This window comes from Callithrix jacchus, chromosome 15 (assembly GCF_049354715.1).
Source record: "Callithrix jacchus isolate 240 chromosome 15, calJac240_pri, whole genome shotgun sequence".
NCBI lineage: Eukaryota > Metazoa > Chordata > Mammalia > Primates > Cebidae > Callithrix > Callithrix jacchus.
In genome coordinates this window covers 77,094,479-77,382,836 of record NC_133516.1, presented here as the reverse complement: position 1 = coordinate 77,382,836, position 288,358 = coordinate 77,094,479, and the positions used below count along the sequence as shown (strand labels likewise).

Sequence of the window (288,358 nt, the reverse complement as noted above, 5' to 3'; positions counted from 1 at the left end):
TCGAGGCAAAAAATCAACAAGGACATCCAGGACTTGAATGCAGATCTGGACCAAGGGGACCTAATAGACGTCTACAGAACTCTCCACCCAAGATCCACAGAATATACATTCTTCTCAGCACCACATCACATATATTCTAAAATTGACCAAAAAATGGGAAGTAAATAACTCCTCATGAAATACAAAAGAACAGAAATCATAATGAACAGTCTATCAGACCACAGTGCAATCAAATTAGAACTCAAGATTAAGAAACTCACTCAAAACCACACAACTACATGGAAACTGAACAACTTGCTCCTGAATGTTGACTGGATAAACAATGAAATGAAGGCAGAAATAAAGAAGTTCTTCAAAACCAATAAGAACAAAGACACAACATACCAGAATCTCTGGGATACATGTAAGCTGTGTCTAGAGGGAAATTTATAGCAATAAATGCCCACATGAGAAGGGAGGAAAGATCTAAAATCGATACCCTATCATCAAAATTGAAAGAGCTAGAGGAGCAACATCAAAAACACTCAGAAGCCAGCAGAAGACAAGAAATAACTAAGATCAGAGCAGAACTGAAGGAGATAGAAATACAAAAAATCCTTCAAAAAAAATCAATAAAATCAAGAGCTGGTTTTTTAAAAAAAATCAACAAAAATAGGCAGTCTGCTAGCCAGACTAATAAAAAAGAAAAAAGAGAAGAATCAAATAGATGCAATAAAAAAATGATAAAGGGGATATCACCACTGAAGCCACAGAAATACAAACCACCATCAAAGATTACTACAAACAACTCTATGCACATAAACCAGCAAATCCGGAAGAAACGGATAAATTCCTGGACACCTACACCCTCCCAAGACTAAACCAAGAAGAAGTTGAATCCCTGGATAGACCAATAAAAAAATCTGAAGTTGAGGCAGCAATTAATAGCCTACCAACCAAAAGAAGTATAGGTCCAGACAGGTTTACAGCTGAATTCCACCAGGTGTACAAAGAAGAGCTAGTACCATTCCTTCTGAAACTATTCCAAACAATACAGAAAGAGGGAATCCTTCCTAATGCGTTTTATAAGACAAACATGATCCTGATACCAAAACCTGGCAGAGACTTAACTAAAAAAGAAAACTTCAGGCCAATATCCATGATGAACGTTGATGCAAAAATCTTCAATAAAATATTGGCAAACCGAATGCAACAGCACATCAAAAAGCTTATCCATCATGATCAAGTAGGCATCATCCCAGTGATGCAAGGCTGGTTCAACATAGCAAATCTATAAACGTAATACACCACATAAACAGAACCAAAGACAAAAGCCACATGATCATCTCAATAGATGCAGAGAAGGCCTTCGACAAAATTCAACAGCTCTTTATGCTAAAAACTCTCAGTAAACTAGGTATTGATGGAACGTATCTCAAAATAATAAAAGCTATCTACAACAAACCCACAGCCAATATCATACTGAATGGGCAAAAACTGGAAGCATTCCCTTTGAAATCTGGCAGTAGACAAGAATACCCTCTCTCACCATTCCTATTCAATATGGTATTGGAAGTTCTAGCCAGAGTGATCAGGGTAGAAAAAGAAATAAAGAGTATTCAAATAGGAAAGGAGGAAGTCAAATTTTCTCTATTTGCAGACAACATGATTGTATATTTAGGAGACCCCATTGTCTCAGCCCAAAATCTCCTGAAACTGATAAACAACTTCAGCAAGGTCACTGGATACAAAATCAATGTGCAGAAATTGCAGGCATTCCTATACACCAATGACAGACAGAGAGCCAAATCATGAGGGAACTCCCATTCACAACTGCTACAAAAAGAATAAAATATCTAGGAATACAACTAACAAAGGATGTAAAGGACCTCTTCAAGGAGAACTACAAACCACTGCTAAAGGAAATAAGAGAGGACACAAACAGATGGAGAAACTTTCCATGCTCATGGTTAGGAAGAATCAATATTGTGAAAATGGCCACACTGCCCACTTTCAGTTCTTTAAGGAATCCCCACACTCTCTTCCATTGTGGCTATAGTAGTGGTTTACAGTCTCACCAGCAGTGTAGAAGTGTTCCATGATCACTGCATCCATGCCAACATCTACTGTTTTTTGATTTTTTGATAATAGCCATTCTCGCAGGGGTAAGGTGGTATCACATAGTGGTTTTGATTTGCATTTCCCTGATCATTAGTGTTGTGGAGCGTTTTTTCATAATTTTGTTGGCCATTTGTGTATATTCATATCATTAGTCCACTTTTTGATGGGATTATTTTTTTCTTACTGATTTATTAAAGTTTGTGGTAGATTCTGGATATTAGTCCTTTGTCAGATGTATAGATTGTGAAGATTTTTTTCCTACCCTGTGGGTTGTCTGTTTACCCTGCTAACTGTTCCTTTTGCCATGCAAAAGCTCTCTAATTAAGTCCCAACTATTTATTTTTGTTTTTATTGCATTTGCTTTTAGGTGCTTGATCCTGAAATCCTTGCCTATGCCAATGTCTAGAAGAGTTTCCCAATGTTATCTCCTAGAATTTTTTTAATTTTAGGTTTTAGATTTAAGTCCTTGATCCATCTTGAGTTGATTTTTGTATAAGGTGAGAGAAGAGAATCCAGTTTCATTCTCCTACATGACTTGCCAATTATCCCAGCACCATTTGTTGAAAAGGGTGTCCTTTCCCCACTTTATGTTTTTGTTTGTTTTGTCAAAGATCAGTTGGCTGTTAAGTATTTGGGTTTATTTCTGGGTTCCCTATTCTCTTCCATTGGTCTATGTGCCTATTTTTATACCAGGACCATGCTGTTTTGGTGACTATGGCCTTATAATATAGTTTAAAATCAGGTAGTGTGATGCCTCCAGATTTGTTCTTTTTGCTTAGTCTTGCTTTGGCTATGCGGGGTCTTTTTTGGTTCCATATGAATTTTAGAATTGTTTTTTTCTAATTCTGTGAAGAATGATGTTAGTATTCTAATAGAGATTGCATTGCATATGTAGATTGCCTTCGGCAGTGTAGTCATTCTCACAATATTGATTCTACCCATCCATGAGCATAGGATATGTTTCCATTTGTTTGTATTGTCTATAATTTCTTTCAGTAGTTTTTTTGTAGTTTTCCTTGTAGAAGTCTTCACTTCCTTGGTTAGGTATATTCCTAAGTATTTTATTTTTTTTTTTGCAGCTAGTGTAAAAGGGTTTGAGTTCTTGATTTGATTCTCTGCTTGGTCACTGTTGGTATGTAGAAGAGCTACTGATTTGTGTACATTAATCTTGTATTTGGAAACTTTGCTGAATTATTTCATCAGTTCTAGGAGATTTCTGGAGGAGTCTTTAGGGTTTTCAAGGTAAATGTTCATATCGTCAGCAGTGACAGTTTTACTTCCTCTTTACTGATTTGGATGCTCTTTATTTCTTTCTCTTGTGTGATTGCTCTGGTTAGGAATTCCAATACTATGTTGAAGAGGAGTGGTGAGAATGGGCATCCTTGTCTTATTCCAGTTCTCAGAGAGAATGCTTTCAGCTTTTCCCCATTCAGTACTATGTTGGCTGTGGGTTTGTCATAGATGGCTTTTATTACATTGAGATATGTCCCTTGTATGTCGATTTTGCTGAGAGTTTTGACTATAAAGGGATGCTGGATTTTGCGGAATGCTTTTTCTGCATCTATTGAGATGCTTATGTGATTTTTGTTTTTAATTCTGTTTGTGTGGTGTATCATATTTATTGACTTGCATATGTTAAACCATCCCTGCATCCCTGGTATGAAACATACTTGATCATGGTGGATTTTTTTTTTGATATGTTGTTGGATTCAGTTAGCTAATATTTTTTAAGGATTGTAGCATCTGTGTTCCTCAAGGATATTGGTTTGAGGTTTTCTTTTTTGGTTATGTCCCTCCCTGGTTTTGGTATTAGGGTGATACTGGCTTCATAGAATGAATGAGGGAGGGTTCCTTCTTTCTCTGTCTTGTGAAATAGTGTCAAAAGATTGGTACCAATCTTTGAATGTCTGGTAGAATTCTGCTATGAATTCATCTGGTCTTGGACTTTCTTTTGTTGATAATTTAAAAATTATCATTTCAATCTCACTGCTTGTTATTGGTCTGTTCAGGGTATCTAATTCTTCATGATTTAAACTAGGAGGGTTGTATTTTTCCAGGAATGTATCCATCTCTTCCAGGTTTTCTAGTTTATGTGTAAAGGTGTTCATAGGAGCCTGAATAATCTTTTGTATTTCAGTGGTGTGAGTTGCAATACCACTGGTTCATTTCTTAATGAGGTTATTTGGATTTCCTCTCTTCTTTTTTTTTGGTTAATCGTACTAGTGGTCTATCATTTTGTTTATCTTTCCTAATAACCAGCTTTTTGTTTCATTTATCTTTTGTATTTTTTTTGTTTCTTTCAGTTTCATCAGTTCTGCTCTGAACTTGGTTATTTCCTTTCTTCTGCTGGGTTTGCGTTTGGTTTGTTCTTGTTTCTCTAGTTCCTTGAGGTGTGACCTGGGACTGTAAGTTTGTGTTCTTTCAGTCTTTTTGATGTAGGCATTAAGGGCTATGAACTTTCCTCCTAATACCACCTTTGCCGTATCCCAGAAGTTTCGATAGGTTGTGTGATTATTGTCGTTCAGTTCGAAGAATTTTTAAATTTCCATCTTGATTTCGTTTTTGAGATAACTTCTTGAATCTTCTTTTAGCTCTTAAAAAAGTTATCGGTCATCTCCTACTAGCCAGCTGCCATGCTAAGTGCCTTTATGTACATTATCTCATTTTATTACCTTATCATACACATAAAGAAAGCTTAGACTCCGGAAGGTTAAGTGATTTGACAAGGTCACATAGGTCCCAAGCAGTTAAATCTCATTCATTTAATAAACATTTATTGTTGGACACAATGGCTCTGGCCTATAGTCCCAGATATCCAGGAGGCCAAGGTGGGAAGATTGCTTGAGGCCAGAAGTTTGGAATTAGCCTGGGCAAGATAGTGAGACTCTGTCTCTTAAAAAATTTTTTAAAATGGCCATATGCTGTGGCTCGCACCTGTAATTCTAGCACTTTGGGAGGCAGAAGCAGGGAAATCACGAGGTCAGGAGTTCAAGACCAGCCTGGACAACATAGTGAAACCCTGTCTCTACTAGAAATACAAAAATTAGCTTGGCATGGTTGCTCATGCCTGTAATTTCAGCTGCTTGGGAGGCTAAGGCAGGAGAATTGCTTGAAACCAGGAGGTGGAGGTTGCACTGAGCTGACATCCTGCCACTGCACTCCCACCTGGGTAACAGAGCAAGAGTCTGTCTCAAAAAAAAAAAAAATTAAAAAGTTATCCAGGTGTAGTGGCACCTTTACTCCCAGCTACTTGGAAGGCTGAGGCAGGAGGATCACTTGAGCTCAGGAGCTGGAAGCTACAGTGAGCTATGATTGTGCTACTGCACTTCAGCCTGGGAGATACAACAAGACCTCATTGCTGAAAATAAATAAATAAATATTTATTGAGCCTCTAGTATGTGCCAGGTACTGGAATAGGCTCTAGAAATAATGAAATGTCTCAGAAGTAGCCCTGTACTCAAAGGCTAACTGTCCAAAGACAAAATGGACCACTACGCAGATTTCATAATTTGATGTGGTAAATGAGAGATAATTGTAAGGAAAAACATCGTGGGAGCATAGATAGTGGAACCTGACCAACCCAGGAGTGAGGGGGCTCCCAGAGGACATCTTAAATGAATCTTGGATGATGAATAAGCATTAAGCTGCTCAAAACTGTTTGGACAGGGGTAGGAGTATGTATTCTGGGCAGGGGGAGGAAACAGCACAATCAGAGGCTTAGAGATGAGAAGCAGTGTTATGAAGGTGGGGCGTGGATGCTCACACCTGTAATCCCAGCATTCTGAGAAGGAGAGGCAGGAGGACTGCTTGAGTCCAGGAGCTCAAGACCAGCATGGGTAACATGGTGAAACCCCATCTCTGATAAAAAGACAAACATTAGCTGGGCATGGTGGTGCACACCTGTAGTCCTAGCTACACAGGAGGCCAAAGTGGGAGGATCATGGGAGCCAGGGAGGTTGCAGTGAGCCAAGATTGTGCCACTACGCTCCAGTTGAGTGACAGAGTGAGATCCTGTCTCAAAAAGAATAAATAAATAAATAAAGCAGTATTGAAAGTGTAGGTCCGTGAACAGTCTGGAATCATTGGAACACAAAATCAGCATAGGCGTGGAGTCAAGGCAGGCATGGCAAGTCAGGAGCTAGATCGTGAGAGTCCTTGTGGTCATGCTTTTCCAAAGACCCACACTGTTCCCCTTAAAGCCTGTGCTCTATGAAGAAAAGAATCACTGATGACAATCTAAAGATTACAGGAGACAGTTATCCTTAGGTGAAAGTTAAAAACAGCTAATCTTCTGGGGGTTGGGGAGAGGAAGACATGTTGCAATTCGGAGAATCATTTTTCCTCTGGTAGGCCCCTGGGCTGTCTCCTAGTAGACCAAGTATCTACCTAGATAAGGAGTCAAAAAGCTGGAACAATATCGACAGTGTGTAATCACTGGTGATTCCTCTGAAGCCCAAACCCTCCATGGAATGGCTGCAGTAACCTCTAGAATAGTGCTTCCTAAGTGACAACAGTGCCATTGAGTCAGCTGCACTGAACTAACAACCTTAGTTATGAGCCACCTTTGCAGAGATTATGAGCATGGAAGAAGCCTGGCATGGCTGACTCCATCTTGCTTGTAGCCTCACAAGCTGGCTGTCCTCGCTCATTCCTGGGCATAGGCCAACCCAACCTTTGGAGGAATTTAGTTAACAGTTTAACTTGGAAGCAAGGATAATAACAGTCCCTCCTTGAAACAGATCTCCTCCTTGTTCAGGGACTGAAACCACCTTTGTGAGACCAAAGAAAGGCCACAAGATTAGAATTATGGGAGGGGCCTGAATTCTGCTAAAGTGTAGGCACAGTAAACCTATAATCAGCTACTGTTCCCTAGCTTACCTTTCTATAATCATTCACTGCTTAAGAATGTGGCCAGAGGTCACAAGATGTGTTACTTCCTCAATTGCTCCTGTAGATGACATCATGATTGTAGAACCTAGATCAGTCTTTTGAGATGATTTCTGTTTTCTGGCAACTGACTGACTCCACCCAGCCTTGTGACTCATGACCCTGCTCAGAGGCTGACTCAGCACAGAAGGACTGCTTTCCACATCCTATGATTTGATCCATAGCCAATCAGCAGCACCCCTGCCCCGAATTATCCATGAAAGTCGTGGCCTCTGAGTTTCTGGGGAGACTGATCTTTAGAATAAACTCCCATCTACAACATGAGTAGCCTTGTGTTAAACTCTTAAAAAAAATTTTTTTTTTCTTTCTTCTTTTTTACTTTGTAGTTTCTTCTTGTTGTTGTTTTTGGGATACGGTCTCATTCCATTGCCCGGGCTGGAGTGGTTCAGTCATAGCTCACTGCAACTACAAACTACCAGACTCAAGTGATCCTCCCACCTCAGCCTCCTTAGTAGCTGGGACTACAGGTGCATGCCACCACATTCAGCTACCTTTTTTTTTTGTGATGGGGTCTTGCTCTGTCACCCAGGCTGGAGTGCAGTGGCACAAAGTCGGCTCACTGCAACCTCCGTCTCCCAGGTTCAAGTGATTCTCCTGCCTCAGCCTCCTGAGTAGCTGGGATTACAGGCACACTCCACCACACCCAGTTAATTTTTGTATTTTTAGTAGAGACAGGATTTCACCTTATTGGCCAGGCTGGTTTTGAACTCCTGCCCTCATGATCCACTCACCTCGGCCTCCTAAAATGCTGGGACTACAGGTGTGAGCCATTGCACCCGGTCATTCAGGTAATTTTTAATATATCTTTTAGTGGTAGGATCTTACTGTTTCTAGGGCTGATCTCAAACTCCTGGGGCCTCAAGGGATTCTCCTGCCTCAGCTTTCCAAAGTGCCAGGATTACAGGAGTAAGCTGCTGTCCACAGTCAATTAAGCTTTCTTTGCTGCAAACCACCATCTCAGTAAATTGGTTTTATCTGCGTAGTGGGGCAGCTGAACTCATCACGTAACTACAGTTAGCCTTACAGAGTCTAGACTCCTCAGCATGGTGCAGAAGACTCTTCACACTCAGATCTCTGCCTGTTAACCCTGGAACTTTCTCCCATTCTCTTTAGTGAGACTTAATTACTTATGCTGTCCCTAAATGCCATGTTGTTCCCCTCCTGCCTTTGTACATGCTGTTCCTCTTCCTCACACCATTCAGCCAGCTGGTACATTCCTAGTTAGCCTTTAATACCTGATGGAAGAGGCCCCTCCAGGAAGTTGTTCTAGCTACCGTCCTGCCTGTTTCTCTAACTTTCTCTCTCTGTAGTTTCTCTACATTGCTTTGTAGGTATCCCTGTCATTGCATCTAGCACAAGTGCATCACTCTTGCATGTCTGATTTCCCTGCTGGAGGCTGATGAGCCCTCTACCCAAGGTCTGCTGAGATGAGTCTGCAAGTCAGAGAAGAACTGAGCACAGCCCTTGTTCTACCCCAACACACATACGTCTGCATTTTGAGATATAGAGTTGTTTCATTGGTGCGGTATCAATTACCTTTTTAAAAATTATATTTAGTTATTTTGTTTTATCTATTTTTTTTAAATTTCTGTTTTTAACCAATTCATACCATCAATTACTTTTTAGGATGACAAAGTGTGTTTTGCCGTTGATTGAGTACCCCGTGTCTTTCATGTCAGTGTGGCATCATGTGAATTGTAGGAAGTGTGTGTAGTAATTCATTTGTGCAGCACTTAATAATAGCATGGAGTAGGGCAGCATTTCCTAAGCTGTTATGACATCTTTTAATCCTCTTCTGGAGACTGTAAATAGACACATTTAAAAAGAGATCTAGTTAAAGATCTTTGGGAAAGTCTGAAAACTAAATGCTCCTCTTAGATAGGCATGTGTATGTTACCGTATTGAAGGCCCAGAAGTCTGGTCAGAAAACAGGTTAACTTTATTTCACCAAGTACTTTCAGAGCAGGATTGAACACAGTTTAGGGCATGCTAGTGTGAGGGAGCTAACAGTGAATTAGAAGCCAGATCTGAATTCTCATTTCCCCTCTGCCACTAAGGCAAATATAAGATCTTGAACCAGACACTTCCCTTTTTGGGGCCTCAGAGCCCTCATTTGTAAATTGAAAGAATTAAAATAAAAATCTAAAATGCCTGGTTGGCTTTGATGATTTATAATGGCCATTCTAATCCCTGCTTTTTATCCTACTGCAACAGATGAACAGCTCTTGCTTTGATGCGTTTGCTGGGGCTAAAAGGCTCCCACAGTGGGTGCTTAACATGGTCTCAACTCTGCCCTGCCAACTGGGAACAGCTGGGCAAGAGTCTGGATGTTTTCTCTCTCTCTCTCTTTTGAGATGGAGTCTCACTCTGTCACCCAGGCTGGAGTGCAGTGGCACCATCTTGGCACTGCAACCTCCATGCCCTCGGTTCAAGTGATTCTCCTGCCTCAGCCTCCAGAGTAGCTGTGATTATAGGTGCCCACCACCATGCTCGGCTAACTTTTGTAATTTTAATAGATATGGGGTTTTGCCATATTGACCAGCCTGGTCTCTAACTCCTGACCTCCGGTAATCCACCCACCTTGGCCTCCCAAAGTGTTAGGGTTACAGGCGTGAGCCTCTGCGCCCAGCCTCGAATGTTCTCTTGATGCAGCTCAGAGTTAAGTCAGATGGCCACTCATCTAGCAATTCTGAGCTGACTGTGCCAACTCCAGGACAGCCTTTAACATCATAAGAATAAGCCATTCAGTTTCCCCGCCTTCTGTGCAAGGAATGCACTATTGCAAGAATCATTGCCCCAATGTCCAAAGAAACAATAGATTCAATGGCAAAACAAAACTCTGGGTTACGGAAGACTGATGGGTAGGAGAAATTTGACAGTGATCATCAACCAGGACCATGAAAACCCCAAGGGCCCAATGAGAGACCAGATATTCAAGAATATCACGAGGAAACTGAGGCCCAAAATTCCCCTGGTCTTGAGAGAAAGTACAGCCAGGCCCATTCTCTTTAAAGTGCATCTGTAGGAAAGAGAGTGCACGTGGCTCAGCACAGATTTTGGAATCAAGGAGTTTATGTGCATGGAGGTCAGCCAATTGGTGTTTCCCAAGGATAGAGGCCCTTATTAGCATGACTCCAAGTTCAGAACACAGGCCCACTCTTTCTTCTCCGAAGGGTAGCATGGCCACTGTTCAAGCCCCACATTACACATCAGCAAAATGGTGGTTCCTCTGAATATTGTCTCAGCAAAGTCATAAATATCATTATTTAGAACAATGTGTAGCCAGGATTTTTCTTTTTTAAAAAAAATTTATTTATTATACTTTAGGTTCTGGGGTACATGTGCAGATTGTGCAGGTTTGTTACATAGGTACACATGTGCCATGGTGGTGGTTTGCTGCATCCATCACCCCATCATCTACATTAGGTATTTCTCCTAATGCTATCCGTTCCCAATCCCCTCCACACCCTGCTATTCCTCCCCTAGCTCCCCATCCCCCAGGCCCTGGTGTGTGATGTTCCCCTCCCTGTGTCTGCGTGTTCTTATTGTTCAACATCCACTTATGAATGAGAGCATGTGGTGTATGGTTTTCTGTTCTTGTGTCAGTTTGCTGAGAATGATGGTTTCCAGTTTCATCCATGTCCCTGCAAAGGACATGAACTCATCTTTCCTTATGGCTGCATAGTATTCCATGGTGTATGTATACCACATTTTCTTTATCCAGTCTATCATTGATGGGCATTTGGGTTGGTTCCAAGTCTTTGCTATTGTGAACAGTGCCGCAGTAAACATATGTGTGCATGTGTCTTTATAGTAGAATGATTTATAATCCTTTGAATATATACCCAGTAATGGGACTGCTGGGTCAAATGGAATTTCTATGTTTAGGTCCTTGAGGAATCGCCACACTGTCTTCCACAATGCTTGAACTAATTTACACTCCCACCAACAGTGTAAAAGTGTTCCTATTTCTCCACATCCTCTCCAGCATCTGTTGTCTCCAGATTTTTTAGTAATCTCCATTTTAACTGGTGTGAGGTGGTATCTCAATGTGGTTTTAATTTGCATTTTTCTAATGACGAATGATGATGAGCTTTTTTTCATATGTTTGTTGGCTGCATAAATGTCTTCTTTTGAAAAGTGTCAGCCAGGTGTGGTGGCTCAAGCCTGTAATCCCAGCACTTTGGGAGGCCGAGGCAGGTGGATCATGAGGTCAAGAGATTGAGACCATCCTGGTCAACATGGTGAAACCCCGTCTCTACTAAAAATACAAAAAATTAGCTGTGCATGTGGCGCGTGCCTGTAATCCCAGCTACTCAGGAGGCTGAGGCAGGAGAATTGCCTGAACCCAGGAGGCAGAGGTTGCGGTGAGCTGAGATCCCGCCATTGCACTCCAGCCTGGGTAACAAGAGCGAAACTTTGTCCCCACCCCAAAAAAGAGAGAAAAGTGTCCCTTCATATCCTTTGCTCATTTTTGATGGGGTTGGTTTTTGTTCTTGTAAATTTGTTTAAGTTCTCTGTAGATTCTGGGTATTAGCCCTTTGTCAGATGGGTAGATTGCAAAATATTTTTCCCATTCTGTTGGTTGCTGGTTCACTCTATTGATAGTTTCTTTTGCTGTACAGAAGCTCTTCAGTTTAATTAGATCCTATTTGTCTATTTGGCTTTTGTTGCCATTGCTTTTGGTGTTTTAATCATGAAGTCCTTGCTTATGCCTGCGTCCTAAATGGTTTTGCCTAGGTTTTCTTCTAGGGTTTTTATGGTGTTAGGCCTCATATTTAAATCTTTAATCCATCTAGAGTTAATTTTTGTGCAAGGTGTAAGGAAGATATCCAGTTTCAGCTTTCTGCACATGGCTAGCCAGTTTTATTGACACCATTTGTTAAATAGGGAATCCTTTCCCCATTGCTTGTTTTTGTGAGGTTTGTCAAAGATCAGATGGTTGTAGTTGTGTGGTGTTCCTTCTGAGGCCTCTATTCTGTTCCCTTGGTCTGTATCTCTGTTTTGGTACCAGTATCATGCTGTTTTGATTACAGTTGCCTTGTAATACAGTTTGAAGTCAGGTGGTGTGATAACCAGAATTTTTCTTCCTCCCTCTCCAGGATCCTTCCTTCTTTCTGTTCCTCTGTCCTGAAATATTACGAAGCGCCCTTATATTTCGGGGCTTACATTAAGCCCCATGGTGCATCGTGGATCCAAGGTGGTTGTAGACACTGGATAGGGGTTGGGCTAATGAATATTTCAGGCAACAATCAAGTATTGTCAGAATTACCCATGGCCCTGTCCATCTAACTGCCTCTCCTCACTGGCCACTTCAGAAGGTGCTTATGAATGAGTGCAGAACTTGGAATCCAAAGAAAGAGATCCACAGAAAGCCGGTCAGATGAATGTTCAGATTACTGCCCCAGCACAGACTTGTCTGGCCTTTATAGCCTAGTGGGAAAATTCCACAGCATTCTTCCTGGGATGAGGGTCCTTCTCAATTGAATGTTGTACCTGGTATAGTTTTTTAATTTTAAGTTAATTTTATTTTTATTTTTTCTGAGACGGAGTTTCACTTGTTGCTCAGGCTGGAGTGCAATGGCACAATCTCAGTTCACTGTACCCTCCACCTCCTGGGTTCAAGTGATTCTCCTGGCTCTGTTACTCTGGATTCCAAGTCCTGCACTCATTCATAAGCACCTTCTGAAGTGGCCAGTGAGAAGAGGAGAGGCGGTTAGATGGACAGGACCTTGGGTAACTCTGACAATACTACAGTGTGTGACTGAGAACTCAAGACCAATCTAGACTGGACATCTATGTTGCACAAGGAAGGCAAGAATGACCAAGTACAAGCAAATGTAACCAAAGAGACCTGAATCACGATGGAGAATAAGGAACAAAACCCCTGGTTTATGGGTGGGTTCAGACAGAGAAAAAGCAGAGCTTGGTGGGGATGAGGAAGATGGGGCAGAGAGGATTCCTGAGTGTGGAGCTGATGGTTGAGGAGCTTGTTAGTGACACTGCTGGGTCAGGAGAAAGGAGAGAGGGAGCATAGCTGGGGCCACCGCCTTGCTCCCTAGAATAGAACTTCTCATTCCTCCTCTGTGGCATTCTGTGATGCCTTTCCCTCCCCGAGTCCTGATTCTAAACGAGGTTCCTGTCTCCTGTCTGCCATCCACTTCCTAATTAAAGAAAAGCATTTAATTAATTAACATATGTATGTATGTATGTATGTATGTATGTATGTATGTATGTATGCATGTATGTATTTATTTGAGGCAGAGTCTTGCTCTGTCACCCAGGCTGGAGTGCAATCGCACAATCTTGGCTCACTACAGCCTCTGCCCCCAGGGTCAAGATATCCTCCCACTTCAGCCTCAGCCTCCCAATAGCTGGGATCATCACAGGCATGCACAAACAGGCCTGGCTATTTTTTTTTTTTTTTTTGTATTTTTAGTAGAGATGGGCCTCACCATGTTTCCCAGACTAAGAAAAGCATTTCAAAACAAGTAAATAAATAGTGATGACACAGATTATAGTAAACATAGCTTCTCCTTACCAAGAGCCTACTATTTCCCAGCTATTTGACATAGTTTATCTCCAATTCTCACAGTTTTGTGAGGCAAACATTGCTGTTCCCATTTGCTACGCATGCACAAGGCTGGGCATGATGCTGTCTTGCCCCAGGCCACACAGCTTCTGTGGACCCAGCACACAGTCACGCCCTGGTCTGCTGAGGGCTGCCCCCAACACTGCAGCCCTTATAAAGAGGATGAGGAACTGCATTAGTTTCCTATTGCTGTTGTAACAAAACACCTCAGCTTAGTGCTTAGAACCATGCAAAGGTATTAACTTAGAGCTCTGGCTGAGTGTGGTGGCTCACTCCTGTAATCCCAGCACTTTCGGAGGCTGAGGTGGGCAGATCACTTGAGATCAGGAGTTCTAGACCAGCCTGGCCAACATGGCAAGACCCCAACTCTACTAAAAATGCAAAAATTAGCCAGACGTAGTGATGTGCACCTTTAATCCCAGCTACTCAGGAGGCTGAGGTGGGACAATTGCTTAAACCCAGGAGGTGGAGGTTGTAGTGAGCCGAGATCGCACCACTTCACTCCAGCCCCGGTGACAGCAAGACTCTGTCTCAAAAAAAAGAAACATTTGCCAAAATGATGAGTGAGGAATAGTAAACTAAATCAACTAAAAATCTTATCCTCTGCTTTCATTGTTTTCATTTTCATTTTAGTTTTTGATTGCTCTGTCCTAAAATATGATGAACTGAGAAAGACCAACTCCATGGTTGAGCAATCTGCTCCTCCATTTGGTTCTGAATTTATTATTATTATTATTATTTTTAGACAAGGTCTTGCTCTGTAACCCAGGCTGGAGTGCAGTGGTGCATCACATTACCTGGCTTCAAACTACACTACAAGTTTACAGTAGCCAAAAGGGCATGATACTAGTACAAAAATAGACACAGACCAATGGAACAGAATAGATTCTCCTGGAATAAAGTTGCATACCTAAAACCAGCTGATCTACAAAGCCAACACAAATAAACACTGGGAAGGGATACCTGATTCAATAAATGTGCTGCGAAAACTAGCTAACCATGTGCAGAATGAAACTGGACCCCACCTTCTCACTATGTACAACAATGATCTCAAGATGGATTAAAAACGTAAATGTAAGACTTAAGAGTATAAAAATTCTAGAAGAAAACCTAGGAAATACTCTTCTAGACTTTGGCCTAAGCAAAGAATTTATGACTAAGTCCTCAAAAGCAAATGCAACAAAACCAAAAATTGACAGTTGGGACCTAATTAAACTAAAGAGCTTCTGCACAGCAAAAGAAACAATCAACAGAGTTAGCAGACAACCTACAGAATGGAAGAAACTATTTGCAAACTATGCATCCAGCAAAAGACTAGTATCCAGAATTTAGAAGGAACTTAAATCAACAAGAAAAAAACAACCCCATTAAAAAGTAGGCAAAGGACATGAACAGACACTTCTCAAAAGACAACGTACAAGTGGCTAGTAAAGTGTTCCAGCTTGGCCAACATGGTGAAACCTCGTCTCTACTAAAATTCAAAAAAATAGCCAGGTGTGGTTGCATACTCCTGTGATCCCAGCTACTTGGGAGGCTGAGGTGGGAGGATCACTTGAACCTGGGAGGTGGAGGTTACAGTGAGCTGAGACTGTGCCACTGCACTCCAGCCTGGGTGACAGAGCGAGACTCTGTCTCCAAAAAAAAAAGAGTATGCAAACATAAAAAATGCTCAGATCACTAATCATCAGTGAGATGGAAACCAAAGCTACAATGAGGTGCCATTTCATAGCAGTCAGAAGGACTAGAATTTGGTGGGAGTGTAAATTAGTTCATCCCTTATGGAAAGCAGTCTGGAGATCTCTCAAATATTTCTAAAAAAAGATTTACCATTTGACTCAGCAGTCCCATTACTGTGTATATACTCAAAGGAAAATAAATTATTCTACCAAAAACATTGCACCCTTATGCTTATTGAAGCACTATTTGTAATACAAAAGACATGGAGTCAGGCCAGGCACAGTGGCTCACATCAGTAATCCTAATACCTTGTGAGGCTGAGGTGGGTGTACTGCTTGAGCTTAGGAGTTTGAGACCAGCCTGGGCAACACAGTGAAACCCCGTCTCTACAAAATATACAAAAATTATCCAGGTGTGGTGGTGCATACCTGTAATCCCAGCTACTAGGGAGGCTGAGACAGGAGAATTGCTTGAACCAGGAGGTGGAGGTTGCAGTAAGCCAAGATCAAGCCACCACACTCCAGCCTGGGTTATGGAGCAAGACTCTGTCTCAAAACAAACAAACAAACAAAACAACAAAAAACAAGTGCAAAGAAACATAAAAAATGTCAGATCACCAATCAGCAGTGAGATGCAAATCAAAGCTACAATGAGATGCCATCTCATACCAGTCAGAATGGCTATTACTAAACAGTGAAAAAATAACAGATGATGATGAGGTTTTGGAGAAAAATAACATTTTTACGCTGTTGGTGGGAATGCAAATTAGTTCAGCCCTTATGGAAAGCAGCCTGGAGATTTCTCAAATAACTAAAAACAGATTTACCATTTGACCCAGCAGTCCCATTACTGTGTGCATACTCAAAGGAAAATCAATCATTCTGCCAAAAAACACCTGCATTCGCGTCTATTGTAGCACTACTCATAATAGTAAAGACTTGAGTCAGGCCGGGCACAGAGACTCACATCTGTAATCCTAACACTTTGGAGGCCAAGGAGTGCAGATCACCTGAGCTTAGGAGTTTGAGACCAGCTTGGGCAATACGGCAAGACCCTATCTCTACAAAACAAAAATACAAAAATTAGCCAGGCCTGGTGGTGCACACCTGTATTTGCACCTACTTAGGATCACTTGAACCCGGGAGGTCAAGGCTGCAGTGAGTTGAGATTGTGCCACTGCACTCCAGCCTGGGTGACAAAGTGAGACCCTGTTTCAAAAACAAACAAACAAAAAAAACAAAACAAAAAAACGAGGTGGTTCACACCTGTAATCTCAGCACTTTGGAAGGCTGAAACAGGCGGATCGCCTGAGGGCAAGGGTTTGAGACCAGCCTGGCCAACATGGTGAAACCCCATCTCTATTAAAACTACAAAAAATTAACTGGGGGTGGTGGCGGGGGGCCTGTAATTCCAGCTACTCGGGAGGCTGAGACAGGAGAATTGCTTGAACCCAGGAGGCAGAGGTTGCAGTCAGCCGAGATTGCATCACTGCGCTCTAGCCTGGGTGACAAGAGTGAGACTCTGTCTAAAACAAAAAACGGACATGGACTCAACCCAGGTGTTGGATAAAGAAAATGTGGCTAATATGCAGCATAGAATGCTACACAGACATAAAAAAGAAGGAAATTATTTCTTTTGCAGCAACATGGATGCAGCTGGAGGCCATTATCCTGAGTGAATTAAAGCAGAAACAGAAAACAAATACCACATGTTCTCACTTATAAGTGGAAGCCAAATATTGGGTACACATGTACACAAATGTGGGAACAACAGATACTGGGGATTCCAAAGGTGGGGGGGGCAAGGGTTGCTAAAATACATGCTGGGTCCTATGTCCACTACTTGGGCAATGGGAACATTAGATACTAAATGGAATCATTAGGCCCAAGCCTCAGTGTCACACAGTATACCTACGTCACAAACCTGCACACATACCACCTGAATCTAAAATAAAATAATTACAAATAATAATAATTACAAAAACAAAGGACAAAAATTTAGGACCAAAAAAAAGTTAAACATAGAGTTACCATATGACCCAGCAATTCCACTCCTAGGTGTATACCTAAAAGAACTGAAATCAGAGACTCAAACAGGAATTTATACACCAGTGTCCACAGCAGCATTATTCACAATAGCCAAAAGGTGGATACTTATGTACCTACAATGGAATATTATACAGTCATATAACAGTTTTGCCATGTGCTACATCAGACGAATCTTGAAAATATGATGCTAAGTGAGACAAGTCAGATATAAAACAACAACTGTTGCATAATTCCACTTGTGAAATATCTGGAGTATGCAAATTTACAGAAACGCAAGGTAGAATGGTGGTTACCAGGGGATGCAGAGAAGAGAGAGTGGAGAATTATTGCTTAATGTGCACACAATTTCTGCCTAGGGTGATGAAAACGTTTGGAAAGATATAGCAGTGATTGTTGCACTACATGCTAAAGGCAGTTAGTGCCACTGACCTGTACACTTCCAAATGATTGACTGGGCCTGGTGGCTCATACATGTAATCTCGACACTTTGGGAGGCTGAGTCAGGAGGATGACTTGAGGCCAGGAGTGTAAGACTAGCCTGGGTAACATAGCAAGACCTCATCTCTACAAAAAAAGTTTTAAAAAATTGTCTGGGTGCAGTGACAGTACACCTGTAGTCCTAATTACTTGGGAGACTCACAGGGGAGGATTGCTTGAATTTGTGGTTACAGTGAGCTATGATTATACCACTGCACTTCAGCTGGGGTAACAGAGTAAAAAAGAAAGAATATTACTGAAATGGTGACTTTTCTATTATCTATTTTCTACACTGATTTTTTTTCTTTTTTTCTTTTGAGACAGGGTCTCACTCTGTTGTTGAGGCTAGAGTACAGTGGTGCAATCTCAGCTCACTGCAGCCTTGACCTCCTGTGTACATGTGATCCTCCTGCCTCAGCCTCCCAAGTAGCTTGGATTACAGGCATGTGCCACCACACCTGGCTACTTTTTGTATTTTTAGTAGAGATGGGGTTTCACCATGTTGCCCAGGCTGGTCTTGAACTCCTGACCTCAAGTGATAAGCTCACCTTGGCCTCCCAAAGTGTTGGGATTATAGGCATTAGCCACAGTGACCCTTTGAATATTTTATTCCTTTGTAGAGATGAGGTCTCACTATGTTGGCTAGCCTGCAATTTTTATAAAAGAGTAAAATAAATAATTTTTACATTATTAAATTATTAAATACATAAATTTATTTAATAAATAAATTTAATAAAATGAGTATTTGCCAGGAAAAAAAAGAGCTTTCTGCTGGGCTTGATGGCTCACATGTGTAATCCCAGCACATTTGGAGGCCAAGGTGGGCGGATCACTTGAGGACCAGAGTTCAAGACTAGCCTGGCCAACATGGTAAAACTCCCATCTCTACTAAAACTACAAAATGTATCCAGGTGTGGTTGTGCTCACCCAGAGTTCTAACTACTCAGTGAGCCATCTGAGCTCACTGCAACCTCCGCCTCCCAGGTTCAAGCAATTCTCCTGCCTCAGCCTCCTGGGTAGCTGAGATTACAGCCATGGGGCACTACGCTCAGCTAATTTTTGTATTTTTAGTAGAGATGGGGTTTTACCATGTTGGCCAAGCTAATCTCAAACTCCTGACCTGGAAGGTTGAGGCTGCAGTGAGCTGAGATTGTGCCACTGCACTTCAGCCTGGGTGACAGAACAAGACTCTGTCTCAAAAAAAAAAAAGGAAAAAAAGGGCTTTCAGTGAATCAATACTGTCATGAGGTAAAAAGCACAGATCCTGTTAATTCCAAGATTGATGAAGGGCAAAATGGTTCATTACAGGGGCCTGGTGGAGACAGATACTCTGAGGCCTTTGTAGTATAATAAACTAGTTTTATTAAATCTATCAGCCTTGGGGGAAGACCTGGGACTGATACATGTGAAATTGTCTCACAAGTTACTGATCTTGGGGCTTAATGAAGCAAAGCAGGAGAGAAAAATGTTGGGAGATGTTATATCTTCCATCTGCCTGGAACTTAAGACAAGCGGGGATGGAGAGTCTTTGTGATCTGATGCATTAGAGAGTGCACAGGGAAAGGCTGAGGCTCTCTGAGCAGCAAGCAGAAGTCACTGCTTACTAAAGAATTGTGGCAAATCATAAAATTTAGTATTTCCAGGAGGAATTGTTGCTTATGTGGGGGGGAAAAGGAATATAAATAAGTAAAATTATTCTATAAGCTTGTGTGCTATATAAAATGTCTTTTGTAATAAAATTAAAATTACTCTGGGGATCTCTGGTAATGAAAATGTTTGCTGGGCTCACTGGCTCACGCCTGTAATCCCAGCACTTTGGCAGGTCAAGACAGGTGGATGACCTGAGGTCAGGAGTTTGAGATTAGCTTGGCCAACATGGTGAAACCCTATCTCTACTAAAAATACAAAAATTAGCTGAGCATGGTGCCCCTAGCTGTAATCCCGGCTACCCAGGAGGCTGAGGCAGAAGAATTGCTTGAACCTGGGAGGTGGAGGTTGCAGTGAGCTCAGATGGCACCACTGCACTCCAGCCTGGGTGACTGGGTGACAGGGTGAGACTCCGTCCTGAAAAAAAAAAAAAAAGAAAATGTCTAGGTGTCTCTCTTGGGTCATTTAGCAGTGAGCTGCCAGGAAGCAAAAGGGTGGGTAGAAGAACTCTGAATGGACTCTGTGATGAAGGGACCTCATCCAGAACCTGAGGCAGAAGCTGGGCACCTGAGCACAGTGTATCTGTGGCCCTGGCAAGCTGGGAGCTAGAGTGCGAATCCCTAACCCAGGGACAGGCTACACTGTGTGGGAGGAAAAGGATGATTGACAGAAGACACTGGTAAAGGCTGCTTTTTCTGGTTCTAGGAAAGGGGCCCTGATGCCTGTGAGGCCACAGCCAATGGCAATAGCCTTGTGTTTCTTACTCCTCTGAATTGGTCTGGGCTACAAGCTTGCAGCTGGTGGCTCATATGAAGCCTGGAGGCTTTGAAGGAGAGCCTTCAGTAATAGTTGATTTGCTCTTGCTTTGCTAAGTTGTGCAGTAACTGTGATTGCACCCTCATTTGATGATGTGTGTTTTGGGAACCAGGGAAAGAGTGCTGCTTTGCCATTCTTAGGTCAACACTAACCCCTTTCCAAGGACTGTTAAGTAAATCCCCAAGCCAGTTATTATGTACTGGGTAATTGTCTGTCTTTTGAGCTTCTCAGTGGGATGGGAGTTTGTGGGATTCCAATGAGAAATAAAGGCAGTGGCTCTCAATGACATGCAAGCATTCCTGCAATCAGCCTGGTGACCTCCCTGTGCCTATGCAGAGCTGGTTTATTGAGTCCTGAGCTACACTGCAGGCCCCACAACCCAGCCACCTTGCTAAGAGAGAATTAAGGAGCTTCCCGGAAGGCTAAGGCCTTGGGCACTTGGCTCAGATGCATGTTTCGGTCACAGATAGCATTCTGGACTCATGTGGAGTCTTTTCAAGAATCTAGAAGAGGCCAGGCATGGTGGCTCATGCCTGTAATCCCAGCATTTTGGGAGGCCGAGGTGGGCAGATCACTTGAGTCCAGGAGTTTGAGACCAGCCTGGGAAACATGGTGAAACCCTGTCTCTACAAAAATACAAAAATCATCTGGGCATGGTGGTGGATTTTTATAATCCTACCTACTCAGGAGGCTGAGGCATGAGAATTGCTTGAACCCAGACGACAGAGACTACAATGAGACAAGATCAGGCCATTGCACTCCAGCTTGGGCAACAGAGTGAGACTCTGTCTCAAAAAAAGGAAAAAAAGTCCAAGATGCCCCTGAAAGATAGGACTAAGGGAGTATATAAATTCCAGAGGATATTGGCTTTTTAGCACAAGCATCATAAAGCAATGCTATCTTGCTTATTTCTTTTCAAACATTTAAGAAATATAGGTCAGGCACAGTGGCTCACATCTGTAACCCTAGCACTTTGGGAGATCTTGCCATGAGGATTGCTTGAGGTCAGGAGTTCGAGACCAGCTTAGGAAACATAGTGAGACCCCTCCTTTACAAAAAATACAAAGTCAGCTGAGCATGGTGACATGTGCCTATAGTCTCAGCTACTCAGCTGTAGTGAGAAGATCCCATAAGTGCAGAAGCAGAAGCAAAAGGCCTCAGCCTATTTCCATATAAATAATGAAGAAGAAAGTAACTAGAAGTATGACCATAGTAGTTATTAGTTCATATGTGATCTTAATTCCTTTACTAATGCCTATCCGGTCGGAAGTGTGAACCTGGGGTGACTTTGTGAAATATATGACACTAACGCAAGATGCTCTAAGTCCTCTGTCACGCCGCATGAGGGCTGCTGGAGGGCGCCTCAGCTGTGCGGCAGTGCCAGCGCTGGGAAAGTGCCCACTGTTTAGCCAGCTAGGGGAGGAGATGTCCAAAATGGCTGAGACATCTCCTTCCTGGGGAGGTTTGGAGAAAACTTCGCTTCTCCAAGATCTTGTGGCAAGGTCTGACTGCTGTCAGGTAGGCCCACAGACATCCAGGGGCTTAACTGTCGCTATGTGATGCTGTGCTTCAGTGGTCACGTTCCATGTCTACTCTCATGTTCTGCTTCTGCACCTGGTTCCTTTTGTCTTAGAAAAGATAATCAGTAATAGTAACATAAATCTTAACAAGTATGGAAAAGGTGCTGATGCATTATGCTCCTTACCTCAATTCAGGTGCCAGAGATTCCTGAGCCCCTACCTGAATGACACCTGATGCCCTTGACCCTATCACTGCCATGCCCTATCTACCCTGCCCCAGTCTCTGCCACACCCTACCTACCCTGCCCTCAGATTTGCATCTCAATAAAAGTGAGAGCGTCCTGGCATTCAGGGCTACTGGTGGTCTCCGCAATTTGAGTAGCAGTGGACCCCTGGGCTCAAACTCTCTTTTCTCTATCTCTGTGTCTTGTGTCTTTTATTTCTTTTTTTTTTTTATTTCATTTTAGGCTTTTGGGTACATGTAAAGAACATGCAAGATAGTTGCATAGGTACACATGTGACAGTGTGATTTGCTGCCTTCCTCCCCTTCACCTTTATCTGGCATTTCTCCCCATGCTATCTCTCCCCAACTCCCCACCCCCTGCTGTCCCTCCCCTATTCCCCCCAACATACCCAAGTGTGTAGTGCTCCCCTCCCTGTGTCCATGTGTTCTCATTGTTCAACACCCACCTATGAGTGAGAACATGCGGTGTTTCATTTTCTGTTCTTGTGTCAGTTTGCTGAGAATGATGTTCTCCAGGTTCATCTATGTCCCTACAAAGGACACGAACTCATCATTTTTTATTGCTGCATAATATTCCATGGCATATATGTGCCACATTTTCCCTGTCTAGTCTATCATCGATGGGCATTTGGGTTGATTCCAGGTCAATTTCTCATCTCTACACCACCAGGAGCAGCTCACAGAACCCTGTAGGGCTGGACCCTACACTCAGGAGGCTGAAGCAAGAGAATCCCTTGAGCCCAGTTTGAGGCTGCCTGAGCTGTGATTACACCACTGCACTCCAGTCTGGGTGACAGGGCATGACTCTGCCTCTTAAAAAAGAAAGAAACATTTATTGAACACTTACTTTGCGGCAAAAATGATCTTGGCTCTGGGATAAATCAGTGGACTAAATCATTCTAGTGGGGTCCCTAAACAATTTTCCCAAGTTCTTCGTTTCTGCCTGCCTTGTCCTGTTGTCTCCTCTAGAGATAGACTGGCAACAAGCACGAGATGAACTTATTTTGAGGAACCCTGGGAAGAATTTGTACAATGGAGAAGGGCTGTGTGGGTATGAGGCCACTCACAGGCTTCAGTGGTCTAGCATCTCTTCTTCTGCTTGCTGCTCACACTGTCTGAACAGCTCATTTTGACTGCTGTGCCTCAGGTTTGGGTAGTAAAATGGTCAATATTTCAGAAGCCTATGGGCCAACCAACTCTCCCAGGCTTTTATGCTCACACACCCTGCATTTGCAAAGCTGAACCAGAAATTTGGTCTGGACAAGGTCTTTCTTTCCACATACTTAAGAGTCTGGCCAATCAGTGAAGACACAAACCTTAGGGAGAGGAGTGTGGTTAATTTATAAATTCTTATTTGGACAAATTATTTATTAAGCACTAATTCTGTACCAAACACATTTCAGGTAGTAGGCATGTAAGGGTGAATATAAAAGAATAAAGGGCCTGTCTTCGGAGAACTGACATGCTACTGAGGGTTGGGAAAGGGCGAAGAGTAACAGTGATCCTCACCAATGTGGTCTACAAATAGCACTTTTCAAATTCTAACGTGCCTATGAAAACAGATTGCTGGGCTCCAAGCCCAGAAATGGATTAAATAGATCTGGAGTTGACCAGAGAATATATGTCTAACAAACTCTCAGGGGGTGCTACTCAAAGTGTAGTTTGTATAAATCACAGAACTCTAATGTCACAACTACCTGTAAGATGAAAAATTTAGTACCTCATGTCATGGGCGAATGAAACTATCTGGGCATGGGGGTAAAATAATTTACCAAGACAGTTGCAGGTAAAGAAAGTCAGATTTATTAGAGAAAGTATGAAAATATGTGCAAGAAAGCAATGGGCAGCCAGGAAGAGAGGAGCTGACTGCAAAGAAACAAAGGGTTGCTGGATATTTTATGGGATAGTGTTTATGCTGTCTGCTGAAGAGGGCTTTGTGCAATAGTGGTAATGCCAAGGCTACAGTGAGCTAACTTGCAATTTTCTGTCAGCCAAGGGTCTGGTGATAGCTGGGCATAGGAAGAGTATGAGACCGTGAAGAAAGGCAGACTTATAGCTTATCTGCTTTCTCGTTTTGCTTTCCCCTGATTCCACCAGCCTGACTCCTTTTCCCTAATTAGGATTCCACACCTTGCTTGCCCTTCAAAGTGTGGGCTCGACACAGTGTGGCTCATATCTATAATCCCAGTGCTTTGGGAAGCTGAGGTGAGAGCATCACTTGAGCCCAGTTCAAGACCAGCCTGGGCAACATAGTGAGATCCCTTCTCTACAGAAAGTTTAATAATTAGCTGGGTGTAGTGGCATGTGCCTGTAGTCCCAGCTACTTGGGAGGCTGAGGTGGGAGATCACTTGAGCACAGGAGTTGGAGGCTGCAGTGAGCTATGATTGTGCCACTGCACTCCAGCCTGGGCAACAGAGCAAGACCCTGCTAATAAAAACAAAAAAACAAATTTAGAAAGAGGGATTTGCTGATTTGTGTAGTTTGGATGGTAGGAAGCTGGAACAGGAGGCAGGGGAGGCACAACCTTTCAAGTATGGGGTCAGGCTTGCTAGCACTCACCCTGGGGGGCTTACGGATGAGTGTATACTCTAGTGTGCCAGTCAGGATTCACTGTGGAAACTGAGTGACTACTTGAGAGAAGAAAATCAAATGCAACAAAAGGAGACTGTCCAGAATACAGGGAGCGGGAGGGTGGATGTGCTCATCTCCATGAGTCAGAGGCGATTAGGACAAAGCATAGTTCTGAGGACCTGACCTGCAGGCAGAGTTGAGACACCCCTCCCTTCAGATGTCTATCTGAAATTCACGGTTTCCTGGGTTCCGGTCTGCCCTGAACCAAAAGGTAAGGCCTAGAAAACCTAAAGGGGAGATTTTTGTTTCCTGGTGGCCAGGCCGCAGAGGTGGGATCAAAGGCAAATCCAGGGCAGATGCTGCAGGCACACCAGCCTAACTGGTGATGCTGGCCTCCGGCATCTGAGCGGAGTCAGGAGGTGGTGGAGGGAACTTACCAGCCTCAACTCATTTCGGTTCCTCAATATTTTCTTCACTGTTTTGCAGAACCACACAGTTTGGGATTGAAGGAGCTGAAAGGAGACAGTAAAAGAAAGGGCTGCAAACATAGGGGTGTTTGAGAGATCCCCTTTGGAGGGAAATGGGAATTTCGCCTTTTGTTTCATCCTAGCAAGCTTCAGGATGTAACCCTGGACCAGGGGACTAGCTATGGAAATGGATAGGAAAGGGCAGGCTCACAAAGTGGGGGAAAAGGGGAGAAAATCACAAGATTATCCAAAACATCACAGAGGGTGAAGGACATGGGAAGCTATCTAAAGCCAACTTCTCATCTAAGGAAAGTAATGATTGCTGACATTTTGAGGGTTTTCTTCATGCTAGGCTATTCTAATTGCTCTAAATTTATTGGGTCATTTAATCCCTCCAACAGCCCCGTGGACATTATTAGCCCCAGCTTATAGATGAAGCAATAGAGGTTAAGCAATCTGCCTGAGGTTCCAGGTCATGAATTGTGAGATCCGTCTACCCTTCATGTTTGCAGCCAAGTTAGCCAAGTCCCTGTGCTCCGGTTCTCATGTTCTTAAGAGCAGAAAGGTCATTTACAAAACAAGACCTTGGGGCCTGGCACAGTGGCTCAGGCATGTAATTTCAGCACTTTGGGAGGCCGAGGCAGGCGGATCACCTGAGGCCAAGCGTTTGAGACCAGTGTGACCAACATGATGAAACCCCATCTCTACGAAAAATAAAACAATTAGCTGGGTATGGTGGTTCACACCTGGTCCCAGCTACTCAGGAGGCTGAGGCACAAAAATCGCTTAAGCCCAGAAGCTAGAGGTAGCAGTGAGCCGAGATCGCACCACTGCACTCCAGCCTGGGTGATGGAGCAAGACTCCATCTTGGAAAAGAAAAAAAAGAATAAAAGACAAGGCTTTGGGTAAGCATAGACATAGGCATAGAATAAAGATAACAAAAAAAATTTAAAGACAAAGAAAAGATAAGGCTTGGAGACACCTGCATTCTTCTCGAGCTGAGATATTGTCTACCCTCCAAATCTGCTGGACCATGTGGTCGCATGATGCCAACGTGGCTGGCAATGCCTGTAGAATTCAGAAGAGAGCCTTCTGAATATGATCCAGGAGGCAGACATCATCACCAGCCTCTGGCACGCAATAGCCAGAATGAAGATGCTGCTGGTTACCCTGGCCTGTGTGAAGCACACCAACTTCCTGTGGCCCATGTGCGTCACAGAGGTGGCTGGTGCCTGTCATCTCAGCACTTTGAGAGGCTGAGGTGGGAGGACAGTTTGAAGCCAGGAGTTCAAGACAAGTGTGGGCAATATAGCAAGACCCTATCTGTACAAAAAAATTTAAAAATTACCTGGGCACTGTAGCATGTGCCTGTAGTCCCAACTGCTCAGGACGCTAAAGAAGGAGAATCCCTTGAGCCCAGGAGGACAAGGTGGCAGTGAGCCCTAATTGTTTCACTGCACTCTAGCAAGAGTGACAGAGCAAAACCCTGTCAAAAAAAAAGGACAAAACTCTGCCTTACTAATATTACTTTGCTGTTTTTTTTTTGAGGCAGAGTCTTACTCTGTCACCCAGAATGGAGCGCAGTGGCACGATCTCATAATCTCACTTCACTGCAACCTGTGCCTCCTGGATTCAAGTGATTCTTGTGCATCAGTCTGCCAAATAGCTGAGATTACAGGCACACATCACCACGCCAGGCTAATTTTTGTATTTTAGTAGAGAAGGAGTTTCACCATGTTGGTCAGGCTGGTCTTGAACTCCTGGTCTCAAGTGATCTCCCAGCCTCAGCCTCCCAAAGTCCTAGGCTTATAGGAATGAACCACTGTGCCCAGCCTAATATGACTTTGGTAAGAAAAAAGTAATAAAGACCATGGTTATAGACTGAATATTTGTTCCCCTTCCCACAAATTCATGTTTGAAGCTCTAACCTTCCATGCGATAGTATTTGGAGATGAGGCCTTTGGGAGGTGAGCTCACTCACACATGTGCACTTTCTCTCTCTGCCATATAAGGACACAGCAAAAAAGCAGTTGTTGTGAGGAAGACAGCCCTCACCAGGAACTAAATCAGTTGGCACCTTGATCTCAGACTTCCAACCTTCAGAACTGTGAGAAAAAATTTCTGTTGCTTAAGCCACCCAGTCTACTATTTTTGTCATGGCAGCCCAAGCTGACCAAAAATAACTACCATTAACAGTCTGTAACTAGGCCAGGTGCAGTGGCTCACACGTGTAATCCTAGCACTCTGAGAGGTCAAGGTGGGAGGATCCCTTGAGACCAGGCTCGAGACCAGCCTGGGCAACATAGTGAGACCCAAATATCTATTTTAAAAAACCAAATCAAACAAAAAGAATGGTCTGAAACTGGGGCTAGCCAAGCTAAACACTGAAAGCACTACAGTTACAGCAAAGAAGTAGACTATTATTTAGGGCAATATTATGAGCTCAGCCTCTGGTTGGCTCACAGAGGAACTGTAAACTCCTCTTCACTACTGGTAGCCTTTAGGCCACACATCCCTGGTGCTTGCTGGCAAGACTAGTTTCAAACAGATTCAAAGTGAATTGCATATGACTCTAGAGAGTCTAGGGTCATTTAATAAAGATGCTATTGTGCACATGCTTGAAGCTTGGTGAGTTGTTTCTTTAATTCTTTTTTTTTTTTTTGAGACGGAGTTTCATTCTTGTTACCCAGGCTGGAGTGCAATGGCGCGATCTCAGCTCACCGCAACCTCCGCCTCCTGGGTTCAGGCAATTCTCCTGCCTCAGCCTCCTGAGTAGCTGGGACTACAGGTACGTGCCACCATGCCCAGCTAATTTTTGTATTTTTAGTAGAGACGGGGTTTCACCATGTTGACCAGGATGGTCTCGATCTCTTGACCTCGTGATCCACCCGCCTCGGCCCCCCAAAGTGCTGGGATTATAGGCGTGAGCATAGCGTATGGTAAATAGGTCTTTGCTGATAGCCACATACATTTAAATGGGATGAGCAAAGCAGGTGAGGAGGATAGAGACCCTCATGTTTTCACACTCACCTCACTGGCTGGGACTCTCATCCTCAACCTTTCTTTATGCTGAACAGAAATTCACTTTCTATGGATCAAGTCTGTACTTTGAAGGCCACAGAACAAAGGACCTTCTCTTTCCACTGACAACCCTTAGACTTCTGCTCTTAAGGCAAAAACAAACAAAACTGAACTCTACTTCTTTTCTACAAATGCTCATTCTAGTATATGCCAGTTTCCAGGCCCCCATCATCCTGATCAATCTGCTCTGATTTGCCAACATTCTTTTAAAAATATGGCACTAGAAATGGAAAGTTCCTTTCTCCTGTGGCTCAGCAGAGACAGTCATGCTGTATGCATTATGTTTGAGCAAGGCAGAGGGAGAGAAAAATGGAGATGATTTTAAGGAAGTAAGCTGAAAGGCTAAAAGATGGCATCAAAGGTGGCATTGAGAGTATAAAGAACTGGAAATCATGGCTCGGATGTAAGATGATTGGGAGTTTGCTATGTCACCGGGTGGGAAACAGGAAATACAGACCTGGAGGAAGAATAAGAATTAGGGCAAAAGATATAGTTTAAAGGGTCTTCAGCTTGGATATAAGAGGTGGTGGCGAATCTATTAAGGAATGGGGAAAACTCTTACTTGTGGAGTGTCTAGGATAATCAGGCTGTATCGGATGCTTTCTTGGTATTAGTGTAATCTGATCTTTCCCACAATTTTATAAGGTAGGAATTAACTGTCCTCATGAAGACAGTGAGGCTGATTAAGGTTAAGTAACTCACCCAGGGCCATCCGACTACTAAGTGGAAGGGCTGGGATTTCAACATAAGGGAGTTCTCAGGGAGCATAACAAGCACTTCAAGAACATGTTGCCCAACCAGTGGTGTCAAGTAAAAATCACAGAGGAGTGGCAACGTGTGAAGGCTTCCAAGGTGGGCGGGAGACTGCAGACTTAATATTTATGAAGTCAGAGTCTATGGTTTGTTGACAGTCCAGATAATACAGTGTACAGTGGTTAGACACGTAGACTTTAGAGACCTGACTACAAATCACAGCTCTCCCCCTTGCTTGTATGTTCATGGGCAAAATTTTCAACTTATCTCTTAGTTTCTTCATCTATAAAATGCTATTAATATTACCAGCATTGAAACACTGTTACAACTAAATGAGATCATCTATATAAGCAAAATGCATGTAAAGTAAATTTTATATATGAGAAGTGTTGAATGTATGTGCATTCAACAAAGGGTAGCCAGCCGGGAGCGGTGGCTCATGCCTGTAATCCCAGCACTTTGGGAGGCCTAAACGGGTGGATCACGAGGTCAAGAGATCGAGACCATCCTGGTCAACATGGTGAAACCCCGTCTCTACTAAAAATACAAAAAATTAGCTGGGCATAGTGGCGCGTGCCTGTAATCCCAGCTACTCAAGAGGCTGAGGCAGGAGAATTGCCTGAACCCAGGAGGCGGAGGTTGCGGTGAGCCGAGATCACGCCATTGCACTTCAGCCTGGGGAACAAGAGCAAAACTCCGTCTCAAAACAAAACAAAACAAAACAAAGGGTAGCTGGGTTTTTTTTTTGTTGGTTTTTTTTTGTTTGTTTGTTTTTGTTTTTTGAGACAGAGTCCTGCTCTGTCATGCAGACTGGAGTGCAGTGGCATGATCTCAACTCCCTGCAACCTCCACCTGCCGGGTTCAAGAGATTCTCCTGCCTCAGCCTCCTGAGTAGCTGGGATTACAGGCGCACACTATGCCTGGCTAATTTTGCTTTGTTTTGTTTTATTTTGTTTTTTTTGAGACAGAGTCTCGCTCTGTCACTCAGGCTGGAGTGCAGTGGCTTGATCTCAACTCACTGCAACCTCTGTCACTCAGGTTCAAGCAATTCTCTTTCCTCAGCCTCCTGAGTAGCTGGGATTACACCTGCCACTGTGCCCAGCTATTTTGTATTTTTAGTAGAGATGGGATTTCATTGTGTTGGCGAGGCTGGTCTCGAACTCCTGACCCACAAGCAATCCACCCACCTCAGCCTCCCAAAGTGCTGAGATTACAGGTGTGAGCCTCTGTGCCCAGCCCAAGAGTATCTATTTCTTCCGTGCAAATTATTTATTTGTCCCTGGCATTCAGCCTCAAGCCTCTTTTTAAAATGAGTAATAGATGTGGTGACATTATAATGTGTCGCCTTGTCTAGATTGAACTGTTTCCCAAAATTCCCTTCCCTGTGTGTTTCCAGTTAGGATGGTCTGCAGAGAGATTTTTGTGGAAGATCTTGAGGGCAGAAGTGAAGCAACATTCATTGCATAACCCACACACTTTGTCATTGAGTTGCTGGCCTATTTCGCTGGTGTGAGCCAAAGCCAGGCCTGCAGTTGCCCCTGACTTCTCCTCCAGTGTCTCTGACTTCTGGGCCAAGTGTATGTGTTTAGCTCTATGACGAAAGGTCCCAGCTTCAGCAGGACATCCACACCATCAAGGTCAGAGCCACAAGGACTGACAAGTCTTGCATTCCCTCCTGTGGTCCATGCTTGTTCGCTCCCATGTCACCTCCAGCTCTCCTCCAAATAGCCTGCCCTGAGCACTACGCGTCTTTCTTAGTGAGGGTTGCCAGATTTAGCAACTAGAAATCTGGATGGCCAGGCAAATTTGAATTTCAGTTTAACATGAAACAATTTTTTAGGGTAAGTATGTTTTTCTGAAATTCAAATTTGGGCATCTCTTTTTTTTTTGTCTTTTCTAAAGCTGGCCACCCTAAGAGAATAAGAGGATAAGCACTTGAGAAAGGTAAGCTTGCTGGGTAGAACCCAGTTGAGGCTGGTGACTGAATTTACAATACTGATTAATACCCAGCCGAGTGCTTTTCCTCAGTATGGCTCAGCTGCCAAGGTGTAAGTAAGGCAGAGGCAGAGCACTGGGTTTATCCAGAGGTGGGATTTTACCAGGTAAGACACATAAGAGAATTTACGGCAGGGTTTCCAAACTTGAGTTTGCAACTGTGTCACCTGGAGGACTTCTTAAAACAGGTGTTTTTTGTTTTTTTTTTTGAGACAAGAGTTCTGCTCTGTTGTCCGGTCTGGATTGCAGTGGCACAATCTCGGCTCACTGCAGCCTCCTTCTTCCAGGTTCAAGTGAGGCAGGCAAATCACTTGAGGCCCGGAGTTCGAGACCAGCCTGGTTAATGTGGTGAAACCCTGTCTCTACTAAAAATACAAAAATTAGTTAGGTGTGGTGGTGGGCACCTTTAATTCCAGCTACTTTGGAGGCTAAGGCAGGAGAATCACTTGAACCCAGGAGATGGAGGTTGTAGTGAGCCAAGATTGTGCCACTACACTCCAGTTTGGGTGACAGAGTGAGACCGTCTCAAAAAAGAGAGGAGAGAGAGAGAGAGAGAGAGAGAGAGAGAGAGAGAGAGAGAGAGAGAGAGAGAAGAAAGGTCAAAGAAGGAAAGCTGAGAGAAACAAGAAAAGAAGCCAGGCTTTTGTTACTAGGTGAAGATCTTCAGGAGTGAAAATATTCCCTTTAAGAATCTTCATTGCCAAGTCCTTTCTAAATCTTTGGTTATTTCACAGAACAACTCATTTTATCCAGTTTGCCAAGGAATATGGCCTTAAGTGCAAAGGACCTAGACTTTATTAAGTATATGCTATATGGTAGTTGCTGGACTGTTACTTTCTGTGGGAAATAGATATGCAAAAAATGCAAAGTGTTCCATTTAAAGTGTACGTTTTTATTTCTTTATGCTTTTATGTATCTTCCAAATTTTCTACAAAAAGCATGATTTTCCTTTACTTACTTTTAACTTTTATTTTGAAATAATTTCAAATTTACAGAAGAGTGACAAAATAAGTACAGACAATTCTTGTATATACCCTTTATTTAGACATCTTACACAACCGTGGTACAGTTATGAAAACTAAGAAATTAACATGAGTACAATGCTGTTAACTAAACTACAGATCTTAGTTAGATTTCACCAATTTTTCCACTTATATCCTTTTTCTTTTCCAAGATCTACTGCGGGATAGCACATTGTATTTAATGAATTTCTTCTATAATTAAAATAATTTTTAAAAGGCATATGTCTCCTCCCTTTCTATTATGGCATTCCTTGCTGTTTTATCAAGGGAATAAAGAGGAAAGTGTTTTACTGACCATGGAGTACAGGGAATGCATAGAGATAGACATCTCCTTGGTAAACCCAGAAAGGAGGTAGGAGGAATTTTAAATAACCAACATGAAAAATCCTCATAAAGTCTAATAACATAAAAAAAATACTTATGGCTGTATGGTAGGTGGGAAAAAAGATAAAAGACTTGATTTCAAGATGTAAAACTATGCAGATACCTTTTTTGAAATAAATACATATTTTAAATTATGGAATAATTTTGACACATATATCTCTATATCACTAAGCATTTTCACAGACAGTTTCTTTTTAATATTTAGGGCTGGTTATTTGTATATTCCTAAGAGGCCTCAATGTGCTCAGAAATGTCACTTTTTACATTCTACAGAAAGAGTGTTTGCAACCTGGTGAATCAAAATACAAGTTCCAATCTAACAAAACATTTGAGATATTAAACAGCATATCAGAATGCACTTCGCAGATCTTGTTTCTTGTTTTTAGGGCTGGATATTCATTTTTCTTTTCTTAATACGCCCCAATTGGCTTAATAATGCCACTTCGGACAGATCCAAGATGGCCGATTAGGAGCAGCTCAGGATTGCAGCTCCTAGCAAAAGTGCAGAGGGTGAGTGGATGCCCATTTCCAGACGTTGGATTTTTATTGCCAACAGACCAGGAGATTCCCAGGCAGAGGAGCCCCATGGGTCACCAGGGCAGCTGTATTGGTTGGAGCGGCAGGTCTCCACACAAAATACACGGGTCCGGGCACCATTTTAGCTGGCGACTGGAGGTCCTGGGAGAGAGTCGCCCATTCAACTGATAAAAATGTGGACTGACACAGGTAGCCAGGCCAGGAGATTCCCGGGCAAAAAAGCGCCACAAATCTCAGCCGGGCTGTTTTAGCCAGTGCAGTAGGTCACCGCACTGGAAATCACACAGATCCCAGCGCCTTTTCAACAGGTGACCGGAACACCTGAGAGACAGAGTAACCCATTGAACTGAAAAAAAAAGGGGGGTCTGAGGCAGGGACCCAGGTGATCAGGCTCGGCTGGTCCCACCCCCACAAAAAAATAGCAATCTGAAATGCTCTGGATTGAGAGTTTCACAACAACCACAGCTGAAACTGGGATGGTCCAGCTCTGTGGGGGAGGGGCGTTCACCATTACTGAGGTAGTCCACCACTACGGACGTAGTCCACCATTGCCAAGGCAGCCCGCCATTACAGAGAGAGTCTGCCATTACAGAGGTGGGCCACCATTGCCGAGGCAGTTCTTTTTTTTTTTTTTTTTTTAACAAGTATCCAACGAATAAAGGCAAATCAACCTCATGGATCAAAGGAGGACTAAGACTTATAAGCAAATTGTTTTCTTTTTTTTTTTCCCACAAAAAACAATGTTGCATTTAACATCAAGGGGAAAAAGAGATAGGAGAAAGGGTTAATAAAGCAGTCCAGGGGGAGTGAAGAAGACACAAGGGGTCCTGGTCTGGGCCGGGCTGTCTCTTGGTCTTGTGAGGAAGAGTTTGAGTTTGAGGTGACAGAGCCTTTGGCAGCAGATGCCAAGTTCTTTTTTTTTTTTTGAAAGGAAAGAAGAAAAGAAAGAGAAAAAAAGGAGTGAAGGAGAGGAAGAAAGAGGAAGAAAAAGAGGGAGAGAGAACGGGAATATTGCTTTATTCTAAAAATGGGTATTAATAATGGCCGATCAATATTTTGTGTATTTAAAGTGGAGAATGTATATTTTGTGATTTTAAAATGGAGAGCTCTATAAATATTTATTAAGTTTACTTGTTCCAGATCTGAGTTCAAGTCCTGGTTGTCCTCATCAATTTTCTGTCTCATTGAGTCTAAATCTCTTTATGGGTCTTATGTATCTGGGTGTTAGGCTCGTTAGCTCTTATTGTTGCATTGATCCTTTTACCACTATATCTTTGTTGCTTTGAAATCTAGTTTATCTGATGTGAGAATTGCAACTCCTGCTTTTTATTTATTTATTTATTTATTTTTGCTCTCCATTTGGTTGGTAAGTCTTTCTCCATCCCTTTGTTTTGAGTCTTTGTGTATCTTTGGATGTGAAATGGGTCTGGATGCAGCATACCATTAGGTTTTGGCTGTATCTTTTGATTGGGAGATTTAGTTGACTTAAATTTAGGGTTACTGCCATTTGATGTTAACTGGCTATTTTATCCATTCATTTATATAAATTCTTCTTTATGCTGATGCTCTTTACTTTTGGTATATTTTTAGAAAGGCTAATACTGGTTGTTCCTTTCTATGTATAATGATTCTTTCAGAAGCTTCTGCAAAGCAGGCCTGGTGGTAATAAAATCTCTGAGTACTTGCTTGTTCATAAAAGATTTTATTTTTCCTTCAATTGTGAAGCTTAGTTTGACAGGATATAAAATTCTGGGCTGAAAGTTATTTTCTTTAAGGATGTTGAATATTGGCCCCCACTCTCTTCTGGCTTGTAGGGTTTCTGCTGAGAGATCCGCTGTAAGTCTAATAGGCTTCCCTTTGTGGGTAACCTGACCTTTCTCTCTGGCTGCCCTTAGTATTTTCTCCTTTATTTCAACCCTGGTGAATCTGACAATTATGTGCCTTGGGGTTGCTCTTCTTGAGGAATATATTTGTGGTGTTCTCTGTATTACCAGGGGTTGAATATTGTCCTGCTTTGCTAGATGGGGAAAGTTTTCCTGAATAATATCCTGAAGAGTATTTTCCAGCTTGGATTCATTCTCTCTGTCACATTCAGGTACACCTGTCAAACGTAAATTAGGTCTTTTCACATAGTCCCATATTTCTTGGAGACTTTGCTCATTTCTTTTTATCCTTTTTCTCTATTCTTGTCTTCTCGTTTTATTTCATTAAGTTGGTCTTCAACCTCTGATATCCTTTCTTCTGCTTGATCAATTCAGCTATTCAAACTTGTGCATATTTCGCTAAGTTCTCGTGTTGTGTTTTTCAACTCCGTTAGTTCATTTATATTCCTCTCTATATTGTCTATTCTTGTTAGCATTTTGTCAAACCTTTTTTCAAAGTTTTTAGTTTCTTTACATTGGGTTAGAACAAGTTCTCTTAACTCCAAGAAGTTTCTTATCATCCACCTTCTGAAGCCTACTTCTGTTAATGGAACACAATCCTTCTCCATGAGGGCTTGTTCCATTGCTGATGAGGAAGTGTAATCCCCTGTAGAGGAAGAAGGGTTCTGATTTTGGGTATTCTCAGCCTTTTTAGGCTGGTTTCTTCCCTTTGTTATAAATTTATCCATCTGTCATCTTTACAGTTACCACCTTTCTAATTAGGTTTCTGAGTGAATGTCCAGTTGATTGATTCCCAGTGCTGGAATCTGAGCAACCCACTGTACCAGCCAAAAACAGCAGCGATAAGACTGATGGTGCTCTTCTGCCCAGGAATCTCCGGTCTGGCTTTCTTCTTGAGTCCGTAATAAGTGGCTCTGCCTTTCCGGAGCTCCAAACATTGGTCAGAAGGGGAACCAGTCCCATTTACTCTGCATGAAGAGCTGCCACGCTGAGGCACTGGCAAAACTGCTGCGCTGGCCACAAGAGTCATGCTGGTGACCCGTGGGGCTCCTTCACTGGGAATCTTCTGGTCCGTGAGTGATGAAAATTTATCTGAAAGTGTGGCATCCTCTTGTTCTCTGCGCTTTCAGTGGGAGCTACAATCCTGAGCTATTAACGATCAGCCATCTTGGATTCGAATTTTTCTTATATGGGCAGTTCTAACTATACCCATATAAACAGGACTGCAGGGAAGTTCACACAGCAGCTGGGTAGAGCCTGCAGCAGCTCAGCAACGCCTCTACAGTCAGACTGACTAGGCTGCCTCCTCACTGGGCAGGGCAGCCCTGAAAAAAGAAAGCAGCATGACAGAAACTTATAAATAAAGCCCTAACTCCCAGGACAGAGCACCTGGGGTGTGAGGGAGGCGTTTATGAGTTCTGCTGCAGCAGACTTAAATGTACCTGCGCAGCAGCTCTGAATGAACAACAGAGCTCACAACTCAGTGCTTGAGCTCCTATAAAGGACAGACTGTCTCCTCAAGCAGCTCCCTGACCCTTGTATATCCAAAGAGTCACCTCATAAAGGAGAGCTCAAACTGACATCTGGTGAGTATCCTTCTGGGACAAAGATAGCAGAAGAAGAAACTGGCAGCAACCCTTACTGTTCTGCAGACACTGCAGGTGATCCCCAGGCAAGCAGGGCCTGGAGTGGACCTCAGCAGTCCTAAAGCAGAGAAGCCAGACTGTTAGAAGGAAAACTAATAAACAGAAAGAAATAACTTCATCATCAACAAATTGGATGTCCACTCAGAGACCTAATCTGAAAGTCAACAACTACAAAGACAACAGGTGGATAAATCCAAAAAGATGGGAAGAAATCAGCGCAAAAAGGGTGAAAACACCCAAAACCAGAATGCCTCTCCTCCTACAAGGGATCACAACTCCTCACCAGCAAGGGAACAAGGCTGGATGGAAAATGAGCATGATGAATTGAAAGAAACAGGCTTCAGAAGGTGGGTAATAAGAAAATTCTCTGAGCTAAAAGAACATGTTCTAACCCAATGCGATGAAACTAAGAACCTCAAAAAAAGATTTGATGAAATGCTAACAAGAATAAACAGCTTATAGAGTGATATAAGTGAATTGATGGAGCTGAAAAACACAACACAAGAACTTCACAAAGCGTATACAAGTTTCAACAGCCAATTTGACCAAGCAGAAGAAAGGATATCAGAGGTTGAAGATCAACTCACTGAAATAAAACGAGAGACAAGATTAGAGAAAAAAGCGTTAAAAGGAATGAACAAAATCTCCAAGAAATATGGGACTATGTGAAAAGACCTAATCTATGTTTGATAGGTGTACCTAAAAGTGATGGAGAGAATGAATCCAAGCTGCAAAATACTCTTCAGGATAATATCCAGGAAAACTTGCCCAACCTAGCAAGGCAGGCCAATATTCAAGTCCAGGAAATACAGAGAACACCACAAAGATTGCTCAAGAAGAGCAACCCCACGGCACATAATCGTCAGATTCACCAGGGTTGAAATGGAGAAAATGCTAAGGGCAGCCAGGGAGAAAGGCTGGGTTACCCACAAAGGGAAGCCCATCAGACTCACAGTGATCTCACAGCAGAAACCCTATAAGCCAGAAGAGAGTGGGGGTCAATATTCAACATTCTTAAAGAAAAGAACTTTCAACCCAGAATTTCATATCCAGCCAAACTGAGCTTCATAAGTGAAGGAAAAATAAAATCCTTTATTAACAAGCAAGTGATCAGAGATTTCATCACCACCAGGCCTGCTTTACAAGAGCTCCTGAAAGAGGCACTACACACAGAAAGGAACAACCAGTACCAGCCACTCCAAAAACATACCAAATGGTAAAGAGCATCAACACAATGAAGAAACTGCATCAACTAACAGGCAAAACAGCCAGCTAGCATCAAAATGGCAGGATCAAATTCACACATAACAATATTAAGCCTAAATATAAATGGGCTAAACACCCCAATCAAAAGACACAGACTGGCAAATTGGATAAAAAGCCAAAACCCATTGGTGTGCTGTATCCAGGAAACCCATCTCACATGCAAGGATACACAAAGGCTCAAAATAAAGGGATGGAGGAAGATTTACCAAGCAAATGGAGAGCAAAAAAGAGGAGTTGCAATTCTCGTCTCTGATTAAAATAGACTTTAAACCAACAAAGATCAAAAGAGACAAAAAAGGACATTACATAATGGTAAAAGGATCAATGCAACAAGAGCTGATGATCCTAAATATATATACACCCAAAATAGGAGCACCGAGATACATAAAGCAAGTTATTAATGACTTACAAAAAGATTTAGACTCCCACACAATAATAGTGGGAGACTTCAACACCCTATTGTCAATATTAGACAGATCAGCCAGACAGAAAATTAACAAGGATATCCAGGACTTGAACTCAAGCCTGGACCAAGCAAACCTAATAGACATTTACAGAACTCTCCACCCCAAATCCACAGAATATACATTCTTCTCAGCACCACATCACACCTACTCTAAAATTGACCACATAATTGGAAGTAAATCACTCTGTAGCAAATGCAAAAGAATAGAAATCATAACAGTCTCTTGGACCACAGTACAATCAAGTTAGAACTCGGAATTCAGAAACTAACTCAGAACCACACAGCTTCATGGAAACAGAACAACTGGCTCTTGAATGTTGACTGGATAAACAATGAAATGAAGGCAGAAATAAAGATGTTCTTCAAAACCAACAAGAACGAAGATACAACATACCAGAATCTCTGGGACACATTTAAAGCAGTGTCTAGAGGAAAATATATAGCAATAAATGTTCACATGAGAAGCAAGGAAAGATCTAAAATCGACACCCTATCATCAAAATGGAAAGAGCTAGAAGAGCAAGATCAAAAAAAAAAAAACTCAAAAGCTAGGAGAAGACAAGAAATAACTAAGATCAGAGCAGAACTGAAGGAGATAGAGACACAAAAACCCTTCAAAAAAATCAATAAATCCAGGAGCTGGTGTTTTGAAAAGATCAACAGAATAGATGAACCACTAGCCAGATTAATACAAAAGAAAAGAGAGAATAATCAAATAGATGCAATAAAAAACAATAAGGGGGATATCATCACAGATTTCACAGAAATACAAACCATCATCAGAGATTATTACAAACTACTCTATGCACATATAGGAAACCTGGAAGAAATGGATAAATTCCTGGACACTTGCATCCTCCCAAGCCTAAACCAGGAAGAAGTCAAAACCCTGAATAGACCAATAACAAAGGCAGAAGTTGAGGCAGCAGTTAAGAGCTTACCACCCAAAAAAACCCTAGGTCCAGATGGGTTCACAGCCGAATTCTACTGGACATACAAAGAGGAGCTGCTACCATTCCTTCTGAAACTATTCCAAACAATCCAAAAGGAGGGAATCCTTCCCAAATCTTTTTATGAGACCAAAAACATCCTAATACCAAAACCTGGCAGAGACTCAGCAAGAAAAGAAAACTTCAAGCCACTATCCATGGTGAACATAGATGCAAAAATCTTCAATAAAATACTGGCAAACTGATTGCAGCAGCACATCAAAAAGCTTATCCACCATGATCAAGTAGGATTCATCCCAGGGATGCAAGGCTGGTTCAACAAATGCAAATCTATAAACGTAATTCACCACATAAACAAAACCAAAGACAAAAACCACATGATTATCTCAATTGATGCAGAGAAGACCTTTGACACAATTCAACAGCCTTTATGCTAAAAACCCTCAATAAACTAGGTATTGATGGAACGTATCTCAAAATAATAAAAGCTATTTATGACAAACCAACAGCCAATATCATACTGAATGGACAAAATCTGGAAGCATTCCCTTTGAAATCTGGCAGTAGACAAGGATACCCTCTCTCACCACTCCTATTCAATATGGTATTGGAATTTCTAGTCAGAACAATCAGGCTAGAAAAAGAAATAAAGGGTATTCAAATAGGAAAGCAGGAAGTCAAATTGTCTCTATTTGCAGACGACATGATTGTATATCTAGAAGACCCCATTGTCTCAACCCAGAATCTCCTGAAACTGATAAGCAACTTCAGCAAAGTCTCAGGATACAAAATCAATGTGCAAAAATAACACACATTACTATACACCAATAACAGACTTAAAGAGAGCCAAATCAAGAATGAACTGCCATTCATAATTGCAGCAAAGAAAATAAAATACCTAGAAATACAACTAACAAGGAATGTAAAGGACCTCTTCAAGGAGAACTACAAACCACTGCTCAATGAAATAAGAGAGGACACAAACAGATGGAGAAACATTCCATGCTCATGGTTAGGAAGAATCAATATTGCAAAAATGGCCATATTGCCCAAAGTAATTTACAGATTCAACACTATCCCCATCAAGCTACCAATGACCTTCTTCACAGAACTGGAAAAAACTGCCTAAACTTCGTATGGAACCAAAAGAGAGCCCACATAGCCAAGTCAATTCTAAGCAAAAAGAACAAAGCTGGAGGCATCACAGTACCGGACTTCAAACTATACTACAAGGCTACAGTAATCAAAACAGCATGATACTGGTACCAAAACAGAGATATAGATCAATGGAACAGAACAGAGGCCTAGGAGGCAACACTATACACCTACAACCATATGATCTTTGACAAACCTGACAAAAACAAGCAATTGGGAAAGGATTCCCTGTTTAATAAATGGTTTTGGGAAAACTGGCTAGCTATGTGCAGAAAGCAGAAACTGGACCCCTTCCTGACACCTTACACTAAAATTAACTCCAGATGGATTGAAGACTTAAACATAAGACCTAACACCATAAAACCCCTAGAAGAAAACTTAGGCAAAACCATTCAGGACATAGGCATAAGCAAGGATTTTATGACCAAAACACCAAAAGCATTGGCAACAAAAGCCAAAATAGACAAATGGGACCTAATCAAACTCCACAGCTTCTGCATAGCAAAAGAAACAGTCATTAGAGTGAATTGGCCACCAAAAGAATGGGAAAAAATTTTTGCAATCTATCCATCTGACAAAGGGCTGATATCCAGAATCTACAAAGAACTAAAACAGATTTACAAGAAAAAAACCAAACAAGCCCATTCAAAAGTGGGCAAAGGATATGAACAGACACTTTACAAAAGAAGACATACACGAGGCCAACGAACATATGAAAAAATGCTCATCATCACTGGTCATTAGAGAAATGCAAATCAGAACTACATTGAGATACCATCTCATGCCAGTTAGAATGATGATCATTAAAAAATGTGGAGACAACAGATGCTGGAGAGGATGCGGAGTAATAGGAACACTGTTACACTGTTGGTGGGAGTGTAAATTAGTTCAACCATTGTGGAAGACAGTGTGGCAATTCCTCAAGGACCTAGAAATAGAAATTCCATTTGACCCAGCAATCCCATTACTGGGTATATATCCAAAGGATTATAAATCGTTCTACTATAAGGACACATGCACACAAATGTTCATTGCAGCACTGTCTACAATAGCAAAGACCTGGAGCCAACCCAAATGCTCATTGATGATAGACTGGACAGGGAAAATGTGGCACATAAACACCATGGAATACTATGCAGCCATAAAAAACAATGAGTTCGTGTCCTCTGTAGGGACCTGGATGAACCTGGAAACCATCATTCTCAGCAAACTGACACAAGAACAGAAAATTAAACACCGCATGTTCTCACTCATAGGTAGGTGTTGAACAATGAGAACACATGGACACAGGGAGGGAAGCATCACACACTGGGGTCTGTTGGGGGGAAATAGGGGAGGGACAGCAGGGGGTGGGGAGTTGGGAAAAGATAGCATGGGGAGAAATGCCAGATATAGGTGATGGGGAGGGAGGCAGTAAATCACACTTCCATGTGTGTACCTGTACAACAATCTTGCATGTTCTTCACATGTACCCCAAAACCTAAAATGCAATTAAAAAAAAAAGAATGGAGGAATCTTGTCGACACAACTCACCCCACCTCCCAGTGGTAAATATTCTCTTCCCCTCCCCCCAATCACTTTAGTCCTTAAGGAAGTAGACTTTGATTGGGTAGACATTTTCATTTTTGTGGAATTTTGTGGTTTGTTCTTCGTAATTGAGTTATAGGAGGTGTTCCTCTCCTAAGTTCTGGAAAAGGACTACACACAGAGGTCGCAGGAAGAGGAGGGAATCCAAAACCACAATGAGTGGCTGTGCTTGTCACCTCACTGGTTCCAACTCTGAAGACAGATGATGGACCTTCTCATGATTTTCTCTCACAAAGAGGCATATTGTGGTAGACAGGACTCTAAGACGGCCCCCCCCATGTTGTATGTGCCCTGTATAAACTCATCATCTCTGTGGGGGTGAGACCTGCAAATAGGAGGAGCTATGATTATTCCTGTGATTAGTATTATGTGGCAAAAGAGAACTTTCAGTTGTAATTAAGGTCCCTAATCAGTTAACTTTGAGTTACTCAAAAGGGAGATTATCCTGGGTGGATCTGACTTAATCAGGTGAGTCTTTAAAAATCAGACAAAAGAAAAAACAGATGCCTCTGCTGTCCTGGAAGAAAGCAAATATCAATGTTGTAAACTGCCATTACAGGGCGATAGGACTATGAGGGTGGCTTCTAGGTGCTGAGAGCAGTCCCTGGCCAAGAGCCAGCAAGAAAACAGGGACTTCAGTCTTACATCCACAAGGAACTGAATTTTGCTAGCAACCAATGAATATGGAAGAGGACCCTAGGGCTCATATGAGAGCACAGCCCTAGCCAATACTTAAGAGTTTAGGCTCTCAAGACCCTTAGCAGAGAACCCAGCTAGCCTACCCAGACTCCTGCCCCATGGAAACTGAGACAATAAATCTGTGTTGCTTTAAGCTGCTAAGTATGTGGTAATTTGCTACACAGCAGGAAAACACCACAAATATATGTTAAAGGAGTTTATATATACAAGGTAGACTGGCTCTGTGAGGAGTCTAAAAACCACATCCCACAGCTAAATCCCAGAATTGTGCTGAACCTGAGCCAAGGTCCCGACTGTGGTATACCCACCATCACTGCTCAGCCCCAGCCTCATCATGATCCAAGCAGCAGCTGGGACAGGGTCGCTCTTGTTTCCTCCTATGAAATGGCACACTGAAGATCTGGGGAAAGTGAGCCACAGCATAAACCACATGGGATAGGGAGAGTGACTTTCTGAGCTCATAGCTGGTATGAGACAGTTGATATTTATTATAAGGCTGAGATAGTAGAGATGACAGTCAGGATTCCCACTCTCTGGTGCCAGACCTGTCGTTATTTGGCCAAATAGAACTTTAGTCCCTAAGACACTGAACATGCAAAGCTGAAAGGACACTGACGTATCATTTTTCAGAAGGGCCTCTTGGAATAAGGAAGGAAGGGGAAGCAAGGTGGAAAGAGAGAATAAAAAAGGATTTAATTCAGTAAACAAATATTTATGGTGCCCACTATGTGCATAGCTCTGTTCTAGCTCCAGAAATACAGCAGTGACTAAAACAAACAAAACCCCATGCCCTCCAGTGAAGAAATATAGAGAAATTAATAAAACAAAAATTTAAAAATACATAGTATGTAATGACTGTAAAGCAAGGGAGGCGTCAGAGGGGATATTGGTGTTCCACTTAAAAGCGTCAGATAAGACTCCCTCAGAAGGTCACATTTGGATATGAACCAAAGGTGCTAAGGAGTGAACCGTGTGGATATCTGAGGAAATCCTGTTCCAGGCAGAGGAAATGCAAGTGTAAGTCTTGAGGCAGGAGAAGGTCTGGTCTTTCTGAGGGATAGCAAGATGGCCAGCATGGCTGGAGGGTAGTGAAGAAGGAGAAAAGAGAAAATTATGTTCAGAGAGTTTAAGGGCTTGTGGGTTACTTTCACTTTTACTCACATAAGGTGGGAGCCACTGAGAGTTCTAAATAGACGAATGACATGATCAGTCTTAGGTTTCCAAAAAAGTGATCAGGCAGCTGTGGTAAGAACAGGCCACAGCAGGGAAAAGGGCAGAAACAGGAGATGGGTTAGGAAGCCACTGTAATGGTCCAGGTGAGAGATGAGGTTTGCTTGGACCAAGGTGATGGAAGTGGAGAGAAGTGCTCTAATTCTGAATGCATTTTGGAGATAGATCCAATAGCATTTGCTCTGATTGGATTTAAGGTGTGGGAGAAAAAGCAGCCCAGGATAAGGCCAAGGTTTTTTAGCCTGAGCAACTGGAATTTACAGTTGTCATTTGCTGCTGCAGGGAAGCCTGGAGGAGCTGGTTTGGAGAGGAATCTTGGAGTACACTAGTGGGGTATTCAGCCTGAAAAGCCTATTAGACATGCGATGGTGCGAAGTAGACACTTGGATGTTATATTGTGGTGTTTAGGAAAGAATTAGGGCTGAAGACATAAAGTTGATATCCAAAACATGAGACTGGATGAGATCAAAAAGAGAGTGCATATAGATAGAGAAGTCCAAGTGTAAATCCTGGGGCACTCCAATATCAAAATGTCAGGGAGAGGAGGAAGAACAAGCAAAAGAGACTGAGAAAGAACAGCCAATGAGGAAGGAGAAAAACCAAGAGTGTGACGTCCTAGACTCCAAGGAAAGTAAGTGTTTCAATTATTCGAAAGTTATCAACAGAGTCAAATGCTGCTAATAGGTTGAGCTGAGGCTGAGAGATGATGTTGTATTTAACAGCATGTAATTGGGGACCCGGACACAAGTCATTTCAGTGGAGTTATGGGGATGAAAGCCTGTTTCAAGTAGATTCAAAAGAGATTTGGAAGAGAGAAATTAGAGGTGGCAGATATGGGCAATTCTTTTTAAAGAACTTGGCAACAAAGGGAAGCGGAGAAATGGGTCAAAGCTGAAAAGGAAATGTTTTTATGCTGATGGGAATTATCTGGTAGAGAAAAGGAGATGAGAAAGGATATAGTCAATTTTCATTTGTACAAGAAAATAGCAGAAAACAACGTAACCTACTTGATAAAAGATTTTATGCACTAAAAGATTTTATTTTAATATTGAAGACAGTAAATATAATGAAGACATTATATTTACTGTCTTCAATATTAAAATAAAAAATATATTTTTACCAAAATAAAATATATTTATAAAACATATATATTTTTACTGAAATATAATAAAATATAATTAAAAATATATTTTTACTGAAATATAATAAACACCCATGAACCCACCATCCAGCCCAAGAGCTAGACCACTATCAGTAATGTCTATGTGCTCCTCCCTTCCATACTCTTACCTCTGTTTTAGAAGAAAGCAACTTTCCTGAATTGTGTTATTATAATTTCCCTGTAAAATTATATTCTCTTTGCAAATCAAAACCACATTGAGATACCATCTCACGCCAGTTAGAATGGCGATCATTAAAAAATCTGGAGACAACAGATGCTGGAGAGGATGTGGAGAAAAAGGAACACTTCTACACTGTTGGTGGGAGTGTAAATTAGTTCAACCATTGTGGAAGACAGTGTGGCGATTCCTCAAGGCCTTAGAAATAGAAATTCCATTTGACCCAGCAATCCCATTACTGGGTATATATCCAAAAGACTATAAATCGTTCTACTATAAGGACACATGTACACGAATGTTCATTGCAGCACTGTTTACAATACAAAGACCTGGAATCAACCCAAATGCCCATTGATAATAGACTGGATTGGAAAAATGTGGCACATATACACCATGGAATATTATGCAGCAATCAGAAATGATGAGTTTGTGTCGTTTGTAGGGACATGGATGAATCTGGAGAATGTCATCCTCAGCAAACTGACACAAGAACAGAAAATGAAACACCGCATATTCTCACTCATAGGTGGGTGATGAAAAATGAGAACACATGGACACAGAAAGGGGAGTACTAAACACTGGGGTCTATTGGGGGGAAAAGGGGAGGGCCAGTGGGAGGGGGAGGTGGGGAGGGATAGCCTGGGGAGAAATGCCAAATGTGGGTGAAGGGGAGAAGAAAAGCAAAGCACACTGCCATGTGTGTACCTACGCAACTGTCTTGCATGCTCTGCTCATGTACCCCAAAACCTAAAATCCAATAAAAAATTTAAAAAAAATTATATTCTCTTGATTGTATCTGTTATATTTATTGACTGATAGATCCAGGATAATCTAACCTATGCCTCTCAACCTGGTCTCTTACTCAAACCACCTCAGTCAAACAGTGTCAGGAAATTCCTTCCTTGTGTTTAACCTGCTACACTAACATTCTATTTTATTTCGTCTTCCATCTCCAGCTGCTAGTGCTTTGTCTGAAAACCCATTCTGCCCAAAGATCATTATTATTGTCTTCCATCTCCAGCTGCTAGTGCTTTGTCTGAAAACCCATTCTGCCCAAAGATCATTATTATTCATTCCTGTCGATATTATTTACTCTGCATGAAAGCAGCAATAGACTGGAACACCTTCGTCCCATGTGCATACACAGAACAGACCCCAGTGGCCAGAGCATTCTTGTTATCCTGGAAGATACACCTGCAGCCCTCAGGCCTCCAGCCTCTCCCTCCTATCCTAAGGCACACCCTGTTGGTCAGGTGCCTACACCAGCACCTGGCAGCCCCTCCACAGAGGTCTCAGAAAGGCAGTTGAGAGCCAGTGACTAGAATTTCTTCATCCCCAGATCTTGCCTGTGGACAGTTGCCATCCCCAGATCATCCAGGATTCTCCAGGTGTGCAAGGACTGCAGGATTTTGACAAATGCCAGCAGAGTGGCCTCTTTACAAATGAATAGCAGCAGGCTGTAAAAAGCTTTCTGCATGCATAAACCAAAAATCTACTTCCCCCACTTGTTCACTGATGCTTAAAATTGCTTTAAGGAGAGACAAAGGCTTTCATCTCACAACCAGAAAAAGCTTTGAAGGCCCTGGGTGAACTAATTGATTTAGACTAATACATACTGTTGTATAAAAGGACTGAAGGATTAGATGATGCAATGGGCACCTTTAAAATGGGTGTGAAGTGACAAGCGTTGTAGCAAAGAAAGATGGGGCTTTTCTTGTCTCCTTGGGTGCTTAAAAAGAACAGTCCTGAGGCCGGGTGCAGTGACTCACATCTGTAATCCCAATACTTTGGTAGATCAACACAGGTGGATCACTTGAGCCCAGGGGTTCAAGACCAGACTGGGCAACATGGCAAAATCCCATTTATAAAAATATAATATAGAAATTAGCCTGGCATGGTGGCATGCACCTGTAGTCTCAACTACTTGGGAGGCTGAGGTGGGAGGATTGCTTAGACCTGGGAGGTTGAGGCTGCAGTGAGCCATGATCATCCCATTGCACTTGAGCCTGAGTGACAGAGCGAGACCCTGTCTCAGAAACACATACACACACACACACACCCCAGTCTTGAAATCAGAAGCCCTGGAGTCAGGCTGGGTCCTGGGCCCTACTGCTAGCTGTTTGATCACAGGCAAAATTACTTGAAGCCTTGAACCTGCTTTTTGTTTCTAAAAGGAAGGCAATGCCTACCTTCAGAGTTACTGTGAGACTTTCTCATCATGTTGGTAAAAGTGCCCAGCACAGTGACCACATTCTACCCAGTAAATATTTTCTGTCTTTCCCTGTTGTTCCCAGGAGGTATCACGGGCTCTGTTCCTTCCCACTCCATCCCCCTTACTTACCATCAAGAGTGAGGAATCTGGGATCACGCAACCCAGGTTCAAATCCTGACTCTATCACTTGCTGACTGTCATCTTGGACAAGTTTAACCTCTCTGCGCTCAGTTCCCTCATCTGTAAAAATGGGGATAACAATAGTACTTGCCTCGTGGGAGACAGTAAGGACGAAATGAGTTCATGTGTGTAATGCAATCAGAAAAATTCCTGGCACCAAAAAACGCGTTTTAAGAAGTCTTTGTTACTATGATTCTCGAGGACTTCTCACCTGTCCACTTTCCACAAGCCAAAAGATCAAGTTAAGCTCCACTTCCCCTCTCTCATCTACAGAAGCTCACAGTCTATGGCTACACATTCCGCCCCACCCCGAACACCCGCAGCCCGGGTTTCCTAACGCCCCCACCCCTATCCTTCACCCTCCAGGCCATCTGGTCCTTCCACCACCAGCAAAGCCCAGAGCAGCTTTCCGCTTCCCCAGCAGCGCCCTAGCGCGACCCTGAGAATGCGCCTCTGCTGAGGGGGCGGGGCGGCTCCGTGACGACCCTGGGAACGCGCCTCTGCTGAGGGGGCGGGGCGGCTCCGTGACGACCCTGGGAACGCGCCTCTGCTGAGGGGGCGGGGCGGCTCCGTGACGACCCTGGGAACGCGCCTCTGCTGAGGGGGCGGGGCGGCTCCGTGACGTCACACCCGGCGCGCCCTCGGAGACCTGGCAGCGGAGCCCGTGCGGGGGTTGCCAGGAGAAGGCGGAGCGCTAACTGTCCTAACGCTAACGGCCGTCGTACCCCGCCGCTGCTGTTCCCTGCCCCCCGCCGCTGTTGCCCTCCCCGCCTAGCTTCTACTGGTCTTCTGCCAAGGGTGGTAGGCACTGGATCTCTCCCCACATCTCTCCCTTGAGGCCAAGCGCAGGTGTCCCCTCAAGCCAGACAGCCGGTTTGGGAGCGAGCCTGAGGTAGCCACCCCGGAGGGGAAGTGGAGGGAGGGCAGGGCCCTGAGCGGGTTTGAGGGAGGAGTCTTACCCGACGCCCCTGGATTCTAAGCCTCTCCCTGTTTCAGAGCAGGGGGAGGGAAGGCAAGGAGATCTTTAAGAGAATGTGACTGGGGGGGATTATGGCTTTCTGGTCCAATTGTGTGCGTATTTTGTACCCATAATGCTATTATATGGTTTCTTAACCGGAGGACTCTGGTTGGGAGACTCGAGTCTGGAAACAGAGCCCTTCACGGAGGAGCCACACCTCTGCCTATTCATCAGAAACATGGATATAGAAATAGCTTTGGGGGAATTGTCATGAGGACCAGTGGGCATACCTAGCACTTCATACCTAGGCGTACCGAGACTACTATCACTGATACCTTTTATAGCTAGCACTTCATACCTAGGCGTACCGAGACTACTATCACTGATACCTTTTATAGCTAGCACTTCATAGACTGCTGTCACACGTTCATTTTTACTAGTATCTATTGAACACTGAGTTCCAGGCACTGGGCTAGGCATTGGGAGGGTGTCACAAGCAAAAACTGACCCTTCCTGCCGTGGAGTTTACTGGGGGAGGCACATGTTACTGAAAGAATCACACCAACAATAGGTAAGTGATGCTCTGTAGGGTATGTGCAGTGGAACTGAGGGTGGTCAGGGAAGGCTGTGCAGACCTCCAGAGGAAGAATTAACCTGTTAAGAGGGGGAGAATGCATTCCAAACAAGAGCAGCCGCATCCCAAACCCAAACAGGGATGTGCAACTGCCTGGTGCTTGGTTCCAAGTGCCGCTCATAGAAACTGCCTCTAAAATTCCGGCCTGGAGCCTTTCATTCATGTAACTGGAGACTTTCATTTATGAAACAGAAGCCCTGTTTAGCCCATACCAATAAAACCGAGTGAGAGATTCCAGAAACAAGACTATAGTCTATTTTCAGCACTTGGCAGGTATATGTTGGCCTGTCATTTCACATTGGGAGGCATGTAGGTTCCACTTAAGAGGAAATTTATTGAATTGGAAAAGTTGGGGGTATGGATGAGCCCTGTGTAATTGAAGAAGGCCTACCATCTAAGAGATTTAAAAATGGAAAAGAACTTTACGAAATGTTAGAATTGAGGAATGTTTAGAATGGACCTTTCTCCCACTTCTTTGAGGTGAACAAGTGGCCAATATTGCCTAAAGGCAGAAAAGCTGGGCTTTGGTGCCTCTTTAACTTAGAGAATCTATGATTCCAATTCTTCATGACTCAAAACTGCATGGAACTCCTGAAAGTAAATGGGAACATGGGAGGATAATTTGACCTGGCCCCACTTCAATGTTTTCCATTTCTACAAGGGTGGCAGTACCGTGCACCCAGTCATCCAAGCTTGAAAACTGATAGTCACTCTAGACACTTCTGTCCTTCACCGCCTCCTCCTTCTCCTCCATTTTCTTTTTTTCCTCCTCTACCTTCTCTTCCTCCTCCTCCCCCCTCCATAGTTACTAAATCCTATAGATCCTATCTCTTAAATACCTGTCTCTTCTATCTCTATGACAACTACTTTTCAAGGCAGTGAAGCTCCTGAGAGTTGTCAAAAAGTTCTGCCATATTCTCCTAACCTGGCTCCCTGCCTGAAGGTTCACCACCCTCTCTTCAGCCCAGCCACACAGCTGTCAGTCAACCTATGTTTCAGAGTTCAACAAAGAGAAATAAATCATACAGTAATTTTTGAGCATATAGTAATTTTAACAACCTCAATATAAAGAATTGTTTGATCCTGAAAGACTAGCTTCTCCTGGTTAAAAAAAAAAAAAAAAAAAAGAATTGTTAATGACGGGAGTGGAGTAATGAAGGATTGGTTAATATGTCAGAAGAGATCTAAAATATACGGGAATCACAGATATAAGGAGCAATCCCTCCCCCTAAGAAGATCACCCAAGGAGGAAACCTTTCCCAGAGCTTGGTGCAGAGGATATGGCCACAGCTGACTGGGGAGCAGAGAAATTGCTGAGGTGCCAGGCAGGCAAAATTTACTCTCTGAAACACCAGAGAAGCCACTCACACAAAGGTGACTCACTGGCAGCACTCTGTTACAGAGCTACCCAAGAGGTGCCGGGTACACTGCTAGCCACGGAGCACTGTTGGCCGCTGTGTACCGCAGCAGTTGGGTACTCGGAAGATCACACACTGCATGAACCAGATGCTGGAAAAGCTGTGTGCCACAGAACCCCAGCACGAGAGAAACTACAAGTTCTGGATCCTAGCAAGAAGAACACTCCTAAATTCCCAACAGAAACCTCTTCCTCCTCCAGTCCTTCCAGTGCCCTGTACTAACAAAGCTTATCATTGAGGTGGCTGGCAAGGGAAAAATGTTAAAGGACCTAGTTCAATTTTTGCAGAGGAGGCAATACAATGTGAATTTGGAGCTGAGAGGCAAAACTTGATAACTGGCCCCTCAAGCTAACACTGATTGTGGGACTCTTGTGCTTAAATTTTCTAGTGGCTCCCCATTGCCTTCAAGAAAAAGTTCCAAAGCCCAAGCCTGGAGCTGTACTTAGCTGTATTTCCAACCTTAGGCCCAACCACTCCTGCTTTGCCCACTTTAGAACTCCGTAATTACAGATCCCTGAACTCGTCACATTTCTGACAGCCACACATCTTTGCCTAAGTCCTTCTAGCTACGTGGAATTAGCTCCTTACTCTCATAAGCAAGCGTATGCTTATTGAATACATACCTTGTACCTGGCACTCTTCTGGGTGCTTGAATACAGCAATGAACAAACCAGGTTTTTCCAGGTCTCAGTACGGATATCACCACTCTGAAAAGTATTTTCTGACCTCCTCCTACCTCCAGATGTTACATACCTCATCCAAGAGTTTTTCTTGTGTACTTCTATATCTAGTGTAGGCTTCTTGACACTTGCCAGTCTGTAAATAAGCCATGTGTCCCTAGAATTGTGGACGATGAGGTGAACATGGAGGGAAATCTTTGAAATATGAGCATGGCTAAGTTAAGTCAGAAGTGGTGCCTGCCTATTCATTTGTTAAATAATCAACATGTAGAACTCATGCTTTCAAGAGGTAACACTAGCATGATACATAAGCAAGGTTATATGACCAAGGGTTAACTTTGTTATTGTTGTCATGGAAGGTGTTTTAATTAGGATTGGGACATCTTTTCATTTACATGAGATTATCTGAGACTCCAGGAGAGAAATTAAACAATTGCACAACAACTAAAAGATCCTGCCAAAATACATGGACACAGAAAATGGTGCAGCCACTGTGGAAAACAGTATGGTAGTTCCTCAAAAACTCAAAATACAAGTACCATATGATCCATCCATTCCAATTCTGGGTGTATATATACCCAACACGATTTAAAGCAAGGACTTGAACACATTTGTACACCTATGTTCATAGCAGCATTATTCACAATAGCTAAAAGGTGGAAACGATCCAAATGTCCATTGACCTGTAAATGGATAAAATGTGGTACATCTAACAAAATATTATTTAGCTTAAGAACGAAGAAATTCTCAGCTCAGGACCAGGGGTGCAATGGATAACGCATCTGATGATGGATCAGAAGAAAAAGGAAATTCTGACACATGCTATCACATGAATGAACCTTGAAGACATTGTGCTAAGTGAAATAAACCACACACAAAAGGACAAATACTGTATGCCATATGATTCTATATCGTAGAGTAGTCAAATTCATGGAGCTAGAAGAATGGTGGTTGCCAGGAGCTGTGGGGAAGGAGAATAGGAAGTTAGCACTTAACAGGTACAGAGTTTCAGCTGGTGAAGATGAAGGTCTGGAGATGGACGGTGGTCATGGTTGCACAACAATGTGAATGTACTTAATGCCACTGAACTATACACTCAAAATGGTTAAAATGGCAAATGTTACGTATTTCTAACACAGTCAAAGAATATATTTACATATGTGCAGACAATATGAGCAAATAAAGCACTGCTCTTTGACAGATAAAATGGGTTGAAAAGTCATCAGAAACAAAAGAGTAACTTTTTAAATTATGAAATATTTCATACCTTCAAAATTAGATAAACAATGTAAGTATATGTACAAAAATAATAAACATCTAGACAGCAACCATCCAGCTTAAAATACAGAACATTACGACTAGTCCCGAGACCCTTGTATCTCCCTGATGACATCCCTCTCCCTCCTCCTCCAGGGGTAACCACCATTCTGAACTTGTATTTATCACTCCTTACTCTTTTTCATAATATTATACATCTGTCTCCATAAACAATATATTGCTTTTCCACCTACATGGTGAGACTCCTCCACAGGGATGTCTGTGGCATTACTCATTGAGAACTGTTGCTATTGTCTTAACAATTACAGCTTTCATCATGCTGTAGTGACCCTCTTTATTCCTAATTGTGCATTTTGCCTTAAAGTATCTTTTGCCTGGTATTAGTATGTCACCTTATTATTTACTAATTTATACCCTTTTTACCTCGAATCTTTCTGTGTCTTTGTTTTTTCAGGCGTACCTAGACCTGTATTTAAACTGCCACATTTAAACCCGTATATTTTTATTGTGATTACTGATATGTATGCATTATTTTCTACCATGTTATTTGTCCACTTTTCCTATGTTTTCTCTGCTCCTTTCTTGCCTTCTTTTTGATTAAGGTTTTTTATTTGTGTTTTTAAAAAATGCATTTTTTCCTCTATAGATTTAGTGGTTATATTACTGTTATAACTTTTCTAATACTTTGCAAAGTCTAAAATTAATCATTATGGTATCCTCCTCTTCCTCCAAATAAAAGAAAATGGCTCAGACAGAGGAGCAAAGGTGCATCCCGCCGGAGCTGCCAGAAATTCTGAAGAAGTTTGCCAGAGCCGCCATCCTGGCGCAGCCGGAGGACCTCCTCCAGTTTGGGGTCGAGTAAGTGCTCCTCTCTCTCCTTCACCCCTTAGAGGACCTTCCAGGAGAAAGGGTCCTGGACAACCGCGGAGGTTGTCATGGCTGCAGCCTGGGATTGGGACTAACTGGCATCATCTTTGTGGGTTTTAGGTCTTGCATTGCTTTGATGCTTTAAAATCCACTACATCTAACTGGGTGAGGATGGGATGCCTCCTCTAAGCGAGCCAGATTGAGCAGTAGGACGCCAGGTCAATATGCCGTGTCCTGGGGCAAGCAGCAAGAGTTATATGACTGGTTTCACTCCAGCATATGCACACCCACCTCCTCCCTGCTCTCCTTTTCCCAGTCCCGGTGGAAAGAAGCGCTGGAATCTCCAAAGCTTAATCTGCCCTTTCTTCATTCTCCTCTCACCACTGGATGGCAGCAGTGAAGCCTGGGAAGGGAAGGCAGTGCTAGGTGGATTGGGTGGGACTAGTCCAGCTAGTTCACCCTTTTAAGGAGACGTTTCTTCTCCTGCTGTTATACTTGGACCCAGCCAAAGACACTTTGAATCTTGTCTTTGAGGAAATTATGGTTATTTAGTGTTTCTCTCAAGTGATTTGTTCTGCCAACATCAAGATGTTCGCACAGTACACGTTGCATTCTGGAGAAAGGCCAAGCAGAGTTTTGAGGTCCTCAGGCATGGCTGGAAACAGTGTGCCTCAAACCTGGGTGCCTCCTTTCAGGAGAGACCTCCAAAGGTTGCTTAGTAGATGGAGCTTACACAACAGTTGCTACAGGCCTGGCTTGAAGCAGCTTTGCACAGAAAGCCTCTGAGCTGTGAAACTGCTTCTTAGACAAACTTGCTTGCTTGAAACTGGGGAACAAGGACTTGAGATAGTAGTTGGAAGATCACTAGACCTCACGGACCATTTTCAGGCTGTTTTTACTGTTTGATGATTCCCTGCTTAGTGGGGTTTCAGTGGGAAAGGGAGAGTAAGGGAGGCTGTCGAGAGAAAGTCAGTGAGTTGGGGAAGCGAAGATGCCCTCAGCCTGAGGTTGTGAGTAGGTACACTGCGCAGATGGTAGGGAGAAAGTGTGGACACCTTTAAGAAGACACAAAATGTCACCTTAGAGGGGCCTTTCAGAGTCTCTGAGCCAGCGCTGTTGTGTTCCTGGGTTGGATTAGGATGCAGCTTTGCAATTAGAAGGAAAACAAGCCAGTGGTGCTCATAAAAAGAAACATAACTGGGGGTTGCTTTGCCTAGTAATGAGCCCTGTTTAGTTTTCCTTTCTAAATTTTATATATTGCCTCTAAGATTGAACTTTAGCATCAGAAGACTAATTTATTTTGGCATAGTCAGATAGACAGACTTTATCTTATCCATTAGTTTCAAATCCATTTCCTTGTTCTTGTGCTGCTGTTTTATAGTAAACAATTGCTTAGTATTGTCCCTGACATTGATGTAAGAAGGAATTCCACTATTGTAGCCTGCTTGCCCGCATATTGTATCATGTGCTATACATTTTTTAGACATCTATGAAAACTTCATTTGTAGTTTAAACACAATGAAAAAGGAGAGCATGACCTAAGAGCCCCTCCATTCTATACAGACATGAAAAGCACCTCTCAGATGGTTTTAGGTGACTTACTTAAAACCTGTAGCATTTCAGAGAATAAAACTCTACAAAGTATTTCCAAGACAAAATATGCATTTAATTCATTTAAAGTAAGAATTTCCCTACATATGTGTTGTCAATGAAGAAACCTGTGATCAGCCATTGGCAGAACATGTACTTATTTGTCCTCTGGTGGGCATGTGTTATAACACAAAACATTTGTGGTTCACGGATCGTCAATAACCAGGCTTTTGATGGAGACAGACCCTGCCATACAGTACTGGTGACCCATGTCAACGGCTCACCGTTCCCTGCTGCAGGCAGCCTCTTTTCATCTTATCTCAATGCTGAAACAGAATTCAGTACTTGTTCCACATTGCCCCAAAACAAAGTCCACTCCACAAAATATTGAGGAGCAGGCAGATTTGACTGAAAATTTTGAGAGAAGATAAACAGTTTTCTTTCACAGGCCCCACGTAACTTAAGATCATCTCAAACCTTCTTCGGCTTGTCTTCTCTCCTGAGCCTCGCACAGTGCCCTGCCAACCCTTCTCCCTTCCCTCTTGAAGCCCCGAGTCTCACCATCTCCAGCCAGAAACCCTTCCTGATTCACCCCTAGGAAACTTCCATCTCTTCCCCTTCCCTCCTTTTTTGTTTCTTCAGAGATGGAGGTCTCACTGTGTCACCCAGGCTGGAGTGTAGTGACACAATTACAGTTTGCAGCAGCCTCAAACTCCTGGGCTCAAGTGGTCCTCCAACCTCAGCCTCCAGAGTCACCGGATTACAGGCTCTCGCCACCATTCCTGTGCTGTCTTCCCCGTTCTTATGTACATTACTTTAGTTATCTTCCAACTTCTCTTCCCAAGGTTACATATACATATGTAATATACTATCTATTTGTGTGTACAAAACACTCAGAAATGACTGGAAAAAAAACTTGACCCCAATATGCTCCAGGAATTGCATACCCAAACCTTTGGTTCTTCTTCATCCTTAGAGAACAAAGCTTTGTATTCTCAAAGAATTCTCTATGCCCTAAGTGGAAAGCAACATATTCAGGCTTTTCCCAGATGTAAATGAACTAAACACACTGACACATAGAAGCCACGTAACAAGGGTTCCTTTCTCTACCTCCTTCCCTCAGAAAAAGGGGGAAGGATTGCTAGAACAGCCAGAGGCCACTGGCATACAGGATGCTCCTTCTACTCTCTGACTTTTTTTCTTGTAGTTATTTTGGGGCCCTGTGCCGTGGAGAGAGTCCTCCGGTGAGAGAGCAGTCTGAGCAAGTCGGTAACTGGACACAATTAACACCGGAGCTTTTAAAGATCCTGCATTGTCAGGTAAGGGCCCTGCTGCAGCATTGAGGGGAATGTAGGGACAGTGTTGAGGCTGGGTGGGTACAGACAAAAGCCCACTGTTGTTCTGCCAGTCAGCTGACCGCTTAGAACCAGCATAAAATACACTAAACCATGGACTGAAAGTAAATCTTCCCTTAGAGAAATGGGAATAATTTTGAAATAGGCTGTCGGCTGAGTCGCTGGTGGGGTCATCCCAGATTTGCTTGAAGCTGGCAGAATGTACAGGGGTTCAATGCAATGCTAATCCCATCTCTCTGGTTATAGGTCCTCAGTCACTCGACAGTGTCTCCCTTCCTGATCAAGACCAAAATATGATGCCAGTCACAGTTCAGGGAAGGGCATATTTTAGCTCCCCAGCTATCCCAGGTCCAGACATAGTTTTTAGCTTTTAGGGAGAGGCTGTGAGACTCTTCACAGCCACATCATCCTAGGAGCTGCCTGTTGAATGGATGCATGAGGAGGGTCCGGCTTGAGAAAGTTTGTGGTTTGGCCAATTCCCAGGAAATATGGTTGAGCATCACCATACCCTGCTTTATGATCCAGGACAGAGAGGTTTGGAGTGATTTAGGACTAGCTTGGCTAACTGCTTAGTCCCAGAGGCTTAGCATTTCACTAGAATCAGAGGGTCAGGAAAGCTGTTGGAGCACGTCATTGGGGCATCTGTGCCCTTATTACATTGGTGGCCAACAGCCACTCACCCTCCTGCCCTTTATCCACCAAGTACCTTGTGCAGTGAACATGACAGAGCTGTAAAGTACCTGGGATCGAGCAACAAAAGGCATCCAGACCAGATCCCCGTGGGTCAGCCACATACCCCATATCGCTGCTGGGAAAGCATGAGGGATGCACTTGAGGTCTAGAGCTAAGAACTCAGCGCAATCGGAAAGAAAGAGACCTATGTCTTGTTGTGGTTTTACCATTAGTTAGTGGTCTCAGGTAAGCACTCTACCTCTTGGTTTTGTTTTCAGGCTGTTCTACCTGTCATATAAGGAATAAAACAATTTAGGAATACAGTAAGAGATAAAAGCATCACAGGAAAATTAAAATATCATATAAATGTATATCTTTTGCATAATTCTAACACCTAAAGTTTAAAAATTAATAAATTATGTATCAGCACTAGGATTTGCAAAGATAACTGCCACACAGAGCCATCTTGTGCCTTCCTATCACCCCTTTCCTGCCCCTTGCCATGTGCTGGGAGATGTGGACCTGGCCTGGGGGCAGGGTGTTCCCCAGGGTCTTGCCTCAACTTCTCCCACATCCTCTGTGTTGTGTCTGTCCCCTGCCCTGCAGGTTGCCGGCAGACTGATCGTCCGTGCAGATGAGCTGGCCCAGACGTGGAAGGCGCTGAATCTCCCAACACATCTGTTTAAGAGTGTGATGAACATGGGTCGCTTCACGGAGGAGATAGAGTGGCTGAAGTTTTTAGCCCTCACTTCCAGTGCTCTGGGAGTTGTAAGTTGGCCTGACTGATTTTTGTTCCTGAAGGGGAAAACTCCCTCTGGGCCTGGAAGGGCAGTGCATCTGTACACACGGTCTACTCTCCAGAGCTGATGATAAACACGCCTCTTCTCATCTTGTCCTTCTCTCTAAATCAAAGTCATTTCAGTGCTCATCAGGCAGAAGCAGTGTTTAGAAGGAGGAGAGAGAGAGGGAAACACTATCATCAGGCTCTGGGGAGAACTGACTACAGTGTAACTTTTGGATTATTTATTAATATTGCCCTCAGATGTCTTTTTTTCTTTGTTTTAGCTTTTGTTTTGTTTTTTTATTTTTTTAGACTTTTTGCCCTCAGATGTCTTTTAACTCCACTCCCTCCATTCATATTCCCAGAGACAACCAAGAGCCAGCTGTAGAAGAAGACTTCCAGACACCTAGAATATACATTAATAGACACTTTTTAAAAGGGGTACAATCTTATAGAAAGCTACTGTGTCATAAACAGAATTGGATGCAAAACTCAGACATAAGGAAGCAAAAACAGGAGAGATGAGACTATTTCTGAATTTAGTCATGACATCTCCATGGATGCAGGATGTTCATACAGGTTCACACCTTTTCCAAATTTGACTTGTTTGATATTGGAAAAGCCATTTTACTGTTTTGAAGTAAAATGTGCTGAAATCAGTTTATATGTATAGATATTTAAAGCTTGGGTATCTTAGATATGGACTTACATTGTTAGATATTGTTAAAATAACAAAATGAATCATAAACATGTTTTTATAAAAGAATCACTGAGGTACACACAAGTTTAAAAATTATTGAGAAAGTAATTATCTCTGCCAAAACCAATTTTTATGATGGTATAAAAATGTAGTTCGAATCATTCAGCATTTCTAAACATCATCTTGTTCTCAAATATGCTTGGATTGCATATTTGACAGTTTGTTCCTGAGAAAATTTAGCAGAAATCTTGTAGCCCAACTTTTCCTATAGATTCCCCTACAGCCTTCATCATAATCATTTCTTTAGAGAGGAATAACAAGAGGACATTTGTGGCTCTTTTTTTCTTCACTGTCCTTTATAGCATTTATATACCGAATAAATCACTATCCTCCAAGGAGGAAAGGAAAGGAAGCAGCAGAGGCCTGTGAGTTTTCAATCGGGACTGGGGAAAACCACAAATGGGAAGATAAAAAAGTGGACATATTTTATTAAATTCTCACAGGGTTACAGATTTTTTCACACCACATTTGGAGACGTTTTAGGGGAAATGTACCTTTAAAATTTTATCTGTAGTTAATTCTGATCTTCTTGATCTACCTCACCCACAAAGGGTCAAATAAGAAAATAAATTCAGTCCAGTCCTGAAACTTTAGTCTAATGCAGTAACTGAAACAGCCTAAAAGTAAATTTCCCAGTGTCTCACGTTTTTCTTCACCGTGCTCTCTTCTCCAAGATGGCAGCTGAATGTAGACAGAGAGAGGTGACTCTAGGACCACAGAGCAGTCGAGTGAAGGGTTTCCCATATCCTCAGTCTTCTCTGGCATCTCTGGTCTCCTTGGCAGTGCCCATCTGTTTTGTCGCTCACTGCTTGCAGCTTAAGTTTTTGGTCTCATCTCTCCCAGATTGGTGAAAACCTGACGATGCCTCCCCCACCAGCTCATTTCAGTTCTCAGTGGTGTCGGGGGCCTCCTTGAGTCTCTGCCAGGCTCACCTATCTGCTCCCTGGCTCTGGTGGTTTACTTCACGGCCCTCACCAGTTAGTGATGTGTCTGAATCCTTCCCTTATCCTCATACCTCACAGTAACAAACAGTGACTTTAAAAAGTCAATTTCCAACCCTCCCTCTGCTTAGCCCACTGTGTAGATGCTAGGTTTCCTCTGATGTAACTGTCTCCCAGACTGGAATGGGGAAACCATGAGGTGAATTGTATCTTTTTACTTTTCTTCTAAAACAGGGAGGTGGGATTAAATGTTACATGAGGTTCTTCTACCTCTGACATTGTGATTCTATCCCTGCTTCTCTGCTTCCTTTGAGATACCCTAAGGCCTACCTCTGAATAATAGTGAGCTCTTCCAATTCCAATAGGCCTTGAGATATCTGACTTTGCTCCTCATCATCCCCATGTCAAAGAACCCCTAGAAGTGGCAGGGCATGGTGGCTCATGCCTGTAATCCCAGCACTTTAAGAGGTCGAGGGGGGTTGATCACCTGAGGTCGGGAATTCAAGACCAGCCTGACCAACATGGAGAAATGCCATCTCTACTAAAAATATAAAAAATTGGCCAGGTATGGTAGTGCATGCCTGTAATCCCAGGTACTCAGGAGGTTGAGGCAGGAGAATCACTTGAACCCGGGAGGTAGAGGTTGCAGTGAGCCGAGATCATGCCATTGTACTCCCACCTGGGCTACAAGAACGAAACTCCATCCAAAAAAAAAGAACCCCTAGAAGTAAAGTCAGCCTGGAAGTTAAGTCTGTAAATAAAGGGTGCCCTACAAAACCAGTAATCATTATATTCATTTGCATCACATTGGACTATTTCTGGGATCTTAAATGTGGGGCTGGTCAGTGGTATGGTCTGAATGTTTGTGTCCCCCCAAAATTCATATGTTGGAATCTCAACTTCCAAGGTGATGGCCTTAAAAATAGGGCCTCTGGGAGCTGATTAGGTCATGAGGGTGGAGCCGCATGAATGGGAATAGTGCCTTTATAAAAGTTCCCCCTCCACCAAGTGGGGACACATAGAAAGCATCATTTATGAGAAACAGGCCCTCACCAGACAGCAAATCTGCTGGCACCTTGGTCTTGGAGTTTCCAGACTTCAAAACTGTAAGCAATAAATTTCTGTTGTTTGTACATTACCCAGTCTAAGGTATTTTGTTATAGCTGAGACTAAGTCAGGGGTCACCATTTGGTGGAGATGTTGCCTCCTAGTCAATTCATATATCCTTAGAGGCAAGCTCAGAATTTCTCTTTCCTTTGCCAATTCAACAGCAAGACACGATCTCTGTGTTATCTAGAAAAGCCAGTTTGTTCCTTATAGAAGAGTCTAGTGGCAGGAATTTTTTACTCTGATAGGTAATAGGCACATTTACTCTTCTTTAGCTCTCTGGGTCTGACAGACATTATTGAGAATGCAATGGCATGCAGACCTGTATTCCTCTTCCCTTTAGCACTCCTTCCTCTGGACTGGTCTATGCCACCTCCTATTCCACTGAACTGATTAAAAAGGAAGAGACCACATATGTAGCAAATAATCATGTTCACTGGAAGGAATGACATATTTTGTAGGCCAATGATTCACATTTCAAGGCTTTCACTTCTGACTTTGAAAATGAAGCTCGTAAGATGTTTAAAGACTACCTCTGTGAAGTGGATCCCAAAAAAATATTGTGCAGGAGAATGAAGATCTGTTTACTTTAGATTTATGTCAGTTTGCTAAATACCTCCAGTCCAAAGAGTTATTTATCCACTCATCCATTTATTAAATCTTAAAAATTTAAAAATCTTATGAGAGCAATAGAATTTGAAGGTTTGTTGTTTGAATAATCAATAAAAGATGATAATGTTTAGCATTGAGAAAGCACCTATGTTAGTTTGTTAGGGCTGCCATGACTTGGTGGCTTAAACAACAGAAAATTGCTGTCTCACAGTGCTGGAGCGCAGAAGTTCTGAGAACAAGCTGTCAGCAGGATTGCTTTCTTTGGAGGCGTTTCTTTTTGGCTTAAAACTGGCCAGCTTCTTTTTGTTGTTGTTGTTGTTGTTTTTGAGACGGAGTTTCGCTCTTGTTACCCAGGCTGGAGTGCAATGGCGCAATCTCAGCTCGCCTCCTGGGTTCAGGCAATTCTCCTGCCTCAGCCTCCCGAGTAGCTGGGATTAAGGCACGCGCCACCATGCCCAGCTAATGTTTTGTATCTTTAGTAGAGATGGGGTTTCACCATTTCGACCAGGATGGTCTTGATCTCTTGACCTCGTGATCCACCTGCCTTGGCCTCCCAAAGTGCTGGGATTACAGGTGTGAGCCACCGCGCCCGGCCAGCTGGCCAGCTTCTTGAACTGTTTCCCTCTGTGCCCACATGTCTGGTGGCTCTCTCTTCATGTCCTAACTCTTCTTCATATAAAGACACTCTACTGACTTCATTTTAACTTAACTTTTTAAAGGTCAGATTTTCAAATACAATCACATTCTCAGATTCTGGGGTTAAGGTTTCAACATATGAATTTTAGGGTGAACACTTCAGCCCATACCAGGACCCCATGGGACAGGGCAACAGAACAAAGCACTAGGTGTGCAGATTTTTTTTTTTTAACAGAAACAGAGAGGGTGAGCTGGGTGGAAATAATGAAGTTCGGAATGTGCTTCCAAATCTGCTCCAAACCATTCTCCCACTGACCTCGTCTCACATGCATGACTTACCATCCTCCCAGACAGCCTCATACATACTACTTAGCTCCAAGCCTGCCCTCTCACCCGCTCTCAATTAGGTGGAAGTGCCTAGAAGATGCAGTGTTACACAACACTTTCCATGAGAGGACCCCCAGGGGCAGGGGAGAGAAAAGGAAGGTGGCCTGCTGCAAACTCCCCATTTTTTTGACATCATGTGGTTTACTGAATAATCTATTTATAAAATTACCATGCTTATTAAATGCAAATCAACAAAATTTAAATATTAACTCATTAAAAATTAATAATTATTACACACCAAAGTTAGAGAAGCGCCGTCTAGGCAATCATTCTATTCTGGGGACGGATGAGAGAAGAGCAAACATCTACTGCTAAGGCAGGACAAGTCTCCTCTAGCAATCATGTGGGAAGATACAGCAGCTGCTTTTTCATTCACCCAGTCACACCTGAGTCACCACTCAGGCCTGCTCTTTCACTGATTCCTGGAAGAGTGTGTGTCAGGACAATCTGTACATCTTTAATTTCAGTAAACCACCAAGATCTATATGCTGACCTTCATTTCACAACTGTTTCACCTGTAAAATTTATTCCAAGGGTGAGTTTATTTAAAAACATGAGATTAGTTCTGAGCATGACCTTTTAATGTTCAAGTTTCACTGTAAGGAGGGTTTGCATCTGTAGTAACTCTTTTATTAAAATTCCTGGCACTCATTGCCTACCAGTATTTCCCCAGCAATAAAAGGGTTAGTATTATGCAATATAAAATAAGGCACTAGGTGATTCTATTTAGATAGACCCGTATGTTTTAGAAGAACATTTATCTTGATGCTGAAGACCATTTTTCCAGTATCTTCCTGGGACTCTATCTTCCTGGGGAAATTACCCTTCTCTTTCTTACCTTCTTCTCCTCTACTGTGGCGTTGCCACAAGTATCTTGCTGCAGTATATAGGCTAGACTATTTATCTCAGCCCTTTAGAGATAAGATTGGGGGGTAATAATAAGAAATAATTCTAATTATATAGAATGCAAATCAACTTCCCTCCTTTAGTGAGTTTATTTGGACTAAAGTAACAAATATCTTAAAGTACTTAGGAATTTATAAATTTAATTCCCTGAGTAGTCTTCCAACAAAGAAAGGAGAGAAAAAAATAAAGACACCCAATACTTAATATTTTTTAGAATGAATTAGTGACATTTGAATGTAAAAATTTCAAGCTTTCTAGAGTCTTAAATTGTTCCCACCTCATTTTATAAAAGCAGTATTTTTGTTTTCTTTCTTGTATCTAAACAGATCTCAGGACTATTGCCTGGAAGGGTAACTTCTCCTCATTTTATCTAACTTTTATAGACTATCACAGACACTCTCACGTTACTGTGTGAGGTCTTATGTGACCATGATGGTGGGCCACCCCGGATACCTTTCAGCACGTTCCGGTTTCTCTACACGTATATTGCCAAAATGCTTGGTGAGATCTCTGCTTCACACGTCAGCAGGATGCTAAACTACATTGAGCAGGATGTGTAAGTTAACTTTTACAAAGGAGAGGTGAAAGAATACCAGGATAACAAATCTAACAGCTCAAGATAGAGTGAGATTATTATATTATACTGCTCTGGGAACAGAAAAGTATTGTGAGGAACATGAAATATGGATCTGAAACAAAAGGGGAAAGGGAAAGAGGAAGAAAAAGAATTATATAGGACAATAATTCTTTGAGTGCTACTGAGACTAGCAGTAGTGACAGCAGCAGCACCTGAGAACATGTTAGAAATGCAGGATTGCAGGCTACACGCTGGACCTATGGAATCATAAACTCTAGGGGTGGGGCCTAGGAATCTGTGTCTTTATAAGCCTCCCTAGTAACTCTGACTCATGTTCTGCTTTGACCAGTGGAACTGCAGTGGAGGAGGAGGAGGAAGAGGATGAGGAGGAGGAGGAGCAGCAGCAGGCAGTCAAGGGTTAAGAGAAAAAGAGGCCAGGCATGGTGGCTCACACCTGTAATCCTAGGATGGGTGGATGGCTTGAGCTCAGGAGTTCAAGACCAGCCTGAGCAATATGGTGAAACCTGGTCTTTACTAAAAATACAAAAATTAGCTGGGTGTGATGGTGTGTGCCTGTACTGTTTAATTGGGAGGATGGCTTGAGCCCAGGAGGTAGAGGTTGCAGTGAGCCAAGATTGCACCACTTACTCCAGCCTGGATGACAGAGCCAGAGCCTGACTCCGAAAATAACAAAGTTAAGAGAAAAAAGATCAACAGCAGAATTTGAAATGAGAGAATTGTTTGTATATTTTCTTTCTTAAGATTAACTGTCAATGAACTAACTGCAGATAAACCTTTTTCCAAACAGAATTGGTCCTGATGGTATCATCAGAGTGAATGACTTTACCCAAAACCCTAGGGTTCAGCTGGAGTAAAAGCACAATTTTGGCAGTTTTAAAGGAAGATGCAGAGATGACTGTACTTCAGAATGACTGAAACCCATAAACCCTCCAAAATCAATTATCTTGTACAACTGGCACACACGAATAAACAATTAAACAAACATGAAATCAGAAATGTGTGGAATTAAGATGTGAAATTGTTGGAACAAAACATCTTCATTCCCAGGAGATTAGTATTCCTCCCACGTGGACACTGAGTAAAAGGGGCTGACAAAGCATGGATAGAAATGCATCTCCAATCAAAGCCAGACAGTCCGATTTTAAAAGGTAGACTGTTAACCAGACACAGTGTGTTGTTCTGTGATTGTTAGGCATCATTTAGATGAGTGTCTTTCATGTGGCCGACTGAAGTTTTTACCAGTTTATTTCTCCATTTGTTGGTACTGTGCTAGTCATTCATTCATATTCTCACTCAGCAATATTTATTGAAGTTAGCTATGTGCCAGGAATAGGCTGGCCAGAAAAAATACAGGACACCCAGTTAAACTTGAATTTCAGACAAACAACAAATAAGTTTTCTTTGGTTTTTGCTAAACCTGGCAACATTCCAGGAACTATGCAGGCTTCTGAGCACATACAAATAAATAATATCTGAATTCTGCCTTCAGGGAGCTCACAGTCTAATGCTAACATAAGATGAACATAAATCACTTTCATGCAAATGGCTTTGAGAAGAACTAACAGTATTAGAAAGTGTCAGTGTCAATGGACTTTTCTCAAACCATATACAGATGTCATGGAACCCACCGAAGAAAATCCCCTACACGAGCCTAAGACCTTCTGACAATGTCTGAAAGATTTTCCTTTCTCAAAGGAAACAGATGAGATTAACAGGCTGTGATTATGGTTCTTAATGTCAGGTGTGCCAAAGTGGCTGGGTCAGTTCCTTCTATTTGTAACACTGTCCCCTCTTAAAGGTTGCTTTTGCTCAAAAATCATGTTATGTTATATGCATATCTCTCTACATCAATTGAGGAGAAATTTGTCTATTGTCTAAAGGTAAGAGGAGATTGTGATTGGACGTTACCATCGTCCTCGATTTCTGACTAGAGTGAAACAATAAAAGGGAGTAAAACAAACTCTTCCCCCACAGCACTGGGCTGCACCTGCAGGGATGGGCAACAACTAATCCTAGTGGCTGTCTACCTTCCTAGCCAAAGTGGCCCATCATTTCTCTCTGCTCTGGGACCTGAGGCTGTTTGAGAAGGCTGAAGCACTACAGGTGAAACCTGGCCCTATAATAAATCAGGATTAGAGAATGAGCAAAATCCTTTAACCTGCCTTAGATTCTTGGTGTCTCTCAGTTTCTCTTCCACTATGGCCAAAGAACTGACATGTGGTTTTGTCTGCAAATAGGGAATGACGGGGGACAGAAGAGACAGTCCAATTTGAAATACCGTAAATAACAAATTAGGATCGTAAATGTAACAAAAGCGAAAGAGTCCTTTGTACATTGGAAAACAGGTTGAAATCAGAAACTAAGTCCTGGTAGCCTTGAACACAACCACTCAAGAGTGAAGCTAATAAAATTCCAACAAAGTGTATACTGGACACAGACACGAAGTTACTGGTGCTGTAGCTATCTGTGCTTACCAAGACTAAGCACAATTGGCAATACCATTGTTGCAATGCCAATTGCTCTTCTTTTAAGCCACCACTTTGGTGTGCACCATCTTCCTCCTCTCCTACCACGGCAATGCTTGCTCCAAGCTATTGATATTGCTATGCCACAGCTGCTCACCAGGGACACAGTATTTATAGGACATCTGCAAAATCAAGCTGCAGTGACCCCAAGGATGGAAAACAGCTTTGTGCTTTGCCCTCTGAGTTATGCTGTATTAACAATATTACAAACACTGTATTAATGATAATAGCCAACATTTATTATGCACTTACCATGTGTAAGGCACTGGGTACAGTGCTTTATATACATTCTCAAATTGGTCCTTACAATATGACCTTATGAAGTCATTGTCTCCATTATCAAGTCAGTGTCATCTCTAAGAAACAATCTTAGATAAATTAAGTTGTTCAATGTCACTGGTGAGAAGGAATCTGAATCCAGATCTGTCTGACTCCAAACCTATGATGCCTTGTATACATCCTCAGTGCCTAAGTATGGATTCCTCCTACCCTCCCATCCCCACCTGAAATAATCCCTGGGACAGAGATTTACATGCAAATAGTTTATTTCGGAGGCGATCTCAGGAACAGTGGAACAGGGGTAGGAGGAGTAAGATATTATAGTGATGGGAAGAAAGCCAATAAATGGTGTGTTGTCCAGCCAGTTGCCCCTGTGCCCCAAAACTGCTGAGGAACTCTGGGAGACAGCATAGAACACATCTCAGAGTTATCCCAATCAAAGGGGTGAGGAAGCTCTTCATCCATCACTGGATAATCCCCACCTGTCATTGACTGAGGGCGTCTTCCAGGGGCATTAGTGTTCTGCCTTTCCAGCTTGCCTCAGCTTGCTCCTTTTGCTCCAAAAAAAAGGCTCTCAGGCAGGAAGCCACCCACATCTGCTACACTGCCTTACAGATATTTTAATAAAACAAAATCTTAACATTTTAGTCACTGTTAATGTTTCTCTTTGGGTCAGGCACAAGTCTTCAGGGTCTGCAGGGCAATAAGTGACTGTCATTGTGCTGTATTATAATTCACACCTGACCCACAAACATGGCACATTGTCCCCAAACACTTCTTCCTTGTGATAAGATTATTCCAAAGGGGGTCTCTTGATCCTTGCTGCCAACAGATCCTTGTCAGACCCATCCCACTGGCTTTCCTATAATAATCAGCAATATCTATAGAGTCCTAGAGTGACCCCAGTTAAACTGTCAAATGACGGCCCTTGTAACATATGGTTTGTATTTCACCTTTAAAAATTTTTTCAGAAGGCAAAATTACAAACACTGTATTAATGATAATAGCCAACATTATTAGGCAAAAAGCAAAAACAGTGGGTTCTTTCTTTCCTAAATTAAGCTATTTCGATTAAAGTGAAGACTGCAGATACATAAGCTTCGGTGGGAAATGCAAAGATTATGTCTCAATTCCATTTTGTCTATGCTCCATGCCCTTCCTCTCCTTGATACTCTTTCACCAGGGACCTACAATCCCTAGTTAACTGACAACTTCCAGGACCACCAGGGCCCTGCAACAGAAGGAGCTGGACACCCCAGTGTGGAAGGCTGGTTTCAAATTAGGTTAGAACAGGAATCTTAACCTGAAATCCTTGGAGAGGCTCCTGAACGCCTCTGATAATATATATATATATATATATATATATATATATATATATATATATGTTGACAAAATGTGCTCATTAGCATTTTTCTGAAGAAACAATTATAAAGCTTTGAGCAATTTCTCAAAGTTATATATTATCTCAAAAGGCCAAGAATCTCCAGGTTCAAAATAGCCCCAAAGAGCACTAAGTGGCTTGGGGAAAGGCAACAGCACAGGCCCTCAGATCTTTCCAAGCAGAACTGAGCTCATGCTCCCAACATGTGGCTTCTTATCCACAGTCTCTTACTTTTTGAATCTTAGATCCTGGCCATAAATCTGTGTTTTTAGTTTAGATCTTCATATACTTTCAACTTTGGTCATTTCCTATAAACTGGAACATGGTCAAATCTGAATGGAGACTTTCACACTTCAGAGGTGAGCCAATTGGCAAAGTCATCGGTCCAATGTGCTGAACTATGAAAGACTAGACAGATAAGCAGAGTTGTGTATCCATGGTACTAGAGGGACTAAACCTCCAGACCAGGCTCAACGGGCTAGTCCTGTATAATCCTGAGCTTCAGACATTCAAGTAGCTGTCAGCCCCGACGCACCAAAGCAGTCTAAACAATGGTGATTCATTGATTTATTCAACAAATAATTAAGAAATTCCTACTATGTGCAAGGGACTGGGCTAGGCACTGGGGACACTGCTCTGAACAAGGTGAGGTCCCTGTTTTCATAGAGATTAAATTCTACTTAGCAAGACAGACATTACATAACTAATCACAAGTTTATAATTGTGAGAAACGATGCTACTACATAGTAGTATGGGGCACACAGCTTATTTGCAGGGGCAGGATAGAGAGGTTTTCCTGAGGAAGTAATATGAGAGCAACTTCTGAAGCCACAGACAACTAGAAAGATGTAGTGGAGCCCACATGTCTTTGCCAAGCTCCAGGCTCAACTATCCAGCAGCTAACTTTTCTTGGATGACTCCAAAGTACTACCTAATTTAACATATCCAAAATTGACTTTCCTGGTTTGCATTTTTTTCATAATGAAATGTTGGAGAGAAATGAGTTCACAAGCTTCCTTCCTAAATGTGGATCTCTCCCACCACCCATCAAGACACAAAACCCAGAAACCAGGGTCAACAAATACCTCCCCTTTGTCTTACTTTCCAACTCTATCAGCAAGTCCTCTCCATTTTCTATGCATCTCTCAAACACGTCTTCTTCATATTCCCTCACCACCACCTCCCTTAGATCCCCTCATCCCCTCCCAGCTACCAATATAGTTCATCTGGATTTCCTATTAGTCTGGTCCTCACAGGAAACAGAAGACAATATAGATTTTGAAGATAATTAAAAGGTTTACAGAATGGACAAGGAAAACAACAAGGGAGTTGAGGCATGCCTGTGCACTAATGGGTTGGATTTCCATTTACAAACTGGAAGAAAAGAACGCAGAACCAATACCTTAACCCCCTTTGAGGCCCATTCCCTTGGAGCCAAGTTGGCAATCAACCAACTATTCTTCCTCACAACCCGTAGCTCCAACAAACACACACAGTGGCCGAGCACCAGGAGAGGTCGGCCTTTTCTGGGTATTGGTCTTTAAACCATTTTCCCTTCTTTTTCTCCCCAATTAGCAATGGGAATCTACCGTGGAGAATGTGATTTGGTCATCTACAGTTAAATTGTTGTTTGAGCCCTAAGTCCCTTCTCACTAAGAGGTCGGGACACCCTCCCTACAGTCTGTTCACATAGGATAAGACACAACAAAACCAACCACTGAGGCAAGGAATTTCATCATCTGCCTAACACAGAGTCAGCAATTAGGGTGTGTCAGAAGTTGTCAGGCTTAACAAGACAATCTCCAAGTTGATTGTTACCACAAGGCCCAGGCATATCCAACATGGTGCCAGGATTATCACTGGGAATCAGTGCTACACACACACCAGCATTATTGTTTTGTCACCACCAAGGCTCCGCAGCCAACTGCCTTCAAAAGCCAATTCTAACAGTTGTGTGAGATCAGTCAAATTACTAACCTTCTTTGTGCCTCCGTTTGCTGTAAAATGGGGATGATAACAGTATTTAAATAACTTCATAAATGTACGGGGCTTAGAATAATATCTGGCACACAGAAAGCATTATATATGTGTTTGTCATTATCACTATGTGGTCAGCCCTCACTTTTCCACGCTAAGCTATCTCTTCCCTTTGGACCACTGCATATGCTCTTCCTAGGCTTGAAACATTGTTTCCTATCGGGCCTTCATCTCGCTATCTGCTAGTTCTTCAGGTCTCCAGGAAGCCTTCCTGGCCAACTCAGCTGGGCCGGCCATCCCTGCATCTGCACCCACCGTATCTTGTGCCTTCTCAACCCCATATTAGCGTCCCCATATTATCATGTGTCTCCCCAACCAGGTCCTGTTCACTGGTGTATCCCTAGTGCTGGCACAGAGAAGTCACTCAATAAATATGTACTGAACAAATGAATGGGAAATAGATGAAGGGTAGCTTTCATCACTCAACAAGCATTTACTAAGTGCCTACAAGATGTCACACCCTGGACTATGCCTGGAAATACATGATGGAACAGAACACCAAGGCTGCTCTCCAAGAGCTCACAGTTTCTGCCTTCTAGCAGTAACTCCAGAAAAAAGTGGACGTGGGTGTAGCCCTGCCCAAGGCAGGAGGTCAACCAAGTACCAGAAGGAAGAGGTAATCTCAGAGGGGAATACAGGTTTACCTAGGATAGGCCTGTTTAACCGGAAGCAAGCAGCAGAAGCTTTATTCTGTTTATCATGCCTGCATGTGAAGAATTAATGTCACTCTGCACGGATGAAAACAAAAAGTGGACTCTTCTTTATGAGGGTGATTTTTTACCCAAGCATCACTCTCTTTCAAGAGAAACACTGGTTAGTTCATTGCATTCATGTTGTCTGCAGACTGTTTACCACACTGTAAACTCCTCTGAACAGAAATCATTGTTTGTCACGATCATATAGTTCTATCCCACCCCACTGCTGCCTTCCATCAGCAACAAGCATCTAACGTGATGCTCAGAGTAAAGGGACACTGCAGAATGCAAAAGGGGCACAGCTCACTCATTTGGCATCACTTCTACCCTTCTGCATTCCTCAGTATGTTTTTTAGGATTGTTAAAGGAGCATTTGTTGTTTCTTCTACTTTTCTGAAGTAGAACTGACACCACCACCACCCCACCCCCCAAAATCAGCCAACTGTGGGATTCTGGAGAAGAATTACTTGGTGGTAACTTTGCCAGGGCCTTTGACAGCTCAGGCCCACTGAAGGAAAAATGGGAAACAGAATTTCTACTTATAGTAAGAAAAAGTTGGAGCAACCTTTCCCTTGGAGATTACATCAAAGATATTTGAGGTTATGTTTTCCATACTGGGTGCCCTAAAAATGAGGGAACGCAGGAACTTTTCCTCAATGAAGGCAAGCCTGGCTACCTACAGAAGAGCAATGGTGCTGCCAAACCCCAGCCCAGGAAGCCACGCAGCCTGAGGCAACTGCAGCTGGGCATCCAGGGACAGCCACACTGCCTCCATCCTCCACAGTCCACCCAGAACCTCGAGGCCACAGGCTCACCTTCACTACTGTTTTGAGGGTCATCTGTGGCATGTCTTATAACAAATTTCAAAGCTAAATAAAAGTGAGTTAGAAATTACCTGCCTATCACTTCTATTCTTTTTAGGATAGTGCAAAGTAAGCCAATAAGGCTGTGATACAGGGAAAGTCCCTTTACCATGTTTACAGAGGCAACTCTGTGAAGATGACTGTGGTGTCAATGCACTAGGCCTGTGGATGTCTGTGTGAGTATACCTCTGTCTTTTTGTTTTATTTTGTTTTTGTTTGGGGGGGGTTGTTTTTTGTTTGTTTGCTTGTTTTTTCTGAGACAGGGTCTCTGTCCCTCAGGCTGGAGTGCAGTGGAGTGATCTTGGCAGACCAAGGGATCCTCCCACCTCCGCCTCCTGAGTAGCTGGACTACAGGTGTATGGTATCACATCCAGCTAATTTTTACATTTTTAGCAGAGACAGTCTCCCTATGTTGCCCAGCCTGGTCTTGAACTCCTGGGTTCAAGCGATCTGCCTGCTTTGGCCTCCCAAAGTGCTGAAATTACAGGCACGAGCCACTGCACCCAGCCCCTTTACCTCTGTTATGTTGGGGTGGGACGAATAAGCCTGAATAATATTGGAAATACAACTCGTGGGCTTGTCACTAAAGCAGCTACGTCTCAGCCATAAGACAGTTTCCCTGGGAGACCAACTGGACTGAGAACATAGAGGTAAGGCAGGCAACTAGGAGTGGACAGCTTATTTTTTCTTGATGTCTTTGAGACTGAATACACTCTTGCATGGAGGTACATAAACACATTGCTCATTAAAGTGTTGCCAGGATCTATTTTAAATAACACATGCCCGGGAGCAATGTGTGCTGTTCTTATTTCTCTCCATGACAGTCCCACTAGGGAAGACAAGAGAATGTCATAGAAGGTGACTCTGAATTTCTGCTAAGCCTTTTGCAAATGTCCTCCATGATATTCTTACATTTAACATGGTGAAAAATGAATGGGATGAGCATATAGCTAGGTAGAATTTCTGTAGATAAACTGCACGGACCGAAGTGTTTGTTAGGACAATACAGTGAGCTTTAGGTGGAATACAGGTCTCTGGTAATGGCCACAGAGCTCCTCCCTTGACTGTTGTGTTTAACTTTTAAAACAACCATTTCCTTAGATCATGAATCAAAGATATGCTTTTAATATGGGCAGATGATGCAAAACTGGAATAGTGGGCTTCATATCATAATAGATGACTGAAATCAAGATGTAATATTATCTGGGCAGATTTGAACACTAGGTCAAAATTAACAAGGGCAATTTTCATGTCTGAGATCTACATTTAATATACATATATGTATCGCCCAGTCTTTTGTAGATGAGTCACTAAACTTATGAGTTTCTCCAAAGGCAAACATGAAGACAAATAAATACAAGTGATTTTTTTCTATTAAAAAATAAATAAAAAGAAAAACATTCTAACTAAGAGGAATGAATGACAAAATAGCCTATCAGGCCAGGTCATGAGTTCCCTGTCATCAGAGGTATTCAACTAAAATACTGTATGTAAAAAGATGTTGGGTTTTATTAGACGAAAACTATGTAATATTTAATATCTCCAACAACTCTAATGTTCTATGGTTACATATTTCAACTGCAGAATCAATTTTCAATCAACGTAGAATCTCAATTCCAAATCCCACAGGTGGTACACTCTACCACCAGGTGGCAGTAGATGCCTTGGGCTCTGGGTCCCAAATGTGAGGTGTGGTTAAAAAGAAGTAAGCCTAATACTTAAAAAAATAAAACAATAAAAGAACAGAGCCCAATCATTAAGCCAAAGGAGTAATCCCTTTTAAAGAAACATGTAAGTATAATTCATAATCTTTCTGATTATTCCATCACAATTGTTAATCCATTGGCTTTCCTCCTGTACATTTCTTTTGTACAGGGTCTGGAGACCCCTTACCTTGCGTGGGCTCTTCTCTCTGGTGTCAAGCTTCCTGACTTGTTTACAGTTCCTGATCCTTGTGTCTGTTCTTGATGCAAAACTCCCGGGACTCTGCTTCCTCTGCAGCTGAAGATCATGTTTGCCACTACAATATTTCTTTCCAATTCAAAAAGAACTATTGGAGGGTCAGAAAAACACCCAGCCCCTTCCTGCTTCAAGCCTTCCTGCTCTGTATCCACACAGCCAAAGCCACAAAACAAGCAATCAACAAACAAAAACAGAAAAGGCCCTACCCTGACAGAATGAAAGTATATGATTATCTTTTCCCAAATACAAGAGAATAATCTTCCACCCAGCTCTTAAAGAGAAAACTTCCCTTCTCCAGCCACAGCTGTTTAGCTTAGTGTTGCTTGCTGGGGAGAGAGAGCATGGGGAGAAATGCCAGATATAGATGATGGGGAGGAAGGCAGCAAATCACACTGCCATGTGTGTACCTATGCAACAATCTTGCATGTTCTTCACATGTACCCCAAAACCCAAAATGCAATTTAAAAAATATGCTCAACTAAGTGTAATGAAAATATAACACCAAAATGTGTGAGATGCAACAAAACCATTACTTAGAGAAAAAATTACAGCCTTCAGTGCATGTATTAGAAACAAAGAACAATATAAAAATGATAATCCAAGCTTTGACCTTAGAAAAAGAAGAGTAAGGTTTAGATTCCACTCATAGCGTAGTGCTTTGGGGAAGAAGTTGGTGTTCCATGGGACCCTGGTACTGAAGATGCAGTCTGGGTCACTCCTAGTTCTTTCCTACTGATCTTCCACCCTGCCCCCATGCCCACCTTTTCCCTCTTTCCCCTGGCAGAATGAAGCCTGCAGGCCTGGGTGAAGGAGTACTTCCGGGCAACCATGGGAACTATGGCTATTGCTAAGAGTGGACAGAGAGCCTGGGAAGAAGAAAATGAGAGACTCACTGAAAGTCTGAGAAGCAAAGCAGCTACTATAAAATCTCTTTCCATACAAATAGGCCATAAAGTTAAAACCCAAAATAAATTATTAGCTGAAATGGATTCACAATTTGATTCTACATCTGGATTACGAGGTAAAACTACAGCCAAACTGAAGAGTTTATCCAGAGGGAGCCAAACAAAGCCACTGTGCTATATGATGCTATTTTCCTTATTTGTCTTTTTTGGGTCATTCATTGGATTATTAAATTGAGGTGATGTAAGTAATTGTGAATTTGGAGTTTGTGCTAACTTAATGGCTTGGAGTACTGCTTTGAGAAAATTCAGCATCGAAATATTCCTGGTTTTCAAATACTATGGCCTTTTCCATTGAAAATTGCTGAATTTTGCTTGTCTTATAAATCAAATTAATTTTAAAAAAGAAAAAAAAAAGTAAATTAAATCCAAAGTAAGGAAAAGAAAATTGTTATGGACGGCATGTTTCTATTTCTCCAAAGTACCCAATGTGATGATAGTTGGTAGTGGAAGCTTTGGAAGGTAATTAGCATAAGGATGGAGCCCTCATGAGTGAGATTAGTGCCCTTGCAAGAAGAGGCCAGAGAACTAGCTTTCTACCACGTGAGGGCACAAGAAGAAGACAGCTGTACATAAACCAAGAAGAGGGCCCTTGCTAGAACCCAACCATGCTGGCACCCTAATCTCAGACTTCCATCCTCCAGGACTGTGAGAAATCAATGCTTGTTGTTTAAGACACCCAGTTCATAGCATTTCATTATATTAAGTTGGTGCAAAAGTAATAGCATTTTTACACCAACCTAATAGCAACCAAGATGACTAAGACAAAAATAATAAAAATTATAGAAGAAACCAATGAAATTTTTAAAAAGTAAAGTCAATAGAGTAAATCACTGAAACAAAAGATGTTTCTTTGGAAAGATTAAGGGGCCTTCAGTCAGACTAGAAACAGAAAAGAGACCATTTATAATATCAGAAATGAAAGAGGGGACATCACCGCAAATCCCATGGACATTAAAGGGATAACAAAGGAATACTATAAACCACCTAATACCTACAAATTTGATGACCTACACGAAATTCACCAATTTCTTGAAAGACACGAACTGCCAAAACTCACACAGCAATAGACAGAACATCTCAGTAGGCCTATATCTCTTAAATGGGATTAATCAATAACTAATAACCTTTCAAACGGAAAGCACCATGCCCATATGGATCCATTCAAAAATTCTACCAATCATTGAAGGAAGAAATATCAATTCTCTAAAATATATTTCAGAAGATAGAAACAGAGGGAACACTTTCTAACTCACTCTATGAGGCCAGAATTACTCTATTACCAAAACCAGACAAAAATATTGAAGGGGATAAAACTACAGAACAATACTCTCATGAATATATGTCTTACTTTGCTAGAGCTACCATAACAAAGAACCGTAGACTAGATGGTTTAAACAACAGAAATTGATTTTCTCACAGATCTGGAGGCTAGCAGTTCTGAGATTAAGGTGATGGCAAGGCCAGTTTCCTCCATGGCCTCTCTACATCTCCTTGGCTTGAGGATGACCATGTTCTTCCTGCATCTTCACATGATCTTCGGGCTTTGTCCTAATCTCTTCTTATGAGGACACGAGTCATACTGGATTAAGGCAAATCATAATAATCTCATTTTAACTTAATTTCCTCTTTAAAGTTTTCATCTTTAAATATAGTCACACTTTGAGGTACTTGGGATTATAACTCCAACATACAAGTTCGGGAGAGGGAACTCAGTTTAGCCCCTCCCCTAATAACATAAATGCAAATTTTTCCATGAAATAATTAGCAAATACAATTCAACAATGTAAAAAAATTGTTATACACAATGACCAAGGTATGCAAATTGTGCAAATATTCAAGGCTGATTTAACATTCAAAACTCATTTAACATAACCCATCACTTCAACCAGCTAAAGAAGAAAAATCACATGATTATGTCAATGGATCCAGAACTGCACTTAACAAAACTAACACCCATTCATAACAAAAGCACTCGGCAAACTAGGAATAAAAGGGAACTTACTCGATAAAGACCATCCAATTTTTTTACATTGCAGCTACCACATATCTAATATTGAAAAACTAGATCTTTTCTGCTAAGATCAGGAACAACAGTATCTCATTCTACCCTGTTTTCCACATGATATTGGAGGTTCTAGCTAGTGTAATAAGACAAAAAAGTGATTAAAGGTATAGAGATTGGGAAGGAAAAAATAAAACTGTTTTAACACATCATAAGACTGTCTATGTAGAAATCAAAACTACAGCTACTTTATTGGCTGGTTTGCTCTTAGCTGTATTATTGTATCCTCACATGGTGCAGAGAGCAGAGACCTAGAGCAAGTTCTCCTGTCTTGTCTTACGAAAGCATTAACACCATTCATGAAGTCTCCATTCTCATGATCTAATCACCTCCTAAAGACCATGACTCCTAATACCATCACACTGAAAGGTAGGATTTTAATGTACAAATTTTGGGAGAATAAAACATTCAGTCCATAAAATTATATGACCCAGAAGTTATACTCCTTGGTATTTACTAAAATGAATTGAAAACTTACTTCTATTAAAAAAAACCCTGTATATACATGTTCGTGGCAGATTTACTTACAATTTTCTCAAATTTTGAGCAAACAAGATGTCCTTTAGCAGGTGAATGAAGAAATAAATGATGGGAATTCAGGCAATGGAAGATTATTCAGCATTACAAAAATGAGTAATCAAGTCATACAAAGACATGAGAGAACCCTAAAAACATATTACTAAGTGAAAGAAGCCAGTCTTTAAAGGCTATATACTATATGCTTCTAATATATGAAATGGTAAAGCTGTGAACACTGTAATAAGGTAGTGGTTGCCAGGGATGGTAGAGAGAGAGAGAGAGAAACAGGCAGAGCACAAAGGATTTTTAGGACAGTGAAAGTATTCTGCACGATACTATAATAATGGATACATCATTATGCATTCGTCAAACCCCATAGAACATACAACATCAGGAGTGAAACCTACCGTAAACTGTAAACTTTGAGTGGTAATGATGGGTCAGTGTAGGCTTATTTGTAACAAACGGTGGGAGAGCAAGATGGCTAACTAGACGCAGCCAAGTGAACAGCTCCCACTGAGGGACCAAGACAACTGGCATGCTCCTAACAGATCTTCTGAAGGAAGGCACTGAAAGTGGATGGGGAGAAGACACAGAACTGGGCTGAAGAAAGAGAAAGTGGAACCGTGCACAGGGCTACCATATACCGGGATTCATTCCTGGACCCTAATGGCTCCAGGGCAATGGGTGAGTTGAATGGGCAAGGAACAACCTACTCTTGCCACAGGTGTCTGGAATGCTAGCAGAGGAGACTCCTCGACCACTATGGACACTCAAATTGTCAGGGAGAGCTTCTTAGAGAATTGATAGGGGCAGCAAGCCTGTGGAGCCCAGAAGCTTTGGTGCAGGAGCCTCTGTAGCAGAGCATGGCCAGGGATGTGTACCTCACTAGGCCTAACTTGCTCCCATAGGAGATGTTAGCTCTAGGGGAACTGTCAGATCTGAACTCTGCAGGGTGGTCTTGCCCATCAGATGGGGCCAGTCCAACCTGAGCACACCTTGGTCTACTGGCTTCTTCTAAGGCTCCACTCTAGCCACGCTTGCTTGCAGGGCAGTCTCGGGTCCCCTGGGAACCTGCACCTTAGCTTCTGCACTGGTGGACTGTGCCTGACTGGTGGAGAGCTCCAGCAGTGTGGCCCCAACAGCCACACAGCATTCCACCCTCTCCCTCTCCGTACTGCAGCCTTCCCCAGGCCCACAGCAACTCCCCACATAGTTTTGCTGGCATGTGTCTGTGTGGGTAGTTTTGCTGTCCTTGCCCCACCAGCGCACAGGAGTGCAGTCTGTCCCTCTTCCTCCACCCACCACCATAGCAGATGGAGCTTTGGCAGGCACAGAGCCAACCAACCCTGTCCTCGCCAGCAGCCCGCCCTTGTGCTAACACTGCGCAGAGAACAGTAGATTTTCCCTCATGCTGAGCAACCACTCTTGCTTGCAGGAAACAGAGAAGACACCTAGACCTGCATGCACCACCACCCTGCCCTTGAGCCAACACCAACTCCAGCATGACCATGCACACAATCACTAGCAGGGGCCCCCTGCCCATCCCAGCTGGTTTCCTTTGCCACTTTGGTGAATGCCTGCAGGAAGGCTGGCACCATGGTACTCTGGTACCAGCTAGCACTTTGGTGAATGCCTGGTACAGCTACCACCACTTGGATGGATTCCACTGTCACCACACCAAAAACTTTGGCTGATGCCACCCATCCCAGCGTAGTAATCAGCACTCTGGGAGCACCCTGGCACCCCCCCGAACTCCTCACCCTGCCAAAGCAGTGGATCCCTAACCTTGAGGAGCCAGAGAACAAAGGGTCCAATACAAGTCCTCAGAGTCAGAGAATGCAATTCAGGAGTTGGGAGATGAACACTGGCCCACTAAAATCTTCGAGAAATAAAGCTAGTTGGCTGAATCCACCTTATACCACAAGCAAACCCTCAGAGTCATGAAACAGGATAAAAGGAAAAAAAAAATCCAAAGGTCAGCAACCTCAAAGACTGAAGGTAGATAAGCCCACAAAGATGAGAAAGAATCAGTGCAAGAGCCCTGACAACTCAAAAAGCCAGAGTGTCTTCCTTTCTCCAAAGACAGCACCACCACTCCAGCAAGGACCTGAACCAAGCTGAGATGGCTGAAATGACAGAAATAGAATTCAGAAGATGGATAGGAACTAAGATAATTGGGCTATAGGAGTACACTGATATCTAGTCCAAGGAAGGTAAACATCATGATAAGACAATGCAGGAACTGACACACAAAAAAGCCAGTGTAGAAAAGTATGTAACTGACCTGATGGAGTTGAAAAAAAGCACTACAAGAATTTCATAACGCAATCACAAGTATTAACAGCAGAATAACGCGAGCAGAGAAAAGAATGTCAGAGCTTGAAGACTGGCTTTCTGAAAGAAGACAGGAACACAGTAAAAAGAAGAGAAAGGAATAAAAAAAACCTCTGAGAAATATGGGATTATGTAAAGAGACCAAATCTATGACTTATTGGTGTCTCTGAAAGAGAAGGAGAGAATGAAATCAACTTGGAAAACGGAATATAATATCATATAATTATATCATACTTGATTATATCAGAATATCATCCATGAGAATTTCCCCAACCCAGCTAGAGAGGCCAACATTCAAACTCAGGAAATGCAGAGAAACCCAGGAAGATAATCCACAAGAAGATCATTCCAGACACATAATCCTCACATTCTCTGAGGTTGATATAAAAGAAAAAATGCTAAAGGTAGCTAGAGAGAAAGGTCAGGTCACCTACAAAGAGAAGCTCACCAAACTAACAGTGGACCTCTCAGCAGAAACTCTACAAACCAGAAGAGACTGGGGGCCAATATTCACCATTCTTAAAGAAAAGAAATTTTAACGCAGAATTTCATATCCAGCCAAACTAATCTGCATAAGTAAATGAGAAATAAGATCTTTTTCAGACAAGCAAATCCTGAGAGAATTTGTTACCACCAGACCTGCCTTATAAGAACTCCTGAAGGAAGCACTAAATATAGAAAGGAATGATCATTACCGGCCACTACAAAACCACAATGAAGTACATAGACCAATGGCAGTGTAGAACAACCACGTAAACAAGTCTGTAAAATAAGCAGCTGACATCATGATGGCAGGATCTGTCAACTGATCTCTGACAACGTTGACAAGAACAAACAATGGGGAAAGGATTTCCTATTTAATAAATGGCGCTGGGATAACTGGCTAGTCATATGCAGAAGGTTGAAACTGGACCCTTTCCTTACACCATATACAAAAATCAATTCGAGATGGGTGAAGACTTAACTGTAGAACCTAAAACTATAAAATACTGGAAGATAAACTAGGACATACAATTCTGGGCATAGAACTGGCAAAGATTTTATGACAAAGATGCAAAAAGCAACTGCAACAAAAACAATTGACAAATGGGACCTAATTAAACTTAAGAGCTTCTGCACAGCAAAACAAACTATCAACAGAGTAAACAGAGAACCTTCAGAATGGAAAAAAAATATTCGCAAAGTACACACTTCACCAAAGTCTAATATCTGGAGTCTACAAGGAATTTGATTCAACAAATGGGCAAATGACATGAACAGATACTTTTCAGAAGACATACACGTGGCCAAAGAGCATATGAAAAAATGCATATTACTAATCATTAGAGAAATACATATCAAAACCACAGTGAGACACCATCTCCCACCAGTCACAATGGCTGTATATATTTTTAAGACAGGATCTTGCTCTGTCACCCAGGCTTGAGTGCAGTGGTGCACTCATGGCTCCCTGCAGCTTCTACCTCCTGGGTTCAAGTGATTCTCCCACCTTAGCCTCCCTAGTAGCTGGGACGACAGGCATGCACCACCACACTCAGCTGATTTTTTTACTTTTCATAGTGACAGGGTTTTACCATGTTGCACAGGCTAGTCTTGAACTCCCGGACTCAAGTAACTTTATCTGCCTCAGCATCCCAAAGAGCTTGGATTATAGGTGTCAGCAACTGTGTGTAGCCCAGAATGGCTATTATAAAAAGTCAAAAAAATAGATGCTGGTGAGGTTTTGGAGAAAAGGGAATGCTTATACACTGCTGGTTGAAATGTAAATTAGTTCAGCCATTGTGGAAAGCAGTATGACAATTTCCTAAAGAACTGCGTGGTAGTCCACTCAGGATGGTAGTAGAGATTGTAAAATTATAGAATATAGTCACAAACCTTTTTGGAAAGCTGAGAGATTTATGTAAAAGCTTCAGGAAAGAATGGGCTGAAGGCTGCTAGTTCTTTTATCTTGAGACTTGAAGCACAGGGCAGTTAACAGGGGGGTGCAAAGGAGTTTAAATGGCTTGTTGTCCTAAGACCAACCTTTGCCCATGTGTGCTTGACTGCCTCCTACTTGGGGGGTTGGCAAAAGTTTATTACTCAAAAACTTGCTTTAGGCCTTGGAATCTGGCCTTTGATCTTCACCCTCTAGTGGTGTTGACTCAAAGTCTCTGTGGCTTAATGTGTGCTGAATAAAGGCTGGGAAGGCCAGTGAGTTGAGGCCAGTGGTGGCTAATATCTTCAGGTGAGTGGCCACAGACACCCCTAGCCTGTTCTTCTGCTGTATTCTGTGTCTGACTAAATTTATTCATCCATTGTGCAGCTGGGGTCTGTGGGGTGGACCGCGGCAGAAATGAAACCAGAATTACCATTTTTTACACATTTGTTCTCTCATCCAACTTTAACTTGTGGGACACCAAATTTTGTGCCCTTGACAAACACTCTTTGCACACTCATTCTCCACCATCTAGATGACATTCCTTTCATATTTACTTGAATTTGGCCTTGATTTTTATTTCAATTTTGATTTTTAGCTTGACATTGGTGTTGATCTTCCCTTTGATGCTGACTTTAAATTTTACATTGACCTTGACTTGATCTCAACTCAGACACAACCCTGTTTCCCACCTTATGTCTAGGCCATATCTAGCACAGAGTTTCTTTACCTTTGACACTAACCTTGACCTTGAGCTTTGCTATGGTTCTAACACTCATCCTGTTCTTGAACAATAACCAGATCATATACAGCACTAATTACAAAGTTGAATATAATCTTGACTTTGATTTTGGCACTGACTTTGATCTTTTATTGACCTGTTAAGACTTTCTTCCTATCCTTTCATTACTACCATCTACCAGATGTGGCCTTATGTGCAAAGTTGAAGTTGATTGATCCCTTAAATTTCTCCTTGATTTTTATGTAACTACTTAAACCACTTCACAGGCAGATCAAACTCAGCTCTGATTTTGAACTTGAACCTGATTTAGACCTTGGCCTTGAACTTGACCTCAACATATTGCTCCTGACTGAAATTCAAGCTTGAAGTTTCCTAAAACTTATTTTAACCTTTAACTTGACCTAGACCTTGAAACTGAGATGGAACTTTACTTTTTCACCTTGATACTAACCCAGATCTACTTCTTGTTTCTAATTAAAATCTCTATCATGTACGGTTCAAATTCTCACGACTTTGAACTTGAACTCTGCAGCTCAGAAGATACAAAAGGGATGGGTAATGTAAAAATCTGGATCAATATTTGAATTCTGGGGAATTATACTGTAAATCATGCCAGATCATCATCTGGGTAAATGGGGTGCTCATAACCCAGAGGTTTCTTTTTTGGGGAAAGTAAGACAAAATGAGCTAACCAGGGCCAAGCCCTATGCACCCAAATCTTAGCAGGCATAACTACAGCCACCCATTATCTGGAATATCTTGGCAGCCTTGGGATTTTTGAGCTATCCTTACCCCCTTGTTTCCTTTTGATCCATGTTTCTGATAACTTGGTTTGTCTCTTCTCACCGTCAGGCCATCAAAGTCCAAATGGTCATTCAAAGGGAGCCTCGGACAATGGCTCCCTTTAACTGGGGACCCTAGGCCTCTGAGAGAATATCTGACTGCCACTTTCCCCAAAACAATGCCCCTTGTCAGCATGAAGCAGTTATCGTCTCTATACTAATGGCAGATGTACCGCTTCAGAGGGGAAGCTGATGGCAGAGGCAGCCCATCTGGAGCAGTGGTTGTTGAATATGCCAGCTGCAGTGGGGGAGACATGGCTGGGGTTGCACACTCCAGGGCAACAGCAGGAGCTGGAAACAGGTGGGGACCCTGTGCCCTACTGAATTGGTAGGGTGGGAGCCCCATGCTCCTGGGCACAGCTGCAGCCACCCAGCTGTGGCTCTGGACCCAGGCATTCCTGTGCTCTCAAGGCCCTGGAAGCCCTCCTGCCCGTGCAGGTTCAGAAATGCCTGCTCCCACTCCCTGGCCCCTCCCTGCTCCTGGCACCCACTATGATCTTGGAGCAAAGTTGAAGCCAAGCCTGGATGCTGTCATGACCGGCCTGGTTTGTATGCACTTGGGGCAGCACTAATACACCAGCCCTACCACTGCCTCAGCCCTCTCTGGACTTTGGGTGCTGACTTTGGGTTCCCTCCTTTGAGAGGGAGGCTGGGGATGGTTAGGGGCAGCTTGGTGCAGGCCTGCAGGTGCCCTTTGACACAAACGGCCTGGGCACCATGGAAAGCATGTTGGTGGCAGGAGGCAGACAGGCTCCTGAGTGAAAAGGGGCAGGGTCCTGTCAAAAATCCCACTTCGATCTAGGGATGACCTGAAGCCTGCGGGCTGGGCCAGTTCAGGATAGAGTTTGCAGTCTGGAGTGAGAACTTACGGTACTTACGGTACAGGAGGAATGAGGTATGTAGCCAACCCATGGCTACTCATGGGCCAACCAGCATGCAATTCCTGCCTTCTGTGACCATTAAAAACCCTGGACTCAGCCAGACCCACACTTATTGGGATGACCTCCCTGTGGAAAAGAGCTACCCATTCCAGGTCTCCTATCCACTGAGAGCTGGACACTCATTGGAACGACCTGCCTGCAGAAAGGAGCTACCCACTCAGGGTCTCCTGAGAGCTGTTCTGTCACTCAGTGAAGCTTCCCTCTGTCTTACTTACCCTCCAGTTGTCTACATACCTCATTCCTCCTGGATGCAGGACAAGAATTTGGGACCTGCTGAATGGTGGGACTGAAAGAGCCATAATACAAACAGGGCTGAAACATGCCATGTTGCAGGTGATGAGGAAAGAAGAGCTGTAGCCCTTCTGGGAACCCAACCTTGGAGCTCCCTGAGCCAGAGCTGTGACATCCTCTTTGGGGCTCTGCAGCCCCTGGTGTCTCCATGCTTCTGGGCACCACCGCATTCTAGATGCGGGTACCTGCAGTGGATGCTCTTGTAGTACATCTGATCCAGTTGCAGCCTTGCATGGAACTGGCACCTGTGCCAGTGCCTGAAGCTGCCTGCCCCCCTGCAACAGCTGGAATGCCTGGTGCCTGGCTGTGTGCAGTGGCTGGACCCCATGCTCACTCACTCACATATCCCTCATTACTCTGTGCCTGGCTCACCTTGGCAGGTGTGGGAGCATGAGCTGGTAGCAGGAGCTGAGTGCAGCCTGCCAGGCCGAGTGGACAGAAGGAGCCCAGCAGGCCTGAGCAAAACTTAGGCAAAGTTCCTACCGGCCATAGAGGCTGGCAAAGCAAGGATCTTGTGGCACTTCCTTTAGTACACACATAAGTTGGGTCTGAGCCCAAATGTCTATGCTCAAATCCGCAATCTGCCACTCACTAGTCATAGGACCTTGGGAAAGTTAAGCCTCATAATGCTTCAGTCATCTACAAATGGGAGTGGTACATACTGCATCACTTATTGTGAGGCTATCAGTTTACCCATCAAATGCTTAGAACATAACCAGACACACAGGAAGTGCTGGATAGATCTTAGCTCTCATTCCATGCTTCACTAGCACCACATGCTTGTCTTCTGTAGGACTTATCAGAGCTAGACTTTGAATACTCATGTGATGTTCATGACTGTCTCTCCTAGTAGGGACTTGAACCAGGGATGATGAGTGCTTTTCCCACAAGTGTGTCCCCAGTATCTAGCCTGGAGTTTGGCACGTAGTTATGTTGAATATTCTCCAGTTGCCTCTCCAGATCCATCCCCAACCTCCTCTGGCTCTGTGCCTCAGGAGGCTGAAACATCTGTCGGTCATCAAGAGGCTCCCCTAGTCATTGAACTTCTGGTTGGGTTTGGCCAATGGGAGAAACGGGCAGGAGACAATAGGGTGGACAGAGAATGGGATTGGGATATTTATTTCCCTGGCTTTCTCTGCCAGGCCACAAGCTGAAGCAGCCATGTCTCTTTATTAGAGATCCCCACGCATCTCAGGCAACCACAATCCCAACATTCTCCAGGTCAGGTGAACGCCTGATAGCGCCTGGCCCCAGGATGCCTTCGCCCTTCTTAGGTCCCCATGTACCTATAAACTGTGCCTTCCTTAAATTCTGCTCAATTATTCCAGTTAATGCACTTCCTTCTGGAACATTGATACAAGAGGTTCTGTATCAACATTTGTTGAATAAATGAGTAGACGCCTATTTTACCATATGAAGACAATAATCCTCAGGCCCAAGCATGGCTACAGTTGTCCCCATGAGTTAATAAGAGACAGGAAGCGATCATACCTTTTTTAAAGATGATGTTCTCGAATAGTAGTTCTCAAATGTGGGTGTGCATTAGAAACCTGGAGGGCTTGCTGAACCCATATAGCAGGCTCTACTCCCAAGAGATGCTGATTTGGCTGGTCAGGCCTGGGGGTGAGGGATAGTAATTTGCATTTCTAACAAGATTTCTGGTGACAATGATGTTTCTAGGCTGAAGACCACTCTGAGAAACACTGCACAAGAGAAATGCCAGATGCTTTTGTTATTTATAGACCCCAAGCCTCAGGGCTGCATTAACTGTCTTTAAAGACATAAAAGGTCAAGTACAATATAATCAGTTTTATTTTACACTTCTCTGATTATTGAAATATCAACAGAGGTGTTTGCTAATAAACAAAAAGGAAAATAAAAAAACAGCAAGGACAAGATTAAATGTTGACAGCAGATGAAGGGTTGTACAGGGCCCCATCCTGGGAGGCTGTATACATTCTCGGCATAGCAACAGAGTGGCCTGCGGAGCTTGAACCTGGCTGGTAAAGACAGCAAGTAAGCCACAGCTCAAACCCTGAGGCTGGGGAACAGAAAGGAGCTCCTTCCTGGTCCATCCCAATCTGGGTGGCATGGGCATGGAAAAGAGCAAACACACCCCGCAAAGCACATTGGACATGCCTCTTCTTTAGCTTCTCAGGCAAGAGACCCTCCTCTCCATAAACGCATGCACACTCGCATGCTCACAAGCATGTACACACACCATATTCACACACTCAAGCCACGCTCTTGATTTCAGGGCTCTATCATGGGCTCAGGTACCACGGCCAGAACTGAGGTATATGTGAGCTACCTTAGCAGACTCACAAAAGGCTACGGCAGGGGCGGGGTCAATCATCCCAAGGACCTGGCAAGGGAGAAACTGAATTCTGTACCCCACTGTTGTGGGAGAAAATTCTAATGAGCAAATGGGCCTAGCGAGGCCCAGTTAGGGAGGTCCGGAAGCCAGTTCTGAGATGTCACCCAGTTCTGCTTTGCTCCTCAGTAGCCAGTCGGCGAAGAAGCAGAGTGCCAGGAGGCCAGTCCCGAGCAGGTCCCCCAGCCCTGTGAGGTAGGGGATGCAGTGGTTATCAGGATCCTGGGCCTGGTGCCAAGTCAGCCGAACCATCACTTCTGCCAGGTACAGCAGGATTGCCACCTGTCAGGAGAGCAAAGAGACACAAAAGAAGACCAAGTCAGAAAGCCAAGCATGGGTAGGAAGCACTAGCTGAGGCTCAAAGGCAGACACCAAGGTGGACATGTGAGCCCCAGCCAGCCTCCTTCCTCCAGCTTCTCTTGGAGTCTGAAGCCCAGCTCTGAGCTCAAGCAGTGGCTAGAGAGGTGACCTTCATCTGCACTTTCCTAGCCTCCTGCCTCTGGTGGGCCCTGCTCCTGTCACCCTGAAGGGCCAGTCAGACACACTGCCACTCACCAGCTAGGGCTCTCTCTGCTGTGCCAGGCTCCACTCATGGGACTTTGCTGAGAGGTCCACTGGGTTTGCCTGAGCTCTTCTCCCTGGAGGTTAGGACAGCCAGCCCTTCCTGAAGGTGCCATGGGGTAGTCCACACAAGCCTGCTCAGGCCTCACGGCTCCTCAGTCCCTTGTCCAAGGCTGACCCCAGCTCCTTCCTTCTCCCCAACTGGAGCCATAAGCTGCTGCTGCTCAGGACAACTTATTGGATTTCCCGAATTCTACCCTTTAGGGTCAGGAACACACCGCAATTACAAATGCCATCAACTCAGGGAGATGAGAAAGCGGCAGTACCAGTACCATACCCCCAGAATTGCCCTCCAGTGTCCACACTGCTCCCTGCAGAGGACCCAGGCCCACTGGGGACCAACAGCCCACTGCAGTCTAGGCAGTGTGCTGAATACCACCCCAGCACAGGAACCAGCTTAATCTCCTTCACCACCGTGATCACTGCTGTCCAGCTCTGATCAAAGCCTATGCATGCCTCATAGCAGCACCCCTGCAGGGGCCTGGCCCTGCCCACCTGCTACTGGGTAGACAGTGGATGGCTGGACTGCTCATCAGCCTGTTTCATGCGAACATGCTTCATCCTCAGGCTGCTCCTCTTATCCTCTGATGATGAATGTGCAGCGTGCAGTGTGGCATGTTGTATGTGGTGTCTAGCATGCAGCATATAGTGTGAGGGGTGATGTGCAGGATGAAATGTGGAACATGCAGTGCAGTATGTAGTGGAAGCTGTGTCGCATGTAGGATGTGGCATGCACTGTGACATGCAGCATGTAGCATGGGTGGCATGCACTGTGTGACGTGTGGTATGGAGTGTGTGATTTGGGGTGGGTGGTGTTGGGTGTATGGTGTGGATCGTGTGGTGTGTGGTATGAAGTGTGGTCTGTGTAGTATGAAGTGTGTGGTGGGTGGTGTGTGGTGTGGGGTGGTGTCGGCTGTAGGGTGTGGATCGTATGGTGTGTGGTGTGAAGTGTGTGGTGTGTAGTATGAAGTGTGTGGTGGGTGGTGTGTGGTGTGGGGTGTGTGGTGTCGGGTGTGTGGTGTGGAGCGTGTGGTGTGTGGTGGGTGGTGTGAAGTGTGTGGTGGGTAGTACGAAGTGTGTGGTGGGTGGTGTGTGGTGTGGGGTGTGGAGTGTGTGGTGTGTGGTATGGAGTGTGTGGTGTGGAGTATGCAGCATGCTGTGTGCAGTGTGGAGCAGCCTCTGTATCTGACAAGTTGACTCAACTCCTGGAAGATAGGGACTCATTCATTTATTCCCAAGTGTTCACTGGATACCTACTATGTGGCAAGCACGTTCTGGCCGATGGCGATACAGTCTTTCCCCTTCCATTCTGGAGCTGATATGTTAGAACCCCACATGTCCAGCCACCTCCACCCACCCCGCTCAGCCTCTCAGGAGACAGAAAATGCCTGGCTGGCTACCCACCTGCGGACCTCTGCTGCGGCAGTCAGGCTTACCTGGATTAGGCCTGCCAGCAGGTAGAGCACCACAAAGGTCTGGCTGTTTGTGACCGACTGACCCTCCACCAAGTAGATAATGTAGAAGAAAATCAGATGGCCTGGGACCACCAGCAAGAGCAGGACTCGAGCTGACATGGAATTGATTTCTGAAAGAAACAGAACCAAGAAGGTCACGTCACCTGCAGTGAGGCCACCCTGGCATGTGACAGTCCTCAGTGAGGCATCCACACTCACTCATCCATCTATTCCCGAGTGTTCACTGGACACCTATGAGACAAGCATATTCTGGTAGATGGGGATACAGTGTTTCCCCCTTCCTCCTGGAACTGTTATTTTTAAAAAGAGAAACAAACAAGAATCAAGTAAGCAGAAATAAAAAGAAGAAAGAAAGACTATTTCAGACTGTGGGAAGTACTTTGAAGAAAATGAGGGTAAAAGGAAGGGAAAAAGCAGGAAGCCTATCGGGGGATGAGCTCCTGCAAATAGCATTTCAGTTGGGATTTGAATTTGGGGGAGAGGAGTTTGGGCAGACAAAAGAGAACATGCAAGGGGCTTAAGAAGAAAAAGAGCTTTGGGCGTGGTACTCCACTCAATGCGGCACTGGTGATCTGGGGAGGGCAGCTGGTTCAAAACGTTCGTTTTGTGTTTTAGACGGAGATTTACAGCTATTTCTGAAATGCTTGGATTTGGCTGGAAAATTCTGTTGTCGGCTTCTTCACAGAAAGGGTTTACAAACTCCTGCAAACACACATCAGTTTTACTCTGTAAGTTGAACGCACACATTGAAGGCCGTTCTGTTAGGTTGCTCCGTTTTGATTTTAGAAGCAGATATTTCTCAATACAGCGTTTACTCCCATTCACTCTGGAATATCAAAACGCAGCTCCTAGAAGAAACGCACTTCTCACTCTCTCAATCTCAAGGCAGATTCAACTCCCTTAGGTAAGCGAACACACAGCAGAGCAGTCTGAAGGATACGTTCGTTTTGTGTTTTAGACGATTTACAGCTATTTCTGAAATGCTTGGATTTGGCTGGAAAAATACATTTTCCGCTTCTTCACAGAAAGGGTTTACAAACTCCTGCAAACACACATCAGTTTAACTCTGTAAGTTGAACGCACACATTGAAGGCCGTTCTGTTAGGTTGATTCCCAGGCTCAAAGTTTAGACTTTACAATAAGTGTGATCGTCCCTGGCTCTACCACAAACACTTTTCAAAATTTTAAAGTGAATGTGATTGATTTCTCAAATGAAAATGGAGTTCTAATGAAAAGTCAGTCTCCATTTGCCCTGAGTTAAAACATGTATTTCACCAAAATGATAAAGAAAAGGAGAGAAAAAAAAAAAAAAAAAAACAGATATAGCTCAAAGCTAATGCAGAGGAGTACCAACATCTATTCATGATGAGAAATCAGACATGGAATAAAAGTATTCTTTAAAAAAATAGTCAAAAAGAGGAAGCAAAATGATCGGAAGAAGCTGCTATTGGAAGTTTGTGTGAGAACTCAAGATAATCTATAAAGCAACCATGTAAACATAAGAATTCAATAGAATGTGTAGGTGTACGAATAACACAGAAAAATAATAGCTCTTCTATATACAAATGACAAGTTAGAAAATATAACAGGGAGTTTGACATCTGAGCAAAAGGGGAAGACATACTTCTTCCTATTTCTCCCACTAAGTACAAATAAAAGCCTGAACATTGTATATAAAACAAACGCAAACAGATTCTGAAAGGCTGGCTGGGGACCTTGGGCCGCAATTAACAACATGATCGTGAGTCCCCTGAATTGTCCTTTTTTCTCTTTATTTGCCTCACGTATCCAAGACTAAGTCCTGGAGAAGTCAGCCATCAAGAAATACAGACACAAATAGACAAAAAAGACTCCAAAGGCTGGGTGCAGTGGCTCATGCCTGTAATCCCAACACTTTTAGAGGCCAAGAAAGGCGATCACTTGAGGTCAGGAGTTTGAGACAAGCCTGGCCAACATGGTGAGGCTTGTCTCTACTAAAAATACAAAATTAACTGGGCATGGTGGCACATGTCTATAATCTCAGTTACTTGGGGGGCTGAGGCAGGAGAATTGCTTGAACCTGGGAGGTGGAGGTTGCAGTGAGCTGAGATCATACCACTGCACTCCAGCCTGGGTGCCAGATTGAGATCCTGTCTCAAAAAGAGACTCCATAGAAATCTGCTCTTTTTAGCCAAAGGCCAAGAAAGGGGCAGCCCAGCAAAACAGAGAACTTTCAGATAATAACTACCCTGCTCCAACACATAGCACCGGATAAACTGCAACCCCAACCCCATCAGGAGAGGCCAAATGGTACCACCATCATCTGTGGCTGGCAGGGTGAGATTCAGAACTTTCATCCCTACCCAGTGGTAATGGGGTTCCCACCTTGTCAGTGAAGCCATGTGGGGAGCAACAATAAGGCGTCTCTCCTCGTCCCAGCCAGGGTGGTCTCAGAGGAGGCCTAGTGAGGAACCTAGATCGCACTGTACCCAGCAGTAACAAGGTGTTCCTCTTCTTCCAGGATAGCAATAGAGGCTGAGTGGGGAACCTGGCCTTCCACCCCCACCTAGGAGTAAGGCAGCAATCCATTTCCTTCTTCCCAGTGGTGCAGTGTCAACAGAGGCCAGCTAAAATGGAGATTCAAATGTGATCCAAAGTCTTGTCACATAATACCTGAAATGTCTGGATTCAAATGAAAATCACTCATCTTATCAAGAGCCAGAAAAATCTCAACCTGGATGAGAAAAGACAACCAACAGATAGCAGAGTGAGACGACACAGATGTCAGCATCACCTGAAAGCTGTTTTAAGGAAGCCACTACAACAATGCTTCATCAAGCAATCACAAACACACCTGAAACAAACAAAAATAGAATGTATAAGCAAAGAGAAAGTCTCAGAAAAGAAAGAGTAGAAAGAAGAACCAAATGGAAATGTTAGAACTAAACACATGCAATACCCCACAAAGTCCCAAACAACTCAGTGAATAGGCTCAATAGCAGAATGGAGAGGGCAGGGGGAAAAAAAATCAGTCAACTTGAAGAAAAAAGTAATAGAAATGAGCCAATCTAAACAAGAAGAATAACAGACTTTGAAAAAACTAAACAGAGTCTCAGGGACTTGTTGAGGTGTAACAGAGGATGTAACATTCATGTCATTAGAATATCAAAAAGAAAGAGTATAGCTGAAAAAGTGATGGCTTAAATTTTCCAATTTGACAAAAGATGTAAATCCATGTGTTCAGGGAGCCTAAAAACCCCAAATAGGATAAACTCCAAGAAGTCCACACCAATACATGTCATAATCCAACTCCTAGCCACTAAAGACAAGGTCTTGAAAAATGCAAGAGAGAAACGGCCCCATCCCTATACAGCAAAACACACTGAAATGGCAGTAGATTTCTCATAAGTCATGGAAGTCAGAAGGAAGGGGCACATTTTTCAAGTGTTTGAAAACAACTATCAACGCTGAATTTCATAAGCAGTGAAAATATCCTTCAGAAATGTGCCAACAGCCAACCCAAAAGATGGCTAAAGGTAGTTCTCAAAACAGAAAGGAAATCCAAAACAATGTAACAGGAAAAAAGATTAAGTTTTCAAAGCCAACAAAAGGTAAAATCTCTCCAAAAGCTTCCAATGGTTCTGAGTAGAATCCAGCCTCCTTCCTCAACTCCAAGGCCCTATCTGCTCACCCCTTCCGGGCTCTCTGGCCTCAGCATCCTTCATCCCCTCCTGTCCATTCAACTCAGACCATATTTGTCTTTCGGTTCTTCAGACTTGCCACACTCTTTCCTGCCTTTGGGCCTTTTCTAGACGGCACCCACTTTTCTGAAAGCCCCTTCTTCTCCAGCCCTCCTCCTCCCAACAACACCTGCTTGTCCTCAGGGAGGAGCTTCCCAACCCCAAGTGTATATCCTCTAATTCTTCTTCTCTGCACTCTGCACTTTTGCTACTCAGTACACACTATAATTTGTAATTATGAGCTCACTTGCGTTTATCTGCCCTTCTACATGGTGTACTCCAAGGGTAAGAAATCAGCTCTCCCTGTTTTGTCACTAATCTGACACCTAGTACCCAGTAGACATTCAATAAATAATTGAATGAAGGAATGAAGGAGAGGCAGGGCCAGGGAGCCTGGTTTCTGGGGCCCTGAAGGTGATGTGTGCAGAGATCAGCCCTGGCCTCAGGCATCCATTGCTAGACACCAGATTCCAACAACATGGATATTTTCTTGTTTAAACCAACAGCTATGATGCCCTCTGAAAGACATGACACCCACCTGATGTGCAGAAAGTAGAACAAGGGTTGGGCCAGAGTTTTTTCATCTGGAGGGGCAGGACACCAGGTGTGCTCCACATGTGGAGGTAGGTTGAGATTCGGCTGGTCTGAATGGCCACCAGATTGCCACCAACACCTACGAGGAGAAAAGAAATGTTTTCCCCTTCTTCACACCAGTCTCTAAGTTGTATCCCTTATTTTAAGTTTCCTTCTTCCAGGAAGCCTTCTTTGGTTAATTCAGTCCTTCATTATCTTTTCCTTTCCTCCCACTTGACCACAGATCTTGTTTGGTAGCAAGTCAGTGGCCCAGAGCTTGTGAGTGAGACATCCAGGGAGCAACTTCATCACCTTGATCGCTGGCATCTCTTGAGGTGAGGAGAGTGGGACTGTAAAGTAGGTTCTCAATAAATATTTGTTGGCCGAGCAAGGGTGAGAGGGAGGGGATGCAGGGACAAAGTAAGGATGAGGAGAGTGGTTGGAAAGGTGTGAGAACAGCATGAAAAGGCAGTTTGGATAAGTCAGACCTCAAGGCCACAGGCATTGACAGGAACCAGACTAGAGGCTGGAATATCTGAGAAAGTCTTTTTTCACTCAAAGTAGGAAGGAGAAGGTCAGGAATGAAAACAGTGGATAAGAATGAGAGGGGGCCAGGCGCAGTGGCTCACACCTGTAATCCCAGCACTTTCAGAGGCGAAAGTGGGCAGATCATTTTAGGTCTGGCGTTCGAGACCAGCCTGACCAACATGGTGAAACCGTGTCTCTATTAAAAATACAAAAAAAATTAGCTGGGCGTAGTGGTGCACACCTGTAATCCCAGCTACTCGGGAGGCTGAGGCAGGAGAATCGCTTGAACCCTGGAGGCAGTGGTTGCAGCGAACCAAGATTGCACCATTGCACTCCAGCCTGGGCGACAGAGCGAGACTCCATCTGGAAAAAAAAAAAAAAAGAATGAGAGGGAAGGCAAAGGGAAGAGAGAGATGATCACAGGTGGAGGCATGTGGCAGGAGACGTGCCTGGGACACCTCTCACGGCTGCATGGTCTGAGAGCTTTGAAAAAAAGACATTGTGTGCTGTGTGATTTCAGTTTGTGGTGCTATGTGAGCCCCTATCTGGGAACCCAGTTGTTAGTGCAGACTCCCACATTCATAGATGCTTTGGGTATGTGCCCAGAGCAAGTGGCTTTAGGGGAAATAGGATGAGCGGGGTCATGTGCAGATTGACAGGGTTTAGGACACAGAACTTTATAGGCAGAGTCATGAGGCCCAGAAAATCACGAACACATGCGGTTTCTGGGAACACCAGGACCTCCCAGATCCCATGGTGTGTGAAAAAGGTTTCAAGCTCTGCCAGGGCCAGATGGCCCACCTGACAAAGGCCATGCTGAGCATTCCTTCTGTGGGGGCAGATGTGGGGGCAGGCTGACAAAAAGTGGGGATTCCCCCATCCTACTTCCTCAGTGCCATGGAGAACTCTCCCTGGCTGGGCCAGGTCTGCACCAGTAACCTCTGGGGCAGAAGCCAACCACCTAGGCTGCTCCAGAGGATGCAAACAGTCGTCTTCAGGCAGAGGACTGCTGTCATCTATTCTGCTTGGCCCATACATAATTTTAAAAAGAAAAAGGAAAAAAAAAATCTCAAATTAATTGATACTGTTTACAGATTAGGCCCTTAATACAAATTCCAAGCTTCTCTTCACAAGTCAGCTCTGGTAAGTCTGGATCTACACTCTCCCAAGGCAGCTAGTGGCTAAGCTGGACAGGCACCACCTCAGATGAGAAATGCATTCTGCAGCTTGCCCTACCCCCGCCATTCCTTAATGTCTAGCTGTTGTCTTGCCTGCATAATTCATGCATATTATTTGATTGGCCACTGAAGGCATCTGAGTTGGTGACTCATCCCAAAAAATCACTCCAAGGTAACAAGCCCTCTGTTGCTGTCCTCACTCACAATGTGAAGGCACTTTGGCACTGTCGGGGTGCAGACACACTGAGTGGCTCACTGACATGCAAGGAACACGGACATGGTCATGGGAACAGGGGAGGATGGGCACTGTGGACACGCAGGGGCTGCCTAACAGCCTCTGAAGGCTGTTTCTTCAGTTCCCACAGGCCAGGGCCTAGGGGCTAAACTGGACCAAAACATGTTTTGTTCCTCTCCTAACTGATCACTTCCGTTTACAGAAACTTATCAGACACCAGACACCAAACCCAGCTTTGGTTAAAAGAGGGGCCATCCACACAAACCCCACAAAGTCTAGGCCTAGGAGGTATCAGGCAGCAGGCAATGTGGGGATCAAGGAGCCTGGGAAGCACAGTCCTGGATCTGTCTCAGGGACTGCTGCAGTGCCAGAGTGTAGGCCTGGTATTTGTTACAGTCTTAATTTTTAAGAAGAAATCCAGATTTTTAAGTGTAAATATCTGAGTTCTGATGTCAGCAATGAATCCAAAAAAAGAAAAAGCCACAAGAGCCAGCACCCTGGTCTGAAGGCCATGCTCAATTGGCAGGTACCTGCGAGGCCTGGAGTTTGGTTCTGTCAGGAGAGCTCATGTCCTGGGGCTGCCTGTGAGCAGTGGGTCTGAGTTGCTGTGAGCATGTGTGGGGCTTCCTCCCCAGGCTCCTTCCATCCTCCGGCATCCCTGCAAGGCAGCAGTCTGTCCATGGCTCAGCTGCCCAGCTGCCTGTGTGGGGCTGGTGCTGCCCCTCTCAGGTCTGCTGTTCAGGTCCAACCCAATCCTGGGGGCCAACCTAACCCAGGAACCCCACGGGAACCCCTCAAATACCTACCACTTATGACAGGGGTAAATACTGCCATGCCTTTGTATTGCTGTTTAGCAATGGTTTTGCTCAAGATGAGCCCTCCAAAACTGGGGAGAGAGCAGACAGCAGTCAAGTAATCAGAGTTTACACTTAAAATGGCCCACAACCCTCTAAACAAATCACCCTCTCAGCCTGGCTTCCCACCATTAGCAGACACTCTCCTTTCCCCTACACAAAATATCTGCTGCATCCAAGCTGGTCTCCCCAGCGTTCTCTGCACCCTGCTCATGCTTTTCCTTCTCCACTCTGAGCCTCAACTATTGCAGTAAGCCATCCGAGAACACTCACTTATTGCAAAACAAATACCTTTCCAAGGGCCCACAGCGGGCTGGGCTGTCCCATGACTCTGGGACCACAACTGAGATGCTCTTCAGCAGAAAACAGAACCTTCAGGAGAATCACCTCACCCCTTGTTCTCAGAAAATGTTGCAGCAAGACCTTGCTCCCACCAGCCACTGTAGTTTAGCAAAAGCTTTCCCACCCCTTGGAAGTTCTTAGAGTCCTGGAGAAGCCAGGTCAATCTGTATAAGGAGCCCAGGAGCCTCCTGGAAGCAAGGATACCTACTCCATCACCTCTTCTCCCCAAGACTTAAAGTTAGAAAACTCCATCAGAATAGACTGGGGTGGCCCCCATCAAGGTTGACTCCCAGGAAATGGGCCTTGACAAGGGGCTGGAGTGTGGTGGACCTGGGCTCAGCTGAAGGTTCTAAGGCTCTGGAGGGGAGCTAACCCCATAGCTGTCTGGGTCCCACCAGCAGCCATGAGTGGACAGTGACCAGGAGGACAGATGAGTCAGCAGATATGGCCTTGAGGCCAAGATGTGGGACGTGCCACCTACGCAAGGGTCTGGGCCAGCAAAGCTCTGGCGGCCATGGCCTGAAAGCCGCTGTGCACTCATGAGGTGACCCCAGCTTTGGCTCTCCCTGGCTCCCTGGTGTTCTAGCAATTGTAAACAGAGCAGCCTCTCTTAGAACCAATCAGGCCCAGGGTTCTCAGTGAAAGGGAGAGAAGAAAGTAAAGAGGTATAATTCAATCAGCAATGGGAGTTACTGAAGGAGCCCATGGCTACATTTCACTCCATCCCCGACCCCTAAGGCAGTGAGTGTCACCCTGGTTCTAGGGGCCTTCGTGGCTGAGAGGAGGAAGAGTGGGCCATGGCCCTGGCTCCTGCTCACCTGCTGATGACCATGGCCAGGATGATTGGGAACCAGCCAAACTTCAGGATCTTCACAATAGGTGGGCTCTGCTTGGCAATGAGGATCCACAGTGGGGTCAGAGCCGCGAAGCTGAGGCAGACCAGCGGTGTCAGATATTGATTCTCTGAAAGGAGAACAGGGACACACGTGACTCACGTGGCCAAGGCCAGCATGCACAGGCCCAGCCTGGGTTTCACAAGTTAGAAGTAGGTGAGGATGCTCCTATCCTCATCAGCTGAGGGGGAACTGCCTTGCCATACTTTTCAAAGAGCTTTCACCATCCCAAGAAGTAACCAGAAAAGCTCCTCTCTGACCTCAATTCCTGTCACATTCAACTCTACTTTTCTGGCAAACTTGCTATTTTCCCCACATAAAGTACTCTATTCTTAGTACTCTGTTGGCTGTGTGCTGGATCAGTCACCACTGTGAGGGCCCAGGACGAGCCTGACACATACTCGGGCACCTTGTGCATTCAATCTCTCCCTTCCTGCCTTGCACTTGGTGTGAGGGTCCCCTTCCACAAGTGACAGAACAAGACTGGCTTTCTCTAGAGCAGTCCTCTCATCCTCAGGCCCACCCTGATGTTACTGTCATAAACAAATAGAAGTACAGTTTACAGAACACAGCACGAGCCAGCACTATGCTTGGAACTTCGTGTGTACAATCTCATCTCACCTTCTTGGCATCCCTGCTCAGACAGGCAGCAGGAGGAAGCAGACATGCCGAAAAAGGTGGCTGCCCAGATAGCAAGCAGCTCCATCAGGGCTATGGACCGGGTCCATGGAATGCCAGGGCTGGCTATGGGATGCCACCTGTGGTCTTGGCTGAGGCCAGTCTCAGGCAACCACATGGGTTACGGCCAGCCAGGAAGCTACTCATGTCCCCGTCTCATCTTCTCCACAGGTGGGAGGACGGTGAAGACTGGCCTGGTGCTGGATCAGTCACCATTGTGGGGGCCCAGGACAAGCCTGACACACTTGGGCACCTCATGCATTCATTCCCTCTCTTCCTGTCTTGTGCTCTGTGTGAGGGTCCCCTTCCACAAGTGACAGAACGAGACACTAGCTTTCTCTAGAGTGGTCCTCATACCCTCAGCCCCACCCTCCAGAGGCCGGGTTCACCTTCCAAGGGGGCGCCAACACTCAGGGGTGCCCAGGCATGGGTCTGTGTCCCACACGCTCCCTCCATGGTGGTGCTATCAAGACGATCCCCTCCTTCCTCCTCTGCACTAAAGGGTCAAGGTCCATTCCTCTAGTTCAGGTGCCCCAGACTGGCTATAGACAAAGTATTTATGGTAGGAGGACGTGGCCTCTGCAGGAGATATAAGCCAGGCCCAGCCAGCTCTAACCAGGTCTTCCACCCTCTGAAACAACAGCCTGGAGGAGCATCATCTTATAGGATGCTTTCGAATCCAGTCTGAGTTTTTGGTTAGCTACTCACAAGTTTCCACAGGGCCTGCCTCATGTTCTCCCCAGCACACCTCCCCAGTGTGCAATGCCAGTTCACAACTACACCCAGCAGGTGCCACAGTCAGTTGCTCACACCTCTGTGGGTAAAGATTTATCTAATACAGGCCAGTCCCAGTGATTCCTGAGTGCAGCAGAGAGAAGATCACAGTCTCACTGGAGAGACAGACAGATGCTCCAAGAGTGATTTTCTGCCTAAATCTAAGTCGTGTGGAAATGAGCACATGGTATAGCAGGCAGAGGGAAAGGTTCATGTGATGCCTAACTCTCACTTATTTTGCAAGCCTAACTCAAATAATTAACCCATACACAAACTTTCTTGTTTAAGTTCAGTTTAGCTTAAAAGTATAATTAGTTTATCTTATTTAATTCTTACAGATCTCCATTGCTACTTAGGCAAACTTGGTGAATCTCCCTGGTGATTAACATCATTGCTGGCCTGCAATACCAGGATGGCAGGGAGATGGTCCCAAAGCTGGGACAGAAACAGTCGCAGCGCCAATACCCGCTAAATCACAGCTGTTTGTCTGCTTCAGTTGCCAGTAGGTAAAGATGGGATGCTTTCTCAAATCCCTGGGCCCACATTCTCCCGGGGAGTGATAAACTGCAGCTTTGCTGAGGTTCCTCCCTTTGTCTAGGTGCTTCCTCAACAACTGTCACCACCTGCCCACTGCCCTCCAATCCTCTGAGGACACATCAGTGTGGCCAACCAGCCTCAGGCCCCATTCAGCCTCCTAGGACACCTCTGCCCTAAAGGTAGAAGTTAACCACCCATATAAAGGCAGGCCTGCTTCAGCTGCATATCCTTCCTAACACAGTTTGGAGAGCTTGAGGCACTTTCCTGAGGACTCCTTGAACTTGTGGAAACCTCAGGCTTTGCCTCTGTAAAAGGATTTTTGACTGTAACACAGCAGGTTCCTTCCTGTGGGAATAATGGCTGATTTGAATACCACAGTGTCTTAGGTTAGTTGCTTATAACAGAACACCTGAAACTGGGTAATCCCTAAAGAAAAAGAATTTGTCCTTATGGTTATAAAGGCTGAGAAGTTAAAGGTCGAGAAGCTCCTCTGGTGAGGGCCTTCCTGCTGGTGGGGACTCTGCTGAGTCTGGAGGTGGCACAGGGCACCACATGGCAAGGGAAACGAGCATGTCGCTCAGGTCTCTCTTCCTCTTTTTATAAAGTCACCAATCCCACTCTCATGGTAACACATTAATCCACTAACCCATTAATCTATTAATCCATGAATGGATTAATCCATTCACGAGGGCAGAACCCTTACGACCCAATCACCTCTTAAAGGCCCCACTTATCAATACTGCCACATTGGGAATTGACACATGAAATTTAGGGACTTGTTGAAACCACAGCATTCCACCCCTGGCCCCCAAAATTCATGTCATTCTCACATGCAAAATACATTCATTCCATTCCCAAAGCCCCAAAGTCTTAACTTATGCCAGCATTAACTCAAAAGCCCGAAGTCCAGAGACTCACACGTGAGCCTATGAAATCAAAACAAGCTATCTGTTTCTAAGATACAATGGTGGTATGGGTATAAGACAGCCATTCCCATCCAAAAGGAAGAAATGGGCAAAAAGAAAAGACCCATAGGCCAAAACCTGAGAGAGCAGACACTGGGGCATGTGACTCCACAGCTTTCTCCTTTGACTCCATTCCAGGCGTCCTCTGCACACTGGTGAGGGGTGTTGAGGCTCCTAGCCCTGAGACCCTCCCACCTCCAACCATGGCTGTGCTGTGCTCAGTCCACCCAGCTCTCCCAGGCTGCAGTCACACACCAGTAGCTCAGCAGTCTTGGGTTCATGGTGGGAGTCCTGCTTCCATGGCTCCACTAGGCACTGTCCTGGTGGAACTCTCTGGGGCAGCTCTAGTCCTACATTTCTGCTTGACCCTGCTCTAGTAGGGGAGCTCTGCAGTGGCTCCAGCCCAACAGTGAGTCCCTGCCTGGGCCCCCGGGCTTTGGACAAAACACTTCCAAAACTTGGTAGCTACCAAGCTTCCATGGCCCTTGCTCTCCGCAAGTCTGGACAATTAGCACCACCGGCACCTAGGTTTATGACTTGTAGCTTCTGGAGCAGCAGCATGAGCTGCATCCGGGCTGTTTGAGCCATGGCTGGGATGGCTAAGGAGCGCTGCACTGGGATACAGGGAACAGAATCCCCAGGAGGCCTTGGGCAGCAAGCTCATGCCTTGGGCTTGTCCCCTGGAACTATTCCGTCCTTCTAGGCTTCTGGGTCTGTGATGGGAGGAGAGCCTTGAAAAATCTCTGAAATGCCTTTGGGACATTTCTCCCTGGTCTTGACTATTAGCTGCTGGCTCCCTTTCAGCCATGCTAATCTCCTTAAAAACTGGTGGCTCAGCCATACCCTTGGATTCCTCTCCTGGAAACTCTTCCATTCTCTACCATATGGCCAGGCTAAACATTTTCCAAATTTTTCTGCTGTTTCCCTTTTCTCTAGAAGTTCACCATATAAACTACAAATAAAATTCTAAGCTTCATCCCAACTATCTGAATGGACTTCCTCCTCAGCCAGGGGACTCTTAAAATTTAATCTGAAAGACTGGTTCAGACCATGATGGGAAGTGGGGATCGTACACGCCTCATTATCCCTCTCTGGGATGAACATCTACACAGACTTTCCGTGTGATAAGAAACATTTTATAATGTCTTCTCTCTGAAGCCTGCTACTTGAAGGCTTCCTCTGCAAATAAGAACTTGGTCTCCACAATCCTTTATCTTAACAGACATTCCCTTCTATTGATCCCAGGTCTTTTGACAAACTCAACAAATTGTCAATCAGAATTTTAAAAAATCTGCCTATAAGCTTGAAGCCGTCACTTTGAGTTATCCCATCTTTCTGGACCAAACCAGTGTATTTCTTAAATGTATTTGACTGGTGTCTGATGCCTCCCTAAAAATGTATAAAACCAAGCTGCACCCTGACCACCTTGGGCACATTTTCTCAGGACCTCCTGAGGGCTGTCACAGGACATGGTCACTCGTATTTGGCTCAGAATAAAGCTCTTCAAGTATTTTGCAGAGTTTGACTCTTTTTGTCGACAGCCATAAGCAGTCAGAAGTAACTATGCATCAGCCTGAGCACTTCACCGCTTAGAAATCCCTTCCACCAGACACCCTAGCAAATCGCTCTCAGGTTCAGCCTTCCACAAAGCCCTCAGGTATGGACACAGTTCAGCCACGTTCTCTGCCAATTTATCACAAAGATGGCCTTTACTCTAGGAGATCACGTGTGATAGTCCCTTTCAGAGCACAGTCTGAACAGGAAGGAGGACTGAAGAGAGTAGCTCAGGTCTCACCTCCTCTTCTTATAAAGCCATCAGTCCCATTCCCATGGTACTCATTAACCCATCAATTCATTAATCAATCACCTTTTAAAGTCCCTACCTTTCACTACTGCCAAGTTAGGGGTTAAGTTTCCAACACATGAAATGTGGGGGACACATTCAAACAACAGCACACAGGCTGGGTGCAAAAGTACCCACTCAGCCTTGGTGGTGACCTGCTTCAGGACCCCTCCTCTGTGGAGCCCTCCTTACCTTTGTGTCTATAGAAGAAGCTGCTAACCAAAGCCAGAATGGACAGTGTGATGAGGTCTCCGAGGCTGGCTGCAATGGGTGTGGCAATGTTGTCTGGGTTGACCCCGAGCTTTCGAGCACCAATCACTATACAGACCATCAGCACCCCTGCAGAAAGAAAGGAGAAAGAGCAGACTCAAATCCCAGGCAGCCAGATGGCCCTGAGCAGGTACAGCAGCAAGGGATGGGCAGCACAGAGCCGGGAATGGCAGGTGGCAGGGAGGCTGCTCATTAACTTGCCTCCCTCGGCAAAGGCACCGATGTGAAGCCAGGCTGCCCTGACTTTCAGAGCTTCCCAATACACCAGAGGCCTGAGAAGGCTGGAAGAGTTGGACTTCACTTTGTGACCTGTACGCATGATGCTAAGGAGTGACCTGTGGCTCCCGAGCTCCTAGATCACCAGGAACCACAGAGACAGGCAGCCCATAGCCCCATGCTGCACGGGGGCTGCTCCAAAGATGCTCGGAGCAAGGAGCCTCCCAGGGGTGAGCTCATGGCCTCCTGCGTTTACTGGCATCCTCTGAGAAGCAGTCACCAAGATGGAATCAGCCAGGTAAGAGATTTATTAGGAACTAGGCCAGTGAGGGAAGACTGGGAGGGTGGGAGGGAGCTGGGAGCACTGGCAGACATTGACACAGGCAGGGCACAGGAGAGGGGAGGAGGTAAGGTGGGGTGTGTCTGAGACTGTACTGCATTTCTAGGTGCACTCTCTCAGGCTGTCAGAGGCACCCTTGGAGGGCCACGCGTCTCCCAGGAACAGTCCTGTGATGGGAGCCTGTTCCTGGGCACTGGGAGGCACATGCTGTGGTGGCAGATTTCAGGGTGCAGCACTGAGAGGTGAGGCTCACACTTCCATGGCCACCATGACTCTGCAGTCCTCCTTCCTGTTCAGACTGTGCTCTGAAAGGGACTATCACATGTGATCTCCTAGTCCACATCCATAGCCTAGGTCTTGACTCCACAGCCTCTCACTTGGTTCTCTAAGAAGATGCTCTGTGTTGTGGATATTGGCATTTTAACACTTTACTCAGGATCTTGTAACTCTAAATATAATTATAATCACCACCTAATGCCATCCTCAAGCTGCCACCACAAGCTGCTTTGTGCCTTGCCTGATCTTTTGAACAAGTCACAGCCCTGTTAAAGAGGGAAATTAAATAATAACAATAGTAGTTTGTCGATGAGTTTGTGTCCTTTGTAGGGACATGGATGAATCTGGAAACCATCATTCTCAGCAAACTGACACAAGAACATAAAATCAAACACCGCATGTTCTCACTCATAGGTGGGTGTTGAACAATAAGAAACCATGGACACAGGGAGGGGAGCATCACACACTAGGGTCTGTTGTGGGGGAATGGGGAGGGACAGCAGGGGGTAGGGAGGCTGGGGAGGCATAACATGAGGAGACATGCCAGATATAGGTGATAGGGGGATGGAGGCAACAAACCATATTGCCATGTAAGTACCTATAAGACAATCCTGCATGTTCTGCACATGTACCCCAGAACCTAAAATGCAATTAAAAAAAATTATATATAGGCCGGGTGCGGTGGCTCACGCCTGTAATCCCAGCACTTTGGGAGGCTGAGGCGGGTGGATCACGAGGTCAAGAGATCGAGACCATCCTGGTCAACATGGTGAAACCCTGTGTCTACTAAAAATACAAAAAATGAGCTGGGCATGGTGGCGCGTGCCTGTAATCCCAGCTACTCAGGAAGCTGAGGCAGGAGAATTGCCTGAACCCAGGAGGCGGAGATTGCGGTGAGCTGAGATCGCACCATTGCACTCCAGCCTGGGAAACGAGAGCGAAACTCCATCTCAAAAAAAAAAAAAAAAATTACATATATATATATATATATATATAATCCCCCCCCCCATTCCAGAGAGGATCCTGTCACACACCCAGAAGAAAGGAAGGCTGCAGAGAGAGACCAGAAAGAATCTAGACAAACAGGCCTTGCTGGCTTTCCTCACTCCATTTATTAACGTTAGGCTATACCCTTTTGTCCAATCATATTTCTTCACAGCTAGCAATAATTTTTTAAACCTCAGCATAAAAAAGGACAATTTTCCCTGAATCTTTGGGTCTTCATTCTGAAGTCTCCCATCTATACACATCAAATAAATTTGTATGCCTATTTAAAAAAATCGTAGTTTGTAATTGCTGCATAATAAAATAAGGTTTACTGTATTGTGTTTAATATAAATCCTATCCCCCAGCTCTGCTTAAAATTAACTAACTCCCTGTAAAACCTACCACATCTATTCTCCCCACATTCTCAGCAAAGTTCCCAAGCATCTCAAGACTCCTGTTTTTCTTGCTGACCAGCTGCAAGGTCACAGGGCAAGATAACACCCAAAGAATGTACAATGTGTTTCTCAAAATGCTATTTTTCAAATGTAATGTACATCATAAGACATGCTACAAATTAATTAACCGTTCTTTGTTTTCCCTTCTGTAAACCTGTTAGCTGCTAAGTCATCCTGAATATATAAAAAGTATCCCATTTTCTTTGTCTTTTGCTCAGTTTTCCGATACGAATGCATGGAACCAGTGAACCTAAATAAAATCCTCCTGTTTCACCCACTGGTCTCTCCAGTCTCCTGATATCTGCAACACCGCGTCTCCTTGTGAATGCCAGCTGTAAGTGAATCCGAGCTTGCATGCTGAGTCAGTGAGGTGGGGACAATCTCGCAGGGACCATTTAAAGGAACACCACTGGTTTGGGGGCACCTATTGAAAACCAATACCCTGAGGCTTGTGTGACAGCCTCTTCAATAGCACCTGGTGAGGCAACCGCAATACTTCTGAACAGCCATGGACAGTACAGATTTTGCTTATGTTGCTAAGCTTCACCCCATCTCTGGGCTCAGTTTCCCCTTCTGTAAAATGAGGAGCTGGGAATGGTGTTCTCTATAAGCCCCTGCAAAGACAGGGCTGGCCTTCTGGACTGTTAGACTCTGTTGTTTTCAGGAGACTTTGTGCTGAGGGTCTCCTACACTCTTCTTCTCTGGACCATCCTGCCCCATCCGTGGACCAGGCTGGGTCACGGCATCCACCATCTGTCCATGCCTGCACAGGCTGTGACCAGAAGCCAGCCTCAGGCAACACCTTGAGCAGGGACATGTGGTTTGTAAACCTGCAGCTGGGCTTCGGCACAGTCCTCTTCTGGCCTACAACCTCCACACTGGCTCCACGCACTGGCACAGGAATGGGGCTGATCAGCTGTCTGGTAGGAATAAGAAACCTCAAATAGCCCACATGGGTAACCCACAGCAAGCCAAGCCCAGATGGTATTGACAGAGCAAGTCGGAGGGGGAATAGATGTATAAGCATAGGTTCAGTTGTGAAGTTACCAACATTGACTTCTTTCACTGCACCAAAGCAAGGCACCTGGCCTGCAAGATTCACACAGACACATGACCCAGGAGAGAGCTGGAGGACAGACCATTCATTCAGCTAAAATCTGTGAGCTGGTTATAAGCCTGGCCCGGGTTTAAGGGATGACGGTAACCGAAAGGTTCTGTTCCCATCAGTAGAAATGCCTGTCAGGTTGGGGGAGAGACAAAATGCAACTGCGGGAACACACATTTGAGGTGAGGTGAGTAAAACAGGACACTAAAGGAAAACACGACTGGAACCAAGGTCACCTTAGTGTTGGTCAGAGAACACCTCAGGACAAAAGCGGCACATGGCACTCACTCTACTGTCCCGTACACTCACAAGTTTGTCTGCCCCTGAGCTAGACTATAAAATCAAAACACATTTTGTTGACAGTCTATCCCTAGCACTCCACAGTGTCAGGCACACAGCAGACACCCAGCAACAACTGAATCACCCATGGATGACCATGCAATGTGGCGAATGTGTGGTGATTGTGCTTTCCCCACACGTATGAGCCCCAGGGAAGAGGGTTATGTCTGCCCACAATTCTGTCTCACGTATGCTGCAGATGCACATTAAACACCTGCTGTGTCCAGCATGAGACAGGAGCAGCAGACAGCAGGTAGGAACTGCTGGGTCCCCACTCTTGAGGAGGTGACATTTTAGCAGGGAGGTGAGGCAGAAAGATGATGAAACAAGACAATCTGAGCTGCACAAGCAGAGCCGGGGTCCACGGGAAGGGGAGAAAGGAGGAGGGTGCACATGGGAGGGTGGTGCTGTGCATTCAACACTACCGTCCCCCTAACCCACACGTTGAAATCCTCACCTCTAAGGTGATGGTGTTAGGGGGTGGGACCTTTGGAAGGTGAGGTCATGAGGATGGGGGGCCGCATGAATGAGATGAGGGCCCTTATGAAAGAGGCCCCAGGGAGCTCCCACATTTCTCTCCACCATGTGACGACAGTGAGAAGCGACGGCTGCAACCTCAAAGGGAGCAGCCCCGATCCCAGCCCCACAGGCACCCAACCTTGAGCTCCAGCCTGCAGCCCAGTGAGGAGTAAATGTCTGCTGCCGCCGAGCTGACTGGGAGCTCCGTCAGAGCAGCCACAGGCCCCTCAGACTGGTCAGAAAGGCCTCTCTGAAGACATGAAATGGAAGCTCAAATCTGTGCCTTGCCTCCAGGATGTCTGCAGCCTCCGGAGTCCATCACAGGCCTGTGTGTAAGGTTATGCTCAATAAGTGTTTGAAAACCAACAGGCTGACTGAACAGACAGATGAACAAGTCTGCTGTGTGCAAATATCAGGCCTCAGCACAGGAGCGTGACCAGCTGAAGAGATCTGCAGAGCAGGACCAGGCCTTTACACAGCAGAGAACAGAGGTGGGTGGTGGCAGGGGCAGCACACACCCTGCCTGGGTGAGGACCCAGCTGGCTCCCTCCACCCTGTTAGTGAGACCCCTGAGCCCACCATCAGTCCCATTAGTGGTGAGACTACCCAGAAACTGAAAACACAATGAGCCCTGAGGTGGGAACTCAGAGGAGCAGGGGGTGGGTGGGGGCACACAGCTGGGGCATGGCTCACCCAGGGCAAAGGCTGCAAGGAAGGCAGTGAGGACACTGCTGGCACACAGCAACTCCACCTTGGCGATGTCCACCTCTTCTCTGGACACCGTGCCCAACAGCAGTGCAGCCACAGCAGCCAGGAGCCCCACGACAGTGGCCTGCAACTGTCAGGCAGAAATCAGAAGCATGAGGGGGGCGCCTGGGGCCAGCCGCACTCCCTGCCCTTCATACCTTGCTCACCACAAGGGGCCGGGTGCCACATGCTACTCCCTCCTTTCCCTCACCGTAAAATCTCACAAGCCCTCACCCCAGGAACAACTAACACCACAACCCATATCTGCCTTGAACCCAACTCCCCCAAAACCACGCTGGCCACATCTGCTCCCCTGCTGGGCACCGCCTACAACGGCAGAATCTATTTCTGCTCAGACTTCAGGCAGGGGCCACCTGGTCTCTTGCTCACAACTCCACTCTCACTGGTCTGGGTGCTCTGCAACCCCCAGCACTGCAGACAACACACCTCACTTACCATGTGGTGCACCCCACGATGCAGAGCAGCCACACAGGAGGCCTCTGCACACTTTTGGTCTCTCCCGGCACCCTGCACACACCCTCCCCCTCCAGGATCTGTTCCCATCTCTGTCTGGCCGAGCACACACTACCACATGCGCCAGGAGATGCCCTGATCTGGACATCAACACTGGCACCTCTAATCCAAAATGCTGACCTGGAAATGTTATTAAAGAAGGACACAGAAACAAAGAGCTCCACCATGCACAGGGAGGAGAAGAGCGTATGGTTTGACTCTGTATCCCCACCAAGTTTTGTGTGGAAATGTAATCCCCAGTGTTGGAGGTGGGGCCTGGCAGGAGGTGATTGGATCATAGGGGCGGTTTCTCATGGTTTAACATCACCCCCTACCACTTGGTGAAGTCATCGATGATTGTAAGTTGTCATGAGTTCTGGTTGTTTAAAAGTATGTGGCACCTCACTCCTCTCTTGCTCCTTCTCTGGCCATGTGAAGTGCTGCTCCCCTTTTCATTACCCCTGCTTGTAAGTTTCCTGGGGCCCTTCCACAAGCTGAGCAGATGCCAGCATCATGCTTCCATGCTGTACAGCCTGTGGAATTACAAGCCAATAAGCCCTCTTTTGTTTATAGATTACCCAGTCTCAGATATTTCTCTGTAGCAGCATGAGAACAGACCAACAGAAAATGGTACTGAGGAGTAGGACACTGCTATACCTGAAAATGTGGACACAACTTTGGAGCTGGGTAATGAGCAGAGGGTAGAAGAGCTTAAAGGGCTCAGAAGAAGACAGGAAGATAAGGGAAAGTTTAGAACTTCCTCGAGACTTGTTAAATGGTTGTGACCAAAACGCTGGTAGTGATATGGACAGTGAAGGCCATGCTGACGAGGTCTCAGATAGAAATTAGGATCTTTTTGGGAACCGGAGCAAAGGTTCCTTTTGTTACACTTTAGCAAAGAACTTGGCTGTATTGTGCCCCTGCCCTAGGGATCTGTGTAACTTTGACCTTCAAAGTGATGATTTAGGGTATCTGGTAGAAGAAATTTCTAAGCAGCAAAGCATTCAAAATGTGACCTGGCTGCTTCCAATAACCTATGCTCATATGCATGAGCAAAGAAATGATGTAAAACTGGAACTTATATTTAAAGGGGAAGCAGAGAGTAAAAATTTGGAATATTTCTACTGGCCATGCAGTAGAAAAGGCAAACCCACTTTCAGGGGAGAAATTCAAGCAGGCTGCAGAAATTTATGTAAATAAAAAGAAGCCGAGTGCTAATAGCCAAGACAATGGGAAAAGGCCTGGAAGACATTTCAGAGACCTTATGGGCAGCCCCTTCCCTCACAGACCCAGAGGCCTAGGATGACAGAATGGTTTCATGGGCCAGGCCCACAGCTCCTGCTGCCCTGCACAGCCTCAGGATACTCCTTCCCACATCCCAGCCACTGAAGCTTCAGTCATGGCCCAAAGGAGCCCAGGTACAGCTCAAGCTGCTGTTTCAGAGAATGCAAGCCATAAACCTTGATGGCTTCCACATAATGTTATGCCTGTGGGTGTACAAAGTATAAGAGTTGAGGCTTCAGAGCCTCTGCCTAGATTTCAGAGGATATATGGAAAAGTCTGGATGTCCAGGCAGAAGCCTACTGCAGGGGTAGAGCCCTCATGGAGACTCTCTACCTGGGCAGTATGGGGGGAAATGTGGAATTAGAGCCCTCCACCCCACAGCCACAGGTCCCACTGGGGCACTGCCTAGTGAAGCTGGAAAAAGAGGGTCTCCATCCTCCAGATTCCAGAATGGCAGATCCACCAGCAGCTTGTCACCATCAGCCTAGAAAAGCTGCAGGCACTGAACACCAGCCCCTGAGAGCTGCCTAAAGCCTCTGTGGCTTTGCAGGGTTCAGCCCCATCTGCTACTCTCACTGTAACTAATTTGTCTTTGATTTTACAGGCTCATTGGCAGAAGGTACTTGCCTTGTCTCAGATGAGACTTTAAATTTTTGAGTTAATGCTCGAATGAGTTAAGACTTTGGGTGACTGTTAGGAAGCCATAATTTTATCTTGCAGTATGAGAAAGGCATGAGCTTTGAGGGTCCAGGGGTGGAATGATATAGTTTGTACTTGTTCCTCCACCAAATCTCATGTCAAACTGTAATCCCCAGTGTTGGAGGTGGAATCTGATGGGAGGTGACTGGATCACAGGGGTGGTTTCTATGGTGACCCCCTTGGTACTGTCACCTACAATAAGTGAATTCTGCTGAGATCTGGTCCTTAAAAAGTGTGTAGCACTCCCACCCACCACTCTTTTGCTCCTTCTCTGGCCACATGAAGTGCTGGCTTCCCTTCTGTCTCCCACCATAATTGTAAGTCTCCATAGGACTCGTCAGAAGTCAAGCAGATGCTAATATCATGCCTCCTGAACAGCCCGTGGAACCATAAGCCAATTAAACTTTTCTTATAAACTGCCTAGCCTCAGATATTTCTTTTCAGCAATGCAAAATGGACGAATACAAAGAGACAGTTTTTTAAAGCGAACAATGCTCCCCAAGTTAATCTATGTAATTCCAGTCAAAGTCCCAACAAGATCTTTCACGGCACTTGGCAGCTCATTTTAAATTTCACAAAAATGAGTAACTGTGCAAAAATAGCCAAGATAGCTTCAAGAGGGGTCAAAGAGGTAGTGGTGAGATATTCATGATCCATGTGTATTTTAAAGCTGCAGGAATGAAAGCAGTGTGGTGCTAACAGAAACAAAGAGATCAGCAGGACAGAACAGAGCCCAAGAATAGAACCATGAATATATGAAAATTTAACATAGAAAAATGTAATCATGACTATATGGTATGATAAAGGTGGCATTGCAAATCAGGATGGAATGGGTAACTATTAAACAGGGTAAGGAAAATTGGATATCTAGGTTTGGGAAAAATATGGGTCCCTACTTCACACCATGCACACATCCCCTGAACATAAAAACCATATTCCATAAAATAAAATATATAATATATATTGTACAGAATATATAATTATAAAATGTATAATGTATATTATATATATTATACATAATATATATTATTATATTTTAGGAAAATTCTAAATAAAATCTCAATATGCATATAGCATAAAACTTTTTATGCTTAAACTATATTAAGTTATATATATAAAACTTTATAACTTATATACTATGATATATAATTATTATATATATTATACATATATACACAAGTCCATTTATACACTGGACTTCATTATTCTGGATACTAACTAGAAAAATACATGAGGTTTATGAATAGGCAACTCACAGAAAATACAAATGGATAACAGATGTCCATAAAGACAAACTTCTCTAGTAGTTAGGAAAATCCTAAATAAAATCTCCACTTGAAGTTATCTATTTGTAGCTGATGCTGTTCTTCCTCTTTTAAAAGGAAAGTACTATCTTGTTTTCTACTGGGATCCCTGTTCTGAGCACAGAGCCTGGCACTCTGCAGGTAGTTACACAGGCTCAATGGATAGATGGATGAATGGACAGATGTGTGGGTGAATAGGCAGGTGGATGAATGGGTGGGTGGGTGGATGAATGGACAGATGGACAAATGGATGAGTAGGCAGGTAGGTGGGTGGGTGGGTGGCTGGCTGGGTGGATGGACGGATGAACGCACAAGATAGACTTTGTTTATTCATCAGATTAGGTAAGATTAAAATTTAAAAGGTTGATAATATAAAATACATATTGACAAGTATGTGAGAAAATGGTTCTCTTACATATTGATGGGGGTCAATATTGGCACAGGAATTTGGGGGGAACTTTGGCTATAATTTTCTATATACCTTATGATTCAGCATTTTCTCCAAAGAGCACTTGCATATGTGTACAAAGCATTCACAGCTGATATTTAGTGAGTGCTATCTGCTATGTTCAAAGTAATTTTTATTCAATAAGTCATATTAAGAGAAAAGTACAAGGTACAGAATTGTGTGTATGGCGTAAAACTTTTTATGTTTAAACAATACAGAAAACCATATATATTTTCCGTGGACACACACACACACACATATATATGGTGAATTCAAAAAGTAGTTTAGAAGAATATTTTCAAAGCTAATTAGGTTATAGAGAAACTGATTCAAATATTGCTCAGATATTAATGGTAGGGCTAATTATTTATTATTAAAAATGAAATAGTTTTTAATCATTTTGGAGGGAAATCTAGAGGTTTGAACTGTTCATACTCTTTGAACTTGTGGGAAGTTATCTTAAGAATTTCATGCACAAAGATATTTTCACTGCAGTATAATCTTTCAAGTAAGTCAAGGGCTAGGGAGATCACAAGGCCCTGCTCAGTGGCAGGGTTCAGGGGAGTGAGCAGAGCTGGTACTGAGTGGACTCCCAAGAGACTGGCTCTCAGTGGCTGCCGTTTGGTCACTGCTGCCACATTTATATGATAGACTATGTTGAAGTTCTTAAAAAGTCCAATGAATAAAACTTACTGCACTGACGATGATTCAAAGTTAAATAAGCTTTTTTAAAAAAGACAAAATTACATCCATGTTAGGATTGGGACTATATGCCAAGTTGGTGCCTGGCCTGAGCAGGGCTTCACAAACACATGTTGAGAATCAATTATGTGGAAATGTGCATCCATATGGATAAAGATTTTATGGAAAACAGCAAAGTACAAGCAGTATGACTTGCAGCCGAGGCATTTATTACCCGCCCCTTGCTAGACCTTGTGTTAGAGGCATCACATGCATCTCGTTCAACTCGGCAGTTCAGCCACAGGACATGGTGCTGGCCCATGAGACTCAGCTCAGCTGCAGAGAGCAGACATTTAAACACACATCTACAACCAGGGCAGCCGCAGCAGCACACATAAGGCACCAAAGAAGTAAAAGGTAGAAAGAGATACAGCTGGTGTCAGGGAGGTAATTAGACCTGAGTGGAGCCTTTAAAGAGTGTCACTGGCAGCTGAACTAGATAGAAGAGAAAGGACCTTGCAAGGGAAGATGGCTGAAGATCCATGGCAGGGACGTGTGAAGGGGTGGGGGCTGGGCAGAGGGTTGGTGAGATGGTGCGGCCAGACCCACAGTTGGACGAGGGGAGCGAGTGAAGGAAGAGGAGGCATAAATGACGTTGGATTTTAGAAAAGACCACCCAGGTGTCCAGGAGGAGCTGGAGGATTCAGGGCCTGGGAGTGGCTAGAGCAGTGCGGAGGTCTGCCATCATCCAGGCAGGGGAGGAGGAGGAGAAGCAGGATTCATGCAGAGCTCGGAGGCAGAAGCCTCAAATGGACTGCATGCTGAGAAGCAGCTCGGGTGACATAGCCTGGTGTGGTTATACTGGGAAGGAACATTACAAAGCACAGCTGACAGGACATGGTGATGGCCAAAGCCAGCCAGAAGCCACACAACTTCGCAGCACCCCTGCACAGGTAAGGTGAAGTGACTTGCCTGAGGCCCCTCAGTGGGCTGATTCCCAAAGTAAGCTTTCAACCATCACGCTAGACTGAGTCGGGGACTTTAGCAGAGGTGAGTATGAGCAGGGAAGATAATGAGGCCGGACTTGGCTGTTTTGGGGGGTGCCTCCGGGACAGGTGGACAGAGATGTCCCGTAAAGTTAGATATAGTGGTTCTGGAACCCAGGTGAGGTATAAAGTAGGCGTCATCCTAATGTGATGGCTGGGGGAGTCAGTCCTGCTCAAGGCCATCCAGTGGATAGACAATGGGCTGTCTGATCTCAGGGTCCATATTCTCAGTGCTGCCACAGACCGCTCCCACCCAGAGACCCAGAAGGTTCTAGGATAAAGTTACCTCCTGTCTTTGTCCAGGCCCAGCCTCTCCTCTTGCCTCTGAACTCAATCTCTTTCTCAGCTTCCCCTGCTTTGGGCCTCCTGACTTAGGGACGCTCTGTGGCAAGGTCCCAGGATAAGTGCTTAGCGGAACTGGGACCTGGTAGAAGGATGTGTGAGTGTGAGAGGAACATGAATCAGCTAAGGAATTAAGATGTCTCTTGCAGGCTGAGAAGGAGCAGGCAGAGAGGCAGGAGCAGAACCAAGGGAGGATTTCCAGGCAGGAAGGATCCACACATGCCCAGAAAAAGTAAGACCATGTGTAAGAGGCAATCACAGGCTGCCTCAGGGGAACACCTGTGGCCTGGGAAGCACAATTTGAGGCAAGGGAAGCCTATGAGCACTTTGCAGGCCATAGGACAGAGAAGGAGCAACAACAGGTGGGTCTTTCAAGAAGTGAGGCTTGGAAAGAAGGGAATGGGGAAGCTAGAGGGACCCTGGGTCTGCTTCAGGTGAGCTGATCCTCCAGAGGCTGCGTGAATGTAGTCTGATGGACATGAGAGGGACACCTGTTCTTAAAGTTCAGGCCAGAGCACAGAGCTTGCTTAGCCTTTACCCTTCCCACCTGGGCAGGCCTGGCTGCAGCTTCAGAAGGGAGGGTCTGACAAGGTGGAGACTCACCTGGATGAGGGCCAGGTTGCTGCTGATGACTCTGTGTTGCTCCTGGGGGTCATCGATTTGTCCAGTGTTGGCCTAGAATGAAGAGAAAAGGACAAAGGTAGGTCCGGCTAGGCCCAAAGCCAGGTCAGCCTTTCCTGGAAAAGGCAGTCTCTTGGGAGAAATCAACAAATACCACTTCATCAGCATCAAAACAAATTCTTTGTTCAGCTTTCCAAACAGCAACCTGGCCTTTTTACGTGGGGAGTGGGGAGAAATGTTAGGGCATAGATCCCTTTGAGAACTGGATGGGGGTCATGGACCAGTTCTCCATGACCATGCAGGTATATGACTGCACACACTTGCACACACACAGCCGTACACACACACAATGCACAGGTCCAGTGGCCTAGGACGAAAGAATGGTTTCAGAACCAGGACACCACTTCCCTACACAGCCTTGGGACACTGCTCCTGACATGCCGGGCTGCTCCAGCTCCAGCCATGGCTCAAAGGATACCAAGTACAGCTTTGGCTGCTGCTTCAGAGGATGCAAGCCTTATGCCTTGGTGGCTTCCATGTGTTGTAAAGTCTGTCAGCGCATGGAATGCAAGAGTATTTCAAAGGATGTATGTGAAAGCCTGGGTGCCAGAAAGAAGCCTGCCACTAATGCAGAGCCCCCATGGAGAAACCTTACTTGGGCAGTGCCAAGGGGGAAATGTGGGGTTAGAACCCACACAAAGCCCCCACTGGGGAATGCCTAGTGGAGCTTGGGAAGGAGGCCACCGCCCTCCAGAGCCCAGAATAGTAGAGCCACCAACCAGCTTGTAAGGTATGCCGGGAAAAGCTGCAGGCACTCAACTCCCACCATGAAAGCAGCCACAGGGGCTGTACCCTGGAAAGCCACAGGGGTGGAGAAGTCCAGAGGCCTTGGGAGGCCACTGCTTACACCAGTGTGTCCTGAATGCAGAGCATGGAGTCAAGGGAGATCATTATGGAGCTTTAAAATGTAATACCTGTGTGCTGGGCTTCAGATTTGCATGGGGCCTGTTACTCCTTTCTTTCAGCTGATTTCTGTTTTTTGAAATGAGAATGTTTACCCAGTGCCTGTACTACCACTGCATCTTGGGAGTAAATCACTTGTTGTGATTTTACAGTCTCATAAGTGGAAGAAATGTGAGTTGGGTTTCAGATGAGACATTGGATTTTTGATTGAGTTGATGCTGGAATGAGTTAAGACTTTTGGGGACTACTGGAAAGGGATGACTGTATTTTGTAATGAGAGAAGAACAGATATTTGGGGGGCCAGAGGAAGAAAGATCTGGCCCCCCCAAATCATTGTTTATCCAAACCCCCAAATACCTGGTTTGGATATGTGTCCCTTCCAAATCTCATGTTGAAATGTGATCCCCATTGTTGGAGGGGGGGCCTGGTGGGAGGTGTTTGAGTCAAGGGGGTGGATCCTTCATGAATGGCTGGGTATCCTCCTTATAGTAATGAGTGAGTTCTTGCTCTGAGTTCATGTGAAAGCTGATTAAGATTCTAGCACCTCCTCCCTCCCTCTCACTGCTCCCTCTTCTCACCATGTGACACAATGGCTCCCCTTCAGCTCCTTCCATAATTGGAAGCTTCCTGAAGCCTTCACCAGAAGCAGATGCTGGCACTATGCTTCCTGTACAGCCTGCAGACTGTAAACCTCTTTTCTTTATAAATTACCTAGCCTCAGGTATTCCTTTAGAGAAATACAAATGGACTAACATATTCACCAAACTAAGAATTGAACAGTGGTACAACACTAGTAAGTAAACTCTAGAAGGTATTCAGATGTCCCCAGTTTTTCCACTAATGCCCTTTTTTATGTTCCAGGAAATAAATCAGGATCACTCATTGCACTTAGCCACAGCTCCTGAGTCTCACTGTAGAAGAATGAGTCAGTTATTTTGTGGGATGTTCCTCAACTGGGTTTGTCTGAGGTTTCCTCATGATTAAACTGAGATTGTGGGTTCTGAGGGAGAAGACCAATGGGGTGAGGTGCTTCCACTGTGCACCCTGTCACAGGTGATACCAGCATAACTTGTCACCAATGCTGCTGACTCAGGTCACTGCTGAGGTGGCATCTGCCAGGTTTCTCCACTGCAAACTCTTATTTTTTTCCTTCCTATACTCTCAGAAGTGAGTCATTAGGTCTTGCCCACACTCAAGGGGAGAGAATTAAGCTTTAGCTTCTTAAAGGCAGCATATCCAAGATTTGAGGACATATATTAAAACCACCAAAGAAATCCACATGTATTTAAAGGAGATACTTTGAGGCTATGCAAAGATTCTACTTCTCTTTAAAGACACACAGTCTAATAATTTCCTAAGGGATCTTACCTGCGGATATGTGTGCATACACAGGTTAGCATATACATGTATATACGTTTCCTAGCAGTGCACTGAGAGGATCTAGAAGTGGTGGCATGCCAGGATGCCAACCAATGGAAGTACAGAATCTAGGGAAACAAAGTAGGAAACTGAAAAGGTAGACTCAGAAACTATATGTACCCAAATAGGAATTACAGAGGGAGAGGAAATGAATAGAAATGAATATAAAAATACAAAAATAACAAAAAGTATTCTATAGAGCTGAAGACAGATGTCTTTAGATTGAAAAAATCCAAGATATATGCAGAATAATAAGAAAAAAATCTATGCCAGAAACATCATGGTGAAATTCTGTAACACAGATGATAAAAGAAAAAAATCTCCAAAAAGTCCATATAAACAAGTTACCTAAAAGAAATGAGACTCAGGCCGGGCGCGGTGGCTCACGCCTATAATCCCAGCACTTTGGGAGGCCAAGGCGGGTGGATTACGAGGTCAAGAGATCGAGACCATCCTGGTCAACGAGGTGAAACCCTGTCTCTACTAAAAATACAAAAATTAGCTGGGCATGGTGGTGCATGCCTGTAATCCCAGCCACTTGGGAGGGTGAGGCAGGAGAACTGCTTGAACCCAGAAGGCGGAGGTTGCAGTGAGCCAAGATCGTGCCATTGCACTCCAGTCTGGGTAACAAGAGCGAAACTCTGTCTCAAAAAAAGAAAAAAGAAATGAGACTCAAAAGGACACAGGCTTCCATCAGCAACACTGGGCACAAGAAGATACTGAAAATATAACTTCAGTACTGCAGGAAAGTAATTGTGAACATTGCATTCCCTAGCCAGCCAAGCTGGCATTCAATGGTAAAGAGAAAGTAAAGCATTTTCCTACTCCAGATGTTAAAGTTTACTTCCAACAAAACTTATCTAAAACAATTACTAGGGGATGTACTTGAGTACAAAACAAAACAAATATAAATTTAAAAGGAAGCTGAGAAAGAGTGGCACCAGCAAGATGGTGAATAGGCAGCTCCAGGCCCTTGTTTCCCCACAGACACATCAAATAAGTAACACAGACTGAGCAAAATAGCTTTGTGGCAGCTCAAATATCAGTAAAGATCTGCAGCAACCAAGAGAAAATTCAACCAAGAAAAAGCCACCCTCAAACTAATAGGAAATTCCACGGTATTTCTGCTTGCCCTTACACCACTCCTCCTCCACACAGCACAGTGCAGTTGGGGGGAACCACCTAATCCGAGAAAGAAAGGAGGAAAGAAAGAAATAGAACCTGCTGGCTATCCTCTTGCTCGCCTGGGGGCTGCCCAAGAAACTGATTCCTGTTTCTCCCGAGAGAGCAAATGGAAATGGAGACACAGTTTGAACATTAGGATGGAGGCCACAGAGGCGCCCAACGTGTTAGAGCTGTGGAGGAAACGTAGGTCCATGAGGGCCTGAGGGGCAAGACATTACAGACAGAGAAACGCAATAGAATGTCAAGGACCTGAGAAGCAGCAGAGCTGACACTCTGAGAGAAATTAAGACATTTAAAAGCAGCCATGTATATGGGGGAATTGGAGCTAAAAAGCACATCCACAGTCCCAGGAAGATATATGCCAGAAAACCACTGACAAGACCTTAAGCCTTTATGACAAACTAATTAGTGAAGATTTTTCCCTGCACCGAGCAAGTCTGCAAAGATTGGGAGAGATGGCTGTTTTGCAAATACCTAATTTTTAATAAAAGATGAGAAAGGATACCAAAAAATAAGTTAAACACACTCTATACATAGGAACAAAAAAATTGACAGACATTGACCCTAGAGAAACAAAATCTTCACACTTGCCAAAGACTTTAAAACAACTGTCTTAAACATGTTCAGTGAGGTAAAGGACATATAACTTTAGGAAATTAAAAAAAATATATGAACAGGATGAAAATATCAACAAAGAAGCAGAAATCATAAAAAGAGAACCAAACAGAAATACCGGAACTGAAAAACACAGTAATGGAATTGAAAAATTCTCTATAGAGGTTCAACAGCAAACTCTAACAGTCAGAAGAATGAGTACATTTGAAAATAGGTCATTTAAAATTATCAAGTCTGAAGAACAAAAATAAAGAAGACTTATTAAAAGTAAGCAAAACTTAAGGGAATTATAGAACACCATCAACTGAAATACATACAATTTGGAATTCCAGAAAGGAAAGAGAGAGATAAGGGGGCAGAGAGGTTATTTGAAGAAACAATGGCCAAAAACTACCCAAATTTGGAAAAAAAAAAAAGAAAAGATATAGATATAGAAATGTAAGATGTATGAATTCCAAGTAGGATAAACTCAAAAAGATCAATACTGAGATACATTATAAACAAACTATTTGAAAGTCAAAAACAAAAAGAGAATCTTCAAAGCCAAGAGAGAAAAGAGACTCATCACATGCAGAAGATCATCAATAAAATCATCAGTGGATTTCTCAGCAGAAACTTGCAGTCCAGAGGTAATAATACTAATATATTTAAAGTGCTGGATAAAAACAGCTGTCAACTGAGAATTCTATATCTGGCAAAACTATTTTACACAAATGAGAGAAAAATGAAGACATTCCTAAATAAAAGCTAAGGGAGTTCATTATTACTAGATCTGCCCTAAAAGAAATGGTAAAGAGAGTCCTTCAAGTTGAAATAAAAGGATGCCAGACAGGAACTTGAAGCCAGATGAAAATATAATGTTCTCCAATAAAGATAAATGCACAAACAAATTGTATTATTTTAAAATTGGTTTGTAAAAATTTTTATAAGCATTTAAAACACAAAAGCACAAAAATAAATATAAATCTATTTTAATAGGTATACAATATAAAAATATAATTTATGATATCAGTAATACAGTTCAGAGGCAGAACTGTAAAGAGTAGAGTTTTATATGCGATTGCGTTAAACTGCTATCAGTTTAAGGTAGACTGTCATCTACACTAATGGCTATACTAATACAAGACAAAATGGACTTTAAGTGAAAACCTGTTACAAGATACAAAGAAAGATATAACACAAGGATGAAACCATCACAAAAACAGAACAATTACAAATAATGAAACACATTTTACCAAACATCAAAATTCCAAAAATATATGATGCAAATACTGACAAAATAGAAGGAAGAAAGAGAGAGGCGTTAAATATTATTTGGAGACTTCAATACCACACCGGCAATGATGAATATAACAACCAGACAGAAGATCAGTAAGGAAATAGACGGTTTGAATAACATTAGAGACCAACTGGACCTAAAAGACATATACAGAAGACTCCACCAAACAATGGAAGAATTCACATTTTTCTCAGTGAAATGTGAACATAAAACATTCTCCAAGATAGACCATATATTAGGCCGTGAAACTAGTCTTAATATATTTAAGAATATTAAAATCATACAGAGCATATTTTCCAATCACCAGGGAGTAAAACTAGAAATCAGTAGGAGAAAGACAACTGAAGAATCCAAAAATGTGGAAATCAAGCAACACACTTGAATAACAAGTGGGTCAAAAAAATAAATTCTAAAGTAAATTAGAAAATATCTCAAGACAAATGAAAATGAAAATACAGCACATCATAATTTATAGGATGCAGTGAAAGCAGTTTTAAAAGGAAATTTATAGCTGAAAACAATTTCATTTAAAAAAAAAGACTTCAAGTACACCACCTAAACTTATACCTTCAGAAACTAAGAAACAGCAAACTAAACCCAAAGCTCACAGAAAGAAGGAAATAATAAAGATTATAGCAGGGATAACTAGAGAGTAGAGAAATAATAGAGAAAAATCAACAAAACTAAGAATCGATTGGTTCCTCAAAAAAAAAAAAATCAACAATTCAAAAGCCTTCAGCTAAACTGACTAAGAAAAAAAGAAAGAAGTCTCAAAAAACTATAATGAAAAATGAAGATTAGATATAACTACTGATTCTACAGAAATAAAAAAGAATATAAGAGAGGAAATTGTATCCAAACAAACTAGGCAACCTAATTAAAATGGATATATTCCTAGAAACACACAATTGACCAGGACTGAATCACGGGGAAACAGGAAATCTGAATACACTAAAGCAGTAATTAAAACCTCCCAACAAAGAAAATCCAGGACCAGACGGCTTCACTAGTGAATTCTACCAAACATTTAAAGAAAAATGAACACCAACCATCCATAAACTATCCCCAAAAAATTGAAGAAGAAGCAGTACTTCCAAATTCATTGTATAAGACCAGTGCTACCCTGATACCAAAGCCAAAGACACTAACAGAAAATAAAACTACAGACCAATATCTGCTGAATACTGATGCAAAAATCTTTTTAAAATGCTAATAAACTGAATACAAGAGTATATTAAAAGAATTATGCACCATGACCAAGTGGATTTATTCCTGGAATACAAATGACTATTTCCAGTGTGTACAGTATACAGAGACATATTTATGTATGTTAATGTATATATTTTATTTCATGTAGATGTTTTGAAACTGGCCCACTTTACTATTTTACAGTTTTCTAAGTGATTTGCTTAGATTTTCCAAGAAGGCAAGCATACCGCTAATAAAAAAAGTTTTTCTCTTCCTTTCCAATATTTAAGACTCTTACTTTGTCTTCCTACTTTATTATACTAGCTAGAACACACAGAACAAAATAAATAAAATATTCTTCTGTGTCAAGTTGCACTAAGAGTATCTTTGTAAGTCACATATGGGAGTTGAAGGCAAAACTAATAAATGGAGATTGAAGGTAGACCAGAGGGGGGCGGTATGGAGCAGGTGAGTGGGCTGCAACAGCGACAAGAACTTTCCAGGGAGATGGAGATGTTCTGTGTCTCAACTAGGGTCATAGCTACACAGGTGTAGGTATTCGTCAGAAGTCATTGACCTGCACACTTAAATCCTCTGTTTTTCTTGTTATCAATTTATACCTTAAGACTGATTAAAAAAAAAAAAGTGGAATCTTTGAAGGTTCTACTGTGATAATGCGTCTGTTCTCCTTTGAAAGACTGTTGTAATGAATTACATTAATAGTTCTTTTTTGATATATACCCAGTAATGGGATTGCTGGGTCCATTGGAATTTCTATTTCTAAGGCCTTGAGGAATCGTCACACTGTCTTCCACAATGGTTGAACTAGTTTACACTCCCACCAACAGTGTAAAAGTGTTCCTATTTCTCCACATCCTCTCCAGCATCTGTTGTCTCCAGATTTTTTAATGATCGCCATTCTAACTGGCGTGAGATGGTATCTCAATGTGGTTTTGATTTGCATCTCTCTGATGACCAGTGATGATGAGCATTTTTTCATGTTTGTTGGCCTCATGTATGTCTTCTTTTGTAAAGTGTCTGTTCATATGAATCTGGAGAACATCATTCTCAGCAAACTGACACAAGAACAGAAAATGAAATACTGCATATTCTCACTCATAGGTGGGTGATGAAAAATGAGAACACATGGACACAGGGAAGGGAGTACCAAACACTGGGGTCTATTGGGGGGAAGAGGGGAGGGACAGCGGGGTGGGGGAGCTGGGGAGGGATAGCCTGGGGAGAAATGCCAAATGTGGGTGAAGGGGAGGAAGGCAGCAAAACACACTGCCATGTGTGTACCTATGCAAATGTCTTGCATGTTCTGCACATGTACCCCAAAACCTAAAATGCAACAACAACAAAAAAAAGATATTTATCACACACACAAAAAAGTTCTTTTTTCCTCTCATGTTTTATGCTTTTTAAGAGAATTATAACGCTAAGGTATGATCATTGTACAGAAGTGTTTAAAATGCAGTTAAGAGCTGGACGTGGTGGCTCATGCCTGTAATCCCAGCGCTTTGGGAGGCTGAGGTATGTGGACCACCTGAGGTCTGGAGTTCAAGACCAGCTTGGCCAACATGGTGGAACCCCATCGCTACTAAAAATACAAAAATGAGCCGGGTGTAGTGGTGCACACCTGTAATCTCAGCTACTCAGGAGGCTGAGGCATGAGAGTCAGTTGAGGCCGGGAGGTGGGGGCTGCACTAAGCAGAGATCACACCACTGCACTCCAGCCTGGATGGCACAGTGAAACTGTCTTAAAAATATAAAAATAAAATAAAATGCAGTTAAGCACTATGAAACAAACATCTGAAATGCCTCCATGGCAGAGATTACTATCAACATTCTTTTCCCTCACAAAAATGGATCAAAACAATTGTGCACACATGTATGCATGTGTATACATGAGTTGTGTGTGCATGCGTGTGACTGCATGCATGTTACCAGCTGTTCAAACATTTCCACATCCCACAAGGCTCCACGTGATCTGGCCCTCTGTGTTAGTTTCCTCTTGCTGCTGTAACAAACTTAGTGGCTTAAAACAAAAGAAATCCATCCTCTTATAGTTCTGGAGGACAGGAGTTTGAAATTAGTCTTACGGAGCCAAAATCCAAACCTGACTCCCTCTGGAAGCTCTAGGGGACACTCTGTCTCCTCTCTCCCAGCACACACAATGGCATTTCTCAGCTCATGGACCTCCATTGTCAAAGCCAGGAGCATAGCATCTTTCCTCTCTTACCCTGCTTCCACCACATGGCCTTTTCTTCCTGTCTGAAATGTCCCTCTGTCCACCTCTATAAGGGCCACCCCTGTGGTTACACTGGGTCTATCTGGATAATCCAGGACAACTTCACATCCCAAGGAGCTGCTCTTAGTCACCTCTGCAAAGGCCTCTTCCCTAGAAGTTAACATCCACAGGGTCCAGGACCAGGACCTGGTTATCTTCAGGGCCACTGTTTGGCCACTCACACCTTGCCTATCTCTTCAGCCTCATGTTCAGCAGCCCCCTGCCCCACCCCACCTGCCCTCTGCTCTCTAGCTACGTTGCTGTCCTCTCAGTTCCTTGAACACACCACAACCTCCTCTTGCCACAGTCTTTATCACCTACAGGATATCACATGGGCGTCAGAGAACGAAGAAACCATTCTGTGTAGTAGAAGGAAAAAAGCTTCAGTCTCCTGGGGTAGCTGGGAAGGTGTGAGAAGAGCTGGCAGAACTAGGAACTATGCTGGTTCTGGAGCCCAGAGAAGACGCCTCCAGTGAGCAAGTATTCAGAGAGCCATTCTGGGGAGTAGAAGCAGCCGAGAAAGGTTCCTCTAGGTGACAAACCCTTCCTGTCTCCTCCAGTAAACCCTCCATCACGTCTGCATTGCTTGTCATGGCTTCTGCGTAAATGTGTGAAGGGGCTGAGCTTCACAGGCTCAGGGTCCAGGTGGATGTGGGTGGGCAGGGCAGTGTGCGGATTTGGGGCACATGGCACCCACTGACATTTAGGTCAAGGGAGGAACGGGGACACACAGGGTTGTGGCACGTCCCTTAGTCATCCAGTTTGGTAGTGGAAAGCTAGGGTGTTAGGCTGGGAGGGGGACCAGGGACAGCATCGTTAGGTAACAAAACTCAGAAATATCCATTGTTCTGGAGAATCCAACCCACCACCTGCGCACCAGGGGAGACCCAGTGGTAGGGACGCTCCTGCCCCATGTTGTGGCTGCCTTGTATGTCCAGGTGTCCACTTACAGCTGTGGAGAGTCTGGACGCCAGTGTCATCTCCAGGTTCCCCTTCAGGCCCACCAGGGGTGGCACCAACGTCAAAAGGTCTTTCACCTCCACAAACACAGGCCAGTGCTGGTAGGGAAAGAGTAGGAGATAAACCAAACATACATGTCAGCGAATCTCTGGAAATTTCTTGAGAGAACCTTTAGCAAGTCACTTTTCACTCCCCACAAAATGAACAAATCAGACTAAGTAGTTTCTTGAATGACTTTAAACTAAACACAAAGAAATGATAAAGCTGTGAAACCTTTTTGGTGCTGTTCACTGAATCAACATCAGTGGCTGGAAGCACGCTGGGGGCTGGGCCAGGCTGGAGGCCAGTGGGTGGCAGCTGGGCTGCCTGTGCTCTGCACCATGTGTTCTGTAGAGGCATGCATGGGTCCTGGATGAGAAAGTTGGGGGATTTCTCATGAATTGGGAGGCCTGGAAACACCTGCAAGATGGCTGGGCTGAGGAAAGGCCCTGTCTCTGCCGGGGATCGAGGATCTTCAGGCAGGCCAGGCAGGCCCTGAGTCCCTCTACCACCAGGTCCAGGGGCTTCGTGCAAGCTGCCACTGAGCAGCCTGTGGGGCTCGAGGTGTTTAAAAACAGATGGCGTATGTCTCTATCCCATTGAACGTAGAAAAATCAATAAATTCAAAGGTCAAAGGGATTGGTGCTTCAAGAAAAATGGAAGAGAAAACATTTACTGGTAGAGGTGAAAACAATTCTTAACTGTTAAATGTATAATTAGATGTTCCCCTAAATCCGTTTTAATGCCCCATCTGATCCTACTGATTTATTTTGCCTGTCTGGCCGCTGCAGAGATCTCTGACACCTAACACTAGAAGCTTCTCCTGGGTTTGGAATTCTAGACCTGAAAACAAATCCCTGCTTTGTCATCAAGGAGATAGGAGGCCTGGGATCTAGTCCCTATACATCCCCTACAAGGCAAGAGCTCTGTAAAGATGTGCACATTGGCCCAGCCTCTAGGGACTCAGACAGTCATCCACAAGCTGCCCAGCAACAGGCCTGACCAGGCACGAAGGTGAAGAGATCAGGCCAGAGGCCCTTTAGGACTCCTTTCTGCTCTCAGACCAAGGAAGATGAGCACTGCTTATGGCTCCCTTCCCTTCAGTTTCTCCCTGTACCTTATCTACTGGGCTGTGGACTTCAGAATCCAGTGCCAGCTCTGATGGAGTTCTGAGTTTGTCCTGTTCTAAAACTTGAGAAGAAAACAACATCACCAAGCAAGGTGTCCTCCCGCACCTCCCAGCCTCCCAGTGGCATCTGGCCACGGCTCTGTGCAGCTGTCCTCTCAGCCTGCACACTCCTCAACACAGAGCAGGTCCCATCCTTAGCAGGGGAACCAAGACTATCACACACTCCCCAGCTGGCCTTTGGGTGCTGCCACCCATACTCTCCCAACCTCCTGTGCAGCCTAGGGTGCTCATGGGCACTCTCTCTGCCTATACCCAAGACCCCGCACCCAGCAACCCCAAAGTCACAAAAAAACCCTCCTCTCAGCCTTCTTCCTGCCTTTCCAGCACCACTACCTTCAAACAAGTGCCGGTCCTCACCCATCACTCTCAGTGCTGCAGCGGCTGGGTCCACCCTGCAGGCTTACAGCTCTCACTCTCTCTCTAAAGGAAGTGGTGGCCCCTGATGGGTAAGCCCCACCTGCTGCTCTACCTTCAGGGTGGCACTGTCCCCCACTGCACGGATAAAGCACCTGCTGACAGGTGCAGCTCTACGACCCTCTCCCCTGGCCTCTCGGCCTTCACCCCCCAGTCCTGTGCCCACCTCACGATCCACCCCATCTCGGCCCCTCTTCCTTCTCCTGACCTTGTAATACTGACATTCCTTCCTGCTCTCTCTTCTGTTCTTCTTTCTCCCCACATCCTGTCCCTTCTGCAACTTGAGTCCCCTTCCACTGCACACCCTGCACTATCTCCCAGCAGCCACCCCACCTGCTCCATCCTCCCAGGGCTTTCAGCAGGAAGCCTAGGCAGGAGATGGAGTGGAAGCTGAATCCTAATGCATGGTGGTCCCATCCTCCTTGCCAGCGGTTGCTATGACTCGGGCCAGTGAGATCTGAGAATTCCCGTCTGGGCACACTGGGTGTCACACAACCATGACACGACTGCTCTGGCACAAAGTCTCGGAGACTGGCTGAATTGTGTCGCCTAAAACTCGTATGGTAAAGTCCTCATGCCTAGTACCAAAACATGACTATATTTGGAGAGAGTGTTTAAAGAGATAAAGTTGAAATTTAGCCATGAGGGTGGGTCCTGGCCCAGTATGAGTGGCATTCTCATTAGAGGAAATTAGGACCTAGACATGTACAGAGGTGGGGGCATGTGAAGACACACAGCCATCTGCAAAGCTCAAAAGCCAACCCTGTCAAAACTTGCATCTCAGACTTCCGGCCTCCGGAACTGTGGAAAAAATCAGTTTCTGTTGTTTAAGCTACCAGCTCGGTGGTATTTTGTTACGGCTGTCCTAGCAAACAAATACAAATGTGAAGTGAAAAAATGCTGGGTGACACTGTTAATCCAGTAATTAACCAATTCTGGCACTGTCCTATCTCTAGACTTCTGTACAGAGATAATAAGTATCATTTTTAAGTCCCTTTGAGTTAGGTTTCCTGTTAGCTGCAGCCAGCAGCAAATACACAGACACCCTGGGCTTGTGCGGGTGCCTCCCAATATCTCTGACTCAGAAGTCCCTTGTGAACATCAGATCTGCCCGTCCAACTCTGGCTGAACCCTGGACACCCCACAAGCACCTCAAACCCCAAATCCCCAAACTTCTCCTTGCCACCCTTCCCGCTCTGCCAGCCAGGACTCAACGCCTTCTTTTCCCCAATGTGACATTCATCACAGCTTTTAAATTCTGCCACCGCCCTCTCCAGCAACTTTAAAGATGCCTATATCAGTCATCAGGGAGGTTGAAATCATCAGAAATAATGATTCTTACACTTGAGGGGCTCTGAACTCTGCCCACAGCCCCCAGCTCTCCCCTGCTCCTCTTCACCCTTGGGGTCATCCTTGACACCACTGCCTGGGGTGAGTTTTGTGGCATAAATATGACCCCATCACTCAGCTACCTGTAACCCTTCACTGCCAACTCCTTTTCTGGGGCGTACCTAACACATAAGTCCTATGAACCCCAAAGACACGCAAGCATATGTAAAGGACAGCCAACGCAAACTCACAGTGCTAGAGTCAGAGGTGGGGCTGAGACAGCGGAGCACAGAGGACTCTGCTGGGGCTCTGCTGAGGATGCCCCGGGTGGGGCTGCAAAGGTCCCTGTACCTTGAGGTGGCCCATGGAACTGCACAAAGGGGTTGTGTGCTCTCCTACATGTCTATGCTACCCTTCAATAAAACCAGCAAGACTCTCATTTTAACATAAAGCAGCCACCTGCTATAGTTAGTGCACAGCACACACTCTGAGCAGAACAGACAGAGCCCCTCACTCCTGCCCAGCATCCCTGTCCCTATGACAGCAGCCACCCCATCCCTCATGCTCTACAAATACACACTATCATTCACCCATATCTTTGCACACAGATCACTCTGCCTGGAATGTTCACGTCTTTTCAGGGCCTCCTGGAAATTGCTACACTACGCTTTAAAGTCCAAATCAAATTGCCCTGCTCCTCTACAGATCTCCTGACCCCTAAGAAGAATGACTGCTCCCTCTTCCTCCACAGGCAAACATCTGCTTGTGGCTTCCACTCCCTGCCCAGCCCTCCGGACTGCCCGACAGTCTCTCTCCCCAGCATTGGCAGGGTGGGGCTCTCAGCACAGCTTGGGGTGAGGCTATTGGAGGAAGAAGTGGGTGTTCAGGTTGCAAGCCCACAGAAGCACAAGTTTTCTAACAGGGGGCTGGCCAGGATGCAAAAGGCCACCTCAGCCCCAAAAGCGGATGAGTGTCCCATGAACTGAGATGAGTAAGCAGAAGCCACCTGGGAGCCATCGTGAGCTCACAGTTGGAGGCTGGGTGGACTGGTGGGTACAGACCACCCCTCTCCAACTTGGAACCAGGAGCGCAGACAGATGCTGAGTGGCCTTTAGGAAGAAGATGCTGCGTACACTTGGGAACATGAAACGCTATCTGAGGTGTCCTTATGGTTTGAAATTTCAAGTTTATATTTACAGATTAAAAAGCAATACTGCATAGTATAAATCACACATGTATATGTTGATATGTACATAGAAAATTGTCTTGATAGGTACACAGCAGCAGTGATAGAGGCTAGGGACACCCTCCATCACTTGGGTGTATTTTCCAATTTTTCTAAACTGACTCTATATGAAATGTTTCAGTAGGCAGACAGTACAAACCTCCCAGTGATTCCAATACGCTACCCGAACCACACTAGGGGAGAAACAGATTGTAACGAGCGAATCTCCCTCAGCACAGGCCACCACCGCAGGGAGGCCGCCACGGCCTACCCTCAGGCTCCAAACCTTGTCCTTTCACCAGGGGCCACACCAGGATGCCGGGGGCTGGGTACACTGAGCTCTGCCTGCAGCAGTCATGCCCCCACCCCACGGGGACCACAGCACACAGACCAAGTCATCTGGTCCTCACAGTTCAGTGAGGTGAGGGCTTTCATGATCCCCATTTTACAGATGGGGAAATGAAGGCAGAACAGTGTAACTAAGAATCCCTTCCACTGGTGAGTGGCAGACTCTGCCCCATGAACCCACATGCTCTGGGAGGAAGGTGGTTGAGCTCCTGGGCTGAGGAAGCACGCGCAGGCTAAGGTTCTGACAAACCTCCATCGTTCTATGAATCTCCAATGCTGAGGTCTCAGTGTTAGAGGTCCCTCCTGCCAACCTCACTGACACCTAGGATGCTCAAGCAGCAAAGGCAGGCTCAGGGCTGCTGTCCTATTCCAGAGGCCTCTCATGTCTCCAGCCTGCCCTGTCTGTGGGGCCAAGAGACCTGGTCTGTGTGCCCCCCACCCCCCACCCCCGACCTCCAAACACCCAGTACGCACTTGGATGGTGTTCATCACCAGGCCGGCCATCATCATGCCCAAGCCAGACAGCAGAATGGGCACCACGACCTGGCACATGATGGTGAAGAAAGACTCAGGCAAGACCCCATGTGAGGACCTGGTGAGCTCACAGCTGAAGCCTCGCAGCTTCTTGCCCTGAAAGCAAAACTTCAGATTTAGCTGAGTGACCACCATGGCCAGGCAATGCACCACGATCCTAGGAGCATGCAGTCGGAGCCTGGGGTCCCTCCAGTCCTCTCCTCCTGGCCCACACCAGGATGTTCTTCCCAAGAAGTCCACACAAACAGAGGCTTCCCAGTCGCCAGGTGCCCTGCGTCTGCAGAGTTCCCTGATAGCCCCTTGGCAGAGGGCCAGCAGAGATGAGTGAGGAACAAAGGCCAGTGTGACTCAGGGCCTCATTCCGGAGACTCCGCCGGCCCCTGCTGTCCCTCCCTGAAGGTCAGGTTCTCCTCAGACAGTGGCTGTGTGTCTGCCAGGACCTCCCTGTGCCGGCCTGCCATGAAGGCTCATGGTCCCTCTGCACCGACCTGGACAGCATCCAGCAGCCCAGCAGGCCGGTCGATACTGGCTGGGCTGGACAAAGCTGGATCCCACGTGGGGCCTGGCCTTGGTGAGTGCCCAGACCGAGGTCTGCTGCCACCTTGCCCTGTACAAGTGCCCTGGGCTGCTCCCCTCCTGGCAGAGGAGGGCCTGGGGAGATGTCAGCACAGAGGGACTACCTCCTTGGGCCAGTTCTACAGACCTCAAGTTATATTCTTCAAGGTCAAGCAGTCTGTGGGCAGGAAGTTACACCCTGGGTCATCTCGACTTGTGTCCAGCCAGCGGGTTCATGGCCACAGGAAGCTGTGTTCACAGAAAAAAACGCAGCCCTATTCTCCCTCCACAGCCTGGAAGACTCATAAACATGCTTCCAAAGTGACCTGGCTTTCTTCATGTACAAAGTTCAGACTGGCCCTGCTGACCCTCCTCACCCAGAGGAGAAGGGTCTGGGAAGCCACCTCTTTGACCCCGGGGGTTCTGTTGTTGGATGCATCCTCTGTACATTCATTCCACAGGCACCAGGAACAGAATGTTCATGCCTGAGGGCAGGCTGGGGCAGGCAGAAGCCCGAGGCTGATGGTCAGACTCACACCTGCTGAACGCAGGGCTGTTGTCAGGTCTAGGCCTCACTTCCACTCTCATCCCTAAACTGTGACCCTAGTCGGGCACCTTACCTGCTTCTCCCATCGGACAGCCTATCCCAGGCTCAAGTGCAGACCCCAGCCTGGAGTCAACTGCCCTCCCCAGTGTGGGTCCCACCGGCCTCCCCAAGCCTGTCCCTGCAACCGAACTCCAGATGAATTTCTCCAGCACCTGCTCCCCTCGTGCCCCCAATATTCCTCACACTGCATCTTTGCTCACACCCTTCATTTACTCATTCATTCAACAGATATTTTCAAGCCCCTTGTAGGAGCAACGCATAATGGGCCCTAAACTCCCGCACAATTCCCACTGAGAGCTAGAGTTTCTGTACCCCTCTTCCCACTGTCCCCACAGCTTGTCCAAGAGAACACAGCAGAAGAGACGCTGTGGCAGTCAGTTTATGGGTGTGGATATTAAGAAACCGACAACTTTTATCTTTTAACTTTTTATCTTTTGGGCTGCTCATGCTCCTAGCTACTCTGCTGTGAGGAAGACCACATGGTCACACATAGAGGCCACATGCCAGGGTCCTGCCTATAGCCCAGCTTGGTATGTGAGTGTGCCATCTTGGGCTGCCGCAACAGCCACAACACAGAGCAGGCGGTTCTTCTCACTGGGCCCTGCCCAGATTCAGCATCAAACAATGGCTTTAAACAAGCTGCTAACCTTTGGTGTCCTTTCTTATATGGCGGTAGTTAACTCCATTTGGGAACTCTCTTCCTCACCCATGATCTTGCTATTTCAGATGGAGCAACTCCCAGATCTCTCAGCCCAGACCTCTTCTCCAAGCTTTCAGACCATATACCCAGGCCCTGGTAGGGATTAGCATGTGTCTCACTCCGCCAGTCTCTCAGGACCACTGCTTCCAAGCTGGCCTCTCCCAAGTGGCCCGCCTCAAGGAAAGGTTCTGCTAGAAATGCAAGCCTCACTCCGAACCCCAACCACCTCAATCCCACATCCTCTCTGCCTCTCCCCACACCTCTCTCACAGCTGTCCCCAACTTCCACCCACAGACGCTGCCTTCGCCACGGCCCTTTGTCCCTCTAACCTGTCTCCCTGCAAAACCAGCGTGTGCTCTTCACAGGCACAACCCACAGGTGCACTGTGAGGATGGCGCTTGCTCACACATCCTCCATGGCTGTCAATGCACAGCCTAAGAAAAGGGCGCCTGGACCCCTTGGAGTCTGGAAAGACATCCATGTGAGCCTCCTTTTTTCTAGTCCATGGACCTATGCTGTAGCTGCAGAGGGAATTTCTCACGACCCTCACAGGGGCCATGCCCATGCTCCTGCCCTCTGCTGCAGGCCAACATGTCACTGAGGCCAAACATCTGCCAGGCCTCTTGGCCAGCTGAGGCATCTCCTCTCAGCCAGAACCTAACAGCTCTTTCCCAGAATTCTCAACATACTCTCTGAACCTCTCTGAAGACAGGTCCCACTTTTGCATAACAGAAGCGTGAACTGCAGGTGTATCTGCCCTCCCTCCCTGGCATGAGGCCCCTCCTGAGAACAGAGCCCTCTCACCGCTGCAATCTTGGGGATTCTCCATGGTTTCGCTCCACGGATCAGTACTTAGGGCCTAGTATTTGCCAGCCTCTGCCCTAAACTCCAGGGTACACTGTGAGTGGAACGGACACAGCTTATCAGATAATCAAAAAAAAAAAAAAAAAAAAAAAGAAATGAAATGATGATCTGTCCAAGTGCCCTGAACAAACCCAGGGCATAATGAGGGCACAGAGCAGATTCGGCCACATGCAAGCACTCAGTCACTGCAAATAACTGAAGGAATGCTCGGCTCTTCCCTTGCACGGCAGTCTGTATTTCTCAGAGCTCTCTCGCATTCTATCAATTTCACAACAGCCCTGGGATGTTCACAGGAACTACAGCATTATGTTTTGCAAATGAAAAAAATGAACGGTCTTCTCAAGACCACACAGCAAGTTAGTATCAAAGGCAAGCCGAGACCTCAGCTTCCAGGCTGCCACTTTTGCCTGCCAACCCCATCGCTGTCCGTCATCCATGGTTAGGATCAGTTTGTTCGAACAGAAGACTGAACCAACAGGAGGCAGAGAGAAATGGCCTGATTCTGAGAGAAGCGTTGCAGAAGGTTACTGGTTAAAGACAGAGTCCTCTAGGCTGGCCTGGTTTCTCTGGCTGCTCAAGGCCTGTCATGGGATGCCCATTCCCAAGGCACACAGGTGAGCAGCCCCTGACAAGTGATCACTTCCTTCAGGTGTCAGCACCTCTCGCAGTGTCATCAGAGTTTTGGACGTGGTCAGACACCACCACACAATGTATAATCATACACAAATCTGGAAACATCCTCTTCAGTGCAGGAGATGCAGAAATTAACAATCATTTGCCCACTCTCATATAAAAAGGGGTGTCTGAGCAAGTAAGTTACAAATTATTACAAAAATGTTTCTCAAATCTGTTTAAAACTTGAGTGAGAAACAAAGATACACACACACACGCATGTGCAGTGAAATGTTGTCTTTATTTTATAATTTTCTATTCTGACAAGTGTGATTATTTGTTTTTATAAATCACAAAATAAATTGTCATCAAAAGCAAATAATGTAATTAGAAAAGTGACTCTCCTGTGAAAACTTGACAACAAAACATGTCAACACAGCTCATTGGGTTATTATCCAGAAAATCAAGAGTGTGGTTTTAAAAATAGCTCAGTAGCACAGCAGAAAAATCTCAAGGAGCTTGAACTAGATTCTAGCTGCACAGAGCAGCAGGTGGAATCTAGGTCTGGCGTCTGGTGGTTTCTGTGTGACCTTCTCTGGGCCTCCGGCCCACCCCACAGCCCACTGCATGAGAAAGTGGCACAAGATCAGTGGTTCTCACCCATCAGGTACACCAGGACCACCCTGGGGGCTTCCACAACAGGCAGCCCAGGCCCCACAAAGACCACAGGATCAGAACACTGAAGACCACCGATCTCTGCCCACCGCCTCATTCTTACCGGGGTGTGTTTTCAGGGGAGGGTCTGCAGAGAGTGGGCAGGGGGCTCTGGAGTACATTTCTGATGCTGAAATGGGAACTGCTCATGTTCCCAGGAGCGGTTCCAACACAGCATCCAATTCATTTCTCAGGGTCACCTTGATCCTAGGCAGGTTCTGAGCCAGATGGTCATTCTTATAGTTCTGAATTCTTCCCCCATTTTGTTCAGGTCTCACAGATCAGGCCAATTAAATTTTAAATAACTGTTAAGGTTCGGCCAGGCAAGGTGGCTCATGCCTGTAATCCCAGCACTTTGGGAGGCCGAGGCAGGCAGATCACTTGAGGTTGGGAGATCAAGAACAGCCTGACCAACATGGAGAAACCCTGTCTCTACTAAAAATACAAAATTAACCGGGTGTGGTGGCACACACCTGTAACCCCAGCTACTTCAGAGGCTGAGGCAGGGGAATTGCTTGAACCTGGGAGGTGGAGGTTGTGGTGAGCTGAGGTTGCGCCATTGCACTCCAGCCTAGGCAACAAGAGCGAAACTCTGCCTCAAAAAAAAAAAAAGTTAAGGTTCTTCTTTATTTTCTGCTTCTGATCTTGACTGGTAGAACCCCCCCACATGTGAAGATTAAAGACTTGTCCACTCCCTGCCAGGGTGGCCTGCTCCTGCAGTGTCTCCAAGTAGCCTCTCTTGCCTCCCCTGCAACACCCCCTCCTGGGGAAGGGGGATCTTCTTGGCCTCCCTCCACAGGGCCGCTCCCACCACTTGCTGGGGCACACAGCCCTCACTGTTATCAACACTGACCCCCGCACCTGCTGTGTGAGCGACATGAGGGCAGGACCATCTGCCTGGCACAGGCACACAGTATATGCTGCCTGAATGAGTGAGTGAGTGAGTGAGTGAGTGAGTGAGTGAATGAACGAACAAACTGCTGTGGCCCTCACCTATCCAGGGCTGGGTGTCAAGGGTCCACCATACCCATAACCCAAGGGTGAGACCCCCTCCCTCACTGACGAGGTGAAAAGGAGGTGACTATAACAACTGCCTCATGAACAGATGGGCCCACCGTGACTGAGGACACCTGGCCAGCTCTCCCTACTTGCTCTTTGCTTGCGAATAAGCCCACACAGCCAGCTGGGATGCAACTGCCAATTGCTGGCTTGAACCTCAACACAGAGGGTGTTGCCATGTAATAAGGGAGGATCTGTCATCTCCTCTCACCCTAAAGGACTGTTTTCACCCCCATGACGAGAACTACCATTAACTGACTTCAGGCTGGTGTGAGTCTGGTGGGTGCTCTCTGGCACTCCTGCCACCCGGGTCTAACTTATCAGTTGGCTTGACCAGATGAGATTCCAGAGACCCTCCCCCACTCCCCACTAAAACAGTTACTACCACCAATGCAAATTACAACAGGACCTTCAAGGGGGAAACTTACGCGAGACTTGAACAGGGTGTGCCAATCCCCCTGCTTCTCCTCTTCACAAGCCAATTTGGCTCATTCCTAAGCCTGCAGAGAATAAAAGGGTGCCTCATGGTAGATTGCCACCACCTTAATGCCATGACTCTGTCCATGTAGACCCCACATCCAAAACCGAATATTACTGAAATCACTGGCTGCATCCAAATCAACTGGTACTTTGCTGCTATAGACTTGGCTAATACGTTCTGTTCAGTGCCTATTTCACCAGGCTCTCAGGCATAGTTGGCCTTCGCCTCTAAAGGGACACTAGATACCTTTTCCAGGCTCCCCACAGGGACCTCCACAAGTCTGCCATCACACGCAGTCATGCAGCCAAGGTCTCCCCTGCATCCATCTTTCTCAGGAGCACAGTTACATTACACTGACGATGGCCTCCTTCACAGAGGCTCCTCTGATATACTCATTAAGGGCATATAAGTGACCCACAAAGGCGCTCACAACAAGAGAGGGGGCCATCACCCTACATGTGGTGCAAAGCCTGGCACCTTAGTCAAACTCCTGAAAATTATTTGGTAAACTGAGAGCCATTCCATCTCCAACTCTGCAACAAGGCTATTAACCCTCTCAGCACCCACAACATTAATACAAGTCTCCAACACCTTTTAGTTCTTTGGGGTTCTGGAAGCAACATATTTCTCATCTACAAAATTTACCTGTGCCCATTTATGCTGTCATCTGCAAAGCAACCCAACTCAAATGGACTTCTCCAACAAAAGGTTCTAGAATTTGTCCAAGTCAAAATCAGCAGTCACTCTTATTGGTGCCCCCAGAAATGCCTTCATGGAAGAGGGGGTGTTAGCAACCTTTCCTCAAGCCCTGGAGTCTAGAGGCTGATGACCATAAGTTGTTTAGGGGCTTCGGATCCAGGGAAATGCTCTCCTCCACCCTGCACTGTACACCATCAGAGGAGCAGCTGCTGGCCACATGCTGGGCTCTCCTGGAAGCATAGGCTCTCAAAGACGCTGTGCCTGTGACCCTCCACACCCGCTGCCCATTATGCCTTCAGAAGTGGCACTCCCAACCTCAGTACAGCTGCTGAGGTCTCCTTAAAAACAGAATAGAGCCAAACCTGGGCCCTCTGGCATATCCCACCTGCAGGAGGGGTGGTCTCCCGTGTCCTCAGTCCTTTGCCAAATGCCATGGTGCCAGAGGAGTCACCCCTCCCTGGGGCCGTTGGCTACCCAAGGCCCCTTGAGATGGGCTGGCTGTTCATGGTGGTGGTGGTGGGGGTGCTGTAGGCTTCATGGAGGGTGCTGCTGTGTAATATTCAAGGGAGCTCAGGGGAAGGGTGCTGCTTTCCATCTTAACCAGAAAGTCCCTTATAAGGAGCAAACCTCCAAGGGTCAGCACAGTGGCCAAGCATCAGGCAATCAATGGCATCGGCACCCTGGCCTGCCAGTGGCTCCCTCTGCACCTGTGCACAGGCTTTTGGCCCATGGCCTCGAAGCTGCCTCACTTGGATGTAAAGAGCTCTGGGAATTTGCTGCCTCACTAACAAACAAAACTTAAAACAGGGTTACAAATGCCTACGCATATACTACAGCCACAACGCAAGGCCTCAGCCAATCGCTCCTGATCCTCTAAGGTTCAGGCACTGCCGACGGTGGCCAAGGCCCTCATTTCCTTCTTGAAATACAGAGCACCAGCTCTGCAGGAAGCACCTGGCAGCACCCCCACTTCCTGAGTGGGCCACAGGCAGCCAGGGTCAGCAGGAGGCAGATGGGCCCCTCAAAGAACTCTTATGAAGTGACAGGTGGCAAAGGAACCTTCACTGGGTGTCACCACTGTCACAGGCACTGATTAAGCCAGATCTAAGCCTCCCAGGGACAGGCAATCTCCATACCCAGACCACCAAATCCCTCTGTTCCCCTTCCTAGCCACAAAGCAGATACTTTCCAAGGGCACCACATGGCCCTCTCCCTCTTGGCCAAGGGCCTACCCTGCTTCCTGGAGAGGCTGTTCTATTCCCTGAAAGTCTCAGTCACCACCAGGGCTGAAGCTGGCATCAAGGCATCAAGGGGTCAAAGATAGGGTAAGGCCTAAAACTATAAAGTGCTGCCCCAACACCTGGAGAGAGTAAGATGCTGCGAGCAGTACATTCCCCTCCTGACTCTGCTCCTGTGGACGAGGTTCCCAGCCCAACAGCATCCTTATCTCAGGGCAGGCACTGTCCCTCCACAACCCCAAGAAGCAGACTTCAGTTTCCACCACCCTGTGAAATTATGTAAATAGTCAGGAATGGAGGTGGGATCAGTTCCCCCGTCTCTTGTTAGGACAAATCTTGCCCCCCACATCCCCTGCTGGCTCACTCTGCTCTCGAGAGGCCCTGCAAGGTGTGTGGCGTCCTCCTGCCTGGGTGGTGGATATGAGGACTGAAAAATTGCCGTGGTCCCCACCTGTCCAGGGCCAGGTGTTGCGTGTCCACTATCCCCATAACCCTAGGGCATGAGTGAAGAGGAGGCAGGAGAGTGAAAAGGAGGCAGTCAAAATAGGCTGCCCTCACCTCCTCCTGCACCCCCAGTCTTCTCTCTCTGCCCACACAAATGTCTCTCCAGCCAGCCCTCTTGTCCTCCTGGCCTTTCTAGGCTGCTCCGTGTCCTTGAAAGGCCATAACCTGCCTGGAGACCCCCGTTCTTCCAGGCACATGCACACAACACTCATCCCAGCCCATGCATGGAGCCCAGAACCAGATTTGTTTCTGGAGACTGCTGGCATTCCTGCCTGCTCCACATGTTCTGGTGAGGAGGCCTGGTGGAATTTCAGAAAGATTCACTTGAGATGAGCTTGGCTTCATAAGATAAACCCTTTAAAGGGAGTAGGCACTTCCTGAAGTCAGAAAGGGGTTTCACTCAAGGCAGGTTTCTCCACTAATCCCTTTGAAGATGGAAAGGCCACATGGCAGGACACGGGAGTGGCCTTGAGAAGTGAAGTGCAGCCCCTGGCTGACAGCCAGCAAGGAAATGGAACCGCAGTCCTTCAGCCTCAAAGAGGAACACAAGGAGGGGAGTTCTGAAGACAGAGATACGCTTGGAAGTGGATGTTTCTCCAGAGCCTCAAGAGAACACATCCTGGCCAGCGCATGGATTTCAGCCATTGAGACCCTTAGCAGAGAGCCCAGCCATACCATGCCTGCACTCTGCCTTACAGAACCATGAGCTATTCAGTGTGTGTTGTTTTAAGCTGCTACATTTGTGGTAATCTGAGCACAGCAACAGAAAACTGATACATGAACCACATGTTGCCAAATCTTCTGAGTTTTAAAGAGGAGCTGAATATAAGCACTGTAATGAAAAGCTTCCAGTTTTGAAATGTTTGCACTGAACTAAACAATAACCAGTCAACAAACAATGCAGACCAGCACAACAGCTGTGTACACCCACTTTGAACCTCTCATATAAATGCAAAGAAAGCAGCTTGTAGCAGAGGGGAGCTTTTCTTCTTCATAGGAACACATCCCTAGACTCTAATACATGCTGCTCTGTGCATGCACACGGGCAGATAGGGACCTATATAAAAAGCAGCTTGTTTCTAAGGAGGGCATAGGCTCAGAGCCTTATAAGAAAGATGAATGAGACTAAAAGACAGATGACTGAGACTGCATTTGAAAAAATGAATGCACAGCAAAAAGCCACTAAAAGCAAAGTCAAAAGACAAATGAAAAAAAAAATAGGAAACATTTGTAATCCACATCACAATTAAATGACCAATTTCCTTAATATATACAAAGCCCCTAGGTATCAAGAAGAAAACAGACAACCACTCCACAGAAATAAGAGCAAAGAATATAAAAGAAATGTCAAGATCCTCAACCTCTCTCACTCATAATAAGCAGCACAGACCACACGATAATGACCATGGCAGGCAGCAGCCCTCAAGGACGGCCCCTGACCCTGCCTCCTGGTACTGATGCTCTTAGGCAATCGTTTCCCCTGGAATGTGGCTGAACGTGGTGACCTGATTCACACCAACAGAAGCAAGGTCATGCTGCTTCTGTGTCTAGGTTACAGAAGACAGTGATGTCTGTCTCACCAGCAGTCTCTATTTCCATCTAGGACTGCACCCTGATGCAGCGGGCACCATGCTGGAGGTGTCCACATGGAGAGGACCTGAGGGGGCCTCTGGACAACAGCAGGAAGAAGCTGAGGCTGGTAAGCTAGTACCCACCAGGAACGGCACCCTGTGAGTGAGCTGGACTGGAGCCACAGCCTCAGGAGAGACCATGAAACAGAAAGCCAGCTAAACTTTACCTGGATTCTTTACCCACAGTAACCATGAGATAATACATGCTATTATATTAAGCATGTGTGTATTATTTGGATCCAAATAATACACACATGCTTAATATAATGTGTGAGTTTTGGGATAACTTGTTAGGCACCAAGAGAAATTAAATTAAATATAATGAAATGCAATTTCCAGCCAGCAGATTACTAAAGATCAAAAAGGTTAAAAAGACCTGTGTTGGTTGAGTGTTGGGAACAAGCATTTCCCTGGGGTGCTGGAGGAAGGATGACGTCCTACCACTAGACGGATGATTTGGTGATCTCCATAAAAGCCACAAAGACACATGCTCTTTACGCAGCAATTCTACTTGCAACAAATTATCCTACTGATTTACTCAGAAATGTAGAAAATGATTTATGTCAAGATTATTCATTGTAGCATTTGTTAGTAATATTTTTAAGTAGTTATGGGCCAAAGTATGTCCCTGCAAAAATTCATATGTTGAAGTCCTAACACCCAGTACCTCAGAATGAGACTGTAATTGGAGACAGGGCCTTTAAGAGGTAACTAAATTAGGCCGGGTGTGGTGGCTCACGCCTGTAATCCCAGCACTTTGGGAGGCTCCTGCAGGTGGATCACGAGGTGAGGAGATGGAGACCATCCTGGCTAACATGATGAAACCCCATCTCTATTAAAAATACAAAAATTAGCCAGGCATGGTAGCACATGCCTGTAATCCCAGCTACTTGGGAGGCTGAGGCAGGAGAATCGCTTGAACCTGGGAGGCGGAGGTTGCAGTGAGCCAATATCACGCCACTGCACTCTAGCCTGGGTGACAGAGCAAGACTCCATCTCAACAACAACAACAACAACAACAACAAAGAGGTAATTAAATTAAAATGAGGTCATTAGGGTGGGTCCCAATCCAATCGGACGGGGCTTAGGAAGAGGGATTAGGACAGAGAGATGCACAGAGGGAAGATCATGTGAAGACACAGGGAGGAGGCAAGCCTGTGTCTGGTAAGCCAAGGAGAGAGGCTGCAGGAGAAACCAACACTGCAGGCGCCTTGATCTTGGACTTCCAGCCTCTAGAACTATGAGAAAATAAAGGTCTGTTGTTGAAGCCCCGCACTGTGTGGGACTTTGTTATGGCAGTGCTAGTTGACTGACACAGCTGTTAAACTTCAAAGTACATCAGAAGGGAAATGATTAAGTAAGTTTTGGTCTACATCAATTATATGGGCTAATAAACCATCTATTGAAAATTAACTTGAATTAAATTTAGTCTCTATGACAAGAGACTAAAAGAACCTTGCCTGCCGGGCGCGGTGGCTCACACCTATAATCCCAGCACTTTGGGAGGCCGAGGTGGGTGGATCACGAGGTCAAGAGATCGAGACCATCCTGGTCAACATGGTGAAACCCTGTCTCTACTAAAAATACAAAAATTAGCTGGGCATGGTGGTATGCACCTGTAGTCCCAGCTACTTGGGAGGCTGAGGCAGAAAAATTGCTTCAACCCAGGAGGCGGAGGTTGTGGTGAGCCGAGATGGCACCATTGCACTCCAATCTGGGTAATGACAGCGAAACTCCGTCTCAAAAAAAAAAAGAAAAAAATCTTGCCCAATATACAGGAAAAAAAGGCTTTTTGAGAGGCCTTTCCAGTATCCTTTAAGCTGGACCTGATGTGAAGCTGCCTACTCTATAGGTGACATCTGACAGTGCCCCCGTCCCCATCCTCATTTAGTTCTCTCTTACCTGGAAATAGTCCAGAAGCATTCCGGCCCAGGACAGCCCCAGGCCTGCAAACATGAAGGGCATGGTCACCTGAAGGCCGATGGACCAGGCGGTCTCCTTGCTAGGCTCAGTCTCCAGTGGCTTGGGGGCTACACTTTGGCTCTCAGGGGCCCTGAGAGCTTCATCTTCTGAGGCTGCAGGGAGTCCTCCTGTGCTGAGCGGGTGAGGAAGCCCCAGCTCCCCTGGCTTGCTACTGCTGTCCAGCCTCCGCTGCCGGGTCTCTGTCCCATCCATGTGGGCACAGCTGAGTGCCTGGCAGTCCTACAGTGAGAGACACAAAGCAACAGGGTGTTGTAGGGCCGAGTTCCTGAATCCCACAGCACTAACACTCGAGGCACCTCAGGCACCTGTCCAGCCCCAGGCCGGCATCGTCCCATCCAAACTGCAGCCCTTACTCTGCGCCTGCTCCACCAGCATCATTAACTCCAATTTACAATAGTTTGTTGTTTAATATGCACATGTGTGAGCACAAAACATACAGAAGAGCACAAACATATATAAGCTGAAGTCAGCAAAAAAGGGCCTCTGAAAATACTCGCTTCTATAAAAGCAATTTAAAAAAAACAGCAAACAGCCAGGGGCGGTGACTCACGCCTGTAATCCCAGCACTTTGGGAGGCCGAGGCGGGTGGATCACAAGGTCAAGAGATTGAGACCATCCTGGTCAACATGGTGAAACCTCGTCTCTACTAAAAATACAAAAATTAGCTGGGCATGGTGGCGCGTGCCTGGAATCCTAGCTACTCAGGAGGCTGAGGCAGGAGAACTGCCGGAGGTTGCGGTGAGCTGAGATCGCGCCATTGCACTCCAGCCTGGGTAACAAGAGCAAAACTCCGTCTCAATTTAAAAAAAAAAAAAAAAAAGGCAGCAAACACTGTCCAAATCAACTTTTTCAGAACTGTTATTGGTATCAAAGGCTTGAGGCATCCAGGAATACCTATTCAAGAAAAATGGCTGACTCTCAGCAAGAAAGATCACTGTGTAACGTTCAAGATGCTGGTGATGTTCCAACTTGCCTGGTCCCACCACCCACTCCAGCTCTCAACAGCCCACAATTGCAGTGAGAGCCAGCAGCCTGGAGGGTATGACAAGGCTGGAGCTCTTTCAAATCCCCATGCCCAAAGAATTATTTTTTCACCCATATGGGGATCCCTAAAACCCCACTTAGAGGGCTGTCTCTATTTAACCCCACTTGGAGTTCACCTGGTGCAAAAACCTTTTGCCCTGGGAAAAGTTCGTAGAAAACAATTATCGGCACAGTGGCTACCTGCTGGGATAGACAATAGACTAATGAAAATGCTTCAAAGGAAAAGCTGAGGGAGGGGATGTCAATGGGGGTTTTGAAAAGTTCCCACACACTCGGGGAATCTATTAGTTTGGTGCAAAAGTAATTGCGGTTTTTGTTATTACTTTTAATGGCAAAAACTGCAATTACTTTTGCCCCAATCTAATTGCAGGCCACTAATGGATAGTGCTACACCCATGGCCAGGAAGACACTCAGGAAATTCCTAGGAAGGCCCCAAGTTTGCAGCTCCTGGAGGCTTTGTACAAGCAGCAGGTAAAGGCTGGGGAGGCTCTGGTGAGCACTGGACTGGATGTGTCCAGTGTGTACACAGGGCCCATGGGTAAAGACCAGGAGGCACATTCATTCCAGGCATGGAGTTCCAGGCACAGAGTTCAAGGAAATCTATAACTGGTCATCAGCTGGCACTAGGCAGAGAATTCTGTGGTCACATACGACAGAGAATGAAGGATGTTTACCGGATTGGTTCAGAAAAGTCACTACACAACAACAAGCAGCAACAGCAAATCCTGGGGAGGGGAATCTCATTTCCACACCTGTTGTGTTATAAACTGTTAAAGGTCCACTTTCAACAACAAAAATGAGACATGCCAATAAATAAGAAAGGATGCCCCATTAAAGAAAAAACTAATAGATATTGTCCCTGAAGGAGGACAAAACTTTGAACTGGCTGTTTTAAATATGTTCCAAGAACTTAATAAACCAAACTGAAAGAACCAAAGGAAAGCTTCAAAATGATGTCTACTCAAATACAGAATATCAGTACAGAGATAGAAATTATTTTTTAAAATAACCAAATAGAAATTGAGGAGTTTTAAAGTACAACAGCTGGAAGGTAAAATTCCCTGTAAGAGCCAATGGCCGATCTAAGCGGGGGGAATATAAAGAATCACTGAACTGAAAGATAAATCGAGATTATTCAGTATGAAAAACAGAAATGAAAAAGAACAAAGAAAAAGAAACAGGACCCCCAAGAACTATGGAATAATATCAAGCATAACAATATAAATGTTGAAAAGGGGGAAGGTAGAAAGAATATTTGAAAAATAATGGGCAAAACCTTTCCTGATTGCATTAATTTCCACATCCATGGAGCTCCACAAATTCCAAGTAGAATAAATTCCAAGAGAGCACAACAAGACCTGCCAAAGATCTTCCAAGCAGGGAGAGAGCAGCAACTCATCATGTAAAAGAGATCCTTTAGAGCGGGGGTCCCCAACTCCTGTTGGGAACCGGGCCACACAGCAGAAGGTAAGCGATTCCTGGCGAGAATCACTGCCTGAGTTCCCCCTCCAGTCAGATCAGCAGCAGCATCAGATCCTCATAGGAGCTCAAACCGTGTTGTGAACTGCGCATGAGGGGATCTAGGTTGTGCGCTCCTCATGAGAATCCAATGCCTGATGATCTGAGGTAGAACAGTTTCATCCCCAAACCAGCACCTCCCCTCCGCCCCAGTCTGTTGAAAAATTGTCTTCCATAAAATCAGTCACTGGTGACAGAAAGATTGGGGACCACTGTTCTATGAGATTGGCAGCTCATTTCTCAGCAGAAATAGAAGCCAGAAGGCAACAGGATGGCATCAAAGTGCTCAGAGAACAAAAGCTGTCACCTAAGAACTCTTCACCAGCAAAATTATCTTTTCAAAGTAAAGGAGAAATTAAGAGATTTTCAGATAAACAGACACAGAGCATTGGTCTCCAGAGCACCTGCCCTAAAGGAAACACTAAAGGAAGTCTTTCAGACGGAATTAGGACCCTAGACAGTAGCTTGAATCCTCACAGAGAAAGAAAGAGCACTGGTGAAGGTAACCACCTAGACAGATTTTCTTTTTTTAAGGATAAGCACGTTTTTGTTAGTAACTCCTTTTTCTCTTATCCAATTTAAAGACAACTATGTAAATCATGTTGGAATTAAGTTACTATTGATCCAAACTAGATTATTATAAACCAAAATGCTGATTGTAATCCTCAGGGCAATCTCTAAGAAAAAAAATGTAAAGAAATAACAAGCAAGGCCGGGCGCGGTGGCTCAAGCCTGTAATCCCAGCACTTTGGGAGGCTGAGGTGGGTGAATCATGAGGTCAAGAGATCGAGACCATCCTGGTCAACATGGTGAAACCCCGTCTCTACTAAAAATACAAAAAATTAGCTAGGCATGGTGGCGTGTGCCTGTAATCCCAGCTACTCAGGAGGCTGAGGCGGGAGAATTGCCTGAACCCAGGAGGCAGAAGTTGCGGTGAGCCGAGATTGCGCCATTGCACTCCAGCCTGGGTAACAAGAGTGAAACTCTGTCTTAAAAAAAAAAAAAAAAAAGAAAAAAAGAAATAACAAGCGAATAAAAGTGATACACTAGGAAAGATCTGCTTACTACAAAACAATGAATGTAGCAATGGGGAAACAGGGGAAAAGACATAAGACACACAGAAAACAAATAGCGAAATGGCAGACATAAATCCCATCTTATCAATTATTACATTCAATATAAATGGATAGGTTGGAAGCAAAAGGCTTTAAATAATATAATATGCAAACAGTAACCCAAAGATAACTGGAGTGGCTTTACAACTTTAATAATATCAGGCAAAACAGACATAAAGACAAGAATCTCACTACAGACAAAGAACGATATTTGATAATGATAAAAGGGTCAATCCATCAAAAAGCTGTAACAATTACAAACATACATATGCCTAACAACAGAGTCCCAAAATATATGAAGTAAAAGTGGCAGAATCAAAGGAAGAAAAAGACAATAATTGATAGGACAATTAACAGCATACCAACAAAAGAAAGAAAACTTCAAAAACGTGATACACCAATTAGATCAAACACATCTCTACAGAACCCTCTGTGCAACAGTAGCAAAATACTCAACCTTAAGTGCACATGGAACATTTTGTAGGCTTGATCTATCTTAGGAGAAACAAATTCAATAATTTAAGACTGAAATCACACAAAATCAAACAAAAATCCAACCACCATAAAATAAAATTAGATGTCAGTAACAGAAGGAAATTTGGGAAATTCATAAATACGTGGAAATGAAACAACATACTCTTTGTTTTTTAGATAGGGTTTCAGTCGGGCACCCAGGCCGCATGATCACAGCTCACTGCAGCCTAGACCTCCAGGGTTCATGCAATTCTCCCATCTCAGCCTCCTGAGTAGCTGCGACTACAGGTGTGCGCCACCACAACCACCTAATTTTTTAAATTTTTGTAGAGATGAAGCATTACTGGATTGCCCAGGCTGGTCTCAAACTTCTGAGCTCAAGTGATCTGCTCACCTCGGGCTCCCAATGCGCTAGGATTACAGGCATGAGCCACCATGTCCAGTCCATACTCTTAAATAACTAATGGGTAAAAGACAAAATCACAAGAGAAATTAGAAATGTCTTTGAGATGAATGAAAATGAAAACACAACATACCAAAAAATTATGGCATGTGTTAATGCAGTGCTGAGAGGGAAATTTATAGCTATAAATGTCACTTTTCTAAACTGATCAAGAAAAAAAGAGAAGACTCAAATACTTAAATTAGGAATGAAAGAGGAAACATTATGACCTAAAATAAACATAATTATAAGAGAATATATGAGTAATTATAAGCTAACAAATTGGAAAATCCACCAGTCAGAATGGCTATTATTAAAAAGTCAAGAAATAACAGATGCTGGTGAGGTTGTAGACAAAAGGGAATTATAGGTTTTGGGGTACATGAGCAGAGCATGCAAGACAGTTGCGTAGGTACACACATGGCAGTGTGCTTTGCTTTTCTTCTCCCCTTCACCCACATTTGGCATTTCTCCCCAGGCTATCCCTCCCAACCTCCCCCTCCCACTGGCCCTCCCCTTTTCCCCCCAATAGACCCCAGTGTTTAGTACTCCCCTTTCTGTGTCCATGTGTTCTCATTTTTCATCACCCACCTATGAGTGAGAATATGCGGTGTTTCATTTTCTGCTCGTGTCAGTTTGCTGAGGATGATGTTTTCCAGATTCATCCATGTCCCTACAAACGACACGAACTCATCATTTCTGATTGCTGCATAATATTCCATGGTGTATATGTGCCACATTTTTCCAATCCAGTCTATTATCAATGGGCATTTGGGTTGATTCCAGGTCTTTGCTATTGTAAACAGTGCTGCAAGGGAATTCTTATACACTGCTTGTGGGAATGTAAATTAGTTCAGCCATCATGGAAAGCAGTGGGGTGATTTCTCAAATAACTTAAAACAGAAGTACCATTCAACCCAGCAATCCTATTATTGGGTTTTTCCCCAAGTGATATAAATCATTCTGCCCTAAAGACACATGTATAGGTATGTTCATCACAGCACCATTCACAACAGCAGAGACATAAAAGCAACCTAAATACCCATCAACAGAAGACTGAATACAGAATATGCAGTACATATGCACCAAGGAATACTATGCAGCCATGAAAAAATGAGATTATGTCCTCTGCAGCGACATAAATAGAAATGGAGGCCATAATCCTAAGCAATGTAATGCAGAAACAAAAACCAAATACCACATGTTCCACTTATAAGTGAGAGCTGAACATTGAGTACACATGCTCATAAAGAAGGGAACAACAGACTTCAGGGCCTACTTGAGAATGGAGGGTGAGAGGAGAAAGAGGATCAAAAAACTACCTATCTGGCCAGGTGCAGTGGCTCATGCCTGTAATCCCAGAGCTTTAGGAGGCCAAAATAAGCAGATTGCTTGAGCTCAGGAGTTGGAGACCAGCTTAGGCCACATGTGAAACTGTCTCTATAAAAAATACAAAAATTATCCAGCTATGGTGGAGTGCACCTGTAGTCCCAGCTACCTGGGAGGTTGAGGCAGGAGGATCCCTTGAGCCCAAGAGGCAGAGGTTGCAGTGAGCCAAGATTGCACCACTACACTCCAGCCTTGATGGCAGAGCAAGATCCTATCTCAAAAAAAACCCCAAAAACTACTTATTGGGTACTATGTTTATTACCTGGGTGACAAAATAATCTGTACACCAAACCCCCATGACATCTAATTTATAACAAACCTACATATGTACCCCTGAACCTAAAATAAATATTAAAAAATAAAGCTAAAAAAAAATTAGAAAACCTAGATGAAATGTACAAATTCCTAGAAACACACAAACTATTAAGATTGACTCCAGAAGAAATAAAAAATATTAATAGATATACAATTAAAGAGATTAAATTTGTAATTGAAAAACTTTCCACAAAGAAGAGAGTTCACTGGTGGTTACCAAAGCCTATGGGGGGACAAGGGGAAGAAGAGAGGATGGCTAATGGCTAGAAATATAGTTTGATGAAAGAAATAAGAAAGTGTCTGATGGATCAATAGGGTGACTATAGTTTACAATAATCCATTATATATTTCAAAATAGCTAAAAGAGAATTCAAATGTTTCTAGAATAAATGACCAATCTCTAAAATGATGGATGTCTACATTGCACTGATTTGATCTTCACAAGTTATATGACTGTGTTAAATTATCACAGGTACCTCAAAAATATGTACATCTATTATGTGTCAATAAAATTTTTTTAATATAAATGAATGAACCTGGCATGAGGTGCTTCACCTTGCCATCTGGTGGCACTAGAGCAGGGGTAGGGAGAAGGGTCTTGAACACAGCCAAAGGGCTCTGGGTTTTCCCCTGCCAGAGGCAACTGGCCAGTGACCACTAGAGGCCATGCGTCCTCACTCAGTCCCAGTCCGGGTGAATCACTCACATGCATACCCGAGGAGGTTCATCCAAGAGCACACAGCAACTGTGCTTGGTGACAGCAAACACCAGAGCAGCAGGTGCTGCCCTGATGTGTGGTCTGTGCTGGGGACATACATGCAGCCGGACCTAGGTCCAGCCCTGGGTCCACCCTCACTGTGCCTGCACATGGTGCCAGAGGAGGGCCTGGCCAGGGTGACCCAGCAGCAGGGCCCAGCTGCCATCAACACCACAGTCATTCCCACCTGCTCTGAGTGCCTTGCAGGGTGGGGGGCCTCACAGCTGTGGGAGTGGCCAAAGGCCCCTCAGCTCCACCTGAACGTTGGAGTGTTTGCAGGGAGAACATGGCTCCAATGTCCCTGTGTCACTGACAGCTCGTGCAGATGAACAACCAAGTCCTCAAGCACAGGCCGGAGGAAGCTCTTGTGGGAAAGGGGGCTGTGCACCAAGAAACCTCTCACCCTGGAGCCCCAGGGAGGAGCCAGGATGGGGGTGGAGGCATCACCTCTAGGGTCCCCACAGAGGACACTGGGCAGTGTCTGCACATGGTTTTGGTTGTCCCGACAGGGGGTGCTACAGGACAGCCCCTCACAGCAAAGAACTGCCCGGCCCCAAATGTTAGTAGTGTGGAGGCCAAGAAACCCTGCTATGGGGCAGTGGTCAGAGACCTTTATCCTGCTTTGAGAAGGGCTGGGCTGGGCAGGGCAGGTCATGGCCCACCCAGGGCCACAGGTCAGAGCCACACTTGGATCTGTAAGGCTGCCCACCCTCCCAGCTGCCAGCAAAGGGTAAAGAGATGTCCGCCCCCATCGGACTTAAGAGGAAACAGACACTGTCACCCAGAAGCATCCCTGTGTCACCCTGTGAGGCTCGCCTTGGACCCGGGCTCTGGGCACTCAGTCAGTACCCCATAGTGAACACATCCTGCTCTGGGGCCTGGTGCCAGCCGCTCACACAGATCAGAGCTCACCCAAAGGCAGGCAAGGCTCTGGGCTTCACCCCTCCCCACCTTCACAGGAGACCTTGCTTCAGTGGGAATGTTCTAGAGCTGGAACCCAAGGTCGGAATCCCAGCTCCTCCCCTTTCTAGGTGTGTGACTTTGGAAAAGTTAAACTTTCTGTACCTCTGTTGCCTAATCTGTGAAATGGGGTAAGATTGCCTACCGTGTAAGGCTGTGAAGACTGGAGTCACGCATTTTCATCACAGGGCACCTGGCCCATCCTCACCCCAGTTCAGCCTCCTCAAAGCCCTAAGGGTTCAGATCAGTGATCAGAACCACCAGGAGAACCTGCTAAAGACAAGTACAGGGACCCACCCCCAAGGTTCGGGGTTCAGAAAGTCGGGGTGGGGCTGGGGAACCCATGTTTCTAGCACATCTCAGGGAAGGCAGTGGTGCTAGTCCTGGGACCACAGTTTGAAAAACACTGGTGTAAAAGGTTTCTAAAAAAGTGGGATTTGATGACTAAAGTCATATGGAAAAAACTGGAAGAAAAAGGAAAACAACATAAATGGGATTATAAAGAGACCTATCCCGCTGGCTCTCCTGCTTGGAAAGAGTGTGGGACTTTGAGAGAGACTCCTGGCTGGGCACCCCAGGAGGCTTTCCTCACCAGAGGTTTGCACCGAGCCCACCCAGGACAGTGGGCTGAGCCTATGGCAGTGACTGGCGGGACGTCTGGCTGAGGCAGCAGCGAGGGCTCCCTGGGCAGGGGAGCTGCAGGCAACTGCAGGAGTCACCCTTGTGACATCCACCCAGGAGCCGTGCCCTCAGCAGGCTAGGAGGGAGGAGACCCGGCCGCTGAGTGCACGCCGCGGCGGTGTAGGGAGCGGCCTCAGACACCTAAGGGCAGAACCAGCCCGCACCCCGGCGAGCCCCAACGGCCTCCCCCAGGCGTGGCCCCACTCCGCCCCAGGCTACCCCTCCGACCCCTCGGGTTTACCTCATCTCCCGCGTGCCCTCCCCTCCCCGAGTCCCCAGAATCCCGGCCCCCACCTGGTCCCCGTCGTGCCTGGGCTCACGCACCTCCCACCCAGGACCCGGCGCCCGGCTCACCCACCTCCCACGCACCCCCGCCCGGGCGCCCTCTCCCGCGCGCCTCCCCGACCCGCCTTGGCCCCGGCTGACCGCACCTTCCGCCCTAACCACGCCAGGCACAGAGCCGCGCTTATCAGGTCCCCTCCAAGGCGGCGGCGGGAAAGAGGCGGGCAGAGGACGCCGGGGCGGGCCCGCGGCTCCGGCAGGAAGCGGGAAGGCCTCGCGTCCTTGGCTCCGCCCCGGCCGGGCAGCGGGACCTCGGGCGGCCTGGCGCTCTGGGACTGTCGCGGACGCTCCGGCCCGGGCAGCGCGGAGCCCCACCGGGGCCCGGGGAGCTGGGAGCCGAGGATCGCGGGGATGGAAGTGTGGGGCGGAGGCTCGCGAGCTCGGGCCCTCCCCGCAGCGCCTACCCGCGCCAGTCCGGCTCCTGTCGCCGGGGAACGGGTTTACACCCAAGGGTTGGGGCTTGACTGGAGAAACCCCCTGCGGGAAAGGGAGGTGGGTGGACCCCGGGACCCGGCCGCGGGGTCTGAGCAGCTGGGGTCCCACCGGCCGCCCCTGCGTGAGCGCTGCGGCACAGGCGGCGGTGCGGCTGTAGGTTTTATTATGGAGTTGTCAGGGTGGAAAGGCCCAGAGAACAGGAACCCACCCCACAGCCAGCTTCCCGTGGGGCCTGCATTTTGCCTAACACGAAAAAAAAAGTCTGTGCTTCACCCCTCATACGCCTTTCCTTTTCCTTTTTATTCCAGAGTAATTTTAAAGCATCCCAGGACATAAATTCTCCTTTAAATACTCGAGTATGTTTAATCAATGAGGCCTATTTTTTAAACATTTCCATAGTGTTACCATCACATCTAATGAAATTGACAATTCCCAGTCCCCTTCAATTTTACCTGGTGGACTCGAAAATGCTTTTTGACAGTCCGCGTGCTGGGAACGGGATCCAAAGAGGTCTAGGCCACCTCTGGAGGGAGGCATGATGATTCACAAGACTGAGTAAAACAGATCATTATATAAATTCTAAGCCCCTTCCCCCAGCCCCCAATCATCCGAATGTACTTCCTCCTCAATCACGGCTTTTAAAATTTAATCTGAAAGACTGGTTCAGGCCATAAGGGGAAGTGAAGGCCAGACAGGCCTCATTATCCCTCTCCTGCATTTACATCAACGCAGACTTTAAGTCTGATAAGAAACATTTTGCAACCTCTTTTCTCTGAAGCCGGCTACCCTACCCAGATGCTTCATCTGCATGATAAAACATTGGTCTCCACAACTTCTTATCTTAACCCAGATATTCCTTTCTTTAATCCCAGGTCTTTGGACAAACTCAGCCAATTGTCAACCAGAAAATGTTTAAATTGACCTATAGCCTGGAACCACCCTCCCCCTCTTTGAGTTGTCTGGCCTTTCGGGATCAAACCAATTTATTTATTTATTTATTTATTTATTTATTTTGATACTGAGTCTTGCTCTATTGCCCAGGCTGGAGTGCAGTGGCACGATCTCAGCTCACTGCAACCTCTGCCTCCTGGGTTTAAGGGACTCTTGTGCCTCAGCCTCCCAAGTAGTGGGGATTACAGGCACCCACCACCATCCTGGCTAATTTTTATATTTTTAGTGAAGACCGGGTTTCACCATATCGGCAGGTGGTCTCAAATTTTTGACCTCAAGTGATCTTCCAAAGTGCTGGAATTACAAGCATGAGCCACTACACCTGGCCCAAACCAATTTATTTCTTAAATGAACTTAACTTGATGTCTCATGCCTCCTTCTAATGTATTAAATCAAGCTGCACCTCAACCTCCTTGGGTTCATGTTCTCAAGACCTCCTGAAGGCTGTGTCACTGGCTGTGCTCACACATATTTGGCTCATAATAAATCTCTTCACGTATTTTAGACAGTTTGACTCTTCATCGACAATAATTTGCCACCCAACATGGGACCTGAGAGAATACTCAGGACCCCAAAGGAGTTCTGTGAATTCAGAGCTAGGATACCAGGAGGGCTCACTGAAGCCTCCCAGACTTTGAGCTTCTCCCCTAATGGAAGTGGTAAGTCCTCCCGAGCCCCAGACCTTCCTTTGGTTGACAGTCCTTGGTTTATTCTGAGCTGGTTTTTCTCCTAGGAAGTTGTTAAGGATTCTAATTCTAGTTCACAGATGCATTCTAAAGGGTTTTCTCTATTGCTTTTTCTCCCAAAATTAATCTTGGTTCAGCTTGCCTGCACATTCGTGTGAGGAACTGAACGGTTGTTTTAATAGGTAAATGAGAGTCTGAGTTTTCTCAGCTCCTAAGAGAAAAGACATTTGCTCCTCCCAGCCAAAAGGCACCTCTGGGTGACTGGGGGCCTTGTGGTGTAGTGGGAAATCGGTTGCAGGAGGATTTTATTCAACGTAATCATGAGCTCAGCAGAATCACTTCCTAATTCTGAGCAAAGGACAAAGAAAATGGGGTGCCTTTTGCACCTAGGTGGTACGGATGACGAAGCAGGAAGCAGATTTACAGAAGCCAGAACAAAGAACGGTTTATTAACTTGTGACATGTCTTGTGATATACTTCACATTTAAAAAGTAACCTTTCTTGAGAAACACATTCTGCAGTTTTGAGATTATCTGCTTTGTGACCTTGCAGCTGGTCAGTAAGAAAAACAGGGATTTCTAGATGCCTGGGAACTTTGCTAAGAATGTGGGGAAGATAGATATGGTTAAATGGTTTACAGGAAGGCAGTTAATAGTCTGCCTCCAACAGAGCTGGAGAGGTATTATATTAAACAGCACACAACATAGCAAAATTTACTTTATTATATAGCAACTACAAATTATAAGGTTTTGTTTTACTATTATTGCTATTATTTAATTCCCTTCTTCAGGGGGAGTGTCTGGGGGGGATTGACATCCTGTGACATGCAGCGGCCCTACAGGGAAAATCCCAACAAAAATTAATTGTAAAAATGTCTTGTCCAGGAAATGCATATAAGACTGATCATCCAGCATTTTGACCCTTCTCAGAGGTAATAGACCTCTGGAGAAAGAAACCACCACATGTAAAACGGTGGAAATGACTCAGTGGTGACACATTGTGGGGTCTTGCCGAAAAGAGGCACACATTGATCCACCACACAACAACCCTAGGCCACAGCTCAGTTCCTTTTAAGAACAACAACAAAAAAGTGGAAAACAGATGATCCGAGAATGAGAAGCAAGGAGAACGACCCCGTTTCAGGCACTCTGTTGGTTTTATGGTGCCTCTACTTGCCAGAGTTTATGTAAAATGGAAATATAATGATCCATGTGCACATTTACATTAAGGAAAAGAGCCTGGACACCATAGAGTTCCTAAGTTCTCTTCTCTATATTCTTTTCTGCCTGCTTTAAATCTGCTTTTATTTTTCTACTGAGATAAAAACCACTGTTTGGATCTAACCTTTTTTTTCGCAAGCTGGTGAATTTATATTTATCTCATGGCTAAAGTTCTAAAGTAAAAGCTATAGGATTGTGTGTGTGTGTGTGTGGGCTTGCGTGCACTCGAGTATATGTATGTATTTAAAAGGATTTTATAATAGGCTACTATAATTTTATGTTTAATTGGCAAATTAAATCCATTTTAAATTCCCTCTAGCACAGCAGACTGTCTCTTGGTACTCTGAGATGTAAATTTTGCTATCTGATTTTTCACCTAAGAGTTGTTTCCTTTAATATGCAAATGTAGAACTATTTAGCTGACCTCTACTTAGGGTGATGAAACTGGTTATCCAGAATTTAAAAGATCTTACAAATGTATAAGATGTACTGCTATCACCATGCCTAATACATCTGTGTATTTAAGTGTTGTGTACACAATATTTCACTACTTGTGACATATTAGATTATGTATCATTAGCTTCTTAAAAAAAATCTTTACAACAGTGGATTGTAAAATAACCTCTTTAAAGACAAAATCCTTAATTTTAAATGCTACAGAAACTAAGAGCTTGTTTGGGTTGATGCCAGACCCCACAGCTCACTATTGAACAATCACTAGTAAGTATATATGATCCAAATGTACAAGAGGTCATTCCTGAGAGAACAGTTAGCTAGTGGACCAGATAAATGCCACTCTAAGGTCTGTTTGCCCTGAGAAGGAGACTGCCCAACTCTCTGTATGAAATACCAGGTAAAGCAAGCACCCTAGATGAAACACCATGTTTAAACAACCCTTATGTAAGGTAGTTGTAACCCCTTTTTCTAAATGTCTTATGAAAATGGGTCCTGGATCTAACTGGGGGATGTTTCCCCTTTCTAGTCTGTAAAGCTAAGCGCATGTAAATCTGCTCTTTTGAGAAACTGGACACTCTAAATAGGAACTAGTAAGATTGCCTGAACCCATATGGTGTAGAGTAGAAGCTGGAATACTAGTCAGGACAAATCTTTCACTTCATAGCCTTTGTGGAACATTTACTGGGGCTGATGGCAAAAGACGAAATACTTCCCCACGACAGTGACTAAACTGGAGAATTTCCAGTTGAACGGCATTTACTGCCTTAATTTGGAATGTTAACAGAAGCGATCCGTATGTTAATGGAAACAATGGTGCCCAAAAGAGTTCCATAATAAAATAAAAATGGTTTACATGGAATCTTACTATCTGGGGACATAGGGAGGAGATACTGATAAGCAGGGAACACTTTCATAGGACTAATTCTTTTTTTTTTTTTCCTTATTTTTTATTGCATTTTAGGTTTTGGGGTACATGTGCAGAGCATGCAATACAGTTGCATATTCTAACTCTGGGAGGAGATGCTGGACTCCACAGTGCCTGACAGACAGATGAGCTGCTTGGCTTGTGAATGGTATTTCCATGGCAAACAGACCTTTTTTTTTGTTGAGACAGAATCTTGCTCTGTCACCAGGTTGGAGTGCAGTGGTGTGATCTCCGCTCGCTGCAACCTCCATCTCCTGGGTTCAAGCGATTCTCCTGCCTCAGCCTCCTGAGTAGCTGGGACTGCAAGCGTGCACCACCACATCCAGCTGATTTTTGCATTTTTAGTAGAGATGGAGTTTCACCATGTTGGCCAGGACTTCATGATCCAACTGCCTTGGTCTCCCAAAGTGCTGGGTGTGAGCCACCGCGCCCGATCCAGACTTCTTATTTAAAAGATGCTACTTTAAAGACGGTCAAGAAAGTATTTTTCTTTTGAATTATTTGGATGAAGTATGTTTTTTAAACAAATTTACCTTTCTCTCTGAGTTCTCCAAAGTCTGGATTGTGATTTTATGACAATATAGTTATTTGCGTAAGTTCAGTAAGTCTTTTAAAACAGAACAATTAGAGACACTGGTTAATTTACTGAGACTTAAACTAAAATAGTGTATTTTTAGGTAAAATTCCAGGAAAGCCAACTTAAAAGGAGCCTATATGGCTAATCAATTTTAGGCAAATAATCAGGGCAAGCATAATAAGCTTAGAACTTACTTTACACAGAAATTAGTCTTAGTAAAGAAAGGGGCTAACAAAATTTTTTTAAAGGAAAAGTATCACACTTGGTAGTACATTTTGACCCTAACTTTTGTTGTTTTAAGTATAAATTAAATCATGAATTATTTCTTGGCTGTAGTAATTCCATAGAGTACCAGATTATAATTTTTCTTCATATTTTTAGTTGGCACCTTAATTGAATAGGACCCTTCATCTATTCTGGCACACAAATCACTCTTATAATTGTCAAACTAAAAACGTTATTTCTCTCTCTTTGTTTTACTGCCAAGGAAACAAAAATCATGGTATTCTGCAGACCAGAGACGAATCCCTCATTTGGCATCCCACTGGGCCCAGACCTGTTTTACTGGGAATGTTCTGGTGCTAAAACTCTACAAGTTCCCTCCCTCTAGGCCCAATGGCTATTGTGGAAGAGGTGGGGATATAAAATTGTAAGGGCCAATTTTGAGGGATAAAATTAGGCCAAGGTCAAACCCTCTAAATCAGTAAGGGGTACAAAGATGCCCTCTTCCAGCCAGAACTTCTCCCCTGCTTGTGATGGAGTGAGGGGCCATGTCCACTGGAAGCCTCTGCATGGTGCTCCAGCTGCTTAGGACCTGAGAGTTCCAGTGGCTTCGATCCCCTTCTAGGATGTGGGCCCAGATCAGCACACACCCACATAGGCAGGTTGGGGCACTGCTGTCTCTTCTCACAGTGCCACATCGAACTCCAAGGAGTCCAAGAATTCTACATTTGAACTTGGCCTCACAGATCTCTATGAAAGTACATTTGTCAAGGCCAGAATATAGACTATTTTACAGCTGTTTGGTTTTATTTATTATGTAGACCAAAAAGTATCTGAGACAGGTCTCAATCAGTTAGAAGCTTATTTTGCCAAGGTTAAATACATGCTCATGACACAGGACGTCCTGAGAACGGTGCCTAAGGTGGTCTGGCCATAGCTTGGTTTATACATTGTAGGGAAACAAAAGACAACACATGTACAATTTACACTGGTGGGGTCCAGAAAGAAGGGACAACTTGAAGTGGACAGGATGGGTGGGGACAGAGGGAGAGGCTTCTAGGTCACAGGTGAATTCAAAGATGTCCTGATTGGCAATTGGTTGAAAGAGTTTATCTGAAGACCTGGAATCAACAGAAGGGTGTGTCTGGGTTAAGACAGGGCTTGTGGAGACCAAGGTTTTTATTATGCAGATAAAGCCTCCTGGTTGCACAGGCTTCAGAGGGAAAAGATCATAAATGTTTCTTATCAGACTTAAAAAGGTGTCAGACTCTTAGTTAATTCTCTCCTGGATCAGGAAAAAGACCTGGAAAGGGAAGGAGATTCTTTGCAGAATGTAGATTTTCCCCACAAGAGACAGCTTTGCAGGGCCACTTCAAAATAAGTCAAAGAAATACATTTGGGGGCAAAATACCTTGATTAATTTTAGGGCCTGCCATCTGTCATGTTTGTATCTTATTGCTACAAAGAGTCTGCTCTGTCAGTCCGAAGGACCTGAACTACTTTTTCAGGTAAATTTCAGGTCCTTGGCCAAGAGGAGGGGTCCATTTGTTACCCATGGAAGAGATCTCAGTTACCCTGAGTTACTGGCAGCAAATTTGTACCAGTTCACAGCAACTTCAGTCCCTGCCTCCTTGAAAGAAAGAATTCGACTGAAGGGCATGAAGCAGAAAAAGTTCCAGACCAGGAATGGAAGTTTATTTAAAAAGTCTTAGAACAGGAACGGAAAGGAAGGTGCGCTTGGAAGAGAACGAAGTGAGCATGTGAAGGTTGAAGAGATCCTGTTTAACCATGATCCTAAGACTTTTATAAGCTCGCCTCTTTCCCTGAGGGTGGGTTTTCCACATGCCCAAGTGCTTTGCTTACCCTTTAGAATTGAGCACATGTGATGTGTTTAGGGAGTTGTCTCCATGTCCACCTGAGGCTTTCTTCCTTTTTCCAGTGGAGTGTGCCCACGGAAGGTCATATTTCACCATTTTTTGCCTCTTAACCTGCATGCCCAGGAAGTTGCTTCTCCCTGGGGCCTGCATTCAATTAACATTTTGATGTTAACAGGTGTGGACCATCAGGAACTGGCCTCTCCTTGGGCTGTGGAATTATTATTCTTAGAGAGGCAATTCAATAATTGCTGAACCATCACCCAACATTTCCAGTAGGTTGGTGGGGAGCCCTCTCCTACCCTGCCCATGCCTAACTCCCTGTAACACATTCAGCTGGTTAGGAGATTTATAATTATATTTGTGGCTTACAATAATCATTAAATATTTAGATACATGGTTTGTGGACCCTCACTTGTACTTTTGCCCTGGACTCTTTAAATTTTGAGGTGGGCCTGTCTGGTTTAAGATTCTTAGAGTTATGGGTACAAGACACTATTTTCTTCTTTTTTTTTTTTTTTTTTGAGATGGAGTTTCGCTCTTGTCACCCAGGCTGGAGTGCAATGGCATGATCTCGGCTCACCACAACCTCCGCCTCCTGGGTTCAAGCAATTCTCCTGCCTCAGCCTCCTGAGTAGCTGGGATTACAGGCACGCACCAACATGCCCAGCTAATTTTTGTATTTTTAGTAGAGATGGGGTTTCACCATGTTGACCAGGATGGTCTCGATCTCTTGACCTCGTGATCCACCCGCCTCGGCCTCCCAACGTGCTGGGATTACAGGCGTGAACCACCGCGCCCAACCCCACTATTTTCTTCTTAACTCTAATGCATGAAAAATAAACTGGCAAACAACGACCAATAGCAACCAACAAGTGGCCTGAGTCACAGAGAACGCACGGGCAGAATGGTAGCATTCTAGAAAAGGGGGCAACCAAGCATTACAGCCAAGCTCCAAAGGGCAGTCACCACATCAGGGCACAGGTCCCATTTCTTGGGGCCTTGGTAAATGACAGGCAGTGTGTACCAGTTCCTGTAGACTACTTTATGCCCCTCTGTCTCCCCCTCACACGGAGGCACTTGCAAGTGCTGGTTCAGGAATCCAGATGCCTGGCTGGAGTCTAAGCAGTGAGTAGCTTGTTAAAGAGCTGCTATGCTTTAGTTTTCAGTGGAAAACTAAAACATGGTGAAACCCCATCTCTACATAAAATATATTTGTAAATAATAAAGATTCATACAATATTAGGAGATACTAGGATTGAATCTGGTCCCCACACATTCATATGTTGAATCGTTAGCCTCCAGTGTGACTCTCTTTGGAGATAGGGTTTATCAGGAGATAGTAAAGATTCAGTGAGGTTATGAGCTGGGTCTCTAATCCAATGGGACTAGAGTCCTTAGAGAGAAGGGAAAGAGGCAGGGGAGAGCTTCCTCTGCACAAGTACACCAGCAAGAAGGTTGCCATCCACAAGACAGGGAGAGAGGCCTCACCAGACAATCCTGCTGGCACCTTAACCTCAGACTTCCAGCCTCCAGAACTGTGAGAAAATAAGTGTGTTAGTTATGAGCTGCTATAACAGAGGATTACTATTTTCACAGCAGGCTGACCTTGAGAAAGTCATTAAGCCTCAGTCTTCTCATCTGTAAAGTCAGGACAATATCAGCGCCTCCCTCATAGGCTTGATGATTCCATGAGGTGATCCAGGTAGAGCCTTCAGCATGGTGCCTCACGTGTAGTGAGAGCTCAATAGTGTTTCCTGCTGTTATGTTTACTGTTGTTACTAAAACCCTGATGGGACAAATCTCTAAGGAAGAAATGATTCTGGGCTCCCAGACGGACCACGGGGGAGGTCTGGGGAATAGGGAGGGTTTGACTATGAGCTTGACACGGGCATCTGCCCACCTGGGCCTGCCCACATCTTTCCTCATGTCTGTTCCACTTTCCCACTGTTATTCTGCCACCAGTGTCCACCCGGGTTTCCTAGCCAGTCTCCATCTTACCCAGATGGATTCCAGGTTGGTGGCAGCAGCCCTAGCCCAGGGCTGGCCTTCATTTTCCCCTCCACTGCCAGCGGGTGGCCCTGTGGGAACAGGCCTCAGTGGTGGGCCTGTCTCTCTCCCCAGGCATCTGGCTCTCCCAGGCCAAGCAACACCATCACACCGAGGTGACTGCACAACTTCCAGGCCCACCCAGGAACACCCATGGGTGCAGCAGAGAGACACGGAGATATAGACATCTCTCTTCAGAAGCTTTATTCTCCCTGGGTAAGGGGCATGCCTCACCCAGCCAAGGGCTGCTTCTGACTGGACAGAGGTCGTCCGAGATGCTGATGTGGGGTGCAGGCAGGGGGGTTTCCACTGGCCCCACAGGTGGGAGGTGCTGTGCACCCAGGCTCGAGAGGGAGGAGGCCCCGGCTGCCAGGGAGGGGCAGGGACTTTCTTCTCACAGAGACCTTTCTTCAGTACTCGAAAGTCACCGTCTTGACCCGCAGGTACTCGTTCAGAGCTGCCTCTCCTGTAAGACACCACAAAGGTCACAGCAGCTTCCACCACAGGCAGGGCACCGCTAGGGGCTGCAAGTGTCTTGCAAAGCTGAGGCCCAGGGAGGTCATGAATCTTACCCAGGTTCTCCCTGGCAGTGGATAGTGGGCCAGGACCCCTAGAATACAAAGCCAATCTGAGGCAACCATTTAAGAATCTTCCCTGGCTTCCACCGCCTTGTCTGGACAGCAGGAAGCCCCTTCAGACAGAAGAGTATAGGGAGACTTCGTGCTACTGCTGGGACTCACTGGCCTATCTCTTCTCCCATGGCTGACCCCAGCTGTGTCGGCATCAAGCTGTGGCTGGGAAAAGGGGATACATCACAGTGCCTTGAGGCCCTGGACCTTAGCAGTGCTATGTGGCTGGTGCATTTCAGCCCCACAACAAGTGTGAGGCCTGGGGCTGCCTGACAGCCTCCCAGCAGTTCTGGCTGGCCCCGGGAGTGGCACTGTTCCAAATGCCACTGCCATGTTCCTCTGAGGCTGCTTGGAAGGCTTTGCTTGTAGGCCTGTCCCAGGAGGGTGCTGGTTCTCTCAGCAGGACACAGGGACCAGGGTTGGGAGGAAGCTGGGGGAACTTGGGGAGGATTCATAAGTGGCCCAGATCATGTCCTGGGGACTTGGCAGCTACAACCTTCCCTGGGTGGCCATGGGCCTCATAGATTCCCATGGTGGGCACAAGGAAGGTGGCCTGGGAGAAGGCAGGAAGAGGAGGCCCATAGGGACAGAGGGAGCAGGAGTGTCCAGCTTACACACGTGTGCATGTGAGCCCAGCCCTGTGGGCACATGTGGGCCCCTTTCACAGGCACCCTTGGGGGATTCTGTGGGACTTGAAAGATGAGGGTAGGAGAGAAAACTGGAAACAGTGACCACCCTTTGACCCCAGCCTCAGCATGACCTCCCTGTGGTCCCTGGGCTGGCACAGGAGCCTGGAGAGACAGGTAGGACCTCTGAGACAGCACACAGCTCCCCCGGACCTTGCCAGCTGCCCCTGCCGAGCCTGCCCGTTAGACCTGTCTAGTCCCCCTTGCTGAGAGCAGGACAAAGCCCAAGGCTCGGAGCAGCCCAGGGAGAGAGGGCCAGAGCAGAACTCTATGCCACCCAACGGGTAGAGCACCAGGGGACCTATGCTGTGTGTCGGGGGGACCCGCCTGCTGCTGCCTCAGTGACTTCATCTCTACTGGGAGACTTGCAACACCCATGGATGTTCACTCGGGGGCAAATTCGGTCCCATGGCTTCTCTTCATTCTAAGAATGCAACCTCAGCCCCTGACCATGGCCCATGGACCCTTGATCTGACTCCTACCTGCCTCTAAGGCCTCCTCTCCTCCCTCCTGCTGCCCCTTGGCCCCCTCCCACCACTCTGGCCTCTGTGCAGCTCCACAACCAAAGCTGGTTCCCCCAAGGACCTGCTGAACCCTCAGCCAGAAACATGTACCCTTGCGTCTTCACAGCCAACTCCTCCCTGCCATGCAGGTCTGGGCAGCACAGGTGCCACCACGCCAGAGAGGCCCCCACTGCTTCCTGGCCAGAGTGTCTCCCCCAGGCCACTCTTCTTGCCTTCTTCCCAGCATCCCCCCTTCCCAAACATCTTGTTCACAGACTTATCAAATGTCCCCTCCCAGTAAGAAGCAAGCCCTGACAGCCATTGTATTCAAGGCTACATCCCTGCATCTGGGACAGGAGATGGCACTGAGTGGTTTTGAACAGATATTTGTTGAATGAAGAAATGAAAGCAACGTCACAGGCAGGAGTAGGTTACCCAGATCTTTGCCAAATCCAGACTGCTTGAATCCTCCAAAGGGAGCGGCCACATCAGTCTTGTTGTATGTGTTGACGAACACGGTGCCTGCCTGGAGCTTGTCACTGACATACAGGGCTTTGTTGATGTCCCTGGTGAAGACACCAGAAGCCAGGCCAAATTCCGTGGCATTGGCCCGAGACAGCACGGCATCAATGTCCCTGGAGGGAAAATCCAGGAAGAACTCCCTGTGGGAGGTGCAGGACAGAGCCTAGCCCGCTCCACACCCCAGCCACAGGAGATCTTCAGAGGAGATAATGTGCCGGGCTGCAGTGCAGAGGGCACGATGGGGACGGGCTGGGCTGCTGCTAGCAAGGAGCAAGGGCAGAGGCCCGTGTGCAGGCAGCTACCACAGGGGCTCCTGGATGCTGGGGTGAGCCCTTTACTCCACAGACTGGGAGCAGGGGCCCAGAGAGGGGCCACTGGGTCCTCACACACAGAAGGACCCAGGCAAGCCCTAGGCAGGTTGGGCGTTCACCAGACATCAGCAATTTGGAGACTTACTACAACCATATTTATTGGCTAGGTGGCAGCGAAGTCTCTCATTCTGATACCATTGGCATATGATGATAGTTTCTGTGTTTATTTTTTATTATTATTTTTATTATTGTTTTTTTTTTGAGACGGAGTTTTGCTCTTGTTACCCAGGCTGGAGTGCAATGGCGCGATCTCAGCTCACCGCAACCTCCGCCTCCTGGGTTCAGGCAATTCTCCTGCCTCAGCCTCCTGAGTAGCTGGGATTACAGGCATGCGCCACCATGCCCAGCTAATTTTTTGTATTTTTAGTAGAGACGGGGTTTCACCATGATGACCAGAATGGTCTCGATTTCTTGACCTCGTGATCCACCTGCCTCGGCTTCCCAAAGTGCTGGGATTACAGGCGTGAGCCACCGCGCCCTGCCCTATTTTTTATTTTTTATTTTTGATAGTTGGAAAGTAAAGTGTGAGGATGAGGCATGATTTTGCAATTTGCTCCAATGTGCTATGGAGACAAGGGGCAGACCTGAGAGGTGACAGCAGGGGCCTCAGTGCCCCCACCAAAAGTGAAGTCCAGTTTTTTCCTTCCAGCCCAGGCTGGCCTGGGTGACTGGCTTGGCCAATAGGCTTTGGTGGAAGGGATACTCTGGGATTCTAAAGAGCCCGATCATAAAGGGCCTTTTGGCTTCCACCTGGCCTCTGAGGGGGAACCAGGTGCCTCAGCAACCCTGAGGCTGCCACACAGAGGAAGCCTCCTGGGAGGCCCCCAGCAGCATGAGGACAACTGCTCTATCACCCCAGCTGAGGCTGGGCACCTCACATAGCAGAGATGAGTTGGCCTCATTGAACTCTGATCACAAGTAAAATAAATCTCTGTGATTATTCTAAGCCACTCAGTGTGGGGGTGGTTTAGTGCACAGTAACAGACCTTAGAACAGAACCGAGAGGGCTGCAAGAAACATGCCAGAGCATGTGGCAGGAACAAGGACAGGGAAGGGAGCTGCCTTTGCTCACAGGGGGACTCAAAGCCCCAGGTCACAGGGCTTTCCTCTCAGGGGTATGGAGACTCAGCAGGCAACCCAGGTGGTGTCCACGGCTTGCACCCCATCTGAGTTCTCCTCCTGGCTGCCCATGGACTACCTCCTAAAGCCCACATGAAGACTCCAGTAACATGTGGAAGAGAGTCAGGGCCCTTGAGACATCCGCAGGATTCCCTACCCATCAGTAAACCGAGAGATGATCATGACGGGCCCGAAGGACTCCTCTTTGGCTATGAACATGTGGTCCTCCACATCTGTGAAAACGGTTGGCTCAAAGAAGAACCCTGCAAGAGAGATGGAGGCCTGCTGCACGTGGGAGGCACAGTGCCTGACAGTCCAGCCCCACTGTCAGCAGGGCCCGGGCCATACTGGCCACCTGCAGATGACCCAGCATAAGCACCAGATCGTGGTGCCCGTGTGATGGGTGTCGCCATGCTGCAGATGGCTCTCTCACCTGGCATGTTCTTTGATGTGGGTCTCACCATGCTTTTAACTGAGTGCTGTTGAGGGAAATGTGGCTGCAGGTTGGCAGGTGACAGAGCTGAGACCTGATCCCAAGTCTGTCCAACCCTAGTGCCAGAACCCATGGCCAAAGCAAAAACCTGAGCTTTTCTGGTGACAGCTAATCTAAAACCTCCTAGATTCTTTGGCAGGGGAAACCTCCCAGGCACCTCTGCCATTGGCCCTCGTGGCTGCAAGCTGCGGAGTAGGAGAAAGTGACGGGGAGGAGCTCTGGACACTGGGACCTCCTGGGACTCCCTCCCTCCTCCCTCCTGGGGTGCCTATCAAGGCCCAGCTTCATGCTGTCGGGTCAAGAAGGGACCACCTAGTCCCAACCCTGGATGCAGCCCCTACAGGCTCTTGTTGCCAGGGCAGAAGCACTTCTGAAAACAGAAAAGCTTTCTTTCTGTTTTCTCTAGAGACAGAGCCCTAGAGCCTGCTGCACTGAGGTCTTCAGTCCTGCCTGACCTCACTGAGATTCAATCCTGCCTGATTTAGGAATAATCAACAGAACGGGAATTTTCTCACTCTAGTTTTTAGAGAAAGAGAAAATTTCAAAAAACAGTAAAAAGTGATTTAACTAGTAAAATATTCAATATTTTTCATACATTTATAAATGATATTTTAACACTGATTATAATTCTTAAAGTGTGACTCATGTGCGTGCACAGTGGTTTATGTAGTATGGCTCATGTTCACTCCACAGTTGCACACCACTCTTGCTGGGGCGTGTGAGCTGTGCTGGCCACCTCTCTGTTGTCCCCTCCCCAACTACTTTGTACTCTCCCCTGCCCCCTCTGGGCCCTGAGAGCTGGTCTCCTGGTCCTTGGGTCACCAGAAGGCAGCCCCATGCTGTGCTCTGCCCCTCACTGGGCTGCAGGAATTCTGCTCCTTCTTGTTCCCCCTCCAGGGTGGGGTGATGGCTCCCCACTGTTCCTGGTTCCTGGATGCTGCTGTACCCCTTGTTAGCTCCCTAGCCCTGCTCCTGGCACAGGGCCTCCATTACACTGTCTCTCACCAATCCTGAACCCAGCCATCCTTGCCCTGCAAGGGCCCTGGTGATACTTCCCCTACCCTACCTGTCTCATGGAACCTGCAGTCCAGTGGGAGTGGGAAGAGGATAAGTGGACAGGGACAGCAGCAGTGCCATGGTCACGAGAGCTCTGCTGAGGTGTGTGGTGCCTGGCTCCCTGCGACAGGGCATGCCCGTGCTTGGATGTCCTATGAGCTGAGGAAGCAGAAGTTCTTCAGGTGGGGATGCTGGGAAGCTCCGCTAAGCCAAGCAGCAACAAATGCATGGAGGCCAAGAAAGCACGAGAAGCCTCTGGAGAGGATGAAATGTGGCTGCAGTGCAGGTCAAGGGCAAGTCAGGCACAGACCATGAAGGACAGTGGCTGTGAGGTCAAGGAGTCTGAACTTGCACTGCAGGAGGGTGGGTCACTGCTGCAAGGTCTTAACATTGGAGGAGAGGTCACTAGACCCTGGCAGCTGTGTGAGTAAAGGATCAGCGGGCTCGCAGGGCCACTTGGGAGGCTCCTGTGACACCAAGCAAGGCAAGAGGCAGGGAGCCAGCACAAGTGGCAGGGAGGCGGAGGAGACCCAGACTGGGACGCTTTTTAGATTTGACAGAATCGGGCAAAAAATTTAAATAGGGGTCACAGAAAACAAGAGTAGAGGATTCCTTCTTTCCTTGCCTCCTTCACACCATAAATTAACTGAGCGCCTACTCTGTGCAAAGCCTGGGCTAGGCATGAAGGAACTAGGGTTGACGAAGACAGTCATGGCACCTGTCATCTGGCAGCAGCACCAACAGTCCATCCCTGTGACTGCTGCACTTTTGGCCTGGGTGGCTCAATCAGACAGAGGGGCCTGGATCAGCAGGTGTATGTGTCTGGGCTCAAATCTGGCTGGGACATTGTGATGGCCATTGAGTTTGAAGGGCCTGGGGGGCATTCAGGTGAAATGTCCAGTGCCCCTGGCTGTGTGGTCAGGAGCTCTGGGTGGCGTGGAGCCTGGAGGCCTATATCTGGTAGGGTCTGAGCTGCTGCAGGGGAAAGATCCTACAGGCAAACTGCCCCCATGAGAAGAGCTCCAAGCTAAGGACAGGCAGGGATGCACCTGCATTGAGGGGACAGGTGGAGCAACAGCTGAGAGGTAACAGCCAGCAAAGTAGAAGGAAAATCACAAAATCTAGTCTCATGAAATCTACGGGGGAGAGAATCTCAAGGCTGCAGGGACAGTAAGGGCAAGTCAGAGCCCAGTTCAATACTGACTAAACCAGCACTGAATAATGCTCGTCCCATTCCCGGGTTTGGCTGGTGCCCAAATAGCCAAGGCCAGTCCATCCCAGGCCCCAGGTAGGTCTGCAGCCTGACTATGCAGGTACCTGGCCTTTTGCGGTCTCCAGTTCAACTGGACAGGGAACCAGAGGCCATGAGTCCTGCTGCCTCAGTTGACCCAAGCGGATCTGATGTATTCTGACTCACCTGGCCGAGGGACTTGCTTCCCGCCGCAGATCAGCGTGGCCCCTTCCTTCACGCCACGCTGGCAGTACTCTATCAGCTTCATCAGGTGGGCATGGTGATTCTGTGGCCCGTGGTCGGTGTCCCTGTCCAGGGGGTTGCCCACTTTCATCTTCCGCACCTCTTCTACCTGCAGAAAGTCCTCCAAGTCAGGCGTGGCTTGTGCTGCCGCGGTTTCTGACAGTCATCCTCACCTCACCCAGCTCTCACGCCTGAACCCTGAGCAAAGTCCGTACTCTATTCCAGCCTCAGGGCGTTCCAAATTCTGACTCCAAATACACCTTCCAGGCTGAAATCCCAAATGGCTCCTATGGGCAGAGGTACAGAAATCTCCAAGGAGATGGGAGCCTGGCGACAGATGGGCTGGGAACGGAGGTGCACAGGGGTGTGGGTGAGGAGGAGAAAGGCAGGTGTATTTGACTCTAGTCCTGTACCAGCCTCTCGGACCAAGAAACTGAAGAAACTATTTGTCCGGGGGACTCCAGGATGTGGGGTGGGTGGGATACACCAGCCCTGCTGCAATAGCCCTGGTGCCAAAGTGGGACAGAAATTAAGTGGAGGGGAGGGGCCCAACACTCTAGTCTGCTGACCCTCCTCTCCCAAGGCCAGTATATCTCACATCTTGCAAACTCTGTACCCCCAATCAGCCCTAATCAGATGCCGGTGAGACTCGAGCACTCGGGACCCCCCCCCAGCCCTTCCCACCAGGGACCACCGAGCGCCTCTGACTGTTCTGTCTCCGCAAGCCTGGTTGCTTTTGTTCAGCATTCTCTGCTCCTGTACTGGTGACCCAAACCACACCCCAATCTCTTTTGGATACAAAGAACAAGCAACCTACCGAGTTTCCTGAATGCTAGCCTCACTTCCTTTATTTGGGATTGTAACTGTCCTGAGAATTATCCCTGGGATTCTGGCCCTTGTAGTCACCCCATTGTGGAAGTCTCATGACTCCCTGGAAGACCCCCAGACAGGACCTTGTGTGCACAGCTCTGTGCCCCCAACAGCCACCATCCCCTCATGACTGCCACCTTATCTCCAGTAGTTCCCAGGTGTGTATCCTGGTCCCACTAGTCCTGTGATAGGCCCATCATGGCAACAGGCCTCACTTGGCCAGGCAGGCAGCTCCCTTACCACGGAAGATGAGCTTGTGCCTCCTATGATGTGGTGGGGTCTGTTTCCTCACCCCTCGAACCTGGGCCAGCTGTGACTTGCTTTGGCAGCATGATGCATGGAAGCAATGCTTCGTGCATTCCAAGAGGCCCTTCAACTTCTGCTCTCACTCTCAGGTGTCCTGCCACTGTCCACATGAACACACCCCAGCACATGCTGCAGAATGCAGCCCCCCGGCCACGGGCAGCTGTCCCATGAAGCTGCCTGCTGCCCTGCTGCCCCCAAGACTCACTGCAGATGCTTGGGCAAGCTCTGACGAACCCAGGTGAGCCTTAGTGAACCCCAGCCTAGACTGCCACTGCCACCCACAGAACCACGAGCTGAGGGAAGGGCTGTCATTGCCAGCCACTCCATGTTGAGGATCCATTGTTACAAAGTAAAAGCTGTTTCAGCCCCTCCTACAAAGTCCTTCCCTTTCCCATTCCTTCCGGACTCTGAGCCACCAGCCCGGGTCCAGCGCTAGCTCTCCTGCAGGACTCCTCCCACAACCCTTGGCTCACAGGCCCTCTTTCTCCCTGGCTTCCCAGGTACCATCTGTCTGAAACCACACGTGGAGGCTGCTGGTTATCTCTCCCACATCCCTGCTGCTACCCACTGGGATTAGACACTGCTCTCCAGGACCTGGGGGTGGGGGGGAAGGCTCTTTGCCGAAGCTGAGCCAACCTCAGCTTGCTTCACCCCTGGTATCACAGCCTGGATGAAGGATGGCTGGGGCCTGGCTCGTGTCAACCCCACAGTGCTTTCTAACAGAGTTGGTGGGGAAGGAGTCACATCCCGCTCTGGCTCCACGTGGTAAGAATGTAATGTTGGCACCGTCAGCTCCATATCCCCACCACATCTGAGCCACTTGGAGAGAATGAAGCCAACCAGCTGAGGAACTGAGAAGTCAGGCATTACAAACCTCCCAAGGGGACTCAGAACGCCCCATCTGTCCCGAGGCCAGCATCAAGCCTGCTCTTCCAGGTGTGGCTGAGTGAGTGCATAAATCTGGTGGGAGATATTGTCCAGTGCCCACCAGATCCCCAAGGCCATGCAAGGTGGCTGTGGAGCCTGATGGGAGCTGCTGTCCCCTACTGGCTGCCCACAGTCAAGCCTGCCTGCCACAGGGGCCCACAGCCTGGCCACTTGACTCCACCAGCATTCCTGTGTAGGGGGATTTGCACGCCAGGGCCCGAGGCCAGGCCCTTGCTCCATTCTGTCTGGTCCTCCTCTGGTCCTTTCACCTTCCAGGCTTCACCTAAGACCCTGCTTTTAGTAAACCACATGCACTGAATTCTTGCCCCAGGCTCCACTCCTAGGGAGCCAACCCAAGACAAGCCCTTTTTGGTGATGTCAATTTAAGCCACAGGGCTGCTATTTCTTGGTGAAATAATAAAATCCAGTGAAGTCTCAGCACAGCTCCCGCTGTGGGTACCTGACCCCCATGGGCAGTGCCCTCTAGCCTCATTGACCTTGCTCTGTCTCCCCTCCTCCAGCCCCCTCCAGCCAGGCTGCTGTCCCAATGAACCAGAAGCCCACAGACCCTGGGGCAGGACTTACCACTCTCCGCACAAACTCGTCATGAATGGAGTCCTCTACAAAGAGCCGGCCTGCTGCAATGCAGTTCTCTCCTTTGTTAAAGAAAACAGAGCTCATCCCCTTCAGAGAATGGACAAGAACACCAGGTCACAGCTCCTCCTGGGACACCAGCCCACTGCTCTGCCAGGGCCCAGCCGCCCCTTTGCATTGGGAAGGAAGGCACCCATGGGTCCTGACTTCCTCCCGTGGGCCCTACTCAATCCTCAACTGAGAGGAGAGGTGAGAGGTAATGGTGTGGGAAGTAAAGACACTGAGGCCTGAGGCCATGAGAGACCCCACACCCTGACTCCCACCACTGAAAGACAAGGCCACCATCCACACTGCAGAGCATGGGGACCAAGTGGGAATGAGCCTTGGCCTGCCTGAGACTCTCTCGCACCCTGGGTGGGCTCCCTGGGGCATCCCAGGAGGTGCCGACTCTTGTTTCAGAGCCTATACTCCTGGGAGCTGAGGGGAGAGGTACCAGAGCACATGTGTAAGCACAGAGCAGGTGGCGGGTGACAGGGCAGAGAGGTAGGATACTGACAGGCAGCCCCGATGTGGGTGGTTGAGGGGTGGGGCAGCCCTGGCCAGGGAACTTCCGGCACTCCAGAGCAAAGACCCTCAGAGGCCCCAGGCAGCCTGCTTTTTCAAACTCACCCACTGGGGGAGAGCCAGGGGAGGATGTAGAGCCACGGTCAAGCCTGGCTCTCCTGGAACCTGGGACTGCACAGCCAATGACACGGCCCCATCTCCAACTCAGCACAGGGCCCAGCTAGATCCTGGGGCTAATGGGTTCACCTGGACCCATGAACAAGGCCCTTGCCTCCTTCAATTTCTCCACCAAACGAGGCTGGACTCCCTTTCACACCCATGCTGGGGTGTCATGCCATCCTTCACAGCACAGTGGGACTTAGGGTCAGGGGCATGTTTGGGGATCTGGCTGAACATGGCCTTACTGGTTTGCTCCCACAGGAGTGGCGACAGGACCAAGGCATCAACAATACTAACGGTAGGAACAAGGACTGACACGTGTCTTACATGGCACTTGCCACTAATCTAAGCCCTTCAGACATATTCATTCTGCAACCACCCAGGAGGTGGATATCACCATGGTTCCTAACCACAGGTGGGAGTACAGACACCAGAGAGGTTAGGTAACTTGCTCAAGGCTGTCCAGCAAGTCGGCGGTGGAGCTAGGTACATACAACATGGCCGCCGGCAGAGAGGGTCATTGTCAGCAGGGCTGGGCCCAAGTGCTCAGAGTTATGCTTTGTTCTTTTATTTAAAAACAAACAAGCAAACACATTTTATTGTGTATATTTGGGGTTTACAGCACAACGTTATGGACTACATACAGATGGCAAAGTGGTTACCATAGTGAAGCAGATCAACACATCTGATTTGCCCTCTCATCAGACGGAGAAGGCTGCCATGCTTATCTCAGAACAGATGGAGCTGTGGCGTGTGTTTTCTGATTTCATATACATATGTAATACACACACATCTGTGTTACAGGCAGCTGATCTCAGCTATCCTGGCAGTTATGAAACTTCCTGGGAAATATGTTTGAGGGCACACGTCATTCTTCCCCAGGCCTGCTGACTGCCATGCTATGCTTGTGGTGACACCATGGACTCTGTTGAGGCTAAATGTGTGAGTGTGACTGTGGATCAGAGACAGGGCTTCCTGGTCCCCATGGTCCCTGTCCCCACTTGCTGTCCCTGCCCCCTCCAGGCCCGTCCCTCACCATCTGCACAGCCTTGTTGAGGTCACAGTCAGCAAAGATGATGAGGGGTGACTTCCCGCCCAGTTCCAGGGACACCTTCTTCACATTACTCACGGCACAGCTGCAAGGAACAAAGGGCTGGTGGGGCCGGTCCCTCCAGGGCAGGTAGGTGCCTTGGGTCCCCAGGTGGCAGGGACCCGGGAAGGCCCAAAGAATGCCTGGCTACAAGAAGCAAGACCCGGCCAGTGCCTCCCTACTCTCCCCGCCCCTTGCGGCTTCACATGGCCACTTTCCTTTCCTTCCTGGCCCACACAAACAAGGCCTGTGCCCTGGTGCCCCCTGGACTGTCCTTCCTGCTGCACACACTCCACACTTCACCCTGCATGCCTGTGTTCCCATCTCTGGGGTGCCTCTCTGATTGCCCCGTATAAAACCACAGCCTGCCCATACACCCCATCTGCTGCCGTTTGCTCCACTGCATGTTGACCTCTGATCCCACCTGCAAAGCGTGAGCCTGGCCAGGGCAGGCATGCATCTGAGTCTTACTACAGTCCCAGTGCCAAGCACAGTGCCTGCACACAGCTGGTACGGCACAAATGAAAGAACACAAAACAGCACCATCCACTGGCACAGCTGCAGGGGCCCAGAGGCTTTGGCACCTCCCTGTTTGCAGCAGACCAAACAGAGAGATGCTGGGAGTCATGGACACATCACATCAGTGGGCAAGAAATGCACTGCAGGGATGCTGTCCTCAACTGGATACTCAGTTAACAGCCAGCAGGCAGGAGGCTCCACCGGAGAGGAGCCACCCATGGAGACGGCCCCCCATCTCAGCTGCAAGTCTGGGTGATGTGGCTACCTGGGAAGAGGGAAGCAGCAGAACTAGGGATGCTGGGGCAGGAAGCTGCTCAGGGCTCTGCTTTGCTCTTTTTTTTTTAAAATAAATTTTACTGTGTATATTTGATGTTCATAGCATGATTTTTTTCTTTTTGTTAAGACTTGCTCTGTGACCCAGGCTGGAGTCCAATGGCATGATACCGGGTTTAAGCGATTCTTCTGCCTCAGTCTTCTGAGTAGCTGAGATCACAGGCATGTGCCACTATGCCCAGCTAATTTTTTTTTTTTTTTTGGTAGAGACAGGGTTTCACCATCTTGGTTAGACTGGTGTCTAACTCCTGACATCAGGTAATCCACCCTCCTCAGCCTCCCAAAGTGCTGGGATTACAGGCATGAGCCACAGCACCCAGCCTTTTTCTCCTTTCCTTTCCCCCTTTTTCCCTTTCCCCCTTTTTCCCTTTCCCCCTTTTTCCCTTTCCCCCTTTTTCCCTTTCCCCCTTTTTCCCTTGCCCCTTTTTCCCTTTCCCCCTTTTTCCCTTTCCCCCTCTTTCCCTTTCCCTTTCCCTTTTTCCCTTTCCCTTCTTTTGAGATAGTCTCGTTCTGTCATCCAGGCTGGAGTGTAGTGGTGTGATCTCGGCTTACTATAAACTCTGCCTCCCGAGTTCAAGCGATTCTCTTCCCTCAGCCTTCTGAGTAGTTGAGACTGTAGGCATGTGCCACCATACCTGACTATTTATTTTTATTTTTTGTAGAGTTGGGATTTCACCATGTTGGCCAGGCTGATCTCAAACTCCTGGCCTCAAGAGATCCATTCACCTCAGCCTCCCAAAGTGCTGGCATTACAGGTGTGAGCCACCACACCTAGCTATTTTTTTTTTAATATGTTCAAATTGAGGTAGTTTTGTTTTTTGTTCTGATTTACTTATTTATTTATTTGAGCAGGCTCTCTTTGTTGCCCAGGCTGGAGTGCAGTGTGGGATCTCAGCTCACTACAGCCTCCACATCCCAGGTTCAAGCGATCCTTCCACCTCAGCCTCCTGAGCAGGTGGCACTACAGGCACATGCCACCACATGCCCCACTACAGCATGATGTCATTAACCATATATAGATGGTAAAATGGTTACCATGGTGAGGCAGATCAACGTATCTTGCCACCCAAACCCTCTGTCCCGCTCTGGACAGAGGTGACAGAGCTGACACTTCCTGAGCCGTTACCCTGCACTTGACTCACATGTGCTCAGACGTGACTATAACCTACCCAACTCAGAGGAACAGACCAGCCAGCTTTTGAATCAGGAGAGGCAAACCTGCTGTGAGTACTTGCAGTTACCCCATTCCTCCACCCAAGTCACTCAAAGTGCAGGTGCCAAAACCCACTTCCAGAAGTTCAGCGTCAGGGCTGGGGCAGGCTCCAGTGTCAGTCAGAGCTCCAGCTACTACTTTGTGATCTGGCCCCAGCTAGCTCTCCCGACTTGTCAGTGACGGTGACTAGAACCCCTGCACTGCCGAACTACTGATATGGAACTGGTGGGGGACCCAAGGGATGGGCATGGCCCAGGTCGTATTGTGGTCCAGTGACAGAGCCAGGGAGATGACATTAGTCAGTTTGAGGCCAAAGTCCAAGGATGACACTTCTGTTCATAGAAACAGAATGAAAGCTTCAAATACTAGCCACATAGACAATGGGGCTTTTTGTAATGGTAGCCACATTAAAGAGCAGCCTGGGCAACACAGCAAAATCCCATCTCTACAAAAAGTATAAAATTCATCCAGGTGTAGTAGCACGTGTCTGTAGTCCCAGCGACTCAGGAGGCTAAGGTGAGAGGATCACATGAGCCTGGGAAGCAGAGGCTGCAGGGAGCAGTGATCACGACACTGCACTCCAGCCTGGGTGACATAGTAAGACCCCAACTAAAAAAAAATGGAAAAGAAACAAGTGAAATTAACCCTAAAAATATATTTTATTATATTTTATTTAACCCAACTAACCAAAAATATTATTTCAGCTTGAAATCAATATAAAAACTTAAAGACGGCAGAGCACAGTGGCTCACACCTGTCATCCCAGCACTGAGATGGGAGGTCCAGTCAGGTGGATTGTTTGACCCCAGGAGTTTGAGACCAGTCTGGGCAACACAATGAGACCCTGTATCTATGAAAAATACAAAAAATTAGCTGGCCTTGGTGGCATGCACCTGTAGTCCCAGCTACTTGGGAGGCTGAGGTGGGAGGATCACTTGAGCCCAGGAGGTCAAGGCTGCAGTGAGCTATGATGGCACCACTGCACTCCAGCGTGGGTGACAGAGCAACACCTTCTCTGAAAAAAACCCCAAATATCCTATTAATGAGCGATTTCACTTTTTGGGGGTGCTCAGTTCTTGAAATCCAGGTGTCTTTTATACTCTCAGCTTCTCTCAATCCAGCCCCTTACTGATCTGATGGGGCTACACAGGCCTCCTCAGGGCTTTGTCAGAAAGGCAGATGTATCTCTTCAGCATCTGCACAGAGCCCAGCTGGGCTGTGGAGGTGGCTGTGCCCTGGAGCCTGGGCAGCAGGGCGCAGCTTCTGGAATAGCACTGCCATGTCCCAGGTGCAGCCCGTGGCAGCCCCTCCTCTGCCCTACCCCCAGCCACGTACCTTTTCATGATGTGCTTGCCCACCTCTGTGGAGCCTGTGAACCCGATTTTCCTCACGTCGGGATGGTCTGAGAGTCTCTGGCCAACCAGGGAGCCTGTGGGTGGGAGGGACAGGGGAATCAAGGCGGTCCCCCTGGTGCTGGGGAGGCAGGAGCCCACCCCCCAGGTCTGCACAGATCCACCCTGGGACCTGGAGCCCTCCAAATGCTCCCCCATCAAATGCTTGATCCCTATGGTGCCTGGGGCTCATGGAGCCTTGCTCCCTGTTAGGTGCTGAACTGTGTCCCCCCAGATTCTAATGGTGAAAACCTCACCCCCCCTACCTCTGAAGGGGACTGTGTTTGGAGACGTGGCCTTGACACAGGTGATTCAGGTCAAATCAGGTCATTGGGAAGGACCAATCTGACTGGTGTTTTTCTAAGAAGAGGGGATTTGGGCAATGACCATGTGAGGACACAGGGAGTGGAGAGCTGTCTGCAAGCCCAGGAGAGAGGCTATGGGTGAAGCCAATGCTACTGACACCCTGGTCTTGGACTTCCAGCCTCCAGAACTGAGAGATGATAACTGTCTGTGTCTGAACGGAGAGATGATAACTGTCTGAAGCCCCTGATCTGGAGTGCTTTGACATGGTAGCCCAAGCAAACCAACCCACTCCCCACATGGCTTTCCACCATCAGGCAGACCCCATGGTGAGGGCACCAAGCCTTCAACTCTCAAAGGATGTCCAGCAGAGACCCGTGGACACCTGACCATGTCTCTGAGGGATGTGGCGTCTGAGCATCACAGACTCTAAAACACCTTCCCTCAGCCATGCCCTGCATAAACCCTGTCCCCAACCTGGCTAAGTCCTCTCTGTCCCTCAGGTCTCCATCTCAATGAGACTTCGGAGTGGGCTACCTGATGCTGCCTCATCCCAGACTCAGCATAGCTCCCCACTTAAGCCACTCTCTTGTTTTGGCTTCTGAAGCTGGACCCTCCTAATTTGCCTCTCACTTCTGACAGCTCTTTTTCCATCTCCTTTGCTCACTTAATCTTAAAATACCCAGCACCTCTGGCTCTGTTCCAGGCCCTCTTCTCTCCTTAATTTACATTGTGTGCTCAGCTGATCTCGCAGGCTTCCAAGGGCCATCTTCAGGTATGGCACGCCCCAGGTCAGCCTCTCTAGCCAAGCTTCTCTGGGATCCAGATCCACTGGCCACTCCTCTGCCTGCTCGGCATCTACACTTGGATGTCTTCTGGCTTCTCAAATTCAACATATTTGAAAGTGAACTCTTACTCATTCCCCAAGATCTGCTCTTCCTCCAGGGTTCTCCGTTTCAGTAAACAACTTCTCCTTGCAGCCAGCTGGTTCAAGCCAAGAGCCAGAGTCATTCTTGACCACCCCCCACCATCCCATGACTCACTCAGTCCAGGGCTCCTGCGTCTACCCAGCCCCTCCATGTCCACCATTCCCCTGCCTCCAGGCTTGTAAAATTCACATGCCTAGGCACACCTGTGAAGGTTCTGGTTCAGCAGGTTTGGAATAAGACCCTTGTATCCTCCCTCTATATACAGTTAAAGCTCTACAAGTGATTTTGATACTAACTCCATTCTACCACTCCCTATTAAATCACTGTTTTGGGAGAAAACAGTTGCAAAAGATGTATCAGATAAAGAACTGGTATCCAAAATATACAAAGAATTCTCAAAACTCAACAATAAGAAAAGAACCACTAAAAACTAGGCAAAACACAAAAACAGACACATCACCAAAGAAGACAGACAGATGGCAAGTAAGTACATGAAACAATGCTCAACATCATTTGTCATTAGAGAATCAAAAACTAAAACAGCAATGAGATACCACCACATAGCTACTAAACAACCAAAATCCAGAACCCTGACGATGCCAGATGCTGGCACAGCTGTGGAGCAACAGGAACTCTCAGTCATTGCCGTGGGACCGCAAAATGGTCCAGCCACTTTGGAAGACAATTTGGCAGTCAGTTTAAAAATGAAATGCAGGCCAGGTGTGGTGGCTCATGCCTATAATCCCAGCACTTTGGGAGGCTGAGGCAGGTGGATCACGAGGTCAAGAGACTGAGACCATCCTGGTCAACATGGTGAAACCCCATCTCTGCTAAAAACACAAAAATTAGCTGGGCATGGTGGCGTGTGCCTGTAATCCCAGCTGCTTGGGAGGCTGAGGCAGGAGAATTGCTTGAACCCAGTAGGTGGAGGTTGCGGTGAGCTGAGATCGCGCCATTGCACTCCAGCCTGGGTGACAAGAGCGAAACTCCGTCTCAAAACAAAACAAAACAAAAACCAAAAACCGAAATGCACTCTCACCATATGATCCAGTAACTGTGCTCCTTGGTATTTACACAAAGGAGTTGAAAACTTATGTCCACACCAGAAACTTGCATATGCATGTTTACAGCAGCTTGATCTAGAATTGCCAAAATGTGGAAGCAACCAAGATATCCTTCAGAAGGTAGATGGATAAATAACTGACGTAAATCAGACAAGGAGTATTATTCAGAGCTAAAAAGAAATGAGCTATTAAGTCACAAGAAGCCATGGAACAACCTCAAACACATATTACTAAGTGAAAGGAGCCAAATGAAAAGCCTGCATATGATTGCAATTACATGACACTCTGGAAAAGGCATAATGATGGAGACAAGAAAAAACTCAGTGGTTGCCAGGGCTTAGAGACAGGAAAAGATGAAAAGGAACCGCACAGGATATTCTTACGGCAGTGAAACTACTCTGTGTTATAACCTAATGGCAGACGCAAGTCACTACGCAGTTGTCAAAACCCATAGGATGTACGACCCAAGTGTGACCCGTAAACTGTGGACTTTGGGGGATGATGAGGTGTCAGTGTAGGTCACTGACTGTAACAAACGCACCCTTCTGCTGCTGGATATTAGTAGTGGGGGGCTGTGTCTCTGTGTAGGGGCAGGTGGTGTGTAGGGACTCTCTGTACTTTCTGATCAATTTTGCTACCAATCTAAAACTGCTCTAAAGTAGCTCTAAAGTCTACTTACTAGTGATAATAGTAACAATAATAATAGCACTCTCTCAGGCTATTTAAGACATATTTACAAAAGGTGTCATACATGAGACCATCAAAATTCTCCATTTTAGGTAACAGAATTTTTACAAGCTGTCATGTGTTGGACTGTGCTTCCCCAAACCACCTGCCAGAAATTCACAGGTCTCCCTCCTAACCCCCAGTATCTCAGAATGTGGCCTTATTTGGGGATGAAGTCAGTACAGGTAAAATTAGTTAAGATGAGGTCACTGGGGTGGGCCCTGATCCAAAATGACTGGTGTTCTCATAAAACTGGGAAATTTGGGTACAGATGCATAAACATGCAGGGAAATGCCATGCACGCGATCAAAGCACAGATCGGGATGATGCTTCCACAAGCTAGGAGGAGGTAAAGAACTCTTCCCTAGAATCTTGTAGACTGAGCATGGCCCTGCTAGCACCCTCCATCCAGACTGGTGGCCTCCAAGCTGTGTGGCGCTGCCTTGCGGTGGTTTATGCCCCTCGGTTTGCAGTGCTTTGTGACAGCAGCCCTGGCAAATTCACACACAGGCCATCGTCTTTGATCATGACATGATTCAAGTAGAAATAGAACCAAATTTTAGACAAAAAACAACTTGGCAATTGTTTTTAAATCTCTTTTTACTTACGGCATTAGAGAGAAGACCAAAACTATAGCTATATGACATTTAAGAATCATAAAAACATGAATATGGCTGGGCACAGTGGTTCACACCTGTAATCCCAGCACTTTGGGAGGCTGAGGCAGGTGGATCACGAGGTCAAGAGATTGAGACCATCCTGGTCAACATGGTGAAACCCCATCTCTACTAAAAATACAAAAAATTAGCTGGGCATGGTGGCACGTGCCCGTAATCCCAGCCACTCAGGAGGCTGAGGCAGGAGAATTGCCTGAACCCAGGAGGCAGAGGTTGCGGTGAGCCGAGATCACGCCAGTGCACTCCAGCCTGGGTAACGAGAGCGAAACTCTGTCTCAAAAAAAAAAGAAAACAAAAAACATGAATACAACATGCTCATAGCATGAGGCAGGAGTGCATTTCTGGAAGGCACTCCTTCCATGCAGTTTGAATACAGCCATGCACTGTCTTCTCCATCTGCCACACCTGGGGTAGAGCCTTCCCCTTATGAGTGAGGTCTGGACAGAGGAAGGGGCCTCAGCATCTTAGCCATAGTCACCAAAGAACTTAGCTTCTGCAACTGAGGGTTGGCGGACATGAGCGGTCTTGATGTCCTGCCCCTCCTGGTGGATGCCAGGTTCCTTCGCTGGGAGTGAGAGGGAAAGGAGCACTGCCTTCCTGGGCACACCCGCCTGGAGTGGATGTGCCCAGGATGTGCCCAAACTCCTTGAGGAGCCCTGTGGACAGTTCCCCAGGGAAACCACCATCCTGGTGAAGATGATCTAAAACAACCACTTAAACTCCTTGGAAATTTTTCTAAGGGCATGAGACAAAACATTCTTCAAGAAAATCTGAATCTCAGTAAGAGCAGGGAAGGTCTGTGGCACTGAAGCTACAGTCTGCTCCCTCCCCTTGGGGGAAGCTCCACTCCAGGCGGGTGTGCCCAGGAAGGCAGTGCTCCTTTCCCTCTCACTCCCAGTGAAGGAACCTGGCATCCACCAGGAGGGGCAGGACATCAAGACCGCTCATGCCCGCCAACCCTCAGTTGCAGAAGCTAAGTTCTTTGGTGACTATGGCTAAGATGCTGAGGCCCCTTCCTCTGTCCAGACCTCACTCATAAGGGGAAGGCTCTACCCCAGGTGTGGCAGATGGAGAAGACAGTGCATGGCTGTATTCAAACTGCAGAAAGAACAAGACTGTCAACCCAGAATCTTCCATCTAGCAAAACTGTGTTTCAAAAAGTAGAGGCAAATAAGGATATTGCCAGATAAACAAAAACTGAGATAATCTGTTGTTAGCAGACCCACCTTACAGGAAACACTAAAAGAAGTTCTTCAAGCTGAAAGCAAGTGACTACAGACAATAGTCGGAATCCACAGGAAAAAGCAAGGAGCACTGTAAAGGTAATTAGGTCATTATAAAAAGATAGTATCAATGCATATTTTATTTCCTTTCTTCTCTTAACTGATTTAAAAAGCAATTGCATAAAATGATTATACACATAACTGTATAATTGTACTGTGGGGTAACAAATAGAAATGTAATATATTGGACAATAAAAGCAGAAAGGAGGTAAGTGCAAATAAAACTTAAATGGCGTAAGGAAATGACACCAGATAGTAGCTCAAATCCTCAGCACCAGCTGAAGAGGACCAGAACTTGTAAGTCAGATAACATATAAACTCTACACATAGATACTTGTTCTCCTTTCTTTTCTCAACTTCTTTAGTAGATGTAAAAGTTATAGATATAAAGTAATATATGCAGCAATGTATGATTGGGTTTGTAACATATCTGGATGTTCTATGTGTCCAGAAGCCACAACAACAACAACAAAAAGTGACTCTAGGACAAACAGGGAGAAGATAACAGAGCGATCCAGAAGTAGCATTTGTACATTTCACTGGGATTAAATGAGTATCGATCTAAAGTTGGTTTTGATAAGTATGTGATAAGTCCTAGAGTGACTACTAAGAAAATAACTAAAAATGTATACTGCAAAAACTCTTGAAAGCATTAAAATGTTATACTTGGAAATATTCACTTATGCAAAAGAAAGTACAGCAGGAGAAACAGAGGGAGAAAAGACAGGAGACTCATAGAAAATGAAAAGTAAAATGGTAAACCCACTGTATCAATATCAACATGAATGTAAAGTCTCCAGTCAAAAGGCAGAGATTATGAGACTGGATAAAAAACAAGATCCAACTATATGTTCTATAGTGGAGGCACATTTCAGATTCAAAAGTATGAATGGGTTGAAAGTAAAAGAATGTAAAAATATATATCATGTCAATAGCAATCATATGAAAGCTAGTGAGAGAATACTAACATCAGAGAAAATTGACTTTAACACAAAAACTATCAAGAAAGATAAACAAGGGCATTTATAATGATAAAAGTGTCAGTCACAAGGTGCGAGGTGTCACCAAAACTTTTTTTTTTTGAGATGAAGTCTTGCTCTGTCACCTAGGCTGAAGTGCAGTGGTGCGATCTCGGCTCACTGCAACCTCCGCCTCCCAGGTTCAAGTGATTCTCCTGCCGTAGCCTCCAGAGTAGCTGGGGTTGCAAGTGCCCACCACCATGCCCAGCTAATTTTTGTATTTTTAGGAGAGACAGGGTTTCACCATGTAGATCAGGCTGGTCTTGAGCTCCTGACCTCAAGTGATCCACCTGTCTTGGCCTCCCATAGTGCTGGGATTCCAGGCGCGAGCCACTGTGCCCAGCCATCACCAAAACTCTTTCAAATGCTTTCCTTATTTGAACGAGAAAAAAAACTAATGGACTAAACTTTCAACCCAAAAACCTACAAAAAAATAGAAGAACCACCCTGGAGAACACAGATGGGAATAATAAAAGCAGGGACAACCATAAAAATAGCAATGGAATAGGTAAGGAAATCCAGGAGCTGTATTTTTTTAGGGTGGGGGATGGAGACAAGCAATAACTTTTCACCATTTAAATCAACTTAAAAAGAGAGAGAAAAAGGAAAACTATAAAGAATGTATTAAACAATCAAAAGGAAAATCCAAAAAGGAGATAAAAATTATGAGATTATTAAATATGAGTTCATACTAATACATTTAAAATCTGCACAAGAAAGGACTTTTTCATAAACTAGACCACTAAACACAACAGAAACTTAAAAAGTAATTCATTTATGACCTCCCCATAATGCTCTAAGCCTGAAATGTTCTACAGAAAAATTATCTCAAACTTCCAAGGACAGATAATTCCCAGGTTGAACTGGGGTATCTGAAAACGAAAGCCCTTCCAGGTGCAGGAGCCCTCTTCCACAAGAGCGTCCTCCTTCGCCACAGGCTGGCCCTCCTGGGCTCTCCCCAGGCTGCTCTGCCCTCATGCCCCTATCCAGCAGGGCCTGCTCTGCCCAGTTGCATCTCCAGCTGTCAGAAGCCCTAGCCCTCCCCCTGACCATGGCTCTTACCAGATCCCGGGAGGACGTTGACCACACCTTTAGGAATGCCAGCCTTCAACGTCAGCTCTGCAAACTTCAAGGCGGTGAGTGGGGTCACCTGAGTGTGGGGCCAGAAAAGCAGACTGGATAAGGAGGTTTTTGAAAGTGGGGCTCTGCTTTCCCTCCCTGTCTTCCTCTCCCACCACCCAGCAGCAAGCAGGGAGGAGCAGCTGCAGATTGTAGCACCAGGAAGACCCCAGGGAAGCCACCAGAGGGGAATCAGCACCAGCTGGGAATCAGGGCAGGCCAAAGTCTGGTGCCCTAGCTTCTCCTCCTGGTAGGGCTCCAGCCCCAGCCAGGCCTGGGTTTCCTCCTGCACAGCATGTTTCTAAAGATGGAGGTTAAGGTCTTCTCAGAGGATTGTTGTGATGCTTAAATAAGCAAATGTATGCAGATTACTACATAATTTGTGATACATGTTGAAATGCTGAGGCATGCCTGACTCAGGGTAAATACTATCCATGGCAGCCATAATTATTGTTTTTTCATTATGCCAATACCCTTGGGGCAAAATTACAACAAAGAAGCTGGCTAGTGGGTGCCCTCCTGGGCACCCCATCCCTGCCATGTCATGCACCATCTTTGGAGGCAGGCAGCAGGTGGGCTATCATTGCCAATGTACAAATGAAGAAACTAAGGCTCACTACGGGTATCCTCACTCCCAAGGACCTTCCCAGTATGCCTGGGTGACCCTTGACATCCCGCATCTACTCCCCGACCTACGCGTCTCAGACTCCACACCATGTAGCTTCTCATGCAGGCATGGAGCCACAAATCCCACTGCTCACCTTGCTTCCCTCCAGGACTTGTGGTCTCTGAAGCCACATAAGAGACATGGCACCAGCTTTATGAATAGACTACTCAGGCTGTCTTAGAGCTTGGGGCCTGGTTTCTGCCCCGTGAATCCGGAGTGCAGAAATCCCTGCTTCTGCTCAACTGAGGGGCTGCAAGTTCCCGCACAGCCAGCTGGCCTCAAGCAGCCATGGCTGAAAAAGAGTGCTTTGGAGAGCTCTGCCTGCCATGTACGCCTCTGCCCATTGAGAGCAGGGCCTGTGGAGGGCAGCTGGCATTAGCAGGACCCATACTCCAGTGCCCATGTGGGCAAGCGGGGCCCTTCCCTTCCTCCCTTATAGAGTGAGTTTCTGGTCCTCTCTGTGGTCTGCAGTCCCTGTCTGGAGTGAGCCCGCACTCACCTGAGCAGGCTTGATCACGACTGTGTTCCCGGCAGCCAGGCAGGCAGCTGTCTTCCAGGACAGCATCATCAGGGGATAGTTCCAGGGGATGATGATGCCACAAACCCTGCCACACAAAAGAGGTTGGGCTTTGTCCCTCTTCTCGGCCAGGGGCCTACAGTGGAGGACCTGCCAACTCCCTTCCCCTCACCCAGGGCCTGACATTCACTCTCAAAGCCAGGCTTCCTGATAAGGCACCAAAGGTCCCTCTGAGAGGCAGCTCACGCCTGCTCTTTCTGTCCTGGATGCTACAGTAAGAAATGGTCTGGTGGTAGCTACTCTGCCTAGCAGGGCAGGATGGCGAGGGATACTGGACAGTTTCTGATGGAAACTGTGAACTGTCTGGGGCACAGGCAATGAGAGAGGGTGATGGTGGGCAGGCCCCAGAGGACATAGGTCAGGGGGACCTGTAGAGGGTCAGGGGTCACCAGGGTGGGTCAGGAGAGCCTGGAGGGGGTCCTCCTGAGTGTGAGACCAGGTGTCAGTCCTCAAGAAGAGAAGACAGAGTCGGCAAGGCAGGACTGATGAGGTCAGGGGGCTCTGCGTGAAGCCATGGTGCCCAGGGTCAGTGCCACTCTGGGTTCCAGAGCAAGCCTCTGACTGGGCACAGGTGCCTTATACTCAGAGCATCGTGGGCTTGGGGAGGCCACATAGTTCCAGGGACCAGCAGGCACGCTGGCCGGGTATGAATCCTGCATGGCCCTGCCTTCCCCCCATACAGCACCTCTCTGGGTGAGCGCTGGGCAGTTAGATGAGGACATCCACACAGAGCCCCACATGCAGACCACAGGCCATGCTGTTCCCACCCCACCACCATCACAGGATGTTTCCCCAAAAGATAATTGCTTAGCCAGACCCAGGCTTTGGGCAGGACACTGGGTGAAGCATCGCGGGGGAGCAGTAGGGGGGACTGAGAGGGTAGGGGAGCCACCCTGCACCCCACACGCACCCAGCTGATTGGGTGGGACGGGACAGGCAATAGGGAGCACAGCACGGGCTGGCGAGTTCTCCCAAGGAAGGGGTGAGGCTGTTGGTTACAGTGAAGGGGATTGAGGGGGGCTCGGAAAAGAAAACACATCATAAAAGTCCCACGATTACGTGCTGAATTGTGCCCCACCCCCCAGTTCCTATGCTGAAGTCCTAATCCCCAGAGCCTACGGACGTGCCCTTGCTTGGAGACCAGATCACTGTGTTGTAATTAATTAGGATGTGGTCGCATCAGGGTGGGCAGGCCCCTAATCCAGCAGGAATGCTGTCCTCATACAGAGAACACCACCTGGAGAGACAGATTTTCACAGTGGGAATGCCAAGAGGGCATGAGGCAGAGAGGGGAGCGCCCTATAAGCCAAGGAAGGCCAGAGGTTGCCAGCAGCCATCAGACACCAGGAGAGAGGTCGGGACAGACCCTCACAGATCTCATGCGGAAACAGCTCTGCCCACATCTGATCTTAGACTTTCAGCTCCCAGAACCATGAGACAAGTTTCCATTGATTAAGCCCTGGATCGGCGGTCCCTTGTACAGCACCCAAGCCGATGCTCATACTCACTGGTTAGGGGAAAGGCCGAGCCCTGGGACTGTAGTATGCAGAGCCAGCGTGGCATGGGGTCAAAGGAGCAGGGCTGCGGGACCCAGGTCCGAGTCAATCCTCCCTGCCCAGCCGCTGGGAGAACCGACCTTCATTGGCCTTGATGCCTCTGATTCTTAGTGGGAGACTGAGTGGCCTCCCTCACCCAGTGAGACACCCCCTCATGAGTCTGAGGCCCACCCCTCCCTCACTCAGGGCCACTCCCCTGCTGTGGGTTCCTGAGCTCATCTCTCTTCTGCCCTGAGGCTCCCAGGGAGCTGCATGGACAGTGAGGGTGGAGCTCCTTCTCTCTCTTGGGAGCCTGGGGCCTGGGCAGGGGAACCAAACAAGGTTTCTTGGTGTCCCCAAGAAACGCTTGGCCTGCTAGGGAGCTCCAGCGGTTGTTGGCCAGGATGCAGCTGAAGATGTGAGGGGACAGGGCCCCACAAGTCAGCTGCAGCCTCACTGCTGGGGTTGCTGTGGGCCTGGCCAGGAAAGGAGAGGGGCAGCCCCTCACTCAGTCATTCTGCAGTATTTATGGGACACTGGACGAGTGCTGGGATGATGACAGGCATGGGCACAGGGCAGCATCAGTCCGAATGGTCAGAGAATAGAATGGGATTATAGATTAGAGAGGGCAGGCTGGGAGCAGAGGTCTCGGGGGATGCATCGCAGGTGAGAGCTGGAGGACAGCGGTGAGGGCTGCAGGTGGGACACAGGTGTAAGTGCTCGGTGGGGCGTGAGTGTGGAGGGTCTGGGATCTGTGAGGCCAGCACAGCCAAACACAGTGGACTGGGGAGGGGGCCAGGATACCAGAACTGGATCCCATGGCTAAGTGAGGAGTCTGATTCCATGTCAAGGGCACTGGGAAGCCACTTGAGGATTCCGAGTGGAGCAGTGACACGGTCTCTTGTGAATTTCCTAATACAAACATCCGAAAGAGCTGGCCTCTGCCCCTTCTCAGCACCACAGAAAGAATTCTCCTCTTATCCCTTTCCAGGAGGCCCTGCCCTGCCTGGCTCCTTCACCTGGCCCTCGTAACTCCTTCACAGCACACCGTGCCCTAGACACCTGACACTAACCCATCAAAACAACTTGGTGAGGACAGGACTGTTTTATTACCATTTGACAGATGGGGAGACTGAGTACAGACAGGCTGGGAGCTTTCCCTAAAAAGGGGAGGAGCTGGGATTCCAACCTTGGGTTCCAGCTCTAGAACATTCCCACTGAGGCGAAGTCCTGTGTGAAGGTGGGGAGGGGTGAAGACCAGAGGCCCTGACAGCTTCCCTGCCAGGCAGAGACCATTAGTTCCAGAATTGTGACCAGCCAGGTGCGTGGTCAGCAGTGGCCCTGCCTGACTGCCTTGCCTACCTTTGGGTGAGCTCTGGTCTATGTGAGCGGCTGGCACCAGGCCCCAGAGCAGTACTATGGGGTACTGACTGAGTGCCCAGAGCCCGGGTCCAAGGCGAGCCTCACAGGGTGACACAGGGATGCTTCTGGGTGACAGTGTCTGTTTCCTCCTCAGTCTGATGGGGCAGACATCTTTTTACCTCTTGCCGACAGCTGGGAGGGTGGGCAGTCTCACAGACCCAAGTGTGGCTCTGACCTGTGGCCCCAGGTGGGCCATGACCTGTCCTGCCCAGCCCAGCCCCTCTCAAAGCAGGATAAAGGTCTCTGACCACTGCCCCATAGCAGGGTTTCTTGGCCTCCACACTACTAACATTTGGGGCCGGGCAGTTCTTTGCTGTGGGGGGCTGTCCTGTAGCACCCTGTCGGGACAACCAAAACCATGTGCAGACACTGCCCAGTGTCCTCTGTGGGGACCCTAGAGGTGATGCCTCCACCCCCATCCTGGCTCCTCCCTGGGGCTCCAGGGTGAGAGGTTTCTTGGTGCACAGCCCCCTTTCCCACAAGAGCTTCCTCCGGCCTGTGCTTGAGGACTTGGTTGTTCATCTGCGTGAGCTGTCAGTGACACAGTGACATTGGAGCATGTTGCCCCTGCAAACACTCCAACGTTCAGGTGGAGCTGAGGGGCCTTTGGCCACGCCCACAGCTGTGAGGTCCCCCACCCTGCAAGGCACACAGAGCAGGTGGGAATGACTGTGGTGCCAATGGCAGCTGGGCTCTGCTGCTGGGTCACCCTGGCCAGACCCTCCTCTGGCACCGTGTGCAGGCACAGTGAGGGTGGACCCAGGGCTGGGGCTCTCTAGGTCCAGCTGCAGGAACATCCCCAGAGCAGATCATGGATTAGGGCTCTGCCAGCACCTGCTGCTCTGGTGTTTGCTGTCACCGACCAAGCACAGTGGCCATGCATTCTGGGGTGAGCCTCCTTGGGCACGTATGTGAGTGACTCACCAGGACTGGGGCCGAGTGAGGATGTATGGCCTTGAGTGGTCACTGCCCAGTTTCCTCTGGCAGAGGAAAACACAGAGCTCTGTGGCTGTGTTCCAGGCCCTTCTCCCCACCCCTGCCCTGGGGCCACTGGGTGACGAGGTGAGGCACCTCATGCCGGGCTCATTTCCTAGTTCTGATGCACTTGGTGTTGGTGGGGTCTGCACTTGTCCTGCTGATTGGTTCTCATCCTCTGCCTGTTCCTCCTTCATTCTGTTTCCTGTTCCTCCTTCATTCTGTTTCCTGTTCCTCGGTGCGATCCAGGAGTTCCTCATCTTTATGAACACTGACCTCACCATACCAATTTTGGATGTTTTTTGGGTTTACCCTTTTTCCCACCCTGGGCCTGACTGATCCAGTGTTACTGGGGGATTCAATACAATTGTCCTCAAGTCCTTACAGCAGTGCCTGGCACGGAGCAGGTGCTCTAGAAGCACATGGATGGCTGTTTGATAAACACATGCACAAGGGGGCCGTGAGCTCCTGCAGGCTGTGCTGCAGTCCCACGTACTGCATGGAAAGCACTGCGAGGCTACACCTCACCCTGGGCAGGGACTCACCCAACAGGCTCCTTCCTGGTCAAGGTCAGGTTGCGGTTGGGTCTGGCTTGGTTGATGGGGATGGTGGAGCCCTGGAAGAGGCACAGGGGCAGTCACTCAGAGGCCCAGGGTCCACACCCCTCTTCCCCTGGGCAGCTAGTCTCTACCAGGGGCTCTGGGAGGAAGTCAAAGCCACCAACTTTGGTGTGACCTGAGGCTTGAGAGATGGGGGGGTCAGCCAGAGGGACAAGAAGTTTGCTCCACCCTGAGCCTGGCAGGCAGAGCCCTTGGGCAGGAAGCTGGTCCTGGTACCAGCAAGGCCTTTAGCTTTGACACTTGAGCAAGAAAAGATAAGTGTGGGGGCGGGGCCGGGTGCCCACCCCCTCCCCTCAGCTCTAAGCAGTTGAGCATGTGTAGGAGGCCCAGGCCTGGGGCCAGCTGCTACATGGCAGCAGAGTGGGGGTGGGCACCAGGCAGCCCACCTCCCTCCTTGCTGTCATGTCCTGGTGGAGAGAAGGAACCATGAAGCCCAGATCTGGCAGAGATGCCATGAGCCCTGCAAAGATGGGTCTCCCCTGGGAGCCTCCACAAATGGCCCCCAGGTTCCACAACTGATGGTAAGGGCCTGAAGATACGGTGAGCACTCCCTCCTGTGATGGTGTTGACTGTCCCTGTTGACCTTAGGGTGGGGGTATGGTGCCCACAAACCCAGAATAACTGCAGGAGTCCCTAGAAAACAGGCAGAAGAGAGTGTCACAGGGATCCCAAGCCTGAGAGTGACCTGCTGCTGCTGGGAGACAGAGCATCTTGAGCAGGGACCTGCAGCCAGGAAGGACCTGTGCCCTCAGCCCTGCAACCACATGGAACTGAACTCTGTCAACACCAGAACTCACCTGGATGCAAGTTCTGCCCCAGGGCATCCAGGTAAGGCCCAGTCCGGCCAATGCCTTAGCTTTGGCCTCTTGAGACCTCGGCATGGAAGGTCCCCAGCCTGCCGGGACTTCCCACCTGCAGAACCACAAGCTAATAAACGGGTGTTGTTCCAAGCCACCCAGTTGTGGTCATTTACTGTGCAGCAGGCAGACTACTGTGCTGCCCTTGGAGTCCCCTAAGCAGCTGGGCCAGTCTGTGTGCTCACACTGGGCGGGAGCCTGGGACCCACCTGGATCTTGTCGCACCAGCCAGCAAAGTAACGGAAGGTCTGGATGGACATCCCCACATGGGTCTTCAGGGCCAGTGTGTAGACGGCACCCGCATCCAGGGCCTCGATGGTGGCCAGCTCCTCCTGGTGCTGCTCCATGAGATCTGCCAACCTGGCCAGGGGGAGGGGAGGCGGTAAGTGGGCTCGGGCCTGGCACAGCCTCATCTGTCCTCATGAGGCCCTTCTTAAAGAAGGCAGGGGACTGCCATTCACCCTAGGTCTGCCACTCTCAGATGTGCGGACCTCCGTTTCATGCAATGGGCTGGCACCGTTTGCTCCACCAGATGGTTGTGAGGCTGACACCCTCTGTCCCTCTCTCCTTTCCTTGCTCTTCCCTCCCTTCCTTCCTGAAGTATCTGTGGATCCACTACTTTATCCAGTTTCCCTGAAATTATCCTGCTGAGGCATTCACCCACTTGCCACAGACAGCAAAGGGGTCACCGCCCAAGAGGCCTGCTTTTCCTGTCTTTGGAAAGCTTGAACCAGGAGAAAGCCCATCTGTCTTTCCAGCACCAACAGTTCAGTCCAGAGTAGTGGGGACATGCTCCTGAGGAGTCTCCAGAGGTGGAGAGGTGGCCATATCCTCACCCTTCACAAGAGGGCTGACTAGGGAACGACGCGTGGGCTGGTGCGTTTACACAGACTGGCTCCAGTCTGAGCATGCCAAGGCCGGGTTGCCCTCCCTTGATTCTGATGGATGTGCAGCTATGAGAAGCCTGGGAGTTACCAGGGTGCCCCTCTCATTCCCTAGGGGGAAGGTGGCCAGGGAAAGTGGAGCCCACAGGCCCAGAGCAAACTCAGCCTTGCAGACAGGCAGCTTGGCTCAGGCCCAGAGGCAACTGTGGGACCAAAGTCTGCAGTTGTTTCCCACACTGCTCCTCTCTGCACACAGGCACCATGAGGCCCACATGCACCCCAGGCCTGCTCCAGTCTTCACCTGCCTATACCCCCAGGACCCATGGTGGGTCCATGCCACTCAGGATGCAACTCCGTGCCTGGCCGACCAGTCCCCGGCCCTGTTTCCACTTCATTCTGGGGCTGTGCGACCCCAGCTCCTCTGCCTCCCTCCTCCTCCTCCTCACATCAGCCTTTTCCAGGTGCTCAGGTCACTCGGGCCTCCTGCCTTGGAGCTTTTGGGGGCTGTGTTGCACGTTTTGGCCCTCTTTCCACACTCCTGTCTCTCCTCTCGGCCTTCTGTACTTCTTTCAGACCGAAATTCCCACCCGCACCCTGAGTGATCAGAGCTCCCTGTCATGTCCTCTGATAGCCTCCTCTGCCTTTCTTCACTCCTCCCCGCCCACCACTACGGTTTCACAATAGACATTCACACAGATGATAATTTCATCACGATATGCCTGCCCAAGCTGCAGGGGGCAGGGCACCGTCTGTTTCCCTGCTCTCCGCAGCACCCAGCTCCAGCACAGCTCTGGGCACACAGGAAGCACTCAGCTCAGGTTTGTTGCATGAAACTGACTGGGCAAGGCCACCCTGGGCAAGCAGAGCCCACGTGTAAATCAGTTTCTGAGAAAAACCGATTGTGTACAACAAATAGTGAAAATACCACCTTGTGGCCGGTAGCAGAACCTCAACCGGCAGCTGTTGCCCGTTGATGAAACAGGGCCTTGCGGTGATAAGGCACCAGCTGCTACCGCCCTTGGGAGCCCTCAGACCCAGAGGCTAACGGTCACTGTGTGTTGCCACCTGGACGTGGGAGCCCACACAGCAGCCTCGGGACAGTCTCACGCCCCTCTCCTGCAACCCTGCCCAACTGCAGCCCACTAAAGCTTGTGGTGTGCCATGCCTCCTGTGTTCACATCCTTTTCCTTCATCAGCCCCAATCCCTGAATCCCCCCTATTCCTAGACAGTGCCACCTGTGTGTGACATGGCTGTGTCATCAGTCCAGTTTCCAGGACATACTTTCTAAAGTAGCCATCACCCGAGTGCACTATTCGGGAAGCTCTGAGAGGCTGCCTTGTGGGACTATTCTATTGTCAATTCAGGTAGGCTGCTGAATCGACACCCTGGCACCCGTGCTCCCCAGAGCCCAGTCCCTGGGTGCCAGGGTAGCAGTGCAGGAGAAGTGAAGCTGCTGCCATCTCCCTCTGAAGGGCAGATGCAGGGGTGTGAGTGGGCTCAGCCGGCCCTACTGACCATCAGCAGCCTGGACCACTGCCAGATCCTCAACCGTGGACCACAGTCATATCTGGGCAGAGCCAGCAGCTCCCCATGGTCTTTCCTACAAAGAGTAGGCTCCTCTTTGTAGCTCTACTGGGCAGCTGGATACCGCTGCTTCTGCTCCCTGGAGGTTCTATCCTGTTCACCAGGAGTTCATGGGACTGCCTAGGAACCTTCTTTAAATCTCCCTCTGGTCCTTCTTCCCAGCTTCCACAACTGTGTAATGTCTGATTCCTGCAGTGCCTTTCTTGTTCTCTAACACCCATGGTGGTCCCACCACCCTGACACGGTGCTCTGTGGCCATTTATCTGGGAAATCCTGTTCTGCCCCCTCCAGGACATCTAGACCCAGCCTCTGTCATGATGAGCTGAGGCAGAACCAGCAATGGGCACTACCAGGTCTCCAAGGGGCATGAGAGCTTGTACAGGACAGGAACTAGTCCACTTACAGCTGCTAGGGTGCCTCCCCCACTGTCATTGTGGGTAAGTAGGAGCTGTTATGATACAAGCCACCAGCTGGCAGCAGAGGCCAAGGGAGGAACCCCACATATGCTGTCGGCCACATAGTCTACCAAAGGTATGCAGGGCCCAGGCCAGAGGCTCTCCCTCCACCTGGCATGCCTGTTTCACAGCTCTCCCTGACTTCCAGGAGCTCTAGGGACTCCTGGGCATGGCCAGTGCCTTTCCAGAATTGAGGGGCTTGCAAAGGGGACAGGAACCTATGAAAGGCTGGGCATGCCAGCTCCCACAGCCCTCCCTGCCCCAATCCTAATCTCCATTTGGTTTTGCAAACCATGGAGGCCCCTCTCTCTCATTTCCTGCTGCTGGACTGCCCTGGCTTTTCTGGCCTCGGGAGTATAATAGAAACAGAGCCATTCTGACCACAAGGCCAAGGCAGGGTCTCTCCTGCCAGGTGAGGAGCCTCACTGGGACCTTGCCATAACCAGGCTTCACAACTCTAGAGCTTCCCAGGACCCAGTGAAAGAGCCAGCCCCTGAGACACCTGTGCTCTGGGTTCATCTGCCCGTACCCTCCCTTCTTTCGGGAACACCATCTCACCTCTGTGAGGGTGACTGCTCCTTCCCCTAAGGCCCTGTGGTTCCAGGGGTGCAGCACCTCTCTTCTGGGCCTCCCTGTCACTCTACAGTCATAAGCTAAAGTCATCATCACAAGTCCTTGCCTAAGACATATGAACTGGAATTAAGGAGAGAAGGTCCCTTCTTCCCTGACTTAAAATTAAAAAAAAAAAAAAAAAAGAAAGAAAGAAAATGTGAGACCTATGGATTCCAGCAGCCAGAGCCAGGCTGAGCAAGCAGAGACCAGGCCCTTGCTGTCTTCTGCGTGCAGGAGCTGAGTCTCCTTCGGCTCAGGCTGGCGAGGGCAGTGCTGTGTCTGCCTGGGAGGCCCAGCCTGCGCCTACTTCAGAAGCAGCCCTTGGCTTCTGTACATCCTCACCTCCACCAGGCACCTCCCCTGAGGCCACTCTGCTGAAACACTTCGTGTTTCTCGTGTCCCTTCCTCTGAGAAACCTTTTCTGAGTCTCAGGCAAGGAGCCCCAGCCTGGTCCATCTGATGGCCTTGGTCCCATGGCGTCCCCAGGACCCACCTCCTCCTGGCAGGTAAAGAGGTCTTTGCAAAAGCACCCCCCGGCCCCACCCAAGTTGATGGTGGCAGTGGCTGGCAGGTGCATGCTGCGCTCCCACCTGTACAGCAGCCGGCCCCGGTCCCGTGCGCTGATCTTCCCCCACAGTCCATTCTCAAAGGCATCCTTGGCTGCGGCCACTGCCTTGTCGACATCAGTGACTTGGGGCAGGGATACCTGGCAGATGACCTGTAGCAAAAGCAGAGCCGTGACCAGTTCTCCCTTGGCCAGCTGCATGCAGATCCCCTGCCCACTTCCCCAGCTTCCTCCTAGGCTTCCTCTTGTGCTTTGGCCATGCTTCCTCTGGCCACATAGGCAGGCATGGAGGGGAAGCATGGCCAAAGGATAGCCCTGGGAGGGCCTACACAGGAAGAGAAGACAGGTCTTCCTGGGAGAAGGCTGTTTGTGTGTCTAAACCCCGGGGCCCCCACCCCATTTCTGCCCCTAGTGTGCCACCCATGCAGGCTCCCTCACCTTCTGCCTGCTGGGTGTGCCGAGGGGAGACAGTGGAATCCTGGGGTGAGAGGGCAAAGCCAGCTTCTCCTGTCTGCCCCCACAGACAGCCTCGCCCCTTCTGCCAAGGTCCCATCCTTAGCCCCTCCTGATGCTCCATCCCAAGGGCACGGCACTGATCAATCTGTGTCCCTACCCACTGCCTGTCCCTTTGCAGATCAGTCTTTAACTCCCTCAAATGATTCATTTTGAGTATAACTCTCTGTATTCTGCAAGGATTCAGCAGATCCTACAGGATGGACAGGATAGAAAAATATCAATGTACAGCCACAAGAGCGAGCTCTGCTTCGAGACCCACATTTCAGACATGCCCATCTGTGTATCTACCATAGGCATGAATGCCCCAAGGTCACAGTCAAGAGAAAGTGGCAAACATGGGATTCAACTCAAGGATGAATGCCCCAGTGTTGGACGGTTCAAGTATTAGGCAAGGCGAGTCCCATGCTGGGGCTACTGATGAAGTGTGGAGGTGTGGCAATGGCCCCATTTCTTCCTATCAGGGAGGAGGAACCCTGTTTCCAGTCTCTGAAGCAGGTGCAAGACCCTTCAGAGCCCTCCTGCCTCCTGCCACCACCCTGCACCTCCTCTCGGCACCACTCCAATAGGGTGGGCTGGAAACGAACTGGTATCCTTTTCCATCCCTCTCAAAGGCACATGTCCAAGCAGAGGCCCTCAGGGTCAGGACCCCCAGAGGCCAGTAGGGGTAGGGAAGGAAGGATGGTAAGGCTGGGGAATGTGGGAAAGGGGCACTGGGCCTGCACTCACACTTCCGTCGGTGGGATTGATGGTCTCAAAGGTCTTGGCGCCCTCAGCATCAATGAACGCTCCCCCGATGAAAAGCTGGTGGGGCATGTGGAGGGTGCGCTTGTTCACCGCCATTTCCACCTGAAAGGAAGGACCCAGTGACAAGCAAAAACCCACACAGGGTACAGGAGGCACACACAGACAGCTACACAGCCACACACAGACACACTTCCCAGGGGCCTCCTGGGGATGCCGAGCTGCTTGTGGGCAGCAGCTGAGAGATGGACAGGCTCCACAGTCAGGCTGCCTGGCAGGAGCCCAGCGCTTCCACCTACTCCCTGTGCAGCCTTGGGCTGGCTCCTCAGCTTCCTCAGGGCAGAGCCAAGAGGACTCTCAGCACAGAGGAAATGCCTGAGAGTAGTGAGGCCCTTGGTAGCCACCAGACATGCCACCACCCACCACTCATGTCCCTGTGGATTGGCAATTCCTCTCTGAATGCAGGCACTTCTGGGGGTAGCCTCCTCCTGAAATATGTTCGTCAGTTGTTTGTCCTCAATCCCAAGGACACTCCGGGGTCCACCTTGGTCCCCTGTGCTTTCTTCACCCACTTTTGTTCCAATCTACCAGCCAAACAAACTACGCCAAAGTCCATTCCTATGGGAGTTGACAGTCTATCAAGATAGCTCGGGGAAGATTTCTTAATAATCTTTAAAAAATAGATTTTCAATTACTTATCATACACATAAGTTGAATACGTAGGATAATTTGTTTCCTTACTGGGAACTAGAAGTCTCTTCTTAGTATCCTGATCACAGGCCTTGGGACTCAGGGTTTGGCCCATGTCCTGAGCATCAGACAGCAACCTCTGATAAGCCTGCCTCTCTGTACCAATGTCCCCAGGCTATCCCAGGTGCAGGGAGAGCATGAGAAATGGAAGGGTGGGCTCCCGAGGCCCTGGCATTCTGAATGCCCAGGTTTCTTCCCTTGTCTTAGGTAGTCACAGATGCAGCTGCCAGAGGGGTCTGCAGGGCCTGCTACAGGGAGGGCCCAGCACTCACGTAGTCAATGCTGTACTCGCCCTCCTCATCGTCCCCTCGCAGCTTCCTCACTAACAGCTGGATGAAGTCTCCAAAGGTGGATGCCATGTACACATCTTCATTTTCTAACTCCAGGCCATCACACAGCTCCTTCACTTCCTCCACCAGCCTGGAGGAAGGAGATGGAAAGATGGGGACACAGGAGGGGATTGGCAGGCCTGCATTGCCAGCAGCAGCAGCAGTGGCACCAAACACCCCAAGAGGCCCATCCCAGCAATGGGGGCTAGCCATAAGCCCAGAAGTGGGGGAAAGGGCCCAGGCTGTGGACTCAGATGGCCCTGGGTCCAAATTCTCGCTCCATCATTTTCTAATTTGTGACCTGGGGCAAATTGACTAACTCTTCTAACCCTAATTTCTTCACCTGTAAAACAGAAGTAATGATAGCTCCTCTGTTATTTTGTGAGGAGTAAATATGACAACCCACCTTATAATAGTAATTAGTAGATTAATAAATAATCTCCAAAAAACTCTGTTAAAAGAATAAAAATACAAACCACAAATTGGAAGAAAACATTTCCAAATCACATTATCTGATAAAGAACTTGCATTCAGAATATATAAAAAACCCTCAAAACTCAATAGTAAGAAAGCAAACAGCCTAATTAAAAATGAGCAAAAGATTGAACAGATGCCTCTCCAAAGGAGAAATATGGATGGCAAATAACAATATGACAAGATGCTCAACATCATTAGCCACTGGGGAAATGCAAATTGAAAGCATAGTGAAATGTAGCTGCATATTTATTAGAATGTCTAAAGTAAAAGCCTGACCATTCCCACTACTGGGAAAGATGTAGTACACTGAGCAACTAGAGCTCGCACACGCTGCTGGTGGGGATGTAAATGGTACTACCACTTTGCAAAGCAGTTTAGCAGTTTATAAAGAATTAAACATACTTCCCATTTCACTCTTAAGTATTTATCCAAAAGAAATAAAAGCCTATGTCTAGACAGCAGACAGCAGAACAGGAAGCTCTGAAAATGCATCCCCTTACCTAAATAACTATGGAATTCATATAAATCAAATACGTTGGAGATCTGGGGTCTAGTCAAATGCTTTCAGCACCAAGGAGAAAGACTGGTGAAGAAGCTGGCAAATGTCGATTATTTTCAGTGAATTTCAGCCTCTCATAAGCTACTGGTTGGCACCCGCCACCTCCCACCTCTGCTACAGAAAGCTTAAGCAAGGCTGGGTCATATTCCAGACACAGCTTATTGAAGCCAAGGTGAGCAATAGGGACCTTGTCCTCTAACCACCAGTACTGTGTCCTGAGCATGGATATTCCTTTTGATTGCAGAGGGGCTATCATAAAGGCTGGCAGTCACTGTTTCAACCCTCGCAGGCTGAAGTAGCTTCCAGGAGATTTTGAAAGGCAATATTTTCTCTCCACTTTGGTAGCCAGACATTTATGGAAATCTTTGTCAGGTCACTGGCTGACTACAGGAACAATGGAACAGAAAATTCAATGACAACACACAACATGGAACACACCTTGCAAAAATGATTTGGAAAAGTCACAAACAGATGGCTCCAGCCCTCAACAAGGAAGATTAATAATCCTTAATAAGTGAGAGAAATATATTTCCAGAATTGCCACAACATAACATTCAAAATGTCCAGTTATGACCAAGAAATATCTACAAAACATATGAAGAAATAGGAAAGAAGAGCCCATTCACAGGAACAGAAAATAATTTCAAAGAAGGTATTCCTGAGGAAGATTAGATATTGGAATTACTGGTCAAAGACATTATGTCAAATGCCTTAAATATTTTCAGTGAACTAAATAAAATTATGAAGAAAACTAAAGGAAATCAAGAAAATGATGTGTGAACAAAATGAGAATATCAATAAAGTGACCAAAACTATAATAAGAAGTCAAACACAAATTCTTGAGCTGGCAAGTCCAATAACTGAAACAAACAAAAAACTCACTAAAGGGATTCGACAGTAGTTTTGAGCAGGCTGAAAGAAAGATGAGCAAAGTTGAAATTATTCAGTCTGAGAAGCAGAAAGCAAAAAGAATGAAGAAAAATGAAAAGAGCCTGTAGGATTTGTAGGATACCATGAAACATAATGACATACTCATAGGAACTCCAGAGAGAAAAAAGAGAAAAAGGCAGAAAAAAGATTTATTTGGAGAAATAATGGCCCCAAAGTTCCCAAACATGAGGAAAGAAATGGATATTCACATCTAAGACCTTCGATGAAGTCCAAGCAGATACACTCAAAGAGACCAACACCAAGGCACATTATACCCAACCTGTTGAAACCCAGAGACAGAGAAATAATTTGGACAGTAGCAAGAGAGAAGTGGCTTGTTATATCCAAGGGATCTTTGATAAGATTAAAAGCTGACTTCCACTAAAACACCTTAAAGGACAGAAAGCAGTTGGATAACATATTAAAAGTTCTGGGGGAAAATGGCAACCAAGAATTCTATATCCATCAAAACTATCTTTCAAGAATGAAAGAGAAATTAAGATATTACCATAGAAACAAAGGCTGAAGAAATTCATTAGCAGTAGACCTGCCCTTGAAGAAGTGCTGAAAAGAGTCTTTCTCTTTTTATTTATTTCTGCCACTTGTTTTTTGCATGTCTTATTTTTTTGTTCCTCAGTTTCTCTATACTTGTATTTTTAATGTGGTTTGTAACTTCTCTTTTTTTCCTATATAAGAATAGGCAACTGAACAAAACCATAATTTTCAATATATATTAATGGGTATACAATGTATAAAAATGTACATTGTGACAGTAATACTATAAAGGGGAAGGAAAAGAGATGTATAGAATGAGAATGTTTTTATACTATTGAAGCTGGGTTGATATTATTCAAACTACCTTGTTATGAATTTAACATGTTAATTATAATCCCCAAGTAACAACCCTGAAATAACTAAAAAACATACAATTAAAGATGGGAATCAAAGTCATACACTACAAAAAAATTCCCAAATACAAAAAAGGACAGTATACAGAAACTGAGGACAAAAAAAATAAGACATGCAGAAAACAAATGGCAGAAATAAATCTTTATTTATTAGTAAGCAAGTTAAATGTAAATGGATTAAACTCTCCAGTTTAATCTATTTTAAAGTTTAAATATGAGAAGGCACAAATTGGATGACTGAATAAAACCCAATATCCATACATATGCTACAAGAGAATCACTTAGATAAAAGGATACAAAAGAGCTGGAAGTAAAAGGATGGAGAAAACATTCCATGCAAATAGTAACATAAAATAGACTTTAAATCTAACAAGTTTACAAGAGACAAAGAAAGACATTATATTGTTAACAAGGTTTGATGCTGCAAGAGGATATAACAATTATAAATTCATACACACCTAACACTGCCCCAAAATATGTGAAGCAAAAATTAACTTTTCTACAATAGTAGTTAGATACTTAGATGCCCAACTTTCAATAATATATTCAAGAATAAGACACCTGAACACCACAAACCAATCAGACATATACAAAACACTGTTCAAGAAGAGCAGAACATACATTCTTCTCAAGGGCACATGGAACAGTCTTCAGGATAAACCACTTTTTAGGCTATACAATAAGTCTTAATATATGTAAAAATATTGAAATCTTACAAAGTACCTTTCCTAATCAAAATGGAATGAGACTAGAAATCATTAACAGAAGGAAAACTGGAAAATCCACAAATATATGAAAATGAACTAGCACACTCTTAAACAACTAATGGGTTAAAGAAGAAAACACAAGAGAAACTAGAAAATGCTTTTAGTCAAAGGAAAATAAAAAGACAACATTTCAAAACTTTTAAGACATAGGAAAAGTAGTGCTAAGAAAGATGTTTACAGTTGTAAATATATGCATTAGAAAAGAATAAAGACCTTAAATCAGTTACCTAAGATGTACACCTTAAAGAACTAGATTGAACAGTAATCTAAACTCAAAACTAGTAGAAGGAAGGAATAATTAAGGTTAGAACAGAGATAAATGAAATAAGAGACAAGAAAAACAATACAGAAAATCAACAAAATTAAATTTTGATTTCCTGAAAATATCAACAAAATTAACAAACCTTTAGCTGGACTGACCAATAAAGTGAAGGATCAAATAACTAGAATCAGAAATCAAAGGGAGACATACCAATTTTACAGAAATAAAAAGCATCATAAGAAAATATATGATAAATGGTAACTAGGTAAAGTGAACAAATTCCCAGAAACACACAATCTATCAAAACTCACTCATGGAGAAACAGAAAATTTGAATAGATATGTAACTAGTAAGGAAACTGAATCAGTAATCAAAATCTTTCCAGCAAAGAAAAGCCCAGGGCTGAATGGTTTCACTGGTGAATTCCACCAAACATTTGAAGGGAAATTAATACCAATTTTTCTCAAACTCTTCCAAAAAACTGAAGAGAGAATACATCCTCAACTCTATCCGTAAGTCCAGAATTTACCCTGACACCAAAGCCAGACAAACCTACAACAAAAGAAAATTACAGATCAATATCCCTTATAAAAACTGAGGCAAAAATACTCAACAAAATGCTAGCAAACTGATTTCAGCAGCATTTTAAGATTACATACCATGACCAAGTAGGATTAATTCTCAGAATGCAAGGATAGTTCACCTATGAAAATCAATCAGTATAACATGCCACATTAATGGAATGAAGAGAAAAACACATGGTCATCTCATTTAATGCAGAAAAAAAAACTGACAAAATTCAATATCCTTTTTTGACTAAAAAAGCACTCAAACTAAGAATAGAAGGAAACATTCTCTCTATAAAGAGGCCATATTTGAAAAACCCACATCTACCATACTCAATGGTGACTGAAAGCCTTTCCCCTGAGATCAGCAGCAAAATGAGGATGCTTGCTTTCACCACTTCCATTCAATATAATATAATAGTCCCTCCTTACACTTGGGCCGGGGGCAAGGGGTTGTTCCAAGGCTTCCAGTGAATGCCTGAAACCAAATAAAGGGCTGAACCCTACACTGTGCTTCTCGACTTATGATAGGGTACATCCCAAAAACCCATTATAAATTGAAATTGTTGTTAAGTGGAAAATGTATTTAATATCCCTAACATACTGAACATCAGAGCTTAGCCTAGGCTAAACTTAAATGTTCTCAGAACATTTACATTAACCTACAGTTGGGCAAACTCATCTAATACAAACCCTATTTTATACTAAAGTTTTGAATATCTCATACAATTTATTTAATACTATACTGAAAATGAAAAATAGAATTTTATATGGGTTAACAAGGTATAATTTTTACTAAATTTGTATCGTTTTTACATCATTGTAAAGTCAAAAAATCCTAAGTTGAAGCATCCTAAGTCGGGGACCATCTGTATATTCTACACGTTTTCTGATAACATCAGTGGCTAAGTGACTAATGGGCGGGCAGTGTATACACCACGCTTAAAGGGATGATTCACATATCAGGTGGGATGAAGTGGGACAGCATGAGATTTCATCGTTCTATCAAGTGGTGTGCAATTTAAAAACATACGAATTATTTACTTCTGGAATTTTCCACTTAATAGTTTCCAACCATGATTGACCATGGGCAACTTAAATTACAGAAAGCAAAACCACAGATAAGGGGAGACTACTGCACTGGAAGCTCTGGCCAGGGCAATTAGGCAAGAAAGAAACATTAATCCAAATTGTGAAGGAAGAAGTTAAATCATATCTCTTCACAGATAACATGATTTTATATGTAGAAATCCTTAAATGGGCCTTAAATGCCTCACCCTGTAATTCTAGCACTTTGGGAGGTCAAGGTGGAAAGATCATTTGAGCCTAGGAGTTCAAAATCAGCCTAGGCAACATAGCAAGACCTTGTCTGTACAAAAAATTGTTTTAAGTTAGCTGGGTGTAGTGGTACATGCCTGGAGTCCAAGCTACTCAGGAGGCTTAGACAGGAGGATCACTTGACCCCAAGAATTTGAGGCCGCAGTGGGCTATGACCACACCACTGCTCCATCCTGAGTGACAGACCAAGACCCTATTTAAAAAACAGAAAAAGAAAACCTTAAATATTCTGGACCTCCAAAAAAACTGTTAGAGCTAAGAAGGGAATTCAGCAAAATTGCAGGTACAAAAATAACACAAAAAACAGTTGCAACTTCATATAGGAGCAATGAACAATCCCAAAAGAAAATTAAGAAAACAATTCCATTTACAATGGTATCAAAAGAATACAATAAGAATAAACTTAACCAAGTAGGCAACAGAGTTGAACACTGGAAACTACAAAACATTGCTGAAAGAAATTACAGAAGATCTAAATAAATAGAAAGCCATCTGTGCTCATGGACTGGAGAACTTAATATTGTTAAGATGACAATACTACCCAAAGTTATCTACAATTTCTATGTGAACTCTATTAAAATCCCAAGTGATATTCTGCAGAAATTACAAAACTCATCTTAAAATCATGTGGCACATCAAGGGACTGTGAATAGTTAAAACAACCCTGAAAAAGAACAAAGTTAGAGGACTCACATTTCCTGATTTCAAAATTTACTACAAAACTACAATAATCAAAGTAGTATGATACTGGCATAAACATAGATATATAGACCAATGGACAATATAGCCTCGAAATAAGCCTAAACATATATGGCCAACTAGTCTTCAACAAGGGTGCCAAGGATACACAATGGGAAAGCGATAGTCTCTTCAGCAAAGAGTGCTGGTCTCGATCTCTTGACTTTGTGATCTGCCCACCTCGGCCTCCCAAAGTGCTGGGATTACAGGCATAAGCCACCACGCCCGGCATGCAAATAGTGTTGGAAAGACTGGATGTCCTCATGCAAAAGAATGAAATCAGATCCTTATCTGGCCCCATACAGACAAATAATCAACTCAAAATACATGGAAAACTTAAAAGTAGGACTTAAAACTGTAAAACTGGAAGAAAGCCCAGGGGAAAGTCTTCATGACATTGGTCTTTGCAATGATTTATTGAATATCACACCAAAAGAACTGGAAACAAAAGCGAAAACATACAAGTGATATGCGTCAAGGTAAAAAGCTTCTGCAAAGCAAAGGAAACAATCAGCAGAGTGAAAAAGCAACCTATGGAATGCGAGAAAACATCTGCAAACCATATGTCTGATAAGACGTGAATCCCTAAAATGTGTAAGGAGTTCCTACAACTCAGTAGCAAACAAAACAAATAATCCAATTTACAAATGGGCCAAGGCTTGAGCAGACATTTCTCCAAAGAAGACAAACAAATGACCAACAGGTATATGAAAAGATGCTTAACATCACTAGTCATGCAGAAAATGCAAATAAAAACTACAAGGAGATACCATCTCATCACTGTTGGGATGGTTCTTGTTCAAAAGGAAAGAAGAAAAGGGGAGAGGAAGGAAGGTAGGAAGGAAAAGAAGTATTGGCAAGGATATGGGGAGAAAGGAACCTTTGTGCACTGTTGGTGGGAATGTAAAATAGTGCAGCCTCTATGGAGAACAATATGGAGGTTCCTCAAAAAATTAAAAGTAGAACTACCATATGACCCAGGAATCTCACTGCTGGGTATTTGTCCAAAAGAACTGCAATCAGAATCTCAAATTCCCATGCACTTCCATATTCATTCACAACAGCCAAGATGTGGAAACAACACAAATGTCCATCAGCAGATGAGCAGATAATATGGTCTATCTGCACAATGAAATAGGATTCAGCCATAAAAAGAAGGCAATCCTGCCATGTGCTACAATAGGGCTGAATTTTGAGGACATTATGCTAAGTGTAACAAGCCAGTCCCAGAAGGACAAATGCTGCTCGATTCCACTTGTATGAAGTACTAGAGTGGCCAAGCTCATCAGAGCAGAAACAATGGCTGTTGCCAGGGCAGGGGGAGAAGGAAATGGAGCTGTTCAATGGGTAGAAAGGTTTAGTTGTCCTAGAAAAAGCTATAAAGATCTGCTGACCAACACTGTGCTCATAGTTAACAATAAATGTACAGTAATAATTTTAAGAGGGTGGGTAGATGTTGTATTATGTGTTTTTGCCACCATCTTTTTTTTAAAAAAGGACATACACTCTTAACTATTTACAGAAAAGCAGTTTTGCTTTCTTTGCATCCTCAGCTCAGTAGCTCTACACAAGGCACAGCCTGGTCTCTGGACACCATTCTCTCAGGTGTCTGACATTCTTCCTCTTGGCATATTTTTTACAAAACAATTATTCTAAACTGCGTACTGCCTCACACTGACTTACTAGAGGTCCACAGTGCCCACAGTTTCCAAGCGCATAGGCCCAACTTAGCCCACTCAGCCCCAACTCATATGGATGGTAGATTGCAAAACTGGCCACAATGCCCACCCCTGCAGTCACAGCCTTGGCCATGTGAAGGTGCAGCACCTACTAGTAAGAGGTGGAGTTTCTTTCCCCACCCCTGGAGGCTGGACCTGTTCTATGACTCATTTTGGCCAACAGAATGCGATGAACATGATGTGCTAACTCTGAGCCCAGGCCTCCCTGGGCTCCTGCTCTCCCTCCTGGAACCCACACCACCACCACAGGACCAGCCAGGCCCCAGCTGACTTGGCAGATCCTGCCCTTATGTGAGCCCAGGTAACAGCAACTGAAACTGACACAAATCAGCTGAGCCCAGCACAAACTGTCGACCCATAGAACTGTGAGCTAACGATATGGGGTTGGTTTGAATCTCAATGTTTTGGGGTGCTTTGATGCACAGCACAAATGAGTTGGCATAATGCATAACCCCAATCCTCCCCATAAACTTGGCCCTGCTCTTCTGTATCAACTCCTCCCAAGTTGCTTCCTAGAACTTCCCTGGAGAGGCCCCATGCAACTCCACCCCTTATACTATCCTCATGAAGACCTGCAACCATTTATTTCTGCTGCCCCGGACCAAGTGTGCATTCAGGAGACCTACACACTGGCCCTTCCTGGGTACCTGGCCCACATGATCCATGAGTGTAACAAATGGTTGTTTCCTGCCGCTCAGTTTTGCAGATATTTGTGATATAGCACCAAGTACCTTGGACAGGACCCTCCACTCCTTGCCTTACCTCACAACGTCCACAGATGCAGCCCCCGACTTGAAGAAATCAGTGGAGTCTTCAACCTCCAGGACATTGGGGAGGATCCGCTGCCAAGCACTCTGCAAAACAAGGCCTCATGAGAGGGTGGCCCGGGGGAGCTGGGGACAAGTGCCACTCCAGGACAGCAACCCTTGAACAGACTCGTGGACGGCCTGGGGCTGGAAGATGTTGCCTCTTCCCAGGAGACTTAATGGTCCAGTAGCAACCGCCTTCTAGCGGAGAAGGAGCTGCCACAGCCCAGGCCCCTCTGATGCTGGCCGCTGTCCTCATGCCCACCTCACCTTGACCCTCAGCTTCTCTGGGGCCTCCATGGCAGTCCAGCTGGTGGAGGACAGATGTGCCAGGCCTCTTGGCATGCTTGAGGACTAGAAAGGCAGAGTCCAGCTACTCCTGAGCCCCACTTGCCTTGGTGCTAGTGTCCAAGTTCTGGTGTCCCCAGTGTGACATTGATGACTGGGTGTCGTGGCAGCAGGCTGGGGACAGGGTGGGCCTCAGGGTGACTATGAGGCTCACAGATGGGCTCAGAAGACCTGGGTCTTGACCTCATCAAGATGCTAACTGGTCTGTGTCCTATGAAGGATTGAGTCTGGGACCTATAGAAGGCAGCAGTGCCCAGCTAGCCAGCCTTGTAGATGTGGGTGCTCAGCCAAGGCACCCAGTAAGGCTATCCAGCAGTCAAGATGGAACAATTATTCCCTAGGCAGGCTGCTGGTGAGGCCCAGTGGGACAGGAGCCAGGAGGGGCCCCAGCAATACCAGGCCAGGTCCCCACTCTCTGGATGAACTCCAGGCCATTGTTAATCATGGGCCCCAGTTGGGGTGGTGGGGGGGTGAGGCATGAGATGCTGGTCCTTGCCCAATCAGAACCCGTCCCGCAATACCTGGCACAAGCACCCGTGACTCTGGCTCTCCTCTTTCTTTCTTGGAAAAATGTCATGGATCTGCCCTTCCCATCCTCAGGGGACCATTAACAGTAAACCAAGCCACTCATTGTCTGCCACACACCTGCTGCCTGCTCCTCCAGGCCTCTGCTGGGCTCTCACCTGCTGACGACACCTGCCCCTGACCCCCCAGCTAATATTTAAGTCCTGGGCATCCTTAAGGGTCCACCTTCTGTGTCATCTGTCCCCTGAAACCTTCGCTGGCCACTCTACTGGCAGGATCTACCTGCCTCAGGCCACACCGCTTGAGGCCACCAGTCGTCCACCGCTGGATAGCACCTGCAAGACACAGGGCCCTTATCAGACGGGAGTTAGAGCCATGGAGGGAAAATGTGGCAGACTGGTCACGGAATGCACCACGAAGCCACAGTCCACTGAGCCATGAAAACGCAGGCAGCCCTTCGGTTCTGACCGCAGTTGTGTGAGGATTCCATGTGTGAGGCAGGCAGAGAGTATGGACTACAGGGAGAGTCAGCAAACACAACGTTGTGCCATGGGCAGCACCCGCCCAGCCTCAGCTCAGGAAGGAGTAGGTGGTAGTGGCCCACTACCTGCAGAGCCCACAGCTACAGGCCAGGCCCCTCCTCCAACACTGGGTAGCTACACAGCCCCAGATTGGCCTCTCGTTGTCTTGGCCATGTCCCCTCTACCCCATTGGTCTCCAGACACACTGGCTCTCAGTGCCTGTGGATCACACAAGTGCCTCACGGCCATCCTTGCTGAGCCCTGCCCCGCATCTGCTGTTAACATCCATGGTCCCCAGCTGTGTCCGGCTGACACTACCCCACACCCCCTGGGCTCCAGCTCCAGTGCCCTCCCATGGCGGCTTCCTGAACACAGGGAGGCCTCTGCCCTGTTCGGGCCTTGTTCCTTCTCTCTTGAAGGTCTTCCTGCAGATCTTTACTCTCCATCCAGGGGAGAAGAATACAGTGGGAGGGAACAGGAAGAGTCAAGAACAAATTCCAGGCAGTGAGCATGGATGGAAATTCAAGTTGAGAAGACTGAGTTTCAGAGAGGAAAGCTCCCTACAACATCACACTTGGGCAAAGCTGGACTGGAGCCCAGGTGTGCCTCATGGGCAGCCTGTGCTGGTCACAGCCCGGGATGCTGCCTCTGGCACGGCCATTATGGAAGGCTGTAGTGCTTACATTCTAATCACAGGGACATGAGTTTGACACCTGACTCTTTGAAATATTCCAGGAGCTTCTGTTTCACTTGTTAACTGTTGACAATGAGCCCTTAGAAGAGTCAGACTGAATTGGCCAGATCCCAGGGCTCCAGTTGCAGAGGAAGGAGGAGCAAGAAGACAACAGAAAGCTCCAAGACAAGACAGAACCAACACTGCACCTGGGGCCAATGCAGACACCCTCAGAGGCGGGCACTGCCAACTCTGGGGAGTGTGATTTGCAGAGCACATGTGCACTGCACACCTGTCCAGCTGGATGGCAGCCCTGGAGCTGTCTCTTACCCGCACAGCCTCCGCAATAGCCAGCTCCACCTCCGTCAGCTCAAGGGCACTGCTGCCTTCCCCCTTAAAGAAGTTTGAGGCTGGGATCATTTTGCCATCCTCCAGCTGAATGTTCTTCACCAGCAGCTGCAAAAGGAAGGATTTCACAGTTCCTGGGGTCAGACTTGAGACAGTGAGGAAGGACTTCAGCACCGGGTGCTGTGCTGGGCACTCCAGCCTTGTCTCCGACCTCCAGATGAGGATGGAGCAGGGAGTCCCAGGTTTGTAATGAGGAGTCCAGAGTGGGGAGGCCACCATTACAGGTACACAAACTGCAAAGCTCGTGCCGCCCCCAGCTGCTCCATTTTCCATCACCCACCCCCACCACCCTTTCACTTTGTTTTTAAGTATAATGACTTTATTACTTCTATAAAAAAGGATTCCTGGGGATCAAAAAAGGAAAAAGTTATTCAGGCACCACATAGAAAGTCAACTGAGAAAAACAACTAATCCTGCAATCACCCAGTAGCTCCCAGAACCGCCACAGAAGCACCTGGAGAACATCACCAGATGTCTATCTGGGACACAGAGGTGGGAAGAGGAGAGGCTGAAAGAGTCTGGCCGCCCCTGCCGTCTACAGCTTCAAGACAGCTGCTCTTCAAGCTGGTCCCAGGTAGAGCCTGTATCCTGCCATCAGTTTAAGGGGATTCTGGCTGCCAGATGTGAGTGTCTGCCTCAGATTTATTGTATTTAATAACATGTTTGAATTGTTTGGGGCCTGCTTGTTTATCAATAGTTTTTTAACAAATGCCTTTGTTAGGGGCCAGAGAAAAAACATGTGTAATAAAAGAGTTATGGATAAGCTCATGGGTGGGTGCATGTCTCTATGCGTTAAGAGTGGCTATGTAAGAATGGCACCCTCTATGCATGCTCTGGCAGAACTGGAGCTGGCCTCCTGGCCTGACCCTCGCCCCACTGCCTTTTGAAGAGGTTCTGGAACTTTCCGCAAGCTAAAGCCCAGCCAGACCCCACAGGGAGTGCCTGAAAGATGTTTCAACCCAGGGTCTTCTGGGTAGATCTGTGGGGAGCAGCGTGTGTGTGCTCAGCTGGTCTCTCCTCACTCCCTCCCACCCTGAACACCTCTGGACAGTGGACCAAGCTCTTGTGAGAGCTGGTAACTAAGCTTCTTCTTAGACAGTTGCCTTCTTTGCATTGCTGTCTTTGCTGGTCTCTGGGCAGACGCTGTGGGTGCCCTGCGCAGACCCCTGTGGCTGGATGCCAGTAGCCTGGACTGTCCCCTTCTTGCTTGCTGTGGATGGATAAGAGCTCCTGAACACAGAGAGGCCAAGGGACTATGCCTGGTGGGTCCTCTACCCAACATCGGAACTGCTGAAATCAAAGGCTGCCGGAGGTGGGGACAGGCAGGTATAATTGGAGGGTGCAGTTAATACTCCAAAGCCCATCCTGAGAGCAGCACCAGGCTAGACTTCTCCTGAACCTTTACTTTTGCTTTGCTGTCCTCTGCCCTTACTGCCTGGCATGATTTTCTGGAACATTCCCTCAGACAGATATTCTCTTGCAACTGCATATATCAATCAAAACACTACACTGGAGACATCGACAGCAGCCTAGACCCTCCGACAGGGGAGCACAGCAGACTGGACACCAAGAGCTAGCGAAGGCCAGACCCCACACTGCCACGCCTCACTCCAGCTGGCAGGATACAGCAACACGGCTAGGGATACCGTGCCCATGGGGTTTGTCCAGACCCTGTCAGTGCGGGAAGACCCCACCTGCCCTCTCCCTATCCCCGGCTGCTCATGTGAGAAGGGGTAGTAGAGTGCATATTAACAGGGCGCTACCACGGCCAACACCAGCATCAGGGCTTTGGAGCCAGGATTTCAAAGTTTGAATCCCAGCTCTGCCACAGGCTAGCTTGAGTGATCCTGGGCAAGTTATTTAAATCTGTTTTCTCCCCTGTAAGGATATAATATTTGTACATATCTCATGGTGTTGTTGGGCAGATTAAATTTAATGCGTATAAATTGTTCTGGCATAAAAGGTGCTCCATCAGTGTTTGCTGGTACCGTAATTTATAGTCTGCTAATAACAAGAGCAGGTGGCTGGCATGGCTTCCAAGGCTCTGCTAAGTCACCATGGCATCCCCATTCAAAGAGATGGGAGCTGAGGCACAGAGGCTTAATGACCCCACACCCAGAGGTACTTAGATACTCTGATAGACCAGAGAGGCCCTGAGCCCAGGCTCCCTGGGAGGCATTCTCTCTGATTCTGGGTCGCCTGACACTCACACAGGGCACTCAGCCTGGACACGGTGCCTGGCCAGGAAGGGCAGGAAACCCAGTTTCCCAGAACAGAGAAGTGGGTAAACTGCCTTGGACAGCCTATGCTTGGGGCCAGCCAGGCAATCAGGGACAGAGCAGGCTCAGTGTTCCCTCCTGGGTCTGGTTTTTTCCATTTTCTCCAGAGGAGCCTAGGGTCTTCCTGTGAGGCTTGAGCCCAAGGACAGGAGCATGGGTAGCCTTGAGAAAGCAAGTGACTCACAACCCTTACCATTCTGTCATCATTCCCAAAGAGGATGAGTCCCGCTTTGGTGACCACCCCTGGCCGATGGGCTCCTGGAATAGGCAAAGTATCTCCCTCAGGCACCAGGCCTGAAGTGCTCAGTGTTGAGTTGAAAAATGTCAGTTTCTGTCAAGGGAAGAAAAAGCAAAAGACAGTGGGTGAGAAGAAGCCCCTGAAGCCAGCAGCCAAGGCAGGGCTGAGCAGGGCTGGAGGGGGGACCAGGGGCAGCTGAAACCTGGGAACCAGCTCAAAGCCCATGTGACCTCTGAAGCCCTTCCTCCTGGGGCACAAACAGGACGTGGAGGAGCCTCAGTGGCCTCAGAGAGCTGATGGCAGGGCTGCCTCAACCTCATGTACCCCATAAGACCCTTCTCCTTGGCCCATGGCCTCAGACATCAGGTGCACAGACTAGGGGAAATGTGCTCCAGGCATTATGGAGAGAGGCCACCTGCCCTCAGGGTGCTGCCAAGCAGTGGTCCCTTTGATCAGAAGATATATTTGCTAGTACAAAGGGCTCTGCATTGGTGAGGACAGCAGAGAGGCTTCCAGCCACAGTCCAGGCAGTTGGCTGGGGGTCAGGGGTCTGGACAGTATGAGACTGTGTGGGGAATAAGATAGCCCTAGAGGTTTGCACAAAGACCACCATATGCAGTCTTGCCATCCCTGATGCCTCACTAGAGCCTGTGACCCCCAAGGCTCCCCATATTCAGCATCTGGCCTGCCCATGCCTGGCCCTGAATGTGCTGCCCCACCCTGCCTGAGGCCAAGTCAGAGTCAGCACTGGGCCTGGGGTCTCTGCAAGCCAATGGTGAGACTCAACCAATACAGCTGGGTCCCAGGGGCTCTACAAGGGCCTGGAGGCCTCCAGCTATGAAGGACACCTATACTTTAGCTACTGGAGGCCGGATAGGTCTCTCATTCCCGGGGAAAGGCTGGGATGGTTAGGCGGTACCCAGTGGGAATAGGGGCCAGGGTAGTAGCTATTTATTATACCAACCAGTCCAAACATACATGATAGTTTTATGGTCAGTGGGATACACCAATGCACCTGGCTGGATTCCAGCCATGCAGGGACACACCTGTTCACAGGCCTCTGTCCAGGCTCCTGGCACCTTGTCGTTACCACGGATCCAGTTGTGAATGGCCTCTGCCGGCTGGTCCCAGTTGATCTGTGGGTAGCAAGGTGCGTGTGCTCAGCTGGTCTCTCCTCACTCCCCTCCCACCATGATGACATCTGGATAGTGGACCAAGCTCTTGTGAGAGAGCCAGTAACATCAGCTTCCTCTTAGACACTTGCTGGAGTCCCTGAGCTGGTGTGCCCAGTTCTGGGTGCTCTCTGACCCTCAGTCTCTCATGGGCTGGGCAGACTGCAGAATGGTTTGGGGAAGATAATGTTCTGCTGCTGTCAAGATGGCTAAGACCCTACACAGAAGCCCCAGCACAATGTGCTCAGACCTGTCCTATAGGGCCCCACCCACCTTTCCTCAGTGGCAGGACTCCTGTAAGTCTCCACACAGCACCCCATCCTCATGAGCTGAGACACAGCCCACAGGCCTCTGAGGCTCCCAACAGGCTACTGCTCCAGAGACCTGCACTGTCTCATCTTGGAGACTGCTTGCACTATAGCTGACATTTTACCCCCTAAATCCTGATCTTTTCCCTACCTGTGGGCTTTGCATGCCCATTCCTCCTACAGAGGAACAGGAAAGAACCTGAAATGGACCCTGTTCCCTAACCTCCCAGGTGCCACAGGCCTCGTCCTCCACAGCTCTCTTCACACATCCCTGACCTGGGCTTCCCTCTCTTCTGGCCTCGAAGAATTACAACCTACACCATCCACGCTGAACCCCAGCCTCCTCAGGCTACCCTCTACATCCCCAGTCTGCTCACAGGCAGGCTTGGGGTGGGGAAGAACCCAGCACTCACCTTGGCAGTCTCCTTCTTCTGAATCCCCTCATAGGTGGCTCCTTCCTCAGGCTGAGGGAGTCTGGGGGCTTTGCCCTCAGCGATCAGCCTCACTGCCTGCACCTGGGGAGATCCAGTGGGTTGCCATCCCCATCAGGAGGACCTTGCCTCCCTCCCAGCCCCAGGGCCCCACACTAAGCCTGGACCCTTCCCCAGACTGAACAGACTTGCCTGGCACACAGTAGGTACCCAAGAAACGCCTGTCACATGAACAAGGGAGTCAGTGTAAACCCAACTCCTGCTGCACAAGGGACACAGACCCGCCCTCTCTACCTGGCAAAGGCGTAGATTACATAGATCTCACATCTTCTGAGATCTTAGCAGATTATATAAACTGTAAAGCCCTGCAGGTATAACACAGACACAGATGTCCATGTAGCTGTCTAAGCCTTCTCTGCCTTGTAAGGAGAGTGAATCCTGAGCCCTGTGGTGGGCTCAAAGGTGCAAGTTTGGAGGTCAGAGATAAAGCAGGAAGTAGTTTCTCTGTGACAGGAAAGAGGAAAGTGGTGGGAAAGGAATCAGGGGAGAAGGAGGAGAGCCAAGGAGCCTGGGTCCACATGAGCAAGAACCTAAGGGAAGAGACTAGGAGGTGCCAAAAATGGGAAGTGATGGGTGTCAGAGCACCTGAGGCAGGGCTGTCAGATGGAGCCATCTATGGTGATGAACAAGTTCTAAGTCTGCACGGTCCGACACGGTAGCCAGAGGACTTGGAATGTGGCTGAGACTGGGGAACTGAATTTTTCAGTATAATTCATTTTAATTAATTTAATAGCTGCATGTGACCAGTGGCTGCCTTGTTGGACAGTGCAGCTTCAAGGAGTATTTGAGTTGCTTGCCATGGAAAGCACAGGTAAGCCCCTTCTCTGTCCCACTAAATCTCCAGCAAGTTTACTTTGCTCACTACTTTTGTGAGCTGGTCCGTCTGTGCCAAAGACAAGTTTAACATAACTAAAAAATAAAAGGCAATGGCCAGGAGCTGAGGACAAGGCGACAGTGGACGCTGGGGCTGCCCTTCCTACTGCTCCCAAAAAGCGAGGGCTCCCCAGGGTCTCCATCCCTCCTGTCCCCTGGTGGACAGCACCTTTGTCTCCGGCCCTGCCAGACAGCCTGCTCTCGGGCAGGGGCAGCAGCCCTCAGATAGGATTCCCCACTCCCCACTCCCCACTCCCCACCCCCCCCACCCCAGCTGTTGGCTCAGGCCCATGGTCTGCCACCCTGCCTCTGAGCAGTGCCACCTGCCAGGGTAGCTGAGCCACCTTGCCACTCAGGCCATGTGACCACAGGGCACAGCCTTCTCAGCTTGCTGCAGCAGGAAGTATGTGACTGAGGCAGCCTATCAGAGCACTACATCGCCCAGCCAGTGATTGGTTCATGAGGATCACATGACCCCAAAACTGGCCAATCAGAATCTTCCCTGATTTGTGATTGATGAATTCCAGGAGAAAGAGTGTTTTATCAGAACATTCCATCACCCCAGCCGTTGATTGGCTGATGAGGATCACAAGACCCAAAAACTGGACAGTCAGAATCTCCCCTGATTTGTGATTGATGGAAGAGCATTTCTCTTTTCCTGGAATCAAGACTTAGAATCCTTGAGCTACAGTGGCTATCTTACCTCTAATTCAGGGCAGCCAAACTGAGAATGAAGCTAATCACACAGAAAAAAGCAGAATCAGTGAGTCAAGAAGGGGAGAGAAATAGAATCCTAATGACATCATGGCTGAAGCTCTTGGATTGAGTAGGGCATGACCCCATCCCTGCCTTTAGCCTTGTCTATTAAATGGGCCCCAAAATGTCCTCTTTTGCCAAATGCTTTTTGAGTTGGGTTCTGTGCGTTGTGAGCAAGAGTTCCTCCTAATACAATACACTGTTTGTCCTAATCCTGCCTCAGAAACGTTGAAGTGAGAGCTCTCTCCCTCTAGAATCCTGAATTTGGGAAACAGATTCCTGGCCTCCAGGAGCAATGGGCTGGTTCTAGGGAGGGTGCTTGAGGGTGCATCGGGGTGGGCAGGGCAGGGAGGCTCCAGGCCCTCACCATCCCTTTGATGCCTTCTGGGAAGAGGAAGCGGTTGTACAGCGTGCTCACGGTGTCATCCGGCAGCACCTCGCACTCCTTCTGCAGCAGAAGGTCCCCGGTGTCCAGACCATCATCTGCCCAGAAGATGGAAAATCCCCCTTTCTTATCTCCGTGAATGAGGGTCCTAGGAAGCAAAAGAGTGAAACCCGAAGTCCTCAATGAAGGGCCACAGAGGATGCCCTGGGTGCAGTCCCATGGCCCCACCACCCTTCAGGAAGCCCTCTCTCCCCAGGGGGAGGAGTGACACCAGTTCCAGCAGGAAATGGAAGAAGGAAAACAGTATGTATTGATGCCAACCATGGGCCAGGAATTGTGCTAAAAGCCCTATATGCCTTACGTAACTGAGTCCTCACAGCAGAGATAACAGGTATGGTACACTCGGTTTACAGATAGGGTAACTAAGGCCCAGAAAAGTGAAGTAACACCAACAAAGATCAGAGAGCATGAATTCCAACCAATCAGTCTGACTACGAATCCACTCTCTTTCCTCAACTCAAATATACCTTGTCAACCCATGTGTTGTCTTCTTGGGACTTCTGTCACCTCAGACTACCTTGTGGAGGCCATCCTTTGCTCCATCTTTATCTCTTTCTACATACTGCGCTGCCTAGAGCAGCAGTAGTGGAGGTTGTAGGACCCCCAGCCCAGCTGGGTCCTGGCCCCTGTCCTCCTGGTGCCCTCCCTATCCCAGCTGGGGGATGGGAACACTGACAGTGCCAGCTTCTCAGATAACTGTGGGAATGCATAGTGCTTAGCAACACCGGCTTCCAGTGCTCTAGAGCCTTCTCTCATTGATAACCTTGCACAGCCTGTTCTGTGGCTGACATCTGGCAGCACAGGACAGGCACCTGAGTGATACCCACTCTGCAGCCCTAGAAATGCTTTGGACTAATGGAGAGCAACAAGTCAGAGCTGATGGAGGGACATGTAAGCCCTATATGTGTTTTTGCTCCATCTCACCAGTTGATGGCTGAGGCCCCTCGGTGCCTGGGGAGCAGTGACGGGTGATATATGATAGAGCCGTGCCGGGGGGCATTGATGATCTCCATAGGGATGAACTGGCTGCAGAAGGGCAGGACATTGAGCTCGGCCCCCAAAGCCTGGTATTTTGCCACCACATCAGGCAAAACCTGTCCTTTTGCACGCCACCGGGCGAACTTGAATACTGGCACTCCATCCTTCTCAGCTTGCAGACCTGTGGGACGGTGGATAAGAAATGGCCCCTCTCTATCACCCACCTACACATGGCCACCTGTGCCTTCCCTGCAGAGCAGTTAATGGGCCTGCCCTCTCACCCCCACCCCAGCCAGGTTCCATCAGACAACACAGACGGGACGCATCGGCCAAGCATGAGGCTCTGGGGACTGCCCTGGCTGCACTCTGACTTCTGCTGAACCCCAGGATCTCTGAGTGCCTTCCTCTTCCAGACCCCAGATGGCTGACCTCTACCCTTGCTCCTCTCCTGAGGCCTTGCCATCCCCATCACTGAGCTTTTGTCTCCTGGCCCCTCTACTGCTCTCTCTTTGATGGGGACTGGCCCCCTGCTAATGGCATTTCTGCTTTGTCAGCTGTTTCCTGAGGAAGGAAGATGGGGAAGAAAGGCGACAAGGGCATCCTCACTCCTTTTTGTCTAGTGGGTTCCTGTCCTATGAGCCTCCCCCGGCCCAGCTTCTTCATCCCAGCCACAGTCATTCCTTCCCAGAGTAATGGCTAAATCAGTTTTTCCGTCATCTGCAGAACTAGCCTCAATATGTACACACGTGTATACGCATACGCACATACACACACACACACACACACACCCCAGAGGCCCAGGTACAGCCTGCAGGGGCCCCTCCTCCTGCCCAGTCACCAGCACACCCTCCTCAAAGGCCTGGATTACAGGCCCAAGCTCCCAAGTTTTTGTAGTTAAAGCTTCCTCCTTCATCTCAGCCTTAGAGTGGGCAGCTGCTTCTTGCAGTCACTGTCCCCGATAACTTCAGGCTCTCTGCCTTCCACTCTTCAATACCCAAGGAACACTTCCTTGTATTCAGTTCTCTGTTAGAGCCTCTGGTGTGATGTTTTGCCCCTGACTAGACTGGCCCTCCTCTTTGGCCTCCTTTTCTGTCACTCTGCCCTGGTGTCTGGTGGTTTTGAGGGAGGGTGGAATGTGATGTCAGCAAATTGGACTGCACTTGCAAAAGCTGTCTCACAGTGACCAATGAAATATTGCTGCAGGACATCTGAGAGCAAGGTCAAGTAGGAGACCCAGCCACGCTTGCTCTTGGTCCAGGGTCAGCAACTGCTGTGAGTGGTCACTTAGCGGCTGGGTGTAGGACCCAGGCTGTGGTGGGGTCAGGATATGTCATGGTTCACTTTTGGCCATATCCAAGACTGAAGCCTGACTGGCATGGGATGGTGGGTGCTGGAGCTGATTCTAGGGTCAGGCTGCAGCTTCTCCATTAAGGGAGGCTGGCTATTCCTTAACAAACCATACTTCTGTGCCTGGCCAGGCCTACAAGCCCCCTTTCCTAATCCTGGCCTTCTATCCTTAAGCCCTGCCCCACAGCCTATCTCCATCAGGTCTGAGAAGGACCAGTCAGTGTTCCTAGAGGGTCTGTTCATCCAAGCGGAGGCCCCTGCATCCTGCCTGCTGAGGTTCCCAGCTCAAAGGCAGTGGTCCAGACCTGTGATTCTCAAACTGTGCTCCTTCTTGTACCAGAGACACCAGTAACCCCCAGGTACTTGTCAGAGGATAAAAATTTTAGACTGCACCTCATTCTGAATCAGAAACTCCCAGGGTAGGCTCAGTACTCTGTGTTTCTTTTCTTTTCTTTAAAAAAATTAAAATGCCAGGGGAGAGTGCAAGTGCAGTTCCCCATTACCACAAATTATGCAGTCGATTCTCCCACATTTGGGGAAATTGCAGGGGTCAGCACATCCAGAGTACAATGTAGAAGCCTAGCCCTGGGAAAACCACCTTCGTGATCGGGTCTCTCCCTGCCAGGTGAGTAGAGTACTGTGTGTTTTGACAGCAGCCCCAGCAATGGTGATGCCATTCATGCCCACCTTTCAGAACATAGACCCCCAGTTCAGAACATGGAGCCCTTCCCAAGCATGGATGCTGCCTCAGAGAAGCTCTGTGTGGGACCTGGGACCAGGCAGGGCTTCTCTACAGCCCTCTTCCAGGACACTAATGCCACCCCATAATCAGGTGGGGAGGGGATCATCACTTTATTCCAACAAAGCCCACCAGCCAGTTGGCACTGGAGCAGGATTCAAGGTAGACCGCTTATGGCTGCCTCCCAGCCAGGGCAGAGGCCCCAAAGACTTTGGCTCTCAGCCTCCCACCCACTGCTTCCCCTCGGCCTGGGCAAGCCGGCCGCCCTCCATCGGCTTCCCTGTTGTGGGCGTCTCACTCACCCAATGGGTCAGCCTTCCCATCCTTGTCTGGAACAGTGAACACACCCACCACTTCGTGGCCCTCCTTCCTCAGGTGGCAGTAAACTTCCTGGCCAAACAGGCTCTGCCCAATCACTGCAATCTTCATGGCAGTAGGATGGTTGGAAGGACCTGGGGAAGGAATAAGGAAACAACTAGGCAGAGATCGCTGGTTCAAGCCAGGGCAGCTGATGGTACCTGGTCTGCTCTATCCCAATCCCCTCTGTGACTCTGTGGGAGGCAGGACACTGAGGGGAGACTGCCCCTGTAAGAGGGACCAGGGGAAAGATCTGCACATGACCCAAAGGATCGCTAATGCCAGGATATTCAATGCCACAGTGGGTGAGCTGGATATGGATTGTAGAATTAGGGGATTCCCTTTTGAAACCTTCCAAACTGGAACAGAATGCTGGTTGTCAAGATGTTTGAGATGTATTTGAGCATATTTCTGTAACTAACCAGTTCTATGGCCTTGGTCAAGTCACTCTTGTTCATGAGAAAGATGCCACAACCCTTAAATGACTTTCAGCCTAGAGATTAGGCTTATTCCTCTGAGCCAGGAGCCACAAAAGGAGGAAGGGGAGCCCCTGTTGAAGGGGCTGTCCAATTGAGTTGCAACAGAAAAGGGGGCTGGGCAGTAGACCTGAGGATGAAGGTGGTAGAAAGTGAAATGGGGTTCCACTAAGGAAGATGTGTGGGATGAAGCATAGCTAATTATGCACATTCTCTAAAGATCAGTCATTCATTCACCTCACGCATATTTGTAAAACCTAAACCATTATTATTATTATTATTATTATTTTATTTTTTTTTGAGACAGAGTTTCGCCGTTGTTACCCAGACTGGAGTGCAATGGCAGGATCTCGGCTCACTGCAACCTCTGCCTCCTGGGTTCAAGCAATTCTCCTGCCTCAGCCTCCCGAGTAGCTGGGACTATAGGTGTGCACCACCATGCCCAGCTAATTTTTGTATTTTTAGTAGAGACGGGGTTTCACCATGTTGACCAGGATGGTCTCGATCTCTTGACCTTGTGATCCACCCGCCTCAGCCTCCCAAAGTGCTGGGATTATAGGTGTGAGCCACTGCCTATAATGTATTATTTACTTAATACATTACTTTAAATTGTCCATTTGCCAAAATAAGAATTTTTAGGAAATTTTTATAAAAGCAGAGTATACTTCATACATACAGAAAGTGCACAAATCATAGATATGTAGCTCAATGAGTTTCACAAACCAAACACATCACTGTCATCATATATACACAAACATGTATATATATATATATATATATATATATATATATATATATACATACACATCCTCTTTATATGTATTCATCTTACATAAATGGAATAATACAGTGTTTTGCAGATTTTCTCCCTCAACATTATCTTTGTGGTTGCATGTAGTTGTACTGAGTTTATTCTCATTGCGGCAGAGTATTTTGTTATGTGGATGTCCTGAAGTTCATTTACTCACTCTACTGTTAAGGGAATTTGGGTAGCTACCAGTTTGAAGGTATTACAAATAGGATGCTATGAAGATTTTTGCACACCATCTTCATGGTACATATGCACACATCTCCGTCAGGTATGTATTTAGCATGGAATTCCTGGGTTATAGGTATGAAAATTTTCGGCTTTAACAGATCATACCAGTTTTCCAAAGTGGTTGTACCAGTTTCCACTTCCATGTGCTCTCCACCTTGGCTTGTGTCTTTATTTTAGCTCTTTTTCTACAATGAAATTCAGCTGCCTCATTGGGGTTTAATTTGCAATTCCCTGGTGACCAATGAAGTTGAGCATCTTTTCCTATGTTTCTTGGCCATTTGGATATCCTTTTGTGGTAATCGTCTCTTCAAATCTTTTGTCTATTTTTTCCATTGGGTGGTTTTATTCTTATTGAAAGGGAGTTTGGTGGTTTTTTTTTTTTTTTTTGAGACAGAATTTCGCTCTTGTTACCCAGGCTGGAGTGCAATGGCGCGATCTCGGCTCACCGCAACCTCCGCCTCCTGGGTTCAGGCAATTCTCCTGCCTCAGCCTCCTGAGTAGCTGGGATTACAGGCACGCGCCACCATGCCCAGCTAATTTTTTATATTTTTAGTAGAGACGGGGTTTCACCATGTTGACCAGGATGGTCTCAATCTCTTAACCTCGTGGTCCACCTGCCTTGGCCTCCCAAAGTGCTGGGATTACAGGCATGAGCCACCGCACCCGGCCCGGTTTTATTTTTAAATCATCTAGACTGTGAGTTCTTTGTCAGATATGTGTATGGAAAATATCTTCCCTAATTCTATGGCTTGCCTTTCTCATCCTCATATAATGTCTTTTCATGAACAGATGTTCATAAATTTAACATGGTACATTTTATCAAACATTTCCTTTACGGTTAGTGGTTTTTGTATTCTATTTTAAAAATCTTTGCCTACTCCAAGTTCATGACGATGTTGTCCTTGTCGTTCAAGATCTTTATTGTTTTGCCTTTTACATTAGATGTGCAATCCCTCTGGAATTGGTTTTTGCATACAATGTAAGGTAGAAGTCCGGAATTTTTTTTCCATATGTATATAAAGTTAGCCCAGCACTAGTTACTGAAAAGACACTTCTTCATTGAAAAGGAGCATACATGTATATGTCTACCTTTGAATCTTTGGTCAGTTTGTCTAAATTTGCATTTAGTATAGCTTTAAAATGTTTTCATTGTAATAGTGAAGATACATAACATAAAGCTTTACTGTAGCCAACCTACCTAGTAGTTGTGAAGTGGTATTTCCTTGTGGTTTTGATTTGTATTTTTCTATTGAATCAGGATGTTGAACATCTTTTCATGTGCTTTTTGGTCATTTGTATACCTTCTTTGGAGAAACGTTTATTCGAGTTCTTTGACCCATTTTAAAAATTGGTTTGTCTTTTTTATGTTAGCAGATAGAAATATAATTGATTTTGTACATTGATGTTGTATTAATCAGCACCTTAATTGATTCACATATAAGTTTTTATATAGTGTAGATTCTTCATGGTTTCCTAAGTATACAATCATGTTACGATATTGTTTTATTTCTCTCTTTCCAATCCTGAAGTCTCTCATTTCATTTACTTCCTTTTTGTGCTTATAATTTATCTACTACAATATTGAATACAGATGGTGATAGTAGATCCTGTCTCATTCCTGTGACCTTGGGAAGAAACCATTCAATATTTAATCATTGGTTATCTTTGGGGAATTTTGGTAGATAGACTAGCATATTATGAAAATTGTCTTATTAATATATTTCTGGCTGCCAATCATGACAAGGAGTAGTATGCGTTTTGTTTTGTTTGGGTTTTATTTTTTTTTTGAGACGGAATCTTGCTCTGTTGCCCAGGTTGTAGTGCAATGGTGCAATCTTGGCTCATTGCAACCTCCACCTCCTGGGCTCAAGTGCTTCTCCTGCTTCAGCCTTCCGAGTAGCTGGGATTACAGGCATGCACTACCGACCCCAGATAACTTTTCTATTTTTAGTAGAGATGGGGTTTCACCATGTTGCCCAGCTGGTCTTAAACTCCTGACCTCAGGTGATCCACCTGCCTCAGCCTCCCAAAGTGCTGGGATTACAGGCGTGAGCCACAGTGCTCAGCCTTTATTATTATTTTTTAATCTATGCTTGTAAGAAATATTGACATGAACCAGTCCCAGTGGCTCACCACTGCAACCCCAGCACTTTGGGAGGCTGAAGTGGGCAGATTGCTAGAGGCCAAGAGCTCAAGACCAGCCTGGGCAACATAGTGAGACCCCATCTCTACAAAAAATACAAACAAATTAGCTGGGCATGGTGATGTATGCCTGTAGTCCCAGCTACTTGGGAGGCTGAGGCAGGAGAATGACTTGAGTCTGGGAGATTGAGGCTGGAGTAAGCCAAGATCCTACCACTGCACTCCAGCCTGGGTGGCAGAGTGAGACAGTGTCTCAAAAAAAAAAGCAAGCTGGATAAGGGCAGAGTGAAAGAGAAAAAAAGGAAGAGAAGAGAAGAGAAGAGAAAAAGAAAAGAAAAGCAAAGAAAAATATCGATGTGTCAACTACTTCAACTACATTGAACAAATGTCCTATTCAGGTTTTGGTGTAGCTTTCTCTTTTTTTTCAACTTTTAATTTAGAAACAGGGGGTGCACGTCCAGGTTTGATATGTGAGTGTATTGCACCCAAGTAGTAAGCACAGTACCCAGTGGAGTTTTTTCAACCCATTCCCCTACCACGTTTGGCAGTCTACAGTGCCTGTTGTTCCCATTTTATGTGCATGTGTGCTCAAAGTTGAGCTCCTACTCACAAGCGAGAACATGCAGTAACTTGTTTTCTTTTTCCTGCCTTAATTCACTTAGGATTATGGCTTTTAGCTCTACCTATATTGCTGCAAAACAGGCTTTCACTCTTTTTTATGGTGTGTAATATTCCATGGTGTATATGTACCCCATTTCATTTATGCAATCCACCACTCTTGGGCACCTAGGTTGATTCCCTGTTATTGCTGCTATGAATAGTCAAATGATGAACATACAAGTGCTTGAGTCTTTTTCATATAATGATCTATTTTCCTTTGGGTATATACCCAGTAATGGGAATGCTGGGTTGGAGGGTAGTTCTAAGTTCTTTAAGAAATCTCTAAACTTTTCTTTAAGAAACTTCCACAGTGGCTGAGCTAATTTACATTCCCACCAAAAGTATATAGGTGTTCTCTTTTCTTCATAGCCTTACCAGCACTGTTGCTTATTGACTTTATAACAGCCATTCTGACCAGAGTAAGATGGCATCTCATTGTGATATTAATTTGTATTTCTCTAATAATTAGGAACATTTTAAAATTTTTGTTGGGTGCTTTGTATTGTATATCTTTTTTTGGGAAGTGTCTATTCATGTCCTTTGCCCATTTTTTAATGGAGTTATTTGTTTTTTGCTTGTGGATTTGTTTGAGATTCTTAGACATTCTGGATATTAGACCTTAGTCTGATGCATAGTTTGCAAATATTTTCTCCCATTCTACAGATTGTCTGTCTGTCTGTCTAATCTATTAATAGTTCTTTTGCCATAAAGAAACTCTTTAGTTTAATCAGGTCTCACTTGTCAATTTTTGTTTTTGTTGCAATTGCTTTTGGGAACTTAGTCAAAAATTCTTTGCCAAAGCCCATATCAAGAAGGGTTTTTCCTAGGTTTCTTCTAGGATTTTTATAGGTTGAGGTCTTACATTTAAACCTTTAATCCATCTTGAGTTAATTTTTGCATGTGGCAAAAGAGTCCAGTTTCATTCTTCTGCATATGGCCAGTCAGTGATCCTAGCATCATTTATTGAGTAGGGAGTCCTTTCCCTGTAGCTTGTTTTTGTTGGCCTTGTCAAAGATCAGTTGGTTGTAAGTGTGTGGCTTTTAGAGTCTTCTATTCTGTTCCATTGATATTTGTATCTGTTTTTATACCAGTACCATGTGTTTTGGTTACTATGACCTGATAAAATAGTTTGAAGTCAGGTAGTGTGAGGCCTCCAGCTTTGTCATTTTTCCTTAGGATAGCTTTGCCTACTCAGGCTTTTTATTGATTCCATGTGAATTTTAGAATAGTTTTTCTAATTCTGTGAGGAACAATGTTGGTAGTTTCATAGGAATAGCATTGAATCTGTAAATTGTTTTAGACAGTGTGGACATTTTAACAATATTATGTCTCTCAATCCATGAGCATGGAATGTTTTTCCATTTATTTGTGTAATCTCTTATTTCTTTCCATAGTATTTTATAGTTCTCCTTGTAAATATCTTTCACCTCCTCAATTAGCTGTATTCATAGGTATTTCATTTTCTTTGTGGCTACTATAAATGGGATTGTGTATCTTGATTCGATCCTCAGCCTGTACATTATTGGTGTACAGCAATGCTACTGATTTTTGTACATTTATTTTGTGTCCTGAAATCTTACTGAAATAGTTTATCAGATGTAGTAGCCTTTTGGTGGGGTCTTTGAGCTCTTCTAAATATAGAATCATATTGTTGCTGGAGAGAGATAGTTTGACTTCCTCTTTTCATATTTTGATGCCTTTTATTTATTTCTCTTGCCTGATTGCGCAGGCTAGGACTTTCAGTATTATGTTGAGTAAGAGCGGTGACAGTGGGCATCCTTGTCTTGTTCCAGTTTTCAAGGGGAATGGTTCCAGCTTTTGGCTGTTCAGTATGATGTTGGCTTGGGGTTTGTCATAGATGGCTCTTATTATTTTGAAGTATATTCCTTTGATGCCTCATCTGTTGAGGATTTTTATCATGAAGCAATGTTGAATTTTATCTGAAACGTTTTTGTGGACTACATCCTCAAATATATTTTCTGTATCTATTGAGATGATTATGTAGTCTTTGCTTTTAATTCTGTTTATTTGGCAAATCATATTTATTGATTTGTGCATGTTAAACAAGCCATGTGTCCCAAGAATAAAACCCATTTGAGCATAGTATATTAACTTTTTGATGTGCTGCTGGATTTGGTTTGCTAGCATTTTGTTGAGAATTTTTGTGTCTATGTTCATCAGGGATATTGGTCTGAAGGTTTTTTTGTTATTGTTGTGTTTTTTTTTAATGTCTCTGCCAGACTTTGGTCTTAGGCTGATGCTGACTTCATGGAATAAGTTAGATAGGATGCCTTCCTTTTCAATTTTTTGGAATACTTTCAATAGGATTGGTATCAGTACTTCTTTGTCTGGTAGAATTCTGTATGAATCCATCTGATCCTGAGCTTTCTTCGGTTGGTAGTTTTTTCATTACTGATTCAGTTTTAGAGCTCAATATTGGTCTATTCAGCATTTCAGTGTTTTCCTGGTTCAGAGTTGGGAGATTGTGTGTTTCCAGGAATTTATCCATTTTCTCTAGATTTTCTAATTTGTGTGTATATAGTTCACAGTATTCTCTGAGAATCTTTTCTAATTTCTGTGGATTGGTGGTAATGTCATCTTCGTCATTTCTGATTATACTTATTTGGATCTTTTTGTGTGTGTGTGAATGCAGCTAGTGGTCTATCAATCTTGTTTTTTGTTTGTTTTTGAAAAACCAACTCTTGGTTTCATTGATCTTTTATATGGATTTTTGCATATCAATTTCATTCAGTTCTTTAATTTTTACTTCTTTTCTTTGACTGGCTTTAGGGTTGGCTTTTTCTTTTCTTCTAGTTCCTTTAGGTGAAGTCAGTTTGTTAACTTGAGATCTTTCTATTTCTTGATGAAGGCATTTAGTGCTATAAACTTTCCTCTTAACATTGCTTTTGCTGCATCTCAGAGATTCTGGTAGGTTGTGTCCCTGAGTTTCATTAATTTCAAAGAATTTTTGTTTCACTTCTGCCTCAATTTCAATTTTCATGCAGGAGTTAAGAGCAAGTTGTTTAATTTTCATGATTTTGTGTAGTTTTGAGATATCTTCTTAATATTGATTTCTAATTTTTATTGTCCAAGACTGTGCTTGGTACGATTTCAATTCTTTAAAATTTATTAAGACTTGCCTATGACCAAGCAGGTGGTCAATATTAAAATATGATCCATGTGCAGATGAGAAGAATATATATTCTGTGGCAGTTGGATGGAGTGTTCTGTGGATGTCTATTAGGTCCAATTGGTCAAGTGTTGAGTTTAAGCCCAGAGTTTCTTTCTTAGTTTTCTGCCCCAGTGGTCTGTCTAATGCTGTCGATGGGGTGTTGAAGTCTCCCACTATTATTGTGTGATTGTCTAAGTTTTGTCATAGGCCAAGGGGAACTTATTTTATGAATCTGAGGGCCTCAATGTGGGGTGCATATATATTTAGGATAATTAAGTTTTCTTGTTGGATTGTACCCGTTATCGTTATATATTGTCCTTCTTAATTTTTATTGGTTTAAAATCTGTTATATCTGACAAAAGAATAGTGACTCCTGATCTTTTTTGTTTTCCATTTGTATGGTAGATCTTACTCCATCCCTTTACTTTGAGCCTGTGTGTTTCATTACATTTGAGATGGATCTCTTGAAGATAGCAGATGGTTTGGTCTTGTCTTTTTATCCATCTTGCCACTCTATGCCTTTTAAGTGGGGCATCTAGCCCATTTATACTCAGGGTTAGTACTGATATGTGAGGTTTGTATTCTGTCATTGTATTAGTCTATTCTTTCATTGCTGTAGAGAAATGTCTGAGATTGCATAATTTATAAAGAAAAGAGGTTTAATTGGCTCACAGTTTCACAGTCTGTACAGGAAGCATGGCAGCATCTGCCCAGCTTCTGGGGAGGCCTCAGGAAACTTACAATCATGGCAGAAGGTGAAAGGAGAAGCAAGTACATTTTACATGCCCAAGCAGGAGGGGTGGAAGAGGTGCTACACACTTTTAAAACAACTATATCTCATAACTCACTATCACTAGAAGAGTACTAAGAGGTGGTGCTCAACCATTTGTGAGAACTCCACCCCCATAATCCAATCATCTCCCATTAGGACCCACCTCCAACATGCTGATTACAATTTGACATGAGATTTGGGTGGGGCTACAGCTCCAAAAAGTGTCAGTCATGATGTTGTTATCTGCTTGTTATATAGACTTGATTGTGTCATTGCTTTATAGTGCCTGTAGGCTAGGTGCTTACGTGTGTTTTGTGGTACAAGGTATCACTCTTTCACTTCCATGTTTACCACTCTTTAAAAGACTTCGTGTAAAGTTGGCCTAGTTGAAATATATTCCCTCAATATTTGCTTATCTGAGAATTTTATTTCTTCATTTATGAAGCGTAGTTTGGTAGGATATGGAATTCTTTGTTGGATTTATTTTCTTTAAAGATGCTGAAAATAGGCCTTCAAACCCTCTGGGTTGTTAGGTTTCTGCTGTGAGGTCTGCTGCTAGTCTGCTGAGGTTCCCTCTGTATGTAACTTGACACCTCTATCTAGCTGCCTTGAAGATTTTTTTGTTTTGCATTGACCTTGGTGAATCTGATGACTATGTGGTTTGGAGATGGTAATTTTGTATAGTATCTTACCAGGGTTCTCTGGTATTTCTTGAATTTGCATGTCAACCTCTTTGGCAATCACAGGGAAATTTTTGTGGACTACATCCTCAAATATATTTTCCAATTTGTCCATTCTGTATCCTTCTGTCTCAGAAATGCTACTGAGTCTGTTTACATAATCTCATATTTCTCAGAGGTTTTGTTCATTGTTTAAAATTTTTTTTTCTTTACTTTTGTCTGACTGAGTTAATTCAAATAACTATGAGCTCAGAGATTCTTTCCTCAGCTTGATCTATCTATTATTAATACTTCTGATTGTATTATAAAATTCTTATAGTGAATTTTTTAACTCTAGAAGTTTAGTTTGGTTCTTTCTTAAAGTGGCTATTTTGTCTTTCAGCTTTTGGATCACTTTACCAGATTCTTTGGATTCCTTGAATTGGATTTCAACTTTCTTCTGAATCTGGATGACTTCACTTTCCATCCAGATTCTGAATTCTATGCCTGTTATTTCAGCCATTTTTGGCTGGTTAAGAACCATTGCTGGGGAGTGAGTGGACTCCTTTGGAGGTAAGGGGACACTCTGGCTTTTGAAATGCCAGAGTTCTTGTGCTGGTTCTTTCTTGTCTGAGAAGATCACTGTTCCTTTAACTGTGGCATAATTTGAGTATAGTCAGTTGGCTTCCTATCTGGACGTTTTCAGAGGGCCAAGGCTCTGTGCAGGATCTTTATTTGTGGGTGAATTCCTGCCTTTGGTTTCACAGGTTAAGTATCTAACAATTTTTGGTCTTACAATTTGGGCTATGATCTAGTAGATGGCACTTAAGAGTAATGGCCCATAGATAGGTCCTTGGCTGTTTGGCTCCTTTGTATGTAGCTTTGCAGCTTTGTTCTACAGCACTACTCACAGTGAAGAGAGAGCGCTCTGCTGCGCTCCTGGGCCCTGGGTAAGTGTCCTCTGAGCACTGGCACTGTGGCCAGGTTTCTTTTGTTATGTGTTCTGGGCTGCAGGACTCGTTGGGCAGAGGGTGAAGCAGATAGGAAGGCCACACCTTTTCCAGGCCAACCCTGTGGAAGGAGGCATGCCTTACTCCCTCAGCAGCCCACCTCACTCATGCATGCACCCTCTCAGTGCTCTGAGAGTGTGGGCTCCTCTCTTCTCAAGTGCCAGATGCAGATCTTGGCTTGGCACTTCTGAGCTGAGCACTGCAGCCCTGGGGTGAGCCCAGGCTTTATTCCCTCCCCAGCTTGTAGGCAGCAGGGATAGAGGCCTTGGCAGCAGCAATGGCAGCATACCTGTCAATTGTCTCTGGGAGGTTCACCCCAGAGAAACTCAGAGCCATGGACAATGGGAGTAACCAGCTGGCACTGGGGTGGCTGCACTGTGGGGCCAATCTGGGAGCTGCCTGGTAAAGAGTAGCGGGGGACAGGGCTCATGGGAAAGACAGTCTGGCCTCCTTTGTAGGCAGCTGCAGTGTGTTAGAGGTGCAAGGAAAGCACTCAGGGTGTTTGTTCGCTCCCCCGCCCAGAGGCAGCAAGGGAAGTATCATAGCAGTGGCAGCAGCAGAAGGGCTATCAGTTGCCTCTGGGAGTGCCACCCAGAGAAACACAGAGTTGTGCTAATCAAGATGACCAGCTGGGGGCGGGGCAGCTATACTGTGGGCCCAAGCCAGGGGCAAGCCTGGTAGGGAAGCCAGGGGCTCATGGCTCATGAGGAAGACAGCCTGACTTCATCTCTGTAGAATGGCTGCAGCATTCTGTGGGCCTGCAAAAGCTGTCAGGTTCTTTGTTCCCATCAGCAATGGCAGAGAGCCTGTCAGTTGTCTCTAGACAACTCTCTAGCTCCACCCCAGAGAAACGTAGGGCTGCCACTGACTGAAGTGATGATGTGGGAGTGGGGCAGCAGTGCTGGAGGCCCAGGCCAGAAGGCCCTGTCCAGTGGAGAGCAGCAGGGGCAAACAGTCTGGCTGCCTTTCCATATGGAAGCTGCAGTGTGCAGGAGGCCTGTGACAGTTCTGGGGGCAGCAGGGGTGGGCATTGTGGTGGAGGTAATCGCAATGGGCCTGTCAGGTACTTCTGAGAGTTCTAGTCCGGAGAAACGGACTGTGTGTCCAGAGTGCTCAGGCAGGGGTGGGGTGGCAATGCTGTGGTCTTAGGCCAGTGGACCTTGCCTGGCAAGGTACAGAGAGTCAGGACTTGCAGTCTGTCCACTCCTCAGCACTATGGATGCAGCCCCTATCTTAGGTGCACACAAGATAACCTGGCCTCCCTTGATAGTGGGGCTCCAACAACTGGCACTGGGTGCTCAGGGGTCTGAGGCCCACGGGGCCCCATGTGGCCTTTAGCAGAAGCTCTGCCCAGACTCTAGGCAGCTTTGAGTCAGCCTAGAGGCCCCAGGTGGGGGCCAAAAGGGATCTTCTGGGCCCAGCTTGGCAAAGGCCCATGGCAGAAGTGTGGGTTCCTGGGGGCTCTCACTCATTCACCCTTTCCCCTAGGTGACTTGGGAGCCTACCCTGGCTCCGTGCCGATCCCAGGTGGGCAGCTGTCCTGCCTTTCTCCTCTCTGCTCTCCATGGGCGGCCATTGCTTCCTTGAATTCGATGTGGCCTCCTAGCCCATCTGCTTGAAGAGCTGGTGCTCACTTGCCACTCTTGGTTTTCTGTAGGAATAGTGCACACTGGTGCTCTAGTCAGCCATCTGGGGGCTTCCCCTTTCGGTGTAGTTTTCTTTGCATTTATTCTGCTTGAGGTTTCTTGAACCGCATGAATCTGTGCCTGATATCATTCATTAGCTCAGCAGTCTGGGAAAGTCTGTGTCCATTGTCTCCTCAAATAAGTTTTCTGTCTCATTCTCTTTCCTCTCCTAAACTCCAGTCACATTCATTTTAAATTATTTAACTGTGTAAAAAGCTGCCATGTTCTATGTCTTCCTCTTCTTGTTTCCCTCGGAACTGCAGTTTGGTTATTTTCTATTGTCTCATCTGATAGTTCAAAAATTCTATGTCTGGATGGATCTAGCCTGCTGCGAAACCCATCCAGCAGAGTTCTTCATTTTGGAAAGCACTTTTTCAGTTGCAGTGTGCTCAGTTGATTTTTTAATCTATTTTAAATATCTGGTAAATGCTCCATCTTTTTTCTCTATTTTCTTTAACATACTGTGTTTAGTTAACACCTTGTCTGCTGACTTGACTGTCTAGATTACCTGTGGGTCTGTTTTTCTCTTCGTTATTGATCATATGCTCCTGTCTCCACAGATGTCTTATAATTTTTCTATTGACTGCCATTCATTATACATTTAAAAAGTAGATGTTCCGGATAATATTTTATTCTGTTAGAGAAAGTTCACCCTTTCCTCTGCTATGCAAATGTGGGGTGAGGGTGACAATTACCTTATCCCAGTCATGGACTGATTTTGATTGATGCTTCCTTACAATTTTAGTAAAATGCAGTCTACGTCTAGTTTGCCCCTTTTTCTAGGACATAGTCTTCCAGAGCTTTCAAATTTAGAACGAGGTAGGTCTTTGTCTCCTTAGCACTGGGAGAGAGAGGGTGCTTCTGTTCTTATTTTCAGAAGCTTTTGGTTTAATTCTTGGCTTTCTGCAGCTTAGAATTCAACAAATATCCTGAGGGAGAAATAGTCAGATGTGTAAGTCCATTCAAGACTTCAACGTTGTCACTTTTTTCCTGTGTGATCAGTAAAACTTCTGCTGGTTTCTCTGTCCTTAGAAGCAGTACTTGCCTGAATCAAACCACAATTCTCAGACTATTTCCCACATGTGTTAGTGAGTGTCCACAGGGAAAAAGCAGCTAAAGAGTTTCACTTCACCTCCGAAAAGTCTCTTTCACTGAAATTTTACTCCCTCTTGTCAGTTTTGCTTCCAAAGGTTTCTAGTGCCTTAAAATTCACACACACACAGACACATACACACATGCACACACATACACATCTATCTATCTATCTATCTATCTACAGAGAGAGAGAGAGAGAAAGAAACGTATCCAACTTTTCAAATTGTTCTAAGTGGAAGTATTGACCTGCTTTGAGCTATTCTATGTTATTCACATATTTTAAAAATAAATTTTAAACACCTCAAAATTATGGGTTGCATTGCTCATCATATTACTATAAAACATATTAAAAGGAATGCATGACTATTTGCTTTTAAATGTTCATTCATGGACCATCTAAATAAAAGGGAAACTCTGGAATAACTCACATAAAAATGACAGTGCAGAAGCAAGCTGGCTTCACTCCCCTACCCCACAGAAAACCCAAAGCCAGTGGTAAGAGATCAAATTCCCACAACAGCAATGCTCTTTCTCCCATTCTGTCCAGCAACAAGTACATGGAAAATCTTTCCCCAACTGACAGTTTTTACGCTGGAAAAAGTGATACTAAGGTGGTCAACCAGCTTTCCCATGATTTTGGGTTCCTTGGCAAGAGGCTGCCCTTGCCTTAGCCCACGGGAAGCATCGTGACTGCCAGAGGGAAAAACATCCCTGAAGACAGGCAGAGACAAACAGGCCAAGTGAGACTATCATCCCCAACCCCAGAAATTCTGCTCTATAACTCAGCCAAAGGAGATGCCAAATCAGAGTGACTGTTCAGCAGCACCACGCTGTAGGAGGTATTCTCCACAGGTCCTGGGCGCAAACCTAGCTAGCCTTCCTGCACTGCTGGGACAATCTCTTTGGGACCTCCTCCATTTGGGACAGTCAGCTTTCTAATCATTTACTAGAGCTGAGGCGGACTCAGGGTTAAAGTGCCACATAGAGCCAAAGACAGCGACCCAGCAGTAAAGATTTGCTAAACAAATATATTCAATAAGAATCAAAACAGGTCAGACAAAGAAAACTGGAAGAGATAATTAATCCTTCAATGAAAAGAAATAGACATATACCTATAAGAAGCAAGAGCAAACAGGGAACCAAGACCTCCCCAAAAGGACAAAGCAAAAATCCAGTGACTGATGGTGATTTCTGAGCTCTCTGACCAAGAATTCAAAATAGCAATTTTAAGGAAACTCAGTGATCTCCGAGATAATACAGAAAAGCAATTCACAAATTTGTCAAAGATATTTAACAAAGAGATTTTCAAAATTCAAACAGAAATCTTGGAACTCAGAAATACATTTGCTGGACTGAAGAACTCACAAGAGGCTCTCAACAATAGAATGAACCAAACCAAGGAAAGAAGCCACGAGCTCAAAGACCAAGTATTTGAAAATCCACAATCAGAGGAGAAAAAAATAAAAAAGAATGAAAAGGAATGAAGACTACCTAAAATAGAAAATTACCTTAAAAGACCAAATCTGGCTAACAACTTCTCCCAAAATTAAAAAATGTGTTTTTAGTCTACCATGCAAGGAGGTTAGAAATTGTCACTCCCATCCTCAAAGGACAAAAGCTGAACAAACAGAAAATCAACTCTTAGCTTCATTAGTGAATTGAGATCATAAGGCAAAACTGCTGCCCTCAAAATTGGAGATAAAGGTGAATGCAGAGAATCACGTTTTATCAGAGCAGAAACCTCATGGGAGCCAGTACTACCAGTGTAGGAAATCTTACAAGGTAATTGACTTTTTAGAGGCTCATTATGGACAAAGCTGGGAGCTAAGATTAGTCTTAGAGGGACCCTCGCACTTTTATGAATTTTACCTGCAGGAACCTTACAAGGTTCTTGATAGACAAATACCGCCACTTTAAATTCCAGCTCGCTTTCCAGCCTTATGCATTTCAAGGAAATCACTTCTCTTCTAACCACAAGCAGACAAAAAGAGCAGACAGTAAAATACAGATAAGACAGCTTGGGCACAGAGGGAGGTGGGGGGAAAGTCTCTTGGGTAACTGCGAACTTTAACCTCATACAATGGGCCCCAGTAAAACAGTGGGCCTTAATAAACACATTCCTTTCCCTTCAGGTGCACTAAGACAGGGAAGCTAAAAGCAGACTCAGGGGATATGCCTGCAGCTGCAGAAAGATATATGGAAACAGACACACAACTCTACCGCCCAGACAAGTACAACAAAGAGACACAGAACCAGTCCAAGCTTCTGATAAACTCTCCCAACCTGAATCCTTAAAAACTCTTAGTCTGTAAAAGAGTGTGCCTCTGACCTAACTCAGGCAGAAGCTCCTTTCAGGTTTATTTTCTCTAAAATAAATCTGTCTTAACTGGCAAGCCACCTTTCCTATTTCTTTCTCTATTTCTTACAGTTCTCATAATAAGGATTGGAGAAAAATTCCCTTCTACTTTTGGCAGGAAGCAAAGAAAGCAGTCATCTTTTTCTTAACAAATCTACCCTCAATAGAAACTATTATACCGGAGCCTAAGTGAATGGGCATCTACCAGGGCCTAACTAACCAAAGGGATGAAGAAAAAATCCAAATCTAGCCCCTCTAGCCTTTTTTATCACCTAAAAGGGGTAGAACTGAGATACACTTGTGAAGGTCACAGACCGGGGTGCAGGTTCACAGAAACACTAAGATCTAATTGTAGGATCGTAGAACATTCCCCCCACCCTGAAAAAGAAGACCTTACCATTATATTAACAGGGCTCCTGTATAGTAACAAGAGGATTACAGGTAAGAGAACTGCAAGGCAGAAGCTATTTAAGGATTCTCTAGGAAAACCAAAGACAACAGGGTAGACAAAAACAATAAGACAAAAAGAGAAAATTATGTCCTCTGACACCCACAGCTATAGCAAATAGTAAACGCATTCTAACTCCCAGACAGATAAATATCAAACCTCATACATACTAAAGGCCTATCCACATCAGTACCTTTTACCCAGTACATTATATCTGATTTTCCATAAATGAATTACAAGATACGTAAAAGACAAAAACACAGTTCACAAAGATGAGACAAGCACCTAAACCAGACTTAGATATGGAAGCAATGTTGGAATTGTTAGGTGGAAAATTTAAAACAATGATGACTAAAATGCTAAGAGCTCTAATGGAAAAAGTGAAGAACATGTAAGAACAGATGGGTTATGTAAGTAGAGAGATGGAAACTAAGAAAAAAATTTAAAAAAAATTCTAGAAATGAAAACCCTGTGATAAATGTGAAGAATGTCTTTAATAGGTTTATCAATAGACTGGATACAACTGAGGAAATAATCAAAGAGATGCATGAAATAGCAATAGAAACTTCCCAAACTGAAATGCAAAGAGAAAAAAGGAATAAAAGAAACAAAACAGAATATCCAAGAATAGTGGGACAATTGCAATAGACGTAAATCCTTGTAACAGGAATATCAGATGGAATTTTAAAAAGAGAGAAAGGAATAGTAAAAATATTTGAAGTGATAATGATGGAGAATTTTCCAAAATTAAAGACAGACACCAAACCAAGATCCAGACAGCTCAGAGGAAACCAAATAGGATAAAGACCACCCCTCAAAAAACCCTATACTTAGGCATATCATATTCAAACTGCAAAAAATAAAAGACAAAGAAAATCTTCAGTGAAGCCAGGGAGAGGCACGGCAGGGCACCTTACCTACAGAGGGAGAGAGATGAGAATTACATTAGACTTATCTTCATAAACCATCCAATCAGGAATAGAATAGAAAGAAATATTTAAAGAATTGAAAAAAATCCATCAACTTAGAACTAGTCCTCTTTTTCAGGGCAGCCACCTCTGGAGCGCAGGGCTGGACTCACTCTGCCTTGATAATTATTGCTAAAAGAAGAAGACCCAAAGAGGGTTGCTGCAGGAATCTGGGGCTTGCTGCCTCTGGGAACAGGGGGATTGGTCCTAGGGCAATCAAGCCTATCCAGTAAAGGAATCACTATGGTCACCAGGGTAATTGATAGTGATTATCAAGGTGAAATATTACTTATGATGGAATGTAAAGGTTTAACATATTCTTCCCCCTGAATCAAAGATAGCTCAGTTACTACTTTTACCATATTGGGTCCCCAACGCCCAGGGAAAGATAAGGGGATAAGGAGGTTTCAGAAGCATAGGAGTCACAGGAATATATTGGAACCAATTAATCAGTGACCAGAGACCCATGATTACTTTAAAAATTGGAAATAAAAATTTTACTGGTTTATTGGCCACAGAGGCAGACATTTTGATCATTAGTGATCAAAACTGGCCTTGGATCAATCAAAAACAGAAAATTGTCAGCATCAGGGAAGTGCACACAGCCAAGCAGAGTCCACATCCCCTAACACACGTGATTCAGAAGGAAGGAAAGCAGACATACAACCTCTATTCATGCCCATTCCTGTTAATCTTTGGGAATGGGACCTATTAGCCCAATGGGGGTCTCCCTACACACCTCTTTCTATTAATGGCTACTGTTGAGGTTCCTCCACTACCCCTAACATGGTTACTTCAAGATCCACTCCGGGTAGAACAGTGGCCTTTAAAGGGAGAGCAATTACAATGAGCTCATGAATTAGTTGAGGAACAATTGAAAGCCAGACATACAGAACAATCAAACAGCCCATGGAATTCACCCACTTTTGTCATTCCCAAAAAGTCTGGCAAATGGAGACATTTGCATGACTTATATGCTATCAATGCTAATCTGCAATCTTTGGGGCCCTTTCAACAGGGGCTCCCTTTTTTGTGGCAATTTCTTGAGATTGGCCTATAGTCATTATTGACTTAAAAGACTGCTTTTCCATTATTCCCCTTGCAGAACAGGACAGAGAAAAATTTGCATTTACAGTACCAGCTATCAATAATGAAAGGCCAGCTCGCCAGTTTCATTGGGAGGTGCTCCCTCAAGGAATGTTAAACAGTCCTACCTTGTGTCAGTATCACATGCATCAGGCTCTGCTCCCTAGTAGAAGTGAATTCCCCAATTGTAAAATCATCCACTACATGGATGACATCTTACTGGCAGTTCCAACAGAGCTAATACTTCTGAGTTTATATGCCTCTGTTAAAAGGCTTAATTGTAGCACCTGAAAAGGTACAGATGTCCTCCCCTTGGAAGTATCTTGGATACATACTAACATCTTGGTCAGTAAGACCTCAGAAGGTTAAATTAAACATTGACAACTTACACATCTTAATGATTATCAAAAAATATTGGGTGATATTCACTGGCTTCACCCCATCTTTGGCATAACTACTAACAAATTACAGAATCTGTTCTCTATCCTAAAGGGCAATGCAGCCCTGGACTGCCCCAGGGATTTAACCCCGGCTGCAAAAAGGGAAATTGAAGAAATAGAACAGGCTATTTCCCAGAGGCAACTAGATCGAATAGATATTTGATACCCACAATATTCAGTTCAATTATTTGTATTTCCTACTAAACATTCCCCAACAGGATTAATAGGACAGATGACCCCATGGGTTTTTTGCTCACATACTGGGACTAGAACACTGTCTCCCTATATCCAGCTAGTTATTCAAGTCATTTTTGTAGGCTGTAAACAGTGTAATCAATTGCAAGGTTACAACCCTGCTATCTAGTAAGAATACCTTTAAATTAAAAAAATCAAAGCAGTCCTGACCTTATCTTCAGGTAGCACTCTCTGGTTATATGGGCCATCTTAGAACATGCCCTTCCCGCTGATAAACTATTCCCATTATTACCTCATACTTCTGTGGTTATGCCTACAAAGGTAGTCTACTCCCCTATACCTAATGCCTTAACGCTTTTCACTTGTAGGTCTGGTAAAAATGGAAAAGCAGCATCTGGTGGGAGCCACATAACTCCCTCACCTGATCTGGATTTACTAGTACTCAGAGAGCGGAGGTTGAAGCCCTAATATTGGCCCGGAAACAATTTCTGCTCAGCTTGTCAATATCGTTAGTGACTCTGCTTACTCCGTTTATTTATTGCAAAACCTTGAAACAGCCCTCATTAAGTCCACTCTTGAGCCCACCCTGTGTGTCCTTTTTCTTCCATTTAAGCAATTGCTGGATCAATGAACATATCCTGCTTATATCACACACATTTGGGCCCACAGCTCGCAGCCTGGCCCCACTGGCTCATGGCAATAATCAAGCAGACTTATAGGTCATGACATCACTACTTGACCAAGCTACACAGTCACATCAATTTTTCCACCAGAATTAGAGAAATTTATCTAAACAATTTCAGCTTACTCAAAGACTAGCTAAGCAAATTATCCTGCAATGCCCAGATTGCCAGCTCACAGGTATGTCTCCTCCCTCAACAGGCATTATCCCTAAGGGACTGGAGCCTAATCAGTTATGGCAAACAGATGTTAAAAACATCCCTGAGTTTGGAAAACTAAGATATGTACATGTATCCATTGATACCAATTCCCACATAATTAGCACTCATGCTCTCCCTGGAGAGTCTGCCCGATATGCCATTAAACATCTTATCTTAACCTTTGCATTTATGGGACGGCCCACAAAGATTACAGCTGATAATGGTCCGGCTTACACCAGCTCACAACTTCATCAATTTTGTTAGACACGGAACATCCAACATTGCACAGGTATCCCGTACAACCTCCAAAGACAGGCCATAGTGGAACATGCCCACTTCACCATTAAAAATACGCTCAGGAAACAAAAAAAAGAGGGGGGAATATGAGTAAGGACCCTGCAACACTACTAGCACAAGCTTTATTTACCCTTAATTAAAAAAATTTAGACTATAAATTTTAATCATCCACAGAAAAACACTTTGCAAAAGCCCCTCAAGACATAAAACATGCGGTTTTTATGGAAAGATGTAAATAGTAATATACAGTGTGGTCCAAATGACCTGCTAACATGGGGGAGAGGATACACTGTGTTTGCACTCCCTCAAGTCCCCTTTAGATTCCAGCACAAGGCATCAAACCTTACTATGGTGTGGCTGGGACACACGACCCCATACTAGAAATGAAGAAAATGACCCTGCAAGACCTGCAACCCTCAACAATACAGCTTCCTCGGATGACACAGGCCCCAGACATTGCATGGAGGGGGATGCTGAAAAATACAAATTAGGAGGCTGAATGAATCCTGCTCAGGACACAGACACCATTCACTCCAGGTAATTTGTTCCTTGCTATGCTTTCTGTTGTACATTGCAATGCTTGTAGGGTATTAATTTTTCTTGTTTTCTCACTCCACCTGCAACCCATATATGCCACACTCTATTGGGCCCATCTTCTAGATTGGCCCTTCTTTCGCCCTGTTACTTGGGCAGACACTCTTTTCCCAGACTCTAATAACATAACTGCTTGGCTGGGAGGGGCTGACATACCCACAATGGGGTTCCTTAGTAATGGCATACATTGGACTGAGATGCCAAGTAACACTACATACCACTCCACAGTTCTCCCACTGTGTGTCAGTTATAGCAGCTTTAACACTGATATGTACCTGCCCAAACCAATTATGGCTCTTGCACACCTACAAGCTCTTGAGGCTGCTATAGACTATCTTGGGGACTGACAGGATGCGCTGGCATTCCAACAGCAATTAAACTCCAAGTGGGAGCATAAACATATTTGTGTCACCTCCTTACCATAAAATCAATCAATACATAGTTAGGATAAGGTGAAACAACACCTCTGGGAAACTCTACATGGTAATTTAACAGCAGACATAAAGCATCTTAAAACTAAAATTCAAGAATCCCTAAATGCCATCAATCAGCATGCCCAACAAGCAACCATATGGAAAGATGCACAAGAACATCTCTCCTGGATAGATCCCCACTTCTGGGGGTCACTTCTTGATTGGAAGAGATTATTACTAATTACATTCATGTTTGTCTTATGTTATTTACTGGTTCTAGGATGCAAAGCCAGAACACAAGCTGTAACCACTGCACCTGTCAAGCCTGTTGCTGCACACATCTGTACCCTTCAATCAGCAAAACCTGATGCAAAAAAACGGAAAAGGGAGGGATGTAGGATATCAGCCAGAGTGGTGGGAGAAGCTATATGGAAAAGGAGCAGGCCTTCTGAAAGGTCCAAAAGGCTCTGCAAAGCTCCAGGAGAGAATAGCTGATGGCAGCTTTTCTATGACTCTGAGGCAGAGGGCAAGGAGTATGTGCAAGGGAGTGAAGGGGAATTTACCTTAAATAGGCTTGTGTACTTACGTTGTCCAGAAACAACCTTTAGAATATCTGCATACAGATATTTGGCAATTCTCTAAAAGAAGGAACAATGAATGTTAACCATATACAGATTGTGTATTGCTTCAGGCTTTCAGCATTGTGCCTGCACTCAATAAAAGCAAGCTGCTCCAACCTCTCAGGGCTGCACGCTGGCCACTAGAGCCAGGCAGTCACCCAGCTGCTCTTACAGTGTATGCCTGTGTCTGAGTACTCATTTCATCCATCAGCCAGGGTCTGGGACAGACCTGGCAAAATGTAAGAAATTTATGATAAGAACGTTCAGCAAACTAGTAATAAACGGGTACTTAACCTGATAAAGAAGACGTATGAAAAACCTACAGCTGACATCATAGTTAATAGAGGGATACTAGAAGCTTTCCCCCTAAGATCAGAAATAAGGCAAGGATGTTTCCTTTCACCCTTCCTATTCAACATTATACTGGAAGTCCTGGCTAATGTAATTAGAGAAGAAAAGAAAATGAAAAGTGTATAGATTGGGAAGGAAGAAATAAACTGTCCTTGTTCTCAAAAAACATAATGGGCTATGTGAAAAATGTCAGTAAAGCAACAGAAAACTGGAGATAATAAGTTATTCTACCAAAGTTGCTGGATGTAAAGTTATGGTTAATATACAAAAATCAATTACTTTCTTATATACTAGCAATACACAATTGGAATTTGAGATTAAAAACACAAGACCATTTATATTAGCATGGAAAAGTGAATTACTTATATATAAATCTAAAATGTGTCAAGATATATGTGAGAATAACCATAACTAATGAAAAAATTAAAAATATATATAAAGAAATGAAGAGATATTCCATGTTCATGGATAGGGAAACTCAATACTGTTCAGATGTCAGTTATTTCCAACTTTATCTATAGATTCAATGCAATCCCAATCAAAACCCCAGCAGTTATTTGTGGATATCAACAAACTGATTCTCAAGTTTATGTGGAGAGATAAAAGACCTGGAATAGCCAACACAACATTGAAGAACAGCTAGAGGACTGATACGACCTGTCCCCAAGACTACTATAAAGCTAGAGTAATCAAGACAGTATTGTATTGGAAAAAGAATAGTCAAGTAGATCTATGGAACAGAATAGGGAGCCCAGAAGTAAACACACATCAATACAGTCAACTGATCTTTGACAAAAGGACAAAGGTAAGACAATGGAGAAAATCTACATTGCACAAAAATCAAACAAAAATCTGTACACTGATGTTTACAGCATCTTTATTTGTAACTGCCAAAATTTAGATTTGACTTTTTAGATACAACAATAAAAGCACAATTTATGGAGGAAAAAAGGCTACATTAGACTTTATTAAAATTAAAAATGTATGCTCTGCAAAAGACACTGTTAAGAGAATGAAAAGACAAGCCATGGTTGGGGAGAAGAGACATATCTGATAAAGGACTGTTATCCAAAATATACAAAGAACTATTAGAACTCAACAGTTTTAATACATTTTAAAACAACCCAGGCTGGGCGTGGTGGCTCAAGCCTGTAATTCCAGCACTTTGGGAGGCCGAGGTGGGTGATCACGAGGTCAAGAGATTGAGACGATCCTGGTCAACATGGTGAAACCCCGTCTCTACTAAAAATACAAAAAATTAGCTGGGCATGGTGGCGCGTGCCTGTAATCCCAGCTACTCGGGAGGCTGAGGCAGGAGAATTGCCTGAACCCAGGAGGCAGAGGTTGCGGTGAGCTGAGATCGCGCCATTGCACTCCAGCCTTGGTTACAAGAGGGAAACTCTGTCTCAAAAAAAAAAAAACAAAAAAACCCAATTAAAAAATGGGCAAAGTATATTAACAGACACCTCACTAAAGAAGATATACAGATGGTAGATAAGCATTTAAAAAGATGCTCAACTATAAGTCATTACAGATTGCAAATTAAAATGTAAAAATTCTAATATGTGTAAAATATGAGATACTGCTATACACATATTAGAAGGGTTAAATTCAGAGCACTGACAAATGCTGATGAGGCTACGTAGCAGCAGGAACTTCATTTATTACTGGTAGAAATGAAAAATGATGCCACCATTATGGAAAAAGGTTTGGTAGTTTCTTATAACATGAAACATACTTTTACCATATGATCCATCAATCGCTCTTGATATTTTCCCAAATGAGAAGAAAACTAACGTCCACACAAAAACCTGCACACAAATATGGATAGCAGCTTTATTCACTACTAAAACTTGGAAGTAATCAAGATATCCTTTAGCAGGTGAATGCAGAAATAAACTGTGGTGCATTCACATCCATACAACGGAGGAGTACTCAGTTACAAAAAGAAATGAGTTATCAAACCACAAAAAGACATGGAGGATGCTTAAATGCATTTTGCTAAGTGAAAGAAGCCAGTCTGGAAAGGCTACATAACATATGATTCATACATACTCTATGACATTCTGGAAAAGACAAAACTACAAAGACAGAAAGCAGTGGTTGCCAGGGATAGGGTTGGGCGGGGAGGGCTAGGGGATGGATGGGTAGAGCACAGGAGAGTTTCAGGTCAGTAAAATTATTCTCTATGAAAACCATAGAATGTACAACACTAAGAGGAAATTCTAATGTAAACTAGGGACTTTCATTAATAATATTGTATCAATATTGGGTCATCAAGTATAACAAAATTGGCCAGGCATGGTGGGTCACGCCTGTAATCCCAGAACTTTGGGAGGCCAAGGCAGGCTGATCACTTGAGGCCAGGCGTTCAAATCCAGCCTGGCCAACATGGTAAAACCCTGTCTCTACTATTATTAAAGTACAATAATTAGCTGGGCATGGTCATGCACCTGTAATCCCAGCTACTCAAGAGGCTGAGGCACAAGAATTGCTTGAATCTGGGAGGCAGAGACGGCACTGAGCTGAGATTATGCCACTGTACTCCTGCCTGGGCAACAGAGCAAGACTGTTTTTTTGTTTTTGTTTTTGAGATGGAGTTTCACTCTTGTTACCCAGGCTGGAGTGCAATGTCGAGATCTCGGCTCACCGCAACCTCCGCCTCCTGGGTTCAGGCAATTCTCCTGCCTCAGCCTCCTGAGTAGCTGGGATTACAGGCATGTGCCACCATGCCCAGCTAATTTTTTGTATTTTTAGTAGAGACGGGGTTTCACCATGTTGACCAGGATCGTCTCAATCTCTTGACCTCGTGATCACCCACCTCGGCCTCCCAAAGTGCTGGAATTACAGGCTTGAGCCACCGCGCCCAGCCAAGACTGTTTTTTAAAAAAAGGTATAACAAAAATATATCAATGCACAATGTTAATAATGGGGGAGGCCGGGCCTAGTGGTTCATGCCTGTAGTGCCAGCACTTTGGGAGGCCAAGGCAAGAGGATCACTTGAGCCCAGGAGTTCAAGACCAGCCTGGGCAACAAAGGGAGACCCATCTCTACAAAAAAAATTTTTAAATTAGTGTGGCATGGTTGTACATGCCTGTAGTTCCAGCTACTTGGGAGGCTGAGGCATGAGAATCACTTGAGTCCAGGAGTTCAATGCTGCAGTGAGCTGTGTTTGTGCTACTGCACTGCAGCTGGAGCAACAAAGTGAGACCCTGTCTCAAAAAGGCAGAAAGAAAAAAAAGAAAGGAAAAGAATAGAAAGAAAAATAGGAGAAAGTATGGAGGGAGGGACAGACTAAGAATATGGAACTCTGCACTTTGCCCTCAATTTTTCTATAAACCTAAAACTGCTCAAAAATGTCTATTAATTGAAACAAATCGAACTCTCTAGTATACATCTTACTCCAAAATACAGTCCAGTTGGTTTTAAAATGAGCATTTGAAAGTCAAATATAAGAAGAAAACATTAAATTATTAGAAAATATTGGTAAATACTGGGTTTTACAAACCTGACACTGTCAAAACACCCCAACAAGTAACATACCACTATAATTTTGTAGAGCTTAAGTGTGTGTGTGTGTGTGTGTGTGTGTGAGCGCTCACGTGTGTGTGTTTACCCACAGGGTAAAAGCCTGGAAGAGTTTACACTGAAATGTTGAAAGTCACTGGGTAAAAGGTTTTGGGTTTCAGAGTGTTTTGACAACTGTAATTATTTTGTTTTCTTATCAGAATGTTCTTTTTCATATTGTACATGATTACTTGTAAAAAAAAATTAAAGGGTACCTCCCCGCCGCCTTTGGCTGCAGGGAGACAGAGTCCAGGTGGCCACCAAGGGGCCGTTGTCACAGTCCAGGGAAAGTGAGCATGTTAGGCACAGGAGCCTTGGGAGGGCCTCAGTCAGGCTTGGCCTTTGGTCCCAGAAAGACCAAGGCCAGTGAGGCAGAGGGGCTGGGAAGAGCCCATAGAGCCCCTTGTGGGTCATATGCATGGCCTCCAGGCCTCTCCCTCCTTCCCCAGTCATTGCTGCTCAGTGTCTTTTCACTTGGTGGTGCGAGGACACTGGGAGGCTTCCTGGGCCTCCCAACCCTCCTACCCAATTCCCAGCCCAGGCCTGGAAGGACCCAGCTTCTAGGCCCTGTAGGGCTGGGCTACCCTGCAGGACTGCAGCTCTGAGCTGTCTGTTCGGGTGCTGGGGCCCTGGGACCCAAGAACACAGCTCTAGCAGCAGTCCAGAGTGTCTCAAACCTCCCACTGCCCTTTGGAGGGCCCAACGCCAACTCCTCTCCTGTACTCAGCCTTTTTGGTCTGGCACTAGGCAGGAGGCCACTTTGTCCCTTGGGGGTCATGCTTTACCCACTTTCTCTCCCACAGCCCTCTAAACAGGGAACAGGCCACGTCCAGAGACCTGGCCCTCTGGATCTTAGGCCTCAGGCCAACCTTGGGTAAATCCATCTCTGAGCCTCAGTCTCCTTGTCTCTATAAGGGACACCATACCGTTGTCTTCCCCCATGACCATGAGAGTTAATGCTAGCAAGAACACAGCAGCCAGCTGGGTGTGGTGGCTCATGCCTGTAATCCCAGCACTTTGGGAGGCCGAGGCAGACAGATCACAAGGCCAAGAGACTGAGACCACCCTGGTCAACACGGGGAAACCCTGCCTCTACTAAAAATACAAAAATTAGCTGGGTGTGGTGGCGCTGGCCTGTAGTCCCAGCTACTGGGGAGGCTGAGGCAGGAGAATCACTTGAACCCGCAAGGTGGAGGTTGCAGTGAGCCAAGATCCCGCAGCTATACTCCAGCCTGGTGAGAGAGCCAGACTCCGTCAAAAAGAAAGAAATCGAAAGAGAGAGAGAGAGAGAGAGAGAGAGAGAGAGAGAGAGAGAGAGAGAGAGAGAGAGAGAGAGAGAGAAGGAAGGAAGAAGTTAACATTCTTCGAGGGTTTCCTAGGGCAGTCTCATGTAATTCTAAAGCAACCTTGGGAGGCAGACACTACTGTTTATTGTCCCTCCGGATTTTAGAGACAAGAAACTAAGATTCAGAATACAAGAAACTTGCCCAAGGTCAAGGAGAAGTGGAGGCTTGGGGAGGAAGCAAAGTCACCTGACACCAGAGCCCAAGTCTCCAAACTCCAAGTCTGGGACTACTGATTAAATTCCGTCTCAGTCTGCACTTTGGGAAGATTCTTTTCCTCTGGTAGGCAGGTGCCTGCGGGGCCTGAGCTCTCTATAGTGGGGTCCCAGGAGCCACGTTGTGGGGTCTGCTATCTGGCCTCCCTCTGTATGCAATTGCCCACCGGAGCGCAGTGGCAGGAGCTGAGACTCCAGCACAGCCTCTGAGCGCTCACGTGGACCCCTCCAATCACAAAAGACCCTCGTGCCAACCCCGATTTGGCTAATCAGGGAAGACCTTTCCCTATCACAGAATGGGGTTGAGGGGTCCAGGAAACAAGTAGTCTCCAGCCACAAATCATGGCATCACCTTCCGCTGGCCCCTTTTTCTTATTAAGCCTCAGTTTTCTCTTCCATAAGCCGGGCCAGCAGTGCCCACCCCACAGGACGGCGCCGGCTCCGTAAGGGCCCTACCACCGCGGCCAGCCACATTCTCGGCGGGCCAGTCCAGGTTGTGGTGCTTTAGCCTGATGACCCCTGGGCAGGTTCAGGCTCGATTGCTCCAAAGAACTCCGGACCCGTACCCCGAGCCCGGCGTCCCAGCAGCGATGTTCCCCGGCCCCGCAGGAGCTCTTGCGGTGGGAACCGAGTTCTGCAGCCCTCCGGAGCCCCGGGAGTCGCAGCAGCCGGGGCAGCCTCCCTTCCGAGGGGCGTCCTGCGCTCTCGGGAGCGCAGAAACTCACCGTGTGCTGGAGAAGGTGCAGGTGTCCCGGCAGGCTGGACCTCTGTGAGCCGCAGCCCCGAAACTGGGGATGGTGCAGACCCCCTCTGGCAGCCAGGAGGTGGGACCGGTCCCCGCCCGTCAGAGCTCTAGTTAAGGATGGAGCCCGCGAGGGGAAGGGCCCGGGGCGGGCGGAGAGTCAGCCGGGTGGGTGGGAGCGGCGCTCACTGGCGGTGGGACTGTGGCGGGGCCGCCGCGCAGCCTCTCCTGGGCGGGCCTATAAATGTTGTGTAAGCGCCTACCCCGCAGGGGCTTGTACAGTCCCACAAAGATCAAGAACACTTGCTGTGGACCCTTGGAGAATTCCCAGGGCTTTGAAAAGGCCCAAGCACCCAGCAAGGCTGGCAGTTCTGAGCACTGGCAAGGCTAAGTGGGTCAGAAGTGGCTCACTCACTCACTCACTCACTCTCTTGATGGGCCAAGTACCTGTCATGTGCTACCGACACAGCAGAGTCAAATGAGGCGCTGCCCGCCGGGAATTTGCAGCCCCCTGGAGAGACGGCCCCTTAGACAGCAGCTGCACATCTGGGTTGTACAGTGGCGCTCCCGCCCGCCCAGTGCCTACCCGCCTCTGCAACTCCCCTTCTCCGCTCTCCCTTCCACCCAGCCCAGGTGCCGCAGACCCCTCCCCGGCTTTCCGGGGATCCTGGCCAGCCCCACCTCAGGCAGGGCCCTGTAGAATGCTGCGAGTGGTAACTGCGTATTGTTTCTTGACTGCAAGCCTGTGCCCAGGCGGCTCCTTCTCCTGGAATGCCCTTCCCCCCCAAACCTGCGATTGCACTGCTCTGTGCCCTGCTAAGCCTCACTTCTTTTGAGGTATCCCTCTTGCTGAGCCCCAGCCACCTGGCCCTCTGCTCAGTGCCTGAGCACAACAGTCTTGCTGCGGCCCCTGCATTTACCTGTCTGCCTCCAGGGTTCTTTCAGAGCTCGCTCCCTTATCATATGAAATATCAGAGCCTTAGAGAGGCTGTTCCAGTTCACACAAACTAAGGAAGTCCCTCAGTCACTCCCTGTCATATCACCCCGTTCTATTTTCTTCACAGCACCTACTGTGTATCTAATATTTCCTTGTTTCTTTGTTCATTATCTGTCTTTCCCACTAGACTGTAAGCTCTTTGAAGACAGGAAATTTGTGAGATGTATTGCCTGTTATATTCCCGGTACACACTGATGGCTTGTAGTCGTTGCTAAATGAATGTTTGTTGAATAGCTTAATGCATGTATTTTGCTCACATAAGCCAGTATGGGCACCGAGGATTGAGGTGGCCTGTCCCTGCTGATCCACCTTGCCTGTTTTCAGCCACTTGTTCTTTAGTCTACAGCCTGCAGGTCTCCCTGCTGTCCCTCATATCTGTGGATCTTCTCAACTCAAAGTTTCCACATGCTGTTCATCTTTCTTCAGAGAACCCCACCAGTTCTTCAGGAAGTTCCTACTAAAATGCCATGACTTCAGGGAAGCTTTCCCTAACTGCAGCCTTACTGGGACAGATTCTTCCATTGTGTGATCCAGAGAGGTCTGTAGTTTTTCTTCATGAACCTTTCTCAACTGCAAATTTTCTTTTCTTTTTTTTTTTTTTTGAAGTAGAATCTCGCTCTGTCGCCCAGGCTGTAGTGCAATGGTGCAATCTCAGCTCACTGCAACCTCTGCCTCCCAGATTCAAGCAATTCTCCTGCCTTAGCCTCCAGAGTAGCTGGGATTACAGGCATGTACCACCATGCCTGGCTAATTTTTATATATTTAGTGAAGACAGGGTTTCACCATGTTGGCCAGGCTGGTCTTGAACTCTTGACGTCAGGTGATCTGCTCACCTCAGTCTCCCAAAGTGCTGGGATTACAAGTGCGAGCCACTGCACCTGGCCTTCAACTGCAATGTTATCACTGCTTCTGGGATTACTAGATTAACATGTCTCTCCCTCTGGATCATGAAAAACTAGCTTATTCTCCCGGGAAGTCCCCAGGGCCAAATGCACGCCTGGTGTGTGGAAGGGCATGCAATCTGCAGGATAACTGGCCGAGTGTCAGGTGCCTGCATGGGAAAGTGGTGTGTTCTGAACTTGGGAGCTCAAATAGAGAAGGCAGATGAGCAACAGGAACCACGGAAACAATGGCTTGGAGGCTGGACATCCCAAAAAGAAGTATTAGGAAATCAGAGAGGAATCCATACTCTTAAGAGGTATGAAGCAGGAGAGGAGGGAGGTTGAAACAGAAAGTGTCCTGAAATCATGTGGAAAATAGTAAATGTACCAGAGAAACTGGGATATTTGGTTATGGAGATTATTGAAGGTGCTGCCTCCTGGCTTCTTCATGCTGCTTATACTAAAATGTGAGAGAGGGACATAAGTCAAAAGAAAAATTGTTAAATAAAAAGGAACCAGACCTTGGGTTGTAAAAATGCCCGGCTTCTCCAGATGTCATATGATGCTAAAACTAATACACGGCTTCCAGGCAAAGAGCAAATGCAGCATCAAGCCAGGAAGAGGGCCTAAAAATGAAGCCAAGGGTGTGGATATGACATCATGGCTATAAAATCTTCAAAGAGATCAAAGGGACACCTCAGAATATTTGGTTAAACAGTAAGATTTCTAAGACACTTACAGTTGTCCTTGACAGAAGTCTCAGCAGAACCTCAAGGGAGAGACAGGCTTTTCTCAAAGAGATGTGTGGGTTTGACAGTTGTCTAAAGGCATGAACCTCAGTGAGATCTACAGAAGACACAACATTTTTAAAAGAATTGTATTAGCAAAACAATGTAGACTTGCACTGAAAGGGTCAGAGACAATATAAAATGAAGATATCTTATTGGCAACAAAAGCCAAAATAGACAAATGGGACCTAATTAAACTCCAGAGCTTCTGCACAGCAAAAGAAACAATCATTAGAGTGAATCGGCAACCAACAGAATGGGAATAAATTTTTGCAATCTACCCATCAGACAAAGGGCTGATATCCAGAATCTACAAAGATCTAAAACAGATTTATAAGAAAAAAACAAGCCCATTCAAAAGTGGGCAAAGGATATGAACAGATACTTTACAAAAGAAGACATACATGGGTCCAACAAACATATGAAAAAATGCTTATAACCACCAGTCATTAGAGAAATACAGATCAAAACTACATTGAGATACCATCTCACACCAGTTAGAATGGTGATCATTAAAAAATCTGGAGACAACAGATGCTGGAGAGGATGTGGAGAAATAGGAACACTCTTACACTGTTGGTGGGAGTGTAAATTAGTTCAACCATTGTGGAAGACAGTGTGGCGATTCCTCAAGGACCTAGAAATAGAAATTCCATTTGACCCAGCAATCCCATTACTGGGTATATATCCAAAGGATTATAAATCATTCTATTATAAGGACACAGGCAGACGAATGTTCATTGCAGCACTGTTTACAATAGCAAAGATTTGGAACCAACCCAAATGCCTATTGATGACAGACTAGACAGGGAAAATGTGGCACATATATACTATGGAATACTACGCAGCCATAAGAAACAATGAATTCATGTCCTTTGTAGGGACATGGATAAACCTGGAAACATCATTCTCAGCAAACTGACACAAGAACACTGCATGTTCTCATTCATAGACAGGTATTGAACAATGAGAACACATGGACACAGGGAGGGGAGCATCACACACTGAGGTCTGTGGCGGGGAACTAAGGGAGGGACAGCGGCGGGTGGGGAGTTGGGGAGGGATAACATGGGGAGAAATGCCAGATATAGGTGATGGGGAGGAAGTCAGCAAACCACATTTCCATCTATGTACCTATGCAACAATCATATATGTTCTTCACATGTACCTCAAAACCTAAAATGCAATAAAATATACATTTTTTAAAAATGAAGAAACCTCTAGACCCCCCCAAATTCTGGGAGGAAGAAAGCTGAGAAACTGCACAGATATGAACCTGGGCTGCATTTCTTGGAAAAGAAGGGATAACTTGGGGAACAGAACAAAGAACCCAAAGGGTGGAGCCAAGAGCATGGAGAATCATTCTGGGGTCAGAGTCAGAATCAAGGAACTTTCAGCATCTGCCCAGGAGGATTTCAGAATTGCTGTGGACTAGTGACCTGCACACTTCCCATCCTTGTCCCCTTTGAAGAGGAATGTCTGTGGTGGTTATCCTATGCCTGTCCCATCAGTTTATATCAGGTGGGTGCAGGGGTGAAGGGCAGTTAATTTGTCTCTGGAATTTCCAAAGTCTAGATTGAGAGCAACCGTAGTCAAGGAGCTACACTTGAAATAATACCCCAGGTGCTTCATCCACATCGAGGCCTGATTTAGATGCAGAGATTCTGAACATTGAGCTGATTCTGCGGTGGGATAAGGTTTTGAGGGTGAATGTTTGGAGGGTGAATGTATTTTGCATGTGGAAGGACGTCAGTACTTTGTGGCCAGTAGGTGGACTATGGTCATTTTAAAACTCTTTGATACTACTCTTCCATTCAAGGAGTGGCGCTTAATTCCCCTGCCCTTGAGTATAGGCTGAACATCGTGACTTCTTTTTAATAAATGAAAGATGATGGAAATAACTGTGTAATTTCTGAATACATCCTTTCATAGGCTAGATAGAGAAGCTGAGGCTTTAGGTCAGAGAGTGGCAGAAGCCAGCTTAGCCCTGTGCCAGGAGTATACGATACGCTCTGAATGAGTCCCACTGAAACCCTCCTTTGCCAGTTCAGTTCACTGTGCCGGGAATGGCCTGCCTGTGCTCCAGGGATGGGCTTGTGCATCATCTCCTTTGGGAAGCCTGACCCCCACCTTGTTCTTGGGAATTCCTTCACTCACAGCACAGACCACACTCTGATGTAACTGTCTATATGCGTGTCTGTCTCTTTCTCAACTGCAACACCTCTGAGGGCAGGGACAGGGTCTGTTTCATCTGTGTGTCCCACAGCCCTGCATGGGCCCCGATGCAGGAGAGGCAACTGCAGTGAGAGTGGACAAGCTGTGCAAAGAGAGCCTCTGCCTGGGCTTTCCACAGGGCCCTGGTAGCTGAGTCCTCCCAGGGAAAGAGGCGTGCACTTACACAGCCCAAGGCTGGGTAGAACAATGGGGGCTACTGCTCTAATCCAGAGGTAGGTTAGAAGGCAAACCTGGCTCAGGACTGTGTGAAAGGGGGATAGGATAGACATGGGTTCTCTTCTGTTGTATAAGGATGATTCAGCTTGTTTTCGGGGAATCAGTAACTGGGACTGTGTGTACGCTGCAAAGGAAACATTAACTTGAAGGTCATGGCCTGTGCAAAATCAAAGACGGTAGGCCAAGTGACCTGGTCTTTTTTTTTAATTTGGAACCAGTGTTTCCCTTTGTTTATCTCCTGAGATGCCTCATTCAGATGTTTCTACCCTGCCTTGTGAGTTACTCACTATGTCACCTGATCCCCACCCCTTAGAACCTCTCCCTAGTAGGAACCTAGAATTCAAAATGGTTTTCTCCATATTTCCCTTTAAAAGGGCCAGTGTGAGATTTTTTCATATAGAGGTGAAGGAAGGGACGAGCCTTAACACAGATCTGTGCGATACACTCGAGTCTACCTGAGGACCTGCAAGCACCGATGGAATGTTTCTGGGCCACAGAGCTCACAGCCCTGCTCCTGCCAGGGCCTCTCCAACCCCACGCCGAATCTAACTTGGGGGTTTCACATGTTTACACCCCCATGCTTGGACAGCACCTGGCTGGCAGAAACTCACTGCAGAGGAACAAATGAGAAAAAAGGAGGCAGGGGCAGTGTCTCTCCTCCAGGTGTTCATACCCTGACAGGGGAGAGGAATGTGCAGGCAGCAGGAATCAAAGGTGGGAGGGGATGTGAACCATCACAGAGGGAGACATAAAGCAAGGGGGTCTGGGTGATTCAGGTTCCTCCTGGGAGATACTCAGTAAGACTGTGATGAATTTAACCAGCAAAAAATGAGAACGATGTTCCAGTAGGAGGAGAGGATGTGAGAATAACGCATGGGTGCATGAGGTGCGAACCTAGGTTGTTTTTTGAGGAAGCAGGAGAAAGCATTGCAGCTACAGCTACAGGAAAGGATCTGGCAAAGTCAGGGGTCAGGAGGCCACAACATGGGGTGCAGACTGTGGGTTCCAGCCTGTGGTCCAGTGGTAACCAGATGTTCTGATTTCATAGGTCAGGACAATTTCAACAGCATGTCAGTAATTAACATTAGAGTCTCATTTTCTTATTTGCAAAATAAAAACATCTTTAAAAAATCAATATCTTGGAATATTATTCAGCCTTAAAAAGGAGAAAGATTCTGACACACACACTACAACATGGAAGAATCTCGAGTACATTATGCTAACTGAATGATTAACCCTGTCACAAAAGGACAAATGGTTCTGCTTCTTTGAGGTCCCTAAAGTAGTCATGTTCATAAAGACAGAAAGTAGAATGGGGTGGTGTCAGGGGCAATGAGGAGGGGAGAATGGGGAATTTGTGTTTAATGGAGACAGGGTTTCAGTTGAAAAAGTTCTGGAGATGAATGGCAGTGATGGTTGCGGAATAATGTGCATGCTCTTACAACCACAGAACCAGGCACCGAAGAATAGTTCAAATGGTAAGTTTTGGGTTATGCTTATTTTACCACAATAAAAAATAATAACACAAAAAAACCGTTTCCACCAGCCATCACCATAATTGCATTGGAAAAGCCCATGTCGCATCAGAAAGCTGAAAGGAGTAACTGGGCCTTGTTGGAAGCTCCCTACTGGCTCTGGGCCTGGGCTGGTCTCTGAGTGTGAGCAAATCATCCACCCAGGAACCAGTGCAGGCCAGAGCCTGGCATGTGCAAGACAGGTGAGCAGAACGTGACACTGATTGGGGAACGCAGGATGGTACCATGTCCCAGGGCCAGTGACAGCAGAGACCTGACCCTGACCCTGACCCTGAGCCTGAGCCTGAGCCTGGGAGCTTGGGCTGTGGAGCACTTCATGGAACCCAGAGGAATGCAGAGTGTAGGGGCTGCTTGGGAGATGCGGCAACTGTGATCATAACGGGGAGCAGGGAAGACCTGGCTCCTTCCCTTCCCTCATGTCCTTCCAGGATCCTCCAGTGGCTAAGTCTCTGCAAGTCAGAGGCAGAGAGGCCTGAGGCTGCAGCCCTCCCAGGTCAGACTCCAAGCACCAGGCCCTAGGAAGGGTGGGGAGTAGACTAGAGGGACCCGCAGATGAGTGGCACTGTCCAGTCAGCAGAGAGTCCACCTCATGTTGCCCAGTGGAGGGAGCTCCTTGTGAAGTAGCTGCAAGAGTACTGGAAATGCTGCAGGGCAAAAAGAAGTGGTGAGGTGTCTGGAGATCAGCAGTGGCAGGAGCCACCACCACCCGAGGCTGCACAGAAGTGGGGAGGGCAAAGTCCCTGTGGCACTCTGAAGTTGGAGCCAACCAGGAATGGGCACCCAGGACTGCCTAGGGGAGCAGGAATCAAGGAGAGGCTGCTGCCATTCCTGAAGATGCTTCTTGGAGCAGAGAGACACAGAGGGGGGTGGGGGCAGGGATGACACCCTAGCTTCTCCCTGTGGTTCACTCTTCCTGTCTCCCACAAGGGACTCCCAGGGTCCAATGAACTGGGAGCCACATGCTAGGTGAGGAAACCTAAGAAACGTGGTCTGGTCTACCAGGGCTAGGCATGTCTGCCATGGGGCAGAGTGGAGAGGACAAGGACCAAAGCTTTAGGCAACCAGGCACATGACTGACATGGGAGGCCAAGGTGGGGAAGAACATGTGTGCAGCAAGCCTGGAAGCACCAAAGCCCTCAGCAGCTTCAGTCGAAACTGTGTTCAGAGTGATGGGGCAGGGCTGGCGCAGAGGGTGAGATGTGAGCTTGTGATGAAGACACAGGGACACACACTGCAGAGTGTTTGGCTGGGAAGGGGAAGGTAACAAGAGAAGGTCATGGTGGGAAGGGGAAAGATTGTAACAAAAGAGACTTAAGAGTGTAAAAAGCCATTGAGAATGACTCAGCTGAGAAGGAAAAGTTGAATGTATAAGAAAAAAGTGGAGAATCAGTAGAGTCTGTGGTTCCTGAAAGTGGGGGAAGGGAAGACGTCCAAAAGCAGATTCCGGGGTGGCTTGGATGGCATCATAATCAGAAGAAAGGAAGGGAGGGTGGGAGGATGGACAGGTGGGTGGTTGGATGGAAGGTGGGTCTTCTTTACCCCTGATTCATGTTGGTACAAAATCCCCCCTCGTGGCTTTTCTTCTCTCTCTAAAGAGTGGGGTAAGGTGGTCTCCTGAGGGGGGATGCAGGAGAGGGAAGCTCGAGTAGTCCTTGTGGGGTTGGGGAACAGGAGAGTGGTGGAAGGAGCCTGGGCAGCGTTGAAGGCTCACCTCAGTTTACAATGGGGCCAAACTATGCATGTTTGAGATCCCAGAAGCATCGGACTACTCAAGAAGCAGCCACGGAGGAAAAGGAAACCCATCTCTGAGTTTACTCAAGACTGACCCAGATGGTTTCAGTGAAATCAAAGGGTGGTTGTGGGCTTCAGCTTCTGAGCTGGATGAGGAAAAGGCCTGTGAATTGAGGGAAACTGTGGAGGGCCCTTCAATGACAATGAGTGGGTTGTGCCGGAGCAGCTGGACTGGAGACAGAACAAGTGGACAGAGAACAGAAGGTGGAGGTGGGGAGTCAGAACAAGAGGTTCGGGAAGCAGCACAGTCCCAGGTGATGACAGTTCTGTCAAAATGGAAAAACCTTGACCAAATTTAAACTTGTCAGAGTTTATTTGAGAAAAAAAAAAAAAAATTTGTGAATTGGGCAACCCTCAGAACCAGAACAGGTTCAAAGAGCTCCTGGCTGCTACACAATCAGGCTACATTTATGGACAGAAAATAGAAGTGAAAAAACAACTTAATTGGTTACAACTCAGCATTATATTTCACTTGAAGCAGCTGCCTGTAACTGAAACTCAGATATCTGTGACATGAGTTTACACTTGATCCTTGGACAACACAGGTTGGACCTGTGCGGGTCCATGTATGTGGGATTTTTAAAATAAATACAGTCAGACATCCATGTTGGCAGTTTCTGCATCTACAACCAAATACAAATCAAAAATACAGTATTTGTGGGATGTGAACCCTGTGTATGGTTTTCCAACTTTTCGTGTTTGTATTCATGGGTTTCTAAGAGCCAACTGCAGGACTTCAGCATGCATGGGTTTTGGTATCCACAGGTGGTCCTGGAACCAATGCCCTGCAGATACTGAGAGACCACTGTGCTCCTAAGTTAATTAGTTACATTTAGCATGAATCACTCTATACCGGCTTGGTTTGTTGGGCCCCGTACAGGAGTCTTATCCAAATCAGTAGCCTCTTGCAAATTTTACTTAACAACCCCTTCCTTTTGGTCAAGATCTCACCTAGGTAAGAATGTAAATAAAACTTAGGGCATCAGTGCTACTCTCAGTTACCATCATTTTAGATATTCAGTCTCAACGTGTCATTTATTCATAGGTTACAGTGTCCTCATGATCATACATTTGAGAATTCTGTCATTCCAATAAAAATGATACCATTTGATGCTTAACAGATGGCTGCATGCAAACATTTAAAAAATTTTGAAAGGATAGAGTGCACCAGGAAGACTATTATGATTATTGGGAGCATAATACCAAGAGTTTAAAGTGTGCCCCTTACCCAGGGTCCCCATGAAACAAATCGACTAAAATTGAATAGATCAAACAATAAGTCAGATGAAGAGTGCACCTGTTTTAACCAAGTAGCCAGTCTGTTGTTTGGTGACTGTGTCTCTACAATACCCGATGTATTTATTTGTGCGCAACAAAAAGTATCAGCACTGACTCCTCCTTGCTCAGCTAATAAGCAATCTCACATCCCAGACTGGGCCAAATCAAAGCAGGAGTAAGAGCAAATGGGCCAAAGTCCAGCTCTATAAAAGGGGCCACAAATACAACTTAAATAGGCAGTTGCCTTAGGGATGTTGCTAAACCACTAAAAGAACTAATGGATCCCTTTGATCATGGAAAGTTCTGGGGTTGCAGAAAAGATCCAACATTTTGTACGTGTCGTGAAGTTCTAACTACAGCAGTATCCTTCCAAGTAAAAAGTACCCATAAACAAGGAAAAATCAACAGGGGAAGAGTCTCACTAGGAGAAGAGTCTAGTTGTCATGTACTCAGAAAACCCTTCATATCTAATATGTCATCTCCTTCTAGAAAAATTTCCCCCTGATCGGCTTTACCTTAAAGTCTGCAACCAGTGTGCAGTTTCAGGAATCTTGAGGGGCCCTTTGAGTTGTGAGATGTGGACCCAACCAAGGTTCAAGGCCCTGAAGCCTGACTGCAGTATGGGTAGTGAGAAGACCTTGCTATGGTGCCTACCAACAGGGTTCCAGGCACTCTTTCCCTGATGTCATTTCCAGAAGACCTTGTCTTCAGGTTCTAAAATATGAAGGACTTGATTGTTCTCCATTGGTGGATCATGGAAAGTTTCTTTTATTTGGTGAAAATGTACTCTGGGGGGAGTCAAGATGGTTGAATAGACACAACTCTGGTGCACAACACCCAGTGAGAGAGACGCAGAAATCCAGAGATCTCCTAGCTCCAACCGAGGTACCAGGTCCTTTTCAATGGGTCTGGTCTGATGGTAAGCAAAGCCCAGATAGGGCAGACCAAGGTGGGGAGGCATGTTTCTTCACCCAGAAAGTGCATCTGACTGGTAAGTCAGAGGCTCCCCCTCTGGTGCTCTGGTCCAGATACAGCGCTTCCCCCAAAGCCTCAGCAATACACCGAATAGGGGATCTTTGCCAGTCAAGCACCAGGAATTATAAGCTCAGAGTTGAATAATAATCCAGGACAGTGTCCCAGATTGGCACACAGATCTAAGCAAATGCATAAGCCCATTAGCCGACCAGGAGAGCCCACAGACCAAGCTATCACCCCTTTCCCCTGCCCGGAGGGAGAGGGAGCTGAAAGCAGTAAGACAGATGGAGCAGTGGGGTAGGCCTCTCCTGCATAACCAGAGAGAGGGAGCTGAAAGAGGGGAGACAGGTGGTGCGGCTGGGTGGGTCCCTACCCTCCCCCAGAGGGCTGAAGTACTAACTCTAGTGGGTTATGCAGCCAGCGCCACAGTCTGAGCTGAATCCTGAATGATCCAACCCTATGGAGGAAAGACACAACCCACCATTAAAGGGGTGGGACTAGGCTTCATGTTTTAACAAAGAACACAGGAAGCCTACGTAGCAATGGGAAGGTGTTCTTGACCACCCTGGAGTGCCTCCAAGTCAGCGGAAGAGGTGGGCCCAATCTCCCAGTGTAAACAAAAAAGACACAGGAAGCTTACCTAGCAACCTGAAAGAGTCCCTAGAAACCCAGTAGTGCCTCAACAGGCAGACAAGCAACCTCATCAAGTAGCTCCCTGAGATCACAGCCAAGTAAATCCAACAAGATGGGGAAAAAAACAGCACAAAAAAGATGAAACCATCAAAGACCAGAACACCTCTTCTCCTTCAAGGGATCACAACTCTTCAACAACTTGTGAACACATCAAGACCGAGAAAGAGTGTGATGAATTGACAGAAACAGGCTTCAGAAGGTAGATAATAACAAACTTTTCTGAGCTAAAGGAACATGTTCTAACTCAGTGCAAAGAAACCAAAAACCTTGAAAAAAAGGTTACATGAAATGCTAACTAGAATAACTAGAAGAACATAAATGACTTGATGGAATTGAAAAACACAGCATGAGAACTATGTGAAGCAAACACAAGTTTTCATAGCTGTATTGATTAAGGAGAAGAAAGGATATCAGAGATTGAAGATCAACTCAATGAAATAAAAAGAGAAGGCAAGACAAGAGGAAAAAGAGTGAAAAGAAATGAACAAAGCTTCCAAGAAATATGGGATTATGTGAAAAGGCCTAATCTATGCTTGACCGGTATACCTGAATATGACGGGGAGAATGAATCCAAGCTGGAAAACATGCTCCAGGATATTATCCAGGAGAACTTCCCAAGCCTAGCAAGGCAGTCCAACATTCAAATCCAAGAAATATAGAGAACTCCACAAAGATATTCCTTAAGAAGAGCAACCCCAAGGCACATAATCGTCAGATTCACCAGGGTTGAAATGAAGGAAAAAATGCGAAGGGCAGCCAGAGAGAAAGGTCAGGTCATCCACAGAGGGAAGCCAATCAGACTTACAGCAGATCTCTTGCTGTAAGAAATCCTACAAGCCAGAAGAGAGTGGGGTCCAATATTCAACATCCTTAAGGAAAACAACTTTCAACCCAGAATCTCATATCTAGCCAAACTAAGTTTCATAAGTGAAGGAGAAATAAAATACTTTACGGAGAAGCAATTGCTGAGAGATTTCGTCACCATGAGACCTGCTCTATAAGAGCTCCTGAAAAAAACACTAAGCACAGAAAGGAACAAGTACCAGCCACTGCAAAAGCACACCAAATGGCAAAGACCAAAAATGCAATGAAGAAAATGAGTCAACTAACGGGCAAGAAAACCAGCCAGTAACAAAATGGCAGGATCAAATTCACACATAACAATACTAACATTGAATGTAAATGGCCTAAATGCCCTAATCAAAAGACTCAGACTGGCAAACTGGATAAAAAGTCAAGACCCATCGGTGTGCTATATTCAGGAAATCCATTTCACATATAAAGACATGCCTAGACTCAAAATAAAGGGATGGAAGAAGATTTACCAAGCGAATGGAAAAAAAAAAAGCAGGGGTTGCAATCCTAGTCTCTGATAAAACATACTTCAAACCAATGAAGATCAAAAGAGACAAAGAAGGGCATTACATAATGGTAAAATGATCAATCCAGCAAGAAAAGCTAACTATTCTAAATATATACACACCTAACACAGGAGCACCCAGATACATAAAGCAAGTTCTTAATGACCTAAAATGAGATTAGAACCCCCACACAATAATAGTGGGAGACTTCAACACTTCACTGTCAATATTAGACAGATCAATGAGACAGAAAATTAACAAGGACATCCAAGGACTTGAATGCAGATCTGCACCAAGTGGACCTAATAGACATATACAAAACTTTCAACCCCAAATCCATAGAATATACATTTTTCTCAGCACCACATTGCACTTACTCTAAAATTGACTACATCATTGAAAGCAAATGACTCCTCAGCAAATGCAAAAGAACAGAAATCATAACAAACAGTCTATCAGACCACAGCACAATCAGACTAGAACTCAGGATTAAGAAACACACTCAAACCCACACAACCACTTGGAAACTAAACAACTTGCTTCTGAGTGTCGACTGGATAAACAATGAAAAGAAGGCAGAAATAAAGATGTTCTTCAAAACCAATCAGAATGATGACACAACTTACCAGAATCTCTAGGACACCTTAAAAGCAGTTTTGAGAGGGAATTTTATAGCAATAAATGCCCACATGAGAAGCAAGGAATGATCTAAAATTGACATCATATCATCAAAATTGAAAGAGCTAGAGGAGGAAGATAAAAAAAAAACTCAAAAGCTAGCAGAAGACAAAAAATAACTAAGATCAGAGCTGAACTGAAGGAGATAGAGACACAAAAAACCCTTCAAAAAATCAATAAATCCAGGAACTGGTTTTTTGTAAAGATCAACAAATAGACCACTAGCCAGACTAATAAAAAATAAAAGAGAGAAGAATCAAATAGATGCAATAAAAAAAGATAAAGGAGATATCAACACTGATCCCACAGAAATACAAACTACCATCAGAGATTACTGCAAGCAGCTCTATGCACATAAACCAGTAAACCAGGAAGAAATGGATAAATTCCTGGACACTTGTACTGTGCCAAGACTAAACCAGGAGGAAGTTGCAACCCTGAATGGATCAATAACAAGAGCTGAAGTTGAGGCATCAATCAATAGCCTACCAACCAAAAAAAAGTCCAGGCCCAGATGGGTTCACAGCCAAATTCTACCAGACATATAAAGAGGAGCTTGTTCCATTCTTTCTGAAACTATTCCAAACAATACAAAAAAAGAGAATCCTCCCTAACTCATTTTGGGAGACCAACATCATCCTGATACCAAAACCAGGCAGAGACTCAACTAAAAAAGAAAACTTCAGGGCAATAATCCATGATGAACATCAACGCAAAAATCTTCAATAAAATACTGGCAAACCGAATGCAACAGCACATCAAAAAACTTATCACAATCAAGTAGGCTTCATCCCAGGGATGCAAGGCTGGTTCAACATATGCAAGTCCATAAATGCAATCCATCAATCATATAAACGGAACCAAAGACAAAAACCACAATTATCTCAATAGATGCAGAGAAAGTCTTTGACAAAATTCAACAGCTCTTCATGCTAAAAACTCCCAACAAACTAGGTATCAATGAAACCTATCATAAAATGATAAAAGCTATTTATGACAGGCCGGGTGCGGTGGCACTTTGGGAGGCCGAGGCGGATGGATCACGAGGTCAAGAGATCGAGACTATCCTGGTCAACATGGTGAAACCCCGTCTCTACTAAAAATACAAAAATTAGCTGGGCATGGTGGTGCGCACCTGTAGTCCCAGCTACTTGGGAGGCTGAGGCAGAAGAATTGCTTGAACCCAGGAGGCGGAGGTTGCGGTGAGCCGAGATTGCGCCATTGCACTCCAGTCTGGGTAACAACAGCAAAACTCTGTCTCAAAAAAAAAAAGCTATTTATTACAAACCTACAGCTAATATCAAACTGAACAGGCAAAAGCTGGAGGAATTCCCTTTGAAATCAGGCACTAGACAAGGATGCCGTCTCTTGCCACTCCTATTCAATATAGTATTGGAAGTTCTAGCCAGAGCAATCAGGCAAGAAAAAGAAATAAAGTGTATTCAATTAGGAAAGGAGTAATTCAAACTGTCTCTATTTGCAGATGACATAATGTATACTTAGAAGACCCCATTGTCTCAGCCCAAAATCTTCTCAAACTGATAAGCAACTTCAACAAAGTCTCAGGATACAAAATCAATGTGCAGAAATCACAAGCATTCCTATATAACAATAACGGACAAACAAAGAGACAAATCAAGAGCGAACTCCCATTCATAATTGCTACAAAGAGAATAAAATACCTAGGAATACAACTAACAAAGGATTTAAGGACCTCTTTGAGGAGAACTACAAACCACTGCTCAATGAAATAAGAGAGGACACAAACAGATGGAGAAACATTCCATGCTCATGGTTAGGAAGAATCAATATCATGAAAATGGCCATACTGCCCAAAGTAATTTATAGATTCAATGCTGTCCCCATCAAGCTACCAATGACCTTCTTCACAGAACTGGAAAAAAACATTTTAAACTTCATATGGAATCATAAGAAAGCCTGCATAGCTAAGACAATCCTAAGCAAAAAGAACAAAGCTGGAGGCATCACACTGCCAGACTTCAAACTATCCTACAAGCCTACAATAATCAAAACAGCAGGGTACTGGTACCAAAACAGAGACATAGACCAATGGAACAGAACAGAGCCCTCAGAAGCAACACCACACATCTACAACCATCTGATCTTTGACAAAAGTAAGCAATAAGGAATGGAGTCCATGTTTAATAAATGGTGGTCGGAAAATTGGCTAGCCATGTGCAGAAAGCAGAAACTGGACCACTTCCTGTCACCTTACACTAAAATTAGTTCCAGATGGATTAAAGATTTAAACATAAAACCTAACACCATAAAAATACTACAAGAAAATGTAGGCAAAACCATCCAGGACATAGGCATAGGCAAGGACTTCATTACTAAAACACCAAAAGCAATGGCAACAAAAGCCAAGATAGACAAATGGGATCTAATTAAAATTCAGAGCTTCTATACAGCAAAAGAAACCATCATTAGAGTGAACTGGCAATCAACAGAATGGGAAAAAGTTTTGGAGTCTACCCATCTGACAAAGGGCTAATATCCAGAATCAACAAAGAACTAAAACAGATATACAAGAAAAAAACAAAGGACCCCATTCAAAAGTGGGTGAAGGATATGAACAGACACTTTTCAAAAGAAGACATATATGAGGCCAACAAACATATGAAAAAATGCTCATCATCACTGGTCATTAGAGAAATGCAAATCAAAACCACATTGAGATACCATCTCATGCCAGTTAGAATGGCGATCAAAAAATCTGGAGACAACAGATGCTGTAGAGGATGTGGAGAAAGAGGAACAGTCTTACACTGTTGGTGGGAGTGTAAATTAGTTCTGGAAGACAGTGTGGCAATTTCTCAAGGATCTAGAAATAGAAATTCCATTTGGCCTAGCAATCCCGTTACTGGATATATGCCATGCCCAAAGAACTATAAATCATTCTACTATAAGGATACATGCACATGTATGTTCATTACAGCCCTGTTTACAATAGCAAAAACCTGGAACCATCAATGCCCATCAATGATAGACTGGACAAAGAAATTATGGCACATATACAACGTGGAATACTATGCAGTCATAAAAAACGATGAGTTCATGTCCTTTGTAGGGTCTTGAATGAATCTGGAAACCATCAGTCTCAGCAAACTGACACAAGAAAACCAAACACTGCATGTTTTCACTCATAGGTGGGTGTTGAACAATGAGAACATGTGGACTCAGGGAGAGGAGCATCACACACTGGGGGCAGTTGCAGGGGGTAGGGGAGGGACAGTGGGGGGTGGGAAAGGTGGGGAGAGACAACATGGGGAGAAATGCCAGATATAGTATTCATCTATGCAACAACCCTGCATGACCTGCACATGTACACCAGAACCTAAAGTAAAATTAAAAAAAAAAAAAAGAAAATATACTTCGGAATAACATATGAAAGCCTTACAGTATTTAGTTGTATCAGAATTGAGGAGAGTGGGAGATACATAAGATTCTATTATTAAGGGCATAGGCTTCCAATAAATATCACATAAAGGTTCAGTCTATGTTTTCTGCTAGGAGGGAATCTGATTGCCCACAAAGCCAATGGTAGTACCTTTGGCCAAGGCAATCCAATTGATTCAGTCATCAATTTCAAAATGCCATTTGTTCTTGCAACCGTTCTAGAAGATTGAGGGTGATGGGGACAATGATAGTGTCATTGTGTTTGCAATACCTTGTTTAACTGCTTTAGAGTTTGTCCAGTAACATAGGTTCCTCTGTTGCTGGAGATCCCTCTCCAGGTACACCACAGAAAGGAGACACATTTCTAGTAACATATTAACAACTGTCCTAGCATCAGCTTTCTTATATGGGAAAGCTTCTATCTGACCAGAAAACATGCAAACTATTACAATAATATGCTGATATCCCATCAAGGTGGGAAACTGAATGAGCTCATCTGTAAATATTCAAATGTTTCATTATACATTATACACTCCCTGAAGTTTTCATTGTGTTCCCAGGATTATGGATTTGGCAAATCAAACATTGGCTATAAACCCTTTTAGCATTTTCAGAACAATCACCCCGCCAATATTTTTCATAATTTGGATCACTATAATGAGCAGTGGTGTGCAAAGCCCTTAACAATGGAAGCTTCAAGGACTCAGAGAGGACCAAGTGGCTATCCAGGCCTTCCATGAGTCTACACTTCACACTGAATTTACATCTTTTCAGATACCAATTTTGTTTTTCCAAATCGGTGCACTGCACTGTTCATTAAGTATGTCATCATAGGGGAGCTGACTTGGATCAATCTTATAGATTTTATTCAAATTACACATCCTAACAATTTCAATACTGGCTGACTTAGTATGAACATTTGCCAGGGCATTCCCTTGATACGCAGGTGCAGTTTTTTAAGTAGGTATTTTAATTTTAATAAAGGCACTTTGTGATGGTAACAGGATGGCAGAAAGGAATTAGTCTACTTGATGTTCATTTTTGATGGGAATCCTACTGGAAATGAGAGGCCACCTTTGTTTCCATAACATGCTAGAATTATGAAGTACTTCTAAAGTATATTTGCTACCTAAAAATATCTACCGATTTATCTTTAACTGTGTGGCAATCTCAGGTAAACGCAAAAAGCAATGCAGGTTAGGCTGATTTAAATTGGGGGAGAGAGAGGCATGGGCTAAGGTTTCATGATTAAGACACCAAAAGCAATTGCAGCAAAAGCAAAAATTGACAAACATAATCCAATTAAACTAAAAAGCTGCACAGCAAAAGGAACTATAAGCAGAGTAAACAGGCAGCCTACAGAATGGGAGAAAATATGTGCAATCTATACATCCGACAAAGGCCTAATATCCATAATCTACAAGGAACTTTAACAAATTTATAAGAAAACAATCAAACAACCCCATTAAAACATAGGAAAATGACATGAACCAACACTTTTCAAAAGAAGACATACATGTGGTCAGCAATCATATGAAAAGAAAGCTCAACATCACTGATCATAGAGAAATGCAACCCAAAACCACAATGAGATACCATTTCACACAGGTCAGAATGACTATTATTAAAAAGTCGAAAAATAACACATATTGGTGAGGTTGTGGAGAAAAAGGAACTCATACACTGTTGGTGGGAGTGTAAATTAGTTCAACAATTGTGGAAGACAGTGTGGCAATTCTTCAAAGACCAAAAGACAAAGCTACCATTTGACCCAGCAATGCCATCACTGGGTATATACCCAAAGGAATACAAATCATTCTGTTATAAAGACACATGCATGCATACGTTCATTGCAGCACTATTCACAATAGCAAAGACATGGAATCAACCCAAAGGCCCATCAGTGATAGACTGGATTTAAAAAAATGTCTCAATACTACACTGTCTTGATTATTTTAACCATAGAAAAGGACTTAATGTTTGGTACAGTAATTTATCCCACTTTATTCTATTTTACAAAATAGTTTTAGGTATTCTAGGACCTGTGCCTTTCTATATAAATTTTAGAATAAGCTTGTCAATGTTTACAAAATAAATACCTTGCTAAAATTGTGATAAGAATTGTATTAAACCTAAAGATAAATTTGATGATGATTGATATTTTTACTATGCTGAGTCTTCTGATCCACAAAGACACTATGTCTTTCCATTTAATTAGGTCTTCCCTGATTTCTTTCATCAGCATTTTATAATTTAAGTATTCAGATCCTATGTGTTTTATTAAGTTCACACCTACATATTTCATTTATTTCAAAGTGACTGGAAATAGTTTGTGTTCATATATATATATATATATATATATAATTGCACGTTAGGTTCTGGGGTACATGTGCAGATCATGCAGGATTGTATATCCTAAATGGGATTGCCCAGGTTGTTTTCCAGGGTTTAAAATGATAAAACTTTTAGAAAAAAAAACAGAAAATTTTGGGGATCTAGGGCTGGGCAGAGAGTTCTTAGACTTGACAGCAAAACATAATCCATAAAAGAAAAATTGATGAATTGGTCCTCATCAAAATTAAAAGCATTTGCTATGTGAAGTCCACATGAGGAAGATGAAAAGACAAGCTACAGACTGGTAGAAAATATTTCTAAACAAACCTGCACATCCGCACATGTACCCCAGAACTTAAAGTATAATAAAAAAGGAAAATATTTCTAGACCATGTGTGCCAAAAAGAACTAGTATCTAGAATATATAAAGAACTCTTAAAACTCAACAGTAAAAAATCAAACAATGTTATTAGAAATGGGGAAAAGACATAAAGAAATATTTTAGAACAAAGGAAATACAGATGTCAACTATATGCATAAAAAGATGTTCCAACATCATTAGTAATCAGAAAATGCAAACTAAAACAACAATATCATTATAGAAATCTACAAGAATGGCTAAAATAAAAAGCAGTGAAATAAACAAATGTTGGTGATGATGTAGAAAACTGAGTCACTCATACTTTGCTGATGAGAACCTAAAATGGTACAGCCATAAAACAGAATGGAAACCTAATTCCATCTTTTTTTATTTGTTTCAGGGACCTGAAACAAATAAAAAAAAATTAACACAAAAGAAAAAAAAATTAATGCACTCTAGTGCATTTGTTGTTTATTTGGAAAGTTCCACTGTAAGCTGCCTTTAGTAACATTTTGCCATTTCTGTAAGACTTTGTTGCCCCCCAGGCCAAATGCATAAACCAGAAGAAACTCAGTTTTTCATAAATTAAAGATCCCATTTTTATCTACAATATTGGCTTTACCATTAGGCCCCCTTGATTAAGTTAGCCAATTTTTTTTTCCACCTAAGCACACAAAAAGAATGAAACAAAAGAGCGGAATACAAAAATCTCTGAAAAAAAAATTTTTTTTTCTTTGAGATGGAATTTCACTCTTGTTACCCAGGCTGGAGTGCAATGGCGCGATCTCGGCTCACCGCAACCTCCGACTCCTGGGTTCAGGTAATTCTCCTGCCTCAGCCTCCTGAGTAGCTGGGATTACAGGCACGCGCCACCATGCCCAGCTAATTTTTTGTATTTTTAGTAGAGACGGGGTTTCACCGTGTTGACCAGGATGGTCTGGATCTCTTGACCTCCTGATCCACCTGCCTCGGCCTCCCAAAGTGCTGGGATTACAGGCGTGAGCCACCGCGCCCAGCCAAAAAAATTTTTTTTGAGATGGAGTCCCACTCTGTCACCAGACTCCAATGCAGTAGTGAGATCTCTGCTCATTGCAACCTCCACCTCCTGGGTTCAGGTTATTCCCCTGCCTCAGCCTCCCAAGTAGCTGGGACTACAGGCACAAGACACCATGCCTGGCTTTTTTTTTTTTTTTGTTTTTTTGTATTTTAGTAGAGACAGGGTTTGACCATGTTGGCCAGGATGGTCTCAATCTCCTGACCTCATGATCTGCCTGCCTCAGTCTCCCAAAGTGCTGAAATTACAGGCATGAGTCACTGTGCCCAGCCTCCTGCACATTTTTAAAAGCCAAATTGTACACCCCCTGTAACACTACCATATAACCAGTTCCTTTCTGACCCAGTCAGATGTAAGAGTCATCTAACTGGATCCAAGCCAGTTAATTCCCAGATCAAATCCATTCCTGGACCCATTCCAGTTTCTGTCGTGACTTCCAAACCCAGTTTGGATCAGAAATTTGCTCAAAGGAACTGATAGCTCAAAACACAAATCCATGGAGCTCTGAAATCCGAGAGAGAACTTACCCATGATCCCCAGCTGCTCTGAGAGATCAGTGGACACAAATAGGTCCGGCAGGTACTTTGCCTGTTCACTCAGCACCCCTGGGGGTCGCTAAGAAGGTGTACTTTGGATCCCACTTCCGGCGCCATCTGTTAAAAGAAAAACTTCAGCTGAATTAAATTTAAAGGAGTTTAATTGAGCAATGAATGATTCACAAACTGGGCAGCCCTCAGAATCACAGCAGATTCAGAGAGACTCCAGGGGTGTCTCATGGTCAGAACAAATTTATAGACAGAAAAAGGGAAGTGACATGCAGAAATCAGAAGTAGGGTACAGAAACAGCTGGGCTGGTTGCAGCTCGGCATTTGCCTTATTTGAATGCAGTTTGAACACTAAGCAGTGTATGAATGGTTGAAGTATGGCTGCCAGGATTGGCCAGGACTCAGCTGTTATAGGTGCATACTCCTCAGTTAGGTTTTCAGTTTACCTGTTAAGTCAGGTTGCAGTTCATCCACAAGGACTCACACACAGAAGTACAGAGCCCTTCTTAGTCCATATTTAGTTTGCTTTAACACCTTATTAAAGTAGAGTTTATGAAAGATAATGTAGCCTCAATATTTACCAGCATGTTACAGGTTCCTTGCTTGTCTCAGCCTCTTTTTCTCAATGTTTATCGAAAGGCATTATGGGGAACAGTTAGCAGGAGGGTACCTCCTGCAGCCGGGCTGATTGTGATCTCATGGGCTCCCTCTAGTGGGCAGGCCATCCCTACTGAAAGGAGGGGGCTCGTTGGTGGACTGGGATGACTGGGCAGCCTCTCTCCCAGGGCCCTGGCTGTTTGCAATATAGGCAAACAGGGTTGCTTACTCTGTGTTCTTTAGGCTGTGATTTAAAACAAGGACAAGGTGGTCCCTTTGGCCCTGTAATTGTTGCAATGGAAGAGACATAAGCCTATTAACTTTTTGTGCTTTTTCTTTTTCTAGAATCTTTTGAAAATGTTCAGCTAAAGCCACTGATTCAACCATGTCTGTCATTTCCCAGCCAAGTTTATGCTTCTTAATGCAACTGCTAAATTTGGGACAATGTTTGTTTATAAATAAAACACTTAATGCCATTTTAGTCCCCAAAGGAAATTCTCCTTGCTGTCTTTTGAGAGCAGAATGTTTCACGAATAGTGTTTCTAAACCAGCTCTGTAATATGAAACTGGTCTATCCTTTTTTCGCCTGCAAGACTGACAGACCAATCCACTTTTTGTGGAGAAGACTTAGGAACTGAACTTAAAAGGTTTTCAGTGTTCTTCCAGCTTGTTGTAGCAAGAAGGTTTTTGAGGGTCTTTAATATCTCCTTGGGTTCTCCAGTCTGCTGCTTTCATCCATTTTTCTGCTTCACCAGGTCCCAAAATCAAGTGAATAAATTGATAAAAGTCAGAAGTTCCTGCGTCATAAGCTCCTGTGGGAATTCTAAACTCCTAGGTAATCATTTGAGGATTTTCTCTTGCATGAAGCCTCTTATGAAGGCTCTCAGTTCAGCTTCAGAGCATGGAGTAAAAGTGGTTACAGCAGGTCTGGGTGTTCAGAGGGTCTCACTTTGTAAGACAGTTGTCTAACCTCTCCTTTTTCATTTTCCTCAAGACGAAAATGTACTTGAGCAATACGATCAGTAGACTCAGAATATTGAAGTAATGGCAAAGAAACTGAGGAGTAGTCAGAGTTAATTCAATGAGCAGCGTGCAGTCCTCCTTCCTCTCATCCTCAGTTTGCTGATTAAGGTTTTTATTTGTCTCCTGGGAAGAAACTTTTAAAGTGGCCACTCTTTGTTTAATCTTTTACATGTTTCTGCATACCAATTTGAAATGTGTTCCATTGTTCTTGCGGGATGTTTTATCTTTCTATTTCTAATTTTTCCCTGCAAATAATCAGTTTTATCCAAATTAAAACTTCTCAGCTGAGCATGGTGGCTCATGACTGTGATCCCAGAACTTTGGGAGGCCGAAGGGGCTAGATCACTTGAGACCAAGAGTTTGAGACCAGTCTGGGCAACAGGGCAAAACCCCATCTCTACAAAAAATACAAAAATGAGCTGGGGTTGGTGGTGTGTGCCTATAATCTCAGCTACTTGGGAGGCTAAGGCAGGAGAATTGCTTGAGCCTAGGAGGCAGAGGTTGCAGTGAGCCAAGATCGTGCCACTGCACTCCAGTTTGAGTGACAGTAGGTCACCCAATTTGGGTGTCTCAACAAACAAACAAACCAACCTCCCCACTGTGGCTGCTGTAACTCTAAATTATTTTTGTAAGGTTCGCCCATTTCTCCAGAAAAGCCCTGGTTCTGGATCCATAGTTTATACACAAGAAATAGACTAGAGTCCCAGATGGGGGAATTCTAAGCTCCTTGCATCCCAATGAACCCATGATTCCCTATCTCCTAAGAACCCTACCCACCATACCCAATTCAGTTTCTTTTTGACCCAGCCAGACACCTGAAACCTCTATAAGATCCAGCCCAGTTTCAAGATTTCTGAATCTTGTCTGGATCAAATTTCTCAAATAAGTTCAGAGAGCTCAGAATCTGAATGAGTGGAGCTCAGGGTCCAAGAGGGCTCTACCACCGTCCCCGGTTCTAAGGGATCAGTGGGCACAATGGGCCCTGCTGTGTGCCTTTGCTTGACCACCCCCTGCTCCTGGGAATCACTGTGCTCCTCTTTGAGTTCCTTCATATTCACCAATCTGTTAAAAAGGAAAAACCTCAGGCAAGCTTAAATTTATCAAGTTTATTTGAGGGGAAAAATCTTGCAAGGTGGGTAGTCCTCAGAACTAGAACAGGTTCAGAGAACTCCTGCCTGCCACATGGTCAGGCAGCATTTATGAACAGAAAACCAACATGGAGCAAAAAGAACAACTAAGTTGGCTACAGCTCAGTGTTTTGTCTCACTGGGGTCGACAGGCTGACTACTAAGATGTAAAGCTCAGGCATTAACTAACCAAAACTCAGCTATTTGTTGCCTTAGTATACTCTTAAGGGAATTAGTGACATTTAGAATGAGCAACTCCATATTGGCTTGGTCTGCTGGGTGCAGGAGAGGAGACTGACCCAAATCAATGGCCCCTACAAACATTACTGACGAGTTCTAAGGAGGGGTCCTGAAGTGGCTGTGACGACTTAAGGGTTCACTTAAGGCTGAATATGGGAAGTGCACACATTCTTATATTTTCCATTCTCCACAGCTGGTGTTTGCTTATTTCTGGGCTGGCCACCACCCTTTGTAATTGCGGTAGCTTTTTGGCTTTATTTTTCAAATTATGTTATTAAAAATTAAGTATGCAGTCTTTGACCCAGCCATTCCACTTCTGGGTATTTTACCCAAGAGAAATAAAGATATACATGCACACAAAACTGGTAGCATGTTCACAGCAACCTATTCACCATGGTCAAGACCTGAACACAACTCAAGTGCCACCAATAGAAGGATGAATTTAAAAATTAAAAATTTTATACAGTAGAGTATTATTTATTAATAAAAGGAAGAAATACATGCAGCAATATTATGCTAAGTGACGGAAGCCAGACTCAAAATAGTACATGCTGTATGATTTTTTTCTATACGATATTTGAGATCAGATAAAACTAATATATGGTAATAAAAGTCAGCACAGTCATTGAGAGAGGGTGGGGTTGACTGGAAGGCAACCCCAGGAGATTTCTTGGCAGGCTGAAATGTTCTCTAGCTTGTTCGAGATTGTGGCTATACAGTGTGGGAAGTAAAAGTTCCTATTCAAAGTTTCCTTTCTTGTTAAAAAATAAATCATAAATATGCTAATAACTCTTTGCTAAGTCCTATCCTATGTAGCTGTTAAACATGCCATGCTTACAGGCACATAGTATGTTCTATGTCTTTGTACTTTAACCAGGATGTCTGTGCTGGATGTGCTCACAAGCATGTCCCAGGGATGTGCTCACAAGCATGTCCCAGCTAGCAGCATTTTTACCTGTTTAACAAAAGTTTTAAGTTGTTAGCCAATCGGGTTTTAGTTTAGATTGTGAGGTCTGGCCCCAGTCAACAGAGGTTAGACACAGCAGTACAGACAACCCGAAATGGGTAACGGATAAATATGTCTGCTTTTCCTCTGTTCATTGTACTCTTGTGACAAGATGGCTAGCCAGAGTACCCTTCCTGTAGTCCAGGAAGTAAAAATTGCTTGCTGAGAGATCCTTCGTCTCAGTGCTGATTTTCCTTTGCAGCACCAAGCATCTGTTTCCAACAACAGGTTGTAAAACTGCTAAAACTTATTAAGCTCAACAGGTAAGATTTGTAAACAGAAATTATTATAAGATTAAAAATCAACTACAAAATGAGTATGTGCTCGGTATAAAACATGAAACAATCCAAAAATGAATAGAGAGGAAGTTAACAACCCACACACCCTCTTTGGACCTCCCTGAAGCAATTGCTGCTACTGTTGTTTGTGTACGAAACTGAAGGCCTGTTACCATCCTGCAAAAACTCTTGTTACTAGTCAAGTATCATGCCTGTAATCCTAACACTTTGGGAGGCTAAGGTGGCAGAATCACTTGAAGCCAGGCGTTCAAAACCAGCCTGGGCAACACAGTCTCTATAGATTTAAATATAATCTCTATAGATTTAAATATATACACACACATATATACATATATATATATACACATATATATATACATATATTAGCCAGGCATGGCAGCATGCACCTGTAGTACTAGCTGCTTAGGGGGCTGAGGCAAGAGTATTGCTTGAGCCCAGGAGTCTGAACCAGGGTGACAGAGTGAGATTCTGTTTCTAAAAACAAAAACAAAACAAAGTTGATATTGAAACTTTCAGTTAAAATTTAGGCTTGCAACATTTTATGTAAATCCTTTGATCTCAATTAAAAAAATTGAAAACAAGAAAGTTTCTAGGAAGATAATTCGATTAGTGAAGTAATGACATTCAACAGGTTTGAAATATAAAGTTAGAAACACCTTCCAAAAATTAGATCAACATGATGAATAAATGGAAAATAACATAAAAGATAAAAGGTTTAGAAAATCAACTCATGAAGCCCAACATTGAACAATAAGTGAAGCCTCAAATATTCTAGCTGACTTCCAGCTGCTGTATGAAACTTCTTTTTTCATTTATTAGACATGTAGGAAATAGACGGACCACTGAACGGAGACTTTTTCAGACAATCATCGTGCTGTGCCTTATTAGCTATGGCCCCAAACTCCACCACAGCAGGTGGGAAGTTCAGCCTGTTCCATTTCAGACTTGAAGGACAAGGACACCCAGAGGGCAAAGACTGGCCTCATGCCTCACTGAGGATGAATTGCAAAGCACACATTCACGTGAAAGGGAAAGGAGAGATACTGACAACCACATCTAGACAGCTCTTGGACAAGGAAACTGGGATGCAAATAACAACGGTGTCTCAGAAAAAGGAGGCGCTGCACTCAGAACGATGATGGAGACCCACTTTTAAATATTTCATTCCTAACGAAACATGAAAAACGTAGAATGACAGGAGCACTTGTTAACTCAAAGGACTGAAAATGTGACCCCTTCCTCAACGCTCTTTCTTAGAAGCCACGGGAGCATGCGATCCAGAAAAACAACAGAACAAATGAAGGAACAGCAAGATCTGGATGCGGGAGCCAGGGAGGGCAGGTACAGGACAGGGCAACAGTCAGTCTCAGGATGCCCGCAGCCTGGGCAGCCAGAGGCCCTGTGCAGCAGGGCAGAGGTGCCAGGGCATAGTGGGGTTGACAGAGTGGAGGATGAGACTTATAAAAGATATGGCCATGTACTTGTGGTCTAATGTAGCGTTTTGAAAAAATAAATAAAGATCAGTGCACTGAAATGAAGCAAATTTTAAGGTGAGGTCATCACTAGTTCTAAGCAAAACAAAAAGTTGGACTAGGGAGTATACTACTGTGTCTGCAGTATAGTACATAGTCTTATATTAATGTATAACAGACTGTAAATTTTATCAAGATTTTACTACATCCATACTGGGAGATCGGAGGGCAGGGGAGAAAGGGAAAATGCAGAGAGGGGGGCTGGCACAAATAGTAAATCATCTGCTCTGACACCCGCTTTGCAGACCATATCAGAAATTACTTATTGGGCAATAGCTGTGCAAGTGTATTATTTGGAGGCACTTATTAACGTGTTTAGTATTTCCATTGTTGTTGGATGCATGCAGCAGGCCCTCTTCAGGTGCAGAGGGGAGGTCTATTGTCTCATCCTTGTACACCCAGCACTGCCAGGGTGTCTGCAGAAGGCGGGGCTCAGTGTGCTAATGAATAGACAAATATACACATCCTTGGATATCCCTCTGCCAACTTCAGGGAGCAGGGGTCTGTGTACAGAGAACTTGCTTCTAAGGTAGTCGGCTGCTGTCTACCCCACCTCCACACACACACACACACCTAGGCTGGACCTACCCTCTCAGGCCCCAAAGGTCAGGCCAGACGGGGTGGGATAGCCTCCCTAGCAGGCCCTGCTGGCCAAGGAAGCAGGGATGTAGGCTGAGGAAAGGAAGGAGGCAGACACGGGGGTTGCAGGCTCTGGTTTTAGGTCCAGGCTAAGGCCCTGCTGGCTCGTGCTGGAGATGGATATCATGCTTGCAAAGTTCTACAGGAAACAAGAACATGGACACCTGTCTCTGGGCGGCCTGGGTCCTCCCTGTCAAGCGCTGGTCTGCTTAGACTCACACATACACATCTCTCCATTTATAGGGTTGCTCCAGTGAGTTCAATTACAACACTGATTCTCTGTGCTGAGGGTTCAGGACAGGCAAAGAGCTGCACCTGACTTTTGAGATTCTTAGGTTCCCCATGGCACTGACACTGTGGACTTGTGAAATTTCATTACTGATAAGATTGCATAAATCCCAATGAAGTTACTGTATTAGTCTGTTCTTGCATTATATAAAGAACTACCTGAGACTGGGTGACATATAAGAAAAGAGGTTTAATTGGCTTATGGTTTCATAGATTGTACAGGAAGCATAGCTGGGGAGGCCTCAGGAAACTTTCAAACACGGAAGGCAAAGGGGAAGCAGGCACATTTCACATGGCCAGAAAAGGAGGAAGAGGAGAGAGCGGCGGGAGGGACCACACACTTTTAAACAGCCATATATCATGAGAACTCACTATACCAAGAGCGGCAAGGGGGAAATCTGCCCACACGATCCAATCACACCCCGCCCCCACTAGGCCTTTCCTCCAACATTAAGGATTACAATTCGAGGTAGGATTTGGGCAGGGACCCAAATCCAAACCATATCAGTCACCTTCTAATGAGATGCTTATTTATGAGGTTTGCAATTGGTACAGAGAGCATACACTTGGGAGAACTTTCTCTATAAGGGTATTCTGCTGAAGCTTCATGAAATTATTTGTGTCTTCATGTTACAATGGGTGGGCCACTGAGTTCCACCAACATTGAAACAAGCACTTGTTATGTATTGTCCAGGATGAAAAGGCGAGTCCCTGTTCTCTAGAGGTTCAGAGTCAGGGAAGGGAGATGGGTGTGTCCAGTCCATTCATTCTCTTGATAAATGTGTAGTGAGCACCTAGAGTGTGTTTGACGCTGTTCTAGACACTGAGATATAGCAAAGAACAAAATTCCAGTAAAACACCACATAGGTCTTACATGACTGGGAATGAACAATAAGCAAAATAAACACGAGAATTATCAACTATATGAGATGGAGAAAAATAAAGTAGGGGAGAGGGGAGGGAGAGTTGAGGGAGGTTGCATTTTAAACAGAGTGGTGAGGGAAGCTTTATGATAGAGTGATAACTGAGCAAAACCCTACTGAAGGAAAGGGAGTCAAATGCAGCCAGGAGAAGGGCACACCAGGGAGTGGAGCATCTGGTGGGAAGGGCACACCTGGGTGAAAGGTACATCTGGGAGAAGGGTGTACCTGGGGAGTGGGTGCACCTGGGGGAAGGGTGTACCCAGGAGAAGAATGCACTAGAAAGCGGGTGCACCTGGGGAGTGAGTATACCTGGGGAAGGGTGTACCATAAGGAAAGGTACACCTGGGGAGTGGGTGCACCTGGGGGAAGGGTACACCTGGGGAAAGAGTGCACCTGGGGAGTGGGTGCACCTAGGAGATGGACACACCTGCAGGAAGGGTTCATCTGAGGGAGGGATTGTGTCATCTCCCTATTCCTTCCCTCCCCTTGTCATTCAGAACTCTAACCTCTAAAATATAAGCTCTTCTCAACTTGAGGCTTGGGGACAAGGTTCATAGAGTCAGTAACTATTAGAAGCAGAATGTAATCATTTGTGTGTACTATGTGCAGTGGCATTTTTCCCTAGGGAGACGATTTGTGACTTTAGTTTGATCCTCACTCCCAAAGACTAAGAATCCTGGGATGTTTATTCAATTTCACTAATGAATGCAATGGTTTATTAAAGAATACATTTCCAGAGGAAGTGATGGTCAGAGACCCTTGCTAAGCTTATAACAGGAGCTTGCAGCCCTGAAGGCTGCCTGCCTCCTCCTGGAGGTCATACCCAGATCTATGCTGGACACCCAGAGTGTGCAAAGCTCAGCGCTCAGCAGGGCTGCCTCTGCCAGCTGCTTTCATGGCAGCTGAGGAACGAGCCTGACAACTCATTTACTTGCAGCTGACTTCATGCTTTTTGCTTTAGCACATACTTGAGAGAATGTTTCAATAGGAGTCCAATCAGACCAGCCATCCTACTTTGCCATTTTATCCCTATCTCAGCACATATACGGGAAAGTTTTAGCAGTTCAAAAGAACATTTTTAGTCATTTGGCAGAAACAGTACGCCTATTTGCAACTTTGCTGGAAATTTCCCAATATGCAATCTCTGCTAATGAGCTCATTACAAAACTTCTCACAGCCTCCCTGGGGGATTGCACTGGGAACTAGATGTATCCAAGGCATTAATGTTGTTTCTAGGTATTTTATTGGTATTGCAATTGTAAAAGAGATCTTTGTTCACTTTATTTTGTAAAGGGTTATTGCAAGTATATATAAATGCAACTTATCACTGTGTTTATTTTATATCCAGCCACTTTATTCTCTTACTATTATTCCTAAATACTTGCTACCTCTTTGAAGAACTACCATATTTTTCTGCCATGTGGACAACACTTCTTGACCAATAAATTGGGAGTTCAGTTTTGGATTCTGAGCAGGGAAGTGATGTGTGCCTTCTAAGCAGAAGCTCTCTGGGTATCTAGTACTGCTTTTAAAACCATCCCATACAGAGTGGCTTAAAATAATGGTTCATTATGATCTAATGGCCCTGTGGACTGGGTGCAGTAGTTCTTTCTTAGGTTTCTTATGTGGTCGTAGTCAGTTGCCAGCTGCAGCTGCGTGCCGCCACCTGAAGGCTCAGCGGGGCTGGACGTCCGAAAGTGGGCAGTGGATTCTGATTGTCACCTGGAGCCTCAGTGGACCCTCTTCACTGGAGCACTCACATATAGCACCTCCACATGGCTTGGGATTCTCACAGCCTGACAGCCAGATTCCAGGAGGGAATGTTATCAAGAAATCCAGGTGGAAGCTACAAGGAATCGTGTAAGTCCAGCCTCAGAAGTCCTAGAATGTTACTTCCATCGCAATCCATTGGTTAAGCAAGTCGCTAAGGTTTGTCCAGACGTTGTTAGTAAGGCAAAGGCAAGATTCCAGTAATTGGTGCAAGAATCATCCAGCACATATAGGGAGAAAAGGAATTGATGGCCACTGTCTTTGGAGACTATCTATACCAAGCTTTAAAAACCACTACCTGGTGCTGCAAGCTCTTTTCCTCGGCCGTGAGGCCAGGTAAGGGTCACTAGAACTTCCTGGACTGATTCATTCATTCGGGCATGCATTTTAAGTTAATAAACACCTACTGAGTTTCCACTGAGTGCACACGTGATGGAAGCAAACCAAACCAAGGCCCTTTTCAGCTACAGTCACATCTAGGGCATAGGAGGGATAGTGGGGGCCGGCTGTGCTTGTTAGGCAGATGAGCTCAGAACTATAGAGTGATGAAAATATTAACACCTATGTAGCACTTACTGTATGCCAAACACCATTTACATACTTTACACATTGTGCTTTACAGCAGAACCTGAGAAACATGCTCACCAAGTCCAGGAAATAAGTAGAGGTATCAGGTGTTGTTTTTTTATTGTATGATTTTTGAGTAGTCCAATAAAATGAAAACAAAATAGAATACATAATTATTAAGAGAGAAGATATCATTTTTAAATACAATGATTTTGATCTGCAGAAGTCTCAAAAGAATTAGCGAAAAATTTCTAAAATTAGTAAGCAAAGCCTAGCTCCACTACGTACAAGCCTTATGAGCTTTGATCACTCACTTCCTCTCTCTTCTCTCATCTGTACCTCTGTGGAGCCCTAGAAATGGGGGATCCCTTGCCTGGACAGCTCCTTGGTACGTGTGAAAAGCCAACAAGGGTGGATATGAAAGGAACTGCAATCACAAAGCACTTTGGAGAGTGTGAAGATTGGTGCTTGCAGCAGAGGTTAACACACTTTGATGCTGTGATTGCTGTTCAGTAGGTGCATGGTCCTCAGTGATCCTTAAAGAGTGGCTGTGACTGGAAGAAAGAATGGCGAGGGTGGATCATGCAAATGAAAAGATGGGCTCCAACATTCCGTGGAAGGAATGTATGGTTGGTCCCCCCATTTTTTTGTTGGCAGTGGTGGTTTGTTTTCATTCCCCATGCCTGGTCCTTCTGATGGCTCTTGCTGATTTGGCTCTAGAGCACAAGTCTACATTGCATGCAGTCCTGGTGTGACAATCAGTTGAGGCATTTCCTGAGTGAGGAGCTGGGACAGGGGCCAAGCCAATCAGACTCTGGTTCCCCCAGGATGCTGAGTCTTAGCAGAGCCATGCCAAGACGGAAATGGCTGACCTGCTGTGCCGCTGCCACGGCTCCCTGAGGAGTGTCCCTCAGTTCCTGAGAGGGGACTGTCTGCACACTGGCTTTTACAGATTGATTTTTCACTTTTTCTTTGATTCTGAGAGCTACCCACATCCTCTTCGATTCTGACTCCAGTCAACCAGACATAGTTTCTATCGCTTGCAGTGGAAAAACTGCCCATGCGGAAGGCGTTGAGGCTCCTGGGAAGATGGGGAGCAGCACGTGTTCTCACGGTGTTCACAGTTGTACGTGAGAAACACCTCATTGCCTTCACACGACAAACCCATGAGAGAGGGGGTTCCTACACCCATTCTGCAAGTGGGAAAACTGAGGCTTGGAGGAGAAATCGATTGCCCAGTGTCACAGCCAATGAATGACAGAGGGAAAGTTGTGGTCCAGGGCAAAGCCCGGGTTCCACAGTGTGTAGATGAATTTCTTCAATCCCTTCATCATGTCACAAGAGCCACAAGGTCTCTGGGCCTCCTGGACATGACAGGTGTTCGCTCACAAACCGAAACTTCTCTGCCGGGTCACATCCTCCCCTGCCCATCCTGTTCCTGGTGCAGGGCGTGAGCCGGACCATGGAAGATCTATGGGTATCCGACTTTCAGAAGGCCTTGGGGAGGTCTAGTGATGGAATCTGTCATTCGGCATGTTGACAAAAAAACAATTTGAACTTTTTGGCCATAGTTCCATTTCCATAAATCTTTTCATTTTTATTCTAATCCTTCTCCAACTCTATGTCAAAATTCCCATTAAATATTTTCCCACTTGGGAGACTGATTTTTTAACACCCAAACCCCACCTCCACCAGGCCACAGTGTGGCCATGTTTCATTCCTAAAGTCAGGAGGCCAGAGACATTTTCAAGAGAGATCAAAGCACTTGCTGGCCACGCTGGGAAATGAGAAGGGAGGACGAGTGTGAAGGTGCATCCTGCCCCCAGGAGGGGTCCCCTCCCAGTGAGTTAAAAGATGTGGTCCAGGAGGGCTGAGCAGTAGCCTCCACTGGGAAGCCCTGGGCTCCAGGCCCAGCCCCATGGCTGCCTCACTGGGCAAACCCTTCCTGCTGGCCTCAGAGGGCATGGACCGTCTTCCTAGGCTTGGCTCTGCATCCCAGGGGCACCACGGAGCAGCCAGGGTCCTTGGGCAGGCCACTAAATCACACTGTGCCTGCCTTGTCATCTGTTGCATGGAAACATCAGATTTTATCTTTAAGGAAGTGCTTCTCACACTTGAGTCACTCAGTTTCCATGGCATATTTATACACTATATGTGCAGTTATGAAAACCTTAAATCAAGTTATTGCCTTTGTTTAAATATGTTTCTTTAACTTGTGCATATCATCACTGAAGATGGAAAACCAGTATCACATGCCACAAACAAAAGGTAACTGAACAAAATTGCACAACCGTAAAATAACAGATTTTATATGTCCCCTAAAATCAACTTGGGTACTAGCAATGATGTGTACACACAATTTTGGAAACACTACTTTAAGGGGGCTGGGATACAAACTCAAATACCTCCAACTCCAATGTCCCCAAGTCCTTCAATTATCAGGAATTTCTATTTCATAATTTAAAAAACAAGCAGGCTGAATTCCACAGGACAGCAAGGCTCCTCCCACAGGTTCCTTCTTCCCTTATAAGACTGGATTTTCAAAAGGTTCATGTTTTTCAGGAAAGGACAAATGGCCAAACTGTGGTGTGGTGGGGGTTGAGGGGTGTGAGCTACCTCTTTCCCCACAGTGCCTAGCTCCTCACTGGCAATCCATGTTCCAATGAATACCCAGATTTACACACCAAGCCTCTCTCCTGAGCTGCAGAAGTGTGCACCTGACCACACACTTGGCAATTCCCTTTTGCTAGCTTGTGGACACCTCGGCTTAGCACGCTGAAGACAGAACTCCAGACCATTGCCCTAACCCTGTTTTCCCCGGGCTTCTCTGTCATGGGGTATGGCCATTCCCCAGGTGCTCACGTCTCCACAAGGGCAGAGACCACGTCTGTCCTATTCCCTGCTCTATGTTCTATGCCTGACCGGAGCAGGAGCTTGTATGGGCCACCTTAAGCTGTCATCCTGAAAATCAAATGACCCCACGTCCTAGGGACTTCAAACAACAAAGTTTTCTTTCTCTCATGTATTTATGCCTCTTGGCATCGCTGGTTCTCCGTTCCACGTCAGCTTCATTCCAGAATCAAGGCTGATGGAGCAGCCCCTACCGGACATGCCAGACTGGAGCCAAGGGAGAAAGAGCAACAGTGCAGCCAGCCACGGGATGGTGCCTGGAGCTGCCACACCTGCCACATCGCTCATAGCCCAAGGTGGAGACTAAGCCACCAGGACCGGGAAGCTTTGCCTCTAGGGGATGACTTGGGAATAACTCACAACCTCCCACAGTGCTTGACAGATGCTGACAGGAATAAGGTGTCACAAGCAGCTTCCATTACAGATCTGAACCTGACGTTCACGTGCAGGTTAGAAAGTGGGCTTCGGGCCGGGCGCGGTGGCTCACGCCTGTAATCCCAGCACTTTGGGAGGCCGAGGCGGGTGGATCACGAGGTCAAGAGGTCGAGACCATACTGGTCAGCATGGTGAAACCCCGTCTCTACTAAAAATACAAAAACTTAGCTGGGCACTGTGGCGCGTGCCTGTAATCCCAGCTACTCAGGAGGCTGAGGCGGGAGAATTGCCTGAACCCAGGAGGCGGAGGTTGCGGTGAGCCGAGATCGCACCATTGCACTCCAGCCTGGGTAACAAGAGCGAAACTCCGTCTCAAAAAAAAAAAAGAAAGAAAGTGGGCTTCATGCTTGGGTGGGACACAGGGCTCACCCACTGGCACAGATATTCATTTCTCACACAGGTGAAGTCAAAGGCCTCACACACAGGTCCCCCACCCCCACAGGCTTCACACTTGGTCCCAGAGGCTGCAGGCTGGCAGCTCAGTATGTGGGATCCCTTGCTATGACCTTCCAGCCTGCCCCTATTCATACCTGGCCTGGGCCTTTGCACCTGACCCGGCTCCCACAGCACACTGCTGGGGGCTCCACATCCTGTGGGCCGCACTGCCTAAGAGTCTTTGAATCTGTTAGTGAATCTGAGGATGGGAGGAGGGAAGGAAGAAGGAAGAAAAGAGGGAAGGAGGAAGGGAGGAAAGGAGTGAGATAGAGAGGGCAGGGGGAGAGAAAGAAAGGAAGGGAGGGGAGGAGGGAGGAAGGAAGGAGGGAGGAGGAGAGGGAGGAAGTAAAGAGGAAGAAGGGAGGGAGGAGAGAGGGAGAAAAGGAAGGAAAGAAGAAAGGAAGAAATGAAGGATGGGAGGGAGGGAGGAGGAGGAAGGAAAGAGGGAGGGAAGGAAGGGAGGAAGAGAGGAGGGGAGGAAGAAGGAAGGAAGGAGGAGGGAGGGAGGATGGGAGAAGGGAAAGAAGAAAAGAGGGAAGGAAGAAGGGAGGAAAGGAAGGAAGGAAGAAAAGAGAATGAAGGGAGGAAGGGAGGAAGGAAGGGAGGATGGGAGGAGGGAAGGAAGAAGGAAGGAAAAAAGGAAGGAGGAAGGGAGGAAAGGAGGAGGGAGGGAGGAAGAAAAGAAGGAAAGAGGGAAGGAAGGTAGGAGGAAGGGAAGGAAGAAGGAAGGAGGAAGAGAGGGAGGATGGGAGTAGGGAAGGGAGGAGGAAGAGAGGGAGGATGGGAGGAGGGAAGGGAGAAGGAAGAAAAGAGGGAAGGAGGAAAGGAAGAAAGAAGGGGAGAAGGAAGAAGGAAAGAAAGAGGGAGAGAAGGAAGGGCAGAGGTAAGGAAGAAGGAAGAAGGAAAGAAGGAAGGGAGGAGGGAAGGGAGGAAGGGAGGAGGGTAGGGAGGAAGGGACGAGGGTAGGGAGGAAGGGAGGAGGGGGTCTGGCCTCTCTCTCCCCGCCCTCCGCGCGCCCTCCGCGGCCTCCCCATCAGCCCTGTGCCCTCGGAAAGCGCCGCCCGACGGCCAGGATCCTTGGCCGCAGCCAGAATGCTGTGCCCGAGCTCAGAAGAGCCGTCTCCACGGAAGCGGCCCGTCCTCAGGGAGCCCGACGGCCACGAGGGACCCCCGGGGGCGATGCGAGGATTCCGCCCCGCAGGGCCTGGCTCCTGGGGCCAGGGCGCCGCTTCGGGGCGAGAGGACCACTCCGCGCTCCGCGAGCCTGGCGTCTTCCGCGCGGCCGCTGTGTGTCATCCAAGCCATGTGCTCTCGCTGCCGTGTCCCGGTCACTGCGGGGGTGAGCCCCGCTTTACCCACCCCTTCTGCTGTGGATGGGCCCTCGTCCGGGCTGGAAGGGATAAGGTTGCTGTGAGCGGTCTCCTGTATGTCTTTGGTGAACGTGCACACACGTTTCTCTTGAGTGCAGACCTGCCCGGGAATGGAACTGCCATTTCCCAGCACTTTGGGGAGAAGTCCTGTTGCGGTCTGAGGCCAAGGAAGCAGAGGGCCGTCCACATTCGTGATTCCAGCCAGGCACGGAAGGGAAGGACACGGAGAGCAGCCACTCAAAGGAAGGGAATGGCACTGGGCGCTGCTGTCCCCTCCCCTGAGGAACAGCCACTCCCTTTTTGGACGCAGGTGTGGTCACCAGAAGGGAAGGACAGCAGAGGACTCTTCAGGAAGGACGGCAGGGACCTTCCTGGACCTCCCCCCGCCCCACACTGGGAGTGGCCTACTTGCTTGACTTGAAGGTGAGACTTGGTCAGCCCTTGACCGTGGCAGGCAGGACCATGGGCTTCAGGGGACCAGCATTCACGACCCATGCCTGAGCTTCCATTCCCTGCTTGCTGCCTGGGCCTCCAGGCAGGGATGTCTCTTCTCCCTTCCGGGCTTCCATTGCCTCGCCCCCTGCTATGGTAAGGATTCACTCAGGTCCCTATTTATTAATCAGGGAACTCGGGGTTCCAGTTTGCTCCCTTTCTCCGCATCTAGTCCCCTTTGGAGCGCCCTGGGGCAGAGGATAACGCACGAGATCTGGCTGTATATGTTCACCTGGTTATAATAATATCAAAATTCTGTCAAACACTAAACGGAAAAGAAAGAGGAAAACATTGAACTTTATTAAAATGAATTTCAAAAGACACCGTTAAGAGTAAAACCATGATTCACAGAAAAGTTGCTTTTTGTTCAATGAAGGACTCAGGACCAGAAAATATGAAGAACCCCTACAACAAGAAAAAGATAGACTGCTCAGTTAAAAATTGACAAAAGACTTGAAAAGATATTTCACAAAAGGAGAGATCCAGATAGTAGTCAATCCACACGTGAAAGTGTACTTAGCATCAGGGAACTGCAAATCAGTGACATTCGATTCCATATCACAGCCACTGGGCAGCTAAAATAGCAAAGGCAAATGCTGACGAGAATGTAGAACAATCATCTGGGCTCTCATTCCCTGTTGATGGGAGGGTAGATTGGAGCAACCACGTGGAAACTGAGAGTGGCCTCCTCAATCTCGGTTCCAGCCAGCTCTGCATGCCATATTTTCTCAGTGACAACGTTCTGTATGGGCGTTTGCCCACTGCTAGTGTTGGGTGACCTACATTGGTACAGTGGGGACTACAAGGCCCTTTTCTTGGGACACTTCCTTCACTACTTTTAACCCCTGGTCCTTGTCCCTGGAATCCCCCAGCATTTGGGGTTACCAGAAAACAAGAGGTGGCAAAACGGTGCAAGAATTTTGAATCCATCCCCATGTTGAAATGCACAAGTGGGGACTTTACAGTGGGGAGATGAGAGCCTGGGGCAGGGAAGACTGCCTGGGTTCCAACCCCGGTCCCTCGCTGGCCACCTACAACACACTGGCAAATCGCTTTTATCGCCAAACCTCAAAAATGGTCTCAAGATTTCCAAACAGAGTAGGTTATTTCTTTTCATTTTCTAGAAAAGTGAGCATAGGGGTAGGGCCCCTGGAGCTGCATCCTCCTCCTGGGGTAAGGCAGAGCCATCTCACAAACCACACCACATCTATTTCAAATGTCAGATTTGGTAGGCCAAAGTGACCCAGAGGCCTTTGGGGATGAGCAAAGTTTTAAACTGCTGGAGGGAATCTTCAGCAAACAGGCAAATACCTTAAAATTTTAGGTGATCCATCACTGAATAATTTGAAAGGTCTTCAAATTATTGTATTGTGAATCAATGCTGTAGGCATGAAAGAGTGAGCAATGCAGGCATAATATTAAAGGAAGACTGGTAAGGAAATAAAAAAGCAGAACAGAAAAAGCTCCAAAGACTAGATGTAAGCCCTTGGGGTTGGGATTATCTAGAAAGAGACTGGAGCTCAGTTGTCAGAATAAAGCCAAGTAGCAAGGTGGTCTTATTCCAAAAACCCACTCCAATTTTCACCACTGAGGAGCAAAAGCTAAGCAGAGGCTGCTTTCCTAGACCTTGCTTATTGGACACCACAAATTTCCTGGAGGTGCTAGCACACAGAGGTGAATTTCCTTTTGTAGATCATTTTGGCTCATCATGACAAGGGAGACACAGGTTGTGGAGTTCAACCTGAAGGCTGAACAGACAACAGACGGACCCTGTTTCCTGGATTCCTCATCCTGACACCCAAAAAGATAGTGAAAAACGATGCAACCACAAAGTGTTAATTATGAAATCTTACATCAGCCAGCATAAATACTAACAGCAACCAGAGAGACAGTGCTAGGAATCAAGAGAGTGACTACAGCCTGCTGTGGGCAGATGTTAGCCTGAATAGATCTTGACTTGTTCAGGGTTGTCAACAACAGTAAAATGGGGTTCACAGTTTATAAGAAGTAAGTTCATGGTATTGAAAAGACAGGGAAGTATATTTTTCAACATTGTTTTATTACCAAAAAGGGGGGGAAATTTTAGAAAGCAACTGCTTTGTGGTAACCATAAAACTGAACCATACATAGGCTTTTTAATGCAGAGATAAGAAGGGAAGGTAAAGTGGTATAGAACAAGATTCCAATGAGCCTGAAAAATAACTGAACTAAGAAAGAAAATAAAGAAGTTATAGGCAACATGGTGAGGAAATTAAAAGTGCAATACCAGGAATAAAATATGCAATGTACCAGTAAAAAAAAATCAATATAGCAAAACAAAAATAAATGAAAAACTTAAACATTGGTCACTTAAGAAACTTTCCCAGAAGCAACATAAGTAAACAATTAAATAGGGACAAATAATTTTGAAACATGAGAAAAAAAGATAGTAGATATGGAGGGAAAAAACGGCAGATTTAACCTATGAGTAATTAATGTTCTGAAGAAAACACATGCAGTATATACAATAATACAGTTAAACAGAAAACTTTCCTGAGCTGTAAAAATACCTAAATGAAAATTTGGAGTACTTATATTTACATACAACTATGTACAATTTTTTTTTTATTTCAAGATGAAAGGAAGTATCTTATAAGCATCCAGGTAAGATACATATATTCTCTTTTTTTAAAAAACATCCTTTTTGCAGGGGTTGGGTGGACAATAAAGAATACAAATTATTCAAAAAAGAAAAAAATTTAAATAAAAGAAAATTCAAAAATTCCTAATAGTTTTTGCAACTTTAAAAGCCAATAGAGAAGTACCTATAGAAAACATTGCTGAAAAAGTCTATGAATCAAGAGCTCTTATTCAGGTTTTATTCAGATGAGAAAACAACAGAAAGACACTGTCAGAAATACAGTGGTTCAAAATAGACAGTAAAACCTAAAGGGAAATTTTACTTGAATATATGCCTTGATCAATCAAAAGCTAATTAAAAATAAAGAGCTTGACTGGGCACAGTGGTTTATGCCTGTAATCCCAGCACTTTGGGAGGCCGAGGCAGGTGGATCACCTGAGGTCAGGAGTTTGAGACCAGCCTGAACAATATGATGAAACCCCGCCTCTACTAAAATTGCAAAAATTAGCTGAGTGTAGTGACATGTAGTCCCAGCTACTCTGGAGGCTGAGGCAGGAGAATTACTTGAACCTGGGAGGCAGAGGGTGCAGTGAGCTGAGGTCCCATCACTGCACTCCAGCCTGGGTAAGAGAGTGAGACTATGTCTAAATAAATAAATAAATAGCTCATCTCAAAAGATATAGAACATTTACTGGATTGAACGTTGAAACTATTGTGGACAGAATAAAGTGCAAGTAATACTTGGAAGTATAGTTTTAAAAGAAAATGTGCATCTTGACAAGTAATTCTAGCACTAGATGACACAGTACTAGAGGCAGAAACCATAAAGAAAAGAGGAATAGATTTGATTATATGATGTTCTAAAATGTCCATATGTTAAATATGTATAATGTTAAATTTGTGTATATCTTTCATATGCCATAAACAAAAGTAAAAGATAATTTCAAATTAGGAAAAATATTTGCAAAATGTGACAAAGTAAATATTGTTAAATACTGTTAATTTACAAAAAGTGTTTCAAATCAATAAAAGGACAATCAATACCAAATGAGCATAGAATATGAAAAGGCAATTTTCAGCAATAGGAAAAAAGGAGAGAAAGAAGGAAGGAAATAAAATGATACTCAATCTTAGAAGTAATCAAAGAAATTAATGCAATATTTAGTCTTTTTTTCAAAAGAGCACATCAGTACAATAGTATGATGGTGAACAACCAGGGTCTATTATTATTGGCTAGTGTCTGTGTTAAATTGGTTGTAAAACCTTTTTAACTTTATGTCTTCTGTGAACAACAAATAAAACACAAAGGGAGTCATTAAGAGAGGAAAGGAGGGACAAAAAAGTTACAAGATCAATAAAAGAACTAAAATATCAATACCAAGTCCTTCCCTATAAATAATTACTTTAAATCTAAACAAATTAAACTTTAAAAGACGTAGATTGGTCTGGGTGCAGTAGCTCATGCCTGTAATATCAGAACTTTGGGAGGCCAAGGCAGGAGGATTGCTTGAGCCTAGGAGTTCGAGACCAGCCTTGGCAACATAGTGAGACCCCCATCTCTATAAAAAATTTTTAAAAATTAACCAGGTGTGGTGGTGCACACCTGTAGTCCCAGCTACTAGGGAGGCTGAGGTGTGAGGATTGCTTGAGCCTGAGAGGTTCGGGCTGCAGTAAGCCATGGTCTCACTACAGCACTTCAGCCTGGGCAACAGATCAAGAGCCTGTCTCAAAATATATATTTGCCAAACGGATTCAAAAACAGGATCCAATTATATGCTGTCTACAAGAAACTCACTTTAGATCGGAAAATACAATAGGCTAAAGTTAAAGGATAGAAAAACATTTCACACAAATGGTAATCAAAAGTTGACAGGAATTGCTCCACCAATATCTGACAAAAGATACTTTAAATCAAAAACTGTTACAGGAGACAAAGAAAGACACCGTATAATGGTAAAAGGGTCGGGCCGGTCACGATGGCTCAAGTGTAGTCCCAGCACTTTGGGAAGCCAAGGCGGGTGGATCACGAGGTCAAGAGATCGAGACCATCCTGGTCAACATGGTGAAACCCCGTCTTTATTAAAAATACAAAAAATTATCTGGGCCTGGTGGCGCATGCCTGTAATCCCAGCTACTCAGGAGGCTGAGGCAGGAGAATTGCCTGAACCCAGGAGGCGAAGGTTGTGGTGAGCTGAGATCGTGCCATTGCACTCCAGCCTGGGTGACAAGAGCGAAACTCTGTCTCAAAAAAAAAAAAAATGGTAAAAGGGTCAATTTCTCAAAAATATGTGATAACAAAAAATATTTATGTACCAAACCAGAGAGCTCCTAAACATATAAAGCAAACTGACGGAACTGAAGGGAGATAGACAGAAACACAATAATAGTAGGAGATTTCCATACCTCACATTCAAAAATGGATAGAATAACTAAGCAGATGATCAATAATGAGATAGAAGACTGAAACATTTTAGACCGATTGGATCTAACAGACATAAACAGAACATTCCACCCAACAACAGCAGAATATACAATCTTCTCAAGTATGCAGGAAATATTTTCCAGGAAAGACCACATAGAAGGTCACAAAACAACTCTTAACAAATTCAAGAAGGTTAAAATTATACAAAATATCTTTTTTTGATCACAATGAAATGAAACTAGAACTCAATAGCACAAGGAAAACTGGAAACTCCACAAATACATGTAAATGAAATAATACACTCTTGAACAGGTCAAAGAAGAGGCCACAATGGGATTAGAAAATACCTTCGGACAAGTGAAAATGAAAACACAACATAGCAAAACTTATGGGCTACAGCAATAGCAGTGCTAACAGGGAAGCTGGTAAGTGTCTTCTATTAAAAACAAGAAATATCTCAAATAAACAGCCTAACTTTACATCTCAAGAAAGCAGAAAAAGAACAAACTAAAGCTAAAGCTAACAGAAGAAAGGAAATAAAGATGAGAGTAAGAATGATCAAAACAGAGAATGGAAATAAAGTCAATGAAGGCAGATTTAAAAAAAAAAATCAACAAAATGGACAACCCCTTCGCTCAATTAAGAAAGAGAGAGAGTGACTCAACTAACTAATATCAGAAAGGACATCACAACTGATGCCACAGAAACAAAAAGGATCGTAAGAGAAAACTAAGAACAATTGTATTTCCACAAACTAGATAATCTAAAAGAAATGGACACATTTCTAGAAACACACAACCTACCAAGACTGACCCATGAAGAAATGAAAAGTCTGAACAGACCAATAACAAGTAAGGAAATTGAATCAATAATCAAAAACCCTCCAACAAAGAGAAGTCCAGGACCAGTTGGTTTCACTGGAGAATTCTACCAAACATTAAAGATGAATGACTAGTCTTTGTTATTTCTTAACAGCATCCACAAGGGTCTTGAAATCAAAGATTCACTCAATTTGCATAACCAAAAATGCCTAGAAATAAGCCAGATCACAAATGAACCTTGTCCCATGTCATGGCTTTCCTTCCTTCCCCAGCAGCACCCCCATCTCTGAGGAACACCAGGCAAAGTTCAGACCAGACCTTCTAGGCTTGTCATTGGGAAAGCTGAGGATTGTGTCCACAGCACACAGGGGCACTCAATAAATTTGTCGAATGAGTATTCTGCTCCCACTTTTTGACAAAGCCCCTTGAAAATACCCAAGTCTTGCATGGAAGAATAAAAATAGCCTGAGGAAAATAGAAATCTTTGTCTAATCGCTAGGATATAACCCTTCTCTACATCAATATAAAGGCAAAATCAATATAGAATTTACAGATTTACGCACTAAAAATTAAAAATATTTATACGTCATAAAGTGTTGTAAACTAAAGGCAAACTGTCAAAATGTGGATTTCATGTTAGCAACACAATTATCAGAAAAAGACATATATATGATATTCTTCATATGTATACAATGAAAGCCAAAACATAAAAGACAAAACACTAACAGAGCAATGATCAGAAGACATGGGTGAGTGGTTCACAAATCATAGAATGGACAACAAATACTGGCAGTAAATTAACATCAAAGCAAATATGTGACATAATCTTTCACTTAAACTGGCAAAGAATATTTTTAAATCTAATAGTGATCATTCAGAAGGTGGGCGCTGTTCAGTACTAATGGCTGTAGTATGTGAAGACCAGCTAATTGGCTGCAACAAAGCTGCAAAAATGTGCACATCTTCTGACCTAACAAGGCTAATTCTAGGAATTGATTCTAAAGATGCAGTAATAGATGTTGCTAAGACTTATCTGTTGTGTCATTTTCATTAGTAAAATATTTTAAGAACAGAATATATGTCCATTGCTCATTATCACATCCCCAGCCCCTCACGCAAGGCCTGCGCCCAATAGATATTTCATAAACTGACTTGTGAATGAACATAAATGTTCAATATTTGGAAATTGTGGTCACAAATTGTAATACAGCCTCATGGTGAACTATCTTCAGTCGTTAAAATATAGATACAATAAAGGAATATCTAAGGCCAGGAAAACAGAAGGCTTAGTCTACCCTTCTTGTTTCTCCCACTCCACTGCTATATGTGGCTTGGTAATGCTTCCTCTGCTAGTCCCAGATCCTGTGAGGCCACCTCCTCACTACTGTGGTAGTTACACTGGACTTGGGATCTAAATGTTTTATTAACCAGTAAAAAATAATAAAAATAAATGAACAAGAACTGCTTTCATGGTGTTAAAAAGATAACTATAAAATAAAACAAGGCGGAGACTTCTGAGTCACCACTGCCACCTGTGCCTGGCCTACCTCGACACTCCCAGCTGCACACTCCACTCGCCCCCCAATGCCAGTGGACCTCAGCAAGTGGTCTGGCCCTTGAGCCTGCAGGAAGTGGACGAGCAGCTGCAGCACCCGCTGCATGTCACCTATGCTGGGGCAGTGATGCGTGAGCTGGGCAAAGTGCTAATGTCCACCCAGGTTAAGAACACACCCACCAGCGTTTTGTAGGGTGCTCTTGATTCGGAGAAACTCTGCACCTTGGTCCTGACAGACTCAGGTGGTCCCAGCAGAAAGGACCCCAAATATAGGGAATGGTATCATTTCCTGGTGGTCAACATGAAGGGTAATGACATCAGCAGAGGTACAGTCCTCTCCAATTACCTGGGCTCAGGGCCTCCCAAGACCACGGGCCTCCACTGCTCTGTCTGGCTGGTTTACCAGCAGGACGGGTTGCTGAAGTCTGAAGAGTCCATCCTCAGCAACTGACCTGGAGACCACTGTGGCAATTTCAAGGTGGCGTCCTTCTGTAAAAAGCACGAGCTCTGGGCCCTGGTGGCCGGCACATCTTACCAGGCTGAGTGGGATGATTAAGTGCCTAAACTGTACAAGCAGCTGTCTGGGAAGTAGGGGGAAGCTTGAGGACCTGAACTGTCCTGGAGGTCCCAAGCCATGTTCCCCAGTTCAGTGTTGCATGTAGATTTCTCCTCTTCCTGCTCCCCTTTGCACTTGGTGCAAAGGTTGGTTTAGGTGACTTTTCCTGCTGCCTGTCCTTTATAATTCTAGTCACTCACTCTGGTTTATGTTCTGATCAATTGAACTCCATTTGGAAGATATTTTGGATGACTGTGATGGGGTAATCAAATTGTTAATATAAAAATAGCAACCCAGAATTTAAAGGAAGAAAAATTGTGGGGGAAAAAGATGGGGTCTACAGTAATAGAGCAAAGTATCAAAGTTTCTTTAATGGGGGTTAAGAAAAAAAAAAATCTGTTGTCTCTGCTTTTGTGATCCTGAGTCCAGAATTGTACACAGTGTGTTTTTATGGTGCTGTCATTCACCTTGACAACAAGATGCTGGCACTGAGGCTAAGCCCCAAAATGGCACACCTCAGATGCCTCAATAGGTGTCAGTTTCTCACTCTGGTCCCTTTAAAGAGTATTCTTGGAAAAAGCAGCAGACAGAGTGTCTTTGCTGTTGTTGGAGCATGACCATCTAGACTCACAGCAGTGCCAGCTGACAGCTTATCAGGTATCCTTAAATCTGTGTCTGTGAAATTGATCATTCTTCATGGGGGCAAGAAAAGCTGGTCTGGAGTTGCTGAATGTTGCAGTAATTCCACTGTTTGCTTATAGGTGAATAAAAATAGAAACCTTGAATGAAAAAAATAAAATAAGAGTGTGAAGGAGAAAAAGAATTAATAAAGAGAAAGCAGAAGTTAATTAATTAGAAAGCAACTAGTAGGCACAAATGAGAAAAGGAATCAAGAATTGTTTCTTTTGCAAAGATC

At 45.6% G+C, this 288,358-nt stretch overlaps 3 protein-coding genes, 1 non-coding gene and 2 pseudogenes across 27 annotated transcripts; 3 read left to right on the top strand and 3 right to left on the bottom strand.

The window, feature by feature from the left end:
* The first annotated feature begins 48,116 nt into the window (after positions 1 to 48,116).
* ROPN1B (rhophilin associated tail protein 1B) lies at positions 48,117 to 64,662 on the top strand. Of its 5 annotated transcripts, none has more exons than XM_078351892.1 (6): positions 48,117 to 48,294; positions 53,201 to 53,319; positions 56,126 to 56,237; positions 57,552 to 57,713; positions 63,459 to 63,631; positions 64,461 to 64,662. In XM_078351892.1, the coding sequence occupies exons 2-6, from the start codon at positions 53,204 to 53,206 to the stop codon at positions 64,525 to 64,527; spliced, it is 630 nt and encodes a 209-aa protein (XP_078208018.1). In that variant the 5' UTR covers positions 48,117 to 48,294; positions 53,201 to 53,203; the 3' UTR covers positions 64,528 to 64,662. The 5 variants fall into 5 exon arrangements, with proteins under 5 accessions (XP_078208018.1, XP_078208017.1, XP_035129846.1 ...); XM_078351891.1 differs by having other exon boundaries at positions 48,117 to 48,385; XM_035273955.3 differs by having other exon boundaries at positions 48,117 to 49,022.
* Positions 64,663 to 74,179: 9,517 nt separating this feature from the next.
* LOC118147707 (BET1 homolog pseudogene) lies at positions 74,180 to 74,555 on the top strand (annotated as a pseudogene).
* Positions 74,556 to 85,820: 11,265 nt separating this feature from the next.
* On the bottom strand, positions 85,821 to 150,457 carry SLC41A3 (solute carrier family 41 member 3). 16 transcript variants are annotated; one of them, XM_054246015.2, is made up of 14 exons: positions 149,565 to 149,641; positions 148,598 to 148,683; positions 145,623 to 145,704; positions 140,357 to 140,656; positions 128,731 to 128,886; positions 123,703 to 123,810; positions 113,793 to 113,864; positions 106,819 to 106,963; positions 101,811 to 101,957; positions 96,747 to 96,891; positions 95,539 to 95,618; positions 92,757 to 92,891; positions 88,461 to 88,609; positions 85,821 to 86,685 (listed from the first exon to the last, which is right to left on the bottom strand). In XM_054246015.2, the coding sequence occupies exons 4-14, from the start codon at positions 140,627 to 140,629 to the stop codon at positions 86,476 to 86,478; spliced, it is 1,620 nt and encodes a 539-aa protein (XP_054101990.2). In that variant the 5' UTR covers positions 140,630 to 140,656; positions 145,623 to 145,704; positions 148,598 to 148,683; positions 149,565 to 149,641; the 3' UTR covers positions 85,821 to 86,475. The 16 variants fall into 16 exon arrangements, with proteins under 16 accessions (XP_054101990.2, XP_078208010.1, XP_054101991.2 ...); XM_078351884.1 differs by lacking the exon at positions 128,731 to 128,886; XM_054246016.2 differs by lacking the exon at positions 145,623 to 145,704.
* An 8,602-nt stretch (positions 150,458 to 159,059) lies between these two features.
* On the bottom strand, positions 159,060 to 264,442 carry ALDH1L1 (aldehyde dehydrogenase 1 family member L1). 5 transcript variants are annotated; one of them, XM_078351880.1, is made up of 25 exons: positions 264,397 to 264,442; positions 263,798 to 263,923; positions 245,291 to 245,397; positions 215,393 to 215,542; positions 212,951 to 213,185; positions 211,949 to 212,114; positions 209,875 to 209,976; positions 209,028 to 209,117; positions 207,937 to 208,074; positions 205,387 to 205,512; positions 202,946 to 203,037; positions 193,843 to 193,990; positions 192,806 to 192,925; positions 191,589 to 191,716; positions 187,672 to 187,822; positions 186,531 to 186,601; positions 181,976 to 182,081; positions 180,753 to 180,840; positions 173,634 to 173,727; positions 170,180 to 170,279; positions 168,412 to 168,510; positions 165,667 to 165,832; positions 162,858 to 162,963; positions 161,124 to 161,323; positions 159,060 to 159,336 (listed from the first exon to the last, which is right to left on the bottom strand). In XM_078351880.1, the coding sequence occupies exons 4-25, from the start codon at positions 215,517 to 215,519 to the stop codon at positions 159,281 to 159,283; spliced, it is 2,709 nt and encodes a 902-aa protein (XP_078208006.1). In that variant the 5' UTR covers positions 215,520 to 215,542; positions 245,291 to 245,397; positions 263,798 to 263,923; positions 264,397 to 264,442; the 3' UTR covers positions 159,060 to 159,280. The 5 variants fall into 5 exon arrangements, with proteins under 5 accessions (XP_078208006.1, XP_035129835.1, XP_078208005.1 ...); XM_035273944.3 differs by lacking the exon at positions 245,291 to 245,397; XM_078351879.1 differs by lacking the exons at positions 245,291 to 245,397; positions 264,397 to 264,442 and having other exon boundaries at positions 263,798 to 264,033.
* LOC118148238 (U1 spliceosomal RNA) lies at positions 214,823 to 214,984 on the bottom strand. Its single transcript, XR_004735001.2, has one exon. It is a non-coding gene; the product is annotated as a U1 spliceosomal RNA (small nuclear RNA).
* A 22,473-nt stretch (positions 264,443 to 286,915) lies between the features above and the next one.
* LOC100390932 (phosphatidylethanolamine-binding protein 1 pseudogene) lies at positions 286,916 to 287,478 on the top strand (annotated as a pseudogene).
* Positions 287,479 to 288,358: the final 880 nt, after the last annotated feature.

Coding starts and splice junctions, on each gene's coding strand:
- ROPN1B (XM_078351892.1), top strand. CDS start 53,204: ATGGCTCAGACAGAGGAGCAAAGGTGCATCCCGCCGGAGCTGCCAGAA. Junction 56,238..57,551: donor TAAAGATCCTGCATTGTCAG/GTAAGGGCCCTG, acceptor CCTGCCCTGCAG/GTTGCCGGCAGACTGATCGT. Junction 57,714..63,458: donor CTTCCAGTGCTCTGGGAGTT/GTAAGTTGGCCT, acceptor TAACTTTTATAG/ACTATCACAGACACTCTCAC.
- SLC41A3 (XM_078351882.1), bottom strand. CDS start 140,629: ATGGATGGGACAGAGACCCGGCAGCGGAGGCTGGACAGCAGTAGCAAG. Junction 88,610..92,756: donor TTCTACTTTCTGCACATCAG/GTGGGTGTCATG, acceptor TGTTTCTTTCAG/AAATCAATTCCATGTCAGCT. Junction 86,686..88,460: donor TGCTGGCAGGCCTAATCCAG/GTAAGCCTGACT, acceptor CTCTCCTGACAG/GTGGCAATCCTGCTGTACCT.
- ALDH1L1 (XM_035273944.3), bottom strand. Junction 193,991..202,945: donor GCATCTGTGGACGTTGTGAG/GTAAGGCAAGGA, acceptor TCCTTCCTCCAG/GCTGGTGGAGGAAGTGAAGG. Junction 180,841..181,975: donor TCGTGATCAAGCCTGCTCAG/GTGAGTGCGGGC, acceptor CCCCACACTCAG/GTGACCCCACTCACCGCCTT.